The sequence below is a fragment of the Odontesthes bonariensis genome, chromosome 14, assembly GCF_027942865.1.
Source record: "Odontesthes bonariensis isolate fOdoBon6 chromosome 14, fOdoBon6.hap1, whole genome shotgun sequence".
Classification (NCBI taxonomy): domain Eukaryota; kingdom Metazoa; phylum Chordata; class Actinopteri; order Atheriniformes; family Atherinopsidae; genus Odontesthes; species Odontesthes bonariensis.
The window spans coordinates 9,313,486-9,578,465 of record NC_134519.1 but is presented as its reverse complement, the minus strand read 5'-3'; the positions used below and the strand labels follow the sequence as shown (position 1 = coordinate 9,578,465).

Genomic DNA, 264,980 nt, shown 5'->3' with positions numbered 1-264,980 from the left:
TCCACACAGCAGGGGGTAACTGTCGGCCCGCCGGACTCCCAGTGGTGCTCTCATGTTGCCCACTGATCTGTCTCCACACTCCCAACAGCTTCACTAAGTATCATTTAAAGCTATCAGAGAGCTCGGTGTGTTCAGTACCCTGCAGACAGTCACTCTGTCCTAACAGCAGGTTCTATCTGCTGACCCTCCACACGTTATTTCACACTACTGAGGGAGTTTATTGTTCCAGCTATCAGTCACAACCAACTGCCCGCAGACACTCACAGATTTTTAGGACTCTGAAGCCTCCAGCTGTGAACCTCAGGGTCTAATATCACGCTTCACAACAGTCTTTAGGGCTCCCCAGATGGATACGAACCTCAGAAAACAGGCATTTCGGTAGCTAGTAAGTTGGCTGTGCTTGTGATGGTGTTTGGATGTAAATTAATGATAAAATTTATAAAATCCTGAGAGATAAAAACAACGTAAAGCATTGAACTTAACGTTTATTAAGGGAGTTCTGGCTTCAGGTTAGATTGCTGGTTTTGTTTCGTAGCAGAACAGACTCCTGTAGAGTCTAACTTGCAAAAAACATTCATTTCACACTGGAAAAAAATGCCCCTCCAAAAATAAGTTAAAAAAACCGACGTTTTTGCTTGAAATAAGCAAAAAAAAATCTGCCAATGGAACTAGTGAAAATCGGCTTGTCAAGATTTCTTTAAATAAGATGTGATATTTGGGACTTTTGAGATAGAAGTGATCTTGAAATTAGCTTAAAAACCTCTTCAAATGTAAAAAAAAAAAGCTTGTTTCATATGATATGTGACTCAAAACAATTTGTTTTCAAGACCTTTTCATTTAACAAGATATTCCAGATGTATTGTCTTCAAACAAGTCCCTATATCTGGCTGAAATGGTACTTGTTAGGCAGTTTCTTATATCAAGTGTAATGAGATATTTTGACTAGAAATTAGACAAATATACTTGGTAAGACTTTGATTTTTTCCAGTGACATGTTTCTGTGCCAGACTTTCATCAGATTTGTTTTTTTTAAGCAATCAGAAGTCATCTTAAATAGAAAGTGCCTCTCAGTGTACAACCAATCTCATCCTCCAAATGTCATGTTCGGCATCTTGTGTTTTTGTCATGTTCTGTTTTTTTTTCTAGCCTTTAGTTTAGCCATTTCCCTGCTTTTGCCTCAGTCTTTCTTCTGCCCTGCCGTCAGCATCGCTCCCTTCACCTGTGTTCATTATCATCAGCTGCACTCACTCACCAATCACCCTCCAGTATTTTAGTCTCCCGGTTGTCAGATCCATATGCTGGTTTACCACCGGCATGTTACTGTTCATGGTCGTCAGTCAAGTCAAGTTATTTTTCATTATCAAAGTCAGGTTTTTGTCTGTTAAGGTTTTCTTTTGGCAGTTTAGGTTTTTGAATTCTGTCTTTTGTTTGGATTATTGAAATAAATCAAGTTTTGAGTATAAATCTGCATTCGGGGTTCTCTCATCTCGGCGCCTCCACGGCACATCGTGACAATAAATGCTTCACATATAGATTTGATTATTGCGATCTCCCCTTTAAAAAATCTAAACATCTCTTTTTTACAAAACAATCATGAAATGATGTCTTTTTAAAAAAAAAGTTAGACAGTATGTGGATGTCCATTCTGCTATCAGTGCACCTGAATTGATTTCTCTCTTTAGTTTTTGCTGTTTTATGATGTGAAATCAGTGTCTGCAGACATGCTCTGTATGTTATGCAACAAACTGTTAAAATACATCAAAGGTTTCCTCAGATATGCTCGTGATGTGAAAACAAACAGTAATTTAGTTTTAATTAACATCTGAGTTTAGCTAAATCAGCCATGTGGGTGGAAACACATCATGTGTCAGATGATAGCTGCTTAAAACAAGCTGAAAGACGAAGTATGTTGTACTGAATTGGAGAGTTAAACTGTTTTTTATTGTTTATTTTCTGTCCAAATCAGAGCTCCATGACATTGTGAGTAGATATTTAAAACAATCGACCCTGGCCGTTACTCTGGGATATTATAAAAAATATAATATGACACCTTGCTGTATATGTGATGACTAGCTAGCTAACTTTTCCTCGCTGAATGCCTGGATTTGCTCAACTTGAACTGGCCGTTTAGATTGCAGATGAATGCAAAGAGGGAAAAGTTCAGGATTTTGGAGCTCAGATAATCAGATTTATGCTCGGTCGATAATGGGGCCGAGTTATGTGGAGTAAAACCCACCATTTGTGAGTAAAACACGACAGATTTATCTTCTGAAAAGCCAGCAGTGCACCACAAAGGTCAGGAGGCTACACTCCTCCTAACCAAAGATGGAGGAGTTTCTACAGTCTGCACACACTCGGGGGGGATTCATTTTGTATGGAGCCACAATAACAGACAGTTGAGGATAACCACCAACACCCACCTCAGTTTTAACGATTGATTAGCAGATGAACCACTGGCACAGTTTGTCAAACCACATTGAGGCCCCGTTTACACGATAGGAAGACGCAGATATTTCCCTGCGGTTTGGCCTCTCATTTACACCAAAACCCCGTTTTTATCACAGAAAACGATTATTTCTAAACCTCCGGCCAAAGTGGAGATTTCTGATAACGCCGGTTATGTGTTGCCGTGTCAACTGGGAGAAACGGCGTTTTAGGTTCTTAAACGTCACATTATGCGCCAGAAAATGCTTAACGTCATGCGAGCGCCTTATGTTTACAGTTTGTTTGGCTACTGATCAGGATTATCATGGATGATGTTAAAGTTCTACTAATTTTTACGTTTGTGCAAACGATTCTGGCCTTATTGCATTTGCCACCCCAAACCTGCTCGCACAGTTCAAAATAGAGGAGCACCACTCTTCCGTGGCCGCTCCTGCGTCCAGTATCCACTGACTGTCTATATTTCCCTCTTATTGCCTTCAGTTTTGCTGTGATATTTGCTCGCGTTATCTCCTCCTTCACATGAGGAAAGTCCTCGGTTCTGAGGGTTTTGATTGGCTTGCATGGCTTTATTCCTTTCCCTACACTGCATAGTGTGGCATAGTTATTATGGCGCTTGACGGCGTATTTATGCGGGTTGATGTAAATGACAAGTTTTTTGAAAACGATGTTGTGTGCACGATGTTATTATTGAAAACAGAGGGGGGGAAATATTCGTTTCTCTAAATACCCGGCTATGTGTAAATGTGGCCTGAATCTCCTTCTGCCGATGCACTGCTACATCGGTCCACAGCTGGAACGAAACCGAACGTTTTTACGCGTGCTGTGTGTGTGTTTGGTTCAGTTAAAACAAACAAACGGACACGAGAAAAATGCTCATTTAATTCATTGTCATTAATAATGTTGTCAGAACTATTTTTTTTTTCCAGTTGCGTCATGACCTTGAGAAAGCCCTCCATGCCCTAATAAGTTCAAGGTCAGACTATTGCGATGTGCTTTATGTCGGCGTCTCCCAGGCTTCTCTCAGCCGCCTTCAGCTGGTGCAGAACGCTGCTGCCCGTCTTTTAACCAACACCAACAGACGTGTGCACATCACTCCTGTTCTTAACTCCCTCCATTGGCTTCCTGTCCTTTATAGAACTGATTTTAAAGTCTTAATGTTGGTTTTTAAAGCTCTTAACGGCCTCGCCCCATCATATTTATCTGAGCTTTTAACAGTCCTGGTAGAGCTCTGAGGTGAACAGATCAGTTTCTGCTGGAAGTGCCCAGGTCAGAATACAAACCCTGGGGTGAGCGAGCCTTTTCCCAAAGCTGCCCCCAGGCTCTGGAATAAGCCCCCCGTCCAGCTGCGTCTCATTTCCTATTACCTGGGCCTCTTCAGATCTAGGCTAAAAACCTACTTATTTAGGATTGCTTTTAATACCCAGTAGTATGATGACACTTTTTATCTTATTTTATCTTAATCGATTTTGTTGTATTTTATTTGTTTTTGCTTATTCTTCTCTTTATTTATTACCTGCTGTAAAAGCACTTTGGTACATCTGTAAAGGGCTGTATAAATAAAGTACATTTACATTTTCTGATGACTTCTAAACCTACTTTAAACATACTTGGAGATTGTTTTAATAATTCATAATTTGGTCTCTTTACTCGAACTTAAACCTCCCTGAAGTCAGCACCAGTGAGCAGTAGAAAAGTGCTGCTTATTGCTGCCGTTCTGCTCTGTCTGGCATATTTATTATTCAAGATATTTAATGTGGTGACAATTAAAACTTTAAGCAAGATGTTGGATTACTGGTTTAACAAAACTTTTAAATAATAAATTGTGAAGCATTTGCACATAATAAATAATGTACCATCGTTTAATGAACATGTAGCATATTTTGAACCCAGAATGTCATAAAACATTTGAATATCATATTCCAAGTCCACCCAGGTGTTTGATCGGCCCTTACAAAGATGCTTACACTCATGTCCACTCCAGGAATCTGGAGGAGATGAACCCAGCTCAGCTCAGATCGCAGCTACAGGGTCTTGTTTAGCTGTTTCACCTCCATAGATTCACATTCTCCTCACAGCTAATGCCCAAAATGTCAAAGGTTTTACTGGCTTTGCCTCCAGATTCTGTTCGGCAGCGTAAGTGATGAGTGATGCTGATCTTATCGCTAAATGGTTACGTGTCCTATAGGTCTGTGTTTTTCTTATAGTCAACTAGCCTGGGAATTCCCATGCTGCTTTGCGCGCGATTTCATTCACAGTGCAAAGGCAGCCCACCGCCCTTATTTTTGCCTGAGTTAGGGAACGGAAGCCCAGAGCGGACGTGGTACGGATAAACTTTTTTTTTTTTTTATGGTTTTCTCAAGATAATTATGTCGTTATCTCGAGAAAACAAGTTAATGTACCGATGGTTTTCAAGGCCACTTTTTCTCCCCAGTCCGCCCCTGTTTATATGTGTTCGCCATTTGTTTGTCTTGTAGAGATAACTTTTATATCGGCCCGCGTCATTTAAGGAGACGGCTGGCTCGGCTGCAGCTCAACAGGCGTTTACACCTCAGTGATCCTGTTAATATAGTCGACTTCATCAGTGACCAGGTGAGGGGACCAGGCCGTCTCCATGGTTACCGAATGATGCACTAGAGGTGCCGTTATCGTTTTCTCGAGATAACGAGATAAATAACTCGTCATCTCGAGAAAACGAAATGCTTGTCACACCAGCGGGATTTGCTTTGTGCATTTTCACAAACGCTCCACATTCCATGTTTGATTCATAGGCCACTTTATTCAGTTTTCAATGAAAGGGGGGTGAAAATGGGTACACCTTTGCCAGAAATACATATAAACACATATAAACAGGGGCGGACTGGGGAGAAAAAGTGGCCTCAAAAACCATTGGTAAATTAACTCGTCATAATTAATCAATTAACGACATAATTATCTCGTTATCTCGAGAAAACCATCAGAAAAAAGTTTATGCGTACCACGTCCGCTCTGGGCTTCCGTAGGTCTGTCCTCTGGAGTCCCACCTCAACGTCCTTTCTGTTGAAAGCTTATTGTTTATTGTTCTGCACCGTGACCACATTGGTTTGGACGTTTGTGCATGTTTGTGATATAACTTTACTGAGATTTGTGCGCCCGAGCAGGTGTGTTCCAGCCATTTAACACCGCTGCACAACGATTCCCTGAAGCCTTTCAGTCTAATCTTCAGTGTCCACTTTTAAACTTTGCCAATTGAAAAGATGTCCACATTTTAGAATTTGTACAGTCCTCAGGCAGCAAATCTGCTTTAATCTGACTCACTCGAGTAAACAGAGAGAGACTACACCAACAGAAAAGAACCCTAAACTACTTTGATCAAGAGTTATTTCACCAATAAAGGACAAAAAAAAACAGTTCTAACATCTTCTCATTTCTGAGTTTACAACTATAATCTTTTATTCTGGGATGTATTATGTGATAGTTAACTCTTTAGGTGACTATTTGTTGCTGAAAATGAGCATTTCGGGCCAATTTTTCAGCTGTTCTCTGGTTTAATGTAGTGAAGTTATGATAAAATAAACAGATGACTGACGGATCATCGCAGCAGCTGCTGTCGTTCTGCCCAATGCTGAATTTCCAGCTTTTTGTCACATTTAATGGTGCGAATCTCTCCTCTAAAAGACAATTACTGAGTTAAAAATACAGGGGTGATGCATCCAAAAATATGTTTGTTTTGATGTGATGCACTTCGATTTGATATGATCCGATACAGCTCTTAACATCTGTTTAACACAGATGTTCAGTTTTTACTGTAGATTAAAACGAGCCATTTCTATAAAGGTGTATTGGTCAGCTATCGCCAAACAGCTCCTAAAAAGAGTTGTGACACAGCGTAAAAATATAATAAATATGCAAATATAAACCAGCTGTTTGAAGAGGGACATGAAAAATCTTCAATTTGATAGCAGCAACACATCTAAAAATAGTTGGAACAGGGCCATGTTTACCCCTGTGTAGCATCTCCTCCTCATTTAATAACATCTGGGAACTCAGGAGACCAGTTGTTGGACCTTTGGAAGAGGAATTATAGGCGCATTCCCCCTGGAACCTTTTGCAGTTCCTATAACCTTTTCAGGAATGGGGAAGTTTTTTTCCCACATTCGCACATACAGGAACTAAGGACCACAGCCCTCAGTTCCTGGAACCATTTCAGCTCCTTCTCCTCAGCTGGGTCTGTTCTGGTTTCCATAGGAACACATCTGACGGAGGTGATTGGTGGTTGGTAGCTACGCCCCTTGTCATGTTGTCACGGCTGAAATGTTTCCTCATACGACACAGACACATAAATTGTGATGTCACCATCATGTGATGCCATCACAATTTTGTAAATAAAAGAGTAATGGAATTCTGGATGGAACTGAATGGCACGAAACCTACTTTCCATCCAAAATGGCCGCCTTCCTGTGGATGTGGGACCATGGCGGCAAGAGACTTTTTAGTGCGTCTGGGCATGATGAATGAGTGTATCGAATTTCGTAGTCCTACGTGAAACTAAGCCCAATGCAGGGACCATTTTTAAGCATCGTAGGGGGCGCTACAGAGTCAATGAGCGACTCCCAAAAATATAAAGTTTAGATTCTTTCATGTTGTCGACTGGCAGGTGGCGCTCGCAAAATTTCAAGAGTTTTCGAGTACCTTTTGCAAAGAATAAGAAACCTTACAGATAGAATAGGGTCCTTGCAGTTTCACTGCTCGGTCCCTAACTAGATCAAACATTTAGCAGTTAGTTTCCTAGGTGAATATATTTTTTTTTTAGGTTACACGTGGGTTTCATATGTTTTAAACATTTCCTAAGTCTATTAGCCTATTTTTTTTTTTTTAATCAAAGTTCTTGAATTCACTTGGATTATTTTTATTTAAGCCATTTTGTAATTAATTAATTCATTTTAATTTATTTTATCAATTGGATGAACTCTAATTTGCCTAAAGATGATTATTTAGTATTTTTGTCTGTCTGATTGAATGCTTGTGTTAACAAATAAATCAGACGTTACTCAACAGTTAGTAGTTTTTTCACCAAACACTTTTTTACTCTTACTCAAGTAATTATTTGGATGACTACTTTTTACTTTTTACTTTTACTTGAGTCATATTATTCTGAAGTAACAGTACTTTTACTCGAGGATAATTTTTGGCTACTCTACCCACCTCTGGAAGTATGTGAGGTCTCTCCTGAAGAAGACGTCTGGATGATGCTCCCATCCAGTTCCTCTAAAACCTTCATATACCTTTCAGCATTGATGGAGCCTTTCCAGATGTGCAGGTTGCCCGTCCCATCGGCACTAACACCCCCCCCCCACCATCAGAGATGCTGATGACATGCCGGGCAGTCACTCTCCTCCCTCTTTACTCTGGAGGACGCAGCATGTATAACTTCCCGGTGTAATTACATTTTTTCTTATTACAGCAGTATATTTCAGCCTGTTGACCTCTGTCCATGTTTCCTCGCTCTCCTCTGCTTGAACAGCTTGAGGCCCTCACAGATTTAATGGCAGGTAAACACTGCCTGTTGACTTCTGCGCTTGTCTCGCTGTACTCGAGTGAAATTACTGCACCTCTCGTTTTATGTGGAAAGTACCTACAGAGAGATACTGATTTGTTTCTCTCTTTATCTCCTTCTTAGTCTCTGTTTGCTTAAGCCTTTATTTGCTTTAAAAGACGGATAATATTTGGTTTGTAGTGGCTTCTTAGAGCCATAGAGTTAAAGCTATGGTAGGTAATCCTAGAGAGCTAGCAAGAGAGCTAGCAAGATTCGAAAGTGTCCACTCCTCTAAGCTCCACCCCCCCCCTCCCCATTCCGTCAGTGCTTCATCCAAAGCCGGTGGAACCGCATGCGCACATGGAGCAGGGAGCCGGCAGAGGGGGGCGTAGGCAGAAAGCAGAGGCATCTGATTGGTTTTTTGTAGGCGACCAATCCGAGATCAGCGTCCCGCTGATCTCGGATTGGTCAGCTTTTTCTCAGTCCCGCAGCTGCCACAGAGGTCTGATTATTTTCGTCCCTTTTTCTAAATACATCTTGTATAGATTTCTCTCAGGATAGACGGACCATTTCACCCAGTATTACAAAATGTGTTTCTGAACAGGATTACCTACCATGTCTTTAATTATGTACTAATAAATATCACAGCAACACTGAATAAGTGAGGCGTTTTGTGAAAGATAAGCTTATTATGTACCCTCACACTTATGCCACAGAGTCTTTACCAGCTACTCTTTCATAATGTGCTGCTGTCTCACCTCGTAAGAAACCAAACTGACAAAATTCCGGTGATTCACGCTTCGTTGATAATATGTTTGCGCTTTTCAGGGATTGTGGAAAATAACGTTTCCTCAGTTACATGAAAAAGGAAACGCCTTTAACTCGTGTCAGATGGTTAAATGTTAACAGACAGCAGCTGGTGCAGATGTGCTGTTCCTCCCCACCTCAGACACAGAGAGGGAAAGCACATCTGCAGACATGAAAACCCGACCTCACACCAGAACATGTAATGTTTATAGGGCTGATTAATTAGCATTTAGTTTTATTTTAAATGTGCTGCCATATGAATGAAAGTGCCATAACATTTGTTGTGCAAACACACTTTTAACATCAGCATCTTTCTGTAGTTTTTATGTAGAAGCCTCGCTCCACTGTCTGTTTCCTTGAATGACTTGCTGAGTTAAAAGTTCCGTACCCTTCTCCATGTTTGGTGGATCCGCCGATTACTTTCTTTTCCGGTTCCACAGCCTGTGAGCAACAGACTTTTACAATAATAAAATAAATAAATAATAAAACCTGCGTTAATGCGCAATAAAATAGTTATCAGAGTTAACGCGATACTAACGAGTTAAAGGTGGAGTAGGGGTTCTTTTTCTGGAACATTTTTTTACATATTGCCTGAAATACTCTTCACACCCCCATTGCAACCAATTAATTAAAAGTTTTGACACAAATATGAAAAGTTTTAGTGGCCTCTAGAACGAATCTAGGAACAACACTATCCAATCATACTGAACGGACCGTTAACGATGATTGGATTCTGATGCGTCTATCAAACTGCAATCTGCTCCTCCCTCCCCCTCCTTCCCCCTGTGCGCGTACCCTGCTCCGTGAACGAATTACGCGGTCCAGAAGCTTGGCAGGAAGCTAAACTAGAGCCAGCTTGGCTAGCACCTAGCATTATTAAACGTATAGTTAGCATAAACTAAATACTAAATACTAAACAATGATCGATGCTTGCTGTCAGAACAGCGCTCGTGCACCTTCGTGCTTGTGCACGTTCATGCACTCTAGAGGCGTGCCTTCGGGGGGAAAGTGAAGAAAAGGGTTGGGACTTTTTACCGGTGTATTTTCAAAATGCAGCTTCGCTGGACTCAAAATCCAGGATCTCCTACCCTACCTTTAACTCGTCCAGCCCTAAATATTTAATCATATCCAGTCTCTGAAATTGTACTGTGATCATGTTTTCTTGATTTATTTCCTCCTTCTAAATACAGAGACACAGCTTAAATCATCTGTGACAAACTCTCAACATCTCACTGTCTGATGATGTAGAACAGTGTTTCCCAACCTTTTTTGGCCTGAGTACCCCCTCACACATACAACGCGTGCGATGATTCTCCAAAAGTAGAGCAACATAGTGGTTATTACATGAAAACCATTTTATTTAATATCCTTAACTTGAACATAAAATTCTCAGGCTTTCTCTCTTTTTTTAACCTCAGTTGAATTCAACATAAGAATAAAAAACATTTTCTTGAACTATAAATAATGAACCAAAATAGCATAAATACTAAATCAAAATAATCTTCCTTTGTTATCTAACTTAAACAAGTAACATTTCTCTTTTTTTTAAGAATACATGAACATAACTCACTTCTCTCTCTTTTAAGAATACATTAACAGGCCTAACTCATGTAACATTCATCACAAAACTGGAGTCTCCTTCATAAACAGTCCTCCATAAAAGTGTGACGCCTTAATAAATAAATAAAAAAAACTCCCCGTGCGCCGCGTACCACTGGTACGCGTATCCCGTCTTGACAAACATTAGTTTATCGCCACAGGCAAGGCCGGTTAGCTCAGTTGGTTAGAGCGTGGTGCTAATAACGCCAAGGTCGCGGGTTCGATCCCCGTACGGGCCATAGTAATTTTGGTTGAAAAGAAGGAGTGGTGAGACTGATAGCTGACATTTACCCTCATGCTCCCCGGGCGCTGTGATTGGCTGCAAGTGAATGGTTCCTGTCTGTCTCTGTGTGAAATGTGAACACAGAGTAATTTTGTGTATTTCCCTGCATGTACATGACATTATCTAATTGTTATAAGAGGTAGGAGTTACTTGTACACACATTTTTGGGGACGGAAGTGATAAAGTTTGGAAAAAAAGTCACAACTCAAACCTTTTTCTTTCTCAAACTTACAAATTTTTCTAAATTCGGGATTATCACAAGTGAGCCAAGATAATCAACTGAGAAAAACACCTTAAATTCCCCCATAACTGATGCACCTGAGATCTTTGACCACATTACAAACAGTTGTTTTTCCTAATACATCTCATATTTCTTTACCTTCATTCTGAAACAGTCTGGATCCTTCCTGCATCACCCTTTAAACCTTAGATAATATGATATAATAGGTTTAGATAACACGATGCATGTCAGATTACTTCTGGTTTCACCTATTCTTTTGCCACTCAGCGGCTCAGAAAACACATAATGTTACAAACTGTTGTTGTGCAATCAACTGTACCAGCAAATTCAGAAAGAAGCGTATTTTTCTTTTATAGCATTTCATAGCTGCCAGGGCCAGTCAGCAGTAAAAGAGCCAGATGGATTTCTGCCATTCAGACAACTGGAATTCAGGCTTTGAAACAGTTGGCATGTTGAATTCAAGAAGGATTTTTGAACAATACTATGACAAACAGAAATCCATAGCGACACTTTTGGATCAGGCTTTAGAGGTTAGCTCGTTGTGAACCTAAAAGCAGCATTCAGGCACGTATTCTGCATGTGAGATTTGTGCAGATGGTGTTTGATCAGAAACATCAACAGAATTAAAGGTTTCCTCTCCCAAAAAGACCAGGAGAAACTCATCCATGCGTTCATCTCCAGCAGACTCCATCACTGTGACGCTGTTTTAACTGGACTTCCCAAAAAGAGCATTAAACATCTGCAGCTCATCCAGAACGCTGCTGCTGGAGTTTTAACCCGGACTATAGCCTGGTTTATAGTCGGTAACGCAAGCCCTTGTGCGGTTGCAAGCCCCCCCTTGCGTGCTTGCGTGTGTCACCTCAATTTTCTAAACTTCACGCAAGACGCAAGCGCAAGCCACTGGCTGTGCTCGAAACCGCCTACTACTTGATCGATCTGATAGTATGCAGAGCGTTTACACACAGTGCACTTCGCTCCTGCCCGAGCCGAAATCAGCCGGCCTGAAAAGCTGATTTCCCTTAAGCTATAGGCTAAACTCTGTAAATATACAACTTTAGCAACATTTGAAACATTTTCAGGCGAGAAAGTAGTCGTTTAGACCCCCAAGGCTGAAAATCTGACAAAATACCGGCTATTTACAAGAAGAAGAAGAAGCATGAATCTATGGAAGAGAGACTTGCCAAAGAGCTCCTGGCGGTGAATTTCCTTTCATCGTAGTAGGCTTGTCATTGAAAAAACCCGCTACTCCACCTACTGTCCTGGCGGTGAATCGCCACGCAGCACACGCAAGCGCCGGCAAAGCAAAATGAAGCATAAACGTCTCGAGCCATTAACATACGCGCAAGACGCAAGCGCAAGGGCAGTTAAAAGAAGTATAACTCAGCCTTAAACATGGAGAAGCAGCATTTAGCTGTTATGCTGCAAACAAGTGGAACAAACTGCCAGTGGAGATTAAACTTTCACCAAATGGAGACATTTTTAAATCCAGGTTAAAAACATTTCTGTTCTCATGTGTCTATGCATGAAATCTGCACAATATCTTTGAACTTATCTGGGCTGTTGCTTGTTTTTAAATTCATTTAAATGATTTTATTTGTTTCTCTTTATATTCTTTTATGTATTTTTAATGCTTCTTCCACTCCCTGCTGCAATGCTTTTTTTATTTATGTAAAGCACTTTGAATTGTTTGTACATGAAATGTGCTATACAAATAAATTTGATTTGATTTGATGTTTAAAGTTTGCTGCAAACGCGTGCAGATTAACGCTGTGATGTATGTTTAAATCACACTCCTAAACGTTCTTTGTAATACGGATTTGCCGCTTTTCAAGTCAAATATTCTAGTGTCTCACCTCACAGTTGTCATAACAGTAAAACATAACAGTTTTGTTACCTTTTTTTCTTTAAGTTAAACGGTTAAAGTGTTGGTGAAAACAGACTTCCACATGATGCTGCAACAGAACAACAACACTGCAGCTGGTGATGGATTGTGTTGTTCCTCACCTGCCCACCAGGTGGCCGGCCTTGTTGTGCTTCCCCTTCTCCTGCACACCTGCAGCTCATCTCCTAATCGCCCTCTATCCACTGCCTCCCCAGCCGCTTCTCTTCAATCATCAGTGCCTTGGCTCACATAAAGAGCAGCTTTCCTTCCTCTTTCCTTTTTTGGCTCTGTAAACATTTTATGCTGTTCAGGCTTCTTCTTCAGGTGTCCTGAACCCCCTTCAGGTAAACTATTGAGAACCTTACCTGCTGTGTATTTGTCTGTTTTTTTTTTTGTTTTTTTTGTTTTTTTTTACTGTTGCCAGGATCTCCGAGTCCAAACATCTGTGGGAACTATTTGGGTGTTTGAACTTTTGCACTTTCAAATTCAAAGGACTGCTCTATGTGTCAGGAAGCAGGAAATGATGCTGAAAATTAGTCTGAGTTAGTCTTTAATCACACATGTTAACGTTAAAAAGTTCTTAAAGCATGTAGCTATGTGGACTCTGGACCCCCCTCTGCACTGGAAAAAATGCCCCTCCAAAAATAAGTAAGAAAAACAATAAATACAAGTCATTTTTGCTTGGAATAAGCAAAATAAATCTGCCAATGGAACTAGTGAAAATCGGCTTGTCAAGATATCTTGAAATAAGATGTGATATTTAGGACTTTTGAGATAAAAGTGATCTTGAAATTAGCTTAAAAACCTCTTCAAATGTAAAAAAAAAGCTTGTTTCATATGATTTGTGACTCCAAAAAAATCTATTTTCAGGACTTTTTCATTTAACAAGATATTCCAGATGTATTGTCTTCAAACAAGTCCCTATATCTGGCTGAAATAGTACTTGTTAGGCAGTTGTGTCTTATATTAAGTGTAATGAGATATTTTGACTAGAAATGAGACAAATTATACTTGGTAAGACTTTGATTTTTTTTTTTGTTTTTTTTTTTTGTTTTTTTTTTTTGTTTTTTTTTTTCCCCAGTTGCACTTGTACTTAGAGGTGTGTCCCCTTGTGATTCTTAATTCAAGGTGGAAATGGGGTCTGAGGTGAAACAAATGACCGGTTACTAGCATCTATGTGCTGCTACGATGCCTGTATCAGAGAGCAGAGGCATCTATAACATTGCTGTTTCCTGGACACAAGCTTAAGGCCTGTAGAGACGTTAATATGGTCAGACTGCATTTTAAGTCCAGGCCACAACTGTAAATAAAATGAAGAAAAAGGTCCTGTTTGGAACTTTGATATTCCTGAGTTACACTCTGAATCCTCATTGCAGAAGCAGCTCATCAATTAGCTCTGGCCTGCAACGCTGTCAGTTTGCCCCGCGGCTGTGGGCAGGCCGGATCGCCCTCTGCCTCCTCCCCTCCTTCACTGTCAGGCTTTCTGTGGCAGGCTGGGCTCGGCGCAGCGTTGCCGGGAGCTGGCGTCAGCATCAGCTGAGTCATGGGTTTGCAGGTGTGAACGGTCCGTGGTGAGACCAGAAGAAAACATCAGTCAGCCCCTGCTGTGCTTTGCCACAGGGTCCTCATGTTCTATGTAAGCCTGCTTTTTTTTTTTTTTTTTTTTTTTTTTTTTTTTTTTTTTTTTTTTTTTTTTTTTTTCCCCAGTTGCACTTGTACTTAGAGGTGTGTCCCCTTGTGATTCTTAATTCAAGGTGGAAATGGGGTCTGAGGTGAAACAAATGACCGGTTACTAGCATCTATGTGCTGCTACGATGCCTGTATCAGAGAGCAGAGGCATCTATAACATTGCTGTTGGTTTCCTGGACACAAGCTTAAGGCCTGTAGAGACGTTAATATGGTCAGACTGCATTTTAAGTCCAGGCCACAACTGTAAATAAAATGAAGAAAAAGGTCCTGTTTGGAACTTTGATATTCCTGAGTTACACTCTGAATCCTCATTGCAGAAGCAGCTCATCAATTAGCTCTGGCCTGCAACGCTGTCAGTTTGCCCCGCGGCTGTGGGCAGGCCGGATCGCCCTCTGCCTCCTCCCCTCCTTCACTGTCAGGCTTTCTGTGGCAGGCTGGGCTCGGCGCAGCGTTGCCGGGAGCTGGCGTCAGCATCAGCTGAGTCATGGGTTTGCAGGTGTGAACGGTCCGTGGTGAGACCAGAAGAAAACATCAGTCAGCCCCTGCTGTGCTTTGCCACAGGGTCCTCATGTTCTATGTAAGCCTGCTTTTTTTTTTTTTTTTTTTTTTTTTTTTTGTTTTTTTTTTTTGTTTTTTTTTTTCCCCAGTTGCACTTGTACTTAGAGGTGTGTCCCCTTGTGATTCTTAATTCAAGGTGGAAATGGGGTCTGAGGTGAAACAAATGACCGGTTACTAGCATCTATGTGCTGCTACGATGCCTGTATCAGAGAGCAGAGGCATCTATAACATTGCTGTTGGTTTCCTGGACACAAGCTTAAGGCCTGTAGAGACGTTAATATGGTCAGACTGCATTTTAAGTCCAGGCCACAACTGTAAATAAAATGAAGAAAAAGGTCCTGTTTGGAACTTTGATATTCCTGAGTTACACTCTGAATCCTCATTGCAGAAGCAGCTCATCAATTAGCTCTGGCCTGCAACGCTGTCAGTTTGCCCCGCGGCTGTGGGCAGGCCGGATCGCCCTCTGCCTCCTCCCCTCCTTCACTGTCAGGCTTTCTGTGGCAGGCTGGGCTCGGCGCAGCGTTGCCGGGAGCTGGCGTCAGCATCAGCTGAGTCATGGGTTTGCAGGTGTGAACGGTCCGTGGTGAGACCAGAAGAAAACATCAGTCAGCCCCTGCTGTGCTTTGCCACAGGGTCCTCATGTTCTATGTAAGCCTGCTTTTTTTTTTTTTTTTTTTTTTTTTTTTTTTTTTTTTTTTTTTTTTTTTTAATGTTGTTGGCAGGTGGTGTGAAAGCTTGACATGCAGAACTTTTGTTGATCATTGATCGCCGTCTGTAAACAAAGCTCCTGCTCTGGGACGCTGAAACTTTGGAGAAAAGGTGGAGCGCAAACCTGTCATTTGTTTTTTTTTTTTTTTTTTTTTTTTTTTTTTTTTTTTTTTTTGCACTTTCGCCTTGCTGGTTTTAGGCCGTCATACAGTCCTGGATCTTAATGTTCCTCAGCATACTCGTCCTCCTGAGCCTCTGCTGCAGGCTGCTGCTCCTGGACTCATCCAGCTTATTTCAGACCGAGATGTTCTCATACACTGGAAAAAAATCAAAGTCTTACCAAGTATATTTGTCTCATTTCTAGTCAAAATATCTCATTACACTTAATATAAGACACAACTGCCTAACAAGTACTATTTCAGCCAGATATAGGGACTTGTTTGAAGACAATACATCTGGAATATCTTGTTAAATGAAAAAGTCTTGGAAACAAATTGTTTTGAGTCACATATCATATGAAACAAGCTTTTTTTGACATTTGAAGAGGTTTTTAAGCTAATTTCAAGATCACTTTTATCTCAAAAGTCCTAAATATCACATCTTATTTCAAGAAATCTTGACAAGCCGATTTTCACTAGTTCCATTGGCAGATTTTTTTTTATTTTTTTTTGCTTATTTCAAGCAAAAACGTCTTGTGTTTTTTCTTATTTTTGGAGGGGCATTTTTTTCCAGTGTATTGCTCAGACTGGTTTTTACTTGAAGCTCAAGTGTGTTACACTTTAAGTGTTTTGTTTATTGGTGTATAATCGTGTGTGTTTTTTTTTTTTTTTTTTTTTTTTTTTTTTTTTTTTTTTGTTGCCTTTATCATCAGATTATCGGCTGATGCTGCATTAGATTAACTGTTTCCTCTGTAAAGCCATGTTGGTGTGCTCTCACCCTTTAAATCTACACCTAGGAGCAACAAAATCGGCTGCAGACTGGCTTAAAACCTTTGAGCAACAGTGTGATTATGTCACTTTCTTAAAAAAAAAAAAAAAAAAAAAAAAAAAAAAAGGCAGCAAGCATCAAATCCGGTAACATGTGGAAAAATAACAGTTCCCATTAAAGAGCCTCTCAGAGAAACTCTGGCTTTTTCCAGCCTGACACTGCCCACGTTAACCAACTGTTCTTTGTCATTTTAATTGTAAATATCCCCAAATGCATTTTTATTCTCAATCAGGTGGGCTGTTGTTCATAAACCAGTTATTGTCGGTTGACATTTGGTCTCGATTATCCAAATTGCAGTTGCCATTTTAGGCTCATTGTGTTGCCTTTGAACAGAATGAGTTTACTGGGAATTCATTCGTACTAAAATACAGCAAATGAGCCCAAAGAGAACAAAAAGTAATCGGACGTTAAGGGCTGACACTTAGTGACGGTGAGCAAAAATGCAAATGTTTCCAAGGATATAATACTGTTATGAATTGTATTATTATAAATATTTGTAGAAAAATACCAAGATCTGCATCTTAGATGACTTTTCTGCGAAGAAATACAGACAAATGTTTATCGCCCAGCCCGATTAGAGCCCCGTGTAGGTTCATTACATGCTTGGAGGGAGAGGAGCTGTTGCTTAACTTGAAACCAGATCTTTAGGTTTTAATTAGTGAAGTTCTGACTCCAGGCCTGGGAAACTGGTGACCCAGCAACTCCAAGAGCAACAAACCACTTGTCAGGAGCTGTGAACCAAAGGAGCCCGACCAGAACAGCTCAAACACTGCGACTGTTTAAATGCCCAGAGCCAGAGTTGAGACTATGATGCAAAAGAGGGATGGAAGAAACGTGCCTTTATATTTGTGAACAAACAGAAGCTGTGGTTCCCCTCATTTATTATTTTTCTCTTTTAATCCCACCTGTTGGCTTTGGTGAACACTGCCTCGTGCTTCACACGTTGGAGCTTTTCACAGTTTGCAACTGAATTTATTAACAGGTTTTTGTAGCACTATGTCTAAAACATTATCGGGTGTTGTGATACCACCAACTGGGATTTTATAGATGCTTGTGAGTGTTTGTAGGTCCCTGTTGGCGTTGCTCGCGAACACCAACTGTTTACAACAACATCAATTAGCTGGACTGTTGATATGACGCCATCTGTTTGCAGCGAAAACCCGACCAACACTGATATGTTCACTGTGCCGTTCCACAGAAGCTCGGATCACACCAGAACAGGGTTCAAAAAGGGAGTGGAAGAGGCGTTTAGTGGCTCTGTGGCTGGGAAAATCAGTTTCTAGTACCAGCACCTGGTTGAAATGAGGTCAACGTCCGACACAGTTTGAAAATGAATTGTAAAATGCATGATTGGAACTCTACTGACAGTAATTCTTCAGAATATTCTCATTTCTGACTCACCAGCCTCCCATCCCTGAATCAGCCTTATCTTCATGTCTGTTCGTTTTTATTTCTGTCAGACTTTACATCTTCACTTGCCAGTCTTAGTAATTCCTAGCCTGGCTGACGCGTCCACAATCTCGATGAGATGGTGGTCTGGGAACTAGGTGTGCATTTTCTCGTATTTGAGGCGTGGTTTACGAATGCCAAGAGCCGTTTATTGGGTGCTACGAATGTCTATCAAATGGCGTCAGGTTCTTCCCATGCTGCTTTGCACACAATTCATAGCCAATTGTATCACTTATACCAGATGACGACACAAATTCGACTAGTAAGAAGAAGAAAAAAGTAAAATAAAAGTAAACTTGCGTTCTAAGCTACTTAAAACACTTTCTAAGGCTGCATCGAATGGTAACGTTGTGTCCGCTGCCATGTTGGATTAACACTCTACAAGCTTCGGTGTAGCGCATAGATGTCGTCATTGTCTTGCTGCCCCCCCCCCCGTTCTGTGATTGGTTCCCTAACTCTGGCAAAAATAAGGGCGGTGGTTTCCAGGCTGCCTTTGCAGTGAGAATGAAATTGCGTGCAAAGCAGCATGGGAATTCCCAGGCTAAGTAATTCCATCATTTTTGGATAAACTTCTTAAAGCTTCATGCAGCTGAGATGGGACGAGTCAAAACGACCGTTCAATAATTGGTAAATCTATGTGAAACTCTTATTCATAGATTACATGATCAGTTTCCGAGCTGCACGGCGGTGTGGTGGTTAACACCGCCCCCTAACAGCAAGAGGGTTCCTGGTTTGAATCCCAGCTGGAGCCTTTCTGAGAGGAGTTTGCATGTGTGGGTGGGTTCTCTCCTGGTAAAACCCACCAAAAACAGGCATGTCGGGCTAACTGGTGGCTCTAAATTGACCCCAGGAGTGAGTGTGGTGGTTGTTTGTCTCTGTGTGGCCCTGTGATGGATGGCGACCCGTCCTGTGCACCCCGCCTCTCGCCCAATGACAGCTGGGATAGGCACCAGCCCCCCGCGACCCTGAGTTGGATTAAGTGAGTATAGAAAACAGATAATTAGTTTCCTCACTATAACTGAACTCAGAATTTGGGCTGAGACCAATTTCCTCCCAAACATTTGGGGAAATTGAAAGGCCATTTTCAGGTTTAATGAAGCTGCTTTTCTTTTCCGTAAATGGAGCCATTAATGTGCAAAAAATAGCAAATTCATTTACACTCCAGTTTTCTTCAGAGCTCTGATTGATGAGTTCATTCATTCCTCATCAGCAGTTCTATCAAAGGTTGAACTTTATTAAGAGCATCAACCCTCTTGAACGTGTTCTGGAGTGTTTTATATAAAGATGACGACTTGTAGTCAGTGGTATATTTTCAGCCAAAATTTGCTTCTCAACAAATAAGTATGGAAAATATCTTCTTTAGTAAATAAATGTGATGTGCCACCTTTATCATAAAGGCAACAGTGAACCTTCTTCCTCATTTGTAATTAGTAGATGAATTCAGAAGTGAACTGTTTGTGGGTCATTTGTCTCTCTGTTTGGTGGGAGTTTCGACTCTTGGAGTCCTTGTTGACTTATTAATCGCCTTGAATCGTCTAACAGGGTTCACGTTATCTGGTCCAAACATTAGTATTGGACACATGTCATAAATGCAAACAAATACTAAACGTATTTAGACCATCTTTGATTGCTTCCTCTTTTAAATATAGCCTCAATTTTAAGTAAAACTGCCCATAGGAAAACATCTTCTGATGCATTGTGCCAGTAGAATAATGATGTATTTATTATCAAGGTGAAATGGTTCATTAGGACCTGGAAGGCATGGATGCACTGATCTTTGCACCTGACCTTGATGTAGAGGAGAGTATTCACCAAGCTTTGCACTAAAATGGGCTCATTACAGCCTTTTTCTCTTCCTGTCTTGGATTCTGTACCGGCCATGGCTGTGAGTTGATCAACACTCGCGGGAGACTGTTTGATTTGTGTAAATATGTTTAAAATGCACGAGGATTATATCTGAACAATAACCAGGACATGATTTAAAGGGGAAACCTGGACCTTATTTCTGGCATAAAATACGTTCATCTACTCACGATAACATTTTGGTGAAAGATATTTAAGTCGGGAATCTCTGAGACTTGGTCATGAAATACACATACACACACAAACAGGTATTCTTTGTTTCTTTTGTTTTTGTTTGAACAGATTCACCAACGATCTGCTGCTAGGAATCATTTTTACTTTGTTCGCCCCCAAGTGCAAAGACGCTTAAATCAAGCGAGGATGCCGTGATGCAATGCCTCGCTGTTTACAGACCTGCCAGGTTGGGACGGCAGGCTGTGAAAATCACTGACAGTTCGGTGAGTCCAAAGGGTTTTCCTTATGATTTCACTTCATTTCAGACTTTAATGGCTACTCCTCACTTTTGTGTTCAGCATGATTCTGAAACGTAAAGAAAATGTGTATAAATGTAGATAAACTGAAGACAGAAGTCAGTGGGGTTACATGGCACTGAAAGGATCAGATTATTGGCTAAATTACAATAAGAATGAGTTGAGCGAGGGTAATTCTCCTTGGATATATGGCGGTGAATGAATCGAATCAAACTCAGGCATTCGAGAAAATGGCGAACAAAGAGCAAGATGAAGCTACGTCCCTCTACATTTGGTCTGTGATGAGCTGCTTGTTGCACAAACACGATGCCCAACGGAGCATTCTCCATCGCGTTGTTTGTTTCTGACGGCGACAACAACAGGAATATCGTCTCTTCTGGTTCTCGATCCTGGGAAAAAATCTGGAGCATGTGCAGAACGCAAAGTCTAATTCACCACGTGCTTCACCGTCTGCAAGCAGGTTTAGTTTGACTTTCAACCGAGTTATCTCAGGGTCTTAATCCGATCCAATTTCTTGTCAGATTAAGGTGTCTACATGCACTTAATAACTCAATCTTATTGTAATTTAGCCAATTATCTGATCCTTTCAGTGTCATGTAACCCTACTAAGTGTTTCATCACTCATTGAGAATTAATTAAAGTGGATCTGATAAACGGCCTTTTTAATGTGCATATTCAGTCAGTGAACTGATCAGGTTTGTGCTCGTATGGACTGATGTACAACAAAGGGTTTCTGATGATCAACACTTCCGCTCCTCTCACAGCTTCGGGCTAATCTGCATTTCCCCTGTAAGACTTCTTTAGTGGTTTCTGAAATGTGCCGGTTGTGCTTGTGTTGGTAGATCAGCACGGTTTTAGAATATCTCCCGCAGAACTGGACCCTTCCGTTGGCACGACTCTTTGCACTAATTTGCCCCGTTTGGTATATCTGGACCTACTTGTCATGTTGCTTTGTGCTGGTTCATTTTTGCTGTTAAATTTGAGTTTTGTGAGAGAAAAGAGGTGTCGATGTGGTGTAATCCAGCTGTGAGTGTTCATTTCCCGGAAGAGACGACCGACCAACAGCTCAGACGTCTGAGCTTCTTGTCGGCTTTGTTGCCAAAAAATAGAAACCTGAAATTAGTGAAAATGCTGTGTGTAATCTCACACATTAATCAGATAAGTTGCATGAAGCTCACTTTCAATGTTCTGGCTTTGTCATGAAATCCAGGTTTATAAAATACAGAGAGGATGTTTCTAAGTATTATTGAACCAGGTATGTGTAAAAACTAGGGCTGGACGAGTTAACTCGTTATTATCACGTTAACTCACCGACTATTTAACACGATAAATATTTTATCACGCATTAGCGCAGGTTTTATTATTTTATTTTATTATTGTAAAAGTCTGTTGCTCACAGGCTTTTATTTTGTAAAAGTCTGTTGCTGTCTGCTGTGGAACCGGAAAAGAAAGTAATCGGCGGATCCACCAAACATGGACAAGGGTACGGAACTTTTACTCGGCCATTTTCATTTTAAAGTTCTTCCAGACGGCGGAGTCGACAGAACCAAAGTCATCTGTAAACACTGCCAAGTTGAATTGTCTTCTCAGCGTAGTAGTTCCAGTCTAAAATATCACTTAAAGGCAAAACACACAACTGATAGCAGCAAGTTATTCAAGGAAACAGACAGTGGAGCGAGGCTTCTACATAAAAACTACAGAAAGATGCTGATGTTAAAAGTGTGTTTGCACAACAAATGTTATGGCACTTTCATTCATATGGCAGCACATTTAAAATAAAACTAAATGCTAAAAGCTATACACTACTTTTGAATTCATTTTGGATTTTGCGTACAAATGCGATTAATCAGGGAAATCATGTGATTAATTAGATTAAACATTTTAATCGTTGCCCAGACCTAGGGAAAACATTCATATTTATAACAATAATCAAGAGGAGTTGCCACAAAGTGAATGGAAGGTCGGACAACAAAGCTCCGTGCAGCTTCATCTGCATCCAGCCCTCTGAGCTCCAGGAGGTGGTGCAGAGAAGCAGCCCTGAATAAGAGGTGTAGCTGCACAGTGAGGTTTGTCAAGTCAATCAGCTAAAAGTACATGAAAGCTTCCATCTTACTTACCATGTTACTGGTAATAAATCCAGAAACTAGTGGCAATTCAAAGGTAAACGAGAGTCGGTGGACGTGTTAAGGTCACTGCTTCCCCCGTGTGAACTTTGAAACTGCACAGTTTAAAAGGCTGATTGAAACGGTTAAATGTCACTACAGCCAGTAGTCCATGAAGAGGACATTTGGATGTAGGTGACTGTTTTAACAAAAGCCGGAATATTTTCCTCACCTTCACCAGTTATGTTGTAATGTGTCAAACGGTGACCAAAGAAAGTCCGAAATGTCATTTTAAATTTCAAAGTGGCGTCGCTTTAAAACGTGTGTGTGTGTGTGTGGCACCATCAAAATAACAGCTCCAAGATCTCTGGGGTGGCTTTGAAGCTGCTGAACAACATTTAACCTCAAATTATTTTAAGACCAAGAACTGGAAGATGTCTCAGTTGAGAATGTGTCCGTTTTGTTTTTATTGTAGCAGCTCGAGGCCATTTCTGCCCTCTCACTACTTCTCTGTTTTAAGCTCTGTCTGCCAATAAAGGCTAAATGTTTTAAGTCAAATATATTTGTAGCACATTTCATGTACAAAACAATTCAAAACAAAGAAATGTTTAGGAGTGTGATTTAACCATACATCACAGCGTTAATCTGCATGCGTTTGCAGCAAACTTTAAACATCAAATCGCATCAAAATCAAATTTATTTGTATAGCACATTTCATGAACAAAATCATTCAAAGTGCTTTACATAAAATAAAAGCATTGCAGCAGGGAGTGGAAGAAGCATTAAAAATACATAATGGAACATAAAGAGAAACAAATTAAATAATTTAAAAACTCAAAACAGTCTGGATAAGTTAAAAGATAGCGTGCAGATATTCATGCATAGACACATGAGAAAAGAAATGTTTTTAACCTGGATGTAAAAATGTCTCCATTTGGTGAAAGTTTAATCTCCACTGGCAGTTTGTTCCACTTGTTGGCAGCATAACAGCTAAATGCTGCTTCTCCATGTTTAGTCTGGACTCTGGACTGGACCAGCTGACCTGAGTCCTTGGATCTAAGAGCTCTGCTGGGTTTATATTCTCTGAACAGATCACAGATGTAAGCCATCAGCAGGCTTTTAAAATCTATTCTGTGACTGACTGGAAGCCAGAGTAAAGATTTTAAAGCTGCTGTGATGTGTTCAGATCTCTTAGTCCGGGTTAAAGCTCCAGCAGCAGCGTTCTGGATGAGCTGCAGATGTTTAATGCTCTTTTTGGGAAGTCCAGTTAAAAGAGCGTTACAGTAATAGTCTACTGGAGGTGAATGCATGGATGAGTTTCTCCTGGTCTGTTTGGGAGAGGAAACCTTTAATTCTGTTGATGTTTCTGAGATGGTAAAAAGCTGCCTTGGTGACAGCTTTGATGTGGCTGCTGAAAGTCAGATCTGAGTCTATCAACACTCCGAGGTTACCAACTTGGTCATTGACTGTATTGAGTGATTCTTGGACCGCTTCTGTTCACCCTATACATGCTGCCTCTGGGTCAAATTCTGAAGAACTCTAAAGTCAACTACCACAGCTATGCAGATGACACACAGATATATCTCGCACTGTCTCCAGATGACTGCAGTCCTATAGAGTCATTGTGCGACTGCTTAGAGCAAGTCAAAAAGTGGATGAATCAAAATTTCCTTCAGTTAAATCAAGAAAAAGCTGAGGTCAGAGAAGAGGTTTGCTCTCAGTAAACACCTTGAGTCACTGTCTCTAGGAACTAAAGACCAAGTCCGGAACCTCGGCGTGCTGATAGACTCAGACCTGACCTTCAACAATCATATCAAATATTTTTTAAATCCAGGTTAAAAACATTTCTCTTTCGTTGTGCTCATGGTTGAGTTCCTTTAAATCATTTTAAAGCGTAATGCTATAAATCCTCTTGATTGTTTTATATTTCTTTTTTCCCCTCTTCTTTGATTGCTTTTAATTGTGTTTTAATTGTAATTCTATTTTTTTTTAATTCTTTAAATTGCTTGTTTTTGTGCTGTTCTTTTTAAATGCCTTGTCTTTATGTAAAGCACATTGAGTTGCCTGTGGTATGAAATAAATAAAGATGCCTTGCCTTGTAAGGGCCTGAGTCTCAAGATATTTACCAACGCTGACCCTCTTCTGTTTGCTACCAAACAGAATGATCTCAGCTTTTTTTTCCTTCATTTAATTGTAGAAAATTCTCTTTCTTTTAACAGAACTATCAAAGGAAAAAATACATTCTTATGTTCTAATCAGGATCATCTTATTTATACAAACACAGGAAAAAAAACATTAAACCAGTCTCAAAGTAAGGCTACGATACACCAAGAACACTTCTTTTCAATGCCGACTCCCAAACAGCCTTATTTTTTTTTCTGTTATGAATTAAAGGTAGGGTAGGAGATCCTGGATTTTGAGTCCAGCGAAGCTGCATTTTGAAAATACACCGGTAAAAAGTCCCAACCATTTTCTTCACTTTCCCCCCGAAGGCACGCCTCTAGAGTACATGAACGCGCACGAGCGCTGTTCTGACAGCAAGCATCGATCGTTGCCGTATTTAGTTTATGCTAACTATACGTTTAATAATGCAAGGTGCTAGCCAAGCTGGCTCTAGTTTAGCTTCCTGCCAAGCTTCTGGACGCGTAATTCGGTCACGGAGCAGGGTACGCGCACAGGGGGAAGGAGGGGGAGGGAGGAGCAGATTGCAGTTTGATAGACGGCATCAGAATCCAATCATCGTTAACGGTCCGTTCAGTATGATTGGATAGTGTTTTTCCTAGATTGTACGTTCTAGGGGCCACTAAAACTTTTCATATTTGTGTCAAAACTTTTAATTAATTGGTTGCAATGGGGGTGTGAAGAGTATTTCAAGCAATATGTAAAAAAAAAAAAAAGATCCAGAAAAAGATCCCCTACCCCACCTTTAATATATGTGGCTTCAGACCGATAAAAGGCTGTCAGCTTCTAAGAGAGCCAGCGAAATGCAGCTCAACTGCAGTCCACCGAGCAACAAATGCCTCCCTGGTGACACCTGCCGCTGTCTTCATCTGACTGGCAGCCTGAAGGCATCTCACATAATCTGTCAAAAAACGCAGAATAGCCACACCTGAGGCTTTCTAACGCTCACTAACAATGTAGCTGCTCACACAAAATAAATGAAGTCAATTCTTTAAAAAAAAAAAAGAAGCAAGAATTCATCTAGTTAGCAGCAGGAGTTTGGGGCAGTTTTTATCAACTTGATTTAAACCTAATATTCACAGACGAGTGCTTTATTAATAAATGATTGACATCAGGAAGATGTGAGAAACTCGGTCTCTGACCCTAAAAACTAGGATTACAGATGTTGGCCTCTGTTTCAGCTGGGATCAAGTTGTTTGTGGGGTAAATAACCTGAGCTGAAGGTTCTTTAACAACCTCGTCCCAAAAGAAAATGTGGAATAGTCCAAAATGCAGCAGTGTCACAGTTCAGGGTTGAAAAATGTAAGATGGCAACGTGTGTGTGTGGCTGTTTTGTGTTCATGTTAGATGATACAAAGGAGGTCCATGAATATTAAAGCGTTTTTTTTTTTGTTTTTTTTTTAACGTGAACCATGTATTTAGTAGCATTTAAACCTCATGAATGGGAGTTCTAACTCTGTCTTTTAAAGGCTGCCCACGACAGGAAAGACTCACAATAACTATGAAAGGATGGTTTTTAAACATTGTTCATTTTGCCTGTGACCTGCACACAGAGATGAATCTTTTGAGGCTATTATGTTCTGTAAATGATGGAATATTTAAAGATTGTTGGGTCATATAACAGTTATTATATGGCAGCACTGATGCATATACATGGTTAATCCTAAAGTAATGAAAACACAGCAGTTACATGCTAATTAAAACATAGATTTTGACATTTTAATCAATTTTTTTTTATATGTTCCAACTTTAAAGAAGCTCACAAAGAGGGAAAATAAAAGGAATTTATTTTAAAATGCTTCCTGTGCCTTTGAGAAATGGAAAGGCTATTAAATTCTTGTAATAAATCAAAACCAAATGGACTTATGAGGACATGTGGCAGAGCAAAAGAGTAGAAAACTGCATGTTCATGGGGCCGGATGGTAAAAGCGATATTTCACAAACTGAAAGTGAGAGCTGCGAGCTGGCTGCCTCCTTAAGGACTTGGATGTGCATGAAAGGTTATTCCGATTGGCCTGATATCAATTTGTGTTAAATGAAGAAGTAAAGTTGAAGATAAATAGATTATCTCATGTGAAATGTGCCTCTTACTAAGCATCATTCCTTCTGAAATGAGTTGTGATAAACGTGCTCGCTTCATTCTCCGCGGTAAATAAATTGTGAGGTCTTAGAGCCGAGATGCAGCTTCTTTCATCTCATATTCTGCTACATGCGAGCAAAAAGATCAATGGTCAATATTACATGTTCGGGAAATTTAGGAGGCCTCGGGGTATGAATTAAACTGCAGGCACCTTCAGTCAAGAGGAACTCCATCCTTCACAATAAATAAAGGCTCGATTGGAAACTGAAAATTGGAAACGAGGACTGTTTTTGGCAGATGGAAACGTCACTGATGCTAAAACGGAGTGTCTGCGTTTCTCTGCCCAAACAAACGTGTTACGTGAGCGATTTATCTTGTTTTCTAAAGTAATTCAGTCCACCGAACATATTTATCATTTCAATTCAAAAGGGAATTATCATAGTGTTCGTCTTCCAGCTTTGATTCGCAGCAGGACTGTTCTTCAAATCCGCTTTAAAAGCCAAGGACAAGGTTTCTCATGAACACATTATTGCACCTCCACCTTGATGTGTTATTCATGAGGCTTTAGAGCAAAGATTTCTGCCGCATCGCTGAAGGTTATGAATGCAGCTCATAAACAAGCTTGAAAGTGAAGCGAGTTCCAGGGAGCATCAAAAATTTAAAGCACTTGTTTAACTTGTTGGAGCTAAACAAACTCTTAGCTATGAGAGGATGTTCCACACTGATCAGTATCAGTATTTTCTTTTATTTAATATTTGCTCAGTATAGATTATAAGGCTATGGTGATTTAAATGCTGCCTGTTAACCAAATAAGTGGTGATTCCCCTTCTTCTGCTGCTCCGACACAGCTTTAAATCCCTGTTTTATTTACAGTATTGTCCAAAAGTCTTGAGCCAGCCGTAACTTTTTAATATATTGTCAGAAAAACAAGAAACGCGTGCAAACATTGATGTAAATCCAGCATCCTACACTGGAAAAAATCTAAATCTTACCAAGTATATTTTTCTCATTGAGTATCTCATTACACTTAATATAAGACACAACTGCCTAACAAGCACCATTTCAGCCAGATATAGGGACTTGTTTTAATACAATACATCTTGAATATCTTAAGTGAAAAAGTCTTAAACATCTTGTTTTGAGTCATATTTAACATGAAACAAGCTTTTTTTTTTTTTTTTTTTTTCATTTGAAGAGGTTTTTAAACTAATTTCAAGATCACCTTTAACTCAAAAGTCCCAAATATCACATCTTATTTCAAGAAATCTCGACAAGCCGATTTTCACTAGTTCCATTGGCAGATATTTTTTGCTTATTTCAAGCAAAAACGTCTCGTGTTTGTTGTTTTTCTAACTTATTTTTGGAGGGGCATTTTTTCCAGTGCACCCTTCCATGGAGCCCATTTCTGATGAGGCTTGGGCCAACAGCAGATGGATCAGCTGAAGGTCCAGATGCATCTCTCAGCTCCTGTGTCAGGTCTTTGCTGGATTTTTTCCTCTTTCTTAAGGACATCACTTTCAGATCCTGTTCATCTGCTGGAGATAGTTCTTTACACTGGAAAAAATGCCCCTCCAAAAATAAGTAAGAAAAACAACAAGTACAAGACGTTTTTGCTTGAAATAAGCAAAAAAAAATCTGCCAATGGAACGAGTGAAAATCGTCTTGTCAAGATTTCTTGAAATAAGATGTGATATTTAGGACTTTTGAGCTAAAAGTGATCTTGAAATTAGCTTAAAATTAACATTTAACAAGATATTCCAGATGTATTGTCTTCAAACAAGTCCCTATATCTGGCTGAAATAGTACTTGTTAGGCAGTTGCGTCTTATATTAAGTGTAATGAGATATTTAACTAGAAATGAGACAAATATACCGTATTTTCCGCACTATAAGGCGCACTTAAAAGCCTATAATTTTCTCAAAAAACAAAAGTGCACTTTATATATGGACTTATTCTTGTTAGCTTACGGACCCCGAAGCGATTTTGTGTGGTACACGGCGCTCTGTCAAAATGTTTTAGTAAGACTTTGGTAAACTACAAAGCCGCACCGCAGCATTACGGCTACAGTAGTCATGAGCGTAGCGGAGTAATATATATTGTGATTCACCATAATAATAACAAAATTGAACAGAGAGCAGCGGGTAGAAGCGTCTCTACAGTCTCTATTCGACTAAAGGCAACAGCGTTAGCACGGGACATGAATATCAGTGTAAACACGGCGTTCAAAGCTAAACTGCGAGCTGCGTGGGAGCAGTGGATGACAGAAGGCGAATACACATTCACCAAGGGAGGGAGACAGCGCCGGGCGACTTTCGCTACTATCTGCCAATGGATCGTGGATGCCTGGGCTAAGGTATCAGTCTCAACTGGTCCGAGCTTTCACGAAGGCCGGTGTTCAGTTGATTTGTGCTACTTGTCGAGAATTGCTACTTTGTGGTTTTGCGCATGCGCCGAGCTGATTTTATAAGTTTCGTTTTCGAATCATCACTGAACTGCCAGGTAACAGCAACGACACTGTTTTGTTTCGCTTAATGCGCCTTATAGCCCGGTGCGCTTTATATGTATGAAAAAAGATCGAAAATAGACCATTCATTGACAGTGCGCTCTATAGTGCGGAAAATACGGTACTTGGATTTTTTTTTTTTTTTTTTTTTTTTCCCAGTGTAGGCCTGACACTGCTTCTTCTTCTTTTGTCCTCCACTTGTCCAGTGTCCTCATGTTTTAAGGACACACTGCACACCATACTGAGATATGCCAAGTTTCATCACCTCATTGGAGCAAAAGTGCTATTCTTTTACTCAGATTGTTATTTTTTGCACATTTCTAAATGCAACCAAAGAAATGGGAATTAATTATGTGCCTTTGCAACAAGGTGCCTAAAGATACGTTCTTGGAAGGACAATAAAGTAAAAATGAAAAAAACTCAATATTAATTTCTCTTCAGAAACGCAGATTTTTTTTTTTTTTTTTTTTTTTTTTTTTTTTTTTTTTTTTTTTTTTTTTTTACTCAATCATGTTGCTTACCTGCTTAATTGATCACACGTTTCTCCAGCTGTTTTTTTCAGCCTATTTGTTGCCTCCGTCCCAACTGTTTCTAGACGTACCAAATACAAGATGAGCTCATACTTTTTCATCCATCCATCCATTTTTCTTGCCGGCTTGATCCAACTCGAGGTCCCTGGAGCCTTTCTCAGCGGCCTTTAAGGCTGGAGGCGGGACACACAGGGCTCATTATTCATAAAATGGTAAAAAGTCCAACTTTTAACACTTAAACATATGTTTTCTGTGCTCTATAAGATGAGATTTTCCATTCAGCTCCCTAATCATAGAGGTTGTTGAACCACGCATCTTTTTCTCTTTCATTCCCCATGTTAATCCCTCATTTTCATGCCGCATATATGCAGATTCAGTGCGGACCCAGTCTAGCTTTAGAGTGGAAGCCCAGCTGCTTTGTGCAGGTTTGTGATCTCTTTACTGCAGGTGCAACATTTTTAACTATGGGCCATATGGTCTGGAACTCTTGAGTCAGTGTGGTGGAGATGTTATGTCCAACGTTCATTACCCAGAATGTAGGAAACAATTTTACAGCCCACAGAAGACTTCTCTGTAAAACTCCCTGCAGCCTGATCTGTGCTCCGCTTTCAAAGGAGCTCTCCATGCCTTTTCCTTTTGAGCCAACTGGCCGGCCGGTCGGGCAGCAGGTCTCCACCAGCCTGCAGCTGCTGCTGTGCATATAAAGCAGAGATACACTGCACTCATCACCAGCATGCTCCTTTGGAAATTAGGCACAATTTCAAGTGTGGATAAAAAGCAAAGCTGTTCCTGTGTCATTCGGCTAAAAACTGAGTCATCATCTCAGAGACACCTTCAGCTTTTAGTGCTTCGGTCATGGTTTTTGGTCTGTTTTTGTTTTGTAAAATCTCCTCACTTGTATTTTAATCTTGTATATTTTCCGTCTCCTGTGCTTTCTTATTCTGTGTTTTATATTTATCTGTTGTTGCTCTTGTTTAAATTTGCCGTAACTTGGCTTGTGTCTCTATTGTTTTGCTCCGTCCTTGTTTTTCCCTTTTTTTCTGGCTATCTTGCCCTCATTAGTTGTACATTTGTTTTCTTCCCGTTAGTTCTGTGTATTTATAGTCTACCCATGCCTGTTTTATTTCAAATTTATCTTTAGTGGGATGACGGTCCACTGTGGCTGGCTTAGGTGAGTTTGTGGAAGTGTTTTTGATGCTCCTGAAGCTGGAAAGCGTTAGAAAACACTCAGTGAGACTGTGTGAAAATGGAGGAAAGTTAGTGTGTGTGTTACCATCATGATAAGTAGCAAGGTGTGTGGTTTTCTACTGGGTTACTGTTAAAATTGGCTTTGTTAAATGCTGTACTTTTCCACGATGGATGACCTTAAGTGATCCAGGAATAGGGAGACAAAACAATTAGCCTGGAAAAGCAGGTGCAAGATTCTCACACGCATTATTTGGCTTATTCAGAGAATATGTCCAATCATACTCGGTCGAGTCTGAGACCAACCTAGGCATATAAATACAAAATGTTACCGGAAATCGGGGCTCGATCTGACGGATTTTTCCTGCGACAGGTCTGTCATACTGGGTCCAGTGCTGATATACTCCATTTGTTACCACCAATAAAGACTTTATTTAACTTGAGATTACTCCGGCTTGTTCTTGAGCTTCCAATGAAAAAATTGAGCTAACAGTTACAAAGGACCAAAGGGTAGCTTCGAACCATCTAAAGGCTCGTTTAACATTGGATTATGTTGATGCTCTTTAATCTCCCATCAGGAGAATGTGTATGACGGGGAGAATGTTCCTGCTTTCCAAAGATGGCTTTACCCATCTGCAGTTTGAGAAAGATCACATGGACATTTGTACGAGAACCCAAAAGTAACTGAGCTCAACAACCAAGAGAGAAATAGGCCAACTGAGGAGAAATCAGAACTCTGAGTGGACCAAGCCAAGGTCCACTCAGACAACAAGGCGATTTGGGCAGGAAGCCAAAGGACAGCACTGACGGGTTAAACTGTTTGGGATAGAAGTGGGTCGGGCACAAAGGGCTGTTTTTGGGAGGATGGTCCAAGTATAAGATGCAAACTGTATGAGGCACTGGGCACGTGGGTGGTGGTGGAATCTGAACTGCTTTAGCGATCAAACAGGAGGCAGGTCGGGGAGAAGCCTGGTTGATCTCAGGGGTGGAGCTGAGGGCACGAAGGAGGGCGGAGCCCAGGTTGGTGGGACGCTGGCTGAGGACCAGGAGACGGCGAAGAGAGATGCTGGACCTGGCAGGAAGTTGGGCCGAGTCAGCTGGTGGTCAGCCAGAGTAGATGATTCTGGCTAAAGGTTGAGCCTCAGTTTATTTGCTCAGGGATGAGAGGACTGAAGGCAGACTAAGCAAAATACGTGTTGTTGGCCAATTGAAATAAAACCATTGTGGGATTAAAGCCACATTGTGCAACATAATCTAATGATGGGGGGTTATGCTGGTCTATGCTGTGTTTGTTAGAAGAAGGTTTTATTTTGTTCTTTTACAGACCATCATGATCAGTATGAATCAGATTAAACATATTTTATGTGACGGGTTTCTATTTCTTATCAATATTAATCCACAGAATTATTAACAAGTCCTGTCGGAGTGTTTTTCCCAAATACTCACACTTTCCATGAATATTTATCTGCCTCACGTATGAAAAAATGCTCTCAAAACTGCTGTCAAAGAAAGTCAATTGTGTTAAAATTAGATAAGAAAAAAACTAAATGGAGTTTCAGAGATAAAAGACCCAACCGAAATTAATTTGTAATTAAAAACAATCTGCTTCATTATACTGCATCACTTTCAGCCTCTTTCTCCCCTCTCACCTCATTTATATGCAACCCTCTTCTGAGCTTTTCAGTAGTCCACTCAGCATCTCTGTGCAGCCGTTCTGGAAGTTGCCAGCAGAGGAAAAACACTCCACAGACCATTTTGTACCAAAGAAATGTCACTTTGCTAAACTCTGACCCACCAGGTTGGGACAGAAATTCCTCAAGTTTTGACATAAGGGATGCTTTAGTGGTGAGGGATCCACAGGGAGCTGAGCCAGTTCTTAAATAAAGACAAGTTTGGATAAGTTTATTCGCTCACTGCTGTAGTTTGGTTCCTATAGATCAGAGCCGTTTGGACCCAGTTTCCACGGAAAATAAAACACTGGGAGCTGCAAATACTTTGACATTTTTTTTTCTTTTTTTTTACCTTTATGCTTTTGTATAAACAACTTTAGTGTGTTGCTTACGAAATCCATGAAGTGCTACAGAGAAAATGAACTTTTATTTATGTAATGAACACATTTTGAACTCTTCAAAAAATAATAATAAATAAAAACCCACCGAGTTGAATGTCTCTTTCTCACCACAAATTAGACATACTGGTAAGCCACTCCCTTCAGAGGCAAATGCAAATTAATCTGCCCAGGAATCATTAAATGTTCTATTTTCTTCAGATTTTTCTTTTCTTACATTTCTCCATATTTGGCCTACCTGGGGTTGAAAGTCTCGATAACTTCACAGCGTTTTGGCGGGCAGATTCACTTTCAGCGAGTGTGAAGAATATTTTAAGCAAAAAATTAAAATATAATAAAAATTAATAATATAATATTTCAAGATCACAATAATCTTTCAATTTAGAACTATAATAATAATAAAAAAACAAACTAACACAAATAAAAGACATTTCAATTTGATACTTTTTAATTTATTTTCCCAAGCCACGCGGAGCCGCAGCATAAGGAAGCCGACCCCTGCTATATATAAAGCAATGTTCTTACCTTTTTTTTTGGCAGACTCTTTTATCCAAAGCGACTTACACTCATATCCCAGGTTGGATAAAGGGGGTCCTGCCAAAGGAAAGACTGGAGGTAGTACCTTTCATGCAAGTGGGATTTGAACCCTCAGTCACACACATGACAGCAGCAATCTTACCTCTACCTTCCAGGTTTTACTTCAGTTTATGGGTTAGATACTGAAATGTTGACATATTCTACCAGGAGTGGGGTTTGAACCCACGTGGGCATTTGCCCATTGGATCTTAAGTCCAACGCCTTAACCACTCGGCCATCCTGGTCATGATTACGGGCTACGTATACCATTATCTAAGGATAACGGGTGAACATGTTTGGTTAGTTCAGCCGTTTAAAGTTAATTTTCTCATCATTACCAACAGTGGGACTGCATGGACGTCGGCTACAGGTTGGAGCAGGGTGGGTTAAACTCTCGACTAAACTCATCGCATCACACAGAGTTACACAAGCATGCTTTGACTTATCGTTATAAATCCGCTCCAAGTGTCACAGCCGCAGCGATGAACAATGAAACTGGGTATTAACGCTGGAATCGCTCATTTTCAAGCTCACCATAATCGCCTTGTGGTTTTGTGAAAATCAAACCGCATTTTTTCAGGCGACCGTGTCATGATTTTTAGAAAACAAAAGGCCGATTTCTTGTGAAAGCAGGATAAATTAACTTATCATCAGTCAAAAACAAGCTGGGTTACGGAAGCCCAGAGCGGACGTGGTACATATAAACTTTTTTTTTTATGGTTTTCTCGAGATAACGAGATAATTTACCGATGGTTTTCGAGATCACGAGATGACTAACTTTTCTTGAATGCTCATGATCAGTTTCTCGGTGTTCTCAAAGCCTTTCCAAGAACGGACTCAAGCTGAAAATGTCAGATTTTGGAGAACCCGACATAGATCAACGCATCAGATTTTACTTCCGTCGAGGTCTAACAGGCTGATAACTTTCATATCGGCCCGCGTCATTTAAGGAGACGGCCGGCTCGGCTGCAGCTCAACAGGCGTTTACACCTCAGTGATCCTGCTGATGTAGTCGACTTCATCAGTGACCAGCTGAGGGGACCAGGCCGTCTCCATGGTTACCGAATGATGCACGAGAGGTGCTGTTATCGTTTTCTTGAGATAAACATGATTCCATTCTTCAAATGCTTGTCACACCAGCGGGATTTGCTTTGTGCATTTTCACAGCAGAACTGTTACACAAACGCTCCACATTCCATGTTTGATTCATAGGCTACTTTACTGAGTTTTCAATGAAAGGGGGGTGAAAATGGGTAAAAACCTTTGCCAGAAATACATATAAACACATATAAACAGGGGCGGACTGGGGAGAAAAAGTGGCCTCGAAAACCATCGGTAAATTAACTCGTTAGCTCGAGAAAACGATCAAAAAAAAGTTTATACGTACCACATCTGCTCTGGGCTTCCGTACTGCGTTACCTCAAGAACAGAATAATCAACTCGTGATCTCAGTCATGGTTTCAAAATAAAGAAGTGCAGGCGAGGTGGCTCTGGGCCTCCGTAGAAAGCATCCTCTCTGAAATTAAACTCAGCATCTTCTGTCTCATGTTTCACTCGGATGTTTTGCAGACATATCTAAACTTCTCTAGGTTAAAGCAGAAATTGTGGGGCGCCATCTTTGTGCAGAGGCTGCAGCTCCAGGTCCTGAAGCTGCATGTCTTCCCCCACTGTCTTTCAAAAGCCCCCCCCAAAAACCTAATAAATAACCACAGACACTGTATTTCAGTTTCGTAGTTTCCCCCTCAGATCTGCTGAAGATGGAGCTGTAACCGGCCCACACTTATTTCCTATTTAAAGCTCTTCAGAGGTGGAGACAGTTGAGAGGGATGCTGGCATCTCTTCTACCTTCCCTTCTTTCTAAATGTTAGTTACCCTTCAAACTCTCCCACTGTTTGTGTCACTGTGTTTGCCTCTCAGGATGTATTATTCCCCTCTCACATTTCCCCCCCCCAAGGCTCGCTGTTTTCTCTCTGTACAAACATTTTCACATTGTTTTAAGACCTCTCTTCCCTCTGATTTGAACATTAAACAGCCAGCTGGCTTCTCTGTGTGCGGTGTGACTGCAGGCCATGAGCGTGTGATGCTCATGTTGAGTGTGTGTTATCTGATTCCCCTGCTGTGTTTGCTCCCAACAGGTTTCTTTATCGTCTCATTCCCCTGCCATCTTTACTCTCAGTAGGTCTTCATTATCGGATCCCCCTGCTGGCTCCCTGCACACTATCTCAAATTCTCTCGGTTTTCTGGTCTTTTTCTTGACCGTGCATTATCGACTGAATGCAGCCAAAAGCTTTTCTCTCTAAATGTGCTCACTTGATATTCTGCTCTGGACCCGATCTGTTGAACATGACACCATCACCTTATCCCCAGGCAGTTCTGTGTTACACAAATTGGTCTGAAACACCTGCTGTGTGTGGAATCACAGTTGTTCCAACCAGTGAACACTCAGTCATGACTTCAGCAAAGCCAGTAGCCAGGTTTGTGTCCAATAACATTACATGTTTTAAACAAGTTTCCAGCAAATCTGCAATGCTTCAGCATCTGCGGTTGTGTTTCTCTGCTTGTATTTTTCATCATCTCCGTGGAGCTAAAGCTTGGCTAATATTTCAATAACATGCTTGCAAGCTATCTGACGTCATGGTGCTGCACTTTGAACTGACAGCAGCTGTACTGTTCAAGCTACAATTCTTTACCCTCCTCATATCACATATGCTGTGCCTAAAACTGAGAAATCCACCATGATATGACATAATTAACACAGCAACCATTCATAATTAGTATCATTAATCTGTTTTGAAGCTTATATTGCATCCTTCCTTTTGGTATTATCTACTCTCTATTGGTGAAGAAGTGCATCATCGGTGTTACTTAGTTACAGTCTCCCAGCAGGTTTCCATTAAGTGACCACAAAAACTGAGACAGGACACTCAGTATCTGTCAGTGTACGCAGACATGGAAATGGGTTAAAATTAGAGCTTAAAATCACGCCATTTAGTAAAACTGTCTTGAAAACAATGTTAAAGCGACACTATGCAACTTTTTCATGGTCATAAAATTGCTTGGCAATCATCAGATTGCTTGGCTGACCCGTTCTGATGAAAACGGTGACATTTCCATCTCCATCTGGTGGCCCTAGAGCGAAACAGCGCTTGCAACTTTGCCTGTGGCGCCGCGTGCTTTGTTTACCTCTGGAAGTCTCGCGACACACGAGAGCCGAGAACTACTGCTTCATGGCAGGTCGTAAAGGGCTCCGAGCCGAGCCAGGTAGCCTGATAAGCCGAGCCAGGTAGCCTGATAAGACACACCCTCTCTCCATTAGCTGTCGACGGCTCTCCAACTCTCTGCCAGTGTCTTGAAAAATAAACCGCAAATTGCCTCTGGTGGGTTTACGACAGTCTGGCTAGACTGTCGCCTTATTTTCTACAGAGCTCCCCCTACAGCTTTGGGGTGTGTTTTGCATGGTAAACAAACCCCGTATTACTGAAAGTTGCATAGTTCCGCTTTAACCAATTGTAAAAAATGAAAAAAGTCACATGACTGTCACTAGTCACCCAAGTTCGTCTCATTTTCAACCAAATACTTAACCCTAACCCCAGTGTTGGATTAGATTTAAGCATCTAAACTCATTAGGTTTAAACTAACCCCAGTGTTGGATTAGATTTAAGCATCTAAACTCATTAGGTTTAAACTAACCCCAGTGTTGGATTTGATTTAAGCATCTAAACTCATTAGGTTTAAACTAACCCCAGTGTTGGATTAGATTTAAGCATCTAAACTTATTAGGTTTTAGCGTTTAAAACCACATGGTCAGGTTTTGGAACTAAAATCTTATTGGTCAATAGGTTTTGTTTTAATTACAGCCTCTCGTAACTCCTGCTACATAATAATAATAATAATAATAATAGTACAACTTTTCAGAAAGGCACTGATGTTGTCACATTTCAGGCAGCCAATCATATGAACACAAACCAGAAGATAAACCTCTTCTTGCTGCATCTGTCAACCCGAAGCTGTCATCTATGGCATGTCAGACACAAACCAGAACAAAGACAGAAAGCCCATTAGTGTGAGCCGATCAGACACACTCTAAAGGTTGCTGGTAATATTAACAATGTGACAGTAATGTAGCTGGTCTGTTAAAATGAAAATGACCCCAAGCCCTGACCTCCAGGTGACGGCAGACAGACCCTCTGAAATCCTAATTAAAACTGTCCCTCAAGACAGGCCTACTTTTAATAGTAGACTTTGATATTAATTGTACTGCTGTCTCTGATGGACTGGCTCATACAGCAACCTCTCTCTACATTACTAGAGATTACATGACTGACAAACCAAAGGAATCGGGTGAATATGGTTTATCTTAAACAGCGGTTAAAGCGGAGATGTACTGTTGAGATATTGCTGTCATAGACGCCCAAAAAAGCACCCCGTGAGAGCGTGTTTTTGATGAAACACCTGCAGAGACGGTGCTTTTCTGTCAGATGAAAGCCTGAGTGGACACAGGCTTGATGGGTCGTGTCACCATCCAGGGTAATGAATCGGGAGATTGCCATGTATCCCAATGCTGTTGTTTTGTTTCGGCCGACATCCAGGTCACACAATGGGAACTGTGAAAGCTGAGTGAAATGTGTAACCCCCTCATGGTGCACATAGTTTCTAACATGTATTTTTAACCCCTAACCATGCCTAAATGTCAGCAAAGTAGAAAAGTGAAAGGATCTGTGGAAAATGTTGTGTCTTTAGCATGGAAGTTGGCCTCCGTCTGCCCACTCATACCTTCTCATAAGTATTTGATGTCTCGCTACATGACTCTATACATGTTTGTCATCGATTATGTGATGGAGGCAGCGCGATGTTGAGCTTCAGGAACATCAAGTACTAAAGTGAGATGCAACTATAGCCGCTTTCGGACTGTAGGAACCTTTGGCAGTTCTAATAACCTTTTAATCCGCGGGGCCGTTTTCTCCCGTGTTCGGACATACAGGAACTCGGGGCTATCTCCCTTAGTTCCTATAACCATTTCAGCTCCTTCTCCGAGGTCGGGTCTTTTCATGGTTCTATAGAACGCATCTGACGGAGGTGTGTGGTGGTCGGTAGCTACGCCCCATATGATGCTGTCACGGCTGAAATGTTTCATCATACCACACAGACAGAACCGGCGGGTGTTTAATAAGTTAAACTTACACTGGTCTCCTTTGTCCTCTTTTGCCTGCGCTCGACCCTTCGTCTCCTGACTCTCTCTGTGAGCTCTTCCAGCCTCGATTGTTAGACGCCTGATGTGATCGTCCATGATTAATATCACCATCATGCAGACCATGAACACGGTGGCCTCCCCGCTCTCCATATTAGCTTCTTTGTGGTGTTTTTTCTTCTCTCCTTACTTTTACCGTTTTGTTTTGTTTTGTTTTGTTGTTGAATGTGGCGCTAAACGGCTAACGTAACACGTCACTGACGCAGACGGCTGCGCGTGGCGCATCATTCCCGACCTGGTCCCGACTCATGTGCGAATGCAGACTGAAACAGTTCCGCTGGGGAAGGATAGTTATCAGAACAAAATTCGAGTAGGACAGTTCTAATAACTGCGTTCTTCTGTCCGAAAGCGGCTTATTTCTCTGTAGACCAACGTGGTTGGTGAAGGGAAGGTGGATCTTAGGCTGTGTTCAAAACCGCATACTTCTCCTACAACTCACACTAACTTTTTGAGTTAGTATGCGAGTTTGAGTAAGCGAGAAGTTCCCGGATGCATACTAGATTCGCCGAAATGTTGGGTATGCATCATGAGGTTACTACTCATACTCAAACTACCCAAGATGCAACGTAACGTGACGTCGCCGACGTCGTCATTTCCTGTCAAAACGGCAGTTTCAAGCTAGCTACAACGAGGGTAGGTTCACTTCCTGTTTTCAAAACAAAAGCACCAATTGTATCGTAATGGCTTTCCCTATGATAAAAGGCAACGGGTATTTTATTTTGTGAAAATAACCGGAAGTGCGTTACTCACTGCGGCTAGCTTTAGTAGCGCCGAATTTGTGGGAACAAAATTGTAAATAGCCGGTATTTTGTCAAATTTTCAACACGTTGGGGATCTAAACGACTACTTTCTCGCCTGAATATGTTTCAGATGTTGCTAAAGTTTACAGAGTTTAGAGCTTAAGTGAAATCAGCTTCAGGCCGGCTGATTTCTGCTCGGGCAGGAGCGAAATGCATTGTGGGTAAACACTCTGCATACTGTCTGATCGATCACTATGCAGTATGGAAGTATGTAGTATGCGGTTTCGAACACAGCCTTAGCCTTTCCTCAGTCACAAGGTTCCCCAGAGACGATGCAATGTCACGACTGATCGTAAAATATATATCTTGGTCCATAGGAAGAAAAATGCGGTTGTTAAAAAGTTGCTACATTTTCCGTCCTCGTTCCTCTACTAAATTGAAGCTCCCGTCACGCTCCTGCTGATGTTACCACTTCTGCCATGACGTAACAGTGTGGATGCTCACTGTGTCCTGATGCTGTAGAGGGGGACGGTGGATACAAACCCCCTGTCCTTCAAGTGAGAGTTTGCCGGTTCGAATCCTGTCCCGCACTATCTTTTCCACCATGTATTCACCTTTTGGACTCATGTGATTACTGACTTTTCTACAGAGTTCCCACAACATTTAATTGTTGGTGTTAAATATTGTACATGGTTAGTTTTGGACCATATGTAGTTTTCTAACACCAGTTTAATACTCCGTGGTCGCTGTTCCTGTTATGTGATTCGATCCTGATGTCATCTCACAATCTTAAAGCCTGGATTGTGAAACTACATATTGGACATGTGGAGAAACATTCCTGTTTTATCATTTTGGGTGAGAATGGACCGGATAAGGGGAGCGGGGGGGTAATGTGTGTTTGCTTGATGATGCTTCATGCTCGGTTGGATGTCATTATGTTTGCTGTTTAGATGGTAATAATTTCTGCGGGAGCAGATATGTTTTTGGTTTTTGTTTGGATTCCTCCAGGTGCAGAGTCAAGAGGGTTTAAAGATACTTAAAATGCCTTTTCCCACTAGTCACCATGAATCTGTTATAGATATCTGACCAATGCTGCAGCCTCAAGCTAACCTCAGGAGAAACTGAGCCAGCTTTGCATCTGATGAGAAAGACATCTTTTAGATTTGTCCTTTTCAAATACTGACTCTTGTAATATATTTCGTTAGTTGTCTTGATGTACGCAGAGACTTTTTAATGTCTGGCACGATCTCTGGACCTCGTCTTAATGACTGCACGGCGCTGTATTTTTGCCCAGAGGAATTTCCCTCTTAAAGGGATAGTTCGCCTCTTTTGACATGAAGCTGTATGACATCCCATATTAGCAACATCATTTATGAACATCTTCTTACCCCCTGCTGCGTCCTGTGAGCAGAGTTCCAGCCTCGTTTTGGTGTTGATGAAAGGAGTCCGGCTGGTTGGCTGGGGTTTAAAAAATAAAGCGCTTTGCTTCTCAAAACAATATGTGTTCAAAAGAGTAATACATTTGCATCACAAAATTGTTCTCCAGGAAAAGTCAGACCTCACAATCGCTTGGCCCTATTTTCTCTCTACCTTTGTATCACTGCGTGCTGTGTAGACAATGCAGACCGAAGTGCAGACCGAGCAGTAAACACCGTAACAGGTGCAGCTGTTGGCAGGCAGCAGCATGCAGTGATAATATTCATAAAATGTTAATAAAATGTTCATAAATGATATTGCTAGTATGGGATATCATACAGCTTCATCTCAAAAGAGGCAAACTATCCCTTTAAATCTGTCAACCAAACCTAGAAAATAGGCAACATCATCATAATAAACTGGTTTCTGCATGACATATGATGTCAAATCTGCAACATTTGCAGTTCCTTCAGCAGAAGGAAGAGAAAGAAGACATGTCTTCATTTTTGTGGCTGAGGAATTGGATGTTGTCCTGTGCGACAGGTGCATAAAACAGGAGGAAGCACAAGACTTCCTGGTCTCGTGTGGTAGAAATCTGCTAAACACAGTGAACAGGTTAAGCACACAGATTAATAAACTGCGACTTAATTTGGAGACCTATTCTCCTGAGATGCATTATGGTTTTCCATGGAAGCCTAATTTTTCTAACACAAATAATCAATCTGATCTTTAGCTTGGTTGGGAATGGAAATTAAATGCCGCTTTAAGTTATGTCGTATTTTGTATTACAGACACATAATCGCCTGTTTCAAAGGTTCCTTCTGAACTGCGACCTCAGCTCATGACGGCTCAAAATGAATTAACATTATTTTGACTCCAGGAACAACTCTCTGCAGTGAGGTCAGTGAAAGAGACGAGTTAAACTAAGGTGTGGATCACTGCTGTGTTTATTTGAGTCTTTGCTTGTTAGCTGACTTGTCTCTTCATTTCCGTGGTCTCCTTCGCTTCACCCAGTAAAACGAGATGTTCCTCAGAGCTTTGTCTGAAAGGGACATCAGAAGGCAGCGAGGCATTTGTAAATGAATACATGCACATGTTTTTTTTCATGCTAATCCACAACATTTTACTTTGAAGCAAAGGTTCTTTTTACACTACTGCTTTTGTAATGCAGGTTTGGAAACTTTACACATTTAACCCTCGTGCGGTCTTAACATTGTGTTTACTCCCCTTGTCCTACGGGTCAAAAATGACCCGCCCTACCAAAGTCCCAAAATAAAGCCAATTAATTTCATTTTAAATCCAAAATCTATTTTGTATGATGAAACCACCTGTTATTTATCTATATAACTCAATTCAATACATTTTTTTTGTCATGTATTTTTTGTTACACAATACAAAAAGACAATCACCAGTTTTCAGGATTACACTTTTTTTTTATACCACAAACCAATTGTCAGTTGGACCAACAGTTTTCTTGTTTTCTCAGTTTTCTTTTACATAATAAAGGTTTATTATTGCTATTATATAAATGTGAAGTCATTACTTCAGAATGAATTATATTGAAAGGGGAAAAAACAATGAACTTTTTTCTGGTGTTTAAATGTTTTTATAATTCACGGGTCAAAAATGACCCATAAGACCATCTTTGTACCCTAGTGGTGTACAGCCCACATGGAAACATAAACAAACATAAAGTATGACTTTTTCTAATGATGGGGTCCCTTTAGGAAAAGTCATAACATTTCAAGTTGGAAAAAGATAGTTTACGGTATTTTTTTCTACAGCTAAACATGGTAGTGGGTCACTTTTGACCCGCAAGACAGCAGGAGGGTTAAGACTTTTTTTTTTTTTTTGCAAACGAAACACACAAGCATCTTTTAAAATACGATGTTTTGTTATAGATTAAACAACCTGACAGTAACGGCTGGTGAAGCTGAAGCCGTTATTCAGTTAATAATGACAGATAACTGGTTAAAGAACTGCTTTTCATGACAGATGATGCACAACTTTAGTGGCTGTAGCCTCTCAAGTATGAAGAGCGGTTATCTTTGTGATGATTCACATCAAAAAGAAGCACTGAAGCCAACTGTTAAATTGTCTAACAGCAGCGCGGCCGCTGGTAATTACCATCCCCGTCTACTTACTCTCCTGGATCTTTGGTGCGTCTTGCATCATTTTGTGTAATTCCAATTCTTTCAGCCTGATGCAGAGCTCACAGATTTCATCCGCCTCGCTCCACGAAGCCGTACCGAGATCCTCTGCTGCTGCACTGAACACTTCAAGAGGCTGGTAATCAGGCACCGTCAGGTTTGAAGTTTTAAAAGCTGCTGGAGCTTCAACCTGCTGTGAGGTGGAGCAGCTTTGATCAACGCCGCCAGCCATATTACAGGAGCCTCTCCTGGGAGTGACAGGCAAAGACTTCATCGCTTTGGTGCTGAAAGACGGCCATTTTCTCTGGCTTTCCATCTTGTCATGAATGGATGGGAAGTAATTGCCAGCAGCCATTTTTCCCCAGAAGGCATTGTTTTTGTTTAGTTTCAAAGTGGAAGAAACCCATCTGTAATGTTCTAGAATCTTAAAGGTTCAGCATCAAGATTCCACATGATGGAAAATCCCATAAAAAGCCCCCAAAAAAACAACAATGACTTGATCCTACTGTGCCAGATTGAAGCACTGGATTACATTTCTTTACTAAGATAAAAATGAGCGCTGCGGTTTATCTGGAAGCACAGCCGGCAGCTTCACTGCTGATAGTAGTGTTTTAGTCAGACACACACACACACACACACACAGTGACACTGTAGTTTGTAATACATCTTTGGATTAAAGTTGGTTACCTGTGATCTGCTAACAGCATGCTGTAAGTGTTGGGAAACTAAGGGGTTCAGTTTCAAAGCCAAATGTGTTCCTGTTCCTGCCTGATTTACACTTTCCGCCTCTCAGCAGTTCAGGGCCGGTTCTGTTGTGTTTCCCTTTTCATAATACATCAAATGTTCTGGGAGACCGGACTGGATTCTTGCTTTTTAATTATGTGTCTTCAGGAAGCTCACCTGGTAGAGGATAAACAGCAGCCAGACCCATCCTGGACTCTTTAAAGGGATAGTTCGCCTCTTTTGACATGAAGCTGTATGACATCCCATACTTGTAATATTATTTATGAACATTTTCTTACCCCCTGCTGCGTCCTGTGAGCCGAGTTCCAGCCTCGTTTTGCCGTTGATGAAGGTAGTCCGGCTAGTTGGCTGGGGCCACAACAATAAAGCGTTTTCTTCTCTAAACAATATGCGTTCAAAAGAGTCTGCACGGTCTACACAGCACGCAGTGATATGAAGGTAGAGAAAATAGCGCCAAGTGATTGTGAGGTCTGACTTTTCCTGGAGAACGATTTTGTGATGCAAATGTATTACTCTTTTGAACGCATATTGTTTTGAGAAGCAAAACGCTTTATTTTTTAAACCCCAGCCAACTAGGACTACCTTCTTCAACACCAAAACGAGGCTGGAACTCGGCTCACAGGACGCAGCAGGGGGTAAGAAGATGTTCATAAATGATATTGCTAATATGGGACGTCATAAAAGTTAAAAGAGGCGAACTATCCCTTTAACATATTGTGAAAAAGCTTTGAGCTGCAGTTAAGTTTGTGCAGTTCTAAGTAGCTTTAAAGTGAATATCTGCTCTGAGCTCCTTTGTCCTCCAACACAGCCTGAACCCTCTCAGACGAGCTTTCTGTCCTTTCTTTAAGAAGTCTTCAGGAATAGTTCTCCAGGCTTCTTGAAGGACATCCCAAAGCTCTTCTTTGGATGTGGGCTGCCTTTTGTTGCGTTCTCTGCCAACATGATCCCACACTGCTTCAGTAATGTTGAGCTCCGGGCTCTGGGGAGGATTCATCCCTCCATCAGACCTGCTGCCACTGATTTTCAGCCCACTTCTTGTGTCCTTTGGCACAGCTCAGCCTTTTCTCCCTGTTTCCCTTCCTTAAGAACGGCTTCTTCCCAGCCACCCTTCCATGGAGCCCATTTCTGATGAGGCTTGGGCCAACAGCAGATGGATCAGCTGAAGGTCCAGATGCATCTCTCAGCTCCTGTGTCTTTGCTGGATGTTTTCCTCTTTCTTAAGGACATCACTTTCAGATCCTGTTCATCTGCTGTAGATAGTTCTTTAGGCCTGACACTTCTTCTTTTGTCCTCCACTTGTCCAGTTTCCTCAAATGTTTTAAGGACACGCTGCACACCATGCTGAGATATGCCAAGTTTTCAGCTAACAGCTCTTTGGACTGAGGACAAGTTTCGGTGCAATCTGTTGGTTTCCTTAGCTATGAAATAGTTTTTGAATTGGCTCTATATGAATGAATTGGATTATTCTGAAAATAATGATGATTACAATGAATTTAATTCCAATTGGCTTGAATTGGACTATATTATTTAAGTGCCTTGAGATGACATTTGTATTATTTGGCGCTATATAAATAAAACTGAACTGAACTGAATTGAATTTGGGAATCACCTTGTTGGAGCAGAAATCCTGTTTTCTGTCTGTCAAACTGTTTTATCTTTGCTGTTTTTCATAGATGAAACTAAAGAAATGGTAGGTTTTTATTTTCGGTTTACATACAGCTTCCTAACTTTTTGGGAAGCTGTTACAGCTGATGTTGTTTGTCTATAAAAGATGCAAAAGGAGGATCGTTGTCCGATCAGCCATCCTGAAATGTCTTTCTTTCTTTCTTTCTTTCTTTCTTTCTTTCTTTCTTTCTTCTGGTGACCGAAGGACTCAGTCTTGAACAGCACGGCGACCCTTTAACTGTTTTTATGAGACATTAATGAAGTTGATCTTTGAGAGGAGGCGGCGGCTCACTGACGCTGGCGAGCAGCGAAAGCGCACCAGCCTCTCCCTCCTCTCCATCCTCTCCTCCCACATTCGGGTTTGAGGAGATCTCTCTCGGAGCTGGAGAGGAGAGGTCGGCCGTGTCCCTCCGCCAGCAGCCGCCGGGCTTCTCTGCAGCCTCCCGCCGTGTCACCATGGATCTGCGGACTGAAGGAGTCTTTGGGATTATCGCTCGGGTCGTCCTGCTCGTCTCCTGCTCGAGCGGGACAACCGCAGAAGGTGAGTCGGCTGCGCGCTAATTTACTTTTTCACGGTGGAGCCCGGAGCCGGAGAGGCAGCTCTGTACCATGGGTCCCTTTCATCGGCATCCAGTGAGATCATTTATAAAATGAAATAAAAAAAAAAACAACAAGGATTTTAGTTAATAGTTTTTAATGGAGTTGCTTCCAATGCGTCTTGGCTGCACATCCGCCCGGAGACACAAGGAGTTAAAGTGGTTTTAGTGAATATTGTCTCACACCTGGATGTTCTAAGATGCCACATTTCATTCAACACTGTTGCCTTATTCTTCTCCATCCCTGGGACGTGTTGTCACGTTATCACAGTTGTAATTCAGGGCAATAAAGATCTCAGCTGCACAGACTGAAATGCGCGCATTATGTCCACTGTTAGAGTGGCTCACCCACTGGGCAGAAAACAAGGTTATCTGTTGGCTTTCTGCTTGATTTAGTGCTCAGGTGATGAGCATCCTGGGACTGAGCCAAAAAAAAAACAGTGTGAAGGTGTGTGTGAGAGAATTAAAGATTGTTGCAGAGGGAGGGCTGTGACTGAAAGGTTTGAGTCTGAGGAGGAGAATGCCAGACTTTGTGCTCTAAATGCCACATAATCACGTTTGACTCAAACATCAGACAGGTGTGAAGCAGGGTGGGAATGTGAGGCATTTCTGCTCATCCTCCTGATTGATAGGAGGAGAAAGAATCTGTGGACAAAAGAAACGGGGGGAGATAGAGATGACGTATGCCTGCATGATGACAAAAAGTCCTCCATACTGTGTTATTATCTGATGCTGAAGCTATTCTTCCTTTGCTACCTTCTCTGTGGTTAAAGAGAAACATGACGTGTGCAGATACCGTCTAATCTTCTCTTTTCTTCCTCATCTGTTTCGATTAGTCTGTCTGGTCTTCCCGTCACTTTGTCCTGCACTCATCAGAAATCATGCTGCTCATCCAAACAGTTCACAAAGATATCTTTCTGATCTATCAGAGTGCTTTTTTTTGAACGCCTGGGCCTGAAACCCAGACGCTGGGATACCACAGTTCACAACTTTTCCAGGATTTCCACAACGCTTAGCTTTACAGTCACATGACATTTTTCTTGGCTTTTGACGCCGTCTTTGCGGCATCTTCAACACGACAACAAATTCACGTGCATGGCTTTACATTCGGAGGTCTCACGCTGAGATTTATTCCATGACAGTGGTGTTGCATCCCACGACTAAAGGGGGGAGCCAAAGAGCAAAAAAAAAAATAAATAAATCTGCCAAATTCTCCGGTGTTGCTTTAAGAAAGAATGTGTGCACCTCACACTTCAGAGCCTACCTGCAATCGTCTCTCTTGAGCTGGAAAAAGCTCATAAGGCAACACATAACATACCATAAAACAAAGCAGACAGGTCATTATTTTTTTTTTACTCCTTGGGGGTGCGAGCTCAACAGCTCTTCTTTGCTCTTTTACTCTTTTTCCTGCCTCTGCCAGGATCCTTCGCTCTGAACTTGAAGAGCTGATAGCCTCCCTCTGCAGCTTTTGTTGTGTTCATTATTCCACAGCCCAGACGCATTCGCTGTCCCCCATTAAAGTGACGAGCATCTCAATAGTCAATGAAAACAGCAAAGAAGCAGAATTCCATCGCCGTGTCCAACAGTTATTTTAATGCAAATCACTAATTAAATGGAGTAGAAATCACTCAGAATGACAGAGATGTACGAATGTATGTTCCCTTAATATTCTCTTAAAGCACTTTTAAGAGAATAAACAAGGTGTTTGTTACATCCGAAGCATTTATGATAAGACCAAAAAAGATAGACGAATGCGTTGTGTTTTAATTAAAGTGATTTAAACGGTGCTCCTAACAAATTGAGATTAGTCTTGGATTTCCATTTTGAAACCACGCAGTTTCTAATTGGCTTCAGTTTGCTCGGGAGCCTGACGATTAGACTCTGGAGAAAGTGCTCCGAGTCCAGATTTGCTCTGTTCCAGAGTGATGGATGCATCGGGGTGAGAGGAGTGGACGAAGTGCAGCACCCATCACGCTCAGTAGCTGCTGTACAACCCTGTGGGGACAGCGTTACGGTCTGGGGTTGCTTCTGTTGATCAGGTGCAGGTTCAACCGTGTTATGTGCCCAGAAAAGGAGGTCAGCTGACTACGTCATTAATTAAGTCCAGACCTGAACGGGAGAATCTTTGGGACGTGCTGGAGAAGACATTTCTTTAGCTTATTGAAACAATGGTGAATGTGTGGGGAGGCCCAACACAATACTGGTGTCCCTGATGTCTTTTTTTTTTAGCCAGACAGTGTATTTTGTGGTGAGATAACGTAAGATTGTCACAGCTGAGACACATTCGCTGTCCCCCATTAATGTGACGAGGGGGCTCCTAATGAAAAAAGTTAGTCTGGAGCCCGAGTTTAATCTTCCGGGTTCCTTCTCTCTTCATTAGATGCCCCGTCGTTATTCTTGTGGTTTTTCCCCGTCAGGCTTGGGCCAGCTTCTGTGTAAAGTACAGTTTTTGGTGTTTTTGGTATTCTACTTTAGTCTTTATGACGTGCCAGTACGGCTGTAATTTTCAGTTCTATTCCAAAATAAGCTGAGTTTTACCTCCTGGCTCCTGCCTCTCTTTACCTGGGCCCTCCTTCCTCGCCTCCGCCGCTCTGAACCGTGACAAGTTCTTCCCTTTAATGTCTTCCTTCTGCTCTAATCTGCTCTAGTTTGTTATTTTCTTCCTTCTTCATTGTGTGCGTGTCCTCATCTTTCTCTGAAGGTATTCTCTTTTTATGCTCGTTACTTCCCATTTCCACTCCGGTTGTATTTAGTAAATGTTAGTTTGGGAACAATTCAAGCATAATCATTAAGAGGTGGGAAAATCAAAGAATTCTTTCACTAATTATTACAAAGTTGTTCTAAGTTGAGGACATTTTAGATCCTCACGGTCAAAGACTTCATTGTTACGTCATGATGTTCTGCAGAAGAGCAGATGTGAGAAATTCTCACCCTCGGTTGGATACTACAGGGCTTCAGACTGAACATGGAGGTGTCAGAGTGACTAAATACTTCCAGCTTCCAGGTCTTTTGAAATCGCCAGCAAGGCTCTTCTCATTACAACAATGGCAGCTGCTGACTAATGTCCCAAGTTTCACATAAGACGAAGACCTTAGCAGGAGATCTCCATTTGAAAGAGTTGCCTTAGAATGGCTAACACAGTGCCGGCACCTTTTGTTTAAGAAAGGAGCCGACTTGCAGCCTGATGCACGCTGCTCTCAGTGTGACCTGATATTTGTCAGATTATAATCTTGCCCACCTCAACCTCAAATTTGTAATATGTAACAGGAGCATGATGCTTAAACTTTGTGGAGACGGATGCACTCATGCAACTCTCCGAGGGCAGGACTGAGGGTTTATTACAATTACAATAAAAATCTATATAGTTATAAAGAGAAGATTCACCAAATTCATGGGAAAAATTAATTATTAAAGTGAAACTCAGCTACAGAAATGACTCATTTCTGCTGATACTACAGTGTAAAATGATTAGGGCTGGGCAATGATTAAGATGTTTAATCTAATTAATCACATGATTTCCCTGATTAATCACGATTAATCGCATTTGTACGCAAAATCCAAAAATGAATCCAAAAGTAGTGTATAGCTTTTAGCATTTAGTTTTATTTTAAATGTGCTGCCATATGAATGAAAGTGCCATAACATTTGTTGTGCAAACACACTTTTAACATCAGCATCTTTCTGTAGTTTTTATGTAGAAGCCTCGCTCCACTGTTTGTTTCCTTGAATGACTTGCTGCTATCAGTTGTGTGTTTTGCCTTTAAGTGATATTTCAGACTGGAACTACTACGCTGACAAGACAATTCAACTTGGCTGTTAATGCAGGAGTTTTTTAAAAATTTATTTTGAAATACGTGCTTTTATGTTGAAACAAGTAAAACAGGAAGTAGCGCCGGTTAGCTCCGTGAGCTTCACACAGAGACCGAGGAGCACCTGTAGCAGTGATGTCCAACGTTAAAATGAAAATGGCCGAGTAAAAGTTCCGTACACTTCTCCATGTTTGGTGGATCTGCCGATTACTTTCTTTTCCGGTTCCACAGCAGACAGCAACAGACTTTTACAAAATAAAAGCCTGTGAGCAACAGACTTTTACAAAATAAAAGCCTGTGAGCAACAGACTTTTACAATAATAAAACTTGTGTTAATATGCGATAAAATATTTATCGTTGTTAAATAATTAACAAGTTAACACGATAATAACGAGTTAACTCGCCCAGCCCTAAAAGTTATGCAATGCAAGACGTTCATATTTATTCCAGCTTTGTTCTTTGGTAATGAGGAGATTTGGATGTTACATTTTTAGTGTCCATGTTGAGAAGAAAAAAGAAGACATTTTTCTTAAAGCACTTTTTCTATCGAATAAACAAAGTGTTTGTTACATCCGAAGCATTTATGATTAAACCGAAAAGATAGACGAATGCATTGTGTTTTAATTAAAGTGATTTAAACGGTGCTCCTAACAAATTGAGATTAGTCTTGGATATCCATCTTGAAACCACGCAGTTTCTAATTGGCTTCAGTTTGCTCGGGAGCCTGACGATTAGACTCTGGAGAAAGTGCTCCGAGTCCAGATTTGCTCTGTTCCAGAGAGATGGATGCATCGGGGTGAGAGGAGTGGACGAAGTGCAGCACCCATCACGCTCAGTAGCTGCTGTACAACCCTGTGGGGACAGCGTTACGGTCTGGGGTTGCTTCTGTTGATCAGGTGCAGGTTCAACCGTGTTATGTGCCCAGAAAATGAGGTCAGCTGACTACGTCATTAATTAAGTCCAGACCTGAACGGGAGAATCTTTGGGACGTGCTGGAGAAGACATTTCTTTAGCTTATTGAAACAATGGTGAATGTGTGGGGAGGCCCAACAAAATACTGGCGTCCCTGATGTCTTTTTTTTTTAGCCAGACAGTGTATTTTGTGTTGTCACAGCTCAGACACATTCACTGTCCCCCATTAATGTGACGAGCATCTCAATATTTAATGCGGAATTTTATCGCCATGTCCAAAAGTTATTTTAATGCAAATCACTAATTAAATGGAGTAGAAATCACTCAGAATGACAGAGATGTACGTATATGTATGTGATTTATTTTCCTGGCTCATAATATTCCTCCAGTATCACTAAAGAAGACATATTATGCACCTTTTTTCACAAGCTGACTTAATTTCCCTGCGTTTTTGTGATGTGACTGTCACGCTCGGGTCAAAATACCAGTACAACAGCTCCCTGTTAAACCATAAATATACAGCTCATTTCACAGCAGCTTGGACACAAATAAGCCTTGAAGCATTTGATTACCACATGAGAGAGCATACACTAGTGAATGAAATAATATAATGACGTGAACATTTGCTTCATGTTTTTGTTTTTTTTTAGCTTAGGGTTGTAATTCAGTAGAAGAAGTAGTTGTTGTAACCAGAGGATAAACCCTGAGGAGGAATTTCCAGAATTACTTGAATCCCTGGAATGATATCTGGGATATTGAATCCTATAAGAGTTTATTGTTTTCCGACTGAGATTTAAAACAGTTGGTAAGTGACATAATTAAAAAAAAAGAAAAAAAGTGTTTCCATTCACTTAACTGGCATCAAGACTTCTTTGAAGCATTAAAAAAGTCACCTCAAGTGCACAAATGAGATTTCTCTTTGCTTGTTAGTTGAAGTAAAGTCCATTTTTCCACGTTTTCTGAGTCCCGTCTTCTAAATGCGAATTAAAAACAGCCACAGAAGCCTGCTTCATGTTTCAGTCGCATCTTATAGCAAGAAGATTAACTTTTCTCTTTTCAGATTTAAGATTAGTTTATTGTCTTCTGCATTTAACCCATCCAGGTCGGCACCTGTTGAACACACACATGCACACGGTTACACACTCATGGAGACAGATTTCAAACACTGGAACACTGAACGCAGAATCTTTGGGATGTGCTGGAGAAGACATTTCATTCGATTATTGAAACAATGGTGAATGTGTGGGGAGGCCCAACAAAATGCTGGTGTCCCAATTGGGTTTATTTTGTATTTTGTGCAGGGGTGGGCGAGTTAACTCGTTAATTATTTAACGCCGACAAATATTTTATCGCGCATTAACGCAGGGTTTATTATTTATTTTATTATTGTAAAAGTCTGTTGCTCACAGGCTTTTATTTTGTAAAAGTCTGTTGCTGTCTGCTGTGGAACCGGAAAAGAAAGTAATCGGCGGATCCACCAAACATGGAGAAGGGTATGGAACTTTTACTCGGCCATTTTCATTTTAAAGTTCTTCCAGACGGCGGAGTCGACAGAACCAAAGTCATCTGTAAACACTAAATGCTGATGTTAAAAGTGTGTTTGCACAACAAATGTTATGGCACTTTCATTCATATGGCAGCACATTTAAAATAAAACTAAATGCTAAAAGCTATACGCTACTTTTGAATTCATTTTTGGATTTTGCGTACAAATGCGAATAATGGTGATTAATCGGGGAAATCATGTGATTAATTAGATTAAACATTTTAATCGTTGCCCAGCCCTATTTTTGTGGTGAGATAACGTAACGTTGTCACAAAATACCAAAACACGCCTCGACTCGCACGAGGCCACACAAGAATGTCACCAAACATGCTTTGGGAAACATTGATTATAATTAATTACATCAGGCGACTCCTGATTTTTATTGTCTGTAATTGACTTAAAGCGGCTTCATTCATCACCAGTTTTCACTTACAGGAGAAGTTTCACTCATCACCGATTTCTAAATGGAAAAACAAGCTTTTTACAGCTCAGGAAACAAGACTGAAATTACATTTCTGTCAAGTTATTATCAGCAGTTGATCATCACATCCAATCTTGAGGGTCGGTTTTGAAACGTATATCCTGTAACAGTCTGGTTGCATCTTTGTTTCTGTCAGTTTTCTTTGCTTTTATTTTTTTTTTCCCTCAGCCTCTCTTTCGCTCTCTGTTCGCCTCTTACTGTGCTCATCTTGCCAGGCGTGACCCAGCAGCACACTCATCATGCACGGACCATAAACCACAACAGCATAATAAGTTAAGACTGCGGGGATACCAGCTGCAGGTTTCAGAGCGATTCTCACGTCTGCTTCCCCCACGGAGAGTTTACCCCGTTCATTACGGACACGCTGCTAAGTGACAACAAAGTAAAAAACACATATTTTAACAACGGATGGCACTCTGATGACTTGTTAGCCAGAGCAGTGAGCTGGTGTGTTACTGGAGTTGACTTAATTAGATTCAAGGAAGTCATTGAGTGAATCAGCTATCCGCAGGGTCGTGAAGTCGCTGTGCGTTTAATCGCCTTCCAGTATGCATCACAGAGTGACCGGGGGTTCAGCCGCTCAGAAACCGGCACTGAAACGAGCCTTTAAACTGCCAACAAGTGTAATTTGCTGTTTAGTCCCTTCAGCTGGAGGTTAGTATTTGGTTTAAGTGGATCTCTCTGAGGGAAACCACAGAAAAAAAGCCTTAAAACTTTAAAAAATAACAGTCAGCAAACCTTCTAGTGGTTGTAGCAGCTCACTTTTCTTCACATCAATCAGTTCATTCGCGTAAAAACAGGAACTATAAGTTGTAGAAAGGACGTGAACACAGTAACGGCGTCAGACTGAACAACCTGCTCAGGTGGAGCAGTGATTTGATCATGAATTATTAGGCTGGCGGATCAATCGGGCTCCTTCTGTCCTTGAGCATGACACTGACTGCACCATGAATAATTCGTGTGAATTCGTGCACACATTAAGACTAAACAAGTGAATGTCTCCACTTTGGCTTCAGTGCAAAACAGCATTCTGGTGAACATTTATGTGCTGCAGGATGTGGGAAATTGTTGAAGAAGCATTATATCGATGCAGAGTTGATGCATTCACAATAATTATACATCTCTTACTGACCAAAACTTTGTCTTTTCAGCAACATATATACACGTTTATGCTCAAAGCAGAACATTTTCTGCACCTGTGTGCCGTGAACACGTAGAAATCCCTCCCGTAGGGACAGACCTTGAGCTTAAAAAAGAAAGACGGATACACGGGAAAAACAGTGCTGAACCTCAAAATGATTTCTCTTGAAAGACGGTGTGTTTAAATGATGCAAAACGAAGCAATGCAGCTGCAGAGGTGCATTGAATAACAATAATATCATTAGAGGTTTTTGTCTTCCTTCCTCACCTTGGCTGCTTCTCTTCTTTCCTTCCCGGGTGTCTGCTGTGTCTCGTGTCCCTGCTGATTTGTTTTGTTCAGACTTATTTCACATTCTCTGGGCTGAGCAGCGCTCTGTTAAAATATTCTGTATTAACTGCTGGTTTTAATTAGCCGTGCTGTAATGTTGGGTATTTTTTTCCGCTGCCACAGTCAAAAATCGAACTTGTAATTTTGTGATTAGATCAGTTTTTACCCCTTTGATTCCAAACATGTTCGGCCGTCGTTGCTGTTGTTGTTGTTGTGTAGCTGTGGGCTGTTCTCTTTGATTAATACCGAGTTAACTCATAAAACTTTAATCTTTTCACATATTCTATAGATCTACAGATCTGTGCTGTATGTTTGTGAACCCCACACAATGATTAAAAGTTGAGAAATCAGTGCTGCAGATCTTCAAATGCTGTAAAGTTTTTAATGAGGCTATCTCCTCTGTGATGAATTCGCTGTGTGTAACTGCTGATTACGAGACGCTGCTCTGGAGGCAGGTCTGTCTGTGTGATAGTGGGATGCTAATCTTCACCAGAAACCGTGATTGTGGATGCAATGCGCTCCAGCTGGGATGCAGTTCTGTTCAATCCCCTCAAATAGCTTCACGTCACACTGGGAGCTTTTTAAAAGTGGAGACTTTTGTCAAGCCAACTGTAAAAGCTGCATTCAGTCTGTAAAATTACAGACTTCTGTGGTGTCTTACAACCCCGCAGTTCATTTCTCTGCATTATCCTCAACGGGATTTAAGGGATAGTTCGCCTCTTTTGACATGAAGCTGTATGACATCCCATATTAGCAATATCATTTATGAACATCTTCTTACCCCCTGCTGCGTCCTGTGAGCCGAGTTCCAGCCTCGTTTTGGTGTTGCTGAAGGTAGTCAAGCTAGTTGGCTGGGGTTTAAAAAATAAAGCGTTTTGCTTCTCAAAACAATATGCGTTCAAAAGAGTAATACATTTGCATCACAAAATCGTTCTCCAGGAAAAAGTCAGACCTCACAATCGCTTGGCCCTATTTTCTCTCCCTTCGTATCACAGCCTGCTGCCACCAGCCTGTTACGGTGTTTGCTGCTCGGTCTGCTCGGTCTCCACAGCACGCAGTGACTATCCCTTTAAGGGGGGGGACCATGGGCACCACAATCTCAAAATGGTGAAACATAAATCAGAGCTTTCATCCTGCACAAGGCTGGATTTGAACCTGATTTCTAACATGCAGAGTCTTAATGATGGACTGGCTGTGGTGTGGACAGGCTCTGTGGCGCAATGGACAGCGCGTTGGACTTCTAGCAAAGTAAGGTGTAATTCAAAGGTTGTGGGTTCGAGTCCCACCAGAGTCGATGTTTATGTTTGGAGGATTAAATCTTGATTAACCACATAAGCTTATGCTTGGATATTGGTAACTCAGATGGTTCTGATTAAGCAGAACATTCACCAAATAAAAAAATCCTTCCACTTATCAAGCAAAACTGAAGCACTGTTATCCAAATCTCCAGAGACAAAAGTTCATGAGGAAAGTTTCCATAGATTCGTTTGGAGTAAACAAAACTAACAGTGTAATGTGTTTTAGAATATACCAGAATAAGCTGCCTTAAAGGGATAGTTCGCCTCTTTTGACATGAAGCTGTATGACATCCCATAGCAATGTCATTTATGAACATTGACTTAGTCACTGACTTTCGTGCTGCCGCCTGCCGACAGCTGCGCGGCTGCGCCTGTTACAGTGTTTACTGCTCGGTCTGCACTTCGGTCTGCACGGTCTACTAATTAACATTACTTGCTTAGGGTTAGACTTCAAATCAGAAGGCAGAAATATGATCTTTTAACAACACCACTGTCACCGTACTGGATACCATTTTGCTGGTTGCCATGGTGACATTTCAACACAACATGTTGCAGCATTTCCTCACCTCTTTGTTGGGTTTAGGCAGTGGCATCACTGCGGGACAAACTACGTGGTCAGGGTTAAAAAAACGTCATGGATAGGACTAGATTATATTTTTTTCTGTCTCTATTTAGGCAACACAGATGCTAATTTGATACCTCACATGGAGTTTCCATCACACCCGCGAGAGATTGCACTTTTTTTTTTAACAGGTCGTTATTGCCTGCACGAAGAAACAATCCACAGTTGCTCCTTTGGAGGAAGACGGTCTCAGGAAATCTGCAGAGCAGAGAGAGAACATGCTTTGGGTTTAGATGCAGTACGGTAAATGCACGGGTTTAAAAGTGGTTTATTTATCGCTTCTCTTCTTTTCTTGAAGAGGGTTCAGGTTGGACTCATAAAGAAGAGTTTCCTCCCCGAAAGGAAGAATAATGAGATGAGAGGAAATAAAACTTTAAGGGTCAGTGCGGCCGTAAACTCAAACTCAAAAGCACAACCTGATGGGTAAAGAAAGTAAAGGTGATTTCTAGCTCCTACGTTATTATGAACGTCGACAGATTTCACAGCGAAGGTGGAGAATAAAAAGAAAAGGAATGATGTGTATCGTCCTCATTTGATCTGGGTTATTTTGCTCTAAAATGAGGCAAAATAGTGGATGAATCGACACCCATTAGCGCGATGACCTCAGGTAAAAGGATGGATTCTGATGGAGTAACAAAAACTGCAAAATGGACAAACGAGTACAGCTTCAGATGCCCCAATGAGTCATATTAAAACCAAACGCCTCATCGCTGTGCTGGGCCCAGAGCGGCGAGGGCAATTTGAAAGCTGTAACCCAAAAACAAACACAAAAAATAAGACTCCCTAAAAGCAATAAGTTGTCCTTCAGTTATTTGCTCCCTGGAGAACCCACCTATAGCACATCGCTCACTTAATAATCATCCTCACCAACTTTCCCTCCACATTTTATTTGTTTCATTACTGAGCCAGAGCCAGGGGCAAGGTCTGGCAAAAGCTGTTTATCAGCACAATGGGAGGGGGCTGAAATCCCTCCAGAGAGGTCCGCTGTTTGTGTTTCCTTACTCGCAATATTTCAGCGGTTTGCTTAAATTACTCCTGTAAGTTGAGCAGCTTTTCACCTCCATTTAAGAATATGTATTCGGCTTATCTGTTCAGCTGCCACCCCGAAGCGAGTCTGCATTCACACCAGCAGACACTGACCTGGTTGGTTAGCTGCAGACACTTTTCAAAAGGAATGGAAAGACTCGCACTGAGGTCTTGCTCCTCTCTGGTCGGTGCATTTTTAATGCTGCAAGTTAAACAGGCCGTTTTTCTATGTGTGGACCTGTGGGAGGTTAACTGGTTGGTGCATGGAGACACCCAACAGCTGCTGTGTTCACTGGTTGGTAAACATAAAGCAAGAGCTCAGGGAGCATTCGGTGTGTTTGAGGATCAGTTCGACACTGAATATTGAGGGAAAATTTGCCTCCGTTTATATGCTGAAAGCTGCTGATTACTGCTAATTGAATATATCTGCATTTTTCAGGATATTCTGGTCTCACTCAGCAATTAATCCAAAAATGTTCAGTAAATGCTAACATCCTCTTAGCTCCTGGTGCCTGAGGTTAAACGCATATATGCATATTTCATTATGGCGAAGTTAGTTTTTTCCCCTTATTTTCTGGCATAAAATAAGTTCATCTTCTCACCGATAACAGTTTGGTGAAAGTCGGCGTCCTTCGGACGATATTTAGATCACTGGAGATCCGCGTATGTCCATATAACGGGAGAGAACAGGGCAGAGACAATACAGCCTCTAAATAAGGCATTATCTGTATTTATTTCACCAATACTTTAAGACCAATGAATGAATGAACGTGTACTGTTGCACTGTTAGCTCAGAGCTGCCGTGTTGTTGTTATCCGGTGGTATCAGAGGGCTTATAGGAAGCTTTTAACACACGCGTTTACTGGGATGACGTCATCGACGCGCCGCTGCAGCACAGTTTATTCCATAGACATATAAAGAATTATAATGTCTCTTTATAATGTCTATGGCTTATTCACTCCGTGCTCTGTGACGGTCGGCTAACTTCAAACAGTTTGTTACTGCTAGTTTTGTGCAACATGGCAGAATATTTATCAGATTTTGACGACGTGGAAGACAACTTTGAGGACGATGGACGTCCTTACCGGAGTGAATGAGCTGTGCTGTAAAAAATCTGTCAACCACATGATATTAAAAGATATTTTTAAGCCTATGAGAGAGTCCCTTGAATTAAAAGACAAGCATGTCTTTAAATAAGTAAAAACAGATGTTTTAAATCAGCAATGAATAAAGCTTTAAGTTCTGTTCAGCCTTGTATGAAATGGATACTTCCCTGAGGATGAAAGATGGTTTCATAAACTTTCTTTATGACCAGAAGCGTCAGTGTAATGGCAGCAGATTGTTACCTTATCGGTAACGTCTGTCTTTCTTTTTGCTGCATGACTGAAGGTCTGACAGTTGGGTTTGAATGGCACCGGTGGCTTTGGTTTCTCTTTGATTCTTGGGAGCTTTTTCTCGGTTTCATTGTGATGGAGTTGTGCCTGAACACATTTGATGAGTGACTGCTGTTACATGACTTCTTAACCTTAAACCTTTGCCTCTTTTGTCTAGCCTGACTGTATGTTATCTGATCATTGCTTCGGGACTAAAGAGACTATCCTTCTGCAAGAATAGAAACCATCTTTATTGGTAATTTTTTTCATGTTTTCTGGTGGTCACTATATTTGGAGTTAGGTTCATTAAGGAGAAGAATAAAGGTTGTTTTTTTTTTACTCTAACCAAGCGAAACCCAACCAGGAAGTGACTAAAGTGTTGGAATAAAATGTTGTTTTTGTTTTTTAATGACAGCACACAACTCAGAAGTGAAAACACAGTTGGCATATGTTGGTATTAAACATGCCTCCAGCAGCATGGGATGGGAATCATAAGGTACCATCAATGCATCTTGATGCACTGGAAAAAATGCCCCTCCAAAAAAAGGTAAAAAAAACAACAAATAAAAGACGCTTTTGCTTGAAATAAGCAAAAAAATCTGCCAATGGAACTAGTGAAAATCGGCTTGTCAAGATTTCTTGAAATAAGATGTGATATTTAGGACTTTTGAGATAAAAGTGATCTTGAAATTAGCTTAAAAACCTCTTCAAATGTCAAAAAAAGCTTGTTTCATATGAAATCCGACTCAAAACTATTTGTTTTCAAGACTTTTTTCATTTAACAAGATATTCAAGATGTATTGTCTTCAAACAAGTCCCTATATCTGGATGAAATGGTACTTGTGGCAGTTGTGTCTTATATTAAGTGTAATGAGATATTTGGACTAGAAATGAGACAAATATACTTGGTAAGACTTTGATTTCTTCCAGTGTGAATCTTTTCTTCTATACCAGGCTTTTTTTTCTCACTGTGGTGCTTCCAAAGCAAAAGGGAGAGATGTGGCCTGTTATCTGGGTGTTTACTTTTGCCAAAATATTTTCCAGCATTAAAAAAGATCCGATGGGTAATTAGAACTGTAGCAGCGAAGTTGTAGCACATTAATCCAGATGTTGGCATGTTCTGAATCCCAGGACAGGAGCCAACGTCCTCCTGTTATGTGCGGTGGGCAGTATAATCACTCACTGACAGCTCGTTATCGAACACGAGAAGCCATCTGTTCCAGTCTTATAGGGTACTTTGGAAATGTGCCACGCATCACATGCCGGAGCTATCCTACCTGCTTAAAAGACTCCTTTGGTTTTTGGTGCTGTGGTGGAGTGTTGGCACCAGAGTGTCCATCGGATATCTTTGAGATGAGATGTTGTATTTGGGCTCCAAACAAACCACAGAAGCCCTGGTTCTGACTGACGTTGAACACAAATCCTTGGCAATAAAAGGACCATAGAGTTTGCAATTGCTCCATAGTCCTCTGGATGGAAGCAACTGCATCCAGCTGTTGTACATCCTGCCCCAGATTGAAATGTTTCAAGTGGTTTCTTACGTTTGTATTTCCAAAAATGTTTTAGTTAAGCTCTATAAAAGCCAAAGCCTTCACTCCTGCTTCTCTGAGTTCCTCCTTTTGCATTCTGTCAACATTACCTTATCAGTTGGCATGCAGAAAATCTATTTTTGACATTTCTAAATCAATTCAGAATCTTCCACGTCCGCATCTCCTTCTGATGACTGTGTGGCTTCATCGAGGACATTTGCTCTGATGTGGAAACGCTCATCTGAGTCATGTTTTCTTCCAGCTATTTTCCTCTAAAGGGGCTGTACTTTAGAGGAACGCATTATTTGTAGTTGTATTTGAGAGTTTGAGCAATTTATTTGGTATTTTCCATCATCTTTCTACCACCTGCAGCTCCAGATTGGATGGCACAGAGAGGATTCTGGGTCTCAGATGTCAGACACTCAATGTTCTCTGCTCTATAGCTCTTTAGTCATGCTGGCATTCAGAAACAGGGATGTTTAATGACATCAAATGACCACGGTGGTCACATACTGCCTGAATGTCTGACAGTTAATGTTCCAGATGACTTGTGCAAATTGGGAAGAGAGGAGATAAAGGCTGTTGTTGGATTTACTCTAAAATGATTCACTCAACATGCCACCCGTCATGAATGTGGATTTATTAACCCAGAATAAGAGAGGAGCTGATTGGAGGGGCACAGTCCACCCATGTGGAAGGGTTTGTCCTTTAAAAGAAGTGTTTGTGTTAACTGTATTAAAGTAAGTTAGATAAAGAGGCCACGAATAAGACATAGGAGCTCTAAGACTTCCAACCCACTGTAGCAAGGTCCAGGATTCGTCCCGCTGTTGTGACGAGGTCCCCAGCTACCTCAAACCTTTTTCCTGTGGTGTGCATCCAGAAAGCTGTGCCAGTTCACAGCCGTTGCTCCATCAGCTTTCGATGGGTGTAGCCGTGTGGGGATGGAAACAACTTCCCGCTCCTTCTCTCTGATTAGTGTGGGCATGTAATATGCTGTTTCCACAGAAAAAGCCTCTTTTCAGGAGCGTGTCAGGGGAACGCCAAAGGGCTCACAGGCAGGAGGAGGATGAGAAAGGGAACCATTTTTATTAAGCTACATTTTTAGAAATATATAGATTAAGATGTTTCCAAAGCAGGTAGGCCAATAAGCAGAGATGGGACCAAGTCACACATGTGCAAGTCTCAAGTACGTCTCAAGTCTCAAGTAAGTCCCAAGTATTTTTTTCTTGGGCAAGTCAAGTCACCTTATTATTGCAATTTTACCTGCAGAATCTGATCTTAATAAAGTGAAAACACAAAGATATAAGTAACTGTCAGTAAACATCATTGGCCAATGTGTCCAACCTGTCCACCCCGTATCATATCAAGCTAACGTTAGCTAACTACCGTCTAGGCTAACAGGATAATATTAGCTAATTTGACGAGCACTTACTGGTCAGAATGGATCTTCAAATGACGAACAAAGTTGTCGTCTATAGCTGTCTGAGATGTTGATGCCGCATGTCTTGCACTGTTCTGTTCGTCTTTAGCCGTCAAAATGGCAATTATGAAAGCCGAAGACAACGACTCTCGGTCCCCCTGCCGCTGACATGTTGATGCATATCTGATATGAGTTTATTCTCTCCAATAAACACTTAAGGTATGTAGAGAGGACATGACTGATTGACAGGGTAGGGATCCAATCATGACGCCATTCTCAGCCTGCGCTCCTACCGGGTAATCAAAATGATTTTTTTAATTATTAATTTTATATTCAAACTGAAAACATGAACTGAATAACACTCAAGTCAAGTCAAGTCAAGTGCCGAGTCTTTAACTTCCAAGTCTGAGTCGTGTCTCAAGTCTTTTATTTTTTGTCAAGTCACAAGTCATCAAAACAGCGACTCGAGTCGAGTCCAAGTCACAGCGACTCGAGTCCCCATCTCTGCCAATAAGCAAAATGATCCAGGGAGTAGTCGACAGAGCTAAAAACAGGAAACCATTGTCTGAGAAACTAAGATGGGGCTGTGGGTCAAAGACATGTGCAATCGGTATATTTGTAAGCAGAGATGGGGACTCAAGTCACTGTGACTTGGACTCAAGTCGACTCAAGTTGCTGTTTTGATGACTTGTGACTTGACTTGACAAAAAATAAAAGACTCGAGACTCGACTCGGACTTGGAAGTTAAAGACTCGGCACTTGACTTGAGACATGATGACTTGAATGACTTGAGTGTTAAGCATCTAGCATAACTTCGAACTTTGTTCGTCATTTAAAGATCCATTCTGACCACTAAGTGCTCGTCAAATTAGCTAATATTATCCTGTTAGCCTAGTCGGTAGTTAGCTAACGTTAGTTTGATATGATACGGGGTGGACAGGTTGGACACATTGCCAAAATATGGTTGGTCCCATCTCTGTTTGTAATGCATAAATTGTCAAGCAATAAATTGGTCAAAACAGAATTGCATTGAGGTATTTTTCTTGAAACATTCAGCCTGAAGTGAAAGTTTTATTTTCCTTGTGGACTTCTTTAGAAAAACTCTCAGAGTCATCAGTTTTCCTCGAGGTTTTTATCTCCCCTCTTAGCGGCTTCAGAGCTGCTGGAGTGTGTGCCGTAATCATCGCCTAATGACAGATTATCTCACGAACACTAAATGACTTTAATCTTCGCCTAATGACAGATAATACCACTGCACTCCTGCCATGTGTGCGCGCGCTGATTTGCATTTATGTCCTGTTCCCTGGGTGCTGAATTCTCTGGTTGTGGCGAGTCACGACATTCCCAATCCGACTAATAAGATAAAAAAAAAACTTTGCAGTAAGTTTACTTTCTGCCTGCAGAGAGAAACAGAGGCCTGAAATTCAAATCGTAAAGCTGTGAGGCGTCAGATGACAGATGATACTGAGAGAGGTAAACGTATTCGCTCTCAGTTTTTTTAGATTAAATATGGTGATGTATATGCAGGACAAGGCGATCATTTGTTTTCTTGCTTTACACTTACTGACTGGTGTTAATTATGCTGAGGGGATGTTGGTTATGCACGTGCTCAGTGTTGCAGCAAAGGTTTGATTATTAAGCTGCTGCAGGCTGAGGCGACGTAATATGAGTTAGAGTAAATTATTGAGATGTTGGAGGCTAAATGGCAAAGTCAGGGGTGTTATTACTCACCCCGTCAAGGCTATTCGGCACCTTTAGAAAGAGTTGGTTATTTAAGCTGTGGCGGCTCCGGGGGAATATTAGGGGGGCTTGATTAAATCTCCGTGCTCTTGAAGTATCCCTCATCTGTTCCAGGATTCATTTAGTAAATGCTGAGGATGGAGAGTGTAAATTTGACTCATTTCAAGTGTTGCAGAGCCCTGTCTCATGGGAATTTATTGCTTTCTGGTATGCCGGCTGGGAGGAACAATATCATAGCCATTTAGTGTAAATATGTGACGAAGCTCCTTTCGAAACCTCCGGGTAGTTTATGATTCATGAGGGCAGCATCAGCAAGAACCAGGATTAGGAAAAAGGGAAAGTAGCCGAGGATAAATCCCCCCTTCATATTTCTTCTTTAGTGTCATTTATGGAAATGTGTGTAGGCAAAGTGGAGCCATGAATGGGATCTGATGAAGTCAAGGTTACACGGCAAATGAAAAACCACCAGTCACCGAAGTGGATTTATTAACCTCGGATCGGGTGGTTCAGAGAGGAGGTGACGGAGGGCTACAGTTCATCCAGGGGATATTAGCATCTGCTGAACCGGTGTGTTTGCTCAAGGCCGTCCTCAGAAGAAGTCCGGCCCCCAAAAACAATGAAGCCATTTATCAAACGCAGCCGTTGTCGTCGGAGATGACTTGTTGTCGCTTCGAACGTCAGCTTTCGTGTGCGGAGGTCGTGACGCTCCATCACTCAGTGGCAGGAGACCCAAACAGTAAATGGATTTTACACTTAGAACTCTATTTGCAGCCGCTCATGTATTAGTTATGACTGCCATAATTTGATATCTTACTGGGAACATTAAACTTACCAACTGAAACTGCATTAGCAACCAAGGTCGCACCGCTCTCTCAATCTCTATTACTGTGGATATTAGCCTCTGACAGGTTCTCCACTTAGGAACACTCTCTGCTGTAGTCGGTGAAAACGTCTCATGTTGTTAAAACAGAACGAGGTCACACTAATCAGAATATTACAAACATATTAAGACATATTGTCTCTTTCTTTGTCTCTTTTTATGAGATTTCCGACTGAGCTTTTTTACTGTGAAAAAAACTGTACTGCTGGAGGGATCTGTTAAAAATCCAGGCGCTATTTACGTTGATGTGCAACCATGCCAACGAGAAGGTTGCGCGCACCTGGGAGCAGCCAGTTGAGCTTTTCAAAGCTCGAATAAAGTCCAGAATAAGATCTCAAAGTTGAAGAGGAGAGGTCTAAGATGCAGAGGGGGAACAAAGCGTTGTAGAAGGAGGAGGAAGTTTCAAACATTCTATGGAAGTTTTTCTGTGCCATCAGTTTGAATATGAATTTCTAATATTGCATTTTTACAGCATCAAAATCAGACTTTGAATTGTGAAAACCAACAGTGGAAAAAAAAAATCAATTTCTAAAAACAAAATTCATCAAAAAAAATTAAACATCTAAAAAAAATTCAGTGGGAAAAAAAATCAACATCTAAAAAAAAAAATCAACTTCTAAAAAAAATTCAGTGGAAAAAAAATATTTCTTTGAAGTTTTGAAATTTTTTCCCACTGAATTTTATTTTTTAGAAATTGATTTTTTTTTTTAAATGTTGGTTTTTAAAATTCAAAGTCTGATTTTGATGCTGTAAAAATTCAATATTAGAAATTCATATTCAAATGCTTTTTGCATTTATTCACTACTACACTTTACATATGCACATACTCTGCACTTTAACTGCTTTTTGCACTTCTGATGCTAAACTGCATTTCGTTGTCTCAGTACCTGTACTCTGTGCAATGACAACAAAGTTGAATCTAATCTAATCTAATCTAATCTAATCTAATCTAATCTAAACTCTGATGGCACAGAAAAACTTCCATACATTTCTTTCCATGATCATCATGGGAAGTCCGAGATCACTGGCAGATAAAATGGCTAAGCCTGTAGTCCTGACCATGATGTTCCAGGAATATGCCGTTTTCTTTCTTTCTTTCTTTTTTTTTTTTACAGAAACATGGCTGCTGGAACAAATCAAGCACCTCCCTACCTGACCTCCGGTCTATGCAGGCAGACAGAGAGGAAACAGTAAAGGGGGGGGGGGGGGGGGGATTGCAGAGCTTGTTAACAACAGATAAAGAGCGTCTCTCCACCCCAGAAGTTGAGCTGGTGGCTGCGGCTAACAGAGTTCACCTGAGTTACCTGCTGGTGCTGTGCATGACCACTTTAGCTCTGTTGCTGTCAGGCTGCAAAAACAACACCCTGGAGGATTCATCTAGATTTCAGCCACACCTCTCGACTCAAATGTGCAATGAATGCTCCAAGCAGAATCGATATTTTACTGCCTTATACCCCAGGAACTCGATGAGGTGTGGATCATTATTCTGGACTCTCAGCCTCTGTGTTCATTGTGGTGTTTGATCCACAGAGCTTATCAGAGGAGGAGGTTAGTTGGATCTGCTTTGTCCCCGTTGATCTGTCCGACCACAAAACCAAGTGGAAGGAAATGAGTCAGCTGTTTATGTTGTGATGGAGATGTGGGACAGCAGTCTGCTGTTCATGGGCTCTGTTCTTATTTCTCCTCCTTACCCCAAAAAATAGCATTTCTTTGGCATAGACACTTGAGCTCCTACACAACAAATGAAAGCCACTGTGGTTAAACACAAGCTGACATAAAAACCTTATTCAGTGATCATTTCTCAGTGTCCTAAAGCACAAATAAACGCGTCCATACATCTGCACATCTCCACAGAACCCTGTGGCAGAAACCTGCTTAAAGAGGTGGGTAGAGTAGCCAAAAATTGTACTCGAGTAAAAGTACCGTTACTTCAGAATAATATGACTCAAGTAAAAGTAAAAAGTAGTCATCCAAATAATTACTTGAGTAAGAGTAAAAAAGTGCTCGGTGAAAAAACTACTCAAGTACTGAGTAACTGTTGAGTAACGTCTGATTTATTTGTTAACACAAGCATTCAATCAGACAGACAAAAATACTAAATAATCATCTTTAGGCAAATTAGGGTTTATCCAATTGCTAAAAAAAATTAAAATGAATTAATTAATTACAAAATAGCTTAAATTAAAATAATCCAGGTAAATTCAAGTACTTCAATAAAAAATAAAAGAGACTTAGGAAATGTTTAAAACATATGTCACCCATATGTAACCTAAAAAACAAACATTCACCTATCCATGGGGGAAAAAAACTAATTAAGGAAACTTGCCGCTACATGTTTCCTCAGGTTAGATGTTGAGTTTCTGCTGAAATGTGCGTTTGTTTTGGTTGATACAGAAGACACATAATTTAGCTGCTGTTTCTCACTCTTTGTAAGGTAAACATGCTTTCAGTATGAGGCCTCGTCTGTGTCTTCATTTCCCACCGTTGATTCTGACATTTTTCATCGGTTTCTTTGTTTGTTTGCTACGACTGCTGATGCTAAAGCTAAGCTAAAAGATTGAGTATGGTCACGTGACCAGACTGCACGGCTACGTTTGATTGGTGAAACAGTCAGGTGGTAGAGCCTTTGGTGGAAGTCTCTCTCTCTGTCAGAATCAGTGTTGGGAGTAACGGCGTTTAAGTATAACGGCGTTACTAACGGCGTTATTTTTCCAGTAACGAAGTAATCTAATTAATTACTTTCCCCATCGTTACAACGCCGTTATCGTTACTGAGAATATAAAGTGGCGCGTTACTACAATTTGGTTGTAGGCTTTCGGCTATACATCAGCTGCCTGGAGAGAGCAGGGGTGGGGATGATGACACCGTTGCAAATGCGATGATGATTAGCTGTGTGGGCGGATCATGCCCTGCTCACGCTGTCTCACTGCTCGCGCTGACGACTAAACACACACAAGACAGCGGCGACGAGCCAGGGAAGTTCACAGGTAGCGTTCTCTACCTGGAAGTACCGGCACTACTTCTCACCCGTGGAGATAAAAGGCAAGAATGTGTATGTAACATGCACGCTATGCCCAGGGAAAAAACCTTTATCCACATCTGCCTCAAGTAACTCAAATCTAATGAAGCACCTCACATCAACCCAGGCGAATATGAAGCACTTGTTGCTTCTGCAGCTGCTAACCCAACCCCAAGCCCAAATGCAGTGAGCGTGAGCCCCAGCAAAGGAGGCGGAGCCACTCGAAAACAAACATCACTCGATTTTTTGGGTCAGAATTTATTTATTAATTTATTTCTACGCATCATTTGGCAGGCTGCAATCTATTGAGTTCAAATGAATACAGAATGTTCTAAATGACTGTATTTAGTGTTTTTATATCTTCTATTTTCACTGAGTCTGGTCCATTTTTTTTTTCCCTTTAGCACAAGTTTCTTGTGTTTACCTTGGAATGAATTAAATCAGTTAATTTATCCCTTTTGTTTTTCGATCTCATTTCATTTTTAGATTTGATAATTGCATATAAAGTCTGTTGCGTCTGAAGTCAGCAGATCGCATCTAATGGCTGTTTGAGGAGGTTTGCTTATCAAGTTTGTTACCTGAGCTTTAGGATGCAGGTGTTGCTGTTTCTGTGAAGAAAAGTTTGGGATTGGAGCAGAACCTTCTGCAGCTCCAAGTGTTGCCAGAGTGGGCGGTTTTGATTCTGATTTTATGGGTTAAATTTGCTTTGGGCCAGCGGTTTGGGGTCAGCGTGGTGGTTTTTTTTTTTTGTTTTTTTTTAAAAATATGTTTATTAATTTGTGTCTAAAATTTGTGTCTAATCTGTGTCTAAAACCTAGAAATAACTCTGACGTTATGTCACAATTTAATATTGTTAATTTAAAAATCCTAGTGGAAACAGTTCGGCATCTGAAATCAACAACTTGTTCTCTGGACATAATACCATCCGACTTTTTAAAAACTGTTTTTACCTCAGTAGAAAGTGATCTCCTACAAATAGTTAACAGCTCACTGGCATCAGGCATTTTTCCCAAGTCACTAAAGACAGCTGCCATTAAGCCACTCCTAAAGAAGAGAACTCTAGACGCCTCTATGATGAACAACTACAGACCTGTCTCTAATCTCTCTTTTATATCTAAGATTATTGAGAAAGTTGTATTTAACCAGCTCAACGACTTTCTGAATGAAAGTGGAAGTCTTGATAACTTTCAATCAGGCTTCAGACGTCATCACAGCACTGAAACAGCTCTGGTCAAAGTGTTAAACGACATCAGGTTGAATACTGATTCTGGTAATGTTTCAGTCCTGGTCCTGTTGGACCTCAGCGCTGCGTTTGATACTGTAGATCACAGAATCCTGTTGCACAGGCTGGAAAACTGGGTTGGACTTTCTGGAGCGGTCCTTAACTGGTTCAGGTCCTACTTAGAAGGCCGGAGTTATTTTGTTACAATTGGCAGCTATGAATCTGAGCGAGTGGCCATGACTTGTGGAGTCCCCCAGGGGTCAATTCTTGGACCTCTTCTGTTTAACTTGTATATGCTCCCTTTGGGTCAGATATTGCAGAACTTTAACATCAATTATCACAGTTATGCAGACGATACACAACTTTATGTGTCTCTGTCACCGGACGACTGCAGCCCAGCAGACGTACTGTGTCAGTGTCTGGAGGAAGTAAACACCTGGATGAGAGAGAATTTTCTACAATTAAATGAAGACAAAACTGAGATCATTCTGTTTGGTAGCAAAGAGAAGAGGGTCAGCGTTGGTAAATATCTTGAGACTCGGAACCTTACAATCACTGACCAGGTTCGTAACCTCGGAGTGTTGATAGACTCAGATCTGACTTTCAGCAGCCACATCAAAGCTGTCACCAAGGCAGCTTTTTACCACCTCAGAAACATCAACAGAATTAAAGGTTTCCTCTCCCAAAAAGACCAGGAGAAACTCATCCATGCATTCATCTCCAGTAGACTCGATTACTGTAATGCTCTTTTAACTGGACTTCCCAAAAAGAGCATTAAACATCTGCAGCTCATCCAGAACGCTGCTGCTAGAGTTTTAACCCGGACTAAGAGATCTGAACACATCACACCAGTTTTAATATCTTTACACTGGCTTCCAGTCAGTCACAGAATAGATTTTAAAAGCCTGCTGATGGTTTACAAATCCCAGAACGGTTTAGGCCCAAAATACATCTGTGATATGTTCAGAGAATATAAACCCAGCAGAGCTCTTAGATCCAAGGACTCAGGTCAGCTGGTTCAGTCCAGAGTCCAGACTAAACATGGAGAAGCAGCATTTAGCTGTTATGCTGCTAACAAGTGGAACAAACTGCCAGTGGAGATTAAACTTTCAGCAAATGTAGACATTTTTAAATCCAGGTTAAAGACATTTCTGTTCTCATGTGTCTATGCATGAAATATCTTTTAACTTATCTAGACTGTTGCCTGTTTTTAAATTCATTTAAATGATTTTATTTGTTTCTTTTTATATTCTTTTATGTATTTTTAATGCTTCTTGCACTCCCTGCTGCAATGCTTTTATTTTATGTAAAGCACTTTGAACTGTTTGTACATGAAATGTGCTATATAAATAAATTTGATTTGATTTTTGATTTGATTTTTCAACAAAAACAAACACAAAACTCCAACACAACACTCAAGCAACACACAATGAATCAGTTACACACAATCAGTATCCATATCTATAAATACAGTAAAAAAAAATACAAAAATGGGTAAATAAAAGAAAAGAAGAATGGGTGCACAACAATGTGTCCCATTATTATGACCTTCCAGGGAATTCCTTTTAAAAGAATGGGAGATGCATTGGGGTCCAAGTAATTCAAATAAGGGTTCCAAACCTCATAAAATTGGTTGGAGTTTGAATGTGATACGCAAGTCAAGTATTCCAGAGGCACCAACTCAAACAGCACTTTATGCCATCCCTTAACATTTGGTGGCTTATTGCTAATCCACTGCAATAAAATATTCTTCCTCGCTGCAAATGTAAGAACACAAAACAGTCTTTGATTTGTTAACCTTACACCTTTAGCAGGTAGGCCTAATATAAGAGACAATGGGTCCATCCCCAGCTTTAATCCCAATATCTTTTCAATTTCTGTTAAGACATTAGACCAATATTTCTGCAGCTTATGGCAGGACCAAAGACAGTGAGTTAGAGTGCCAATTTCTGTTTTACATTTAAGACACACTGGAGACAAACTAGGGTTGAACTTATGTCTGTGATTAGGGGATATATGCATCCTATGCAAAATCTGTATTGATTTGATGCGGTTACAAACTGAGATTAATTTAGCATAGGCCCATATACTTTCCCAGTCAACAGCATTGATTGTGACAGACAGTCAGCGTGGCGGTTTTTAATTGAAGCTGTTGTAGGTTATATTGAAACGCACTTCATCCAATCGGTCATCTTTATGTGTTGATAGCGATGCCCTCAGACATGTCTGCATCACTGCATCAGGTAGCTGTCGCCTAACGATGCTATTTTTAGCAGCAGGTTGAGCTGCAGCGGCAGACTTAGCTGGAAGATGCCAAAGGTGGCACAGAAGTTACAGGAGTTACAGAAAAGAGTTGGAAAGCAACAGTTACCGTCAATTAGGAAAGCGAGGCCCAGACCGGGGTGGTTGTAGATCAGGAGGAAGAGCAGTCTCCCACCAATCAGAAGGTCAGTGGTTCAATTCCAGCTTCCCTAGGCCACATGTCAAAGTGTCCCTGGGCAAGACACCATCTATGAACAAGGGCCGGGCGAATTAACTCGTTATCATTGTGTTAATTATTTAATGCCGATAAATATTTTATTGTGCAAGTAACGCAGTTTTCTTTAATTTATTTTTTTATTTTATTATTGTAAAAGTCTGTTGCTCACAGGCTTTTATTTTGTAAAAATCTGTTGATGTCTGCTGCAGAACCGGAAAATATTTTATCGCGCATTAATGCACTTTTAAAAAAAAAATAAAATTTTTTTTAAAAATTAATTTTATTATTGTAAAAGTGCGTTTGCTCACAGGCTTTTATTTTGTAAAAGTCTGTTGCTGTCTGCTGTGGAACCGGAAAAAAAAGTAATTGGCGGATCCACCAAACATGGAGAAGGGTACGGAACTTTTACTCTGCAAGTCATTCAAGGAAACAGACAGTGGAGCGAGGCTTCTACATAAAAACTACAGAAAGATGCTGATGTTAAAAGTGTGTTTGCACAACAAATGTTATGGCACTTTCATTCATATGGCAGCACATTTAAAATAAAACTAAATGCTAAAAGCTATACACTACTTTTGAATTCATTTTTGGATTTTGCGTACAAATACGATCAATCGTGATGAATCAGCAAAATCATATGATTAATTAGATTACACATTTTAATATTTGCCCAGCCCTACTATGAACCCCACATTGCCTTCCAATGCATCCATCAGTGTGCAAATGAGTAGAAAGCACGCTGTGGTGGCTGGCTGACGTTCAAATGTGCATTCGTTCTCATACAGTAAATGACAACAGCAGTTGAATGCTTGACTACATATTGAGCAAAAATTTGGGTAGTTTTTCTTTGTGTTTTGGTGGTTTTTGAAAGCTTTTCGGGCTGGAAGTCCTGTGTAGCAACGCTGTCAACGGGTGGTTAAACCCGGTGTTCTCTTGGACAGGATAAGTCTGTAGATCCTTAGCTTTGAAAGATGTCAGGGAGTAGGGTTATCTAACAATGGCTGCTACTTAAAGTATCCAGCACAAAAACCATGCTCATCCTGAATGTCTCACTATGATTACAACAATAAACTAACTACAAATACAACATGAAGAAAGTCAAGGACATGCACGCCAGCTTCTACTCATCCCAGTATTAAGGTAAATGTGGTCTTAATTGAAAATGCATTGGCTGTGTTGTTTCTTTTTTTGTGGGATGTTTTATATGTAGAAATGCATATTTGCAAAAGGGGACTTAGTATGTTGTCGTAAAAGTGGCTCTTCCCTTGATTTTGCTCTGCCAATGTGGCTCTTGTGAAATAAATAGTGAGTATCCCTGTTGTAGAGAAAGAATGACGAGGGGACAAAGTAGCAGAAAGTATGAAAGGATAAATCACAGAGTTCAGAGTCTGTCTGGTAGTAGTATTCCCCCTGTGTTGTGACATTTTCTCCTGCCTTTCTCATTTTATCCCTCACTGACTCTGCTGTGAATGTGTGGCGGCCACCATCTGCTCTCTGGATACATTGTCTCACATCCTTGAGATGATTTGCCTTCATGAGATGATAGAGGAGGATGACACATGATGGTAAGTGTGAAGAAAAGTAGGTGGAAAAAAAAAACAGATAAAGACAAGAAAAAGGCTGAGGATGAGTGTAGGAAAAAACAATCTGAAGAAGGGGATTAGGGTGGAGCGCAGAAGATGAAAAAGGCATCTCCAATAGTTCCCCATGTCTGTTTCCCCGCTGTGATGTTCAGCTGCTTCTACAATTTCTCCCCCGCTGGCTTTTAAGGAGTGCATGTGCATGTGTTCCGATCGAGCTGCATGTTTCTGCTCGGCAGCAGAGCTAAATATTAATGGGATGGAAAAGTGAACATTTAGGGAAGGTTCTTGTGGAAGAAGAGTGGTTTGATGTCTCTGTATTCATTACAGTGTCACTCCTACTAATAGAGTTATCACTGACTTTTTCTCACAGTGCCAATTGAAATCTGATCGTAGTTGATTTTGCCTTCAGAACGATGTGAACATCAGGAAAGTATCAGACTGTTTGAGAGGATTTTGCCATCACACAATTTAAAAGCTTGTATCTGAATGTCACGTCCATGAGGTTTTCCCCATGTTTTTAGTTCTAAAGTTTTGCCATTGTTTTTCCCCACAGTTTCTGTCATTAGTTCATTCACTTCACCTGTAGTTTTCTTCTCAGCTGCACTCACTCACCTATCACCCATTCAGTATTTAGTTTCCAGGTTTCCCCATTCTCTTTGGCTGTGTTCGAAACCGCATACTACATACTTCCATTCTGCATAAGGCATACTGATCGATCAGACAGTATGCAGAGCGTTTACCCACAATGCATTTCGCTCCTGCCCGAGCCGAAATCAGCCGGCCTGAAGCTGATTTCGCTTAAGCTCTAAACTCTGTAAACTTTAGCAACATTTGAAACATTTTCAGGCGAGAAAGTAGTCGTTTAGATCCCCAACGTGTTGAAAATCTGACAAAATACCGGCTATTTACAATTTTGTTGAATTCGGCGCTATTAAAGCTAGCCGCAGCGAGCAACGCACTTCCGGTTATTTTCACAAAATAAAATACCCGTTGCCTTTTATCATAGGGAAAGCCATTACGATACAATTGGTGCTTTTGTTTTGAAAACAGGAAGTGAACCTACCCTCGTTGTAGCTAGCTTGAAACTGCCGTTTTGACAGGAAATGACGATCGGTCACGTCACGTCACGTTGCATCTTGGGTAGTTTGAGTATGAGTAGTAACCTCATGATGCATACCCAACATTTCGGAGAATCTAGTATGCATCCGGGAACTTAAAAAAAGTTAAAGTTAGTAGGAGTAGTAGGAGAAGTATGCGGTTTCGAACACAGCCATAGTGAAATCCTTACTCCGTTTTCACCCTTCACCACGGTCACGCCACGCCAAGTAGTTTCATGTTATACCAAGTCATGTTCTTTGTTTGGTTTTGCCTTAGCCATGCTTTGTTTTTATTCCAAAGTCTATTTCTTGTCATCCGGCTCAGCCGCGCTTTGTTTTTTGAATTAATAAAACAGTTTTGCTTTTTGAAAAGTCCGCATCCGTGTCCTGCCACCCTGTACCTGTCTTAAAGTGACTAACACAAAGTCTACTGAATATTTGAAGGCGTCTTTAGCTTGCTGTAGTAACATTTATGACTCCCAAACTTGACTGATATGATTCACTCTCATCAATCCTGTGTCTGAAGCTGTCTCAGGAAGATATGATCGTTAAACAAAGTTTTTTATGCAGATAGTAAGAGAAGGTTCATGGAAACTGAGGTGGTTGTTGCTTTTTGTTAGAAAAGAGCTAATGCTGCAGATGGAGGTGAAACTGCAATGAAAGGTCACATGCCCCCCTTGTAACAAAGGACTGTCGGTACCAGCTGACATTAGGGGTGGGCGATCACATTCTTAATCTATAAATATTCTCCATGATGATGTTGACAGTAGTAATATAGATTATACAACAAGTGTCTGTGTTGGCAGGTAACATCTGTATGATATCTCACAGAATATGTCGTTCTTATTTACGTTCTGAGCTATAAAAAGATCAGAAATGACTAAAAGATAATAAATAGTAAATAGTAAATATGACACATTAACCAGCAGCAGTCCATTGATTTTATAAATGTGACATCATAAAATTAAAGTTACCTTTTGGCGTCAGCTGCATTTTGATTTCAGTGATACTTGCATGTAAAACGACATTAGCCACAGTCTTTCCAACACGTTGTTGTATTAAAGTCTCTTTATAGAAAAAGAGTCACTAAATTGGCAGTAAACAAGTCTGTGGACCTCTTTAAGTGAAGAGAAATTCACTCAATGAGCGTGGTTACATGACATTAGAGAAAAAAAAACACATTTTTGTGGATTTTGTGGACGTTTAAAACTTGACTTTTGGCCAAGACAAACTCAATTTAAGTTTATACAGACTAACATGTCGCTAACTCACTCCTGCATGTATAGGCTCAACTGAACTGAAATGCCTGATCCCGAGGCGCACTGCACATGCTCCGAAGTTGAACGTTTTGTAAAAACAGTAAAGTGTAAGTCCCAATCCAATCCAGTTTAATTTAAAAAAGCAGGTTTAAAACAACAGAATCGACCCAAAGTGCTGCACAGTCAAACCTACATAAAAACAAACATTAAGAGACGTGTGAAAACAAACGGAAAATGGCTTGAAATAAGAGTTAAAAACTCACAGAAATGTATATCAACACAGCAGGATTCCTAATAGCGCTGCTCTCATCTTCATATTTTTGCTTTTCTTTTGTCAGACGGCTGCATGCATGAGAAACTGAGGCTGAAAATCAGCCCGTGAAGATTATGTGCCAACTCGAAGTCGCTTAAAGCCTTTCCAGACTGTCGCTGTGCTCTAATAAAATCCAGATCTACAAAAATCACCATTCAAATAACTTAAAGACAACATCTGTACAGTGATTTCAGCTGTATTTCCATGTACGATATCTCCCACAGCGGGAATCTGTTTTCTCACAGTACACAGCATCAAGGCTGCGGACAGTAACTCGTTTTCCTCTCCTGTGTCTGCACACTGGAACGAGTACGATGGTCCAGTAATATGCACGGCTGAGCTGTAACCACAGCGCGACTGTGCAGGTAATTATTCTGGCTGACGGAGGGAAACCACGTCAGCTTATATACTGATTAGTGACTTGTAATTGCACCTGCCGGGAAACAAACACCTCTTACATTTGTTCCACCGTCAGGCTTTCTGACAATTAATCTTTTATGACGATAATTAGTTTATGAAAGACTTCCCAATCTAATAATGAGAAGTCTTTCAGAAAACGCAGTCTTTAAATTGTGTTTGTTTACTCACATCTATAATGTGTTTAATGTAATATGAATAAATGCCCCAGATACATATAATCACTTCAACTAAGGCTAGAAATTCAAATCAGACACGTGGAACTCATGTAGTAGTTTAATAAATACTAGGGCTGGGCGAGTTAACTCGTTATTATCGCGTTAATTATTTAACGCCGATAAATATTTTATCGCGCATTAACGCATTATTTATTTATTTATTTTTATTATTATTTTTTGGGGCTTTTGTGTCTTTCATGGATAGGAAAGTTCAGAGAGACAGGAAGCATGGGGCAGAGAGAGGGGGAACGACACGCAGCACGGGGCCGTCTGATGCGGGACTCGCCAGCTGCAGTGAGGACTGTAGCCTCTGTACATGGGGCGCCTGCTCAACCCACTACGCCACGGACCACCCCTGTTTTATCATTTATTTTATTATTGTAAAAGTCTGTTGCTCACAGGCTTTTATTTTGTAAAAGTCTGTTGCTGTCTGCTGCGGAACCGGAAAAGAAAGTAATCGGCGGATCCACCAAACATGGAGAAGGGTACGGAACTTTTACTCGGCCATTTTCATTTTAAAGTTCTTCCAGACGGCGGAGTCGACAGAACCAAAGTCATCTGTAAACACTGCCAAGTTGAATTGTCTTCTCACCGTAGTAGTTCCAGTCTAAAATATCACTTAAAGGCAAAACACACAACTGATAGCAGCAAGTCATTCAAGGAAACAGACAGTGGAGCGAGGCTTCTACATAAAAACTACAGAAAGATGCTGATGTTAAAAGTGTGTTTGCACAACAAATGTTATGGCACTTTCATTCATATGGCAGCACATTTAAAATAAAGCTAAATGCTAAAGGCTATACACTACTTTTTAATTCATTTCTGGATTTTGCGTACAAATGCGATTAATCGCGATTAATCAGGGAAATCATGTGATTAATTAGATTAAACATTTTAATCGTTGCCCAGCCCTAATAAATACAGAAATAACTAAACTTAAATCTTACCGGGAGAGCACACGTAATCATATCTGGAAGATACAAAAGCGCATTGATTCGATTATTTCATCATCATGACCGTACTATAAAGTGCAGCTGCAGGAGCTTTCACCAGCCAAACACCAACAAATGTCATTTCTGTGAAGTCTATTATTGTCCTTAACAAGCAAAAACACTTTAAGCTCCAGCAAAAAGATTAGATCTGAGTCAGCCAGAGAACAAATGGGTGTAATACTGGTCTGGAGTGATGCCACCTGCAATCCTCTGCACCATCAGAGGCATAATTCTGACCAGAAACTGGAGTACAAACAGGGCTTTATCAGCTTGTGTTTTCTCTGGTGTTTATGGATTCTTCTTTTCTTTTTATCAGTTTCAACCTGGAAACCTTCAGTATTTTTCTCTCTGTTTGATTTGGGCAGCATGACTATGCACCTGCAGAGACATCGTGATGTCCAACTTGGAGCAAAAAAGACAATTTAGAGCAAAACACTCATTGCAAAACAGAGGCATGTTTGCCAGACTGTAATGAGGAGCAACATCATATTAACAACAAAGTCCTGACTGAAGTAGAGCTAAAAGAGACGGATAAATCATGTTGGAGAACCCAGACAATAAGCAATGTAGTCTGATTGGTTCAAAAAGAAGGCAAAATGGATGTTGAATGATTGTGAGAAGGTGGAACAGTCTACATCTGCAGGAAAAGCTCATATTTACCATAAATTACTGGATGGAAAAGATGGACAACGGGGGTCAGCTGCCTAAATGACGCATACACACCAAAACCATGTCTATGCCCTTTCCTACAAACAAACTGACATTTATAAATAAAAGATATGCACGCCTCATGTACGCCTCATGTACGCCTCATGCACGCCTCATGCACGCCTCATGCACGCCTCATGCACGCCACATGCCTGCACAGTTTTTTTTTTTAGTCTGATGTGAGGTGGAAATGGAAAAAAGACGTGCATGTTTTCAGTGAAACACAACAGACATTCCACAGTATTCATTATGGAAGTGAGTGTTTCTCATGGTTAATTTCTCCCCATTTATTCCTAATTGGGGGGCTGCTATAAATACCCGCCGTCGTGTACCGCGGTTTTTTGCGTAATGGTCGTGGAGGACCTCGCTAATGAAGCTTTAAAAGAGAATTAGTATTCAGAGATCAGCCTGATTTTTGTGCAACAGAAATCTGCCCCGTGCTCCGCTGTGGGCTCCACGCAGCTGTTTAGGAAAGCAGAAAACACAACACGATCCACTTGTTCATTCCTGCCTCCCCCCCGATAATCTCTTTGTCCAAAGATTTGATGCCAGCTCGTGAGCTCAGGCACATTTTCGGCCTCCTGCTTGTAATCAACCCATTCATTCTTTTTTTTTTTCCTCTGCAAGGTCATTTCCTAATTTCAGAGTTGATTGCTTCTGTTACTTTAAATCACAATTTTTTTTTTAATCTGTTCACGATTTCACCAAACAAAACTAATTTAATTTTTGCAGCTTCACTGACTGGTGTCTCCATTTTATATTAATAAAACCGCATTTCTCTGTGGCTTTTATGGGGTGCAAATTGTGTTTTTGATCTGAGAACGATTCATCTGGGGAGCCTCTGCGTCAACATGTGAGTGGAAATCAGGTTCACGCATTTGTTCAGTGTCGTAGAGACCAAGAATTATAAAAGGTGATGTGCAGGGATGTGGATGCACACAGTTTTACACATTAATCTACATTTTTTTATGTATCCGTCCCTGATCTTCTGTACTGAACTTAATCACATAGAATTAAAAACATCCCCTTTAGCAAAGTGCACCGTTTCTTAAGGAGTCAGTTTAGTAAATCTCACAGTGGTTAATGAACACATAGGATCTTGCAGCAAAACATCAACCTTTTTAAATTATTTTTAGGCTTTACAAGAAGTTCCCATCATACCAAGTTGAAGGACAATGGGCTTAAATTGGCCTCAAAAATAACTGGTGATCTACAAATATGCCTTGAGTTGCACACGTGTTTTGCAATCCACAAATACAAATTTCCTTTTTGTAACTTGTGTGTTGGTTTTCACAAATATGTGTGTATTTGTAAATATATAATTTTCCATTTGTGAACCTGAAAATTCTGTTTGTGAATCATGACTCAGCATTTGTGGATTTTTGAGACATTCTTTCCGCTAATCCACACAGATCCACCAACAAATAGCTCGTGATTCACAGAGCACCATCCAGTAGATGGCACTGATTCGATTGTATCATGATTCTAAGGTGCCGATTCGATCAAACAAGTTGAATCGTACACTTCTAGAATGAATGTCGTTCCCATAAACAATGCACATCAGTCTGTGTCAGTCAGTCCAGCAGCTGACATTTATTTCAACTGAGACAAAAACAGGTACTTAACATGTACAGCATTTTTTTAAGTTTACAGTTACAGAATGAATTGAAATGTCCACACAGCACAATTGTGGGCTAGTTTTAACATAACTTAATGAAATGATTTGATGAAGTTTTTCTGGACACGGATATGATGTAATATAATCGATTCCGGGGAGAAAAATCGATTTTTAAAATCACTCCATAAAAAAATCGCGATATGTACATGGATCGATTTTTTTTCGCCCACCCCTACAAATTGAAGCCCATGAAGGAAAGTGTTCTTGTTGTAGGCTTTGTCCACCAGCTGCATCTGAAAGCATTTCATATCAAGCTTCCCTGTTTCACACAGCCAGCCCATTACCACTCTGGGAACCAGAAACATGGATATCTTATGTATCAAATGCATGCAGACTGTGGTAATGATGCTTTATGCAGCCCAGTCTCACAGCGAAATGTGAAAGTCGCAGAAACTCATGGATTCCTGTGCACAGACACAGATCAGGATCAGTATCTGCCTCAGTTAGGCTGTTATGTGAAGTTTTAGTCTTCAGGGGCAAAAGTTCTGCTTCAGTTGCTGTCATCATTACTTCTGGAAAGGACAGGAAGTCCTCTGTTAATCTGAGGAGCCTTTGAATCTCTGTCCCCAGGCAAGCTGAGCTAGGATTGTTTGAGAAGCATGGGAATAAAGACAACATCAAATTATCTGCAGAGAAGTTTGTTAAAGAGCACTTATCTTTTAATATCTCCTGAGGGAGGATGGCTGTAGAGTTGCATGTAGTCGGCTCTGTTGGGGTTTAGCAAAGGTTTCAAAAGGCTGCATTTGAAGGCGATCGCACAGGAGGGAAAACACAAAGATTCATCTCGATGCTTTCAGTCACAACGTCCAATTTCTCTTCTGTGAGGCTGATATGAAGCACAGTCTCTGCACTGAGAGGTTTCTGGTCTCTTGCAGTCAAGGTGTAAAGGAGCCATTTGGCTCTTATTCAGGCTGCGTGTCATTGTGCAGGAAACACCCCCCCCCTCTTAAATCCAATCAGAGCTGGACTGAAATGAAGCTCTAATCAGCTTTTTATAGATTTGTGTTGCACTTTCTACTTCTGAAAAGAGGTTAATGAGTACAGAGTGGCTTTGTGTCAGTGATTATTGTTAGTACATCCACATTTGCAGCTTCTACTTGAAAGGAAAGACCAGGCATTAATCCCTATGGGTGATAGTTCCTGCCCCCGCAGGAGAGGTAAAGATGCATGTGCTGATCTGTGCTCAGAACCTCGGCAGGATTTTGACTTAAAAGTGTTGCATGGCACCTTTTTACCAGATCGAAATGCGCTCCATACACATCTTTCAATATGCAATACAAAGGTGTGCATTTTAACACAAAACATTTCTGTGTTTAAAACACAGACAAAACAAGAAAACTAAACTGTGTCTAAAACCTAGAAATAAATCTGACGTTATGTCACCATTTAATATTGTTGTTTTAAAAATCCTAGAGGAAACAGTTCGGCATCTGAAATCAACAACTTGCACTCTGGACATAATACCATCCGACTTTTTAAAAACTGTTCTTACCTCAGTAGAAAGTGATCTTCCTCCAAATAGTTAATCATTTTAATTATTTAATTTGTTTCTCTTTATATTCTTTTATGTATTTTTAATGCTTCTATTTATTTTATGTGAAGCACTTTGAATTGTTTTGTACATGAAATGTGCTACAAATAAACTTGACTTTGACTTTGTTTATACATAAATGAACAGGAATTAAGAGAGAGGCCAGAAAAGCAACTGTGGAAGCACATCGCTGGGTTAAAGGTCAGGACAAGATGTTATCTGCAAGAGGACAGTTTGTGTAGCCTTGAACACCAGCTGGGATCTGAACCTTGATTTCTGCAGTGCACAATGGCAAGGCAAGGCAAGGCAAGGCATCTTTATTTATATAGCACATTTCATACCACAGGCAACTCAATGTGCTTTACATAAAGACAAGGCATTTAAAAGAACAGCATAAAGCAGCAATTTAAAGAGAAAATAAATTAAAAACACAGTTAAAAGCAATCAAAGAAGAGGGGGAAAAGAAAGATGTAAACTCAACCATAAGCACACCGAAAGAGAAATGTTTTTAACCTGGATTTAAAAGTGCTTCCAGTAGGGGCTGATTTCAGTTCTGCTGGTAGTTTGTTCCAGTTGTGTGCAGCATAACAGCACAATGGGGCTGCACGGTGGTGAGGTGGTTAGTTAGCATGTTCTCCCTGTGTAGGTGTGGGTTCTCCCCAGGTAAACATGCATGTTAGGTTCATTGGTGGCTCTAAATTGAGTGTGAATGGTTGTTTGTCTCCGTGTGGCCCTGTGATGGACTGGCGACCCGTCATGGGTGAAACGGCCACTCGCCCGATGACGGCTGGGATGACAGATCAGCTCAAATGATCCACACTAACACGGCAAATGGATTAGAGCTGCTAAGACACTGCAGATATTGAGTATTTCGGTCACCATCCAGCTGCTGACTAAGTTAAAAGTCACATGTGTTCTCAAGTTTGTGTTTACATGGAACAAACCGGAAAAATGGGTGATGGTCGTGTTGTGTTTTAGAGCGGACTGTGATTGTTCTGCCCCTAACCCTAAAGAAAAGATACCGTCTAAGTGTTGTCAGGTTATTGGCGTGATGGTGTTGATCTTTGTTGACTTGCACCTCCTTCCTCCTTTGTGGCGTGAGAATGGCGTCTGTTCTGATGTGAAAACGCTCTCTTCTGCCTGTGATGCTGTTATAAGCGATATTGAGGCTGTTTTCAGTTGGAGGACTTGTTCATAATGAAGCGGGTGTTGGCAGTGATTATAAACTTCCACTGGCTCCTGAAACCTTGGTTCTCTGAGTAGGTGCACAGTGCCGTGCGGGCTCCTCACAACACAGAAGTCTGTAACAACCACAGTCCGACGCGGTTAACTTGGCTCTTTGAACCACCGAGCATAAATCTAATTAGCAGAGCTGGTTTGTTGCCAGATTGGTGGCTGTGCTTCATTTCAGCTTCTCTTCGCAGAATTGCTTTTATTCCTCTGAAATTCAAGTAAACAGTCCAACTTCTGCAAATTCTTGTGTCATTTCCATTATAAAGGCAGAGCTGTTAGCTAGCTAGTTGTTAGTCCAAGAATAATACATCAAAAACGCTTATTCGTGACGTTTAAAGGGATAGTTCGCCTCTTTTGACATGAAGCTGCATGACATCCCATACTAACAAACCTCTCATCCCATACCTCACAATCGCTTGGTGCTATTTTCTCTCCCTTCGTATCACTGCGTGCTGTGTAGACCGTGCAGACCGAAGTGCAGACCGTAACAGGTGCGGCTGTCGGCAGGCGGCAGCATGCAGTGATACGAAGGGAGAGAAAATAGCACCAAGCGATTGTGAGGTCTGACTTTTTCTTGGAGAACGATTTTGTGATGCAAATGTATTACTCTGTTGAACGCATATTGTTTTGAGAAGCAAAACGCTTTATTTTTTAAACCTCAGCCAACTAGCCGGACTACCTTCGTCAACACCAAAACGAGGCTGGAACTCGGCTCACAGGACGCAGCAGGGGGTAAGAACATGTTCATAATGATGTTGGTAGTATGGGATGTCATACAGCTTCATGTCAAAAGAGGCGAACTATCCCTTTAAGTGTTGGGGGTGGGGTTTGCTTGAGTAAAACTTGAATATTTATAAAAAAGACTGTTTAACAAGCCAACTCTGCTTCTATAAAACTATTTTATTCTGACTTTAAAGCAAGATAAATATGCAGATGAATTAAGAATACCTTTGTTTGGCTCTTTGAAAGCCCCGAAGCTCACAGCTGATCCGGTGTCTGTGGAAGCAGGTGCCTTTGCTGAATGTTTGCAGGTGTGATCAAAGTCATTTGAAGAAACCGTAGATGTGTCTGACCAACAGGGGAGCATTCAAACCCCCCTGTTCCTGATTCATAACACAATGACACCCAGCGGAGCCTTTGCTGTATTTGTATAGATGAGGTTGTGGGTTTCCAGCTGGGATTTGCCCGTTTGGGGACAAAATTTAAAAAGTTGATGATAGATAAAAGCCTCAGGAGGGTAATTCTCCATAGATTGAAGCAGGGACATTTATGTTGGTCTGTCTCTGCTGATCAGAGGTGGGTAAAGCAGCCAAAAATTGTACTCAAGTAAAAGTACTGTTACTTCAGAATAATATGACTCAAGTAAAAGTAAAAAGTAGTCATCCAAATAATTACTTGAGTAAGAGTAAAAAAGTGCTTGGTGAAAAAACTACTCAAGTACTGAGTAACTGTTGAGTAACGTCTAATTTATTTGTTAACACAAGCGTTCAATCAGACAGACAAAAATACTAAATAATCATCTTTAGGCAAATTAGAGTTCATCCAATTGCTAAAATAAATTAAAATTAATTCATTCATTACAAAATAGCTTAAATTAAAATAATCCAGGTAAATTCAAGAACTTCAATAAAAAATAAAAGAGACTTAGGAAATGTTTAAAACATATGTAACCTAAAAAACAAACACTCACCTATCCATGGGGGAAAAAAAGCTAATTTAGGAAACTTACCGCTACATGTTTCCTCAAGTTAGATGTTGAGTTTCTGTTTGTTTTGGTTGACACAGAAGACACATAATGTAGCTGCTGTTTCTCACTCTTTGTAAGGTAAACATGCTTTCAGTATGAGGCCTCGTCTGCGTCTTCATTTCCCACCGTTGGTTCTGACATTTTTCATCTGTTTCTTTGTTTGTTTGATACGACTGCTAATGCTAAAGCTAACACGTCCCCACGCTGAGATTGAGTACGGTCACGTGACCAGACTGCACGGCTGTGTCTGATTGGTGGAACACAGTCAGGTGGTAGAGCCTTTGGTGGAAGTCTCTCTCTCTGTCAGAATAAAACATTAAAATGAGGCGTACGCGGGGGGATAAAAATAATGAGGCGTAGAATACCAAAGAGGTAAGAAGAAAAGTAACCAGCTCATTGTAGCCTAATGTAGCGGAGTAAGAGGACAGTTTCTGCTGCACACATCTACTCAAGTAAAAGTAAAAAGTATAGAGATTTAAAACTACTCCTAGAAGTATATTTTTTTCAAAAACTTACTCAAGTAAATGTAACTGTTACTACCCACCGCTGCTGCTGATGCATCCTCTCAGCCAGCTATCGGGGTATTTTCTCTCAGCATCAGAGACTGCTGTGGATGGTGTTTCCCTGGTTCAGCAGAGGTACTACAGGCTTTAACGTAATGGTAGATGCCCTGTGAATGAGAATGTGTTTTCATTTCCTGGTTCTAACTGTTTCTATGTCCTAACACCTCTGGGATGCACCAAACCTGGATATTTTTATCATAATAAATGAAAGTTATGTTCTCTTCAAACTGTCTGCAATCCAGTAATTCCAGATGAGTATTTTTTTTTCTTTAGCAGAAATCCTCCACGACTTCCTGTTCGAGTAGACAACAACTCTAACATCGGCCCAAACAACCGGGTTTATTAAGCAACTTGGATAGCAAAGAATGCTGCGTCTGGCCTCACATTTCAATATAGGCTTTATTTTGTTGGCTGCTGACCGTTTAGAGAGGCGCTACGCTGCCCTGGCATCCAATTTGCATAAAAATAGCTTGTAGTATAAGCTCCTCTGGTGGTGCAATGCAGAGTTTTCAATTTTATGAATCTCCAGTGTCCAATTCAGCGTTTCCTTTTGAAATAGATTAGATTTGCAGAGGTGCTTGGGTGATGTGGAAAGTCTTGTTTTGTGTATTTCATTTGAATAGCAGAAGAAAATTCCATTTTGTGCCTTTTTTCTTCTCCTCTGCCCTCAATGAGAAAGACTCGTGTTGAATATATTAAAAGTAGAAATGTATAACTTAGTGCAGCCGTTGAATTAGTAGATATTTTATTCTACATAAATCTTCCTGGGGTCATTAGTGTGAGTGATTTAGCTGACAGCCTTCCCTTTAAATCTGCATATTTCCGGCGTTATGATTCACAGGCTGATTCGGGCTCTGCGGTGTTGGAAGTGACACCGTCGCGTCTCTGAGCTCGTTTCATCTCTGCCGGTTCCACCTGACAGTTTATGGATGAAGATGTTTCAGATACCTCAGTTACGTGGCTTGTTGCTGGTTTTGATCATATCGTTTAGTTGATGTCTGTCTCCCACACAGCCGCCCACGTCGCTGATCGTCAGTAAGGAGGACGACTGCATTCTGCTTTCAAAGCCAGTGGCAGATTGGTGCATATATGCATCGTTCAGAGTGGGATTTCTAACTGGATAAGTCTCGATGACCAGGAGGAATCCTCGTTTTTTTCCCGTGTGAATGCAGAGTTTGGGATGATGAACAAATATTCTTGTTACTTGCAGCCAGACAGGAGAAGAGCTGAGGATTTTAGGCTTTAAGCTGTTAGACTGACAGACTTTTATCTGGCCAGAGGTGTGTCTGCTCTCCAGAGAGGAAGACTGTCAGGAAAGAGGAGCGGGTCAGACTCGTACTGAGGTGTTACAACTGAACAAATTCTCCAGAGAAGAGACAAAACTGCACATCCCTCTGAATGTGTGAGAGAGAAACAACGGGGGGCTTTCAGACTATGCACAATTCTTATTAAACCTACATACTGGACTACAAAGAAAAGTGGATACTGGCTTTTGGAGGAGCTTAAGATATAATCCCTTCTCTTCATAATCAGAAAAATCCACAAATGTGAGTTCTGATTAGGGGCAGGCGGGTCAAACTGAACACATACTGAACAAACAGCTTATTGATTGGAGGATTTGGAAAATATAGTTCTTGGACTCTGGTAAATCTACTCAGAAAGCTCTATTTATGGTTGGTACACCCCCCTGTGTCTGCACTGGTCTGTCAGTGGCAGCCCTAAAGTTTTTAAGTGGTCTTTGAGCTTAATTGCTTTAATCGGCTGCGCTTTTTAAGGCGTGGATATGAGGCACGCCTGGTTGGGCTTGCTGGGGATTTCACCACACACAGCGCTGTAGCTTACAATTGCACTGCATACCCTAGATTTTATTATAATAAAGCCCTCATGTTTTGGCCATTTGTTGATGGCTGTGGCTTGGTTTAAGAGTGGGAGCTTCCAGTTGAAAGATTGGATCAAATCAAAGTGTTCTTGGGCACACGCTGACCCCCACGTTTCCAACCACTTGCCCATTGTCGTGCGTGATTGTAGAGTGCATATCTATGATGAGAAGGGCTGGATGTTATCTCTCGTCTCCAATAACAACGGTGCGTCAGCAGTATTCATGACTGATTCTGCATGTACAGCAATGATAAACGATCTGTACTCTGTATTCAAACAATTAGCATCAAATGTCGCAGCTGTCACAGAAAAATAAATCGATCGATCTGTGAACCTGGCTCAACTTTTTTCCATTGTTCGTCCTCTATAAGTAGAAATCAAGTCTTTATTACTGCAGTATTGGTTTTGACGGGGAAGTATCACACAGGACTGGTTTATGAAAGCATGTTTCCTGTCAAACCCTCAATGTTTAACTCTTATTTTTGCTTTTACTTGCTGTTTAGTTTAATCTAAAACAGAGATACTCACTATTGTTTTCACAAGAGCCACATTGGCAGAGCAAAATCAAGGGAAGAGACACTTTTACGACAACATACTAAAGTCCCCTTTTGCAAATATGCATTTCTACATATAAAACATCCCACAAAAAAAGGAACAACACAGCCAATACATTTTCAATTCAGACCACATTTACCTTAATACTGGGATGAGTTGAAGCTGGCCTGCATGTCCTTGACTTTCTTCATGTTGTATTTGTAGTTTTTTGTTGTATCATAGTGAGACATTCAGGATGAGCATGGTTTTTGTGCTGGTTTTTGCCCTTTTTTATTAAAAACCGATCCATTGTGCCTGCATCTCGCGCTGGCTAAAGGAGCTAGCGTGCACTGCAGTCAATGTGACGGTGGTTTAAGCGGGCTGCGTTGCCAGGTTTAACAGAGCCCCCTTTAGGAAACACCATTATGACTTAATTAATACTTAATAAAAATACTTAATACTGTGCAGTACTCGCTGTATGTTATTTGAAAAAAATTATTATTACCATATTGTTATACGCTACTATGCGAGTGCGAGCCACCAATTAAAGGAAAACGCCAGAAAGTTTCAAATTTACTATTTTCCCTGGTACATGTTCCCCAAAATCGATTTCTCACCTTATTTACATTTGTCAGCCCGAGAGAGTAACATTCGCGAATGTTTGAAATTCAAGTTATACCGCTCTGGCTCTCCCTCCCTAGCGCCGCCATGTTCACTCAACATTACGTCAGAAATGCAAACATTTTTTCAACAGCAATGGAAGACACTTACGAACTGTCTTGGTCTGACTCGGACCCGGAGATAGAATGCGAAGTTTCGCCTGAGTCCGAGTCAGATCATGATCAGCCTCTCGATCCAAGTTATGTTAGCTTATAGCCATCAGCCGAGATGGTCGGATAAGGCTAAAAATAAGGATGGACAAGTGGCTGTCGCAGCAGCCGCGACACCGCCGCCAAATGCTAACGACTCACCGGTTGTATCCACGAGGCGTGAGGCGTTTCCGGACCCCATACCCAACCTTGTGTACTGTTTCCAGGCCTACCGGCAGGTGACCTACTTTCTCCATGGGAGACTTGGGAAGCGCTTCTGAAGAGTGATTCCCTCCTGTGCGGTGTGGGCGATCAGGGATAAATATGAGTCGCAGGACGGGACCTACAAGGGTTTCCTTCACGCCGACGAGGCAGTTGTAGACTATCACTACAGATATATGTGAACATACATGTTGAAATAAAAATAATTTCTAATTCTACTATATACAGGTAGTATTCAATCATTGTGTATTTCCAAGTTACATTCTACACTTTGTTAGAGCACACTCCCGCCACACAAGTAGAATTTTATTTCCGCTGCACAAGTAGAATTGCATTTCTGACGTAAAATATGCCCGGATGTGGCTGAACATGGCTGCGCCCATGGCCAGAAGTGAAAAAATCTGGGAGCGCAAGGTTATGGGTTGAATAATGTAAAACAGTGTGAGAAATCGATTTTGGGGGACAGGTGTCAGCGAAAATAGGAAAATTGAAATTTTCCGACGTTTTCCTTTAAAGCTTGAGGAGCCGCGTAATGAGGATCTCTGATCTTAACCAACTGGCTCACTTCAGGCATCAATAACTACGTAGTTACTTAGTAAATACGTTAGTTTTTAGGACATCGTGGCTCATTTTAGGATAGAAACTCTGAAAAGATACAAGGATTGTTCAGGCACCAAGTTTGAGTTGTTTTACTCAGCCTTTTGTTTACTTCTCAGCTTTTTATTATCAAGAAAACAAAGTGTGCTGTTGAGCTAAAGAAATGCAACATTCAGAGCATCTCTATATGTTGTGTTTAATACTTTCTGTCTTTGTGTACAGCCAGCCTGGGAGGAGCAGGCTGGAACCTCTGTGGGTCAACCTGAAGGCAGGAGTTGTGTGGATTAGTAAAATGAGCATTGACGTTTTCTGCTTGAGGGGGATTGTTAGTGCTTTGGAGCAAAAACAGCCATTGCAGGAGCTTCATTATCCTGCTTCCTGCTACGTGCTCTGCGCAGATAAACGAGCCGGCTGGCGTTCATACTGAGAAGCACTGAATTCTGGGTGTTGCCGGGATTATAGGGCTCTGAAGCGCAGGACCTTCTGTTCACTGCTGTTTGCTGGGGTGATGGATGGAGCTCATCAATATTCAGGGGTTCTTACTCAGTGTTGGACTCTGCGGTTATTTTTCTGTTATTCATTGAAGAAGTCAGCAGAAAGATAAACTTGGCACCGTATGAGCTGATGAATTGTCAGGAGGCTGAGTGACGGATGTCCAGGTGGATATCTGACTGAACTGAAAAGATATTTTCTCATCAATCAAATGCCAATATGAGGTTTTTCTTATCCTGCTGGTGAAGTCTTAGCTTCACCAGCAGCAGAAACTGGCTTTTTCTTTCGTTTCGTGGGTGAAGATCATCATATCTGAAGTCATTTTCCCAGAATAACATCATTCCCTTCTTACCAAAGTGTTCAATAAAAGGAAAAAACGTCATTACAAACTTGCTAAGCTGAAAATAGTGCAAAGATAAAATGTCAACAGATATTTTAAAGTTAATTTCAGAATTTATACCAGCAATATGTTTAAATAATTAGATTTAAAGTTGTGTAATGCTGAAAAAAACATCTGCTGGAACATCTCACACCTAAGTGGGTTATTTGGTAGCTGATCAACAAGTTTACTGGGTATAAAAAAAAAAGAGAGAAGCTGAGTTTTTCAGGAGGTTAACAACTCTGAAGGAGAAAGTAACAAAAAATTTCAACAATTTAGCTTTTAACAGCCAAAAAACATTGATGGCTTAGACAAATATTTGCTATATCCACGAATTTAAATTCAAACCACACAACATGAAGGAAAAAACATATAAATGAGCTCCACTGCCACTACATTGGGGCATATTACCATCTTTGGTAAAAAAACTTATTTTTTCAACGTGAGATATTTCACTGCCCTCACCCTCAAAACCAGAATCACTGCTGCTTGTGTGAATGTTCTGCTCTGTTTGCTCCACAATCTGAGAGCAATAAGTGAAAATATGAGAGCAAAAGTCATAAGAGCGAACAGAGGAAGCATGAGTATGAGGGAAAAAACTCCAGAGCAGCAAGTTCAGAGCAGTGAATCTGAGAATCTGAATTCAACTCCTGCCTTAGCAATTCATTGAGAATCTGAATCAGATTCTCAATGAATCTGAGAGCAGAAATATTGGCACAGTAGAAGGAACTTTGAGGAGGAACAAGGTATCCAAACGCCTCATCAAACATGGCGATATGACCCAGTACGTCTTTCTTTAAGCCCGTCTAATTTAAGATGGACTGAGGTAAAGTAGAAACACTGTGACCCTGAGATGGACCCATCCAGGGTGCACCCTGCCTTTAGCCCACTGACAGCTGGGATGGGCTCCAGCACTCTGGCGACCCTGAATAGGATTCAGGGGGATAGAAAACAGACGGATGAATGGTTTGGTGCATAAAAATCTGGAATCATGGCCATTCGGCATGTTATCGGTTCAATATCCAACATCTATGATGGTGCTCAGGCAGCATGAGTACCTAATTATGAAGTAAACTTACTGTAAAGGCACCAATACTGCTGAACAATATAGATTTAAGAGCATCCTATACTTCGCTTCAGATTACATATTTTTCTGGGAAGATTTTGATTTATGTACATATTTATTTATTTTATTTTTTAGGGCTGGGCAAGTTAACTCGTTATTATCGAGTTAACTCGTCGATTATTTAACGCCGATAAATATTTTATCGCACATTAATGCAGGTTTTTTATTTTTTTTAAATTTAATTAAATTTTTTAGGGCTTTTGTGCCTTTAATGGATAGGAAAGTTCAGAGAGACAGGAAGCAGAGAGAGAGGGAATGACATGCAGCACAGGGCTGTCCGATGTGGGACTCGAACCGGGGCCAGCTGCAGCGAAGACTATAGCCTCTGTACATGGGGCGCCTGCTCAACCCACTACACCACCGACCACCCCTGTTTTATTATTTATTTTATTATTGTAAAAGTCTGTTGCTCACAGGCTTTTATTTTGTAAAAGTCTGCTGCTGTCTGCTGCGGAACCGGAAAAGAAAGTAATCGGCGGATCCACCAAACATGGAGAAGGGTACGGAACTTTTACTCGGCCATTTTCATTTTAAAGTTCTTCCAGACGGCGGAGTCGACAGAACCAAAGTCATCTGTAAACACTGCCAAGTTAAATTGTCTTCTCAGCGTAGTAGTTCCAGTCTAAAATATCACTTAAAGGCAAAACACACAACTGATAGCAGCAAGTCATTCAAGGAAACAGACAGTGGAGCGAGGCTTCTACATAAAAACTACAGAAAGATGCTGATGTTAAAAGTGTGTTTGCACAACAAATGTTATGGCACTTTCATTCATATGGCAGCACATTTAAAATAAAACTAAATGCTAAAAGCTATTCACTACTTTTGAATTAATTTTGGGATTTTGCGTACAAATGCGATTAATCGTGATTTATCAGGGAAATCATGTGATTAATTAGATTAAAAATTTTAATCGTTGCCCACTCCTAGTTATTTTAAATATTTTTTGGGGCTTTTATGCCTTTAATGGACAGGACAGTTGAAGAGAGACAGGAAGCAGAGAGAGGGGGAATGACATGCAGCAAAGGGCCGTCCGATGCAGGACTTGAACCGGGGGCCAGCTGCTGTGAGGACCGTAGCCACATAGTTAAAATTCCAGGTGCTTGACTGACCTGTTTGCAGTTCAAATGACATCAAGAACTAAAACAAGTTGTCTCTTTAGGTGCCAAATGTGATGTTAGAGGAACAGCTGATGCCTGTTTGTAGGTTTATCACTGCCTCACAGAGATAAACATGCAAGTTATTTAAGAACGTGTTTGACATCAACTTACGAGCGAGCGTTTTTTATTTTGTTCTTTTTGTCGCAATGTTGTAAAATGTTTTGCTAGCTGCAACCTGGCATCTTCAGAAGTAAATGTCAGGAGAAAAGTGTGCCGTCAGATGGTGAGGCTGACGCAGGGAGGCAGCATCTTAATATTCAGAAAGGCTGGAGATGCAACACAGCCAGGGTCAGTGTTGAGGTTCACTGGCTTCAGAGGCCGGCAGGTATTCGACGTTCACTTCCATTCTCCTCTGAGTTGTCTGTTTGTGCTCCGCCGGTCACACCGTCGGGGACGCCGGCTCTTAAATGCCAACGCTCTGCGGAGGAAAACTGTCCGGGTGTTTTTAACTCCGCTGCCCTCTCTGTGTCCGAGTGTTACCTCAGCGAGGTCGAACTCTCACTGCACATTTTCTCCTCAGGGATTACAGCTCTCTACATAACAGAGCGGCCCCTCTAATTTCGCCCATTCAGTCTACTGTAATTCACCTGCTTTTAACACCAAAAGCTCAGCAACCACCCACAGAAAGTGTCTGTCAGGGCACAGCCTGCATCAAGAGGAGCTTCAGATTCAGAGAACTGGGATGATTGTGAAGTAGCTGGATGGCATTTAAAACAGGGGAAATAATCTTGAAAGCACTCTTTTATGAAGTCATCATAAGTTTTGACAATAAAGAGCAGTTTGACTTTTATACAGCAGAATGATTAATGATAACTGGTGTGTCTTAGATAGACTTCAGACTCTAAGACCAGATTAGCAGTCAAGGAAAAACTCATGAGATGTATAATGTCAATGGTTTAAAGTTGTAGGCGTTACATCTGCTGCTACCTCGAACATCTACTAAAAAAAAAGGACTGCAGCGCTGGATGATGTACTGATTGATGCCACATCAAACCCAAACAAATTACTCTCCTCCTCCTTAAGATTTCCTTGTTTGCCCTCATAGATACTAAAGATAATATTTAGAATTTAATTTTATGGATAAACAACACAGATTCATCGAGTTAGCTGCCTTTTCTCGGCTTGTAGGACTCATAGGTCAGCATTAAAGGGATAGTTCGCCTCTTTTGACGAACTATCAAAAGATGCATGACATCCCATATTAGCAATATCATTTATGAACATGTTCTTACCCCCTGCTGCGTCCTGTGAGCTTAGTTCCAGCCTCGTTTTGGCGTTGACGAAGGTAGTCCGGCTTGTTGGCTGGGTCACAAAAATAAAGTGTCTTGCTTCTCAAAACAATATGCGTTCAAAAGAGTAATACATTTGCATCACAAAATCGTTCTCCAGAAAAAGTCAGACCTCACAATCGCTTGGCGCTATTTTCGCCTCCCTTCGTATCAATGCGTTCAGCCGCCTAGCGACAGCCGCACCTGTTACGGTGTTTGCTGCTCAGTCTGCACCTCGGTCTGCACAGCACGCAGTGATACAAAGGGAGAGAAAATAGCTCCAAGCGATTGTGAGGTCTGTTGCCTGTGGTATGAAATATAAATAAAGATTGATTGGTTGACTGATTGATTGATTGATTGATTGATTGATTGATTGATTGATTGATTGATAAAGGATATTGCTAATATGGGATGTCATACAGCTACATGTCAAAAGAGGCGAACTATCCCTTTAAGTTTCTCATCAAACAAAAACTGGTCAGCAACAATGACTGGACTAAAAAATGTCCAGTGTCTGGCAACAGATTAGTATGTGTGTCTAATGCCTTTGACATTGGCACCAATAACTAGAAAATTTCTGAAGAAATTTTGATGGGTGCCAATCTACTGCCCTCCCCATCAACAAACCCTTTAGTTCAGTGAAAGTTGAGAGTCTCCTGTCACATATAAACTTTGAATGATGTCTCTGTGATGCTGTATGGCTGAGTTATGAGGCCTCCTAAATGGGGCTGTTTTTGGCATTTTTGGCTTGTTAAGTGCTTTTCAATCGATTTACTGAAAATGCTCTTGAGCAAAAGTCCTCCAGAAAACCTGGAGAACTATTTCTAAAGAGCATTTTAAAAGATTAGAAGAATGTCTGGCTGTTTGGAAGTCAAATATAAAGAAATTAGCTACTGTTTTCAGTCTGTATTTAACTCTCAGTGAGTAACCAACGCTTTGGGTAAATATCATCACAACTTCCGCCTTAAAGTGGCTCTGTTAATGTAGTGGGAGTCCACTCTGCCAAATAGAAATATCAGCGACTGGTTGATGTTAAGAGGCAGATGAATACTTGTGGTGTTGAGATGAAGTGCGCTGATGTTGACAGAGTAATCGAAGCCAAAGCCTTGTTGACAGAGTTGTGGGCTCAGATCTTTCTGCAGCGTGAATCATAGTAATTGGCTCTCGTCTCAGTGGTGGAGAACAACAACATAAACAGATAGACTTTAAATGGAGGCAGCGGTAGTTTGACTTCAGCTCAGAATGGAGGAAAACTGAATATTGATGCGTCTGATGTTCATAAATCTGCAGGATGCGTTTAAACTGCATCTCATTCCTACTGTGGGTCTTTGGTTTATTACATCATCCGTTCGTGTTGTGTAGCTTTTTTTCATGGAGTTTCTGTGCGATAGAAGGAGAAATTAAAGGGAGCGTAATTAGCATAAATGATCACATCATGCAACGGGACATATTTATCGCAGCCGGTCATCTTTAAACCAAATGTGTAAAGATTTCCTCCGACGGCGCTGATTCGTCTCCATCAGCCTGTAATGAGTCAGTCGGGACGCCGTTCACATCCACAACACCACCCGATCGCAGCCTTAATTCATCCATCGAAGCACAATTACGCCACTCACTCATCCAACTGGACATCATTACCCGCTCATTCATCTAATATGGTGCTGTTACAGCAGAAAAACCGCTGTCCACCTGGGGAACATTAAACCTTAAACCTGCCTCAGAATGATTACGTCCCCCTCTGCCTCTCATTTTGTAATATTCACAGCCAACAGTTTTATATCATTAATACCTCTTTATGGCTTTATAATGAGACTTTGACAGCCTGTCTGATTAGCCTTCCTTTTTTTCTAAGCTGATCATTTTGAAATGTAAGGCATGAAACGGTTTTTCACCTCGGCGAGGAGATGGAGGGGAATCTATCTCCAGCTCTTTCAGACATCATGACATCACTGCGCTTTGTGCTGTTGAACTCGTTCTTCTGAACCAATTCGCTGTGTTTTCACTCTGCAGAAGAGTTTTGAGGATTCTATCCAACGTAATTGAGCTACAGAAATATTTATATCCATGCAAGAGAAGAAATTTCTGCATGACGCTAGCGGCCTGTTGTCCTTATTTGACTTTAAACCTGAGAGTTTAAGAGTTTCATAACAGAAAGGCTTTGCTTTTGCTCATAAGTAAGACAGTGTGCACTATAATCTCACTGTTGTTTTCACGACTTATTATAGCTTGAAAAAAACGCCCCAAATTTTGTCCCGTTGTCGGATGCATTGTTTCTTTCTACACGTATAGAAAAATTTAACTTTTTTATGAGCCCAATTTGTTTTACCAAATTATTATAAAGATGAGGCTCTAAATATGGTTCCCACCTTTTTATATAATGTCTTAGAAGTGGAGCTGCCTGAATGAGCAGAGGAATTAATTTAAAGAGGTCCCAACTGCACATTAAATGATCCTATAAATACCCAAATGCACATTTAAAGGGATAGTTCGCCTCTTTTGACATGAAGCTGTATGACATCCCATATTAGCAATATCATTTATGAACATTTTCTTACCCCCTGCTGCTTCCTGTGAGCCGAGTTCCAGCCTCGTTTTGGCTGTAGTTCGGGACGAGGAGAAGCCACCTGCCAATCAGAAGGTCGGGGATTCGACTCCAGGCTTCTCCAGGCCACATGTCAAAGTGTCCTTGGGGAAGACACTGAACCCCATGTTGCCTACCGATAGTGTGAAAGCACTTTGAGTGGTCAGATTGATACAAGTACCGTCCATTTACCGTTTAAGTTCTATGGTAAATCAACCTTTTGATCCTATTGGGCTTTTCAGTCCCTTGACGAGTCACACTCCTAAACACCTAATAAACCTAATATTTATCTCTTCCATACTTTTCAGAGGGACAGCCAACATGCTGAACATAAGGAATGAATCGATCTGATGACCCAATAGGGACATTTATAGATTTAATAATCAGGGAACTTGTCTGTTGGAGACTAAAAGCACTTTAATGCCCTTCCTCCGTTGATTCACTTCTTGGACCGGGTGGCAACATTAATGCAGGATTACATGTGCAGTTTGTAGTTTAAACCTATCAGCAGAACTCCTGTGACACTTGTTTTTTCATTTGTCATTTTGTGTCATTGTTTGGTTAGGTTAGGATACCAAATCTATTTAGCTGGTTGATTTAAAAAGTCTTGATTTGGAATGAATTTCACTTTTTGAAGGCATTAAAGGATTTAGGAACGTTTCCCTTCTGCAACAAGCTCAACAGCTCTCATAGGAGGAATGTTGCCTGTAACATTTGGCAGCGATCACTGCTCTTGAACATATTGAGCACCTTTTCAAAGTCACTTTTCAACATTCAATCAGACAACTAATCTTCACCAAGTGTCTGTTTGGAAACTTACTTACTTAAGATTTTTAAAGCCGTTTTCAGCTGTTTTCATTGGCTGAATGATACAATGAACAAACTGGATATTATATGTCACGTTTTTGGGGTGCATTTTTATTAATGAGATAATAAAAAAGAAGAATTGTAAAGACAATGTTATTGTTTGAATTGTAAGAAATAATCTCCTGCTACTGCAGAAGGTTAAAAAGCGACCCCTAAAATGAACGTTATGAGAGCTATATGCAGCTGTCGTGATGGTGTTTGTTTCTGCTTTGTTATTGTTTGACAGATGTGTGTGACAGCACGCTGGTGTCCAGCCTGCCGCCATCATCCTTCAGAAGCTCCTCCCAGCTGTCCAGCAGCCATGCGCCAGGTTTCGCCAAACTCAACAGGAGAGACGGTGAGGAAGAGTTTCTACTGCTGACATTGATGCATTTAGACTTGATGCTGCTGCATTTGATCACTCTGTAACAACCAACACTGACTGTAACTACACAACTTACCCCTAAGTTATGTTTCATATATGGTTCCTGTCCACGTTTAGCCTTTACATTTGAGATATCCGAGCATTGTTAGCTCACAAAGCATTCTTAATTGATAGGAAATAGCAAGGTGCGTATGTTAGCAGTAGCTAGCTACCATTAGCTAGCAATAGCACACTCCATTAGCACCAGACCAGCTTCTGTACTCTACACAACAAGTTTGTTGTACACTATTGAGTCAATGAAGGATTTCTATTGACGTTTCAAAGATCCCACTACATAGTCCTCTATGTGGTAAACAACTGTACAGAACACAGCCTTATAAGTAACTTACAGCTAACTAATTTAGCATGTAGAGGATCACAATACCTTCTGTGACCAGGTATAATCAAACGGGGACCAAGCAATAGATCCTTGGCCGTGGCTTAAGGAAGAGCGTGGTTCCCTCACTCCTCCGTGAGTCAAACTGGTGTTAGGTTCGCTGGTGTTTGGTTCGCTGGTGTTTGGTTCTCTGGTGTTTCGTTCACTGGTGTTTGGTTCATTGGTTCACTAGAGTTTGGTTCACTGGTGTTTGGTTCACTGGTTCACTGGTTCACTGGTTCACTGGTGTTTGGTTCATTGGTTCACTGGTGTTTGCTTCACTGGTTCACTGGTGTTTGGTTCACTGGTTCACTGGTGTTTGGTTCATTGGTTCACTGGTGTTTGCTTCACTGGTTCACTGGTGTTTGGTTCATTGGTTCACTGGTGTTTGGTTCAGTGGGTCACTGGTGTTTGGTTCATTGGTTCAGTGGTGTTTGGTTAATTGGTTCACTGGTGTTTGGTTCATTAGTTCACTGGTGTTTGGTTCACTGGAGTTTGGTTCACTGGTGTTTGGTTCACTGGTTCTCTGGTGTTTGGTTCATTGGTTCACTAGAGTTTGGTTCACTGGTGTTTGGTTCACTGGTTCACTGGTTCACTGGTGTTTGGTTCATTGGTTCACTGGTGTTTGCTTCACTGGTTCACTGGTGTTTGGTTCATTGGTTCACTGGTGTTTGCTTCACTGGTTCACTGGTGTTTGGTTCATTGGTTCACTGGTGTTTGGTTCAGTGGGTCACTGGTGTTTGGTTCATTGGTTCAGTGGTGTTTGGTTAATTGGTTCACTGGTGTTTGGTTCATTAGTTCACTGGTGTTTGGTTCACTGGAGTTTGGTTCACTGGTGTTTGGTTCACTGGTTCTCTGGTGTTTGGTTCATTGGTTCACTGGTGTTTGGTTCAGTGGGTCACTGGTGTTTGGTTCATTGGTTCAGTGGTGTTTGGTTAATTGGTTCACTGGTGTTTGGTTCATTGGTTCACTGGTGTTTGCTTCACTGGTTCACTGGTGTTTGGTTCATTGGTTCACTGGTGTTTGGTTCAGTGGGTCACTGGTGTTTGGTTCATTGGTTCAGTGGTGTTTGGTTAATTGGTTCACTGGTGTTTGGTTCATTAGTTCACTGGTGTTTGGTTCACTGGAGTTTGGTTCTCTGGTGTTTGGTTCATTGGTTCACTGGTGTTTGGTTCACTGGTTCACTGGTGTTTGGTTCATTGGTTCACTGGTGTTTGGTTCAGTGGTTCACTGGTGTTTGGTTCATTGGTTCACTGGTGTTTGGTTCATTGGTTCACTGGTGTTTGGTTCACTGGTGTTTGGTTCTCTGGTGTTTGGATCATTGGTTCACTGGTGTTTGGTTCACTGGAGTTTGGTTCACTGGTGTTTGGTTCACTGGTGTTTGGTTCACTGGTGTTTGGTTAATTGGTTCACTGGTGTTTGGTTCACTGGAGTTTGGTTCACTGGTGTTTGGTTCACTGGTTCACTGGTGTTTGGTTCTCTGGTGTTTGGTTCACTGGTGTTTGGTTCATTGGTTCACTGGTGTTTGGTTCACTGGAGTTTGGTTCACTGGTGTTTGGTTCACTGGTGTTTAGTTCATTGGTTCACTGGTGTTTGCTTCACTGGTTCACTGGTGTTTGGTTCATTGGTTCACTGGTGTTTGGTTCACTGGTTCACTGGTTCACTGGTGTTTGGTTCATTGGTTCACTGGTGTTTGGTTCAGTGGTTCACTGGTGTTTGGTTCATTGGTTCACTGGTGTTTGGTACATTGGTTCACTGGTGTTTGGTTCACTGGAGTTTGGTTCACTGGTGTTTTATTATAGAGATCAGTTGTTGTTGTATGCTGTCAGTACAGTTATACAGAGAAGTGTGTTATGAGTGTTTATGTGAATGCTTGAATGAGAAACGCATCTTAAAGAGCTTTGTGGAACTTTGTAAAGCTTAAACAGGTGTAATGGGGGCTGTTTGTATCTGAGATATGTATTTGAAGGATACATGTGAATGGTGTTTGTCAGTCCAGCATGAAACCCAGAGGGCGACAGGAATGCTGATGTGAGGCTTTGACAAATTGAAACATTGGGGTTTCGCCGACTTATCTTAACATCAAAGCCCAGAATCTGCTGAAAGGATGAGGCGGATTTAATCTGGGTCTGATTAATTTTCACCACCTTTGAAACTTAAAGGTGGAAAGTGGAATGAACAGAGCCTCAGTCCTCAGGTAGTTGAGCCTTTCAGAAAACACACGAGCCTTTCGGACCTTCGGTTAGTGCAATGTATACAATACATCCAAGGACAAAGAATCCATTGTTTTATAAATTGAATTTTAAATCATGTTTCTTTTAAGCTGAATTTAATTTCTGTTGGTATTAAGAAGTGGGCTGAAGCTTCAGTGACACTTCATGTAGCTGTGGCAGAAACTGAAGGAGCACATTTTCATTGTTGCCCTTTGCTGACTCATGCTGGAGTAAAGCCACCCGGCTGTAATGGAGTTGACATTTCTTGGTCTCTCATTAACTGTTACAAGGAACAAGATGAGCCAAAGACATCACACTTTCTAAAATATATCACCGTGTGCAGTTCAAACTTAACCTTTGACTGTTTCTTAAATTCATTTTGAAGATTTTTTTTTTCTCTTTTCAACTCCCACTGGTTGTTTGATAGCTCAGAATATCTGTGTTGACTTGAGTTTGGCTGGCTGCCATCACACGACGAGGCATCAAGAGATGAGTCTTTAAAAAAAGGACGGATTTTTGGACCTCTAAGAGCTGCGTCATAATCAAAGAGAAATCCATCAAAGCATAGCTTTAGTGACATCTCAAATAGGGGAAAGGCCATGTGATGCAACCCAGTTAGTATAACTAATGTTCTAACAATAAATTACTTCAGGCTTTAACTTTTTTCTAAAGATTAACAGCTGGAGTCACCTCTAAGTAGCTGTCAGTCTCACTTCAAAATGTATTATGGATGTGTGCACAGCTCAAATGTTCCAGTTTCACTATGAAGACTAAAAGACTGCAAATGACTTCATCTCCCGGGCTTCAAAATCACTCCATGTCCACATCTACCTTTTAATATCGGTGCATGCTGATCTCTTCTTTGCAGATTGTCACATGCCTATGTTTTGCCTTTCGTTAAACTCACTCAAAAGTGATACAGTGTGATTATAAGATGTTCCAAAATGAGTCACAGTCTTAGTTCTGCTGGACCTGAGTGCTGCCTTTGACACAGTTGACCATGCAACCTTATTACAGAGGTTAGAAGACTGGGTGGGAATCTCTGGTCGTGCTTTAAACTGGTTCAAGTCCTATCTGGAGGACAGGAAATATTTTGTTGAAATTGGTAACTGTGTCTCAGACCAAATGGCTGTGACCTGTGGGGTTCCCCAGGGGTCAATCCTGGGACCCGTATTTTTCAATCTGTACATGCTTCCACTAGGCCAGCTAATACGCAGCTATAATGTGTCCTACCACAACTATGCAGATGACACGCAGATCTACGTGTCACTTTTGGCAGGAGAACACGAGCCTGTAGATACATTGTGTCGCTGCATCGAACAGATCAGTGTGTGGATGCAAAACAATTTCCTCCAGCTAAACTCAGACAAAACTGAAATCATTGTCTGTGGCCAACAGAAACAAAGAGAAAGTGTTATCAGTCACCTTGAGACTCTCTCTCTAAAACCTAACTATCAAGTTAGAAATCTCGGGGTAATATTGGACTCAGACCTGAACTTTAACAGCCACATTAAATCAGTAACATCAGCAGCTTTTTACCATCTAAAAAACATTGCCAGAATCAAAGGAATAGTGTCTAAACCAGACTTAGAAAGACTGATCCATGCGTTTGTCTCCAGCAGGTTAGACTACTGTAACGGCCTGCTCACTGGGCCCTCTAAACGGGCTGTAAGACAGCTGCAGTACATCCAGAACGCTGCTGCTCGAGTCCTGACTAGAACCAGGAAATACGACCATATTAGTCCAGTGCTCAGGTCTCTGCACTGGCTTCCTGTCGCTCAGAGAATAGACTTTAAAACAGCTCTGCTTGTGTACAAGTCTCTTCATGGTCAAGCGCCAAAGTACATCTCTGACATGTTAGAGCCATATGAACCAACTCGGGCTCTGAGAACCTCAGGGAGGGGTCTCCTGCTGGTGCCCAGAGTCAGGACTAAACAAGGTGAGGCTGCGTTTCAGTTTTATCCCCCTAAAATCTGGAACAGTCTTCCAGAAGATGTAAGACAGGCCTCAACTCTGACAATGTTTAAATCCAGGCTGAAAACAGTTTTATTTAGCTGTGCATATGACACCTGAAAGTATTTTATCTGCACTCTTTGCTTTTTAATTAATTAATGATTATTTTAATGGGTTTTTAATTTCTTTATTTTATTTTTTTTATTTCTTTTTAATGATTTTATTGCCTTCTTGTGATTTTATGTAGCTGTGAAGCACTTTGAATTGCCCTGTGTATGAATTGTGCTCTATAAATAAAATTGCCTTGCCTTACCTTATGAGGAGGCAAGAGAAGGTGAGAAGTGCTCAGTTGCAGCTGGTTAGTGTTACAGTTTTGTGTAAAGGATTAAAACACATTGTTTAACTTGGATATTAATGAATACAGGGTTACATCTGGACAATTGCACCTGTTAACGTGCTCTCCTGCAGAGACTGGCCTGTCTGACCACCCTGAAAATTACAATAACTGATGTCCACAAAGCAAGAGAAGGCTGTGAAAACAGCACAGTCTGTTCGGGTACGTTTACTGTTGTGTTTTTGGTATTTTTTTGCCGTTTTTTGGTGTCATTTTGAAACTACAGTTTCCAAGATTGGTGAAGCTCTTGTTTAGGTAAGGAAGATTCCAGCAGTTGAACTTGGTGGGTGCGAGGCGTGGAAGGATACGGATGCAGATACTTCAACAACAAAACTGACTAAACTATGAAAACAAAACATGACTAAGACCAAACAAAACAAAGAACATGGCTTGGAATGGCTTCAAAACCGCATACTACATACTACATACTTCCATACTTCCATACTGCATACTCATCGATCAGACAGTATGCAGAGCGTTTACCCACAATGCATTTTGCTCCTGCCTGAGCCGAAATCAGCCAGCCTGAAGCTGATTTCGTTTAAGCTCTAAACTCTAAACTTTAGCAACATTTGAAACATTTTCAGGCGAGAAAGTAGTCGTTTAGATCCCCAACATGTTGAAAACCTGCCAAAATACCGGCTATTTATAATTTTGTTCCGACGAATTCAGCGCTACTAAAGCTAGCCGCAGTGAGCAACGCACTTCCGGTTATTTTCACAAAATAAAATACCCGTTGCCTTTTATCATAGGGAAAGCCATTACAATACAATTGGTGCTTTTGTTTTGAAAACAGGAAGTGAACCTACCCTCATTGTAGCTAGCTTGAAACAGCTCACGTTCCCTATTAGTGAGTGAAAGATTCAACACTTTGTGAATTCTGCTTCAGAGCGGACACTGAATGATCGAAAAAGCGACGTTGCTTTGAACAATTGGTAAGATTCCCAGCCCTGGAGACAGAGTTACCAGAGGTGCAGATGTAACTGGGTTAAGAAAAGCAGACAAAAGAACTGTGAAAGAGTAGATCATTTCATCCCAAAGTGCTGCAACAGGCAACGGACGATTTGTAAGATTTGCTTCGGGGTATGTGGCTGGATCTGAATCTAAATCTCTCTAACTGTGTGTAGCCGGCATTTAGAGTTCCTGGTGTAGTATCCTGCTGTTTGTTGAGGAAACTGATGAATAAATAAATGTTTCCTTCCCAGTTCTGAGCCAACTATCTGCCTTCAGCAGCTCTGAGAAGCAGATTCACTCTGGAATCAGAGTCTTGTAATACCACCTTAACAAGATATCTATAACACACATTTCAAACTTATTCCTGTTGATGTACATAGAAACTTATCTGGGGACTATATTTCATGCTACAGAGCATGAAGGTAAAGCCAATGTACCTTCTTTCTGTTCTAAGAGTTTACAGATCAGGGCACGATAGAGAATAATCTCATCCCTAGCAGGTCTTATAATTAAATTAATGAAACTTCAAATGAACAGCAACACATGACATGTCAAAAAAATCAAAAGCAATGTGTGAAAAACTAAGTGAACCCTTACTGCTTCCACAGGATTTAAGGTGGTAAGAAGCAGGCAGGTGCTGCTGATCAATGCACCTGATTAACTGATCATCAGTCAGTGTAAGCTCCTCTATTAAAGCTGAAGTTCTGTCAGTTTTCAGGTGTGTGTTAACACGATGCCAAGGAGGAAAGACATCAGCAATGATCTCAGAGAAGCAGCTGTTGCTGCCCATCGATCTGGGAAGGGTTATAAGGCCATTTCTAAACTATGTGGAGTCCATCATTCTACAGAGAGAAAGATTATTCACAAGTGGAAAACATTCAAAACACAAATCTGGTTTGATTCCAAAGAGATTGGACTGAAGGCAAGTTTCGGTGCAATCTGTTGGTTTCCTTAGCTGGGAAATTGTTTTTGAATTCTCATGCTCTATATGTCATGAACATGGGGTTTGGTGCCATGTTTTTAGTTTTGTGTTTTAGTTTCTCATGCTTTGGTGTTTAGTCTTTAGTTTTCTAGTCCATGTTTAGTTAAGTTTTGCCATTTGCTTTTCCCTCACTTCCCATGCCAGGTCATTGGCGCTATATAAATAAAACTGAATTGAATTGAAAAATCACTCGCCATCCTCGGCCTGTCTGACTCCGAGCCGCAGTTCTTTGCTCGGCTTTGCCTCCATGTGCTAACCTCACCTCAGCCTCGCATTAGCTTCTCTTTTCATTCCACAAGTTTCTCAAAAGTTCTCAGACTTTGACCCGATGTGGATCATCACAGTGGAGGTCTGAAGGAAGCGGGACACCGGAGCAGGATGGAAAAGCCTTTTAGGATAGATCGCTCAGCTTTAGTTTCCCCTTCCTCCCCTTCGCTTCTGATTAGGTCCTCTTTGTGTTGGCGTCTTCCCCTCCTCACTTTCTTCGGCCGAACTGTCCCTTTCTATCTTCTGCTCCTTCTGCATTGCGTGTCATTTTCCGCAGCACCAACTAATTCGGTCCGCTCTGCTGTCTCGCCGAATGTTAATAACAGTCTTCATGTTTAAACATTTTCCTTCTTCTGTGGGCGAAGCTGACAGTTATCAGTGGCGTGACTGCAATTATGCTGAAATGTGACTTGAAAAGAATTACAGTGTTACAGTAATCATTTTCCCAAAGAGAGCTGAAGGCAGAATTAAACTTTAATTGGAGGATGTAAATTGGGACTGTGTAGGAAAAGCCAACTAATCAGCTATTGATCATCATACTCAGTTATCCCCTGTGACCTCTAAGAAGTTCCACTTGTGTGTTGCACAACAGGAACGCTCTCTGCAGTGTTTCCAGGCAAATAAATTGGAATAAATTGCCTAAATTTACATATATAAATGCTGAATCTTTTGATGACTAAATACACTGGGCTGCCATGCATGATAAATGAGTAGAAAGTCCAGTCAGGAGTTATCTTCATCATCACTGGCTTCGGTAACAGGTTTTTCAGGTCAAATTCTTCTCAGTCTGTACCACACACCCTCTGACAAATATTGATGAATTAGGAAGCAAATTGAGCTTTACTGCACTGAAAAAAACAACTCATAAGATTTACTTAAAAAACCCTTTGTAAGTATTTGCACTCAAATTATTTAAGTAATATTTAATGCTGCAATATCAAGTAACACTCACTTGCTAGTATCAAGTAAATTTTACCTACCATAAAACATTACAGTTGTATTTATTCAAACAAATTTAGTAAACTTGTTTTTCATAGGCAGGAACATCATTTTACTACTTCTACTACTATATCTGTAGTATTTGCTGTTTTGAAGTAACTTAGTACATTTTAACGATACACTTTCAGAGTATCACACTCCTCAGCCTCCCTGGTAAGGTCTATTCGGGGGTACTGGAGAGGAGGATCCGCCGGATAGTCGAATCTCGGATTCAGGAGGTGCAGTGTGGTTTTCGTCCTGGCCGTGGAACAGTGGACCAGCTCTATACCCTCCGCAGGATCCTGGAGGGAGCATGGGAGTTCGCCCAACCGGTCTACATGTGTTTTGTGGACTTGGAGAAGGCGTTCGACCGTGTCCCTCGGGGACTCTTGTGGGGGGTGTTCCGGGAGTATGGAGTGCCGGACTCCTTGATATGGGCTGTCCGGTCTCTGTATGACTGGTGTCAGAGTTTGGTCCGCATTGCCGGCAGTAAGTCGGACATGTTTCCTGTGAGGGTTGGACTCCGTCAGGGCTGCCCTTTGTCACCGATTCTGTTCATAATTTTTATGGACAGAATTTCTAGGCGCAGCCAGGGCGTTGAGGGGGTCCGGTTTGGCGACCTCAGAATCGGGTCTCTGCTTTTTGCGGACGATTTGGTTCTGTTGGCGTCGTCAGACCTTGACCTTCAGCTGTCACTGGAGCGGTTCGCAGCCGAGTGTGAAGCGGCTGGGATGACCATCAGCACTTCCAAATCCGAGACCATGGTCTTCGGCCGGAAAAGGGTGGAATGCCCTCTCCGGGTCGGGAATGAGATCCTTCCCCAAGTGGAGGAGTTCAAGTATCTCGGGGTCTTGTTCACGAGTGGGGGACGAATGGAACAGGAGATTGACAGACGGATCGGTGCGGCGTCTGCAGTGATGCGGGCTCTGCATCGGCCCGTCGTGGTGAAGAAGGAGCTGAGCCAGAAGGCGAAGCTCTCGATATACCGCTCAATCTATGTTCCTACCCTCACCTATGGTCACGAGCTGTGGGTAGTGACCGAAAGAACGAGATCGCGAATACAAGCGGCCGAAATGAGTTTCCTCCGCAGGGTGTCTGGGCTCTCCCTTAGAGATAGGGTGAGAAGCTCGGTCATCCGGGAGGGGCTCGGAGTAGAACCGCTGCTCCTCCGCATCGAGAGGAGTCAGATGAGGTGGCTCAGGCATCTGGTGAGAATGCCTCCTGGACGCCTCCCCGGTGAGGTGTTCCGGGCCCGTCCCACTGGGAGGAGGCCCCGGGGAAGACCCAGGACACGTTGGAGAGACTATGTTTCTCGGCTGGCCTGGGAACGCCTCGGGGTCCCCCCAGAAGAGCTGGAGGAAGTGGCCGGGGACAGGGACGTCTGGGTTTCTCTGCTCAAGCTGCTGCCCCCGAGACCCGATCCCCGGACCAGCGGAAGATAATGGATGGATGGATGGACTTTCAGAGTAAAGTTTATGTAGTATTTCTAAGTTTATGTACATACAACTATTAAACATTTAAATTGTATGAGGAAACCTAATAAAACTTACTCTTCCCCCATAATTCATGTTATTACGTTAAAAAAAATGTTTAATTTTACTTGAGAAGCTCTAGTTCTTACTGAATCTTAAAAATACAAGGTAGAAATTATGACAGTTACTCTAATAGAGTTTACTTCACCAAAAAGTCACTTTTTTCAGTGTGATTACTTATATTTCACATAGAATTAGTACAGACAAATTACCCTAAAATCCCCTCTTTTCCTGCCTGTCCTCACTAACACATTATGACACATTATGAAGCTGCTGAAATTACCACCCTGACATCATATTCTCATGCAAATGACCAGCGCTCATTCTGTCCATCACAGGACTCTTCAGCTTTTTTTCTGTCCCGTTTCTCTGCCCACCTTTCTCCTCCGTCTGTCTCTCAAGCAATCTTTACCTCCTCCCCTTGTTTGGAGGACAATTGGTTACAAAAACAGCCGTTTGTTCAGTAGCCTCAAACAAAGACAAACATATTTGTGAAAAACATCTTCTTCCTCCCGGTTTCGTCCTTCTCTCCTCACCGAGCTTGAATTTTCTACCATCATTACTGATGAGAAACCAGCTTTTTTTTTATGTTTTAAATGAGCAGACTGAGAAAAGTATATTTTATATGATGCAGTGCTGTTGCTTCCTAATAAAAATGGGTGGAAAAGGAGAGATCCAGCTGTTTCGTGTTGTTTATGCATTTCAGTGTGAGGGTGAAAGCATCTTGTTGTTATCTGAAAGACCCTTCGCACTTGTAGTTTTCACCGTCACCGTCTCATTTGACCTTTTGTCTAATCGTGCACATCTTTCTATGACAGTAGACATATTTCCCTCATAATATAGGGCAAAAGTTCCTGAGCCTTCTGCTGAAATGTGCAGATTTAAAGCTGTGTAACGGTTCTGTTTGGTTGAAAAATACTGCAGTTCAGTGAATGCCCGCTCAGAGCTGGCCTCAGTCGATCTGGAGCCCTTATTTTACATAAAACTAACATGTTTAAAGCTGGTACAAAAGATGGTTTCGGTCTGCTCTGCCAGTTTCCCTTTTAATGACCACAGCAGAGGTCTGATGTCTGAAGTACACGATGTTTCCTGCTTATTTTGACTGTTTAACACATATTTAACAGAAATATGTGTTATAATGGACAGCAACAGTCCACATTTACATGTTCGATTGCACTGAGATCAGGGATACACACATATTGGCCTAACTTTCGGTGTGTTAGGCTCGTTGGCTCATCTACACAGAGGATAACATCAGCTGAGGGCGGTGGCTGATTTTTATTTGGCGTTTCCTGGTTGTTTTGTGCTGACTTTGCCCTAAAACTGACATAAAATGTATTTATATTCAGTTTTCTTGGGCCATGAAAACATTTAAACTGTTCTTTTTATAAACACAAGCAATATTTTATTATAACTTTTCACATAAAAAGAGCTTAAAGGGGAACTCTGGGGCATTTGAAGCGCAATCCCATTGCTAGCGGTTGTCAAATACTGACAGTAGGACACAGACCGGTGCAAATCGGCGCTCCCTTTGCGGCGATTGCGCTGTTTGCGCAGCCTGTCATGCTTGCCAAATACGTGGTGGCCAAGGGGCAAATAATAAACCTTCCACGTAACACAACAATATTATTGTTGTAATGTTTTAAATACTTGAATGCAGTTTTTCTAGAGAAGATAATTCTTTTGTATATGGGAGTATCGTCCATCGACTCTTTTGGGCTTTCACATGCGCGCGCATACCAACAACCGGTGAGTTACATGCTGTTTATAAAGTTGTTTTGTAACATCCCCATGCCAGTAATGTGAGAACCATGCATATGGTTTTGATGGTAAGGCTTGTGACTTTATTGTCGGATGGTTTATAAAGTGGTGTGACGTTTCTGCTGTGTGCAAGTTGTTGTTTTACGTGGAAGGGTTAGCAGTTGCCCCTTAGCCACCACGTATTAGCCTCGCATGACAGGCTGCGCGAACAGCGCAATCTCCACACAGGGAGCGCCGATTTGCACCGGTCTGTGTCCTACTATCAGTATTTGACAACCTCTGGCAATGGGATTGCGCTTCAAATGCCCCGGAGTTCCCCTTTAAGTACTTGATTTATTTCTAGTGATGCATATTTTATTGTTTCTATGGCATTAAATGGAAAATAAATATTTCGATAACTCTTGAGGAGCGAATGTCCCACCAACAGCTTATAAGTCTTAAACTTCCCACCAGTCTGTTAGAATTAAAGAAGCATTTTTGGGTGAGCATTGAAATGTTTTAAAGAACCAGAAACAGAAGTCTAATCGTCTTCTTTTCAGGCACTTTGGACCAACTAAAGACATTTTCACTCAACCAATCTTAGTAAGAACCCTCATAAGTGAATCTGCATTAGGGAGAGGTGCAAAAGAATAGTTTTGAACTGTATATGAAGCAGTTAAAATCATAATAAGTGTATATTAAAGATGTTTAATGGAGGTTTTAATCAGTGTTGATCTCAGAGCAGTGATGCCACATTTCTGACCTCCATCAGTCTTCACTTTCCTTCGGTGGCGGTTGGATCTGATACCTCAGCAGATGTGGTGGTGGTGGGGGGGACTAAACATATCTCTTTGATTTAAAGTGACAGACACTAATTAAAGTGTGCAGGTCCTCCACCATCAGTTAGCTGCAGTCACTCTGACAGCCTGGACAAAGTAAATCTTTGTTCCGCCTCTTCGTCCCCGAGTTGTTTTCCTTTAATCTCCTCCTTCTTTTCTCCACAGTCTGATTGCCAGGAGTAAAGGTCAGAGCGTCTGCTCTTTTCTTTTCTGCTGACACTGGATACATCTGCTCGTCAGGAGCTCATTAGCTTTGGCCTGTAGCGCTGAGAGGATCCGCCTGGACCGACACTGATTCGTTCTCCCTGCTGAATGTTCTTGTTTAGTCTGTTGTTCCACCTGTTGCTGATCTGAACTTGCCACACACATGGTGAGAGGTTACGTGAATGAAGAGACGGCTTTTGCAGAAGAGCCATTTTAAGCTTTTAAATGTTAATCAGGTGAACAGTTTCATGTTCATGCTTCAGCTTTTGGAAGTCTGAGCTAAACTCACAACTTCAAAATGAACTATAGGCGGTTCGATTCCCGCTCTCACTGCTCAAAGACCGGTGAGCTGACAGCTGGAGGGATGGCAGTCCACCTCCTTGCCACGACCGAGGTGCCCTTGAGCAAGGCGTCGTACCCCCCTGATCCCCGGGCGCTGTGATTGGCTGCCCACCGCTCCAGTGTACGGCATCTGTCTCCATGACTGTGTGACCCTGTGCAGGTGTGTGTTCAACAGGTGGCAACCTGGATGGGTTAAATACGGAGGACAAATTTTGTGTGTTTGCGTGATAATAAAGTCTTAAAGGGATAGTTCGCCTCTTTTGACATGAAGCTGTATGACATCCCATATTAGCAATATCATTCATGAACATCTTCTTACCCCCTGCTGCGTCCTGTGAGCAGAGTTCCAGCCGAGTTTTGGCGTTGATGAAGGTAGTCCGGCTAGTTGGCTGGGGTTTAAAAAAATAAACCGTTTTGCTTCTCAAAACAATCTGCGTTCAAAAGAGTAATACATTTGCATCACAAAATTGTCCCTCCAGAAAAAGTCAGACCTCACAATCGCTTGGCGCTATTTTCTCTCCCTTCTTATCGCTGCGTGCTGCCGCCTGCCGACAGCCGCGCCTGTTACGGTGTTTGCTGCTCGGTCTGCACAGTCTGCACAGCAGGCAGTCTGTCGACATGGCTCTCTAGAAGAGCGTCGTCTGCATGTTCAGTGTTAAAAACAGCTTTGTTTGGTTTATAATTGATGGAAAATATGAATGCTTTCATGCACAACACTGATGGAGCCTTCTTACACAACAGGAAATGCTCTAACAGTGTCCACGAAATAGGCCAAAGACTCTAAATCCCTCAAAAAACTGAGGTGACGACCACACAGAACCACAGAATCGCCTGATAGTTGCACTGAAAACAGAGCAAAATTAGAATAATTTAGGTCTTTTTTACATTTGGCTGTTGTGTTTTGTGAACTTGAGGTCGTTGGAGATCTTTTATTGGTGCCTCCTGTCTGAAAACTTTGAGGCAGATGACTGCAGTACGATCAGCTGGGATTCAGCATGTCGTCCAAGCAGAAGGTCGTCAAGGAAACGTTATCACTGAATCTTACAAAGTGGCCATCTGGACAAACAGAACTGCAGTGTGGTTCTATCTTTATGATCTGCCTTTTTCTTTCTGCTAAATAGCGGACAAGCAAAGATGGCAGAGGAGTTTTCCCATTCAGCATCCATTTTGTTTCTTGTTACACTCTCATTAACTCGTGGCACGCAGTGTTTACGCCTTTAGCTCATCCAAACGGTGGCCGATACCGGCTCCGAGCTGGAAAAACAGAGATGGCTTTGTGTCCTTTTGTGTTTTGACGATCACCCTGCGAGTCGTGTGTTTGTTTGTGTGCTCAGTGGGTTTCTGGTTAGCTGCCTCCTCCGCCAGAGTCCGTCCATCTGTTGTTTAAGCTCTATGTCATCCTTTTGGCCCGATAAAACACACACACACACACACACACACACATCTATATATCGCCTCTATCTTTTGCATTTTAAGTGTCTTTATTGCACATGCCTGCTCGACCGTCCACAGTTTAACAGATTGCGGTCAACAACCTTCACACTTTCAACACAAAAACAACACTGCTTCCACACTTCACACTGATTTCCCTCGGCTAACTTTTATACTTCAGGTAAACACTAGTCTTGTTCAACAAACAAACCTGATTAAGAGATTACATAACATGGCAGCTTTAGCTGTGCAGCACTGCGTTGAGCATCCGTGAGCGGCCTTAATGCAGCTTTACGAGCTGCTGGCTGACACAAATTTGGGTCAGAATGGTGGCGAACCAACATTATTACTGCGTTTTTTTCTGACCTGATCAATACTTCAGCTCGCTCTAATCAATCACATTTTTATTTCTGTGGGAAATGTCTCGACCTTGTGACGCAGAATCGATACATTACAACACAGCTCCTTTATTGATGACATTTAATATGAGGAAGGATACAAATATTAAGGTGTACTGAGAAGCTAATCAATGCCTGGCAGCACACCTTCTCATTGATTTTTTTTTTTTTGAGGGGGGGGGGGGGTTATATCGGCTTCTTGTTGGCCGTGGGGTTTTCAGGCCACCGAGTATCACTTTTTTGCCGTGTTTCTCTCTCCAGATTGTGATACAGTTTAGTGTGAACATTGATTGGATCCAAAATGAGGTAAAAAGCAACCTGAGATGAACAACAACACATGACATATTAAACTGAGGGATTTAAGGTGGTTATTTAACAAACATTAAGGCAAAATGCAGAATTAAAGATGTGAAAAATAAACAGCATGTAAGTAGCAGCCAGCTGCTGCTGATCAATGCACCTGATTAACTGATCATCAGTGTGAGCAGGTCTATAAAAGCAGAAGTTTAGTCAGTTTTGCTGCTCTGCAGCATTCAGGTGTGAGTTAACACGATGTAGAGATGGGATCAAGTCACACATGTGCAAGTCTCAAGTCTTAGCTTTCAAGTCTCAAGTAAGTCCCAAGTAATTTTTTTCTTGGTCAAGTCAAAGTCAAGTCACCTTATTATCGCAATTTTACCTGCAGAATCTGATCTTAATAAAGTGAAAAGACAAAGATATAAGTAACTGTCAGTAAACATCATTGGCCAATGTGTCCAACCTGTCCACCCCGTATCATATCAAGCTAACGTTAGCTAACTACCGACTAGGCTAACAGTATAATATTAGCTAATTTTACAAGCACTTACTGGTCAGAATGGATCTTTAAATGAGGAACAAAGTTGGAAGTTGTTGTCTGGCTGTCTGAGATGTTGATGCCGCATGTCTTGCACTGTGCTGTTCGTCTTTTGCCGTCAAAATGGTAATTACGAAAGCCGAAGACAATGACTCTCGGTCTCCCTCCCTCTGACATGTTGATGCATATCTGATATGAGTTTATTCTCTCCAATAAACACGTAAGGTATGCAGAGAGGACATGACTGAATGACAGGGTAGGGATCCAATCATGACGCCATTCTCAGCCTGCGCTCCTACCGGGTAAATGATATTATTTTTTTTATTAATTTTATATTCAAACTGAAAACATGAACTGAATAACACTCAAGTCATTCAAGTCATCGTGTCTCAAGACAAGTCAAGTCCCGAGTCTTTAACTTCCAAGTCCGAGTCGAGTCTCAAGTCTTTTATTTTTTGTCAAATCGCAAGTCATCAAAATAGCGACTCGAGTCGACTCGAGTCCAAGTCACAGTGACTTGAGTCCCCATCTCTGGCACAATGCCAAGGAGGAAAGACATCAGCAGTGATCTTAGAGAAGCAATTGTTGCTGCCCATCGATCTGGGAAGGGTTATAAGGCCATTTCCAAACTATCTGGAGTCCATCGTTCTACAGAGAGAAAGATTATTCACAAGTGGAAAACATTCAGGACAGCTGTCAATCTTCCCAGGAGTGGACGTCCCAGCAAGGTCACCCCAAGGTCAGAAACCCAAGGGCTACATCTCAGACTCAGCAGGCATCAGTTAGTATGTTAAAGGTTAAAGTTCGTGACGGCAGTTAGAAACAGACTGAACAGGTATGGCTTGTTTGGAAGGGCTGCAGCAGAAAGCCTCTTCTCTCTAAAAAGAACATGGCAGCACAGCTTAGGTTTGCAAAGCTGCATCTGAACAAACCACAAGACTTCTGGAACAATGTCCTTTGGACAGACCAGACCAAAGTGGAGATGTTTGCTCATAATGCACAGCAGCACGTTGGGAGGAAACCAAACACAGCATGTCAGCACAAACACCTCACACCAGCTGTCAAGCACGGTGGTGGAGGGCTGATGATCTGGGCTGGTTCTGCAGCCACAGGACCTGGGCACCTTGCAGTCAGTGAGTCCACCATGAACTCCTCTGGATACCAAAGTGTTCAAGAGTCAGATGTGAGGCCGTCTGTCCGACAGCTGAAGCTGGGCTGAAACTGGCTCATCAACAGGACAAAGATCCCAAACACAGCAGCAGATCTACAGCAGAATGTGTGAAGAAGAGAAGAATCAAGGTGTTCAACGGTCCAGTCAGAGTTCAGACCTCAGCCTGACTGAGATGCTGTGGTGGGACCTTCAGAGAGCTGTGCAGAAACCAAAGCTGCAAACCTCAATAAGCTGAAGCAGCGCTGGAGAGAAGAAGCCGAGATTCCATTACTTCAACTTCCTGCTGCTGGATCGAAAGGTTCACTCAGTTTTTGTCCAACACATAATAACACAGGGTTAAATGTCACGTGACTGAATGTTTGTTTTCTTTTGCTTTTGCTTTTGTTATGTCTTAAAATTGGGCGTATTTTCTTTTTCAGGCGAACTGAAATTCCTCAAGAAAGCTTTTAAAGAAAATGACCCGCCCTACCAAAGCCCCAAAATAAAGCAACTTAATTGAATTTTACATCCAAAATCTATTTTGTATGATGAAACCACCTGTTATTCATCTATTCAACTCAATTCAATATATTTTTTATCATGTATTTTTTGTTACACAATACAAAAAGACAATCACCAGTTTTCAGGATTACACTTTCTTTTTTTTTTACCACAAACCAACTGTCAGTTGGACCAACAGTTTTCTTGTTTTCTCAGTGTTCTTTTACATAATAAAGGTTTATTATTGCTATTATATAAATGTGAAGTAATTACTTATGAATTAATTATATCAAAAGGGAAAAAAACAGTGAACTTTTTTCTGGTGTTTAAATGTTTTTATAATTCACGGGTCAAAAATGACCCATAAGACAATCTTTGTACCCTAGTGGTGTACAGCCCACATGGAAACATAAACAAAAATAAAGTATGACTTTTTCTAATGATGGGGTCCCTTTAGGAAAAGTCAAGTTAGAAAAATATAGTTTAAGGGATTTTTTCTACAGCTAAAATGGTAGTTTGTCACTTTTGACCTGTAAGACAACAGGAGGGTTAAAGATGTTTGCTGTGGCTCGGTCGATAATCATCATGCGCTAAGAGAAAAGTGGGATTTTAGTTTAGATTGAAAGGTCAAGCAACACCGAAACTGCTCTCATCTCATCCCACACAGATATAAATCTGATAAATCTGATAAATCACACACATGTGCTGGGTTTTCTCTGCCTGCAGGAGCTGGAGGCTGGTCTCCTCTCGTCTCAGACGGGTATCAGTGGCTGGAGGTCGACCTGGGTGAGCGCACCAGGATCACAGCTGTCGCCACGCAGGGCCGCTACGGCAGCTCTGATTGGCTGACGTCCTACCTGCTGATGTTCAGCGACACGGGACACAACTGGAGACAGTACAGACAGGAGGACAGCATAGGGGTGAGTCCACAGTTGGATAAACAGTAACCACAGCAGCAGCACAGTCGCCTTTAGGCTGCATCGCAGGGCAAACGCACAGCCTGTGTGAAAGAATCTGTAATTATGATTCAAGCCATCAAACAAGTGGCTTTATTTTTATAGCTGCGTCTGTGTATGGACTCTATTTGCCCTCTGGGATCAATAAACACACTGTGTTTGTGTAATGTAAGATAAAGAGGCGTAGTGTTGCACAGTCCGACGTGGCTCCATCGATCCAGCACAGATAATTTCAGTCATCGAGGATTCATCTCTTTGTTTATAATGTATGAGCCGGTTCTGGAGCTCTGATGACAAAACATTTGGCTGCAGATCACGAACAGAGAGGCAGTCGAGTGGCACGATTTGTTCCACTTTTTTATTTCCAGTTTTTTACTCTCTGTCATTTTTTTTTTGTCAACCCAGTTTAATTCAGGGGGGCTTTACTGGCACCAAAGTTTCAAGAAACTGATTTTGCCAAAGCATCAGAATACAATTTTACATTTTCCTGTTCAGAAACAGGAGTAAAGAACAGGATTGGAGACAAAGCGTAATGGATTCCATCAGCTTATCCTTCTATACCCGGGTGGATGTTACCAATGTTTTTCAAAGGAAAGTGTATTTCAGCTCTGCTTGGTGCCTGTGTGTTCTCCCTGTGCATGTGTGGATACTCCGACTTCCTTCCACTGACCAAAACCAAACAATTTAGGTTGATTGGGGGACTTCTGATTCAACTCAGGGCGCGAATGTGAGCATTTACAGCTCTCTCTTTGAAGGACTCGGGACCAGGCGTAACCTGCCTGTTGCCTGCTGATATCCAGGCAAACATCCTCTTAAAGAAAAGGTAATTTTGTTTGTTCATGCCCTTAAATGCGGTTCAGAAATACCGACTCTACAAGCAGCAAGAGGGAAATATAACTCCAGAGCATTTCCACATCGGAGCAGACGCCATTTTTAAGTACTTTGTTTAAAGGGGAAGTTCTTTTTTTTTTTTTTTTAAACCTGGACCTTATTTTCTGGCATAAAATCCGTTCATCTACTCACCGATAACAGTTTGGTGAAAGTCGGCGTCCTTCGGACGATATTTACATCACTCGAGATCGGCGTATATTCTTATAACGGGAGAGAACAGGGCAGAGACATTACAGCCTCTAAATAAGGCATTATCTGTCTTTATTTCACCAATACTTTAAGACCAATGAATGAATAAACGCATACTATTGCACTGTTAGCTCAAAGCTGCCGTGTTGTTGTTATCCGGGCTAGCGGAGTACGCGTTCATTCATTCATTGGTCTTAAAGTATTGGTGCAAACACACTTTTAACATCAGCATCTTTATGTAGTTTTTATGTAGAAGCCTCGCTCCACTGTCTGTTTCCTTGAATGACTTGCTGCTATCAGTTGTGTGTTTTGCCTTTAAAGGGATAATCCGGAGTAAAATGCACTTTAGATCAATTTACGGAATGTTGGGAGTACATACGTTGAGTAGACATCAAAATCATGTCATTCGGATGTGTTTTGAGAATTTAGATTTGACCGTTTTTAGCCAAAAGTCGTTAGCCTGGAAGTTATGAGGGCATATCGTATCGCCGCTACAAAACGCTATTTTTATACCTCTTCTACAGCTCCAAACAACATAACACTTACGTGGTAGTGAGTAGAGGGTCCCTAAAGCTAAACCGAAGTGTCCCGAGGTCTTCATGTGGTCGGATATAGAGTCCAGAATGAATTTAATCAAGCCAGTACCTTTCTGGAAATGATGCTGCTGCAGCTGCCGCTACAGACCGTGGTGAAGTTGGTTTGATATTGGATATTCGACAGATATTCACAATAAGGAAATAAGGTGTCTTTTTTTTCCAATACCTCCCAAGCCTTGTGACCTAGTGAGTGTAGTACCAACCACACACACCTTTTTATACACCAATTGAATGCACACTCTATTTTATATTCATTTCTGTCGAATATCCAATATCAAACCAACTTCACCACGGTCTTTTGCGGCAGCTGCAGCAGCAACATTTCCGGAAAGGTACTGGCTTGATTAAATTCATTCTGGACTCTCTATCTGACCACATGAAGACCTCGGGACACTTCGGTTTGGCTTTAGGGACCCTCTACTCACTACCACGTAAGTGTTATGTTGTTTGGAGCTGTAGAAGAGGTATAAAAATAGCGTTTTGTAGCGGTGACATGATATGCCCCCGTCACCTCCAGGCTAACGACTTTTGGCTAAAAACGGTCAAATCTAAATCCTCAAAACACATCCGAATGACATGATTTAGATGTCAACTCAACGTATGTACTCCCAACATCCCGTAAATTGATCTAAAGTGCATTTTACTCCGGATTATCCCTTTAAGTGATATTTTAGACTGGAACTACTACGGTGAGAAGACAATTCAACTTGGCAGTGTTTTGCAGATGACTTTGGTTAAAATATGTATCGCCGTTAAATATTTAGCGAGTTAAAGACATGGTTGGTAATCCTGTTCAGAAACACATTTTGTAATACTGGCTGAAATGGTCCGTCTATCCTGAGAGAAATCTATACAAGATGTATTTAGAAAAAGGGACGAAAATAATCAGACCTCTGTGGCAGCTGCGGGACTGAGAAAAAGCTGACCAATCTGAGATCAGCGTCCCGCTGATCTCAGATTGGAGCGCCTACAAAAAAACAATCAGATGCCTCTGCTTTCTGCCTACGCCCCCCTCTGTCGGCTCCCTGCTCCGTGTGCGCACGCAGTTCTACCGGCTTTGGATGAAGCACTGACGGAATGGGGAGGGGGGGGTGGAGCTTAGAGGAGGGGCCACTTTCAAATCTTGCTAGCTCTCTTGCTAGCTCTCTAGGATTACCTACCATAGCTTTAACGCGATAATAACGAGTTAACTCGCCCAGCCCTATTTAGAATAGAACAGAATAGAATAACCTTTATTATCCCACGAGTGAGAAAACTGCACGTCACAGATCTCTGTGCTGAAGGGATATACACATGTACGTATTGGTGAAAGTAATCGGAAGGCCTACAGAATTGATGGAGATAGAAGAGATTTAACTCAATTATCTCATCTTAAATGTATTATTAATTACATGAAACAACACGGTTGATTGCAAAACAATGGATGACAGTTTCCGTGTTTGCTCCTGGAAACTTTCTCCTCCTACTATCTGGCCCTCCTCCACTTTATTCCCCGACACGCTCACTCTCACGATTAAGAGTCGACTATTGATTGTTCAAGTTGAGTAACAGATATATAATTACCTCACTTTAACGCAAACAGTCAGTGCTACCCCAGTCTCTTATTTTACTTGTGTATGGTGAAAAAAAATGTGGAGCAGCACAGGTATGGACAGATCTGGGTCATCTGCTCCTTGTAGTGCTGATTAATGTAGAAAAACAGCCATATGGGTCCCAGAGGCGGTGAGGCGTGACTTCCTGCCTCCTTGTAGACGCAGCGCTGTCCTTCAGTGTTTTCTCACTGCACAGCTTATCACGTCGGGTTCGTACCTCGTGTTGGCGGCACCTCGGTGTATAAGCTCTGGAATATTAAGTGGTTTTCAGGCAGTTTGAAATATGTTGAGTTTTCTGCAGTGTGACAAACCTACATTTTTTTTTTCCCCCACTTTGAGCGTGGACGTTAATCCAGGTTGAAGCCACATTTGTTACAGTCGTGCACACACAGGATTAGAAGCCCAGCTGAGGCAATTTCTTCCTGTGGAGGGAATCCGGCTAATCTCGGCGATGAGGCTCCTCGCAGCTTAAAAAACGTGTTGATCCGAGGCTTCGCATAAACTCCGCACAAGCCCAGCTACATTTCAAAGTGTGTCTGAACTTCTATGAATGACTCAGCCAGGCTTAAAGAGTCTGTCCCAAGCTGCTGGATCAACCCACTGGGCTTCAGATCCCACCATAGTGGTCTGAAGACCGGGGGAGGCAACATGTTGTTTTCCTTGACGATGCCTTCTCTTCCTCTCTTTCCTAAGAAGCCTGCGGGTGCTTTGAAATACTGCAATCTATCTTGTCTTTATTGTCCCGTCGCTTTATCAGTTTGTTTTCCCCCGCCTGGAGGACTGAAGACGAGGGAAGGAATTCTGTTCTTTTCACTTTCCCCTCTCCTAAATTTCCCTTTTTCCCTATTTCTATTTGCTTTATCTGCTCTTTAACTCCATCTTTGTTCTGCGATTGTGATTTTCTCTCCCCTTTATTTTGTTCCTCCGTCATCTTCCAGCTCTCTAGTGTCCTTCTTCCCTTCATTCCTTCAATCAAAGATCCTGCTCGGAGCTTTGAGCACACAAAAACATCTGACTTTGCTCGGTTTACCAGATAAAAAGCACCTGATGTTGACCTGATGTGTCTGTCCTATCATTGGGAGGCTTGATGTAGGGTCCTTCTTATCACATTTCTAAACACAGTGTTACCTCCATTTTTTCACAATTTTATATTATCTTATGTTTCCAAAATGTTTTTGGATGAATACAGTAAAAAATAAAAGCTGACAAATTAAATATGAATGATACATTTAAATCTTCTAATTGAAATCTTTTCTTTCTTTGGAGCACATTATTGTCCCTAGGGGCGCTGATTTATGTTTCTGCTGGGGGGCGCTCGCCGTGCTTGCGTGACTCGTTGCTGTTTTGACACACGCACACATTCGTCTCACAGCAAAACACACATTAGATCAATAAGCAGCAGCAGCCGCAATAAACACACACAGTCTACACGCTGGTGCTCCATACGAGGAGTTAATGTCAATGCAACCTGACGCAAAAGGCTCCGATGAAGATGAAGGAAAAACAAAATCCACAATCCAACATCACAGCCTGAATTGAATAGCGCACTGTAACCGTACAGACTTATAAGTGTGACTGGAACTGTCCGCTGTGCTGAAAGTCAATATTGATTAAGATTAAGATTAAGATCAGATTTATTTGTACAGCAACTACACGGAATTTTTCCTCCGCTTTTAACCCATCCAGGTTGGCACCAGTTGAACAAGCTGAAAAATTGTACTCAAGTAAAAGTAAAAAGTAGTCATCCAGATAATTACTTGAGTAAAAGTAAAAAAGTGCTTGGTGAAAAAACTACTCAAGTACTGAGTAAATGTTGAGTAACGTCTGATTTATTTGTTAACACAAGCATTCAATCAGACAGACAGAAATACTAAATAATCATCTTTAGGCAAATTAGAGTTCATCCAATCGATAAAATAAATTAAAATGAATTAATTAATTACAAAATAGCTTAAATTAAAATAATCCAGGTAAATTCAAGTACTTCAATAAAAAATAAAAGAGACTTAGGAAATGTTTAAAACATATGTAACCCATATGGAACCTAAAAAACAAACATTCATCTATCCATGGGGGAAAAAAAATGAATTTAGGAAACTTACCGCTACATGTTTCCTCAAGTTAGATGTAGAGTTTCTGCTGAAATGTGCGTTTGTTTTGGTTGACACAGAAGACACATAATGTAGCTGCTGTTTCTCACTCTTTGTAAGGTAAACATGCTTTCAGTATGAGGCCTCGTCTGCGTCTTCATTTCCCACCGTTTATTCTGACATTTTTCATCTGTTTCTTTCTTTGTTTGCTACGACTGCTAATGCTAAAGCTAACCCGTCCCGCCGCTGAGATTGAGTACGGTCACGTGACGAGACTGCACGGCTACGTCTGATTGGTGAAACACAGTCAGGTGGTAGAGCCTTTGGACGAAGTCTCTCTCTCTGTCAGAATAAAACATTAAAATGAGGCGTACGCGGGGGGATAAAAATAATGAGGCGTAGAATACCAAAGAGGTAAGAAGAAAAGTAACCAGCTCATTGTAGCCTAATGTAGCGGAGTAAGAGGACAGCTTCTGCTGCACAAATCTACTCAGGTAAAAGTAAAAACTATAGTGACTTAAAACTACTCCCAGAAGTATAATTTTTTCAAAAACATACTCAAGTAAATGTAACTCGTTACTACCCACCTGCTGAACACACACATGCACAGGTATAACACACTCATAGAGACAGATGCCGTACACTGGAGCGGTGGGCAGCCAATCACAGCGCCCCTCCAGCTGCCAGTTTCACCAATCTTTGAGTGGCGAGAGTTGGAATCGAAAGACATAAAAAGAACCATTGTCATAAAGGTTATTGATAGATAACCTTTAGTTAACCTCTCTTTAAAACTGTGATTATTATGGAATACAGGGGCATGAAAAGAAGAACCCTGCAAGCCCAAATGCTTCCTGAACTGCAGCCAGATCTTAACTGACTGACCGCTGGATTGATGCTAACATCAGTGGCTGGGAAGAAAGTTCCGTATGGACCCAGGCAGGCTGGTTAGTTGTGGGTTTGTTGGTCCAGTACAAGTTGGAAAGTATTATTGGATTCTCACAGGATGGAAAACGCTGTTCTGGATCAGCATCACAATTTTATCCATCATAATTAAGATTTGTCAAGAGAGCAAATCCAAGAATAAACCACAAAAACCCCAATTAAGAATAAATGTATTCCACTCATGATTACAGAGGAGTTAATAAGTTAATCATATGTCTCAGCTTTTACTCAGCAGTGGGGGAGACGGTTAACCTGCAGGTCAACTTCAAGGCGAGGCGTATAATCAGGTCGGTCAGATGGAAGAAAAGGAAAGACCGAACGCCCGATGGGTCGCTTTCAATCAGAGAGAAGCAGTCGAGTCCTCTGTCAGTCAAGCTTTAAATTCAGTGGAAAGATTTCCCTATGAGGCGGGTTAACCAGCTTAATTTTAAATGAACACGTTCCCGAAACTGTATCTGCATTACAGAGAAATAAATGACTGGGTTATGAGCAAATATCTTACAAACATGGGCTGTATACGAAACGGCATACTTCTCCTACTACTCCCACTACTTCTACTAAGTTTTTGAGTTAGTAAGCGAGTTTGAGTAAGCGAGAAGTTCCCGGATGCATACTAGATTCTCCGAAATGTTGGGTATGCATCATGAGGTTACTACTCATACTCAAACTACCCAAGATGCAACGTAACGTGACGTCGCCGATCGTCATTTCCTGTCAAAACGGCAGTTTCAAGCTAGCTACAACGAGGGTAGGTTCACTTCCTGTTTTCAAAACAAAAGCACCGATTGTATCGTAATGGCTTTCCCTATGATAAAAGGCAACGGGTATTTTATTTTGTGAAAATAACCGGAAGTGCGTTGCTCACTGCGGCTAGCTTTAGTAGCGCCGAATTCGTGGGAACAAAATTGTAAATAGCCGGTATTTTGTCAGATTTTCAACACGTTGGGGATCTAAACGACTACTTTCTCGCCTGAAAATTTTTCAAATGTTGCTAAAGTATTGGTTTTTCATATTAATATAACAACATCCAACAATTTAAACATCCAAAACATATGGCAGTAAAGAAAATAATAATTAAATGATTAAAAAAAGATTAAAAAAGGATTAAAACCGCAGTAATTAGACAGCGAATTACTGTGCAATGAATATGAAATAATGAAAATAATAAAATTAAATAAATACATATATGATAATAATAATAATAATAATAAATAAATAAAAAAGTATTCAAAATTTAGGTTACAGCTTGCACTCCCAACAACAAATTAAATAATTTTCATTATCTCATTCTCCCTCCCTCAACAGTTCCAGAAATATCCTCCAAATATCATAAAATTCAGAAGCCCTCTTTCTAACAAAATAGGTCAGTTTCTCAAGAGCCAAACTCGATGTTAAGTTATTTAACCAGTGAGTAAAAGAGGGGCAACCAACATTCTTCCAGCATAATGCAATACAGCGTTTGGCCTGCAATAAAAAAAGGTCGACCATTTTTCTTTCCTTTACAAGATAAAGAACAGTCATCTGGATAAATGCCTAAAATACATACCTCAGGGCATAAAGGTATAGGGAAAGTTGTGATCTGAGAGGTATCCAAATTTTTTTAATCTCTTCACATTTCCATAAACAGTGATATAATGTACCCTGGTGATTGTTGCACTTATAACATAAATCAAGTATATTAGGATCAAATTTACTTAATTGTACAGGAGATATATATGTTCGCATTATCCATAACATTTTACTTTAACGCAGCCCCACAATGCTTTGTGTCGCCCCCATCAGTGTTAAACATGTTAGACCAGTCACACACATCAGGCTCAATCTATTAAACGCTCTAGTTTAACTTTTATTAAACTGACTTTTGCGTGATCTTTAGTTTACAAACGTATTCGTATAACGTGCCATCATACATTTATGTTTGTGTTTTCAGTCGTTTCCAGGCAACAGTAATGCTGACAGCGTGGTTCAGTACAAGCTGCAGCAGCCGGCGGTCGCTCGCTACCTGCGCCTCATTCCTCTGGACTGGAATCCCAGCGGGCGGATCGGACTCCGGCTGGAGACCTACGGATGTCCCTACAGTGAGTCTCCTCTTCTTCAGTTTGAGTTAACTCGTTTGCTATTTGCCTTGCTGAATATACCGACCACGTGTTCCTGAAACATCCTTTACTTAAAATTCTGCCACAACTCTGGCGTCTTCACAATGAACCGGGAGAAGAAATGTGTATATTTGACTTTTTACAGGAACAGTGAAACAACTGGTATTGACAGAGTTTTTTAAGCACTTAGGCAGCCTCTGTCAGACTTCAAAAACTAGCCTGAAGTCATTTTTTGACGAAGCCTTGTCTCTAGAACATCACACAAAACAGTTACTAAACTAAAGACCTGCCTTTTCCAGCTGCGTAACGTCTCCAAACTAAGAACTATCGTCTCTAAAATTAATCTTGAGATGCTGATACATGCATTTATTTCATCAGGTCTAGACCACTGTAAGTGCCTGTTCACCTATCTAAGCAAGAAGGATTTGACTCGTTTACAGCTTGTACAAAAATTCTGCTGCGAGGATCCTGACAGAAGAGCCCACATCGAAGAATGTGGTCAAAAATTCCCATAAACACACTCCTAAACCTTGTGGAAAGCTTTCCCAGAGGAGCTGAAGCTGTTAGATGTCACTTAAAGGGATAGTTCGCCTCTTTTGACATGAAGCTGTATGACATACCATATTAGCAATATCATTTATGAACATTTTCTTACCCCCCGCTGCGTCCTGTGAGCTTAGTTCCAGCCTCGTTTTGGCGTTGACGAAAGTAGTCCGGCTAGTTGGCTGGGGCCACAAAAATAAAGCGTTTTGTTTCTCCAAACAATATGCGTTCAAAAGAGTAATACATTTGCATCACAAAATCGTTCATCCAGAAAAAGTCAGACCTCACAATCGCTTGGCGCTATTTTTGCCTCCCTTCATATCAATGTGTTCAGCCACCTAGCGACAGCCGCACCTGTTACGGTGTTTACTGCTCGGTCTGCACAGTTTACACAGCCCTTAGTGATATGAAGGAAGAGAGAAAACATGTGTTGAGCATTTAGGCCCATTTGAATCTAGTTAAGCAAATTCATGCAGATTGATTCAACCCCCAAACGCATTAGCCGGACTTTCAGAAATTTGATTTTGTATAATTTTGGTCAGAACAGCATTAACATTGTAAAAGTCTGATTTTAGCCAAAAAAAGAAGATATAGCTTCACTTAAAGTGTCGTATAAATGTGCTTACTGTGTCCAGTTTCTTTCAGGAAGTTCTTGAAACAGCCTAAAGCCATTAAATCCAGGCTAAAGGCTAAAAAAAAAGTTAATAAGAGCTTGAATAAGGGCAACTGAAGAAGAAGAAGTCCAGTTGCTCCTATTATTACCACAACCTGGATGACTGAGAATCTTCATCAACATACCAACACGGCTAAGTAAAAAGGGAAGCTATGATTTAGGGATCTACAGCTAAAAGCTAACACTTTGTGGATCAAGCTAGCTGCTTTACTATCAAGCTAGCTGCTTTACACAGCCAGTGAAAGCAGCAAAAACAAGGCGCTGGCTGGTGAAAGAAGACACTGAACATGACGAACTCAAAACGTGATTTGGTTTAAAATATGACATTCAGCAACATCTGTTACTTGGATACACAGGCTTTTGTCTGGGTCACAAACCACTGTATTTCTGCTCATCTGCAGCTCAAACAAGCTCACGGCAGCTGCCGAACACTCGGCTGTCTGCGCTGTTCCTCTGTGCCACTCATTGAATAGAAAAGAAAGAACTGTGTCTGCACAGGGGAAAGAAAGAACACACTCTGCTACTCATTTCTTGTGGTTCAGTGGACCGTCTCATGCAGAAAGTAGCTCAGGTTTGTTGAAAAAGTTTACCAGGTGCTTCATAGATAAAAAAAAAGGGGACCAAGTTAGCAACAATGATGAGTTGTGTGAATCTATTAAACATAACCAAAGTGTTCTGAGTCCATGTTACATGTATCACATAATTTATTCTAGCATCTGTTGAACATGAATTTGTAATCCACTGAAATCCCTACAAGAGTAATTAAGAAATATCAGTTTCTATGACAGCAGTGGACTGAACGACCTTGTCGTACCTGTGGCTGAAAATAGAAGAACCTGCAGTATGAGTGTACATAATGTTAGTTAAAACTAGGGCTGGGCGAGTTAACGCGATAATAACGAGTTAACGCATTCATTATTTTTTTATTCTTTTAATTAAAAAAATATATATATTTGGGGGGGTTGTGCCTTTAATGGATAGGAAAGTTCAGACAGACAGGAAGCAGGGGGCAGAGAGAGGGGGAACAACATGCAGCACAGGGCCATCTGATGCGGGACTCGAACCGGGGCCAGCTGCAGCGAGGACTATAGCCTCTTGTACATGGGGCGCCTGCTCAACCCACTACATCACGGACCACCCCTGTTTTATTATTTATTTTATTATTGTAAGTCTGTTGCTCACAGGCTTTTATTTTGTAAAAGTCTGTTGCTGTCTGCTGCAGAACCGGAAAAGAAAGTAATCGGCGGATCCACCAAACATGGAGAAGGGTACGGAACTTTTACTCGGCCATTTTCATTTTAAAGTTCTTCCAGACGGCGGAGTCGACAGAACCAAAGTCATCTGTAAACACTGCCAAGTTGAATTGTCTTCTCAGCGTAGTAGTTCCAGTCTAAAATATCACTTAAAGGCAAAACACACAACTGATAGCAGCAAGTCATTCAAGGAAACAGACAGTGGAGCGAGGCTTCTACATAAAAACTACAGAAAGATGCTGATGTTAAAAGTGTGTTTGCACAACAAATGTTATGGCACTTTCATTCATATGGCAGCACATTTAAAATAAAACTAAATGCTATAAGCTATACACTACTTTTGAATTCATTTTTGGATTTTGCGTACAAATGCGATTAATCAGGGAAATCATGTGATTAATTAGATTAAAAAAATTTTAATCGTTGCCCAGCCCTAGTTAAAACCGTTTTCAGGTGTTACATCTTCTGTGTCTCATTCTTACGTAACATCCAGTCTGTTATTCTGCATGTTAATCCTGCATGTTAAGTGTTAAAGATGATTTATTGTGTATCATTTATACGTCCTAGGGAATATGGATTGTTAGCAATGAGTAATGTGTAAAAGTTGGACTTTGATAAATTGCCCATTGTGCTTTGGATATACATTCAAAAGTTATTTAAGGGCGGTAGCAGATATATACAGTTTGTATTGTATTTATCAGCTGGTGTCAGTTCTCACCAGATTCTTGGCTGCTTAAGAAATTTATGCAGCATCCACAGCAGAATCCTCCTTGGACAGAGGAATGCAAAACACTGAAGGGAGCTGATAGCTGAGTGGGCTGCGTCTCCCTTCGGTGTAAAGACTGTCAGCACGGAGGTGCCGGTTCAGCTCCTATCTGGCCAAAACTTTGCAGCACATTGTTGCCTCCTCGCTCAACATTTCACACGTTTGCTCTTTTGGGATGAAGAAGAAGCTTTGCATGAATTTTACTTGCTGAGATGAAGATATCATCGCAGTATATATGCAGTCGAAACAAATTCCCTGAAGACCCAGACGAATAGTTTCCCTGTGAGCTGTGGACGTGATTTCAACATCGCAGCCCCAATGTATCCATGAATATCTGCAGTTAGATTAAGACCACTTTAGTCCAGGCAGCGTTGTCCTTAAAATTTAATTTCTATCTCACACAAATGGCTCTAAATATGCAAGAGGCACAACTGAAGTCTGTAAATTATGCAAAAATCAGACAACACCGACTGGGATTTGAATTTTGTGGGTGAAGAAAGTTCTTAGACATCCAGACTGTTATTCAACCAATTTAGTCATTAAAAATGCGATTGGAACACAAATCTGTAACTTGAAAGAGAGATGTTGTTTGTTAATATGGAGATTATGTTTGGATTAATGAAATGCAGTCTACAAGAGGACGTCATTCCAATGTGTATTTATCAGGTCAAAATGTTAAAAATAAAAGCATATTAATGAGGGCGGCATTGCACTTTATGTTTTTTAAGAAACCAGCATGCACAGGTGCATGAATGCAGATACAGGTGGCTGTTTAGCCCACCATGTTGTGAGAAGGACCTGCAAAGGTAAAGGACTCGAGCTCAGCTCCCAAACAGGCAAAATCTCTTCACATTACCAATCCTGCTCCAGTCTGGGTTCAATGGAAATAATTAATTAGAGTCTTGAAACTAGAGTCTATTCGGACCATTTAGATGCCTTTTAGACATCAACAAACTGCTCAGTTGGTCATGTGCAGAGGTGGGTTGAGTAGCCAAAAATTGTACTCAAGTAAAAGTACTGTTACTTCAGAATAATATGACTCAAGTAAAAGTAAAAAGTAGTCATCCAAATAATTACCTGAGTAAGAGTAAAAAAGTGCTCGGTGAAAAAACTACTCAAGTACTGAGTAACTGTTGAGTAACGTCTGATTTATTTGTTAACACAAGCATTCAATCAGACAGACAAAAATACTAAATAATCATCTTTAGGCAAATTAGAGTTCATCCAATTGATACAATAAATTAAAATTAATTAATTACAAAATAGCTTAAATTAAAATAATCCAGGTAAATTCAAATATTTCAAAAAAAAAATAAATAAAAGAGTCTTAGGAAATGTTTAAAACATATGTAACCTAAAAAACAAACATTCACCTATCCATGGGGAAAAAAACGAGTTTAGGAAACTTACCGCTACATGTTTCCTCAGGTTAGATGTTGAGTTTCTGCTGATATATGCGTTTGTTTTGGTTGACACAGAAGACACATAATGTAGCTGCTGTTTCTCACTCTTTGTAAGGTAAACATGCTTTCAGTGTGAGGCCTCGTCTGCGTCTTCATTTCCCACCGTTGGTTCTGACATTTTTCATCTGTTTCTTTCTTTGTTTGCTACGACTGTAAACTGCAAAGCTAACCCTAACAATTTTTTCAAAAACATACTCAAGTAAATGTAACTGAGTAAATGTAACTGGTTACTACCCACCTCTGGTCGTGCCTTCTGCTGCCTGGCACCATGGAGCCTAGTTTACTCACTGAAATCAAATGGGAACGAGCTACATTCGCCCTACTCTGTCGATCAGAAGCAAAATGGCACTTAGGTAAACCAATGACTGCCGACTTATAGAAGTAAAGTCACCAAAAAGAGTTATTACAGTGTCTTTGTCCTCAAATGTCTCTTAACTTCTTGGTATTTGTGTTTATACGAGAGTTGCAGTAACAGATGGAGTAGGAGTAAACCAACAGCCTGTTAATGCATCGACCACACTGCTGTTCTCACTGTAAGCCAGTAACTTTTGTACCTTGGTCGTCAGCCAAAAGAATCACGAACAATATGTTCTCGGGATAATCACAGGGATTGAGCTCATTACAGTTACATAAAACAAAACAAAAACATCCTGCTGCAGCCCAATTGGCATATTTGGTTGTGCATAAAGAAGATTGAAAGTCTTTGCAGCTTTGCACAGAGGATGACTCAGACACTCTTTGCTGCTTTGCAATCAGCAGGAAACACTGCATTGTGCAATAAGAGCAATACTGCAAGCCAAGTGGGGTCAAAGACTTGGCAACGTCATTAAAAAAAAAACAGTCACAGAAATTAGTTTTACAGATGAAAAGGAAATTGGATGCTGAGCTCAGCTGCTGCTCTTTTTAAACAGCCCATTATTTGCTGCTACATGGTGTTCCTCACCTCAGCTCAGCAGCAGAAAAAAATCCACCTGAATATAGATATGAGGCTGAATTTATATCCAGTGTAGGCGTTTGTGTGCTTTTGAATTTCCATCCCCTTGTTATGCAGAACAGCATGTTGGGGGCATAATTGCAGGAAATTAGATTATAAAACAGTTTAACAGGAATATGATGGACGTTGTTGTTATGATTATTATTATTATTAAGATCATACATTTGTTCGAGATTCTGGTTTGAATGATGCTCTGATGTTTTACCATGAAATCTGTTTGGTTTTTCTCTTTTTCAGTCTCTGAAGTGGTGAGCTTCACCGACGGCAGCAGCAGTCTGATGTATAAGCCCGGTCCTGGACAGAGACGGACATCCATAGAGGTCATCTCTCTTAAGTTTAAAACCCTGAGGAATTCTGGGACGCTGCTGCATGCAGAGGGACCGGAGGGACTCGGCCTCAGCCTGGAGTTGGAGAAAGGAAAGCTCCTGCTGCTGCTGAGACCAGGTACCAAACACCAAGACACTCAACTCACAGAGCTGGAATGTGTAAAACTGAGAGCAAAAGAGCGTATCTGTTGGGAGAAGTGTACCTTAACGCCACGTCATTGCTGTCAAATGCTGTATATTAGCCCAAAACAGAATCTTTTCCTTAACAAAACCAAGTAGTTTTCCCGTCTGAAACACAAACCAAGTGGTTTTTATCCCATTTAAAACCCATTCTGCATACATGCAACACAAGAAATGACTGCAAAAGATGCTTCTATAAAACAGCCTATTTGACTTTAACAGATGTGTTCAACAAGGCAAATTAAAGAAATTACCATCAAGTCTTCCTTTTAATTAGATTGGGGCAAATGGCCAAAACATACTGCTGTTTACCACAGCTGTCATCTATCAGTGGGTCTACATGATGAGATTAATTCAAATTTAGCTATAGTTGGGTCCTTATTTGAGCAAAGGTAATTCTCCTTGGATATATGGCGGTGAATGAATCGAATCAGAGGCACAAAGCATGTCACACTCCGGAATGATAGGTGGCGCTGTACCCATTTCAACTATTGCTAATAGAGTTCTGTCAGAACCACTCTCGTCAAAACGAGACAAGAAACAGAGATGAATTTCAGAAGCTTATTCTGAATGCATACAATTATGTTTGGCGGTATGGCCCTGTTCGGAGGAAGTTCCCGACTTTTCCATGAGCTCCATGGAAGCCAAGACAGGGAACAGCAGCATCCTCAGGTGGAGTGCCTTCCATTTGCTGTAAAGGCAACAAACCCCCTAGAACAGAGCAAGCAACAATGAACAACAGTATGACATTGTTTGGCAATGAGAAGTCGGTGGAGCAGGGGAGTTGGTGGGTGCAAGCAGAGAGCAAAAAAAAGCAGTGACAGCAAACCAAGTTTAAATGAAGTGCCCCAAATGCCAGCATCCAACTGCGAGCAGCAGCTGATTACCCATTGAGCGCAGCTGGCCATAAGGGTTGGGTCGGCGTCAGCCAATAGGCAAAGGGCGCTTTGACTACGTGGTCTGCCAGAACTAACGCGATGCTCCATTAACGATGCGTGGAAGGACACGAATGCAGACTTCAAAAACAAGACTTGATTTATTTTCAAAAAGAGAACAAGGTTAAGGCCCTGTCACACTGTTGTGTATGAGTTGCGTATGAAAATTAATAATATAATTTTCATACGCACGAAAAGTCCTTGAAAATAAAGAATGACTAGCGTATGAGTAGCATATGAACTGCGCATGCCCAGCGTACGTTTCAACGCGCCTATATCAGCAGCCTTTCCACATTGCTCCATTATTGCAGTAGACGACGCGCTATCAACATCTCTCGAGACATTCATCTCGATCATGCCTCCCAAGAAGCAATCGTCGTTTGCCCGGGCCCTGGGCCGAGGAAAAGGCAAAAAAACACAAGAATCATTCTCACCCAAACCTGCTGAAATGCCTGATGCACCTGCGGCTGATGAGTTACATGCTTCTGAGCGATCAAGATCCCCAACTCCTCCTCCTGACCGCGCCCGTGAATCGTCGGTTGCCTGCCGCCTCCATCTCCGCCCGTCTGGCGTACCTATATCGTACCTCTAGCGTATTCAGCGTATGCCTAGCGTGCTTGAAACGTATACAACCTATGCCTAACGTTCCCCTGGCGTATGTCAGCGTATACCAACGTATGAGTGATAATTTTCATACGCAACTCATATGCTTCTCTCATACACAACAGTGTGACAGGGCCTTTAACATATAACGCAGCTAAGCCGGATGACAAATACTAAACTATGAAAATAAAACATGACTTAGACTAAACAAAACAAAGAACATGGCTTGGCAATACATGAAAACACTTCATTTGGCGTGGCGTGAAGGATGAATGGTGAAAGGATCTCCCAATGACTGTGAGAAAACAGGGAGCCTAAATACTGTGTGGACTGATGAGTGAATGAGTGCAGCTGATGAGAACTTACAGGTGAAGTGAATGAACTAATGACCTGAACATGGGGACTGAGGAAAGAGAAACTGTGGGGAAAACAATGGCAAAAAATAAAGACTAAACAGGAACTAAACACCAAGGCATGAGAAACAAAAACACGAGAAAACACAAAACTAAGAACTAAAAACATGGCGCAAAACCCCATGTTCGTGACAAATAGAGCCACTTCCTGTTGACCTCTTCACCACCAACAATAACAACAAACTCAGGCATTGGAGAAAGATGGAGAACGACGAGCAAGATGAAGCTACGTCCCTCTACATTTGGTCTGTGATGAGCTGCTTGTTGCACAAACGTGATGCACAACGGAGCATTCTCCATCGCGTTGTTTGTTTCTTTCTGACGGCGTCGACAACAACAGTGATGAGATGATGTGTAAACGTGACGTTAAATGGTAAATGGACTGTACTTGTATAGCGCTTTTCAGGTCTAGCTGACCACTCAAAGTGCTTCTAACTACATGCCACTTTCACCCATTCACACACACTCAAACAGCACGTCTATGCCTATACACACACTACGTGCTTTCTAATCATTCACACACACATTCATACACCGATGGATTTATCGGTAGGCAACGTGGGGTTCAGTGTCTTGCCCAAGGACACTTTGACATGTAGCCCGGGGAAGCCGAAGTCGAACCACCGACCTTCCAATTGGAGGGCGACTGCTCTTCCTCCTGAGCTACAGCCGGCAGCAGGCTCACATCTGCACCAAATATACTTCAGACGCCATAAAAACCACTAATTTTCATGATCTGACCAGCAGCTGCTGATCCAAGACCCTGGCTGAGTTCGAAACCGCATACTACTCCTACTACGCCTACTACTCCTACTAACTTTCTGAGTTAGTATGCGAGTTTGAGTAAGCGAGAAGTTCCCGGATGCATACTAGATTCTCTGAAATGTTGGGTATGCATTATGAGGTTACTACTCATACTCAAACTACCCAAGATGCAACGTAACGTGACGTCGCCGATCGTCATTTCCTGTCAAAGCGGCAGTTTCAAGCTTGCTACAACGAGGGTAGGTTCACTTCCTGTTTTCAAAACAAAAGCACCAATTGTATCGTATGACTTTCACTATGATAAAAGGCAACGGGTATTTTATTTTGTGAAAATAACCTGAAGTGCGTTGCTCACTGCGGCTAGCTTTAGTAGCGCCAAATTCGTCTGAACAAAATTGTAAATAGCCGGTATTTTGTCAGATTTTCAACACGTTGGGGATCTAAACGACTACTTTCTCGCCTGAAAATGTTTCAAATGTTGCTAAAGTTTACAGAGTTTAGAGCTTAAGCGAAATCAGCTTCAGACCGGCTGATTTCGGCTCGGGCAGGAGCTAAATGCATTGTGGGTAAACGCTCTGCATACTGTCTGATCGATGAGTATGCCATATGCCGTATGCAGTTTGCAAGTATGTAGTATGTAGTATGCGGTTTCGAACACAGCCTATGTGATTTCAACATTGCATCAGGTTGTACTTTTAGCCTTGGCAGTTTAGCATCGAATTCATGAATCCCACAAGCAACTATAGATGTGCAAAACGGATAATTCAAGTCTTTAAATCGTGCTAAAATCAGAGCATTAAACCTGATCTAATGCTGACTTTTTGGTCGTAGTTTGGTGTGGAACGCTGAACGCTGTTTTTTTGTCAAAAACAGCGTTTAGCTGCGATTTTAAAGAGAAAGAACGTTGGGTAACGTGAGCATTTTCCCTCCTTTCATTAGCAACGAGAAGTGCTTGAAACTGAAGTCCTGAGTTTGAGTCTGACATGACATTACATTACATTACGGTCATTTTGCAGACGCTTTTAACCAAAGCGACTTAGAATAAGTGCGTTCAACATCGGTACGCAAAAGAACTTCAGGTCACAAGAAATCATAAGTGCATTTCCTTCCAATACCAAACAGCTAAGAGCAAAACTAGTGCTAGAGTGAGTGCGATAAGTCAGATACCTCAGCCTCTCACCAACTGCACACCAGTCACAGCGGGGTGGGGATGCAAACCCTGGTTCGGGTAGGGGAAGAAATAAAAGAGGTAAGAAAAGCAGGAATGGGACAAAAACCCTGGTTCGGGTAGGGGGTAATGAAAATATAGAGGGTGCCAGTGGTGGAGGAAACAATAAGTGCGTATCGACATCCACCCCGAGATGTCTGCCAGGCACGCAGCAATGCATGCTTCCACTTGGGTGTCAGAAGGGGGAAAAGACAGAATCAGCTGGGTGTCGTCTGCATAGCAGTGGTAGGAAAAGTTATGGGAGTGGATGACAGAACCAGGAGATGATGTGTAGAGGGAGAAAAGAAGAGGACCCAGGACCGAACCTTGGGGAACCCTTGTGGTGAGCCTACGTGGCTTCGACACAGACCCTCTCAGTGTGACCTGGTAGAAGCGATCTGTCAGGTAGGATGAGAACATGGAGAGTGCAGAGCCAGAAACCCCCATTCCCTCCAGGGTACAGAGAAGGATGTCGTGGTTCACTGTGTCAAATGCTGCAGAAAGGTCCAGGAGAATCAGGACAGAGGAGAGAGAGTTAGCTCGAGCAGTTTGGAGTGACTCAGTTACTGCTAGGAGGGCCGTCTCAGTTGAGTGGCCCACCTTGAACCCGGACTGGTAGGGATCCAAGAGGTTGTTCTGGTGGAGGTAAGAGGACAGTTGTTTAAAGACAGCACGTTCAAGAGTTTTGGACAGAAAGGGTAGAAGGGATACCGGTCTGTAATTCTTGATATCTGAAGGGTCAAGAGCTGGTTTCTTTAGAAGAGGAGTGACTCTGGCAGTCCTGAAAGCAGAAGGAAAAGAGCCTGATGTCAAAGATGTGTTAATGAGGTGGGTGAGGTAAGGAAGAAGATCAGGTGCAGCAGAATGAAGGAGAGGGGAAGGGACTGGGTCAAGGGAACATGTGGTGGGGCGGCTGGATGTTACAAGGTGAAGGACCTCATTTGCAGAGAGGGGAGAGAGAGGGAGGTGAGGGAGAAGGTGGTAGGGAGGGAGGAGTGGGAGGGTGACAGATGTGGATGGTGTGGACAGCTGGGAGGTGAGGGAAGGAAGATCGGATATCGTTAACCGTCTTGTCAAAGAAGTCGGCGAAATCGTCAGGGAGGAGGGAGGAGGAGGGGAGAGGGGGTGGGGGTTGGAGGAGGGATGAGAAAGTTTGGAAGAGTTTTTTGGGATTTGAAGCAGAAGTTTGAATTTTGTTACAGAAGAAGGCAGTTTTTGCAGCAGAGAGAGAGGAGGAAAAAGTGGAAAGCAAGGACTGGAAGGCAAGAAGGTCTTCAGAAATTTCACTTTTCCTCCATTTGCGCTCGGCTGCCCTCACGCTCCGCCTCTCAGTACGCACTGAGTCCGACAGCCAAGGGGCAGGTGGAGCTGAGCGTGCAAGCCTGGAGGTGAGGGGACAGAGTTTGTCCAGAGAGGAGGACAGGGTGGAGAGAAGAAGATCAGTAGAAGTGTCAGGGGAAAGAAGAGAAAAAGATTCAGGGGCAGGCAGAGCAGAGAGAACAGAAGAAGAGAAGTCAGTGGGGGAGAGAGAGCGGAGATTGGGACGAGAAGATACCAAGTGGGTGGGGGGAGGTCGGGAGGGAGAAGAGAGGGAGAGGGTGTAGGACATGAAGTAGTGGTCATGAGATGAAGAGGAGTGACAGAGAGGTTGGCGCTAGAACAGTGCCTGGTGAAGATAAGGTCCAGTATGTTGCCAGCCTTGTGGGTAGGAGGAGATGGGGAGAGAGCTAGGTCGAAGGAGGAGAGAAGAGAAACAAGAGGGTGAAGCTTCTCTGTCTGGATGTTGAAATCACCGAGAAGGGTGAGGCCGGAGCCATCATCAGGGAAGTGAGAGACAAGAGTGTCCAGCTCCTCCAGGAAGTCCCCAATAGGGCCTGGTGGGCGATAAACTACAGCGATGGTGAGCTTGACTGGGTGAGAGACAGTGACAGCATGAAATTCAAAGGAGGAGGGAGAGAATTGCAAGAGGGAACAAAGAGAGTATTTCCAGTCCTTGGAAATCAGCAGGCCAGTACCACCGCCCTGCCTCGCAGCTCTGGGAATGTGAGAGAAAGAGTACACATCAGACAGAGCTGCGGGTGTCGCAGTGTTTTCTGGGGTGATCCAGGTCTCTGTAAGAGTAAGAAAGTTAAGGAAGAGCATGGATGCATAACCTGAGATAAACTCAGCCTTCTGCACAGCAGACTGGCAGTTCCACAGCCCCCCTGCCACCACTTGCTCAACATGAGTAGAGAGAGAAGGGTGGATGAGGTTAGTGGGGTCCCAGCCTCTGGGTCTGACCCTGTATCTGCGTGGGCGCCAAGACCGAGAGGAGAGAACGGGAATGAAGCACATGGTTTCTTGAAAAAATGGTACTTTACACTTATAGGGACCGTCCAGATGAAAATCGTCCTTGAGGAAGTCGGACTTGAAAAAGTCAAGTGCCTTTGTACGACAGCCTTCGTTTGAAGACTGACGCTTCCAACAACAGGAGTTGCTTTGTACTGATTCACTAAGGCTACGGCTACACGAAAACGAAACAAGGTTTTTTTTGAAAACGGGTACGAAAATTCTTGCGACCACACGGAAACGCGCTGCTGTCCAGACGAAAACGGATGAAAACGATGAAACGATGCAGTACACACGCCACTGTGTCACGCCACGCTGTGAGACAATAGAGAAGTGTTAAAATTGGCTCACAGCGTCAACGTGTGACTGACGCAAAAACGTTTTAGCTGTAACAATGGAAACGAAACGAGGCCGTTTTCAAACTTTCCCACTCTGGAACCCGTTTTCAAAAACTATCGTTTTGGGGTGGTGGGAACGCCGGCTCCTTGTGGCCGCGACAGCGAAACGATAAGAAAAAGTATCGTTTACAGTGAAAAACGTTTCCGTGTAGCCGCAGCCTAATTGCTGATTGTCTGCAGGAGTGCAGACCCCTCCCACAGATTAAAAGACAAGTGGCCACTCAGGCCTGAAGCTAGTTTCAATGGGGCTGTTATCACACAGTGAAAAACAAGCCTCCAGCAAATTTACTTTTTAGCAGTCAAAAATCTAGCAAAGATTTAGCAAAGATTTAGCAAAAATCGAGCAAAAAGGCATGTTGAAATAAACCAATCGTGACCAACTCATTTGGCGAATCAAAGGAGTCTCCAAAACTCTCACTTTTAGACGAATTTTAACCCAACGTTACACATCTTAACCAAAAACAGCAGCTAACAAACGAGCCGGGATTGTAGTGAAAAGTCTCAACAAAAAATCAGACTCCCTTGTTTTTGGCCAGTTTACTTTAGTAAACAAACTCAAATACATGTAGCTTTTCTCTTTTTTTAATGGTGCCGTATTCAGGATTTTTTTAAGTGAGTTATTTTGTTGGTAATGAAGAAGCGTTTTGATCTAAAAACTCATCAAAAACATTTTATTTGTAGTCGGGAGATATCACTATGTGGTTATGAGTAGAAGAAATGGACCGAGAGATGATTTCAGAGGCTGATCCGACAGATTAGTTTAGAATTCAGGGTTCAGGCACATAAAACACTCCCTCAGAGCAATATGGCATCTAAACAAGGAGCTTTGGAAGGAATCGGTGGTCGTCTATGAAAAGCTGCCAGTAATACCAGCGGCTGCTGCAATGACCTGAGGATACCTGACAGACAGAGGTGTGCCATGATGCTATTTGTTGGTCTGCCTCAAACCTCCTGTTTTATCCAGCTGGGATCAGCCATCCTTTTTTTAAATTCATTTATTTATGCACAAGCATATAATTTGAAATAATATGAGGCAAGTTTATTTCTGTAGCACAATTCAGCAACAAGGTGATTCAAAGTGCTTTACAGAGACATTAAAACAGTGGAAATAAAAAGCATGATTTAAAATTTTAAACAAAAACGAAAGAAATAAGAACAATAGACAAAATCAGGAGTTAAAATATGATTAAGTTTTGAAGCTTCAGTGTTTCAGCTGATCAGAGGCTTTCTGGGAGTTTGTTCCAGACATGTGGAGCATAGAAGCTGAATGCAGCTCCTCCATGTCTGGTTCTGACTCTGGGAACTGATAGAAGACCGGATCCAGATGACCTGATGGTCTGGAAGGTTCATACTGGGTCGAAGGTGAGGTATGAAATCCGATAGGGCTTATATAGATAACCTCATATATATATACATACATATAGAAATTAATTATGAAAAATAATAAAAATACAATGAATGAATGAATATAAGGTAAAACACAATGTTTCAAGGATGTTTTGCCCAACGTTGAATTGATAAATCAATCAAATCAAACAAAAGATGGTACAAAACTGTGTAAAATAAAGTTGCATCATTTTATCTTCCACCACATACGTTCACATTCTTTATAAGTTATCTCAAATGAACACAACATCAGCTCAGGCATGCAAGAAGCTCCTTTTATTAGAGGCTCTTTGTGGTGATTGGCCAGTTTAAATTCTGACATATCCAATCAGGACCAGAGTCGACTGGAAAGAAACCGGGAAAGGTGAGGAAGAGACATTTTGTTTTCCAGTGTCTGATTTATGAGTCGGCTCATGGCGGAGTTAGTAGATGACGACTTTTTAAAGCCGTAAGACAGTTCAATCGGACGTGGCCACCCTGCATCTCTGTCTAGTTATTGCCACGATTGATGGTCCCCATTCATAGCAGCATGTGTTTGGGCTGAACTCTCTGTAAGTTGATGCATGGCTTATAGTTTATAAGATTGTGTGTGTGTGTGTAAACCAGGTTAAAGCAGTTGTTGTCGGGCTGCCATGCTGAAACATCTGTAACGATTGAGGGGTAATTGGGCTCAAAGATTTCCGGCAGAGGAGGTGAGTTTTAAAAGGTTTATTGATGCAGGTAGGTGGCAGGCGAGGGGGTCCGAGTACAGGAAGTCGAAATTCCTTATCCAGAACAGAATGGCTGTGTTCGAAACTGCATACTTCTCCTACTTCTCCTACTACTCCTACTAACTTCTTGAGTTGGTATGCAAGTTTGAGTAAGCGAAGAGAAGTTCCTGGATGCATCCTAGATTCGCCGAAATGTTGGGTATGCATCATGAGGTTACTACTCATACTCAAACTACCCAAGATGCAACATAACGTGACGTCGCCGATCGTCATTTCCTGTCAAAACGGCAGTTTCAAGCTAGCTACAACGAGGGTAGGTTCACTTCCTGTTTTCAAAACAAAAGCACCAATTGTATCGTAATGGCTTTCCCTATGATAAAAGGCAACGGGTGTTTTATTTTGTGAAAATAACCGGAAGTGCGTTGCTCACTACGGCTAGCTTTAGTAGCGCAGAATTCGTGGGAACAAAATTGTAAATAGCCGGTATTTAGTCAGATTTTTAACACGTTGGGGATCTAAACGACTACTTTCTCGCCTGAAAATGTTTCAAATGTTGTTAAAGTTTACAGAGTTTAGAATTTAAGCGAAATCAGCTTCAGGCCGGCTGATTTCGGCTCGGGCAGGAGCGAAATGTATTGTGGGATAAACACTCTGCATACTGTCTGGTCGATCAGTATGTAGTTTGCAAGTATGTAGTATGTAGTATGCGGTTTCGAACACAGCCCAACGGAGTCCAAATCCACACTTTGGAGAAAAACTGATACACAAACAAATTCAAGGAGCAAGCAGGATCAAATCCAGGTCAGGTCCATAGGTTCCAGAAAAATCCAAAAGTATAATCCAAAGGCAAAAAGTCACAGCCGATCAGGGGCTGAAACAGGTCCAGGATCCGACAACACTAGCTAACCGAGACAGAGGTCAGAGGTCAGGGCTGGAGAGGGAACTTTCCAAGAAGTCGGCACAATCTGGCTCCAGACCAGAGCTGTAGACCTGTGGAAGAAGGAGAGAGGACAGGTGACAATGATCAGAGGTGATTACCAGAAACGAGGTAAAGGGAAGCTCAGACAGAGAGGAGGTGAACCAGGTCTGCACAGGGAGGGAGATGGAGGCCATGACGCCATCACCATATGGCGCTCCCATCTTTAAGATTTTCCCCCTTCCCCATTTCTTATATCCTGTTTTCCATCTTTTTCTCAATGAATGCTCCTCTTCTTGTCTTCTATCTGCTCCTCCCTCAGATCCAGGTCCATCCCCTGTTCTTTTGTCTATCTCTCCCCCCACAAACCTTTTTGCTTCCCTCTGAGAGTTTTCTCTTCTCACTTTGCTCGCTTTGAGAAAACTGGAGACGTAAGATTTTACAGAAAGATTTCAACAATGTGAGACGACACCTTTACGTTCCCTCCAGCACTCTTTGAAATGTTTCTGCCATCGCTTCGAAAAACTTCTCAATTGAGACGATGAATTCCCTCAAAGAGAACAACTTAAAACGGGATGTTTTTTCCATCAAGACTCACATTTCTTTGCGAGCTGAGAGTGTTCAGTTCTTAATTTGGAGATTTTTGTCGATTCCTCTAAAAAAAACGGCTTCTTTTTCTGAGATTTTAGGGCCGTTTTGTTTGAACTGCTCCTTTGAGCTCTGTTCTCCAGGACAGCTTTCAGCCGCTGGTGTTGTCCAAAGTGGATTTTAATTTTTGGTAAGAAGCTCTGTGGATATGCTGACATTTAGAGTAAAGTGTGGCCCGTGATCCGTCCATAATTTTGCGCTTAACAGCTGAAAATGTGTCTCCCTGCAGAAAAACAGTTTTATTTTTAAAACTTTAAAGCTTTACCAAATTCTCCACGAACATCTGGCGCTGAATTTTGTGGTGAGGATGCAGAACAGGTTTTCCTCTGATCGCTCTTCAGTGATGGTCGTATTTGTGTTTTAAATGTGAGACCAACACTGATTTGCAGCCAAACCATCATTCGATTCGCCTCTCTGAGTTCCACATGCTTTGAAAGGAGTGCTTCATCTTTGCCTTTCAGGATATTTTCTTCTCCTGTTTTAACCGTTAAAAGCCCCTCCAACACGCCCCCCCCGTGTGTTCTTAATCTCTCTAATTAATGGGAGGGTCTAAAAGTTACCAAAATAATCTAAAAAATTTCAAATATAAAAAAGAATTTCAGATTTTGATTCCAAATTAACTAAAGTATATTCTAACTGCCCAAAGAAAACTAAATTGATAGAACTTATGATTTACAAACATAAATGGCCACAACAATCCCAAAGGTCTTCTTTGGATGTGGGCTGCCTTTTGTTCTGTTCTCTGCCAACATGATCCCACACTGCTTCAGCAATGTTGAGCTCCGGGCTCTGGGGAGGATTCATCCCTCCATCAGACCTGCTGCCACTGATTTTCAGCCCACTTCTTGTGTCCTTTGGCACAGCTCAGCCTTTTCTCCCTGTTTCCCTTCCTTAAAGGGGAACTCCGGGGCATTTGAAGCGTGTTTCCATTGCTAGAGGTTGTCAAATACTGATAGTAGGACACAGACAGGTGCAAATCTGCGCTCCCTGTGTGGAGATCGCGCTGTGCGCACAGCGTGTCATGCGAGGCTAATACGTGGTATACATACCCAGTAATATTGTTGTAATGTTTTAAATACTTGAACGCAGTTTTTCTAGAGAAAATAATTGTTCTGTATATGGGATTATCGTCCATCGACTCTTTTGGGCTTTCACATGCGCGAGCCTACAACCAGCCGGTGAGTGACATGCTGTTTATAAAGTTGTTTTGTAACGTCCCCATGCCAGTAATGTGAGAACCATGCATATGGTTTTGATGGTAAGGCTTGTGACTTTATTGTCGGATGGTTTATAAAGTGGTGTGACGTTTCTGCTGTGTGCAAGTTGTTGTTTTACGTGGAAGGGTTAGCAGTTGCCCCTTAGCCACCACGTATTAGCCTCGCATGACACGCTGTGCGGACAGCGCGATCTCCACACAGGGAGCGCCGATTTGCACCTCTCTGTGTCCTACTATCAGTATTTGACAACCTCTAGCAATGGAAACGCGCTTCAAATGCCCTGGAGTTCCCCTTTAAGAACGGCTTCCTGACATGGAGCCCATTTCTGATGAGGCTTGGGCCAACAGCAGATGGATCAGCTGAAGGTCCAGATGCATCTCTCAGCTCCTGTGTCAGGTCTTTGCTGGATTTTTTCCTCTTTCTTAAGGACATCACTTTCAGATCCTGTTCATCTGCTGTAGATAGTTCTTTAGGCCTGACACTTCTTCTTCTGTCCTCCACTTGTCCAGTTTCCTCAAATGTTTTAAGGACACACTGCACACCGTGCTGAGATATGCCAAGTTTTCAGCTAACAGCTCTTTGGGAATCACCTTGTTGCTGCAGAAATCCTGTTTTCTGTCTTTTAAAGCTGCAGTCTGCAAGATTTGTTGTTGTCATACGTAAAGTCCTACTTTTTGGCATTTTAAGAGTTTACATGATCTATCAGAACGCTTGAAGTTGAAAACGGTGACCTCCGTAGTCACAAAATGCAAGAAATGCTTATTTTTGAACCGAAAAATAAAAAGTTATTCAACTTCCTGTCCCGCCCCTTCAAAACACATGAGAACTCGTGCACGTAGACGTGCACGCCAGATTCGCATACACGACTCCTCATTCATCAACTCACCTGTCATTTGCGATCATGGAAGACACAGTAAGTAGACCAGCCCGTAATGAAGTTCAATAGTCTAGATAAATAAGCGTGGGGACGAGCCTACCTTGTATCGCGCGTGCACAATCGGTGATTGACAGGCAACAGAGCCCAGCTCGTAAACCTGATTGGTTACCTTTTACCGGTCCGGTCTGCAATTTTGTAAACAAACCTGCTGGCTTTGGAGGGACCTAGCGGGACATATAGGGGACCTAGAGAACTCTTTTTTTTTTGTAATGGGGTATTTAATGTACTACTTTCAGAATCCCCGGACAGTTCCAGGCATTATGCTTGAAAAAGAGTTGCAGACTGCAGCTTTAAACTGTGTTATCTTTGCTGTTTTTCACAGATGCAACTAAAGAAATGGGAACAAATACCTTTGTGGCTGCTTGTAACAAAGTGCCTAAAGCAGAGGTCTTCAACAGGGGGTCCGCGACCCCCAGGGGGTCTGCGGAGGTACTGCAGGGGGGTCGCGAAATCTTTGGTTGATTAGACGATTTTTAACATTTAAAAAAAAAAAAAATAAAAAAAAAAACTTTTTTTTTTTTTTTTCAAACAGTTTTTTCTCACAAATTGTGTGCAAACATGTGCCATCCACAGATGGTTTGAGGATTCATTGTCCCATCTACATGCATGTTTAAAGTTAAAATCTGTGGATTATTTGAATAGCTTAGTATTGAATGTACAATAACAGAGTAGCTATATTTATAAACGGCACTAGGCGCCGTTAAATATAAAACACAATTGTATGCCATATTAATAGTAGGGGGGTCCCTGCTCCAACTCTCCATCAGTTTGGGGGTCCCTGGCCTGAAAAACGTTGAAGACCCCTGGCCTAAAGATCCAATTTAAAATGCTTCATCCCTTGAGTTAGGAGCCTTTTTTAATGCTTGAATGATTCACAGGTCAGTCTTCAGAGGCTTAACAAACAAAAGCTTCCCTCTGAAAATGGTCGGGTAGAAGAACTGGACTGAAAGCGAGTGAAAAAGCAGCCGATGTTCGAATAAATACTTTAAAAAGCTTCAGAAAGCTTGAGGAGTGTTGGAACAAACTGTGAGGAAAGGGCTTTAAACAGATCCTGTTTGTTCCCCACTTCCAGTGTTTCTTTTATTTCTGTTTTTATTTATTTATTTACTTTGTTCCCAAATGTCATCATTCTTTATTTTTAAACACAAACAACCATTTTTCTGTGCTTGTGTCCTATCTTGTCACAACACACAAACAAAGTCTTTTGATATTCACCCTTTTCATCTTTTCTGGTCTCAGCTGAGATATTCTAAGCTATTTTGTGTCGCAGTTTGAAAGTCTGTTGTGATTTTAAGCTTTGGAGAATACATTCGGACCTGCTTAACCTTAAAATTCATATTAGACAGGCTACTGTAACAACAGTTCATTACTGTTCTGTACGTTAATCGACTCTTTGTGATCTCGTACATGTTGGATTTAGTTTAGTTTACTAGTTCTGTTGTCCTTCTTATGGTTACATAATAATATATAATGCTAATAGAAAGTCCTAGTATACACTGACTTTGAGAGTAAAAAAAAACTATTTATATGTAAATTGTATTTGTCCCTTCAACCCCGCCACACCTAACCGGACTCACGTCATCTGGCTGCGTTCACCAACTACACGCGGGGGCGTTCCCTTTCCTCACACAACCATCTGAGGAGCCTGGGAGTCATATGTGTTTCGTCCGATTAGAAAATAATGAGAGCCAATCATTAATCGCTGGGTGGGACTTTGGATGATTGGCGGCGTTATGGCCGCCCATTCATGCTCCAGAGGGCGGGAGTCAGGTAAGCTCTGAGCTACGTCACGGGTTGAGTCATTGGGAGTGGCTGCATTGGCGTGTCAGTCAAGATGACGGACAGATTCTTCATCCAATCACATGCACCAGTTTTAGAAAAAATAGCCCCATTTGAAATCATGTCGGTTGTGGGCTCGTCCCAGATGGTATGCGAGTACCAGAGGGTAGGTAACGTCACACCTACATTTTCGTACATTATTTAAAAAAAATTTTTAATAAATAATTGAATGTTTAAAATATTGAGAGCTTTCATAAGATCATTGATTTTGATTACAATTCTTTCAGTTCAACAAACGTTTTGATGAAAAATGCTGTGAGTGCTTTCATGCAAAAGGTAAATTTCAGGCTTTAAGATGACTAAAAAATGTGAGATTTTATGTGATTATTTTCTATTTAAAATGATTGAATTAGTTTGGCTTTCTTTAGAAATAGATTTTATGATCATATTCAGAGAGCTTCCATAGTGTACATAACGGGGTTGAATGGGAATCCTGAGATGTCCTGAGATGGGGAAATGTAAGTCAGAGGTTGGGAAGTTGCCTCCTTCCCAACCTCTGACTTCTTTTTAAATGTCCTTTCACCTGACCTCTGTCCTCTTCTTCATCCAGATCTTTATGTTCTCTGTCCCTGGCTGTTTGATCAACTCTTAAATCTGCTGCTCTACCACATTTTTCAGTGACTTTACTAAAGTAAGCCTGTCTGATCCATTTCTTCTCCAGCATCTTTGATCAATAATTACATCTATGGAGGTCAATCAGTCCTGTTTCCTTCAACTCAGAAGTAACAATAATAAATCAATCACTACTTTCAGTCAATTTTCAGATAAAGGCCTCGATTTTCCCTCATTTAGACTCCTGAAACTCAGTCCTCTGTATGCCGTCTTCACACCCCAGTTCTTGCCTCCCTTCATGAGCTATCAGACGAATTAAGAACAGATTTAAAGATGTAACTGCTCACATCTAAGGCCGCTTAAGCTCCAGCTGAAATAGCAGAACTGTTGAGCCCGTATTCCGGCGTTCAACCTTTCTGATCCGCAGATCAAACACTGCGACGACTAAAAGAAAGGTAAGAAAAGGCAAGGCATGTCACACTCTGGGCTTCACCAGAACAACGATGGGTGATAAAAAGAGACCACAGTGTGCTGTATGACTCAAGATATTAGCAGCTGATAGTATGAAGGTCAAGAAGCTACGATGCCACTTCAAGGCTTCTCATCCTGAACTCAAAGGAAAGTCGGTCGATTTCTTCAGGGATAAATTGGACACAACATCATCTGTACCACAGCTTCTCTCCGCTGTTCATGTAGTTTCAGCTGACTGATGACGCAGCAGCCATCAAACCAAAGACTTTTCCTCTGTCAAACGATGCCGTTTCAAGGCGCATTTGTGACCCGTCGAAAGATAAAAAGGAGAAGCTACACGACAAGACACGTCAGCGGCGTCAATTGAGCCAAAGCTAAGGTATGGCAAGGTCACTATAGTCACATGACTACAGTATCAATAAATCAATAAATATACAATAATCACCACAAAAGTCTGCTATGTAGCTTATCTGTGTGCAAATGCAGTCTCACTCACATAGCCGCTAACATAACAATGGACTCGTCTCCGTCTCCCTGTTAGCATTAGCGTTAGCGGCAGAGGTGCTGAATCCCGCCTTCACTACCTGGTCCTCCTTCCTCCTTGGACCAGTAAGCACCTGCCCTTTTTTTTGGTGATAAATAAATCTAAAGTTTTCTGCTTTCTTTTCATATTTTACATTAATTAGCAAACAACAAATCCCGCTAATAACATCAGCTTTGACTTCCAGGCTCCGTCATCTCGTGGGAGGGAGGGAGGGGGGGCTGGGAGATACCACATTTCAAAAGGGAAGATGATATTAGATCAATTGATTGTGTTGTTCAGAATTTCATTTGTAGTTCATTTATATGTATTAAATAATAGAATAAGCAATACAAATTGACACAGAGTAATTCCATAAATTCATTTAAACAAAAAAAGAAAAACGAACATTTACATTTTCCCCTGGAGCCAAGGTGTGGCCGCTGCCATTACCAATTGACGCCCATGAGACACGTACTCGGTGTCCATGACTGCAGATGAATGAAGCAGCAGACCAGAATAAAGACTGTTTATTGATAACGTTTATGTCAGTTTCGTTGGTGTCGATGATGTGAAAGAAGGTTTGCTTCCCTGTGAGAGTGTGTCACATTTACGCCGCTTTAAGAAGCCGATCTTAACGGAAACGGGGGGTAAAAATTCTGTTGCACAGGTTAAAGAAGAAGAAATATGCTCCAGTATCACCTTTAATGCTTCCTCCATAAAAGAGATATTTTCTCCTTCATCCCAAAGGATTTCACAACCTTTTTCTGTAGTTCACACTTGAAGTCGCGGTTGCTTTTAAGTCCATTTCAGACCGTTGGAGGTGGTTTATCAAAGAAGTCCGGGGCCTTGAACCTCTTCCAAAGGGGAGCCCTGGAGGAAAAGTTTGTGAACCTTTACACGGTGAGGAAAAAGGAAAGTTTTGAGGCAGCAGAAATCTTGCTGCAGACTTTTGGTGCGGATTGTTACGAAGCCTCCGTGACTGTCGTTATGCTTCATGAGAGTCAGCTGCTGAATTAATGACACCTGCAGCTTTTTTTTTTTATTCAAGTAATTTTTTGGGGCTTTTTATGCCTTTTATTGAATAGGACAGTGGAGAGAGACAGAAAGCAGAGAGAGGGGGAACAACATGCAGCAAAGGGCACGTGAGGAAATAAAGAATTAACCATCTCGAGTTCAGCACAGACAGCACAATTAATCTTCCTTTATATGAGCCAAAACCGCTGTGTTCATCCACAGTTTTTCATTCCTCTGCGAATGGTTTCTTTCTTCTCTGAACATGAATTATAGTTTGTGATGAATCTGATTTTAGTCATGATAAAGAAAGCTAGTTTTTTTTTTTTTGCTTTTGACACTGGGGATGTGAAGCAGGCCACAGCTGATGATGACAGATGCTTTTTAAAGCATCAGCACATGCAGTAGCATGTTTAAAGATACCACAGCTCGTCCCATATGTGTGAATCACCCGTGTTAACGCACAGTTAGGTTTGGAAAAACAATAATAGAAGCACCAATCATATGGTGGCTGTTTTCCTGCCGGTTCTTTTTATTTGTATTATTTCATTAAACATTCATTCATTGTTATCTACAGCGGCTGCTTGGCAAAAAAGCAAAACATCTGGATGAAACTGGCCAACGGGACAAAAGAGACATCTAAATTTAAAAGATTAAAAAATTAGGGCTGGGCAACGATTAGAATTTTTAATCTAATTAATCACATGATACACAAAAGTGGTGTATAGCTTTTAGCATTTAGCTTTATTTTAAATGTGCTGCTATATGAATGAGTGCCATAACATTTGTTGTGCAAACACACTTTTAACATCAGCTTCCAGGCCTGTAACCAGGATTTTGCTTGGGGGGGTTCTTTTTGTATATTTTTGGGACTTTGTTCTAGGGGGGTCCGGAGGCATGCCCCCCCCGGAAAATTTTGAAAATTCAACCCTCTGAAAAGGCATTTCCTGCGTTTTTGAGAGGATTTCAAAGTAAGAAACGGAGACTGTAGATAACTGTTTCAGGCAGTATTGTATTCAAAGAATGTATACATTTTCGATGAAGAATACAAATTCAATATATACATTTTTGTAATGCCTCCACATGCATCTTTTTAGACTTTATAGAACACCCCCTGCCTACGGGCCTGCACTGTAAGGTCTTTGGGCTCTCACCGGCCTACCCACTAAGCTAGTTTCATGTTTAACTCATCACATATGTATTTGACTGTGCGTGTGTCCTTAGCCATACTAACAAGATGATATTCACTCAATAGCGTAGCGTAGACTTCACGGGGTACTAAATATGCCAAGAGACATTTTAAGACGTAGTCAGAGCCCAAGCTTAAATAGTGGAGGGAAATTTACTTATGATGTACAATAGTCTACACACATTAAAAGTTGCACAATATGTTTGAATGAAAACACCAATGAACAAAGTATTTCATCGATCAAAATGATTTTGGAGAAACAGTGTATAATGACCAGATAGACAACACATGTGAAAACATTAACACAACTTCTTCAGGGGATCTATTTTCATTAGATATGCTAAGCTTAACGTTTAGCCTATCTAGCTTTAGCTATTTTCCGACTACATCCTGCAAATAATTTACAATATCAACCTAGATGCTGCCTTAGCCTATAGGCCTATACGTGCCTTTAATGACGTTTAATAGCCATGTGACTTAATTAGGCTATACCAGACGGTAAAGGTTACGTGATTAGCCTACCGTGGTGGCTGAGTTTCCCACTCATTGCTGTTAGGATGGGGGTCAGAGGAATACTTGCGCCCCGTGCATCAGTAATTGTTAAAGCTGCAGTCTGCAACTCTTTTTCAAGCATAATGCCTGGAACTGTCTGGGGATTCTGAAAGTAGTACATCAAATACCCCAATACAAAAAAAAAAGAGTTCTCTAGGTCCCCTATATGTCCCGCTAGGTCCCTCCAAAGCCAGCAGGTTTGTTTACAAAATTGGAGACCGGACCGGTAAAAGGTAACCAATCAGGTTTACGAGCTGGGCTCTGCTGCCTGTCAATCACCGATTGTGCACGCGCGATACAAGGTAGGCTCGTCCCCACGCTTATTTATCTGGACTATTGAACTTCATTACGGGCTTGTCTACTTACTGTGTCTTCCATGATCGCAAATGACAGGTGAGTTGATGAATGAGGAGTCGTGTACGCGCATCTGGCGTGCACGTCTACGTGCACGAGTTCTCATGTGTTTTGAAGGGGCGGGACAGGAAGTTGAATAACTTTTTATTTTTCGGTTAAAAAATAAGCATTTCTTGCATTTTGTGACTACGGAGGTCACCGTTTTCAACTTCAAGCGTTCTGATAGATCATGTAAACTCTTAAACTGCCAAAAAGTAGGACTTTACGTATGACAACAACAAATCTTGCAGACTGCAGCTTTAACTCACCTTTAAATCAGGCTTTAAATCACCTGCCGCAACTGGACTTCTCGGGACTGTGGGGGGGGGTTCGTCTGAACCCCCCGAACCCCCCCTTGGCTACGGGCATGGCATCTTTCTGTAGTTTTTATGTAGAAGCCTCGCTCCACTGTCTGTTTCCTTGAATGACTTGCTGCTATCAGTTGTGTGTTTTGCCTTTAAGTGATATTTTAGACTGGAACTACTACGCTGAGAAGACAATTCAACTTGGCTGTAAATGCAGGAGTTTTAAAAAAAATTTATTTTGAAATACGTGCTTTTATGTTGAAACGAGTAAAACAGGAAGTAGCGCCGGTTAGCTCCGTGAGCTTCACACAGAGACCGAGGAGCACCTGTAACGGTGATGTTACCTGCTAGTTTATTTTTATTTTATTACTCCAGGCTTCGTGGTGCGTGCTGTAACTGTGTGAATACGCCAATTACTTTTTTTTTCCGGTTCCGCAGCAGACAGCAACAGACTTTTACAATAATAAAACCTGCGTTAATGCGCGATAAAATATTTATCGGTGCTAATTAATTAACAAGTTAACGCGATAATAACGAGTTAACTCGCCCAGCCCTTTCAAAAATCATTCAAAAACATGTTAAATCAGCCGTGTTTTCATATGTTCAGCAAGTAACAGCAAGCAGTAGCAACATTTCCATCAGACTGCACACATCTGTGAGAATGCTGATGCCGTCTTTGAAAGCAGACGTGGAAATAACTGCTCAGTTTCAGTGTTTTTGTAGATTCTTCCAGTCTTCAGCTGCAGCAGCTCAAACTGACGACGCACCAAAACACTGTATTTGTTTGGGAAACTTCCCACTCTTAAAAGTTGTAGATGCTGACTCAAAGTCTGAAAAAGAAACTCACAAACAGTTACTGATGAAGAAATGAAAGGAGACGGCTCCATTTATTGTTATGCTGGGACAGATGTCTGTATTTTTTGGCCAATAATCTCTCATATCGATTCCTACTCTCCCATCATTCACGCAGTTATCAAATCATCCGTCTAAAGAAACATCCATCCAGTCTTCTCTACCTCCTGCAACATAATAACTGTCCCATTAATCAACGCCAGCGAAGGGAGCTTATTTGTTTTGAAGTTGTGTTGTAAATTCCTCCCGTATTGATTGCATTGTCTCTTTCTATTCCTCCATACTGACATCAAATAAATCATCACTACAGCAGTTCTGACAGCACCGACTTCCTCTGTATCGGGAGGTGAATTTCAGAGCTTTTTCCGTCTGAATGAAGTTGTTTTCCCTCAACAGACGTGCAGGAAAACTTATCCTCTCACAGGAGGAGCTGAAATATCAAAAATACATTTGTCCATCATCCTCCAAACTGCCGGTTTTGCCTCTCTCTGATGTGGGGACGGCGTCTCCCCAAAGAATACGTAATGCATATTTAATGTTGCTCTCTTCAGGTCCCTCTCTCAGCATAAACACAGAGTCTCTGCTGCATCCCCAGTGGGAGATGGATCCACTTATTAGGACCGGCTGGCGCTCATTTAACATTAATGATGTCTCCCCGTGATTCTGCTGCAGATTTTCAAATGAGGCGTTGTGACATGTTCGGCTTCGGTTTTCATCCCAAGTATGAGATTGAGCGCCGGCGGCCTCGTGGTGATCCTCTCCGTGAGAGGTTGAGAAAAGAGCCGGTTTTTTTAAAGCTGGTCAGATAATGAGGAGAGCAAACAAACCTACGAACTGAGAAAGAAAAAGCTGAACAGGTTGCATAACTTTAAAGGAAATGGACATTTTTTTTTTTAGAGAGCTTTTATGCCTTTAATGGATAGGACAGTTTAGAAAGACAGGAAGCAGGGGGCAGAGAGAGGGGGAACGACATGCAGCACAGGTCTGTCTGATGTGAGACTTGAACCGGGGCCAGCTGCAGCAAGGACTGTAGCCTCTGTACATGGGGCGCCTGCTGTACCCACTAGGCCACGGACCACCTCAAGGAGATGGACATTTAATGGAAGAAAACCTGGTTATTAGATGACCACGATGATTGTGTACATCTACAAGTCAAATAAGTTGAATAAAACCTCCAGTTTCCCAGTGAAACTACATTTTATCTTCTCCAATTTTATGCACAACGCTTCTTTTTTCAAAGTCAAGATTAGACTTCGCCCAATAAACGGTGCCGTCGTGTTGATTAAAAGACTTCAAAAATTGCCATTAGCCACACTGTGATTAGTTTCCATCTGTCTGATTTATCATCTCCTGCCTTCTAGTCCTCCTCTGCCATCCATCCACTGAGGTCCTCCTGCCTCTCTCCATCCTCTTTCTGTTTGCCACCTCTTCCTTTTCCCTGTTTCTGACTCTCGTTGCCTCCTTCCAGAGATGGGGACTCAAGTCACTGTGACTTGGACTCAAGTCGACTCGAGTTGCTGTTTTGATGACTTGTGACTTGACTTGACAAAAAATAAAAGACTTGAGACTCGACTCGGACTTGGAAGTTAAAGACTCGGCACTTGACTTGACTTGAAACACGATGACTTGAATGACTTGAGTGTTAAGCATCTAGCATAACTTCAAACTTTGTTCGTCATTTGAAGATCCATTCTGACCAGTAAGTGCTCGTCAAATTAGCTAATATTATCCTGTTAGCCTAGTCGGTAGTTAGCTAACGTTAGCTTGATATGATACGGGGTGGACAGGTTGGACACATTGGCCAATATGTTAACTGACAGTTACTTATATCTTGTCTTTTCACTTTATTAAGATCAGATTCTGCAGGTAAAATTGCAATAATAAGGTGACTTGACTTTGACTTCAATTGACTTGACTTGCCCAAGAAAAAATGACTTGGGACTTACACATGTGTGACTTGGTCCCATCTCTGCCTGCTTCCCAACCTCCTGCTTCTTTTCAAATGCCCTTTCACCTGACCTCTGTCCTCTTCTTCATCCAGATCTTTATCTTCTCTTCACCACTGTCGTCCCTCCCTCTTCCTCCTTCTTAAAGTGGTCCTTGTAACTGTCCCTGGCTGTTTGATCAACTCTTACCTGTGCTGCTCTACCACATTTTTCAGTGACTTTACTAAAGTGAGCCCGTCTGATTCATTTCTTCTCCAGCATCTTTGATCAATATTTACAGGGCTGGACAACGATTAAAATGTTTCATCTAATTAATCACGATTAATCGCATTTGTACGCAAATCCAAAAATGAATCCAAAAGTAGTGTATAGCTTTTAGCATTTAGTTTTACTTTAAATGTGCTGCCATATGAATGAAAGTGCCATAACATTTGTTGTGCAAACACACTTTTAACATCAGCATCTTTCTGTAGTTTTTATGTAGAAGCCTCGCTCCACTGTCTGTTTCCTTGAATGACTTGCTGCTATCAGTTGTGTGTTTCGCCTTTAAGTGATATTTTAGACTGGAACTACTACGCTGAGAAGACAATTCAACTTGGCAGTGTTTACAGATGACTTTGGTTCTGTCGACTCCGCCGTCTGGAAGAACTTTAAAATGAAAATGGCCGAGTAAAAGTTCCGTACCCTTCTCCATGTTTGGTGGATCCGCCGATGACCTTCTTTTCCGGTTCCACAGCAGACAGCAACAGACTTTTACAAAATAAAAGCCTGTGAGCAACAGACTTTTACAAAAATAATTTTAATAATTATACAGGGGTGGTTTGTGGTGTAGTGGGTTGAGCAGGCGCCCCATGTACTAATATTTACATCTATGGAGGTCATCCAGTCCTGTTTCCTTAAACTCAGGAGTAACAATAATAAATCAATGACTACTTTCAGTCAACGTCCTGGAAACCCAGGTAAAGGCCTCGATTTTCCCTCATTTAGACTCCTGAAACTCAGTCCTCTATATCCCGTCTTTTCTTGCCTCCCTTCATGAGCTATCAGACGAATTAAGAACAGATTTAAACATGTAACTGCTCACATCTAAGGCCGCTTAAGCTCCAGCTGAAATAGCAGAACTATTGAGCCCGTATTCCGGCGTTCAACCTTTCTGATCCGCAGATCAAGGTCTGTTATCTCTGCCGCGCTCCAGTCGGTTACCGGGCTGTTGGAGGTTGTTGCTCCTGGACTTTTAAACAGCACTGCTCACTCAGTCAGATCAGCAGAAACACATTCTTCTCTACTCTCTTTCCCAGGTGGCGCTTCGTCCTCTGAGCCGCGGCGTCTGGCCTCCCTCGGCAGTCTGCTCGACGACCAGCACTGGCACCGCGTCGCTCTGGAACAGAGAAACGCTCACCTCAACCTCACCGTGGACAAACACACAGAGAAGATTCAGATCCCCGCAGAGTTCAGCCACTGGGGCGTCACACAGGTGTGTGGAAACACTGCGGCACAAACAGCCGCATTTACAGATATCTGGTATTCTTCTAACACGTGTCATATTATCACGGCTCAGCTGAGCATCGGGGGAGCCCAGAAACCGGTCGTCTCCAAGAGGAACTTCAATGGCTGCCTGGAAAACCTGCTCTACAATGGCCTCAATCTGATAGAAAAAGCTAAACACAACGAGCAACAAATAACCGTCAATGTAAGTATGTTTCCCCGGCAACAGCTTGTTGATGGTGAAGGCATTCAAGGTATTCACATCCTTTTCTTAGATAAAAGTGCCAGAACCGAGATGTTCTTCACAGGTAAAAGTCTTCCATGGAACAAAATGCTGAAGTATTAGCAGCATAAACGGTAGTTTAAGTGTTAAAAGAACTGACTTTGAAGCATCAGGGTGAAAGCAGAAGCTGCTGGTTTGAATCCCTTTTATTTAAGAGGTTGTGACGTCAGTCATTAGAGAGTTTTCAGCCTTCTAACCTTTCATCAGTTTTTATTGATTTTTGGTGAGATGTTTGATCTGTTGAACATATCTGGGGTCCGTTTCACAAAGCAGGTTCAACCAACTCTGAGTCTATTCCTGATCTCTGAGTTGATCTACTCTGAGATAGAAAACTCTGAGTTTTCGGTTCCAGAAACGCTGATTTGAGTGAGTTTAGTCAACTCTGAGTAGGTTCACCTTGAGTTTTGCGTGTGCGCCACAACTTTAAAAAGCCAGCATCAATGGAGCCCCGATTCGAGGAGTCACCATGGCAACGGGGAATGGGAGGGGCTACGTTTCTCACCAACCTCGAATTGGAAATCTTAATAATTAATAATGCGCTCATGCGGCGAGTTTCAACACGTTTTTAGAAAGAAGTGCAACACCGCTGCAGCTACAAAAGCGAAAGTTTAAATGTAGGCCTTTTTTTTTCACTAAACCTGCTTTGTGAAACGGACCTCTGCAGTCACGTGAGCACAAAGTTTTGTTTTGAGTTATTTCAGCCAATCAGGTGAGAGTGAGCGCCTGTTGATTCACTGCTAACTCCTTTCATTTAAAGTGAAAAATCCTCTGAAATGACACAAAAAAACTGTAATAAGATGAGCATGATCTCGGATTTTAGGACGAACGTGGCAGCAAATCAAATCAAATCAAGTTTATTTGTATAGCACATTTCATGTACAAAACAATTCAAAGTGATTCACATAAAATAAAAGCATTGCAGCATGGAGTTTAAGAAGCATTAAAAATACATAAAAGAATATAAAGAGAAACAAATAAAATCATTTAAATGAATTTAAAAACAAGTAACAGTCCAGAGAAGTTAAAAGATATCGTGCAGATTTCATGCATAGACACATGAGAACAGAAATGTTTTTAACCTGGATTAAAAAATGTCTCCATTTGGTGAAAGTTTAATCTCCACTGGCAGTTTGTTCCACTTGTTTGCAGCATAACAGCTAAATGCTGCTTCTCCATGTTTAGTCTGGACTAAACAAATATATAATACATATATAAACACTGAGAAAATCTGTAGCTACAACATAAGCTGCATCCACAACACGAGCAATGCAAGCTTTGACTTATCAGCCCTGGTTGTAAGTTCTGCATCAGATTTCAGTCTTTTGCTGCCCCAGTGAAGAAAAGCAGCATCGATATTTATTGTCTTTTCATAGCTTTGCTACTGAACGCAGTTTCTTTGTGGGAGTGGAAAAGTAATGACAGTAAAATGCAATCTGTCTCTGAAGTATTTTTTTATGTTTTAAGGATTTTTCTTTTACAAAGAGCACCTATAAACCCAGTAGGTTTTGAGTGAATTGCCAGCCTACGTAGCTTTTTGGAACCACACGAAGTTTCCATTTCCATTACTCTAATGTGATGATGGCAGATCACGCAAACCATTTGGGAACAGCAGAGCGCTTTGATGTTCGGCTCCTCAAACTCTCCGAGCTCTGGGCTTTCACATCTGAGGGAGAAGGTGGCATCAGTAGCAGGAGCGCAGCTTTGTAGCTTAAAGACCGAAGGCTGAAATTAACAGTAAATCTGGAGCAAAGTGCTCCTTGCTCCACCAAAAGCTCACGAACTGATCCTTTTCTTTTTATTGTGACTTGCTTGTTAAGAGACAGACTGACAACAATTACCATTTTTTCCCCCTGATTATGTAACTGCAGCCTCAGGAGTAAATGAGGGGATCTGCCACGCAGGTGTGTCCTCAGAGCACCTCTGGGAGAGCCTCAGGATACGAGTGTCGCTGTTGCATGCTGGTTAATGAAGCCCATGACTCTTAACGAAGACAGTGAGTGATGAGAGAACAGGGTTTCTGTACCTCGCTGTCGTTATTAGAGGATGGTGAGCCCGGTGTGGAGCTTCCCCCGAACCTTTTCTAGTAAATCGTGTCTCCTTTTAAACCAGTGATACTCACTATTTTTTTCACAAGAGCCACATTGGCAGAGCAAAATCAAGGGAAGAGCCACTTTTACGACAACATACTGAAGTCCCCTTTTGCAAATATGCATTTCTACATATAAAACATCCCACAAAAAAAAGTAAACAACACAGCCAATACATTTTCAGTTAAGACCATATTTACCTTAAAACTGGGATGAGTGGAAGCTGGTATGCATGTCCTTGACTTTCTTCATGTTGTATTTGTAGTTTGTTGTTGTAATCATAGTGAGACATTCATGATGAGTATGGTTTTTGTGCTGGTTTTTGCCCTTTTTTAATTAAAAACCGATCCATTGTGCCTGCATCTCGCGCTGGCTAAAGGAGCTAGCGTGCTCTGCGGTCAAGTGTGAGGTGGTTTAAGCGGGCTGCGTTGCCAGGTTTAACAGAGCCCCCTTTAGGAAACACCATTAAGCCTTAATTAATACTTAATAAAGATACTTAATACTACAAAAACGCAAACTTAATAAAAATACTTAATACTATAGTATGTTATTTGAAAAAAATGTATTGTTATTGTTACCATATTGTTATAAGCTACTATGCGAGTGTGAGCCGCCAATTAAAGCTTGAGGAGCCGCGCAATGAGTATCTCTGCTTTAAAAGAAACTCTGAGATCCACACGCCTGACACTCTAGTAGTTTTACATGAGTTTTGTGGCTCTCACAGTATATGAACTCAGCTATAGTTCATCGTAACAGAGAAAGGTTTTAGCTGTTCTGAAGGCAATTGCATCAAAAAAACACGGATGTATGTGCGCATATTCGTGCGAATGGCTTTTGCTGCCTTTTATTTCCCGCTTTTTTCCTTTATAGTTTGCAACAGTGATGCGTTCTTGGTTATATCGTTTCATATATATCACCTTAAAGGCTTTACAAAGGGCTTTTAGATGTTATCTCTATTTACACAGCATGATAAAGATAGCAGGCTGATGCTCCCAGTAGAGAACTGTGGCTTTGATGTATAGGGCTGCTGCAGCAATATATGCAGTGTCATTAACTCCCCCCCGAAACAATGGACCACAATGGAAATAACCTCCCAGCATTGGTATTTTCACCTTGTGCTCAAAGCTTCTTTTCTCAAGGAGACTTGCTGATGAGATCACTGTGACAAGGAGTCGCATCGACACGCCCTCTGCATCTGATTAATATTCATGTTTTCTGTTGTTTCGTCCCTCTTGTGATCACTTTTTCTGCCCCACCTCTTCTCTCTCGTCTCTCCGAATGTTTCTCTCTCAGGGAAACGTCACTTTTTCTTGCTCTGAGCCGCTTTCCGTCGCCGTGACGTTCCCAGGGCCCCAGAGCTTCCTCCAGTTGCCGTGGACGACGTCTTCCCCCTCGGGGGGCGTGACTGTAGGGTTTCAGTTCCGGACTTGGAACAAGGCGGGACTCCTGCTCACCTTTAACCTCCTGCAGCAAGGGGGCGTGGTCTGGCTGTTCCTGAGGGAGGCCAGACTCCGCCTGCAGATAAACACACTGGGCAGAGCGCCGCTGGAACTCAGCACGGGTCTCTATTTTAAATTTAGTCTGAAATGAACCCCTCCACACCAACAAAATCACCAAAATTGAAGATCTGTGATCTGGAATCCTGAGTCAGTGTGAAATAATATGTTTTGTATTTGTCGAATGTTTCCCCAGGGTCCTCTCTGAATGATGGTCAGTGGCATTCGGTTGATCTCACATCCAGAGGCGGCCGGCTTACAGTCTCCGTTGACCAACAGGAAGGTGGTGTCGCTCATGCTACCCCCTCATTTCCCATCACCATATCAAGTCAACTCTTCTTTGGAGGTAAGAGTGAAACGTTAATCATTTGGCTGTTAAAGTCTGCTAAAGTGAAAAGCAAACTACCTTTAAGGATACAACATCTGTATTTCTTTATATGTTCCCCCCAGGCAACCAGATGTTCTGTTAAAAGTGGAGTGAGCTCCAACTCAAAGGATGGAGCAGTGATATGTAGCATAACAGACAACTCAGCAAAGAACCAGTTTTAAATTGTAGCTTCGGGCACTTTGTTCCCAGCAGCCTGTCACAGAGACACATCATTTGTTCCCATTTCTTTAGTTGCATCTATGAAAAACAGCAAAGATAACACAGTCTGACAGACAGAAAACAGGATTTCTGCAGCAACAAGGTGATTCCCAAAGAGCTGTTAGCTAAAAACTTGGCATATCTCAGCATGGGGTGCAGTGTGTCCCTAAAACATTGGAGGAAACTGGACAAGTGGACACACACTTTCAGTATCTCCTCTTTTTCTTCTTCTTCCAAAACTGGGAAAAATCTCATGTGTTTTCCAGTCGTGTTTTCCAGAACACGACAGGTTTTATCCTATCAGTGCTTATCGATGCAACCTGCAGTCATGTGACTCTCATCCCTGCTGTTCTGCTGTCTAACTGCTCGTTTTTCATCCCCATCAAGGCTGTCCTGCTGAAGACCACAATCAGGAATGCAGAAACCCCTTTGACATCTTCCAAGGCTGCTTGCGTCTGCTTGCTGTCGAGAACCAGCTGGTTGATCTGATTATGGTGCAGCAAAGACTTCTGGGAAACTACAGCCAACTGCAGATCGACATGTGCGGCATCATTGACAGGTCAGAGCCACCAAAACCCACCTTATTGGTCCATTAAACCATTATTTACCTCCCTGCTGCCTTTCTGAGGGCAACACTTGCAGATATTCGGATTCAGGGAGGTTTCAGTATGTGAAATTAATTATGATTTCATTTACTGATAGAACGATAACTCTACTATAACATTAAATTTCCATTTTTTTTTCCAGTTTCAGTGGTTAAACTTTATTTTACCAACCATAACCAGCATGTTTGTTAGAATATTCTGGACTTTAAGTCTTAAAGATATTAGAATCATTCATTCATGGCTGCACAAGGATTGATACAGGCTTAACTCTTAACTGATGATGATTCAAGGTTCTGGGCTTGAGCTGTATTCAATAAACTAACAATGGAATATTGTTTAAAATTCATTAAAATGGCGTTAAGGTGTTGAACTATGTAGGTTCAAACCCATATCTCAGCCTAGTTATGATAGCTGTCACTTTTTTGTTAATCTCAACCTTTTAGAGTGAACATAACATCACCTAACGATGCATTTAGAGAGTTTAGAGATGATGCTACATAAAGGTGGAATGTTGATTTGTTTAAGCTAGCTTGAGCCAGGAGAGGCTGACAACAACAAGTTAAAAACTCTGTTCATTATTTCAACATTTAGTTTTACTCATCACAAAGGCTTTACCAATGGGAATCAAGCCGCCATCCTTCCGGTTATTGGACGCCCCACTCTAACCACTGCCGCCCAAAACAGTAGGTGTCTCAGGCACCAATTTGTTACCAGGAGTGGGGTTTGAACCCAAATGGGTATTTACCCATTGGATCTTAAGTCCAACGCCTTAACCACTCGGTCATCCTGGTGTTTAGTGCTTTCAATTGAGTCAAATTCTGGTTCCCATTACTATATGTGAAAGCTCCACAGATGGGCTTCTTTAGTTCCAAAAGACATGATCTGTGAGGCTTGGAGATGCTCCCCAGTCCTGGGGAGCTGCAGCCAATCAGAGCCCACGAGAAGCAGCGAGGGGTAAATAAAACGTGGGAACCTGGCAGAGACCAGGCACAGTCAACATTGCAGCATGTGCAAATCTATCATGTTGATGAGCAATGCAATGCCTAATATCTTTTAGTCTGAAATTGACCACAAGTGTATAATTAGGGTTTGTAGCTGGAACCCACATGTTCATATGAAAGGGATCAATCATTCCGGTATAATGGTTGAAATGCATGTTTCTTCAGTTGTGGACTTTGAACCCACTTGAGTATGAGTGGGATTTGTGTCTTAAGAAAATGTAACATAATCAAAATATGTCAAAAGATGCCATTCATTCACACGATATGAACCATTCAGTGCAGTCATGAAAAGCATTTGAGGTCAGATTCCTTATAATTTGTGTGTTCGTGATGGTTATTCAGGGAGCTGTAGATTGACGAGACCAACGGTTTAAAAGCCTTAAGATCAGATTTTTATTGTCATGCATACACATAACCCATCCAGGTTGGCACACACATACACAGGGTCACACAATCATAGAGACAGATGCCATACACTGGAGCGGTGGGCAGCCATTCACAGCGCCCGGGGAGGATGGGGTTACGGTGCCTTGCTCAAGGGCACCTTCGGTCATGACAAGGAGGTGGACTGAGACCCCTCCAGCTGTCAGTTTAATCAATCTTTTTGAGTGGGAATCAAACCGCGAACCTTCCGGTTATTGGACAACCACTGACCCACGTGCCCCAAAACTGTAGATGTCTCAGGCACCAATTTGTTACCAGAAGTGGGGTTCGAACCCACGTGGGCATTTGCCCATTGGATCTTAAGTCCAACGCCTTAACCACTCGGCCATCCTGGTATTCAGTGCTTTCTATTGAGTCAAATGCTTGATCCAATTGCTACATGTGAAAGCTCCACAGATGGGCTTCTTTAGTTCCAAAAGACATGATCTGTGAGGCTTGGAGATGCTCCCCAGTCCTGGGGAGCTGCAGCCAATCAGAGCCCACGAGAAGCAGCGAGGGGTAAATAAAACGTGGGAACCTGGCAGAGACCAGGCACAGTCAACATTGCAGCATGTGCAAATCTATCATGTTGATGAGCAATGCAATGCCTAATATCTTTTAGTCTGAAATTGACCACAAGTGTATAATTAAGGTTTGTAGCTGGAACCCACATGTTCATATGAAAGGGATCAATCATTCCGGTATAATGGTTGAAATGCATGTTTCTTCAGTTGTGGACTTTGAACCCACTTGGGTATGAGTGGGATTTGTGTCTTAAGAAAATGTTACATAATCAAAATATGTCAAAAGATGCCATTCATTCACACGATATGAACCATTTAGTGCAGTCATGAAAAGCATTTGAGGTCAGATTCCTTATAATTTGTGTGTTCGTGATGGTTATTCAGGGAACTGAAGATTGACAAGACCAACGGTTTAAAAACCTTAAGATCAGATTTTTTAGTCATACCATCCAGGTTGTCACACAATAACAGATGCCATACACTGGAGCGGTGGGCAGCCATTCACAGCGACCGGGGAGCATGGAGGTATGGTGCTTTGCTCAAGGGCACCCCTCCAGCTGTCAGTTTCACCAATCTTTTTGAGTGGGAATCAAACCACCAACCATCCGGTTATTGGACGCCCCACTCTAACCACTGAGCTGCCCCAAAACAGGCACAAATTTGTTACCAGGAGTGGGGTTTGAAGCCACGTGGGCATTAATGCCCATTGGATCTTAAGTCCAACGCCTTAACCACTCGGTGACTCATGATTAAAAACAAGACCTTATTTTTTTCTGTGTTTGTGCAACCATATTCATTAAGAAAGATGCAAATTAATTACAAATCCACAGAAAAACAGGCATTGTTTTGATTGGGACATAATCGAAAGTCGTGTTTGTTTTGTTTCTACGTTTTTTATTCTCGAAGAGGAAGAACAAACTCGTTTCATTCGAAGAACAAACAAATTCGAAGAACAAACCCCTCAGAGTTACGAATGAGGGGTTTGTTCTTCGAATGAATTTCGAAGCATAAAGATCAGACTTAAGAGCAGTTTGATGGAGGCATCCTTTGCTAAAAGCTTTTTGACATTAGCAGAGTCGACACAGACACCTTTTCAGCTGAGATGATATTATATCTGTCAGAGGTTTAGTAAAGATTTTTATTCTTCTCTCAGCTGCTCTGAGTGTTTTTGTTTCCTAACTTTATAAGAGACACTCCAACTTTTGTGGAAGTAAAATCTCATTTTTCTTCGGCAAGGTGATTTATTTGTGAGGTGAAGCATTGTGCTGGGTGTGATTCAGAAAAGAAACAAACAAGCACTCAATAAATAAATAAATAAAAGTGGGGACACACACACACACACACTCACACACACACACACACACAGAGTATTCCCACAAAGAGCTTGGAGATGGAGTTTTATTATCAGAGAAGATGTGAAGCGTGAAATAACCTGTGATGCCCCTGTTTGTTTTCCTCTCCTTGATATCTGACAAATCAACATCTCCGACAGTATTTTTTTAATTATCTTATCTGTTATTCTCACTTGTGTATCTGTCTTATTGTTGCGATTTGTCAGCTTTCATCAGGGTTGTTTAATTTAACATGCTCACGATATCAGTAGCACTAAAGTTATGACAGAAATGCTCATATCTAACAGTTTAGCATCGCTTTAACTATATTTAGACCAATTTACCTGCCATAGTTTACCATAAGGGTGTATTCAAAGTTGTACTGACTTCATTTTGTCACCAGGATGGCCGAGTGGTTAAGGCGTTGGACTTAAGATCCAATGGGCAAGTGCCCACGTGGGTTCGAACCCCACTCCTGGTAACAAATTGTTGCTTGAGACACCTACTGTTTTGGGGCAGCTCAGTGGTTAGAGTGGGTCATCCAATAACTGGAAGGTTGATTCCCATTCAAAAAGATTGGTGAAACTGACAGCTGGAGGGGTGCCCTTAAGCAAAGCACCATACCGCCATGCTTCCCGGGCGCTGTGAATGAATTGCATCGCTCACCAACATGATAGATTTGCACATGCTGCATGTTGACTGTGCCTGGTCTCTGCCAGGTTCCCACGTTTTATTTACCCCTCGCTGTTTCTCGTGGGCTCTGATTGGCTGCAGCTCCCCAGGCCTGGGGAGCATCTCCAAGCCTCACAGATCATGTCTTTTGGAACTAAAGAAGCCCATCTGTGGAGCTTTCACATATAGTAATGGGATCCACCATTTGACCCTGTTGAAGGAGCTAAACACCAGGATGGCCGAGTGGTTAAGGCGTTGGACTTAAGATCCAATGGGTAAATGCCCACGTGGGTTCGAACCCCACTCCTGGTAACAATTTGGTACCTTAGACACCTGTTCTTTGGGGGGTCAGTGGTCGTCCAATAACCGGATGGTTGGCGGTTTGATTCTCCCTCAAAAAGGTTGATGAAAGTGACAGCTGGAAGAATTTCAGTTCACCTCCTTGTCACGGCCGAGGTGCCCTTGAGCAAGGCACCGTAACCCCATCCTCCCCGGGCGCTGTGAATGGCTGCCCACCGCTCCAGTATATGGCATCTGTCTCTATGATTGTGTGACCTTGTGCATGTGTGTGACAACCTGGATGGGTTACGCATGACAATAAAAATCTGATCTTAAGGTTTTTAAACCGTTGGTCTTGTCAATCTTCAGTTCCCTGAATAACCATCACGAACACACAAATTATAAGGAATCTGACCTCAAATGCTTTTCATGACTGCACTGAATGGTTCATATCGTGTGAATGAATGGCATCTTTTGACATATTTTGATTTTGTGACATTTTCTTAAGACACAAATCCCACTCATACCCAAGTGGGTTCAAAGTCCACAACTGAAGAAACATGCATTTCAACCATTATACCGGAATGATTGATCCCTTTCATATGAACATGTGGGTTCCAGCTACAAACCCTAATTATACACTTGTGGTCAATTTCAGACTAAAAGATATTCGACATTGCATCGCTCACCAATATGACAGATTTGCACATGCTGCAATGTTGACTGTGCGTGGTCTCTGCCAGGTTCCCATGTTGTATTTACCCCTCGCTGTTTCTCGTGGGCTCTGATTGGCTGCAGCTCCACAGGACTGGGGAGCATCTCCAAGCCTCACAGATCATGTCTTTTGGAACTAAAGAACCCCATCTGTGGAGCTTTCACATGTAGCAATTGGATCAAGCATTTGACTCTGTTGTAGAAATTAAACACCAGGATGGCCGAGTGGTTAAGGCGTTGGGCTTAAGATCCAATGGGCAAATGTCCATGTTTGTTCGAACCCCACTCCTGGTAACAAATTGGTACCTCAGCTAACTTAGACACTTGCTTTTTTTACCTGTTCAGGTTTAGAAACAAATCAAATGTGTTTGTATGAGGAAGTGCAATTCAATATCTCTTTAATTACTCTTGCTTTTCTATCGATGACCGCTTGAACGCCTTATAAGGATGTTACTAAAGGACAAGTTCAAAACACTTTTACTCCAAAAGCAGCATGGACTATGTAGCCTATCAGCGGTCAGACAGACTCCGCTGAAACCATCATCATGTACTGTATATACCACATCTGACACACTAAATTAGATAAACCCTCCTGAATCCTGGTTGTAATTCAGTCTCACAGATGCAAAAATAATATATCCCAAATAAAAGAGCTAAGCAGTGTGATAATACGAATATAAAGTGAGAGCTAAGTGCTTTATCTGCGCGGTTACAGCTCACTTTGATATTAAAGCACTCTGAAGATAAATTAAGGGAAACAAATCACAGTGTAGGATGCTGACAGGCTGCTGAGTTTGGGCTTTTATCTAAAAACAGAAATAGTTGCCGTTGTCAGTTTTCGTTTGCTTGTGTTGGGACTGAAAAGTTCAGTAAATGTTGCCTGAATTTACTTAAATAAACATGCTTACGAGATCCCCATAAGAAGAAGGGAGGGGAGGTTGGATGGCACAGCTATGGTTTCAATAAGTCTGGCTAACAAGAGCACTTTATTTCAACACTTTCTTCACTTCCTGGCAATAAAATTACTTGTTTAGGTAAGAAAACCTTTTGCTGGCCCTGTGTGGGAGGATGGAGGGAACTGAAAGAAACAGAAATGGATTAAAAATGACTAAGAGGCAATGTTGAGACGTCTAACTTTATTCATTTTCTCTTTCTTTTGATTTGAGATCATGACTGTTAAGTGACATTCCATCAAAAACACAAAAATTCTGGTCGGCTGTAGACAATAACATGACCTGGTTAGGGTAAAAAAGCCGTTAGGGAAACATGTAAACTCCATTTGATTTGATAACGTGACCGTGACCTTTGTTGACCCCGGTTTCGTGTAAACACAGCTCGCCATAATAAAACGTTGTCACTCTCTGGTTGGCTTTAGAAAATAGGTTATGTCTAGTTAGGATGAGAAAGCAAAACTACTTGGGCTGTGCCACATAAAAATCTTATTACAGCATGACTTTACAGTCATGGGCGCCATTTATACCCTTCACTGCAGTTACTCCCACGACCACTAGAGGTCGCATATTCTTTTGAGCGTGATTATTGATCGTATCTGTCAGTGGGGTTACAGTATGGGATGAGAGTAATTCGATTATAGCTGTAGTTGGGTTATGCTCCTTATTTGAGCAAGGGTAAGAATCCTTGGATATGTGGCGGTGAATGAATCGGATCAGAGGCACAAAGCATGTCATAGGTGGCGCTGTACCCATCCATCCATCCAACCATCCATCATCTTCCGCTTCTCCGGGGATCGGGTCGCGGGGGCAGCAGCTTGAGCAGAGAGACCCAGACGTCCCTGTCCCCGGCCACTTCCTCCAGCTCTTCTGGGGGGACTCCGAGGCGTTCCCAGGCCAGCCGAGAAACATAGTCTCTCGAATGTGTCCTGGGTCTTCCCCGGGGCCTCCTCCCAGTGAGACGGGCCCGGATCTCGTTCTTTGGGTCGCTACCCACAGCTCGTGACCATAGGTGAGGGTAGGAACATAGATTGACCGGTAAATCGAGAGCCTCGCCTTCTTGCTCAGCTCCTTCTTCACCACGACGGGCCGGTGCAGAGCCCGCATCACTGCAGACGCCGCACCGATCCGCCTGTCAATCTCCTGCTCCATTCGTCCCTCACTCGTGAACAAGACCCCGAGACACTTGAACTCCTCCACCTGGGGAAGGATCTCATTCCCGACCCGGAGAGGGCATTCCACCCTTTGCGCTGTACCCATTCCAACTGTTGCTAATAGAGCCACTTCCTGTTGACCTCTTCACCACCAACAACAACAACAAACTCAGGCATTGGAGAAAGATGGCGAACGCAGAGCAAGATGAAGCTATGTCCCTCTACATTTGGTCTGTGATGAGCTGCTTGTTGCACAAACGCGATGCCCAACGGAGCATTCTCCATCGCGTTGTTTGTTTCTTTCTGACGGCGACAGCAACAGTAATATCGTCTCCTTTGACTTCCGCGTCACGACCCCGGGAAAAAATCTGGAGCATGCGCAGAACGCAAAGTCTGATTCACCACGTGCTTCAGCGTCTACAAGCAGGTTTAATTTGACTTTCAACCCAGTTATCTCGGGGTCTTAATCAGACTACAAGTAATCCGATCCGATCCAATTTCTTGTCAGATTAAGATGTCTACATGCACCTGATAACTCAGTCTAATTGTAATTTAGCCAATAATCCGATCCTTTCAGTGCCATGTGACCCCACTGTGTGTGCGTAAATAAACACTGGACGATAAGTTCTGAGGAGGAAGACTGTCTTGGTTTCGACCACACAATTAACTTAAATTCAATAAAAAAGTCTGAAAATCAAAACATGTCAGAACCGCTTCGCTACATGTAATCAGTACATACACAACGGACACATTTAGAGCTGTGACACTGGTAATGGCCATCTGTTAAACTGCTGTATCACCAGTTAACTCGACTAAATGTAGTTTAAGTGAAGTTCTTTGTTTATCAATAGAAAGTTTTTGCTGTAGCTGTAAATACTTTAATACAGACGCTAATTTAAGCAAGTTTCTTCAACTAAAAAGCTGAAAAGCACCTGAATAGTAAGAACCTTGTTCTTTGTCATGATTTCTGTCTCTGGCGTTGGAAGCTTGTCAGACTGATTGAAAAAAACGACTGATTGTTAGCAGCTTTAAAGCATCTCTAAAGAAGTTTGTGAACCTAAAAACTATATGAACTTTTGTTTTGCACATTCCTGAAATTAGCCGAGAGCTACCCTAAGGGGCTGAGGGCGGTTTGACATTTTTAGGGGCTTTTGATGGCGTCTTTGTGGCGTCTTCAACATGACAACAGATTCAGGCGTCTGGCTGTACATGTGCAGGGCTCAGGGGTTTGTTTCTATGACGATAGCGTTACATCCCACATTCCACAGAGCCAAAGAGCAGTAAGGTTTCTGCTGTGTACATATTTCCTTTTCAGTCACAAACTTTCCTTCTAATACCTGACATTTCATCATCATTATTTATGTTAAGTAGCTCACAATATTCAGAGGTGCACTTGCACACAGGAATATGACACATTGGTGAAAAATGTGAGAGCCTAATGTAGAAAATCAGGTTCTGCTGAATGTGAATGCATTATTTAACACACATTGGCTTCTTCTGAACTCAGACAATAGCTTCTGATGCCCTTAAATATGTAAACAATACACAGAGAAAGATAAACACGTCATTTCCCTTCTCAAATATCACAGTTTACTGATGTTTATTTTCTAAAATACTAAATATCATATGTCTGTCTCTTCCAGTTCCCTCCATCTCCTCCACCCACACAGGACCGATGGTTACAGCAGCATGATATCTATCTATAAATAACACAGAGCTTCAGTCTCCTGGGAGCTAAATTCATTGAAGGAGTGTCATCAAACAGTCCGAAAGTGAAAGGATAATCTCTGTTGAGTGGAAAACTTTTTCTCTTATAAGGAGTGAAAGAAAACCGTGAAGCACGAAATGACCTTTCTGAGAACTTAGAAGTGTTTCGAATTAAATTTCTTTCCAATCAAACCATAATAACTTGTTTTTTTTTCTTAAACCAAGTTAACCTGTAGATGTCAAAAATCCAGATTTGAATCAAAGATATTCTTTTTGAGGTCCTTTTGCCCAACTTTATAACCACCAGAATATTATTGGTCTTCCTCGTGCCACCAAAACAGCTCTGACACGACATCCTCGGAAGGCAATTTTATTTGTAGAGTACAATTCGTACATAAGGCAATTCAAAGTGCTTTACAGCTACATAAAATCACAAGAAAGCAAATAAAGTCATTCCAAAAAAACAGAAAAAAATAATCATTAATTAATTAATTTAAAAGTGAACAAAGTCATCTGTAAACACTGCCAAGTTGAACTGTCTTCTCAGCGTAGTATTTCCAGTCTAAAATATCACTTAAAGGCAAAACACACAACTGATAGCAGCAAGTCATTCAAGGAAACAGACAGTGGAGCGAGGCTTCTACATAAAAACTACAGAAAGATGCTGATGTTAAAAGTGTGTTTGCACAACAAATGTTATGGCACTTTCATTCATATGGCAGCACATTTAAAATAAAACTAAATGCTAATGATAAAAAATTTTATTCATGAGTTTGCGCCACAATAAAGAAGCAAACATTAAAATGCTCTGGTTTCCTTTCTTGGAATGAGTCATTAGTCATGTAAATACTTTAATTCGCATGTTAACCATTTATAAGTTAACCATATTTTTAAGTTTCAAAACAAAACAAAAGGTCTGTTTACATATCGTCCAACAACCGCAAGAGTATCGGTTGAAATCTGAGAGTTTTAATACGCAGTTGAATGTTTCTTCCCTTAGATATTGTGGACATAAAGGAGGCGTTTGGTGTCCCGTTGCATTTCCAGAGCTTCACCCTGTGCTCCGTCTCTCCGTGTTTCAGGTGTTCTCCCAGTCACTGCGAGCACGGCGGCGTCTGCAGTCAGTCCTGGACCGGCTTCCACTGTAACTGCTCCGACAGCGGCTACAGCGGCGCCACCTGCCACAGCTGTGAGTCACATGACGGCACATCATCGCCGGGTCACACGACAGGGCAAAGATGGACAGACGGGGAGTGACAAGAGGGCTTTAATGGGATTTTAAAAAGACAATTTGGTCCTAAATGCTTTTCTCTGTGACTTGCCAACAAGCAAAGTCAAGTGTTTCTCAATTTACATTTTGTTTTTTCTGACAGGACATCAGATTTTGAACAAACCATTAGCTCGGTATGCAGTGTTACATCCATCACAGGGTGCAGATTTCACTTATTTTCCTTATTATAGTTGTTTTATGGATTACAGAAGTTGCAGATGCTTCAGTTTAAGCCCTCAGATTTGATTCAGCTCACTGAGAGTTGGAGCTCAGTGAAAGAAAGGATTCATTTACATCCTGCTGCAGATCAGGATTACTTTTGGTAAAACTGGAAAATAGGAAGTTAATTTGGGCAGAGGATGCACTCTCTGAGGGATGTTTGCCAAATCGCAACAAAAGTAATTAAAATACTTGAAATAAGGCACAAAAAATAAGAAGAAAAACCCAACAATTCCCTTTGAGCTGGTGGTTGAGTTCAGCCCAGGGGAGCTTTACACCCAAAAACAGAAACAGTATGAGGACCTGAAGCAGGAGCCACTGCTAGAAGTGATAAATATGACTTTAATTTCAGAGTCTTATGCTTTAAAGTAAGATAATATGGAAGTTTTTTCTGTGCCATCAGAGTTTGGATACGAATTTCTAATATTGAATTTTTACAGCATCACAAATCAGACTTTGAATTTGAAAAACCAACAGTGTAAAAAAAAAGTCTATTTCTAAAAACAAAAATCTGTGGAAAAAAATTCAACTTCAAAAAATTCAGTGGAAAAAGAACCAGACTCAACATCCGGGTAGACAGGGAGAAGCAATCGATCCCCGTCTCAATTCATCCAACGGCAGCCAATCAAGTTACGCTCCATTGGACAGATCAGCTCAATAGATATTAGTAATATCTATTACTCAATTTTACTAACACAAATGGCAAATAAAGTAAACTCACCGAAGCACCATCACTCGCGTTGGTGGACATGGCTGATCTGTCCACACAGATCTGTGCACAGAAAAACTTCCACAAGATAAGATCAGAAACCTGATTAAACCCCTGCTCGGATCAGAGCTGTGAGTCAGGATCTGTTGCTCATCTGTAGATAAAATCAGTGTCGGACTTTTAAAAACTGTTGGCTTCTTTCCAACCTCTGTGATCAGCCTGATCAATAACTACATATTGTAGGAATTTAACATGCCAGGGAGCTAACAGTTGATATCTGCACTTCGTTTCTCTCTGAAGCAGGTGATCAGACATGTTGGTGTGAGGGCGATGAGCCGGCGGTTAATGAGATGTTAGAAGAATAAGTAAAAGCGTGACGGTGAGGTTGGATTTACTGGTCTAAAACGGGTATTTTTTCAGCCGTGGAGCATAAATTATAAACAGGTGAGCAGAGTGTGGGAACCTTCACGTATAAATCTGATCAAAGGGGAGACGGAGATGAAGGCAGGAAGACTTATGGAGGCAGATAAAGTTTTCCCATCAGTCATTACTGTCACCTCCGGTGTGAGGAAGCTGTTGTTTGTGGACGCCGCTGCAGAAGTGATGCCTCAGATTATTTTCTCCACTGTGACAGATTGATTCAGTGCTGTTACATACACATGAAGCTGCACAGATGATCCTCCACAGTCTGTGGTCTTCATCCCCCTCACAGCTCCTGTCTGACGCTGATCTCATTGTTTTCCTCCCAGCTGTGTACGAACAGTCCTGTGAAGCGTACAAACACAGCGGCGACACGTCGGGGTATTTTTATATCGACGCTGACGGCAGCGGACCGATCAGGCCGCAGCTGGTCCTCTGCAACATGACAGGTGACGCATGCAAACTTCGGTTCTCCTTCTCTTCCCCCCCATCATCACTCAGTGTTTTACACGATTCACATTTACATCATTTTAATGGATGTTCCACTTTATCATTCCCCTTCATTTTCAACCTCTAACCCGCTCCTTATGTGGCTTCACATTACTTGTACAACCCCTTGAACATGATTTTAGCTGACACGCTTCCTTTTTTTTATCCCTCTACTTCATATATTCTGTTTGTTTCAGTCTTTTTCACAGCTTAAAATTCATATTTGGATACTTTACTCTGGATGAGTGATCATTGATCTTTGTTGAAAAGACCTGCCTTGTCACGTCCATGGGGTTTTTGCCATGTTTTTAGTTCCTGTTTAGTTGTTAGTTTTACCTTGTTTTAGTTTTCTCTCATGCCTTAGTTTTCTAGTCCAGGTCCGGTATTTAGTTTAGCCATGTTTTCCCCAAAGTTTCTGTTGCTTTGCCATCACCTTCATTCACTTCACCTGTTTTTCCCCTTAGATGCACTTACTCACCAATCACTCAGTCAGTATTCAGTTTACAGGTTTCCTCATTGGCTGTGTTCGAAACCGCCGACTACTCCTACTAACTTTAACTTTTTTTAAGTTCCCGGATGCATACTAGATTCGCCGAAATGTTGGGTATGCATCATGAGGTTACTACTCATACTCAAACTACCCAAGATGCAACGTAACTTGACGTCGCCGATTGTCATTTCCTGTCAAAACGGCAGTTTCAAGCTAGCTACAACGAGGGTAGTCTCACTTCCTGTTTTCAAAACAAAAGCACCAATTGTATCATAATGGCTTTCCCTATGATAAAAGGCAACGGGTATTTTATTTTGGGAAAATAACCGGAAGTGCGTTGCTCACTGCGGCTAGCTTTAATAGCGCCGAATTCGTGGGAACAAAATTGTAAATAGCCGGTATTTAGTCAGGTTTTCAACACGTTGGGGATCTAAACAACTACTTTCTCGCCTGAAAATGTTTCAAATGTTGCTAAAGTTTACAGAGTTTAGAGCTTAAAGCTGCAGTCAGCAACTTTTTTTTAGTCATATTAGCTTGAACTGTCATAGGATTCTGGAAGTAGAATATTAAATAGTCTGTTTAGGAAAAATAACAAAATCTGTAGCTCCCTCTGAAGCCTGTAATCATGCTTGCAAAAACCGAGCGCTTTTAACCAATCAAGTTAGGGTGGAGGAATCCTACCTGTCAATCACAGCTTGTGCACACGCTGCTGAGCGTGAGTCTGCCCCAGCTTGTGTGCGCTCACACTGGTGTGAACTCACGTGCACAACCTCGTCCACAGAGGGGGAGGGGTTTGGGGGGCGATTCGGAGCTTGTTAGAGGTTGGGGGAGGGACCTGAAAGTTGTATCAGTTCGAATTTTCCGACTTTAGACTCGTAATTTTGAAAACCTGCCGACTGCAGCTTTAAGTGAAATCAGCTTCAGGCCGGCTGATTTCGGCTCGGGCAGGAGCGAAATGCATTGTGGGTAAACGCTCTGTATACTGTCTGATCGATGAGTATGTAGTTTGCAAGTATGTAGTAGGCGGTTTTGAACACAGCCTCAGTCAATATTTAGTTTCAAGGTTTCCTCATTGTGTTTGCCAGATCCTACCCGTCAATATCCTTCATGTCAAATCAAGTGCTTTGTTTTTTCTCAGCCATGGTAATGTTTTGTTTTCTCACAGTTTAGTTATTGTAATCCGGCTCAGCCGCGCTTTGTGTTGTTTTTTTTTTTTTTTGAATAATAAATCAAGTTTGCTTTTTGAAGTCCGCATCCGTGTCCTTTTACGCCTCACACCACCCAAACCTGACATGCCTTAAGTTAAACATACACCCACCGACCACTTTATTAGGAACACCTGTTCAGTTGCTCGTTAACACAAACAGCTAATCAGCCAATCGCATGGCTGCAGATCAGTGCACGTAGAGGTGGTCGAGACAACCTGCTGAAGTTCAACCCGAGATCCAGGACGGGGATTTAAGGGACTTTGAACGTGACATTGGTTGTTGGTGCCAGACGGGCTGCTCTGAGTGTGTCAGAAACATCTGATCTGCTGGGATTTTGCTCGTTGATGTGAGAGGTCAGAGGAGAATGGGCAGACTGGTTCCAGATGACAGGAAGGCAACAGTAACTCCAATAAGCGCTCGTTCCAACCAAAGAACACAGAAAACCATCTCTGAACGCACAACAGGTGGAAACTTGAAGAAGATGGGCTGCAGCAGCAGGAGACCACACCGGGGGCCGCTCCTGTCAGCTGACAACAGGAAACTGAGGCTCACCAGAACTGGGCAAGAGAAGATTGGAAAAACGTTGCCTGGTCTGACGAGTCTGGATTTCAGCTGGGACATTCAGATGGTCGGGTCAGAATTTAAACAACATGAAAGCAAGGATCCATCCTGCCTTCAGGCTAGTGGTGGTGCTGGTGCAATGGTGATGGGGGGTATTTTCTTGGCACACTTTGGGCCCCTGAATACCAACTGAGCATCATTTAAATGCTGCAGCATATCCATCCCTTTCTGACCCATCTTCTGATGGCTTCTTCCAGCAGGATAATGCACCATGTCACAAAGCTCATATCAAACAAACTCAAACTGGTTTCTAGAACATCATAATGAGTTCAGCTGGCCTCCACAGTCACCAGATCTCAGTCCAACAGAGCACCTTTGGGATGTGGTGGAACGGGAGATTCTCATCATTGATGTGCAGCCGACACATCTGCAGCAACTGGGTGATGCATGTCAATAAGGACCAAAACCTCTGAGGAATGTTTCCAACACCTTGTTGAAAGTATGAAAGAATTAAGGCGGTTCTGAAGGCAAAAGGGGGTCCAACCTTTTACTAGCAAGGTGTACCTAATAAAGTGGCCGGTGAGTGTATATCAGACACAACTTTAAAGTCTTTAAAGGCTACTTAGCTAGTTAGACTCCTTACTTGACACTAAAACAAAAACATAACTAGTTACTGTCGGTGTTTGTTGGCCTGAGGAGTAAAGCAACCAAAAAGTAGCGTAACTAGCTAATGTAGCTGAGGAAGCTACACATATTGTAGCCCTGACTCTTTTCGTCCTCTAACCAGTCCACCATAAACCCGACACCCGGTGGCGTGTTGCATCTGGAGCTGGGATGTTTGCTGTCGATATTTTGGGGGGTAGTTTGCAGGTTGGTGCCTCTGGAGAACAGGCTTGTTCTGGTGCATCCTGCAGACTCTCAGTCAAACTCAGATCTGGGGACTTTAGAGTCTGAGACGGTTTTTGCAAAACAATATGCTTTAATGTCCCCTCTGGGAAATCTGTCTTGGACTCAAATTCTGTGCACGTAGATGCCTTCAAAGTTTACAGCAAAAAAGATAATACGGCACATTGTTCCCAGCGTCCACAGAGTCATGCATAGCCATTACAAATACAATATGCTGCACAATCCCTTCAGCCTCACACTGAGCTGTTTAAAAGTTTGATAGAGCGAGGAACAGAGAAGTTTTTAAAACTTTTAACTTTATAAAGGAAAAACTCAATCATCTACCAGAGGGCAAAAGCCCATATTGTGCAATAACTCTGCTGAGATTTTAAAGCTGCAGTCTGCAACTCTTTTTCAAGCATAATGCCTGGAACTGTCCGGGGATTCTGAAAGTAGTACATTAAATACCCCAATACAAAAAAAAAAAGAGTTCTCTAGGTCCCCTATATGTCCCGCTAGGTCCCTCCAAAGCCAGCAGGTTTGTTTACAAAATTGCAGACCGGACCGGTAAAAGGTAACCAATCAGGTTACGAGCTGGGCTCTGTTGCCTGTCAATCACCGATTGTGCACGCGCGATACAAGGTAGGCTCGTCCCCACGCTTATTTATCTGGACTATTGAACTTCATTACGGGCTAGTCTACTTACTGTGTCTTCCATGATCGCAAATGACAGGTGAGTTGATGAATGAGGAGTCGTGTAGGCGCATCTGGCGTGCACGTCTACGTGCACGAGTTCTCATGTGTTTTGATGGGGCGGGACAGGAAGTTGAATAACTTTTTATTTTTCGGTTAAAAAATAAGCATTTCTTGCATTTTGCGACTACGGAGGTCACCGTTTTCAACTTCAAGCGTTCTGATAGATCATGTAAACTCTTAAAATGCCAAAAAGTAGGACTTTACGTATGACAACAACAAATCTTGCAGACTGCAGCTTTAAGGTGTTGGACTGAGTTAACTCTGCTGAGTGTTTAAAGGTAGGGTAGGAGATCCTGGATTTTGAGTCCAGCGAAGCTGCATTTTGAAAAAACACAGGTCAAAAGTCCCAACCCTTTTCTTCACTTTCCCCCCCAAGGCACGCCTCTAGAGTACATGAACGCGCAGGAGCACGAAGGTGCACGAGCGCTGTTCTGACAGCAAGCATTGATTGGTTTGGCTAACGTTTGCTAACTTTTTCTCATGGCGGATTCACAGGTATGAAAATACCTTTCAACATCACAATGAACCGTTTAATAATGCTAGGTGCTAGCCAAGCTGGCTCTAGTTTAGCTTCCTGCCAAGCTTCTGGACGAATTCGTTCACAAAGAAGGGTACGCGCACAGGGGGAAGGAGGGGGAGGGAGGGAGGGGCAGATTGCAGTTTGATAGACACATCAGAATCAGAATCCAATCATCGTTAACGGTCCGTTCAGTACGATTGGATAGTGTTGTTCCTGGATTGTTTGTTCTAGAGGCCACTAAAACTTTTAATTTTTGTGTCAAAACTTTTAATTAATTGGTTGCAATGGGGGTGTGAAGAGTATTTCAAGCAATATGTAAAAAATGATCCAGAAAAAGAACCCCTACCCCACCTTTAAGGTGTTGGACTGAGTTAACTCTGCTGTTAAAGTAGGGCTCCTTTTGGGAGAAACAGTATTAGACAATTTTATCTTTCATTCCTTCTTACTACAGGCTTCTCAGCTAAGACGATGCTCATCTTGAATTATGAGATATAGGATTTGTTCCACAAATTGGACCAACAGCTGAGGTTTTAAGGTGTTGGACTTAAGAGCCATTTAGCAATTGCCCGTATGGGTTCAAACCCTGACTCTTGGTCCTAATTTATATACTTTACATGAGACAAGTATTCAGCTGACAGAAACCGGAGTCAATCCTTTGATATTATGATGATTTTTGTGGTATGTTTTCTCCAGTAAAGTTGCTTCATATTCATCAGCTTCTACATTTTATTTGTTTCATGACAGCACAAACATCCTACAGATTAATCAACAATGAGACTCAACTTGCAGTTCACGTTTAAAACGCATCTATAGCTGTTTTAGTTCGGTTTTCACTCCTTTTCTTTGTTTGCTTATGTTGTCGCTTCATGTCGGCCGTGCATCGTTAATTTTGGAGTGATCCTGCACATATTGTCAGACAAAGGTTGTTATGCTTGTGATGACTCATCAATATCATCTGGATCAATTTATCGCCACCAGAGGAGAACACGTGGATGGTGATCCAGCACAACAACACGGAGCTGACCAGAGTGCGACCCTCTCCGGGTGTGAAGCAGCATTCAGTTTACTTTCACTACACATCAGAAGAGGAGCAGCTGCTGGCCGCCATCGACCAATCGGAGCACTGCCAACAGGAACTGTCCTACCACTGCAGGAAGTCCCGCCTCCTCAACACTCAAGGTAACAAATCTGACTTGACAAAACGTGCTGGTTACACATGATGTCTAAAATCCGCCTCACCATGTCACATTCCTCGCATCAGTGGTCAGAAAAGGGGCAGCATTGCTCCTGCTGCATTCAGTGGCACCTGGGAAATCAGAGTTTCTCATCTATAAACAATGGCTGTGTTCGAAACCGCATACTTCTCCTATTACTCATACTAACTTTAACTTTTTTTAAGTTCCCGGATGCATACTAGATTCGCCGAAATGTTGGGTATGCATCATGAGGTTACTACTCATACTCAAATTACCCAAGATGCAACGTAACTTGACGTCGCCGATCGTCATTTCCTGTCAAAACGGCAGTTTCAAACTAGCTACAACGAGGGTAGGTTCACTTCCTGTTTTCAAAACAAAAGCACCAATTGTATCGTAATGGCTTTCCCTATGATAAAAGGCAACAGGTATTTTATTTTGTGAAAATAACCGGAAGTGCGTTGCTCACTGCGGCTAGCTTTAGTAGCGCCGAATTCGTGGGAACAAAATTGTAAATAGCAGGTATTTTGACAGGTTTTCAACACGTTGGGGATCTAAACGACTACTTTCTCGCCTGAAAATGTTTCAAATGTTGCTGAAGTTTACAGAGTTTACAGCTTAAGCGAAAACCAGCTTCAGGCCGGCTGATTTCGGCTCAGGCAGGAGCGAAATGCATTGTGGGTAAACGCTCTGCATATTGTCTTATCGATCAGAATGCAAGTATGTAGTGTGCGGTTTCGAACACAGCCAATATAAGAAGGGCAAGCGTTCTCAAGCCTGCATTTTATGTATTTACCTAAAGAGCCAGCTTTTGACCTTCTGCACCCTTCTGAGTTTCTGTGACTTCACCGAGTGGCAGCGACCTTTGTGAGAGCACAAAACCTCATCATGTTTGATACGTTTCTATCCAAAAAACCTTTGTGTTGATGAAGATTTTCAGTCATCCAGGTCTCACCTCTCATCCGAACTGAAGAAGCCTTTCAGATAAGAGGTGAAACGTCTTCAAGATCCAAGAAGTGGATCGTGTAGTTACCTTTATTCAAGCTCTTATGAAAAGAACCTTCGTCTTGTACTTCTAGCAGCTTGTTTAAAACAGAAAAAAGCTTTAAAATCAATAGTCGCTGTACAAAAGAAGTAATGCCCTTGAGAATCACATCTTTATCCTTTAGATTTCCTATGTTTTGCTCTCCAGGAGTCAATGGTTCTCAATTAAAGCAATAAAAGTATAAAAGTGTTGCTCCTGCACGAATTTCTGCAAAATCAACCATTTGTTAAAATGTGTCTTCACCTGAAATCAGCACCGGTTTATACTAAATCAGACAAATGCACCCAAACCTACAGGATACGTACGGTATATTTTCTTTCAATTCTGGTGTTAACTTAAACGTTGCTGAGCTGGAACGACCGGAAACATTAGACAAAGCTCTGGAGCGGTGAGAAGAATCCTCACTTTTCCTTTTAAAAGCAAAGGATTCAAACCCACAAAGCTTCAGCCTGAAGTCTGCTCAGCATCGACTCTCTTTTATTTCTCTTTTGTTGTGAGAACATTTCTCTCCAATTTTTACAAATCTCTTAACAATACTTGGATCAGATTCCTACATCCTTCTAACTGAAACTCTAAAAATATAAAAATGCTTTTGAGTTTGTTCTCTTCTGGTGCCAAACTTGTATTCCAGTCTTGTGTTTTGGGATCATATTCCTGTGATTCTCAGGGAGATCTCACCATTCAAACACCTTCTCCGATCCCAATCCCTTTCATCTATTAATCTCATCTCGGGGGGGGGGGGGAGATCGCTGGAGTCTTTTATTTTCATCCGTTTTCCTTCAAGTCGCCTCGAGTGTGGGCTCAAATAAGAAATGAAAGCGTTAAATGTTGAAAACAAAATTGTAATCCCTTTGATCACTGTGCCGCATTCAATCTGCTTTAGCAGCATTGAACTGAAAAACGTAGGCTGTCTGCAGCCTGAACAGAAGGAAAACAGAAGCGTCACATTTAGCCCTAAAGGGCCACAATTACAGACGTCAAGAAAGCGTGTAAGCTTGTGTTTTAGCTTTTTAATTCCTTTTAAAGAGGCACGTCCATCAGGGCTCTGCAGGCGCCAGCAAATTAGCAAAGAAAATATTAATCTAATTATATCCGGGACAAGTTGTGGCTGCACGGTGGTGTGGTGGTTAGCATCGTCGCCTCACAGTGAGAGGGTTCCAGGTTCAAGCCCGGGGCCTTTCTGTGTGGAGTCCGGTGTACAGCTTCCTCCCACCATCCAAAAACATGCATGTCAGGTTAGTTGGTGACTCTAAAATGTCCCTAGGAGAGGGTGTGTGTGATTGTTAGTTTCTGTGTGGCCCTGTGATGGACTGCCCAGCCAGCATGTCCATGTGGGGCCCATGAGGTTTAAATTTGCGGTGCAGATAAGGGTCCCAGGTGGGTTTGTCTGCTGTTTCCACTGTGGCCTCACCTGTGTTTGCCCAAGTTGCTGTGTGGCTTTGGTTGGTCTTTGTATTTAGTGAATGTGAACATTCTTTTACTTTGTATGATGTGTTTTATCTGTATTGCCTTTGGAATAATTTAAAGGTTAGGGTAACCCTAACCCTTCAAGTTGCACTTTGAAACCAATATGGGCAAACACAGGTGGGGCCACCGTGGAAACTGCGGACAAACCCACCTGGGACCCTTATCTGCTGCCCAAATTTAAACCTCATGGGCCCCACATGGACATGCTGGCTGGGTGGCGACCTGTCCAGGGTGTACCCTGCCTCTGGCCTGATGACCGCTGGGATAGGCTCCAGCCCCCCCGCGACCCGACAGTTGGAGTAGCGGGTATAGTGTCAGGGTTCGGGTTGGCAGGACACGGATGCTCCAAAGGTGTAAAGCAAAAACTGGGTTTATTCACAAAACAGGGTTTAACAAAAGGCGCGGCTGAGCCGGATGAAAAAACTAGGGCTGGGCAACGATTAAAATGTTTAATCTAATTAATCACATGATTTCTCTGACTAATCACGATTAATCACATTTGTACGCAAAATCCAAAAATTAATTCAAAAGTAGTGTATAGCTTTTAGCATTTAGTTTTATTTTAAATGTGCTGCCATATGAATGAAAGTGCCATAACATTTGTTGTGCAAACACACTTTTAACATCAGCATCTTTCTGTAGTTTTTATGTAGAAGCCTCGCTCCACTGTCTGTTTCCTTGAATGACTTGCTGCTATCAGTTGTGTGTTTTGCCTTTAAGTGATATTTTAGACTGGAACTACTACGCTGAGAAGACAATTCAACTTGGCAGTGTTTACAGATGACTTTGGTTCTGTCGACTCCGCCGTCTGGAAGAACTTTAAAATGAAAATGGCCGAGTAAAAGTTCCGTACCCTTCTCCGTGTTTGGTGGATCCGCCGATTACTTTCTTTTCCGGTTCCACAGCAGACAGCAACAGACTTTTACAAAATAAAAGCCTGTGAGCAACAGACTTTTACAATAATAAAATAAATAATAGAATCTGGATTAATGCGCGATAAAATTTATCGGCGTTAAATAATCAATGCGATAATAACGAGTTAACTCGCCCAGCCCTAGAAAAAACAAATTACTAGACATGGCATGAACAGTGGCGTGGGGGGTGAAAAACAGAAAGTATTTCACAAAATGAAAGGGGAAACCTGGAAACTAAATACTGAACTGGGAGTGATTGACAAATGAGTGCAGGTGACATGAGTGAAACTAATGAACTGAACATGGGAAGTGAGGGAAAAACAATGGAAAAACTAAACATGAACTCAAAAACCAAGACATGAAACTGTCATGCCATGGACTTGAGTTTTATTTTAGGTTAAGTTTTGATGTTCGTATCATGTCCAGGCTTTGCTTTTCAGTTTTGTCATTGTTTTTCCCCCTCACTCAGGTCATTAGTTCACTCACTTCACCTGTGTTTTTTCCCTCAGCTGCACTCACTCCCCAATCACCCTCACTCCCTATTTAGTTTCCTGCCTCACCTTTCAGTTTTGCCGGATCTTTGTTGATGTCACTGTTACTGTTGTTGGTGATGTTGATGTTAGTTGTGATGCCACGTTTCCACGCCACATTTTCGTCAAAGTTAAGTATTTATTATCCATGCCATGTTAAGTGTTTTGTTTTTCCACGTATTTATTAAGTCAAGTATTTTGAATCCGGCTTTGCCGCGCCTTTTGTTTTGTACTTTGTTTTTTGTTAATAAATCACCCTTTTCTTTGTAAGTCCGCATCCGTGTCCTCCCCTTCTACACCACACGTGACAGAAAGATCCGGCCTGAAATGGACGCGGCGGACTACACAACCTTCTGGGAGCTGGCTGGGGACTTCTGTTGCCTCTCATCGAGCTGCACCTCCTGGGAGAAACTGAACTCTGCCAATGAACTAATTGACTTTTTTGTACGAAAGCAGGTTCTCAGGCACATGTCAGGAGTGACGCACATCTGGGCAGAGGTGAGGGGTGTACAGCGCGCTGCTATGCTGGATATCTTTGGCATGGAGCCACAGAAGGTAGCCGCGCTGTACACACCCTCCCTCACCACTCCAGCATCCCAGGCCCCAGCCCCAGCGGTCCCAGAGCTGGCCCCGGCCCCAGCGGTCCCAGAGCTGGCCCCGGCCCCAGCGGTCCCAGAGCTGGCCCCGGCCCCAGCGGTCCCAGAGCTGGCCCCGGCCCCAGCGGTCCCAGAGCTGGCCCCGGCCCCAGCCGTCCCAGAGCTGGCCCCGGCCCCAGCCGTCCCAGAGCTGGCCCCGGCCCCAGCCGTCCCCGAGGCTTTAGAGCCTGACCACGACCACGAGGCTTTAGAGCCTGACCACGACCAAGAGGCCACAGGGCCTGACCACGAGGCTTTAGAGCCTGACCACGAGGCTTTAGAGCCTGACCACGACCAAGAGGCCTTAGGGCCTGACCATGACCAAGAGGCCACAGGGCCTGACCACGAGGCCACAGGGCCTGACCACGAGGCCACAGGGCCTGACCACGAGGCCACAGGGCCTGACCACGAGGCTTTAGAGCCTGACCACGAGGCTTTAGAGCCTGACCACGACCAAGAGGCCTTAGGGCCTGACCACGACCAAGAGGCCTTAGGGCCTGACCATGACCAAGAGGCCATAAGGCCTGACCAAGAGGCCACAGGGCCTGACCACGAGGCCACAGGGCCTGACCAAGAGGCCACAGGGCCTAACCATAAGGCGGCAGAGCCCGACATGGACTCACTAGTTCGAGCCCCTCCCTCCCACCCCCAGACTTTGGGGATGTCTGGGATCCATCCCTTAAAGGGGGGGCTCCCCCCCCGTCGGAGGTCCGTCCGACCGGGGGACGGTCTTCGCCTCCTGCTGCCACGCCACGGGATGTCTGGCCGCCCGCCAGACCACCACCTCCTGCTGCCACGCCACGGGATGTCTGGCCGCCCGCCAGACCACCACCTCCTGCTGCCACGCCACGGGATGTCTGGCCGCCCGCCAGACCACCGCTTCCTGCTGCCACGCCACGGGATGTCTGGCCGCCCGCCAGACCACCGCCTCCTGCTGCCACGCCACGGGATGTCTGGCCGCCCGCCAGACCACCGCTTCCTGCTGCCACGCCACGGGATGTCTGGCCGCCCGCCAGACCACCGCTTCCTGCTGCCACGCCACGGGATGTCTGGCCGCCCGCCAGACCACCGCTTCCTGCTGCCACGCCACGGGATGTCTGGCCGCCCGCCAGACCACCGCTTCCTGCTGCCACGCCACGGGATGTCTGGCCGCCCGCCAGACCACCGCTTCCTGCTGCCACGCCACGGGGGGTCCGGGCGTCCGCCGGATCACCGCCTGCTGCCACGCCGACGGAAGTCTGGGCGTCCGCCAGACCACCGCCGTCTCCTGCTACGCCGTCTGCGGTCTGGGCGTCCGCCAGACCACCGCCTGTTCCGGCTACGCCGTCTGCGGTCTGGGCGTCCGCCAGACCACCGCCTGTTCCGGCTACGCCGTCTGCGGTCTGGGCGTCCGCCAGACCACCGCCTGTTCCGGCTACGCCGTCTGCGGTCTGGGCGTCCGCCAGACCACCGCCTGTTCCGGCTACGCCGTCTGCGGTCTGGGCGTCCGCCAGACCACCGCCTGTTCCGGCTACGCCGTCTGCGGTCTGGGCGTCCGCCAGACCACCGCCTGTTCCGGCTACGCCGTCTGCGGTCTGGGCGTCCGCCAGACCACCGCCTGTTCCGGCTACGCCGTCTGCGGTCTGGGCGTCCGCCAGACCACCGCCTGTTCCGGCTACGCCGTCTGCGGTCTGGGCGTCCGCCAGACCACTGCCTCCTGCTGCCCGAAGCCGGTACCACGCCCGGTTATGGTTCCCCGTATGACCGGCTTCGAGCCCCTCCCTCCCACCCTCAGACTTTTTAGGGGCGTCTGGGATCCGCCCCTTGAGGGGGGGGCTCTGTCATGCCATGGACTTGAGTTTTATTTTAGGTTAAGTTTTGATGTTCGTATCATGTCCAGGCTTTGCTTTTCAGTTTTGTCATTGTTTTTCCCCCTCACTCAGGTCATTAGTTCACTCACTTCACCTGTGTTTTTTCCCTCAGCTGCACTCACTCCCCAATCACCCTCACTCCCTATTTAGTTTCCTGCCTCACCTTTCAGTTTTGCCGGATCTTTGTTGATGTCACTGTTACTGTTGTTGGTGATGTTGATGTTAGTTGTGATGCCACGTTTCCACGCCACATTTTCGTCAAAGTTAAGTATTTATTATCCATGCCATGTTAAGTGTTTTGTTTTTCCACGTATTTATTAAGTCAAGTATTTTGAATCCGGCTTTGCCGCGCCTTTTGTTTTGTACTTTGTTTTTTGTTAATAAATCACCCTTTTCTTTGTAAGTCCGCATCCGTGTCCTCCCCTTCTACACCAAAACTTGACAGAAACAACCTAAAACATGATAAACCATAAAACTAAAAACAATGTGGAAAACCCTATGGACGTGACATATAGAAAATGGATGGAACGATGGAAGTTGGGGTTGTTTGTGCCAAGAAATGTCAGAAGATATCTAAAGTGTTTCACAGGTTAAGTAGAACGAGAATCGTTTAACGTCAGCATGCATCCCGTTAATGAGTGTTGGGCCGACATCATCCTCGCCTTTGATAACCAGATTTTAGTTTGGTCGCCAGTTTTCTGACACAAATCAACGCCTCTCCTCAGAGTTTCGTGTCTCCTGTGGAGCTGCAAAGAGAACATGAGAGATATTTGCGGACGTGAAGCGAGATTTCGGCGCGTCGGCTAATAAAACGATGGCTGAAAACTGTGACAGTGATAGAAAAGGAAGAATGGGTGTAGAAATAGAAATTCCATTATAAACTCCCCGCCGCTCGCTGGGAAAGCAAAAGAAAAGCTGACTCAGCGGAGACGTTTCAAATCACCCTCCTGCCATCCTGCACGCTCTCAGAATGTGAAATGCACTTTTCTGTTTAAGCCGTCATCGTCTGCTGTGTGAAGACGATATATTCAGCGTCGGGGGTTTGGAGCTGGCAAACATCCGTCTGCTTCAAATTCCGCCTTTTTTATTTTTGTGGGAGGCGGAGAGGTGGGGAGTCTTTTCAAACCACAGTCGGCTATTTTCTCACAGCCCAGTTTTATCCACATCAGAGCACACTGGCTGTTGTGCCATACGTTCTGTATCCCTGCACACATCTTGCTTCATTGTGGAGGAGGGAGAAAAGGCTTAAACTCTCAAGCTTTTCCTTTCTTTTTGGATTATTCATATGTTTGAATAAATAAATAATGACTGTATTTGGTTGGTTTGACTGTTCTAAAAAAGAAAAGTTTTGACTGCTCAGATGCAAAAACAGCCCGGCTGTAGTTGAGCTTTGGCCTGTCACAGTTATTACATGATTAGTGTTATTTTCTCTAATTATAGGTACAGATATTCAATTTCTATTGCTATTTTCATGTTGTTTTCCACCATTTTTGGAGCTTTTCATCGCACATAAATGGAGAATTAGTGCGACCAACGAACCACCTGAAGACCTGTAACCTGTCATATCAGACAGCAGAAACATCTGTCACCATTAACAAAGGTTTAGTTGCATAGCGATAAGCTGCAGAACGCCCAGATGTTTCGTTAGCTCAATGACTGGGAGGTGGCGACGTGTGGAAACAACTGTTAACAGGAGAGATGCTGCAGCAGCAGACCCTGACTTAGATTTTTTTATGTTTCTAATCCAATAAATGTCCCTTTTTCATAAGCTGAAGGAGTATAAAAAAGGAGTTTTATACTCTTAATAGTGTCAAAAAAGAACAAATAATATCATCAAATTGCTAGAAATCATTATTGATAATAGGAAGTAATTATAAAAAAGTAGGGCTGGGCGAGTTAACTCGTTATTATCGCCTTAACTTGTTAATTATTTAACACCGATAAATATTTTATCGTGGATTAACGCAGGTTTTATTATTGTAAAAGTCTGAATGCATCTCATTCACACAGTTACAGCAAACACCACGAAGCATGGAGTAGTAACATAAAGATAAACTAGCAGGTAGCATCACCGCTACAGGTGCTCCTCGGTCTCTGTGTGAAGCTCACGGAGCTAACCGGCGCTACTTCCTGTTTTACTTGTTTTCCACATAAAAGCACGTTTTTCAAAATAAATTTAAAAAAAAACTCCTGCATTTACAGCCAAGTTGAATTGTCGTCTCAGCGTAGTAGTTTCAGTCTAAAATATCACTTAAAGGCAAAACACACAACTGATAGCAGCAAGTCATTCAAGGAAACAGACAGTGGAGCGAGGCTTCTACATAAAAACTACAGAAAGATGCTGATGTTAAAAGTGTGTTTGCACAACAAATGTTATGGCACTTTCATTCATATGGCAGCACATTTAAAATAAAACTAAATGCTAAAAGCTATACACTACTTTTGAATTCATTTTTGGATTTTGCGTACAAATGCAATTAATCGTGATTAATCAGGGAAATCATGTGATTGATTAGATTAAAAATTTTAATCGTTGCCCAGATCTAAAAATATCTTTAAATTGCTAGAAATCATTAGTGTTGGTGTGTGTTTCAGAGGGCTCTCCGTTCAGCTGGTGGCTCGGTGGTCCCGGTCCCGGTCGTGTCCAGACTTACTGGGGAGGAGCTTATCCCGGCAGCCAGCAGTGCGCCTGCGGCCTGGAGGGCGACTGCGTGGACCCGCAGCTCTACTGCAACTGTGACGCCGACCGAATGGAGTGGTACTGACCATCGTGAACATGTTAATGACTGAAAAGTGGTCTTAGCGACCAAATGTACCTCTAATTTTAGGCCCAAGGGACCGAAAGTTTACTTCAAACAGCAGCTTTTTAAAAAAAAATAATTAAAAAAATTTTTTTTTTATTGATGTGAATACAAGAGTAACAGAGGCCCTTACATATAGCGGTGTACAATGGTGTGGTCATTAAACATGTTTGTATACACCCTTAGATTTAGATCATGTTTTTATATTTTAAGAACAAACGATTGCAGGAAAAAAAATAGACTAAAAGACTATTCAATGAAAAAGGATTTATGACATGTTTAAGATGATTAAACAGTCCACATAAACATAACAGATAAATGACATAAATAATAGAAAAAGAAATAAAAGGGGAGTTTATATTGTTGCAAAAAAGTCCATAGATGGTTGCCATTTACTGTAAAATTTGCTTAAGTTTCTCCTATTTGAATATTCAATTATCTCTACTTTCAAAAATGACATAGTCTCTTTGATCCATTGTGTGCTGGAAGGAGCTGTTCTGGATTTCCAATTCAGAAGGAGGTGGCGTTTAACAATTACAGAGGTAAAAGCTATTACTTCCTATTCTTTAGCGGAGTATAGGGTATAGTCTTCTGGAAGACCAAAATGCCAGTGTGTGGTGAAGTGTGAATAGTCCTTGAGAGTACCTTGGACATGGTGTTGATGTAAAGCAGTGGGAGCAGTAAATTTAAACTGTTTCCTAAATTGAAACCAAATCTTGAGTGTGGCAATAACCGCAGGGTTGAAGGTAAGGCCAGAGGGGTTAGCGGACAGCAGTCTTTTCTGTCCTCTGGAACAACAACCTCAACCACGGCAGCCCACGCTGCCCATCACGACCCCCTGCTGACAAGTTTGAATGAAAACCGAAACAAATCTCCTGTCGAACCTTTTTAAAATCCAAAGATAGGACGCTGAGGTCCAGGTATTTAGCATAGATCCTGGTCCTGTCCCAGTCTCTGGGGAAAGCTCCTGCAGAGAGCTTCAACAACGAAACAAAACTTTCTGAAACACAAAAGAAGGTAAAGAGAAGAGCCACTTCATGCCGTCCTAACTGTCCACTAACTAGTGTCACATCTGATATAGAAACATCAGCACCAGAACAACTGATTTACAAAATGATCCGCAATTTAGCTGAAAAAGGGCCACAGTTTTTATTCTACAGGCACCGTTTTTCATAATGAAAACATAGGAAAACGTTTGTGCTATGAGCCTCCAAATTTACTTACATGGCACAACTCGACAACTGTGAGATTCAAAGTGCTTTACATGCAACATAAAAGCATGAAAACAGACTGAGAGGTGCAGCACAGAGAAAGTTATTCATCAAAGTCCTTTAATTCCGTTAAATCTGTTCAATTAAAGCAGAGCTAAGCAGGAAAGTCTTTAGGTTTGATTTAAAAGAAGCGAGAGGTGACGCAGACCTGCAGTCTGGGAGCAAACCTGTTCCTGACGTCCTGAGATGTCTTCATTTGGTTCAGAAAACTGTGGCCCTAAACCCTTTTAAGCTCTATAAGGACATATTAAGTCCTTTCTTTGGCAATAATCTGAGGTCTTAAGGCGCATTAAGGTGCCATTCTCGCTTTTTGCTCGGCGATGGACAGTTTTGAGGTTGGCTGAGGCGGTGAGGAAGTACGAAAATCTATCGAACGCACCTTCTAAGGCTTGTAAAGACACGCAAATGGTTACTTATTGGGGGAAAGATGTAGCCTGAACATTGTGATGGTCCCACAGGCGGATTCCCATAATGCTTAGCGTGGCGTGTGCTGCAGTGGGAGGGTCCTGTGAGGACTTCCCACGAGCTTTGCAGTCGAGGTATAAAATCTTCCTTTTGTTCTTGTTCTTCCCACCTCAAGAAGACAAGCGAGCGTCTCTGTTCCGGCAGAGGGTGGACGGGCTTTTATTGAGACGTATGAGGCCGGCTTTGGTCTGAGCACCTGCTGGTTTAAGCTCAGCGGCCTTCCTCTTGGCCCTGTTTCAACACCGGTCTCTTCAGAGGGGCGGAGAAGTGAGCAAAATCAGGACGGCTCATCGAATTAGGAACTTTCAAACAAAAAATACACAAAAAAAAGGCCAGAATTGTGTTTTTTGGGGAGCTTTTCGCTTGACTTCAGACATCCAAATGTATGCTCTCAGCTTTATAAGCCAACTCTTTGATGGACGGGGAGTCGGTGTGGAGACCTCAGGACTGGAGTGATATGATCCACTTTTCTGGTATTAGTGAGGACTCCAGTATCAGAGCAGAAAATACCCCCTGACAGCAGTCGAAACGGTCTTCAGGCAATAGCAGGTTGACTTCATGTGGCTTTTAAAGTTCAGGCGGGACTCTGTAACATCCAGATTTCTGGCTTGAGACTGAAGTTAAGCTCAGATTTCTAACCTTGTCTCCAAAGATTTTGACCTCTGTTTTGTCTTGGTTTCACCAAAGAGTTGTTTACTTATTCGAGCCACTTAAAAAAAACGTTTGTGAGGGATTCTGATTCCCAAACAATATGTTATTGTAGATTTATGTGTGTTCTGCATAGCTGTTTTAGTGTAAGTGTGGTTAGTTTAAAACCCGTACGTGCACACTTCATACACCCAGAGACGCCAACGTCACACAGCTGCAGAACGAGGTCATCAGGAGTTACAGCTGCGGTTTGAGACAAAACATCAGTCGGATAGAAGGACTTAACGTCACCATAGCGACCACACCTAGCCAATCAGAGGTGTCCCCACCCCCTGTTTTTCTCAAGAAACTGTTAGTTTTAAGTGGGGCTGGGCGAGTTAACTCGTTGTTGTCCCGTTAACTCGTTAATTATTTAACGCCGATAAATATTTTATCGCGTATTAAATTATGTTTTTATTTTATTTAATTTTTTATTTAAAAAAACAAACATTTTGGGGGGCTTTTGTGCCTTTTAATGGATAAGAAAGTTCAGAGAGATAGGAAGCAGGGAGGGCAAAGAGAGGGGGAACAACGTGCAGCACAGGGCCGTCAGATGCGGGACTCAAACCAGACTTTTATTATTGTAAAAGTCTGTTGCTCACAGGCTTTTATTTTGTAAAAGTCTGTTGCTGTCTGCTGCGGAACAGGAAAAGAAAGTAATCGGCGGATCCACCAAACATGGAGAAGGATACGGAACTTTTACTCGGCCGTTTTCATTTTAGAGTTCTTCCAGACGGCGGAGTCGACAGAACCAAAGTCATCTGTAAACACTGCCAAGTTGAATTGTCTTCTCAGCGTAGTAGTTCCAGTCTAAAATATCACTTAAAGGCAAAACACACAACTGATAGCAGCAAGTCATTCAAGGAAACAGACAGTGGAGCGAGGCTTCTCCATAAAAACTACAGAAAGATGCTGATGTTAAAAGTGTGTTTGCACAACAAATGTTATGGCACTTTCATTCATATGGCAGCACATTTAAAATAAAGCTAAATGCTAAAAGCTATACACTACTTTTGAATTCATTTTGGGATTTTGCGTACAAATGTGATTAATCGTGATTAATCAGGGAAATCATGTGATTAATTAGATTAAACATTTTAATCGTTGCCCAGCCCTAGTTTTAAGTTAAATTCATTAATTTTATCATAATCAGAACTAAGTTTATTTGGGACAGATGAGCGCATTATTTCTTTAGCTTTGATGTAAAACTATCTGACTCCTATAAGAACGTGCTCGTGTTGGAAAATAACACCTTGACCACTCGTGATGCTGCGTCAGATCCAGCTGTCCCCATCACTCCTAAGTGACTTCTTCCTTCCATCACCTCCTCACCTGACAGGAAGATTGACGCGCAGATTATCCGAACATGGGTGTAAATGGACCGAGCCGCCTGCTCAGCTGTCTGTCTGGAGCTCTTTTGGAAAAATTGTCACACGAAGTGTCAGAGATGGAGTGTCGAGTGTCGGGGCGGATATGATACGATCCGACTGACTATTAAAACGTCTTCTCCTAAAGTCGCCCCTTTCCTGAGCCAAAATCTTGTTCCAGTCTTGGTTTTAATGAGCAGGGAAATACGCCGATGAGCTTTTATTCCTTGAAAAAATCTTTATCCTTTTGTTATCATCTGTTCTACACTTCACCTCATGTCTCCTTTCTCCTTCACTTACTCAGCTCCTCTGATTTTGTCTCCCTCCTTTTTCACTTCTTCCCACTGTTCTCCACGTCCTCCTGCCACTTACGTTTTGTTTTTTCGGCCCCTCCTCTAATTTCTTCTTCTTCTTCTTCCTCTTCTTCTTCTACTCCCCCTTCCTCACCCGTCGCCTCCTCCTCTTCCTCGTCTCACAGGACTGAAGACTCGGGCCTCCTCACGCGTAAAGAAAGCCTCCCGGTCAGGTCTCTCAATCTGGGTGACGTCCAGAGGCCGGGTTCAGAAGCCGCCTACAGGGTGGGGCCGCTCCGTTGCCACGGGGACAGTAAGTCGATCTACGGTTGCTATGGTTACAGTTGATGGAAAGAGGACACGGATCCTCTTTGCGTCACATTAAAAAAGGTTTAAATGACCAACAGTGTGTTTAATATTCGACTTTAAGTGGCGCTAAGAGCTGAATGAGTTCCTCTGGAGGAACGGGAACAGGACGCTGCTTCTCCTGAGTTTAAATAGAGCCCTAATTCATTTCAATTATCTGCCCCTTACCTGTAGATGGATAAATAAAGTGTGGCAGTGATTAACTGAGCAAAACCACATAAGAGAAATCACAACTTCCTCAGTTAAACAGGTCGGCTCTCTGTCCCTTCACTGCCCATTTTTAAAACCTGTCTTACAACCAACATTTTTATTCCCTGGCTTTTAACCCAGCATGAGACTCTGTTTCTGTTATTGTTTTTACATTGTTCTTATGTTTTATGCCTTATATTTCGTGTTGTTACTCATGTGCAGCACTTTGTTTCAGCCATGGCTGTTTTAAAGGGCTTTACAAATAAAGTTGAGTTGAGTCTGTTTTAGTTCCATGACGGCGAGTTTTTATCGTGTTTTGCAGAGAACTTCTGGAACGCGGCGTTTTTCGACAAGGAGACGTCGTACCTCCACTTCCCCACCTTCCACGGAGAGCTGAGCGCGGACATCTCCTTCCTTTTCAAGACCACCGCCTCCTCTGGGGTCTTCCTGGAAAACCTGGGCATCAAAGACTTCATCCGGATCGAACTGAGCTGTGAGTGCTGACGGAGCTGGAGGGTGGAGGTTTAATGCAGATTAGGGGGATGTGTCGGGGGGGGGGGCGTAGAAGTCTTAATCTGGATACGTGTTCACCCAGAGGATACAGAAGTGTCCCTCATGGAAGCAGCGTTTATCTGAGCCGAACGCTCCACAACTGACCTGATGCAGCTTGTAGGGGAGGTTGACACCTCACATCCGTTATCCTTTCCCAAAGAGGTCAAACTCACTTCAAACCAGAGTAAACTAATGCAGAAACCTCTCAACCAACAAAGAGACTTTGACCTTTAGCAGAAATATTTGTTTGAATGTTGGACACTCAGATTATGAAGCCGTCCATTCGAGCAGGGCGGTTTCTTTCTACGGCTGCAGATGAAAGATGAACAAACTGTCTCAGACCTGATATTAAGGTTGTAGGTATGGCGTTGGAGTGCGTATAGAGGTGGGTAGAGCAGCCAAAAATTGTACTCAAGTAAAAGTAAAAAGTAGTCATCCAAATAATTACATGAGTAAGAGTAAAAAAGTGCTTGGTGAAAAAACTACTCAAGTACTGAGTAACTGTTGAGTAACGTCTGATTGAATGCTTGTGTTAACAAATAAATCAGACAGACAAAAATACTAAATAATCATCTTTAGGCAAATTAGAGTTCATCCAATCGATAAATTAAAATGAATTAATTGATTACAAAATAGCTTGAATTAAAAATAATCCAGGTAAATTCAAGTTCTTCAATAAAAAATAAAAGAGACTTAGGAAATGTTTAAAACATATGTAACCTAAAAAACAAACATTCACCTATCCATGGGAAGAAAAAAATGTATCGCTACATGTTTCCTCAAGTTAGATGTTGAGTTTCTGCTGAAATGTGCGTTTGTTTTGGTTGATACAGAAGACACATAATGTAGCTGCTGTTTCTCACTATTTGTAAGGTAAACATGCTTTCAGTATGAGGCCTCGTCTGCGTCTTCATTTCCCATCGTTGATTCTGACATTTTTCATCTGTTTCTTTGTTTGTTTGCTACGACTGCTAATGCTAAAGCTAACCCGTCCCGCCGCTGAGATGGAGTATGGTCACGTGACCAGACTGCACAGCTACGTTTGATTGTCAGAATAAAACATTAAAATGAGGCGTACGCGGGGGGATAAAAATAATGAGGCGTAGAATACCAAAGAGGTAAGAAGAAAAGTAACCAGCTCATTGTAGCCTAATGTAGCGGAGTAAGAGGACAGCTTCTGCTGCACAAATCTACTCAAGTAAAAGTAAAAAGTATAGAGATTTAAAACTACTCCTAGAGGTATAATTTTTTTCAAAAACTTACGCAAGTAAATGTAACTCGTTACTACCCACCTCTGCGTATAAGTGAACCTGGATCTACATTTCTACAGCAGGCCAGTGAACAAGATGTTTCCTGTTGCTATAATCCAAACATGAAATTACCTCTAACGCTGTTGCTTTAAGCCTTTCGGGACAGATTGGTCACAGTTCAGAGAGCACAAACACTGATTCGTCTTCACTTCCTCTTTAGTCTTACAGATTTTAGTTCCACTTTTCTGTATTTTTCGAAGCCTTGTGACTTCTGATGGTGGCGTCTCTCAGAAATACCCCCATAAAAGTGTTTTATACTGTGGCTATGGTGATGTAATGCAAGAGGCGCTTCGAAAGCGTTTCCAGTCCATTTCTCCGGGTTAGTTTGAGGTTACTTTGCTGTTTCAGTGTTCTGTAGCATTTCCTTTAAAAATGGATGTGAAGGGACACCCACGCAGAATCTAATACGGGGACTGTGCTGCACCAACAGCCTCTCTCCTCGGGGGAAATCACTGTCATCGGGGTTGTTTCCGGCTCTGCTGCTGATCTGTTGGCGGCCGCCTCGGATCGCTCTGTTCCTCAGCAGCCGACTCTGAGGACAGTTGCTAAATGAAGTTACTGCAGGAAGCCGGGATATTGTTTCATCTTGCGCCCTCTTCACAGAGTAATACATCTTCTCCCTCCAACAATGTGAAGGACGAGCTTTTGTTTCAGAAATGCCAGCGTTTCTTTTTGTTGGAGTGAGCACAACCTGAGTTCCTCCCAGAAGATGTAACGCTTTACAGAAGTGGCAGCACTGCTCACGCATTTTTAAAAAAAGGTGTCGCTTCTTCCTGTCAGACCAGGCTGATATGAGGACCTGTACTGAGGGATTATAGATTTTCAGCCAGCTGAGATCCAGTTACAACTTTGTTAACCATATATATATCATATATCAGCAGCAGAGCTGCTTTATGGCACAGTTCAAGCTGCTGGACTTGTGTGTGTGTTTGATATTAAACCAACAATAAAAGCATTTCCAGCTGGTTGTTTTGTCGTGAGACAATAATTTCTCTGGTCTCCTCGGGTCAGTCTGGATCCTCTTTACTATTTATTATTCATTATTCATCATTTTATGTTAGTAAACGTTCAGATAGACCAGTGATACTCACTATTTATTTCACAAGAGCCACATTGGCAGAGCAAAATCAAGGGAAGAGCCACTTTTACGACAACATACTAAAGTCCCCTTTTGCAAATATGCATTTCTACATATAAAACATCCCACAAAAAAAAGAAACAACACAGCCAATACATTTTCAATTAAGACCACATTTACCTTACTACTGGGATGAGCAGAAGCTGGCGTGCATGTGCTCGACTTTCTTCATGTTGTATTTGTAGTTTGTTGTTGTAATCACAGTGAGACATTCAGGATGAGCATGGTTTTTGTGCTGGTTTTTGCCCTTTTTTAATTAAAAACCGATCCATTGTGCCTGCATCTCGCGCTGGCTAAAGGAGCTAGCGTGCACTGCGGTCAAGTGTGACGGTGGTTTGAGCGGGCTGCGTTGCCAGGTTTAACAGAGCCCCCTTTAGGAAACACCATTAAGCCTTAATTAATACTTAATAAAAATACTTAATACTACAAAAACACAAACTTATTTAAAAAAAAAAAAAAGCTGCGCAATGAGTATCTCTGAGAGGAATGTTTACCTTTAAGTTGCATCAGCCTCCCTTTTTTGACCTTTTTCGGTAATTTGGGAGCTGAGGATACTGATTTTTGGAGTTTTTCAAAGGAATCTGTGTCCATTGTTGCTGGAAACAAGACTTCAGCTGCTCAACAGTGTGTGGTTGTTGTTTCTCTGCATCAATGGTACCTTCACACATATGAAGTCATCCATGCCATGGACTCTGATCCACCCCCATAACATCACAGGTGTTGGCTTTTGTACCTTTCGCTGATTATTTATTTTTTTTATTTATTTATTTTTTTTCCCAAAAAGCTGCTGAAACATGGACTCATCTGTCCACAGAATAAGTCTTTCTGTCGAGCTGCGATGAGCTCAAGTCCGGGGAGTTTGGCATACGTCCTGCACCGTGGGGATAAACGGCTTCCTTCTTGTTTACCACAGCTTCAGCTTACACTTCTGAATGACTGTGTGGAGTGAAGAGGATTTTACCAGCTGCTCCCGAGCCCATGTGGCTGTGTTGATCATGAGGACATGACGGTTTCTCATGCCCTGCAGTTTCTGTTTCCCCAGACTGTTATGAACCGTGGATGTTGAAAGACTGAAAAGTAATTTTTTACTGGAACGGACTGATGATTCGGAGTTTGAGCAATGCGTCCTCACATGGAAAAAGTCAACCTTTGGTGGACACCAGAAATCTGCTTCTTAGATACTCTTTAAACTTTTCTCCCAAGCTGTTGGCATCAAATTTTAAATTTGTTCATGTTTGCTCTGTTCTTTTGCCGTATTATCTTTGGTCGTTCAGCCATCGAGCCGATTATATTCAGGAGTTTGTCTGATTTTGGTATTTACGGACACTTTTAAACACTTTGAAAAATTGTAACACTTTTTCTGCTGCTGACTGCCGTCCTTTGCCTGAGCCCTGCTTCATTCTTCTGTATCGTGAACCGTCTCGTGTCACATGTACCTCAGGTTACACCAGGTGGAATTTGAAGGAGCTTCCAAATTAAAGGGGAAGTTCGTTTTTTTTATTTTTATTTTTTTTTTTTAAACCTGGACCTTATTTCTGGCATAAAATACGTTCATATACTCACCGATAACAGTTTTGTGAAAGTCGGCGTCCTTCAAAGGATATTTATGGCGTGTTTCCACTAGCACGCAGTACCTGCAACCGGGTAGACTTTTGGTATCACCTCAGCCCTGGTTCCAAGCGAGCCGAAGCGTTACTAAAACGTGACGTCAGCCGACTGACTTCCACTGATTGGCCGATGAGTGTCGTCACTTTTCAATACTGTTTTGTCTGGCGGCCAGGAGTCTTCTCTGGCTCTCTTCTCTTGCCTTCTGTGTGACAAAAAGCCACAGGGTGAGCAGCAACACGAGCGCCTCCATGTCCTCCATGCTATCCTCCTCGCATGTTGTTGTTGTTCTGGTCTTCCTGATTTGTACGTTGCTCGGCGCCGTGTAAATGACGTCACGGAGGTTTCGCGCAGCCGTGTTACGACGACCCCGCCCACGTCGAGGAGGCACGAAGTGATACTCGTTTGTAATGGAAACACAACCAAACCGAGCCGTGCCAAGCTAGTGGAAATGCGCCATTAGATCACTGGAGATCGGCGTATATCCATAAAACGGGAGAGAACAGGGCAGAGACAATACAGCCTCTAAATAAGGCATTATCTGTCTTTATTTCACCAATACTTTAAGACCAATCAATGAATGAACGCGTACTATTGCACTTTTAGCTCAGAGCTGCCGTGTTGTTGTTATCGGGGGCTTATAGGAAGCTTTCTACACGTGCATCTACTGGGATGACGTCATCGACGCGCCGCTGCAGCACAGCTCATTCACTCCAGGCTCTGTGACAGTCGGCTAACTTCACACGGAGTTTGTTTCTGCTGCTGGTAACATGGTTCTTTATTGCTTATTTCCACACACAAAACTAGCAGTAGCAAACTCCAAAGTGCACGTTCGTTCATTCATTCATTCATTGATTCGTCTTAAAGTATTGGTGAAATAAAGGCAGATAATGCCTTATTTAGAGGCTGTATTGTCTCTGCCCTGTTCTCTCCCGTTATATGGATATACGCCGATCTCCAGTAATCTAAATATCTGCCGAAGGACACCGACTTTCACCAAACTGTTATCGGTGAGTAGATTAACGTATATTATACCAGAAATAAGGTCCAGGTTTAAAAAAAAAAACAACGAACTTCCCCTTTAAAAACTTTCAAAGTAACATCAGGCTGGTTGATTTACAGTTTTTAAAATGTTCCAAAGGAAAAGCTCAAGTGATAAAAGGTTGGAAATGACTCGTCTAAGTCTAAATATGTGTTAAAAACCTGAATGTTCACAGATATATTTTTTCCTTTCAGCCTCCACTCAGGTGGTTTTCTCCTTCGACGTTGGTAACGGCCCGCTGGACGCTCGTGTGGAATCGAGCGTCCCGCTTAATGACGACAGGTGGCATCGAGTCCGAGCCGAGCGCAACGTCAAGGAGGCGTCGCTTCGGGTGGATGAACTTCCTGTCGCCACGCAGGAGGCTCCTGCTGACGGTCACTTCCATCTGCAGCTCAACAGCCAGCTGTTCATAGGTGAGCACCAGTTACATGTGGACGGTTTCCTCATTCGCACCAGTCTTGGTGGCTTTGGTGTCTTTATCATTTCTGTCTCCTTATCGCCCTCCTTACAAAGCATACGCACAACCCTGGCATACTTTGAATGTACAATTTATCTTCATTCCTGCGTTTCTGTCTTCGTACCCTCTTAAATCTGCAGCTTTCATGCAGAATCTGAAGCTTTTCGACCATTTTTCTCTCTTTGCCTGCAGTGTAACGCTCGGCCTCGCTCCTACGTTGAAATCAGATGTCGCTTTATGAAAGGCTTTGCTAACCTAAGCTGTGCTGCCATGTTCTTTTTAGAGAGAAGAGCCTTTCTCCTGCAGCCCTTCCACACAAGCCATACTTGTTCAGTCTGTTTCTAACTGTGCTGTCATGACCTTTAACCTTTAACAAGCTAACTGAGGCCTGCAGAGTCTGAGATGTAGCTCTTTGGGTTTTTGACCTTGGGGTGACCTTGCTGGGACGTCCACTCCTGGGAAGATTGACAGCTGTCCTGAATGTTTTCCACTTGTGAATAATCTTTCTCTCTGTAGAACGATGGACTCCAGATAGTTTGGAAATGGCCTTATAACCCTTCCCAGATCGATGGGCAGCAACAGTTGCTTCTCTAAGATCATTGCTGATGTCTTTCCTCCTTGGCATCATGTTAACACACACCTGAATGCTGTTCAGGTGTGTGTTATCCTAAATAAACTACGACTGTGTTCGAAACCGCATACTTCTCCTACTACTCATACTAACTTTGAGTTAGTATGCGAGTTTGAGTAAGCGAGAAGTTCCCGGATGCATACTAGATTCTCCTAAATGTTGGGTATGCATCATGAGGTTACTACTCATACTCAAACTACCCAAGATGCAACGTAACGTGACGTCGCCGATCGTCATTTCCTGTCAAAACGGCAGTTTCAAGCTAGCTACAACGAGGGTAGGTTCACTTCCTGTTTTCAAAACAAAAGCACCAATTGTATCGTAATGGCTTTCCCTATGATAAAAGACAACGGGTATTTTATTTTGTGAAAATAACCGGAAGTGTGTTGCTCTCTGCGGCTAGCTTTAGTAGCGCAGAATTCATGGGAACAAAATTGTAAATAGCCGGTATTTTGTCAGGTTTTCAACACGTTGGGGATCTACGACTACTTTCTCGCCTGAAAATGTTTCAAATGTTGCTAAAGTTTACGGAGTTTAGAGCTTAAGCGAAATCAACTTCAGGCCTGCTGATTTCGGCTCAGGCAGGAGCGAAATGCATTGTGGGTAAACGCTCTGCATACTGTCTGATCGATCAGTATGCCGTATGGAAGTATGTAGTATGCGGTTTTGAACACAGCCTAAATCCAATAAGGCATAAAGTGGAATATCTGTTGCAACATGCTTCTTCAACACTGTAAACTCCTCATGAACTGCTTTCCAAAAACACAACAGTTAGCAGGTCTGATCTCCTTCAACAAAGTGCTGAACTGTTTTTTTGGCCCGATGCCGCCAGCTGCTCAGCACTATTGAATCCGAAAGTGCTGAGGCGAAGGTTTCTGACCACCGAACAATAATCACAGTCAATAAATAAGCATGCAGCAGGGAGCTGTGATTATGCAGCACACGAGGTGTGATGTGATTTTGTGGAGCGACTCTGAACGATTCTGAAGCTAAAGTTGTTCATCAGGCAGTCGAGTAATTAAACACCTACAAACTCCATCAGCACCGAAGCCTCGTTTACCTCGACTTCATCACCGCGTTTCTATTTTTAGAAGTCTGCTCATACGTCTGCGAGATGGGAGACGGGGAAAAAAAAAATCCATCTTTTGTTATCAGGTTACATCTTCCTGTAAATATTTTGTCATTTCAAGTCTGTAAACAGGTGGACAAACAAACCAATGAACTGAAATTGGATGACGGCAGCAGATGGAGGCAAATCTGGGAGAATATTGATTGGTTCAGTGTCTTTCAGCAACAGACAGCTGTTTGGTTAACTAAATAATTGGATGGAAAACACACAAGAAAATGGAGAAAATCCTGAAAATATAGCTGCTGAGCAGATTCCAAAAGTTTAAAACGGAAAATGAGGAAGTTATGCGCGAGCGGTAAACAACATGGGGAGAATTAAGAGGCACCAGCGATCCTGGTTTAGCCTGAACAGATCAATTTCTCATTTAATTGCAAATTAAACATCTCATGAATATTTATGCTCTGTCCTGTTGTGTCTGAACAGCCCGAGACGACACGGTACAATTTGTCCAATGATGGAAACCCTCTGCAGACGTCTTACTTCTGTGATCTGTAAAAGCAATCTAAGTCCCATATTCTGACAGCCAACAAAACAAGTCGTGTAAATATGTGTTCAAATGTAACAGAATTAAAGAAAACTCTCTTTTCTCAGTGAGGATCTGGATCCTGCGTTTAAGTGTTTCGAACTGGGGCGAATTATGAATTTTTGTGTGATACGTTTAAGCGGAAATCACATTTCTGTTCGAATTAGGCGTTTATATTCGACATGAAAGTAACATATTAAACTTTATAAGACCTCAAACTAAATATTTCAGTACATCTGTATGTGGTGAATAAATTATGAATGTAGCTTTTATGTGAAAACATTGTGATAAAATATGAAATGTTTACTTACTGAGTCAAATGAGGCTTCGGCGAGTTTTCACCATCTATTTTCGCGTTAAATGCATCGGACCAACTTCTCCAAGTTCTTTGTGCAGACCTTCCTTCCTCTTTCTTGGCGTAGTCCATCTGAGACGAGGTGGTTTAGTTTTCTAACACATCTAAGCCATTGTAGCAGCCACTGTTTTGTCTCCCTTGTGTCACACACAGACAGGGATGGGAATCGTTAAGAATTTAGTAACTCCGATTCTATTATCGATATCGATTCGGCTCCTTATCGATTGTAACTGCATGCTGTGTGGTCAAATGTTTCAGCATGTTGGAGGTATTTCCTCCCTGTGATGTGTTTGAAGCTCTGCACATGTTTTTGGGGAAATATAATATATTTTTAAATATAATATTTTCTAAATTTTTAAAGATTTAAATTTTTACATTTTTAATATGTTTTTAAATAAATATGTTTTTAATATAATATATTTTTAAATAAATTTTTAATTAAATATAATATATTTTTGGTGAAATATAACCAAACTTTGGAGCGCTTCTGCCTCGACGCCATGTTGGGAGTATTCTGAGCCAAAACACGAAGCGTGCACATGACGTCATTGCGATTTCCAGAACCTATAAACGGGATCATTAGGTGGGCGGATTAACGATTCCACGGGATCGAACGACTGGGAGCCGGTTCTCGATTTCCCATCCCTACACACAGATTACTAAGAATCCATGATCATAGAGACGGAGATATAAAGAAGCATCGAGACACCCCTCGTTTCTTAATATATTGTCAAGAAAACAGGAAATGGCTGCAGTGTACGAGGCAAAAACAGAGTTTTTTTTTTAATTCTAAGCAGCTTTAAAGTGAATATCTGCTCTGAGCTCCTCTATCCTCCAGCACAGCCTGAACCCTCTCAGACGAGCTTTCTGTCCTTTCTTTAAGGAGTCTTCAGGAATAGTTCTCCAGGCTTCTTGAAGAACATCCCAAAGCTCTTCTTTGGATCTCGTGCTATATATAATATGCTATATATATTTTTTTAATTAATTAATTAATTTAGTCATTTATTATTATTGTTATTAGTTAGTAGTAGTAACAGCAGCTTTTATGTGGAAAGTGGACGTCATCGTGTTAGAAAAGGTACGGACTCGGTCTTGTAAAGGTGAAACAGCACCCCATCTTTCTACTTTTTCTCCCACAGTTCTGTTTTTCTATAAAAGGTTTGTTGGATATAAAATATCAGAGGATGTCTTTCACTACGCTTCGTCCTCACCGGTCAGAGGATCACTGCAGGTTCAGCTAAGCTGTTAAAGTTTTGTGTTTGAGGTGCTTTTGTGGGCACAAACGCAGCATTTCACAGTTTCTGGGTTGTTCAGTAGCGAACTGTCCCTCCACACAGACATAAAGTTCCATAAAGCATAAGTAAATACGATCCCTGGGGTTCTGTGTTGTAGTTATTTCTTGTTTTATTTTGGTTAATCCTGTTCCTTTTCTGTTCATTTCCTGCATTATACATTTTATTTATATATTTTTTTGTATCCTCCTGGTTTGGTTTTCTCCTTTTCGTCCCTGTGACTCCCTCCCGGTTTGTTCTTGGCACCAGTTTTTTGGGTGTACTTTTGTGTTTTGGACCTTTCAGCCCTTTTTGTGCCTATTCTTGGAAGGTAATTAAGCTCTTTAGGTCCAATATCTGCCAGGCTCCCGTCTGCTTTTGGGTCCTCTTGTTCCCTGACTCCTGACAGAATTCCATTTACTCGACCTAATTTGTGAAACAAACTGTTCCTTTGTCTGAATTTTAAGCTCCTGTATTCGTATGCCATAAGCCTGCCTCACTTTATAAGGCTGTGAAGTCCATTGTTTTGATTAATAAGCCATGTTATTGCCTGGCATGGATTTACGGTATAATCCACACAAAGCTGTTTCCATTGTAGGTGCTAAAATTCACAGCACTTTAAATTAAGCTCAGTTCTGGATCCATGAATCACTTTCTTTGCCAAGCTTTTATAAGTTTACTATGGAAGCCCGTTTCCACCACTTAATAAAAAGAAATTAAGAAATACTATGAGATAATCTCTCATAATTACGAGATACTAAATCGAAATTATGAGATACTAAGTCGAAATGATCAGATACTAAATCGAAATTATGAGATACTAAATCAGAATTATCAGATACTAAGTCGAAATGATCAGATACTAAGTCAAAGTGATAGTTCGGAGTAGATTCAACCTGGGGTCATTTGAACCGTGATATCCAGCCAAGTAGCCCACCCGAAGTTTGTTCGATCTTGGCTGAACATCAGCTGAGTTACTGAGTTATCCCGAATAGCTTCGTACAAGGGTTAATGGACCCTGGCAGTATCTCCAAAATTACCACACTAAAATCACATGCCATGACACCAAACTTCTACATTAGTACAAATATGGTCTGTACTCACAAAACGATGCATTTGGAAGTTTGTACATAGTCCAGGAGTTTATTATTATCAACACAAGCCTAATAGCTTCTCTGCTGCTAAAGCTGCGTCAACGTCACTTCCCTGATCTGGGAGCTTCAAAGTAAGATGAGGATTGATCTACTACTGTAGACAACAAAGCAAGGCTGCTCAGTTTCTCCATTGATAAAATAAATTCACAACTCTACAACATAAAAATTCATAAAAAAATCATGTAGAATATAGCATATACTTTGTTGTCTACAGTAGTAGATCAACCCTCATCTTACTTCGAAGCTCCCAGATCCCGATTTTTTTCCCATGAATTCGGCGCTACTAAAGCTAGCCGCAGTGAGCAACGCACTTCTGGTTATTTTCACAAAATAAAATACCCGTTGCCTTTTATCATAGGGAAAGTCGTTACGATACAATTGGTGCTTTTGTTTTGAAAACAGGAAGTGAACCTGTGTAGCTAGCTAGCTTGAAACTGCCGTTTTGACAGGAAATGACGATCGGTGACGTCACGTTACATTGCATCTTGGGTAGTTTGAGTATGAGTAGTAACCTCATGATGCATACCCAACATTTCGGCGAATCTAGTTAGCATCCGGGAACTTTAAAAAAGTTAAAGTTAGTAGGAGTAGTAGGAGAAGTAGGCGGTTTCGAACACAGCCATGTTCGTTTGTTTCTGTTTGTCTGGCGGTGTTGTCCTTCCGGTTCAAAGGTCGGGCCACCAGTCCAATCAGCGACGATTCATGTCAAATCACACTGTCCCTTTTTTTTCCCCCAGAAAATGATGTAAGTGTATCGAATTCATTGCAAATGTACATACTGTATTTATTATTATCATACACATCATTATGTTTCTCGCATCTCGGTGGAATTGACATCAAACGTGCCCAAAGTGCATGTTCACAACCTTCAGTGACTCTTTGATCTGTGTCCGAGCAGGTCCGACCACCCTGTGAGGTTTTTATCTCTGTTGCTTTAACTCGTCTCAGAGCTTGAAGTCGTACGGTTCTGAACTCCCTCCATGTTGTGCTCTTTAAGCTCGTCATCGCTCCCCCTTCAATCACCTCGATGATTGCTTTGATCCCCGTTTCCCTCCCTTTAAATCCCGGCCCAGCTTTCACATTTCATACAGAGGAACTGAAAAGGTCTCGTGAGAGCAAATTAATTTCTGATGGCTAAAAGTATCTTGAAGTTTTCTGCTGGCCGCTCTGTTGAGAGGTGGAGTTCATCTGCATTTCCATTTTTTGAAGTTTGCTTTGATCTCCACATCACAAATCCCTCCTTATGTTTTCCGAGGGCGGCATTTGATGTGGAGAGGCTGTCACTTACGTGTCCTCAAAACCTGATGTCGTCCCGGGTTGGAGGGTTAGTTTTTTTGTGCTGGTGCTTTGTTAGTGTGGTCAGAGGCGCTGATCCAGTAGAGTCACACGTCGCCATTTAACCTCATGTTTTCTTTTACGTAGCACTTGACTTGCTTTGATTGGTCTGAAGTCCCTGTGGTTGATTCTTTAATAGGACATATGAGCAGCTGTGTTGAGTTATAACTAATTTCTAGGGCTGTGCAACGATTAAAATCTTTAATCTAATTAATCACATGATTTCCCTGATTAATCACGATTAATCGCATTTGTACGCAAAATCCAAAAATGAATCCAAAAGTAGTGTATAGCCTTTAGCATTTAGCTTTATTCTAAATGTGCTGCCATATGAATGAAAGTGCCATAACATTTGTTGTGCAAACACACTTTTAACATCAGCATCTTTCTGTAGTTTTTATGTAGAAGCCTCACTCCACTGTCTGTTGAGTTCATGACCGTTGGGCCACATCTGGCTCTTACAACATTCATCCGTACAATAAAAGAACCGTAAGTGCTACGATGGGCACAGTTTAGGCTCAATTATGTCTGCTTGGGTTTGAAAACATCTGGAGAAGAAAGGGGTGATCACAAAGTCTGTATTTATTTAATTATCTGTCCTCGTGTCAGCCTGTCGTGTCTGATCTGAATATCTTTGTCGGGGTCATCTCTAAGAATCAAACATGTTTTCTAGGCGAAGCTTCACTTGTGAGGGAGGATGATTCATTGTTCTGGGCCCGTGAACAGAAAGGTGAATTCACATCTTGATTATGTGGATCATTATGCAGAAAACGGGCGATTCTCGGGCTGATTGATACGCGGTTAGATGTGCATGTTAAGCAGATCGGCGTCACCCTGTGAATAATCGCGCTGGGGCTCGTGTTGGCGAGGATTGATGTTCGGCGTCTACTAATGAAAGGACGAGCCTTCCTGAGGAAAGTTTCTTCTTCTGTTGTTGGTTCACTGCAGAGACGGGAGTCTAACGGTGATTTATTGGAGTGAAACGCTGCTGCTGAACAATAGCAAGTTGTCATCCTCAGACTCTGAGGGCAAACAACCGCCTCCTGAGTTCGTGCCTGGAGCACAAAGGGACTCCAGTCTGTGATCTTTGCAGATATAAAGGGCTTTATTAACGTACAGTGTGGTTACATAACTTTAATTTAACAGTACTGTTTACATTTTCTGAAGACTTCATCTGTAACGGTTTGAGCTCTGAAACACATAAAACAGTTTTTTTTTTTTTTATCTTTGTTCATGAGCTGGATGTGTTGAGCACGAATGTCCTGCTCTGTTGTCATGTCCTCAGGAGGCACAGCGTCGAGGCAGAAGGGCTTCCGGGGCTGCATTCGCTCCCTGCAGCTGAACGGCGTCACTCTGGACCTGGAGGAGAGGGCGAAGATCACGCCCGGGGTGCGACCCGGCTGCCCCGGTCACTGCAGCAGCTACGGGTCGCTCTGCCGGAACCAGGGCCGCTGTGTGGAGAAACCCAACGGCTTCCACTGCGACTGCAGCCTGAGCGCGTACACGGGAGTCTTCTGCAGCTCAGGTACACACCTACAGCGATGTCCAGATCCATGACAAAACCAAGAGGCATAAAATGTTTTTAACAAACAGCATCAGTGGTGCTCTTTAATAAGTTTGAGTGGTTAGTTCAAGATGGCGCCGCAGATGGCAGCCTCGGGACTTCGCTCTCTTGTGCTTTGTCTGTTTTTGTGTGTTTATCACGTTTTCTGCGATAATTTCTAGGGATGCACCAATACTGGTATCGGGTATCAGGCCGATACTATTCTAATATACTCGTTAAAGTTAACCGATACCGTGAACCGATACCAATTTATTGCATCAGAGGGTGGCTTGTCATTTTTGTTATATTTTTTTTAGATTGGCGGCTCGGGGAGATGTCGAGCTCATCAGGAACAGTGTGGTTAGGCTAGTGAGACCGAAACCTGTCTTCCAACTCATTGCATTTTTTTTGTGGTAGAAGTATCTGCATTGGTACTCGGTATTCCCAAGTACTCAGAACCAAGTATTGGTATCGTTTGGAAAAAAAAGTGGTATCGCTGCATCCCTAATTATTTCGGTATTTCTAATTTTTATTCTTTTATGTTATTGTTGAGTGTTGTACTTTGCAAGTGAAGTTTTACCGGAGTCAAATTCCTTGTTTGTTTAAGTCAAACCTGGCCAATAAAGCTGATTCTGATAAGAAGAAGTACAAAGCTTTCCATCCTGACTGCATTTCTGATCAATTAGTTCACCTAATTTCCCGAATAGTTCAAACTAAAGCTGCAGTTTGGTGTTCATGTAAGCTCAACCGCGTGTTCATGACCCGAACATTCATCAGTGATCATGTGACGGTGGAATAGATTCTAGATCTGTGTCATTTCTGTCTTTTTAAATTTGCAAAGGCTGAGCCACGAGAGCCGTATATGAAACACGGTGTTCCTTTCTTTCATTGTCTTTACCAGATTAACCGCTGTTGTGTTTCATGTCTGAAGGAGGAGATCTTAGACTATTTAAAGCCAGGGAGATCTGAATGTTTGTAACTTTAAAAGAGGGCCGAGCAAAGTTAAAGCAACCATAAGCAGCTAACTAATCTGACACAGGTGGATGACATCTAGACATCTTTTAAAAAGATAATAAACATATTTCCAAGTCGCAGCAGGATGAGAAAGCAGACTCTGTTACATTCAGACACAATGGAAATTTAAAACTAACCCACCAAAGCTGCGGAATAAAAAAAACAAACTTTGTACTGGAAAAGATTGATTGTATTTGACATCCACAGGACAGTTTTCAGGTGGAGTTTCACTTGAGCGATGCCGCCGTCTCTGACAGTCACGACTCCGCTCCCTCCCCGCGGTTCTGCTTCACTGTTTCTGGCTCATGACTCCCATAAATCAAGTTTTACGCCGTTTTGAAGGTGTAAAAGTTTGGTGTAATTTCTGTGCCGCAAGTCGATCGTTTCTGTTCGCATGAAAATGACCTTGATGATTGAGATTTAAGGCATTTCTTAATAATGAGGAAACACGGTAGTTTCTAACGGGTCAAATTTTTGGACATTAAAAGCAAATCTGCTGTTTTTACTTCACTTAAACACTCATCATCAAGGAGAACTTTCAAACTGTGTGACATCAAAGGTTTAAAGAAATTAGTAGTGGCTGTTTGATGTGAGCAACAGTGCGTCACCACTTTGTTCTTTACACTTTCCATGAGCTTCATAACTCAAGTGGGTTCAGCCGGCTGTATTTCTATTAAAGCACCCTCTTAACTCTCCTCCCACCATGTATTGATGTCCGCTCGTCCTTGTCTCCCCACAACATGATGATTCACACTTTGTTTTTCTGACCGTCGGTGACATTTCAAAAGTTAAGCTTGGTTTCCTGTTGCAAAATCAAAGCATGAACCACGATTTCTGGGAACAAATCTGTAAAAAACACTTACTGTGACCACCAACCTCTATACAAGATAAAGTAATTCACAGAACTCGCGTCACCCAAAGCAAAATGTTCAACATGGGACTGGCTGACACAGATACCTGTTCACAATGCACTTTGTCTTGAAGCCATGTGACTGTCAGCCAGTTCACGCTCTATGGATCACAGTTACAGAGACGCTGTCCTGAGCTGCAGAGTTCCAGCATCAGCACCACTCTGTCTTCTTTGTGTGCTCTGCTCATTTCTCTAGCTGTCGCTCAGAAAGTAAAGTAGTCCTCCAGAACTGGAGATAGCAACTGGGCTAACTTAATTTTTAGAATTAAAGAAGTAACGCTCAAAAAAAGAACCATACGTTCAAACTGCTAAGACTAAGTCTGTGTTCGAAACTGCATGTTCAGCCTAAGACTCAGAAACCACAGCAAAACAGCACAGCCAAGCATGATTCTTCTCTGAAAGTTCCTCCTTTTTCAGATTTTCGAAGCTCTTTGTTGGACAAAGTGATATCACTTTGGCCTCTGGCTATAAAGTAGCCTCTATAATTATAATTTCTGAAGCATTTGCATAGTAACCAAGAAAATGGAACTTAAAGAGTGCATCCTCTGCCAAGGCCAATGTTCTACTTTACGATTTTAACTTCTTAAGCCCCTTAAGCCACTTTTGAAACTTCCACTTGCAAAACATCCTCGATTCCTCAGCGTCTCTCAACAAAAGACGACCCAAAACATTTACTTTTAATTTGCAGTAAAAAATGACTAACTCCCTCTTAACAATGATTAAGTGACACAGATATTACTGAACCTGTAAGTAGTAAGATGCAATCTCCTCAGCTCTTGTTTTGGTGAATGAATTGGATCATAAGTATTTGGAAAGAGAGCATAAAGGGCATTATGTAAGTCTGTCCTTGGGCTTTAAAAGAGATGATGATTAAAAATGGCCTTCAGATGAACTCTGGCCTATATACAGCTGTGTGAATCCGCTAAATAACAGTGACAACAGGGACTAACCCTCAACAGCTTAAAGGGATTTTTTTCATTTCTTTCTTAAGTGGGGTTCTTTGAAGTACTTCTGAGCAATCAGTGAGTAACCTGCAGCAGAAAGCAACCGGAACGGTCTTCGTTTGGAGAATCGGGAGCTTTCCTGACGAGCAAGCTAACAGTAGAAACAACAAAGAACATAAAAGTTGTGATGGACGAGATGAAGCCTCATGAAGCACAGAAGCTTTCCATCCGAGTGGTTTCAAAATGGGCCGAAGCTTCAGGGCGCTTCATTTGCTCGACTGCGCCACCAAGTGGACATTAAATGTAAAGCAGGTGTTGATTGAAATGACAACGTCCACCATGATAATACCAATGATAATAATTAATATAATTGTTTTTATTGTATTTAATATATATGATATTTATTCTCTACAATAACTTCCCTATGGGATTAATTAGTATTTCCATTCTTCAGTATTTCTAATTTCACACAATTATTATTGTGTGCCTGCCTCATTAGGAGAGATCAGCTCAAAATGCTCCCGGACAGGAGAAAATCTTCTCTTTCTGGCCGGCTCCATAACAAAAAGGTAGCTAGCTATGAACAATAAGGTTCTAAATCTGCACAATGTGCGGGTAGATCCATTGCGTTTCACTGGTGCTTATATTTCAAATTACGCGCAAAGCCATCCTGAACCGATCACGTGATTATGAGGCCTCGAACGTCACCACCACGATACACGCTTCACAAAATACATCCTGAATTACTCGACACACGCTTCGCAGCCTCGACACGGAGGGACACATCACTACATAAAAGCACATTTTTCACCATCTACACTACACTACACTTCACTACAACTCAAACCTCAAAAGTTTGTAGATATTCATCAAATTGTTGTTTACGGAGAATGTCTGCGTAGCAGCGACGAAAGAACGAAGCAAAAATACTTTGTTGATGATACTCGTATGATATCGGGATTTGATGTTGCAGATTGAGGTTTTAGTAGAACTATTTCTTGTCTTTTTATTTTGGGTGTAAATCGAAGAAAAGAGACCAAAAAAAAATCTCAAAACAAGGTTAATTAGTTAATTAATTAAGATTAGTATTTTCTCAAGTTTCCATAATTATCTCTTCATTTGTAGGCCACGACAGTGATTAGCAATTTTTGCTCCACAGACTGGGTGGGGCTTTCTGTCACAGCACCAAATGGGTTTAAATCCCACTGAAAAGACAAAGACTTCTTTGTTTCTGTAGGTAATCTGACATCTGATGGGACAAAAATGGCACGTGGAGTTCCTCAGGGCTCAATTCTGGGGCCTCTTTTATTCAACATTTACACGCTCCCACTGGCTCAGATAATGCAAAGCAAGAGAATATGTTACCACAGTTATGTGAAACACACAAATATACATCATTAAATCACCTGGGGATTGCTATTCCTCACAAACACTCTTTAAGTGCCTCGAACAAATAAACAACTGGATGATCCTGAGTTTTCTTCAGTTGAACAAAGACCAAACAGAGGTCATCGTGTTTGGAGTCGAGGTTAAAAATCTGTGTTTAACTTCAGTTTTTAGTGTTAAAAACTACAAACCAAGCCAGAAATCTGAACTTTAAGTCATATCAACAGCCATTATGAAGAATATTTCAAGTATTAAAGGACTTATGTGTCACAGTTATGTGTGTTTACTGGTTCTGACTAAAAACTGGATCATATCACTCCAATCCTGTTGTCTCTATGCCGGCTCCATCAAAGAGTTGATTTTAAAATGCTGCCACTGGTTTATAAATGTTTAAATGGTTTAATCATGAACCTCCACGACCTCTCAGGTCGACTGAAAACTGAAGAAGAAGCTGGAGAAGCTGCTTTTGGGTTTTATTGACCATATATGAAGAACATTAGATTGAATTAAAGGACCTGCTTGTGTGCTGTACCTCTCTTTTTGTTTTAAAGCTTTTATGTTCCATGTAAAGCCCTTAAAAATGTTGAATTTTGCCACATAAACTAATTTGCCTGGCTTTGGAAAAGGAGTAAAATAAACAGTTTTTCAGCATTTATTGTTGGATTTTGCACTGTGGACCAATGTAGCTCACGTCCATCCAGTCATGCGATAGGGTTGATATTGGATCAACAGTGCACGGCATTTATGAGTGATATCAATATTCATGATTAACAGCCTGGAGCTGATTTCCCTTTTTAGCAGCACTATAAAGACGGACTCACATAAAGATTTATATGTGTTTGATGTCATTCGTTGCCTCTGAAAAACTAAATTAATTTGAAGGTCAAGAATCAGCATTTATGTTCTCAATCATCTTTCAGTGTCCTCCAACAACACTCTCTAATCTCCCAGATATTCAGCCAAAGGTCTTACATCTAAAGCTGATTTATCTTCCAGAGGTGTCGGCCAGCTTCACGTCGGGAACGTCCGTCAGCTACACCTTGAAGGAACTTTATGAGCTGAGCAGAAATGGCAGCGCTACGCCCTCCTCCTTCTACTCTGACGGGAATCTGAGGGGAGAGAACGTCTCCCTGAGCTTCAGGACGACCCAGAGTCCGGCTCTGCTGCTCTACGTTGGCTCCGACGATGGGGAGTACCTGGCCCTGCTCATCAACAAGCACGGTGAGGAGGACACGGGGGAGTTGTTTGGTGTTTTCCTTACCTTAACCTCTGCATGATATATTCATACTGGACTTTTTTAACCCTCGCTCATGGTAGGACAGAGAGGCACTTAAAAACTGGCATTTAGTTCAGTCGGTGTATCAAAATAATTATATCCCACAGAGGGATTTTTGCTATAAAAATGTACAGATCGTCTCATATAGCCAAAAAAATCCCAGTTTGATTGTATTCAGTTGTGAAATTTGAAGAAAACCATGATCATAATATGTATGCCAACTCAAAATGATGACCGACCTGCTTCGCTGATGCAAACATAACACGAGACGTGCAGCTGATGGTCTCATTCGTTAGCTCACGCCAGAGATGGGATCAAGTCACACATGTGCAAGTCTTAGCTTTCAAGTCTCAAGTAAGTCCCAAGTAATTTTTTCTTGGGCAAGTTAAGTCAAAGTCCATCCATCCATCCATTTTCTATACCCGCTGAATCCGTCAGTCGGGTCGCTGGGGGTCTTGGAGCCTATCCCAGCAGTCAATGGGCGAGAGACGGGGTACACCCTGGACAGGACGCCAGTCAAGTCAAAGTCAAGTCACCTTATTGCAATTTTACATGCAGAATCTGATCTTAATAAAGTGAAAAGACAAGATATAAGTAACTGTCCCCCACACCGTATCATATCAAGCTAACGTTAGCTAACTACCAACAAGGCTAACAGGATAATATTAGCAAATTTGACAAGCACTTAAGGCTCTAGCATGGTTGCTAGCGTAAGCGGTGTTGATGACATCAAGATTTCGTGCCGGCTTCATATAGTGGCGCAAGTCGATGCGCCAGTAGTTGCAATTTTCTCCGTCACAGAGGTGAAACATGAACTGAATAACACTCAAGTCATTCAAGTCGTTCAAGTCATCGTGTCTCAAGTCAAGTCAAGTGCCGAGTCTTTAACTTCCGAGTCGAGTCTCGAGTCTTTTATTTTTTGTCAAGTCACAAGTCATCAAAACAGCGACTTGAGTCGACTCGAGTCCAAGTCACAGTGAATCGAGTCCCCATCTCTGGCTCACGCTCCGCAGACGCAGCTTACACCCGGTTAAAGACCCCCCTTTTCACCTCTTCTCGTATTCGTTCCTCTACCTTTTTCTGCCTTTCTTCACATTTCCATGAGAATCGGCTCCGTCCTCTCTCTGGATTCACCTTTCCTATCCACCTCTTAATCCTCCCAGCCTTGCCTCCTCGTAAGTTTAGCAGCAAAGTTTTAAAAAAAAGCCGTATTCTGGGTTTATCGCTGAGGCCCGATGCGGCAGGAATAATAATTTGACGGTTCAGTTGACCGCTCAGTGAAAAATTTGGCTCACTTTGGCTTTTAAGAGCAGGACGAGCCGCTTTGAATTCAGATTTTTCAGCATCCAGGAGTCTAAGAGTAGTGCCTCTCTGCAGCACGTGGAGCAGTAAATGGATTTCTTTTCTACTTAATGACTCAAAGAAAGCTGATGGGAAGCAGGGCATTACGGTTTGCTGCTGACCTCTTTAAATGAAGTGTCCAATTAAATCCCTGAGAACTTTTTCTTGTCTGCCCTCGGATAGCTCTGTGCTTTTTACCTTTGGCAGCAAGTGCACCTCCTTAGCCTGAAAACAAGTGTTTCACTTAAAGTCTCTTTACTTAAGAATACATTAGGAGAGCAGCAGCAGGAAGATGGAGGTCTTTAACCAATTCCCTGACATTCTCTGCAATGTTTTGGTATAATTCATCATTCTTAACCTTGCATTTACTGTAATTGTCCCTCTTTTTATAGCTGGAAACCTTCAGTACCTCACAGGCCTTTTTGTTGAAGTCTCTGCTTAATATAATTGACTATCAGAGTTAGATTAGCTGTTATTGATAGGGAATTAGCGCTTATCCTCTCAATATAGCAATCTTAATTAATAGAGCAGGCTTATATTTGATGGATTAAATGTGTAATCTCATTACGAAACGGGGCAAACTTTTAAATGATGGCGATTGAAACTGAGATTTAGTTTTCCTTCTTTTGGAGCTCTGACGTGTCACGCCGCGGTCTGAGTGTTTTGTGCGTCTGTTTGTGAAGATAAGCTGGAGGTGAGATATAAGCTGGACAGCAGCAGAGACGCTGAGGTGTTGAGGAGCGGCGTGAAGAACCTGGCCAACGGACAGCTGCACACGGTTATCGTCGGGAGACAGACGGACGCTGTTTCTGTGCAGGTGACGTGTTCACATCCAACACACAAAGCAGCACCTGAATCCTTTTGGTGTCGCTGGCTCTGCAAAGCACCTTGTAGTATGAGTATGAGCCACGATGTGGTGATGTTAAAGGGATAGTTCGCCTCTTTTGACATGAAGCTGTATGACATCCCATATTAGCAATATCATTTATGAACATTTTCTTACCCCCTGCTGCGTCCTGTGAGCCGAGTTCTGGCCTCGTTTTGGCGTTGAGGAAGGTAGTCCGGCTAGTTGGCTGGGGTTTAAAAAATAAAGTGTTTTGCTTCTCAAAATAATATCAAATCAAATTTATTTGTATAGCACATTTCATGTACAAACAATTCAAAGTGCTTTACATAAAATAAAAGCATTGCAGCGGGGAGTGGAAGAAGCATTAAAATACATATACTAATACAATAATACAATATGCGTTCATGTCAAAAGAGGCGAACTATCCCTTTAAATGTGCTTTGAAATACTGGCTGCTGAAGTTTCAGCAGTGTTGTGCAAGTTCATGCTTCTCGTGAATGAGTTCAAAGTTCAGATCATTTTAATTTCTTAGGTTAGAAGTAAGAATGAAAGTCTGAACTTGAGAATGAGATGAAATTAGTGTCGCTTCTTGCAATGAAATCAATAACACCCATACTGTACTTTACCTTCACCTGCTGCCAGGTACGCTTCTGGCTGTTAAGATAGCTCCTGTTGAGATGTAACAGTGAAAAATGAATATGTGGGTCACACGCTCACGATAATATAGTCACAAAGTATGATGATGCGTGTCGATTATTGGGTTATTACTGAGCAGGGCCAGTATATGTGTGCTGTACATCTCATACAGAGACAATTCAGCATGCTTTATGTAAACAAATTATAACACAAAGAGGAGAGCATAAATAAATGAGGACAGTGAAATGAATGTCTAACAATTGAGAATGGTATGAAACTTTCATAACTTACGCATTTAGTCTGTCGGCAGATGTTAGCCATGCTGTTTCCCTCGCTTTATTGTTTGCAGCTGTATTACCATTTCTGGTGACACTTTTAAAATCCTCATACAGCTCCATAAGCATTATTTGTTCAGCTGCCGAAAAAACAAAAGCTCTTGTCTTGCTCTCCTTTTCTGCCATCTCCGTTTTTACACCATCCACTCGTCAGGGCTTCTTACGTTCCTCGTGCACTCGCACTTAGCTAGGCTATGTAAGCCTCGCTGGTGTTTCTGGCTTTCTTTAGCTACTTTCGTGGAACACCCCTCTGGCTAAAACATGAGCTCAAAAACCAAAACATAAACAACCTAAAACATCAAACCAAAAACATGGGGAAAATCCCATGGGCGTGACAAGGACTTGCAGATATTTTCTCACACTGGACACTGGCTTCAAGTCCTCATGTTTTCAGATTAGAAGTTGACGAGGCTTGGACTGTTTTTTTTAAGCGCAGGCGGACTTCTGCCTGGGCAACACTTTCACACTCTTAAGTTTCGGATACGAACGCTGAATTTCCCCTACAGGAGGAATAAGGATCGCTTGCCCACACCAGCCGTGAAGCAGCACACAACTCGCTTGATGTGACCTGAACCAACGTTGTGTGCTTCTTATCATGCAGATTTATGCACTCTGTGTTGGCGTCTGTTGCCGTAAAGCTGCAGCTGCTGATGGCGTGCTGCTACCAGGTGCAGCCAATGTGTAAACAAGGTGTAAAGCTGCTGCACTCTTTTCAAATAAGGGGCAGATCCCAAGGACAAACATGATAACACGTGTAAATCCACGCATAAGCAGTCCCCTGGCGTACTATGGTACAGTATTATGATATTCCTCTTTGTAGTAAAGTCCGAGTCAGCACTTTAGTGTCACCTCGGCTACGGCAGGGCGGCGGGGACACTACGCATGGAGACAACCGCAGATGAAATATGAAGCATCTTAATCGTATCTGGATCTACAGAATGGCCTATCTTGTTAAGAGCCTCGGATGAAATACGAGGTGAAACTTATCTAAGCAGGAGCCAGCAGACAGAAAGTCTGTATAATTATAAACACGAAGAGATAAATAACAAGGTGACCTCCACTCACACGGGTGCAGCCTCCTGATTCACTGTGCCGTGAGGGTCCAGTGAAATACGAGCTGGATCTCATCTTATCTGTTTCTATCATACTGAGTGGTTTTTACAGTAGGATGCATGAAATGACGGTTTATCCCCACAGCTTTTTTACAACATTGCATGTCAAAACTAACCTGTAACACATCCTTTATGTCCTGGAGTTTGTTTTTCATTTGTCCACTTGAGATAAAACTCTGCATAAAACTCCTCCGGCTAAAAATAAGCAGATTCTTCCTCTCTTTCAGGTCGACCAGAACGGCAGAGAAGAGTTCAACCTCACGTCTGAAGGAGAATTCAGCAGCGTCAAGTCGCTGGTTTTGGGCAGAGTGCACGGTAAGTACATGCACTAAAAGTAGAGACAAAGCCTTTTTTATTTTAGCACCCCAGCTCATTTGAATAACAACTCCGAGGTTTCTGGCTTCAATTCAGCTTAGCGAAGCTCAAAGAAATAAACTCAGTTATTATCACCAGGACTGATTATTCAAATGAAATGGGAGAAAAGCCTGTGGGGAAAATGTAAATGCAACAACATGGATCCACCCACATCAGTTATGTTATATATAGGTATATAAGTCTCCCTGCAGTAATGAAACTCTTCAACATATTCAACTGCTGCACACGACAGAAAAATATGTTTTTTAGATATAAAGATTTGCTTTAAGGCGTCACTTTGTGTTTGACTAAATGTAATGTTGGAGTGGCATAATTAGTTTGTAGAGTGTTATAATAGTCCTTTAGTGACAAAGACTGAGTGCACAACCAGTTATTTATAAACATTAGGGCTGAGCAATTTTATCGATATTTCGTTTCCCGATAAAGTATTGATTTTTCAGCTGTGAGTATCGATTTATTTATTTATTTGTCTATTTTTTGAAGAAAACTTTATTGAAAAGTCAGACGTTACAATTAGTGAAAACACAGAACATTAACGTAATACAATACAGTACCAGGGGGTCACATTATACAAAACGGTGATAAATTAGTACATAAAAATGTTGTATAAAGTGCACAGCTCTCACGTTTGTGTCATATTCGTTTGTTTCTGTTTATCTGGCTGTGTTGTTCAAAGGTTGGACCACCGGTCCAATAAGCGACGATTCATGTCAAATCCCTTTTTTTTTTTTTTCCCCAGAAAATGATGTAAGTGTATTGTATCGTATCGAATCGTATCGTTGGCTGAGTATCGTGAGATTACAGCCCTAATAAACATCTACAGTAGGTCTGTCCTTCCTATTCACATAATTTAGTGAGAGAATTGTTAAATTGACATAAAGGTTTTTTTTCTTAATTGATGATAAAAAAACTGTAGTAATTATCAACCTCAATAATGAGACAGTCAACGAAGATGTTGTTGATTCAGGTGTAAAAATTCACTTCTGAAAGTGAAATTAGGCACAACAGCGCTGCATCCTTTTTAATCACAGTACCCTCCCTGTGGGTATCCATCTCCTTCACTGTCAGACCCCTCCAACGGCCACTTTTATCAACATAAATGGAAAAAAATACAGAGGAACGGCAACAACCGATTTCATAACCAAGAGGACAAAAAGCAACAAAAACCATAATAAACCTTGAGCCAGCTAGAGTTAGGGGGGAAAAAGGCAGATCTGTATCTGCTTTGACTTCTGTCTTTGCCAAAGGACCAACAACAGCCCAAACACAACTAAGAGCTCAGATTATTCCACATATTTATGAGACTGCCCCTAAGTGGCAGCATCTAAACATGCGTTTGCACCAGGGATGGTACAGAGATCTATGTTCGTGTCCTCACTCTACAACCCTCAGAAAATAGTACAAGAGCCTGGTTCTGCTCCAGGGACCATCAGGGATGGATATGTGTGATATTTCTAACGGTTATAATGTGATGTAGAGTTTTATCTAAACCTTATTGTGTGTTTGTGTTGCAGTTAAACAAAACTGTGTTACACTAACATATATTCCCATTAGAACAATTCAGAAGAAACACTTTTACTGTCTTTTAATGTAGTGAAATTAAAGGTATTTCCAATATTTCATCCGTCACATTTCTATCAGTGAGGCTGGCAGCAACACCAGAAACTCCTTTCTGTGGGATGCAATACAGAACTGTGAGTAACGGCTCTTATAACCATGCCTCAGTCAGTTGGGTTTTGATTTATCATGCTCCAAGTACAGATTTTATACCTGGGAAAAAAAAAAAGAAATCACCTTCTACGAGCTGCAGCATCTCCTCCTGGACGGGGGACCTGTTACTGTGTTGAGGGGAGACAGTAATTGTCTGTGTCATGACTTATTCATGTTCTCACTGAGCGGTTCCATGAAATGGGGATTGAGATATAAGCTGTTAATAACACGAGGGGCTGAAAGGCTGAGGTTACAGCTCCCTGTTAGTTGAAAAGGCACCACACGGGCTATTAATAGTAAACCACGAGTCAGCTTTTTGTCACACAATAAATGAGCCAAGGAAAATCTTAAAGTGGCATATTATCCATTGTTTTTTTTTTGTTTGTTTTTGTTTTTTTGTTCTACTCTGCCAGTACGAGTAAATACAATTTCTGCGTCTTCATGGGAGTGATTTAAAATCAAATCAAATTTATTTGTAGCACATTTCATGTACACAATTCAAAGTGCTTTACATAAAATAAAAGCATTGCAGCAGGGAGTGGAAGAAGCATTAAAAATACATAAAAGAATATAAAGAGAAACAATTAAAATAATTTAAATTAATTTAAAAACAAGCAACAGTCTGGATAAATTAAAAGATATCGTGCAGATTTCATGCACAGACACATGAGAAAAGAAATGTTTTTAACCTGGATTTAAAAATGTCTCCATTTGGTGAAAGTTTAATCTCCACTGGCAGTTTGTTCCACTTGTTTGCAGCATAACGGCTAAATGCTGCTTCTCCATGTTTAGTCTGGACTCTGGACTGGACCAGCTGACCTGAGTCCTTGGATCTAAGAGCTCTGCTGGGTAAAAGTGAAATATAATTTTTTTTTTTGTCACGAGTTTTGACCAAATATAGTGTTTCTCTCTTTCAATTCTGAGGTTTTACAGATAAGAACATTGGAAAAAAAAAAAAAAAAATCAACCTAACTGCTTCAATGGGGATTTAGAGGGTAAGTTTCAGCCAAATTCAGGTGTGTGTTAACACGATGCCAAGGAGGAAAGACATCAGCAGTGATCTTAGAGAAGCAACTGTTGCTGCCCATCGATCTGGGAAGGGTTATAAGGCCGTTTCCAAACTATCTGGAGTCCATCGTTCTACAGAGAGAAAGATTATTCACAAGTGGAAAACATTCAGGACATCTGTCAATCTTCCCAGGAGTGGACGTCCCAGCAAGGTCACCCCAAGGTCACCCCAAGGTCAGAAACCCAAGAGCTACATCTCAGACTCTGCAGGCCTCAGTTAGCATGTTAAAGGTTAAAGGTCACCCCAAGGTCAGAAACCCAAGAGCGACATCTCAGACTCTGCAGGCCTCAGTTAGCATGTTAAAGGTTAAAGTTCATGACAGCACAGTTAGAAACAGACTGAACAGGTATGGCTTGTTTGGAAGGGCTGCAGCAGAAAGCCTCTTCTCTCTAAAAAGAACATGGCAGCACAGCTTAGGTTAGCAAAGCTGCATCTGAACAAACCACAAGACTTCTGGAACAATGTCCTTTGGACAGACCAGACCAAAGTGGAGATGTTTGCTCATAATGCACAGCAGCATGTTTGGAGGAAACCAAACACAGCATGTCAGCACAAACACCTCACACCAGCTGCCAAAGTGTTCTAGAGTCAGATGTGAGGCCGTCTGTCCGACAGCTGAAGCTGGGCTGAAACTGGCTCATCAACAGGACAAAGATCCCAAACACAGCAGCAGATCTACAGCAGAATGTGTGAAGAAGAGAAGAATCAAGGTGTTCAACGGTCCAGTCAGAGTCCAGACCTCAGCCTGACTGAGATGCTGTGGTGGGACCTTCAGAGAGCTGTGCAGAAACCAAAGCTGCAAACCTCAATGAGCTGAAGCAGCTGGAGAGAAGAAGCCGAGATTCCATTACTTCAACTTCCTGCTGCTAAAGCTGCTTCTACAAGCTGTTTGGATCATGGGGTGTACTTAGTTTTTCGCTCATTGCTTCTGTATTTTGGTTGGTTTCTGTTAAATAAATAATGGCTGCATAAAATGTCAGGTTTTTGTTAATCTGAGGTTTCATTTACCTAATTTCTACACCTCATAATGACTTTGGTAAGGGTGTTTTTTAAATCTTTCACGGGATTGTAAATCCTCTTAAGATCCTTTGTCTGAAATAAAGCTGCAGTGTGTTTTCACACGTCGTGTTTTAACCCCGTTATGTCCGTATGTGACCTGTCATCCCCTTGGAGGAGGCAGAGAGTCAGATCAGCATCAGAAAAGCAGCAGCAAAGTGGATTTTCTGTCGTTTTCTCCAAACCCCAACATCCATCAGTCTAACTAATGGACCCCGAAGGAATACAGAGAGACTGAGAGAGGGAAGAGACCTGATGTAGTGCCGAGTGTATCAGCTGAAAGCAGCTTACAGGCTGCAGTGATGTTTCCTGCTGCTCTCATCAACACGCAGATGTGTCCCGGTGAAACCGCAGTCACCTCTCAGTCATCCGATCAGACACTGATGCAGCTGCTCACGGCGGTTAATGTCGGCGTCCACAGCTGCTGTTCACGCTGCCGCGAAGAAGTGCCGATGAACGATGAAGGGATGGAAGCCGGCAGAATGAATAGATAGACGAGGAGAGTGCACATATGTCTCATGGAGTGATGGATGCGGACGATAAACTTGGAGATTTGACAGTTTGTCTGCTGCATTAACCTGTCTGTCGCTGCCAGGACCGAATGGGCCAAATAACTCTGCTGGTTAGAAGAGCCGGCCTCCAAGATCCGTTTGTCACCCAGATGGTTATTGAGGGCTCGAGCTGTTTCAGCTGTGCTGTGGAAAGGGTTTTTACAAATGAAAAGAATCTCTTGATGCCATAAAATCTGTTTATTTCTTACTGATGATGGCGTCAATACTGCTTTAAATGTGTTGAGTTCAGTTTGATCAAATAATAATAAATTATAATAATATTCAATAATATTCCGAACAAATCCCATGAATTTAATGTTGTTTATTAAAATAAAGCAACGTCAATGGAAAGACTCGGAGAGCTGTTGTTGATGCTCTGAAAACTGCTGGTCATCAAACCCCGCTTCGCAGACAAAAACTTTTGAAATTTATGGCATCTGCCCAGCAAGCAGCGGAGAGGAACAAAGATTTACCTTTTCAATGCAAACATGTCAAAAAGACAGTTGAATTTTTTCAAAAAGAAGGAAGAGTTGCCTGACGCTTTGAAACGAGTCAGAAAAGCCACGACAAGAGGCGACAAGGGCGGTTACAGCGGTCATGCTGACGAGCAAAAACCGGCTGCAGCAGGTCAGGTTGCCCGCCAGCCTGTGCTGTGCAGCCTAAAATAATTGTAAATTATTGTCATAACATGGATATTATTTGAAATTAAGGCTTGTAAGTCCCACAGCATTGTCAGTGGGCATTTGTATGTTGTTTTCAGCACCGTTTTCTGTGATTTACAAATTAAGCACTGTGTCTATGTAGCACATTTAAAAGTAGCCACGGTTGAACCAGGTGTTAGGGAGAGGATAGAATAGGCTTCCCCCCTCCCATCAGCCTCCCTACCCACTGCATTACGCTTTAAAAGAACAAAGAACCTGAATTTAAACTAAAGTTGTCTGACTTACATTTATCTCTTTCATATCTCTAGCCTGTATGTAGTCCGGCTGCATCTGACGGCCCAGTGTGTTACGTTTCGTGGATGCGAGGCGTGGAAGGACACCAATGCGGACTTCTAAAACAAGACTTGATTTATTTTCAAAAGGAGAACAAGGTTAACATAAAACGCGGCTGAGCCGGATGACAAATACTAAACTGTGATAAAACAAAACGTGACTGTGGCAAAACAAAAAGACTTGACTTGACTTAACGTGGCGTGGCGTGAAGGATGAATGGTGAAAGGTGAATGAACTAATGACCTGAACATGGGGACTGAGAAAACAGAAACTGGGGGGAAAACAATAGCAAAACTAAATACAAGACCTGAACTAAGAAAACTAAGGCATGAAATAAACTAAAACAAGATAAAACACAAAACTAAGAACCCATAACATGGGGAAAACCCCATGGACATGACACAGTGTGACGTAGGCGATGGATAAGGAACCCTTTGTGCTCATAACTCTGAGTTATAACCCATAATTTTAATGTTTCTGTGGTTTATAAACTGTAATGAAGCTGGATATTAAAAAACTGTTGGAGTCGAAAACCATTTTAAGGGTGTAAAAAGTGGATTTCGTGGTTCTAGCTGTGCTAAAACCTCCTGAAATCTTTTCTTCTTCTCAGAGACCGATGGTCTGGATCCGGACCTGGCCCGGCTCGGGTCTCTTGGTTTCACCGGCTGCCTGTCGGTGGTTCAGTTCAACTCCGTCAGCCCTCTGAAGGCTGCTCTGCTGCACCCGGACACCGGCCACGTCTCCGGACCCCTCCTCCAGTCCAACTGCGGCTCTGCGGCTTCAGCCAATCCCGACGCAGCTGAGAACACGCACCGCCCGTCAGGTGAGGGGATCGGCTCTGGTTATTAACTGTTTTTATGAGGTGGGCAGTTTATCGTGTGTGCGGAGGGTTCATCCTCTGCTTTATGACGTCCTCCTATCACGGTGGATGGTTTCATGCCCCCCATAAAGTGAAGATTTTTTTATTATTTTTTTAACTGCGTAATCAAGTTTGTTGTCATTGGTGCTGGTTTGTGTTGAGTTTCCAGTGTTCTCCTCTGAGTAATAATCAAGGCAAAGTTTTAAACTTGACTCTTAGTCACCGTATATATGTGTCAGAATCTAGTTTCATGGTTTATTTTCTGGATTTCACTTTTATTATGTTTGCAGCTTCGGCCTCCACTTTTGTTAGATGCTGAAATGGTGAAAACACTCATTTTGTTCTACTTCTAACTTACTTTAGCAGAGTAACTGAACAGAAATGTGTTCCTCACCCTGTAAGACATAAAGGTTTATGTCTTTGGAAAACAGGTGTCGACATTTTTAAACACATTAAATGATCACGATAAATTCCTTTTTTTTAATGTTATTTGTTAGAATATCATCAGAATGAATCAAATGAATCATTTAAATACAAATTATTATGTCTTTGAAAGGGTGTCTGGTACGCATAAATCCTCCTTTTAGAGTTAAAGTATTCAAGAACTTGGGTGCGTTACATTTCGGTTGTCGCTCGCTGCACACGGGTGGGAGGTGGATGGTCAGCAGGGGTGGGTAGAGTAGCCAAAAATTGTGCTGAAGTGAAAGTACTGTTACTTCAGAATAATATGACTCAAGTAAAAAGTGGTCATCCAAATAATTACTTAAGTAAAAAAGTGCTTGGTGAAAAAAACTACTCAAGTACTGAGTAACTGTTGAGTAACGTCTGATTTATTTGTTAACACAAGCATTCAATCAGACAGACAAAAATACTAAATAATCATCTTTAGGCAAATTAGAGTTCGTCCAATTGATAAAATAAATTAAAATGAATGAATTCATTACAAAATAGCTTAAATTGAAATAATTCAGGTAAATTCAAGTACTTCAATAAAAAATAGGAGACTTAGGAAATGTTTAAAACATATGTAACCTAAAAAACAAACATTCACCTATCCATGGGGGGGGAAAACGAATTTAGAAAACTTACCGCTACATGTTTCCTCAAGTTAGATGTGGAGTTTCTGCTGAAATGTCCGTTTGTTTTGGTTGACACAGAAGACACATAATGCAGCTGCTGTTTCTCACTCTTTGTAAGGTAAACATGCTTTCAGTATGAGGCCTCGTCTGTGTCTTCATTTCCCACCGTTGATTCTGACATTTTTCATCTGTTTCTTTGTTTGTTTGCTACGACTGCTAATGCTAAAGCTAACCCGTCCCGCCGCTGAGATTGAGTATGGTCACGTGATGAGACTGCACGGCTGCGTCTGATTGGTGGAACACAGTCAGGTGGTAGAGCCTTTGGCGGAAGTCTCTCTCTCTGTCAGAATAAAACATTAAAATGAGGCGTACGCGGGGGGATAAAAATAATGAGGCGTAGAATACCAAAGAGGTAAGAAGAAAAGTAACCAGCTCATTGTAGCCTAATGTAGCGGAGTAAGAGGACAGTTTCTGCTGCACAAATCTACTCAAGTAAAAGTAAAAAGTATAGTGATTTAAAACTATTCCTAGAAGTGTAATTTTTTCAAAAACTTACTCAAGTAAATGTAACTCGTTACTACCCACCTCTGATGGTCAGTATCTGCTTTTTTTAGCCACTTATTTCACAAAAAAAAAGAGAAAGGAAGGCCTTTTTTTTCTTATACTAAAAATAATTTCCTGTCGTTTTTGCTCCTTTCAACCACAGACGGTGTTAAAGTTCACAGCAGATGGGTAACGCATTAATATTTGCTGAGAAAACACACGGAAAGATGTTATTCAGAGGTTGTTGATATCCGTAATCTTTTCTGACCCTTTAAGTTTGTGAAGGTAGTTCGTTGGGAATTGAGCCACTAAATTTAGATATCAACATCTGAGTGTATACAGGTTCCTTTTGTTCCTTTTTGCCTCTGTGCACATGTATTCTCAGTGGGAGCAGCCGTTTAATGCTGTATTATGGGCTCATTAAGTGTGTACACCGTGCAGACGAATGACAATGTGTCTGATGAGATAATTAATTTGGACCACAGAGGGGAGTTTCCACTGGCATTTCTTACCCTCTCTTTTGTTATCATCCAGTTTTATGTCCCTTTAAACAAGTCCTTTGTGTCTATAAAGGTCATTATTTGTCTCATCTTGCATCACTTTGAATAAAATACAACATCATATCATGTCAATCACATTTACTCCTTAAATCCTTCATCCACCATTAAAGAACGAAACAAGTCAAATCTTCAGTGTTTTTGCATCAACCAAACTCTTTTTTAGAGTTTTCTTTTGGGTACTCAAAGCCACCGTACATGCAAACATTAACAAAAAGAAATTATTAACTAGTGAGAGGACAACAAAGTCATCCTCACGGCTTGATGGCCCCGTTTAGTTTTGTAATCCAAAGACCCGCAAAAGATAGAATCCTAAACAGTTTATTTTGTCTGATAACGGATTTAAAAAGGCAAAGATAAAATCAGGCTTTAGACTTGAGAGTTTAGTTTGATCAAACAATCTTTGATCTTTGATGCACTTTTCATAGAAAAGATGTAGCACAAAGGGCTTTACATAAGCAATAAAACAGCAAAGATCGAATAAAACCTACCCACCCAAGTCCCTAAACCCCCCAGCATACATATCCAACCCTCACATACGTGCACAGGTGGGCTTATATGGATGTGTGGGTGTGACCGTACTCACAGAAAGCGCTGCCTTAACCCCCGCTGTGAGCACAGGGAGAAAATAAAGCATAACCATTAATAAAGATTTACACTGGAAGTAAGAACAGGATGAAAATAGTATAGGAACATTAAGAGTAGATGACAAAATATGATCAAACTTTAAAGTTAAACAATAGTTCAAAAGGCAAAGAGGTTGAAATATCTAAATCAATTAATACATAATTAAATCAAGAGATGGAGACTCGGTAGAACCGAGAGGCTAAAGATTGGATGAGATACAGTAAATATGAATAAGATCCTATGTAGCATGAAATGATTAAGAAAGAACAAAGTAGAATATCGTAAAAGAAAAGGTTTTTTTTTTTACTTTAAATTTTTTTAACCAAGCAAAAGACATAAATGAATGAGATTAAATTAAAATATGTGCTATAAAGGTATGATTTAACACTCCCAGCTGCCCTCAGACCACAGTAACTAAATTATGCTTCAATGCCCTCTTACTTTTCCTCCTTCTCTTCTATGTTTTTTGGCATGATGAAGTCCTGCTTTTTCAGGTTGGTTTCATACCTTTTTTGTGTGTTTTTCTTCTTTTCCTTCCTCTGTATTTCTTTCTCTGATGTAGATCAGTCCGGTTCGGTGGGTTCAGGTCAACCTTTAGTCAATGCCATGAAGACTGACTCGGCTCTGATTGGAGGTACTATTTTATCATGTTTCATAATATTTCTGTTGAATTACTGTTAAGTGAGTCATAGATTACACTCAATATCTCATCAGCAAGAGAGCTTCTGTAACAGTGATGAGATGGTGAGGATAATCCATCAAAGGGTCCTTTTAATTTCTCTTTGTCTGCCCTTAGACTGATGTAAAGCCAAGATTGAAATTGTTCTATAAAACGGAGTTGAGTCGTTTAAAATTGCCGAAATCTTTGTGACTTTGTGTCTCGGCACACAAAAGACGGCAAAACTAATTAAAGCTCTGCTGAGACGACCGGCTGATGGAGAAACTTTCTCCCTGTTATCTTCAAACATGTCAAAGTTTTAAAAACCAAAGTAATATCATGAGAAATTGATTTGAGCTACATTTCGGAATTCCAATTAGATGAAACTTTTCATGAATAAAGAAATGAACTGAACAGAGGAATCCAGCTGAGTCTGAATGTGTGAAATTCTTAACACTGTGTGCTGAAGTTAGATTAGTGGAGCAGCCAGACCGAAGGGGGGAAAGACTGTGACCACTGAGACAGATTCACAGGGAAATGAAGTGAGCAGAACCCACGCTGTCAGACATTATACGAGGACCTTTCTGTTACCGCAGCACTCATCCTTACCAATGTCTCTGTAAGCAGGTTACTGATTTTATGGAATTATTTTCCAGGCTTTCGTTTCCATCCTCTTTATGGTGAAATTCAACATGCAGAGATTTGGTGGAGCAGCTGATCAAACACAGAAAAATAACACACAACAGAATATATTTTACTGCTTAAAGCTTTGACCGTTTAAGATCAGATAAGGGAAGGAAAAGGATAAAGAAAGGAAAAGAAAGAAAATGTAAAAGAAAGTAAAAGGATCAAGGAAAAGAAAGGATAAAATAAGGAAAAGAAAAGGATAAAGGAAAGAAAAGAGATAAAAGGTAAAAGATAAAGAAAGGTAAAGGAAAAGAAAAAGATCAAGAAAAGGAGAAAGGTAAAAGAGAAAAGAAATGCATGAAGAAAAGAAAGAAAACGTAAAAGATAAAGGGAAAGGAAAATAAACAAACAAAGAAAATGTAAAAGATAAAGAAAAAAAGGTAAAAGATGAAGAAAGGTAAAGGAAAAGAAACAGACCAAGGAAAGGAGAAAGATAAAAGATAAAATAAAGGAAAAGCATGAAAGAAAGCAAAGAAAGGAAACCTAAAAGATAAAGGGAAAGGAAAGTAAAAGAAAAAGATCAAGGAAAGGAGAAAGGTAAAATAAAGGAAAAGCATGAAAGAAAGAAAGGAAAAGGATAAAGGAACATATTTATTGTATAATTTTATAACCCAAATGATGAAACTTTGCACCGACATCGTGTCAGATTAAACTTCCAGTAAGAAATCAAACCAACACCCCATTACTTCCAGCGCTCTGGTGGGTCAACGCTTTACAAATAAACTCTTCTGTTATTTAGGTTTGAAGGTCATATTTCAGAATCAACCTGATTATTACAATATTATTATTATTATTATAGTATTTTGTGCTTCTGCTGACATTCACTGAATGTCATCATTTAAATGGATCCTGTAAGTGCAGCCTACAGCCGCGTTAGCTCACCTGTAGCAGGTGAATATTTCAGTGTGTATGCGCTCTACCTTCCAGGTGTCATAGCTGTTGTCATCTTTGTGATTGTGACCGGCCTGGCCATAACCGCCAGATTCCTCTACCGAAGAAAAGAGACGTATCGAAACCAAGAAGCGAAGGGAGTCCATCAGGAAGACAGCCAAGATTTCCACTACAACGAGCAGGCCGAGTCCCAGAACGTCTCCAGTGAAAACCCAAAAGAGTTTTTCATGTAAGCGGAGATGTGGTGAGCTGCTGCTGTCCTGAGAGGAGGCTGCTGGCGCCTCAGGACTTCCCTCTGCACTACGAGCCGCTCCCACATCTCGATGGACGCGGCGGCTCCAGGCAACATGAAACACAAAAAAAGGAACAGTGCACACAGTTTTGTGTTTTTTCTGTATATCCTGATTGAAACAGACAAACGGTGCAGGGTCTGATAGGTGTTCAGATCCTCGCTTCAACTACTGTAAATATAGAAAAATGTTAGTGTCGTCACTGTCTTTGTGAACGGTTGTTTTATGGGTTGATTTAACTTCTTTATTCCAGTGAATCGGCGTGTTTGGTGTTATTTGGCTGACGAAACTTTTCTATGAACGAATGTTTGCTTAATATGAAGGCGAATGTTTTGCTTTTACTTCTGTCAGAGCGTAAAGTGTAAAGCCTTTTTGTTATATGTGCAGCTTTGGAGGAAGAACTTTTTTTAAGTCTATCTTAAAATATGTAAAAGATTATTTAGGCTTGTCTTTAAGAAAACTACAAAAAAAAGTGTAAATAGCAGCCTCATAATGAGGCTCTCAGCTGCGGAGGGGTGTACTATAAAGTGGGATTAATGGGCCACTCATGGGTGTGTTTAGCCTAAAACCTTTCATTTAACCTCGCTATATCCCCAAGGTCAACTTATTCTGAACACATATCCTGCTCCTGCGAAGGTTGTGATCAGAGTTTAGGGTTTAAATTTCTGTGAAAAGTGCCAAACTTTAACAGCTGGACAGAAAAAAAGAGATTGAAAGACATGTAATCAGTTTAAAATTTGGTTTCGATGTCGGAGTACTCTTCAGATCAAAATTCCGATTGAATTCGATGTTGATTGCTTGACATTGGCTTTGCCCCGTCAAAATCCAGCCCGGATAACTTCACAGTTTCGAAAATGACAGTTAGTGACGTTGAATCGGAGTCAGATGTTGGTGTCAGATGTTTGGGGACGAACACTGGTCGGTAGGGCCCCCTAGGATTTTTTTGCTTGGGGCCCCCACAGACTCTAGAATCGCCACTGCCGGGAAGTGACAAAATTTCATCGTAACATCCTGCGTTTTGGTATAAATTTGTCAATATTACATCTGTTTAACCGTAACCAAAAATAAAGCTTTTAGAAACAGAACTCAGTGCTCAGTTAACGACTCACGTAGCGATGAATGTTCGCATCAAAACCTGGAGTTGTACATTAGCAATGCTACCAAAAAAAAAAGCATATTTAAAGGAAAACTATATGCATTCTCCAGGAACATGTGAGCAGTCCTTTATTATTGTTTGGTCAAGTCCACTTTACATTGCTAATATCCCACATTGACACTTCTATAAGTTCCTCAGCTCCTTCGTCATGGGACAGTGTCAGAGTTTAGTTTACGTCTTAAATATAATTTTTCTTAGAGTTATTATGAAATTAAACCACAATTATCCTCGGCACCACCACCAGAAAAATGGCACCACCTCACTGCACAAATATAACCACTGAGCACATTTTCACCTTGTCCTTTTTTTTTACTTTGAAGCCGTATTTTATGGGGTTTTTTTTTGTAACATTTACAATAGCTTCATGGGTTTGGATGGGTCGTACAAATGCCTGGATCTGCTTGTGCATTCCTTCCTGCAGCTCATCCTGTTTTATAAACATTTGACTCAACACAAGTCAGGGTAGGAAAAAAAACGGGAGGTAATTGAGCTGCCAAGACAACACCAAGGCACCCAGAATACTAAGTAATGTGATGTGGGCTTCTCGAGTCGAGTTTTAGGTTATTTGTAGTGTACCTCTCAAGTCTATCAAATGGCTGCAACCCAAATCATGCATAAATCTACTGTACATCCATTTTAGTCATGGTAGTAGGATAGTACCTGGTGACCTCTTCAAACTGAACGTGCCATGCTTGGAAACCTTCATATTAACCGTTTTGCTTGTGTTTTTATAACAAATACTGAGAGGCTGATGGAAACACGCTATCAGAGCAAACATTCATGAAACACAAACACATTTCATGGTTTTTTTTAACTCGGCACATGAATCAAACATTTTTCTGAGGGATTTTCCTCCAGCGTTACTGTTAAAACACTTAATTTTCTGCTAGTATCGAGTGGCATCTTCAAAGTCTCTTCAATCATGCAAATGAGCGCGGAACGTGTCCTGCAGCTGTTTTGGAATTTTTATACAGTGAGGATTTATTTTCCACATAATGTTTTGTTTTTCTTGGACTTCTCTCTTTCTTTAACATCAAGTTTTCTGTAGTTTTGCAAGCTTTTGAGGAAATGCTGGCACAGGTTGTTCACAGTTATTAAAGGATTCTTCTCCCTGCTGCCGTAGGAAGCCTCTTTCCCAGCTCCCTTTAATGTCTCTGAACAGTAGAGCTGTAACCCTGAGAGTCTGCCACATGCAGAAGCAGTTAATGTGCTTTCGGAAGGATAATCTGCTTCGATCTGACATGTGGTTTGCGATTTGGTGGCAAGCAGAGAGATGATTACACTGAGACAAAGATAACCTGGAAGAATTTGTCAAGCAAACGTCGCTATAATGAAAACGCATTCCAATATTAGGACTGAAAATTGAAGCAAATCCCTCCGAATGTTAATCCGGCTCATGTGTAAAGAGCGCCGCTGATAGGAGGAGGATGAAACGCTGAGAGTATCGACAGCAGCTGAGAGCACAGATGGGATTTTAATGACAACAGTTGTCAAATCTTTAAGGTGGGGTATGCCTATCTCTTGGTTTGTTTTCCTTTTTCTCCATGTGATGGACCGAGTCGGTCAAACATGAGGACACAGAAATAATTTAAGGAAAATGGGTTTATTCCCAAAAAAATAACAAAACTTTAAACAATAGTTTACAGGGCCCTTAAAAGAGGTCAAATGAGGAAACTAAATTCAAAGACAAAAATCAAGATTTTAACATAACCTTAAAGGATAAGACCGTTTTTTTGACATTGGGCCCTTGATTTCACATTACAACATGATGTTCTACTCACCCCTGCTTGTTGTTGGTCATTTGGAGCTGTTCCGAAGATATTCGCGAGGCGTCTGGCTGCTCTCTTGAGATATTCGGCCATGAAACGGTTTCCTATGGGCAAGCTTATACAGGCACAAACTATGCTGTTTATAATTTATTAATTACTATACATTAGCACTGATAACGTGGAGGTGCGTCGCTTACTTAAAAAAATCCGGGTTACTGTAATTTTGATTTTTTTTTGTCGTTAAGTGGGTGTTACTGACGTCCTCGTCGTGCTACTGCCACAGACAGCCCACAGACCTGCTGCCTATTTATTCATTCGGCTAAAATTCAAAATTAGTAACCCGGATTTTTTTAAGTAAGCGACGCACCTCCACGTTATCAGTGCTAGTGTAGAGTAATTAATAAATTATAAACAGCATAGTTTGTGCCTGTATAAGCTTGCCCATAGGAAACCGTTTCATGGCCGAATATCTCAAGAGAGCAGCCACACGCCTCGCGAATATCTTCGGAACAGCTCCAAATGACCAACAACAAGCAGGGGTGAGTAGAACATCATGTTATAATGTGAAATCAAGGGCCCAATGTCAAAAAACCGGTCTTATCCTTTAAAGGAATGGTTCGGCGTAAAATGATAATTTGAGCATCACATGGTCATGCCACATCATTTATATGGGTGATGAGCCTTTCTCCGAAAGACCGCGGCATTCCGAAGTTGGCTATTTTGAAGTGTTTTGTTAGAAACGCAGCCAAAGCAACTGGACGGGGCCAATTTGGAAAATATAAGAAATCGGTTGTTTTTCCGCGATAAACAAGCTCAAAAGCGCTACATACTTCAGCTGTGTCATAACAAAGGGCTTGTCAAGCAAACCAAGGCACAGAGAAGTTCATCGGACCACACAGCCTTTCACTGGCTTGTGTTTTTTGAGGCATCACCGGTAGTTCCAACTCCTAGTCTGACCCGGATGTAGGCCCACTGCTTCAAGTTATCAAAGGGAGGCTGAGACGCAAATATGGCAGAAGACGACCAAAATTTTTTCGAAGACGAGCCATTTGCGTTTGAAGGCCAACCATACTTGTTTGAGCCCGAATATACAGACGAGGAGTTGCGGGAACGGGAGGAACAACAGAGATGTGCGGAGCAAGCGTCAGTGGGCGCTTCTGCTCGGTCACGTACTGGGGGTACATGTTAGGCACAGATATGCCGAATGAAAACACCTGTTTGTCATCTAAAAGACATTTTGTGTCGCTAATAGACAAAGGTGAGTTTTTTTGTTTTGTTTTACATTGCATAGCCGTGTGCCATGTTTTTTGTTCTAGGCAAAAGCAAACGCAACGACAAAATATGCAGTTCATATGCTGTTACACCGTTATCCCTTATTTGTGGTTTCCTACAATGTTTCAAACAATATGTAGATCTACCGAATTGGAAAAGTAAGAAGTATGTAGCGCTTTTGAGCTTGTTTATCGCGGAAAAACAACCAATTTCTTATATTTTCCAAGTTGGCCCCGTCCAGTTGCTTTGGCTGCGTTTCTAACAAAACACTTCAAAATAGCCAACTTCGGAATGCCGCGGTCTTTCGGAGAAAGGCTCATCACCCATTTAAATTATGTGGCATGACCATGTGATGCTCAAATTATCATTTTACGCCGAACCATTCCTTTAAGCTAACAAACAAAACTGACCTGACACACAAGAAACAAAGGGGACTTAAATGTTGGCTGATCAGACCATGACACACTGAGGAAGAGGGAAGGGAAACATCAACACAAATTTTACTTACAAAAGTAAATAAACACAGTTAGCCCAAGAATTAACTTAAATGCCTAATAACTAAACCAAGTCAACAAAATAAACAAATCACAAAAGCAAAAAGAACTAATGCAGAAATTAAAAGTCTTCCCCTCTAGTTGGTATCACCTAATCTGGGATTGGAGTGGAGTGCTTCGTTTCAGCCCAGTCCAAGCAACTGTGTGGCTGCAGGTGTGGCCGCAGGTGTGGCCATCACACTCCACCTAACAACATCCGACACCACACATGTTTTCTTTCTCAGCAGTCTTGATTTAAGAAAGTTAAGTCTTTAGCGAGGAACTGGTGGGTGTCTCCCTCCACCCTCCAACTTCATTGCCAAGAGGAACTCAAACTGAAACACACACTGCATGTGTATACAGCAAATACAATGTTTATGAAGACCCTGAGAGGAGGGGTTTAAATGTTTCATACCACGTCTGCTGAGAACGCTGTAAAACAACAGCAGCTCACTGACGGAGTCTGAAGATGTGTGCAAACCAGTCTGGAAACAGATGTTTGACTCCCGGTCTGTTTGTGTTTTCACTGTGAGTTGTTTTGTCAAACCTTTTTCAGGCAACAGAACCAACTGCCAATGCTTATTTTCTCCAGTATCCTTTTTTTTTGTTTTTTCTCACACATAAACAATTGGATCTGGAAACTTTGGACACTGACACAGTTTTTATTTAAGCAGTTTTCAAAATATTTACGTAAGTTAGTTTCTTATTGCAGTCTGAGGATGAACTGTTTCCATAGAAATATTGAAGACAACTTGATGGTTAGATCATAAAATGGCACCTCATTTATTGAATGTAAGCTACTCAGTGGGTTAGATGCTGAAAAAGAAGAGTGAGGATAGCTGAGTGAGTCATTGACCTCTCATTGACTCCCTGCTCAAATGAAAGGCTGTAGCCTTTCTGAATAAAAATGAAATATTACTTTATTAATCTCCAAATGAAAATGATATTGTTGCGGTATGATAGTGAATGATTGAGGATTTAAAATAAATGAATAACAAACACTCACTGTGGAGAGTAATTGCTGTGGACAGGAATGAGCCTCGGTTACTGATCCTTACTATAGAGAAGCTGAAGAAGCCTCTGGCTGAAGATACTTTCTGTTTTTTATCACTATGTTGTGTAGAATATGTGTAGTGTTGTCCTACTTTGGTTATATAGCACCACTTTACAACAAAAGTCTTTTCTTTTCTGCCTCTTTGGGCTCTATTTGGCTCTATTGTGAGGAAACATGGGATATCTTTCTATGCAGATGACTGCCAAATTTATATCCCTTTAAAGCGTAATAGCTTTTACTCTATCCATCCTGTATTAGAATGCCTCAATGACATCAAGATGTGGATGTCACTGAACTTTTTAAGCTTTAATGAAAAAAAAATATATATAAAATATGTATAAAATGTACGGTTACAAATTTAGGAGGGATCATGGACTGATTTCAAACTTAACAAGCAAATCAGCACTGTTGTACAGAAAAGTTTCTTTCATTTAAGGCAGATAACAAAGCTAAAGCCTGGTCTGACACGGCAAGACTTTGAAAAGGTGAATCATGTTTTAATTACAACTTATCTGGACTACAGGAACGCTCTTTATGTTGGGGTTAGTTGAATTACTCTTTCACACCTTCAGCTTGTCCAGAACGCTGCTGCTCGTAAAATTCTCCTTATAGTATCTAAATGTCTGAATAGTCTGTCCCCAAGATCTGTTGATCACCTGACCTAAGAGTCGATCGGGCTTTTGCAATAATCGCTCCCAAATTTCGGAAAAAGTTGCCTTAAGATGTTAGGCAAGTTCATTCTCTCTGTTTTTAAATCTATTTTAAAATCACACTTGTTGTCTTTAACCTTTACCCCAATGTGAGTTTTTGAACTCTTATATCAAGTTGTTTTACTTATTCTGCCATTTTATGTTTGCTTTTATACGTCTCTTAATGTTCGTGTTTTATGTATGCTTTTAAATTTATATTTGATTGTACAACACTTTGAGTCAACTGTGTTGTTTTAAATTTGCTTTATAAATAAAGTTGGATTGGATTTGATCGGAAAAGTCTTTTAAAAGCACTTTACAAAGAGAAAACTCAACGGATCCCATATGATCAACCACTTAGCAACATGCAAGCTGGAGGAGTGCAACAATCATAAAAATATTAAGTTTTGCATTTCTTACACAAATGTTTGCAAAGCTATACAATAAATGGTTTGGATTTTAACTTTTTTTTGTTGTTGTTCTTGCACATATGTGGCTTACATTTCGTTAAGGCTTGCTTGAATGCATCCATGTATATCCATATAATGACTGCTCGCGTGGCTCATTAAGCTACTATAACTAGCAAGCTAACTGCTAAGAAATTAGCAACACCTGCTAACACTACTCAGTGACAGAATAGCATTAGCAGAGAAAAAAAATACTCGATTCACTCTGTTTGTTTACATATTAACCTGTTTATTCTGTGTGGCATTGTGTTCTAAGGACTGTAAATTGTATGAAGTTAAGTTCTATAACTAAGGAGCTAATTGCTAACATATTAGCAACACCTGCTAACACTACTTAGAGACTGAGTAGTATTGGCATAAAGAAAGTATTGCCACTTCTAACAAGAGTTTAGTCTGTACTAAAATTCAATGTCTCTTTCTATGTCCATGCTCCTTATTACTATCACATTACATGCACATTATTACTATCAAGCATAAAAACAAACAAAAAAATATTAATATCTTGTGTGTATCCAAAGCATATAAATCCTTGCTGCCATAAACTTTAAACGCCATAAAGCCAAATCCATATGGGTGACATACTTCTTCATTGCACTCAGTTACATTACAGTTTATTTTCAGTACGAAGTGTTTTGTAGGTAATAGTTAGCTTTATTTTGAGTCATGCTATCATAAGAGCAACTTTGTGTGATGTATTTTTTACCTCTGTTCCAGTGACGATTGCTTAAAAAATCCTTTTGCTGTTGTAAGACACAATCAAGCAACTTTTTACAATTAAAAAAAAACTTTTTAACACCTTTGTAAAGGTCCATGTCTGAACTGAGAATCAATGGACTTGGAGTTGAGGCCAATCACACATTGTCACATCAAGAATATAACTGGATTTGTCAACTTTAAGGAAAATATAAAACGGTGACAGTTTTGTTCTTGGTTGCTCTTTGCTCTTGATTTCTTGTTTTTTCTCACCAATGCTCTGATTATTACTTAAGGTGTCGTCTATTGTAACTGGTAAATAAGACTGATGTGTAAGTATACAAATGTTGCCCATAATTCTGGATGTTTGGTTATCAACAAAAAAGTGTTTGATGAAAATAAATACCTATGCTTTTGTTAAAAAAAGTGCTTTTTTTTAATCACACTCCAGCAGATATTATTCCCTATAAACTTAGAAATGAGAGACGCCTGCTTCCGCTTAATTACAGCAAGACGCTGGTAAAGCCAAGGCCACTTTCTCATAAGCCTGTTGAACGATGAGTCCTGGGAAGCTCACACATCATTAAGACCTATGATAAAAACAACACATGAAACATTTCACTGTTTCATTATTTATCTCATTTTAAGACTTGGTGAGGACCAGATGTCATGTAACTTTCCTGATATGTAGAATCTAAGAATTTGGAGACTCTGAGTTATTTTAAGGCTCGTAGGTACCAGGATGGCTGAGTGGGTAAGGCATTGGATTTAAGATCCAATGGGCAAATGCCCACGTGGGATCAAACCCCTCTCCTGGTAGCAGCAACAAAATCTTTCTGTGTGTCGAAGTTAACCGAGGACACTTTGGCATGTTTGGGGCTTTGGATCCATTCATTGATCCACTGATTGGAAGACAAACTACAGTCTAATTAACAACTGCCCAAAAATTGTCAACCTAAAGCAGAAATACTCACTGCGTGGCTCCTCAAGCTTTAATTGGTGGCTCACACTTGCATAGTAGCTTATAATTTTTTCATTTTTTCAAATAACATACAGCGAATACTGCACAGTGTTAAGTATTTTCATTTAATTTTTAATTAAGGCTTAATGGTGTTTCCTAAAGGGGGCTCTGTTAAACCTGGCAACGCAGCCCACTTAAACCACCGTCACACTTGACCGCAGCGCACGCTAGCTCCTTTAGCCAGCGCGAGATGCAGGCACAATGGCTCGGTTTTTAATTAAAAAAGGGCAAAAACCAGCACAAAAACCATGCTCATCATGAATGTCTCACTATGATTACAACAACAAACTACAAATACAACATGAAGAAAGTCAAGGACATGCATACCAGCTTCCGCTCATCCCAGTATTAAGGTAAATGTGTTCTTAACTGAAAATGTATTGACTGTGTTGTTTTTTTTTTTGAGATGTTATATATGTAGAAATGCATATTTGCAAAAGGGGGCTTTAGTATGTTGTCGTAAAAGTGGCTCTTCCCTTGATTTTGCTCTGCCAATGTGGCTCTTGTGAAAAAAATAGTGAGCATCACTGTCCTAAAGTATCCTTCATAGACGGTCTTGTCAGAAAGAAAATACATCATTAAAACCTACATGTGACCCATTTCACTGTTATATTTTCACCTAATTGTGAGACTTTGGCTGTGTTCGAAACCGCCTACTTTTCCTACTAGTCCTACTTTTTTGAGTTCCCGGATGTACACTAGATGCATACTAGATTCGCCGAAATGTTGAGTATTCATCATGAGGTTACTTGTCACACTCAATCTACCCAAGATGCAACGTAACGTGAAGTTGCCCATCGCCATTTGAACGGTCAAATTCCGTTAACGGGACGAGAGCAGTCAAAATGGCACAACCGGAAGTGCGTTGCTCACTGCGGCTAGCTTTAGTAGCGCCAAATTCGTGGGAAAAATCTTGTAAATAGCCGGTATTTTGTCACATTTTCAACACCTTGGGGGTCTAAATGACTACTTTCTCGTCTGAAAATGTTTCAAATGTTGCTAAAGTTATATATTTACAGAGTTTATAGCTTAAGCGAAATCAGCTTTTCAGGCCGGCTGATTTCGGCTCGGGCAGGAGTGAAGTGCACTGTGTGTAAACGCTCTGCATGCTGTCTGATCGATGAGTATGCCGTTTTCAAGTATGTAGTATGTGGTAGGTGGTTTCGAACACAGCCTTTGTGATGCCCAGATCATTAGCCAGTCACAGGAACCAGGATGGCCGAGTGGTTAAGGCGTTGGACTTAAGATCCAATGGGCAAATGCCCACGTGGGTTCAAACCCCACTCCTGGTAGCAGCAACCAATGGTAATCTTACGAAGTGGTGTCTGTGTGTGGATGTCCATGGTTGCCTTCCATTTCAAATCAGCCAGGACTGCCAAAAACCCATTACAATGTTTCAGTTTAAAGCTGGTTTTATGTAACCTGACTCACGTCATCTGACTGCGTTCACCAACTACACGCGAGGGCGTTCCCTTTCCTCACACAACCATCTGAGGAGCCTGGGAGTCATATGTGTTTCGTCCGATTAGAAAATAATCAGAGCAAATCATTAATCGCTGGTTGGGACTTTGGATGAATGGGCGCAATGGCCATTCATGCTCCAGAGGGCGGGAGTCAGGTAAGCTCTGAGCTACGTCACGGGTTGAGTCATTGGCAGTGGCTGCAGTGGCGTGTCAGTCAAGATGACGGACAGATTCTTCATCCAATCACATGCACGTGTTTTAGAAAAAATAGCCCCATTTGAAATCATGTCGGTTGTGGACTCGTCCCAGATGGTATGCGAATACCAGAGGGTGGGAGTCAGGTAAGTTTTTATGACCCTCTTACACCAAACGACTGAGATCACTGGATCATGCCGCAGCCCGATTTCGTTGTGACTCTTGAAAGCTGCTTTGTAACACCAAAAAACAGCTTACGGACATGTTAACAAGGCTAAAGATGTCAGATTTCAGCAGAAAAGTTGTTAATCCTGGCACTAGGTTTTCACTCTTCACAGATTGTCGTGTGCTGTGTTCCTAGTACTTCAGTTGACAATATTAAGAGGTGTTTTGTGCTGTTAGTTGTTCTAAAATATCTGAAGAGCTCTGCCGGCATGTTGAAGCAGGATTATTCATAAAAAGTAAAACTCGAGTCACTGAGCTCTCCAGTTTCTCTGTTAAATGAAGCTGACACAGCAACGACTTCCCCCATCAACAATCACCATACACTTACATTCATGTGTGTTCCTTCTAACTGTACAGGGAGAGGACACACATCCTTCAGTGCTGACATTTCTGATGGCTGTTGGCATCCCAGAGTTGAGATCAATGTGAAAAGCAGTGGAGCATCCAGGAGCAGGGGGTGTCAGAGTGATTGAAGAGCCACTTAACCTCTGCCTGTTTAAACGCTCAGACACCCGAGGATTTCAGATGATTCGGCTTCCTCAGATCACTAATCCCTAATCCATTCATTTAAATCTCCTCTTATTGGTTGTGATCAGAGACCAGATGTGAGGCTGATAAGTGGCATCTCAAGCATCAGCGTTGATATCAAAAATTCACATTAAAACATCATTATGTTCAAATAACGTCTACAGCCAACTAAAAATAAAATGAGGTCTCATCTGCAGTGAGTGTAGTTTATCTTGAATGTGTTTTTGCAGGATAAGTTGCACAGAAGTTCGGCTCAGTCTCTTGATCTTTTCTGTCAGCCAGTCATTTTCAATATTTTCAGGTTGTAAAGTATAAAAATGTTCGATTTTAAGGATCTATGTTGACAGGATTCTTTGCAAACACTGCACCGGTGACGACCTTTAGTTTTTTTGTGGAGGCTTTTACCATTGAGGGAGACTGACTTAACATTTAAAGACTGACATTCAGGTTATTTTTCAGTTGAGAAAGCATTCTTGGTCCAAATCTGTTGGTCTGCTGGAGCCTTTGTGTGTAGAATTTACATGTTGATCCTGTATCCGCATTATCGGTTATGTTCAATTCCTCTAGTCTCAAAAGCAAAAGTAAACTGGCCATCAGCGTGTTTGATAGTCAGTCTCCCTGAATACGAGCAAACATCCATCCATCCATCCATTATCTATACCGCTGAATCCGTCCATCGGGTCGCGGGCGGGCTGGAGCCTATCCCAGCAGTCAATGGGCGAGAGGCGGGGTACACCCTGGACAGGCCGCCAGTCCATCGCAGGGCCACATAGAGACAAATGAGACAAACAACCATACACGCTCACACTCACTCCTAAGGACTACGAGCAAACAGTATAGAGTAAAATAAATCCTGCGTCTCCTGTGTTGATGAAGGATGTATTGAAGAATTCATTAGGATTTAGGAAAAACATGAGGGATCCACTGAAAACACACTGATTCACACTTATTTTCAAATATTCGTTCTATATTCATTTTGGACCTTTTCTCCTTTTCAGTACACGCTGATTAGCGATCAGTTTAGTATCTTAACCGAGGACACTTTGGCATGTTTGGGGCTTTGGATCCATCCATCGATCCGCTGATTGGAAGACAAACTACAATCTAATCAACAACTGCCCAAAAATTGTCAACCTAAAGTATCCTTCATAGACGGTCTTGTCAGAAAACTTTGTTAGGCCCTGAATCACTGTCTAGTTATGTACGGGGTGCCAGGATGGCCGAGTGGTTAAGGCGTTGGACTTAAGATCCAATGGGCAAATGGCCTCGTGGGTTCAAACCCCACTCCTGGTAAAATTTTGAACAATGGTAATATTACAAAAGAGTCTTTGTGTGTGTAGTTTGCATGGTTTCATCCCATTTCAAACCAGATTGTACAAACAAGAATCAGAAACGGTGCCGATCTCTCTGGGCCCCGTTTATTTAGAATGAGCCGAAGTGTTCTGACCAATTCTATACTTTGGAAATCTCTTGACTTGATCTCTTGATCCCACCCAAAGAGACAGACACATGGCTTTTTTACCTTCTCCAATTAACCTAACATGTATGTCTTTGAAATGTGTAAAAAAAAAACACATAAATGTGGACACAGAAAAACACCAGCAGGCAACACCTTGCAAGTGACTAAACTAATGTAAGTCACTAAATATGAGTTCAATCACACCAATAAGGTTTGACTTCAGTTTATAGATAAGCTCCTGCAATGCTGACATATTCTACCAGGAGTGGGGTTTGAATGCCATATGAGTGAAGTCTGTCCATTTTACTTTTATTATGCTTTTCTCAATGTAGAGGTTAAACTAAGATCGTATTTATTATCTTTGTCTTATACCATGGGAAAAATATGCGTGAGAACTATTAATCAAGTCAGCATGGGGGCCCACTAAGATGGTTTCTACATAGGGCCAGGAATTTCGTGCTACGCCCCTGTGTGAAGCTGTTGGTGTATAATGGTGTAGGTGTCTGGGATGAGCGTTGAAGGATGGGTAAAATGTTGCCCTGTGATACAATACTGAAAAAAAAACAGTAAACAAAAGCTTTCAAAGAATAAAATATAACATTAAAGGCGGGGTAGGTGTTCTTTTTCTGGAGCATTTTTTTTACATATTGCTTGAAATACTCTTCACACCCCATTGCAACCAATTAATTAAAAGTTTTGACACAAAAAATGGAAAGTTTTAGTGGCATCTAGAACGAACAATCCAGGAAAAACACTATCCAATCATACTGAACGGACCGTTAACGATGATTGGATTCTGATGCGTCTATCAAACTGCAATCTGCTCCCCCCCCCCCCGTGCGCGTACCCTTCTTCGTGAACGAATTACGCATCCAGAAGCTTGGCAGGAAGCTAAACTAGAGCCAGCTTGGCTAGCACCTAGCATTATTAACCGTATAGTTAGCATATACTAAATACTAAATACTAAATAGGGCAATGATCGATGCTTGCTGTCAGAACAGCGCTCGTGCACCTTCGTGCTCGTGAACAAGCATTGCGCGTTCATGTACACTAGAGGCGTGGCTTCGGGGGGAAAGTCTGAAGAAATGGGTTGGGACTTTTGACCTGTATGTTTTTAAAATGCAGCTTCACTGGACTCAAAATCCAGGATCTCCTACCCTACCTTTAAGGGAGCAAAATGTTCAAAATGTAAATCCTCACAATACATCCGGATTAAGTGAAACAACACGTGTCAAACATAGCTGAATAAGCCTCAGTTAATAAGAAAGAGCTCGTGGAAATCACCGAATGAATGCGAGATGGTTGAGTTTCATCACAAGTTGGGTATACTATGTTTGCAAAGATGTAACCGTCTTTCAACGTCCCAACCAATATTTGAATGCTTTATCTAACAATTACAAGGAATTACAGCCTTTTATTGGAAATTAATAAAGATATGTATGTTTCCCTTTTAGAGTTTCTAAAGAAAAACTGTACATGGCAGATATGATGTCTACAGGAGAAGAAAGGGCCAACAACTAGATGATGTCATTAAAAGGGCATAAAAACAGTCAAATATTGGGAGAATAATGCAAAATCCTAGATATAACATTTCTGTCATTTCATTCAACCCTATAGTTGACGATTACGCAGCAATGACAACAACTAGCACAAATAACTGCGATGATATGATTGTTATTAATCATAACTGAACAGAGATTGTACTCAGTTGTGAGGTGAACATTGCCTGCCAACAATTAGAGCTTAAATGTCTTCTTTGAATGTAGTTTTCTGTGTTTTCATTTATGGGTGGACAAGTCAGCTTTGTCCATAAGTCCCTTCAACAGAGAGCGGGGAAATCACAGTAAAATAAAAATTACAGCCCTAATACTTCCATCATTTTTCATCTGTTGTTTTGGCTCATTAGATCTACCGCTGGCTTTTACACCACATTCCATTTTGATCCCTTTGCTGCATTAAATCCCTCAATTATTCACCACCACTCGTCAACGGCCATGTAAACAGCAGCTCTAAAAGCTGTAATTTACCACCACATCCAGCTGAATTAGTGGCTGCTCCGAGGAGTTTAGTTTCAGGGGGACAAATCTGCATCTTGATGAGAGCAGCTGAAGCAGGCAGAGAGGGTTTTTGGGCTGTTTGTAATGATGGTGTAATTATACTGACAAGATGATGTCGTAATCGTGTAAGAAAGCTGGATTGTTGCTCATGTATGTCATCAGCAGACAGCGCCGTTGTAATTTCTACAAAATAATAAAGGACTGAAAGGGAGTCAGTCAAATAGCTACAGATAACTTGTATGATGGTAAAAGCTTAAAATAGACAGCGCTGCTGCTCCCATTGACCGTCGGATAATTATTAATCATGTAATTACTCAAAGTACAACATGGAAATATTTCTTGATCTCCTAATCCCTGATTCAAACCAATCACCAACTTTATAGCCATCCCAATTCGCTAGCTAAGCAACTATAACTGTAACTGTGTTTCTTTTCTAATGGTTCTTAGAGGTTGGTTTACTAAGATGAGCAGTGGAGGGCGCTGCTGTTGCAACTGAAACTTTGTGACGCCCAGATGAATGGTAACTAACAGGTACCAGGATGGCCGAGTGGTTAAGGCGTTGGACTTAAGATCCAATGGGCAAATGCCCTCGTGGGTTCAAACCCCACTCCTGGTAGAATGTTTAACAATGGTAATTTTTCTGACCAATTCAATACTTTGGAAATCTCTTGACTGTTAGATCTCAAAGTACAATGTGGAAATATTTCTTGATCTCCTAATCTCTGATTCAAGCAATCACCAACTTCTAATGGTTCTTAGAGGTTGGTTTACCAAGATGAGCAGTAGAGGGCACTGCTGCTGCAACTGGAACCACAGAAGAAGAAGATTCACATGTGTAAAGCGTAAAATACAACTGCTGTTAATTGCGCATATGCATGTTTATCATCGCTGCCCCGTGTGTCTTGTGTTCATTTGGTGAAGTTTAGTATCTTAACCGAGGACACTTTGGCATGTTTGGGGCTTTTGGGGCGATCCACTGATTGGAAGACAAACTACAAACTAATCAACAACTGCCCAAAAATTGTCAACCTAAAGTATCCTTCATAGACGGTCTCACAGAAAGAAAATACATCAGTAAAACCTACATGTGACCCATTTCACTGTTATATACACCTTTAATGTCTATATGATAGAATAAAACAACACACTGGCATTTGTGTCTATGACCATAACACAAGCACACATAAAATTAAGACCACTGGACTCCAAAACTCTTCCTGTTTGTGGGACATTTTCCCAACTCGCTGCTAAATGAATTCAACAGTTGACTTAATGAAACTGAATACAACATTGGTCTATAGGGCTCATGTGACACTTCCAAGCCTCCTGTTATGTATGAAGAGAAAAACTGAAAAGTTGGTTTAGTCTGTGAAATCCTCTTTTTTTCAGAACAGCACAGAGGTCCATCTCGTTAAATAGCATTCAGAGTCTCTATGGTTTAGTTTGAAGTGTCTATGTACTGTATTGCCTTGTTATTCTGCCAGGGATAACAGATCTCATTACTCATAGCAGGCCTCCGGGAATCATCCAGCCCTCCCACAGATTAAAGTTTGAGCTGCTTTGGTGTAATTAGGTGGCGGTTTGTCCTCCTAATTATCAGCCTGCGCGTTGGAGAAAGCAGTCGGTCCACTATCACTCCCTGCCTCTTGTCTTTCATTCATTAGCTGACGCTTCAATAAAAACACTTCTTTTCATCCATACAGTGCGTGGGCTTTTTACTCGAGTAATTTGAAACAGGAGCCCTAATCAAACAGCTCATTACGACAGATTAAGATAAACGTCAACAGGCCCGACCTTATTTGGGGAGAGTGTTTAAGAAGGTGTATAAATGGACAGACGAAAACATGAACGACTGAGAATTGCGGGTACCAGGATGGCCGAGTGGTTAAGGCGTTGGACTTAAGATCCAATGGGTAAATACCCACGTGGGTTCAAACCCCACTCCTGGTAACAAAGTTAGACACCTGCTGTTTTACGGGCGCCCATGGCTTAGTGAGTCGTCCAATAACCAGAAAGTTGGTGCTTCCATTCCCACTCAAAAAGGTTTGTGAAACTGACCGCTTTCAGTCCACCTCCTTGCCACAACCCGGTACCCTTGAGCAAAGCACCATACCCCAGTGGTGCTCTGTCTCTATGAGTGTGTCAACAGGTGCCAATCTGGATGTGTTAAAAGCCGAGTACAAATTTTGTGTGTATTGCATGTATGCATGACAATAAATATGATCTTAATCTTAAAAATTTGCCAGAACAATGACAGATGCTGTAGAAATATAACAGGGGCACCGAATATTCAGTGACGAAGCAGCTATATCCTTATTTTTGTGACATTTAAATCTCTACCACGAAGACCACGAAGGCGAAGTAGCTCACATCAAGTTTACAGAGAAGGTTGTCTGGATTGTGCTTGGTTTGCGCCACCTTCCTCTTCCTCACAGCCCTCCACCTGCCTGATAAGAGCGTTCAGAGGTTAGTTCATTTTATCGAGGCAGTGAGGAAGCTGGGTCATAATAACTGATACGTATCAGGACAAACACCGACTCCCCTGTGTGTGGATTCAGACACACAGGAGAGGCTGGGGATGAGTGTGAGGATAATACATGTTGTCTGCTGGCAGCCATGTTTAAAAAGTTGTCCCCCTCTGCAGCTATTTCTGCGGCTAAGATTAGCTCTATTTCTCTGGGGGCTGATCTTTTTCTATTAGAGATTAAGAAGGAGAGGTGGGACGAGTCAAGGTGCTCTTAAACCGAAGTGAGAGCGTATCTGATAAACATTCTCAGCAGACTTGAAGGAGTCTTACTCCATCTGTCAATGTTCTCCTCCTTTTTCTGTCCATCTTCTTTCCTCCATCAACCTCTTCAGTCTGTTTTCCTGCTTGTCAAACAGAGAGAGTGCCGATGTGAAATTTAACATTTCATTCATCAGACGCTCCTGCTCCTGTCCCAGGTAAGGCTGGAAAAAAAAGGGCTAAATACAAGAAGAATTGGAGGAATCAAGGTCAGTGTGTGTTTTGGTCATTGGATTGAATGAATTTTAATGGCCGGGTGAAAAAAATCATTTCGTAATAAGGGTTCCAGAGACACTTTACTGTGTAAAATTAGTTCTTATTAAAGGGATAATTCCACTCTTTTGAAGCGAATTGACATCCGAGGTACCAGGATGGCCGAGTGGTTAAGGCGTTGGACTTAAGATCCAATGGGCAAATGCCCTCGTGGGTTCAAACCCCACTCCTGGTAGATTATTTAACAATGGTAATCTTACAAAAGAGTGTTTGTGTGTGGAGTTTGCATGGTTTCCTCCCATCTCAAACCATATCATACAAACAAGAGTCAGTAACTTGGCCCTGATTTATTTAGAATGGGCCAATGTTCTGACCAATTCAACACTCTGGAAATCTCTTGACTGTTAGATCTCAAAGTACAACGTGGAAATATTTTTAAGTATACAATGTCATACAGCTTCATGTCAAAAGAGGCGAACTGTCCCTTTAAATGGTTAGGTAACATTCGGTGCTCTGCCCTACCCAAACCATTCGGCCTCTACGACGCAGACCTGTGGACACCTCTCTGAGGTGGGAGGGGCTTACGAGGTCAATTCGCTTTCATAAGCCGCCACTTCTGCTCTGAAAATAGGGTAAAAAAAACGGGTTGTTTTTTGTGTTTGTATTTTACTCGTTTATTTTTTTTGTTCTGCAAACAATAAAACCAAAATAAAGCCAACGGTTAAAAGGACAAAACGCCTCACTATTCATTTTCATTTTAAAACGAAAAAAAAACAATAAAAACTATTTTTTTCTGTTTTTTAATACTCGCCTCTGAACGGGTAATGCAATACATACACTGACTGAATCACTTTGTTGGTTCCTTGGAGGTGTGTGTTACTAATTATAATTATCTTTATATGGAAACCTTTTAGTGTCAAATGTTGTTTATTTTCACAACAATTTTATTCAAATGTAAAAGAAAAGGTAAGAAACTACATCCAGAATACACATTTATTTCTTCAAGATTACTTCTTCAAGCAAGTCCTGGCCAAGAACGCAGCATTAGACAAAATATCGACGTGGAAGTTTCAACGTAATGACCAATTTCAAATGTTTTCAAAATGTGCCGCTAGGAAAAATAAAATAAAAGCATCCGTACCAACTAAAACCAACATATTTTGCTTCTGGTTTTAAAATAATAATAATATATTTGAAGGTCATTCCAGACATAAGGAGATATGAAGGCATAGAAGGATAGTTTTACCCAGCTCTTAGTGCACCCTGGGAAGGTTTAAAGAGGTTTTGTTGTAAACCAAGTATCACACTGGCTGGTGTGATGTGACAGGAGGCTGGAAATGTAAGATAGTAATCTTAAATTACAGAAAGCCATCCTTTCTTTTTTTTTTAGAAAGGATACAGATAAGTTTATAGATAATATCACTAAAGTCTAACATAGACTGAAAGAAACGCTGAACTATTTTCTTTCTGGCAGCAAATGGTAAAAATGTTTGTATTTTTATTAATATATAGTAGAAACTGTAGACTATACATATTATATATGGTCTTTTCAAGGATTTTCCTGACGACACCAGTGTCCCGGTCAGTGGGTTAATCTCATGTTTTTTGGTTGTGGCTTCCTTACTTTGGATTTGTGAATTCAAGTTTTCCGTGTGACTTGATTCAGTTTATGTTCGATCTTTGTTGCATCTCCTGTATTCGTGTTTTATTTCCTCAGTTTGTTCAGTGTTCTTAGTTAGTCCTGCTTTCTGCTCCCCATGTGCACCTGGACTCAGTTGGCTGATTATCACCACCTGCCTCCTGTTACTCGTTAACTCCCTCAATTACTCCTGGTTTTCCTTTGCTCCTTGGCAATTCATTGATGTCATTTCTCTAGGGTACCCTGGCAGTTAGCGGGCCATTTGTTTGACCGTCTGACTTTGGTCCTGTTGGTCAAACTAACCAACAGGTAACTGTCTGTCAACCATTCAATTCAAACAACTTTATTTGTCCCCTTGGGGCCATTAAAGTCTCTCTGCCTGTTTTCGCCTCCTCCCTCTGGTTTTGGGTCCAAACGTCTGTGAAACTCCAACGACCGGAGATTGGTAGGAGTTCCCACAGTGTATGACTTATTTGCAACTTAAACATTAAGCACAATTTTAAAAAATAACATGTTTTCCTTAAGTAGCCGCACCACTTCAGAAGCTCATTTGTGTTGGAAAACAAATTGATCACATCCTAAACTCCTGTTCAAGACAGAGAGATGATGTTAAAGAATGAGAGTATTAAAAATACCAACTCAGTGTTTGGTAAAAAAGTTCTTTATTTTCAGTTCTAGAGCTGGATTTAAGTTTCTGTTATAATTCTTATGTAATTAATTTTACTGCGTATACTGTTTACCACCTTTTCCAAGACCCCGTTTTTAATCTGTATAATTGCTCATTGTTGCAAGTCTGCTCTTCTGACAAACTTCTCTTGTAGGATCAGATCCATTCATCCATCAATGGTTCATCCACAATATGAAGGAGGCAGAAGTCCATCCATAATGTCGAGAAGCAGTCGAGGTCCTGACTACCTCTGGAAAACTTACAAGAAGCTGAATATGAATATTTAACGTAACCTGTTGAAAAATAAGAACCTCATTCCAACGGAAGAAAAAAAACCATGCCAATTAACAGAAGAAAAATACATCAATTTGACTGGTATTTCTTTATTTTTTGAAAAACTGATGATAACTTTTCTACAGAAAGTATGTTTTATTAAATCCTTTTTGGTATTTTTAGTTATTTCTACAGTAGTAAAGTGTAAAGACAAAGTCTTGTTTTTAAAATGATTTCTTTGTTTACATAAGACACGAATTGAAATGCTGTTTGTAATCAAATTTGATTTGATAAACAACTTGAATTTATATTAAGTTATGAACAGTGACCTCTCTCTTGTTAGGACACCACATCTGGAACAGTGCTGACCCAGTGCCCATGAGCCATGGTCTGTGACATTTGAGAGCAACGGCAGGAGTTGGCGTACTTCCTTTTCTGACGGAGAAGTATGACACGAAAGAGAACCAAAAAAAGTCCAACACCAGGACCTGAAAAAATGGCGAGAACTGGATAGAGGTGTGTGATAAGACTCCAGGACCAGACACTGGAACTGGTGCCCGGTCGGCTGAAGTAGCCACGAAAAAAGGCAAAGTAAGTCTTTCCTTAATCCTCCGACATGCAGAAGTCCTAAAATGTTTCTGGAGATGGTCCACAGCAGTGGCACGGATGAACACAAATGTCCACAATATTTGCCCCAGACTTCTTGTGGAGATTTTCCATCCTGCCCAGACTTAATTTGACCTCAGTGGAAACTGCAAAAGATCTGGTTGAGCTCGTATCTCACGGGAGTACCAGAAATAAAGATAAATGTAGAAATGATTAGATGCTACACAAATTTCAGATTTTTATTTTAAGAACCCAATATGTTCAGGCTGATCCGGAAGCTCTGTCGGTGCTGCCATTTGAATGTGTTCAGCAACAACTCGAAGCCTTTTCCTCCAAATCTGACTGAATGGATTTGCTATAAATGGTCTCTTCCAGGAAGTCTTTCATATTGTGAGTCATATTGCTGCTTTTTGCATATTTTATCAGTATGTGAGCTATTCGCACCATGTCTTTATGTATTAAAGAAAAACCATGACACTGAACATTTCTATTCATACATGAATCTCATCCTTTCTGTTGGGATTTTAGTAAGCTTTAAATCCACACTTGGACACTGTTATATTTCCCTAGGTAGAGTGATAAAATAGGGTGCTGAATCCACCTCAGACTATATGTTGTCCGTCTGATTTATGACGAGATAGCCTGAGGGATAGCATTTGGACAGAAATTGGTATATAAATGTATGTTGGGCCGTTCTTGGATTGTTTAACCTATAAAGATCTTTAAAGTGCTTGTTGACACAGAGACTTATGTGAATTTAAATGATAAAAAGCCTCCGTTCACGTCAAGTCTCAGCTTAATTATTATGTAATGTAACTTAAATGTTCGAGTGCAACTTTTCCCACGTTCGCCCAAAACAACTTGGCCTACGCTTGGGTGATTTGCAAGGCACTCATCTCAGTTTCAAAGCTTTCCGGTGCTTGTGTGACAATGACAGTCGTGTGTGTATATAATTATTCCAGTTGGAAGCCTCCATTTTCCTTCAGGTATCCCCTAAGCTGTCCCATTACCTTGGATTTCTTTAAGCTTTCTCCAACAAAAGACTCTCATTTACCCTGTAGCACACCTCCCATTATCCACACCCACAGGCTGACATTTACAGAAGCCTCCCATTTGTTGTTATCTCGCACATGGCGATGGTGAGCTATTTTCTGCTCAGCAGAAGCCTTTCTCCTCATTCTGCTTCAAATGACTGTTTTTCTCTCCAACCTCAGTTACCTGTTAGTCTCTTCTGATTGACAGGCTCTTTTCAAATTGATCAATTTTGTCCTTGTTTTTTCTCTTTTCACCACTTTTAAGGATTTATGTAGTCATTGTTGTATAATCCTAACAGGAGCAGCAGCAAGAGAAGTGTTTATTGTCCAATATAGCTTCAGTTTACCTTTTTATTACGGTCACAGGCAGAGGGACAAAGATGCTCTGGCGTCTGAGTGTTTTGGCGACTGATGAGAAGCTCAGAAAACAGCTTTATTAAGCCGAGGTACATGTAAAATAAACTCCAACCACCAGTCTCCAAACAGGTTTTCTTGTTGTGGCAGTGGGATTTATCCTTTCCACAGACGGCGCCATAAAGTAGGTTATTGTCAAGTGTTGCTGGATCATTAGTGTCAACCCAACCCTGCTGACGCTTTAAAAAGGGCAATATATTCACACAGCAAAGAGCCAAGAGAAATGTTTTCCAGCTATAATTAAAAGCAGTTTCTACTGAAAGGCACATGAATAATGGATTTCTAAAGAGATCTATTTATTCTCAGGTTTTCTGTATTTGTTTTGCTCACAGAGAGTTGCAGAGCCGAGTTACAGCTGCAGATTTTCCTTTTTGTAATTGCTCTCCTCCTTTTAATTATCGTTCATATTGTAAATGTTGTTGAGCCCTTGTGAGGCAGCCCTCTTAATTAGATGAGAAAATTGGCACGGCGCGTAGGAAAACCTGAGGCGTCTTTTATGAAGCACCAGGAGAGATTTTTGAGTAAACGAAAGAAGAGGCATCTATATCACATTGAAAAACACAAAGTCTTTGCCAACTCAGATGTGTTCCTCAACCTTCAGACTGATTGAGATTCAGGAATCATGTGGATGCCGGTGAGAAATCCTCTCCACGTACAACGTGACAAATAGAAACTTAAGAGACAAAAAGAAAACTGCTGTGATTGAGCGCTCTGTCCAGGGCAGGCTGAGATTACTGTTGAAGATTTTTCTCCTCTCTTGTGCTTTTAGATACTTTTAGCTTCTCAGGAAAAAAGCAGTTGGTAAACATGAGGTCACTTTTCAAAAGATAACAGCAAATTGTTTATTTCCACGTGATGAATTCCAGTTATTTAACCTCAGTGCAGGTTGGAGCTGAAAGAGAACTTCGCTTAAAATCGCATCTCTGACTATAACTCAATATAACAGAGATTTACTATGAGTGAATAAACAACGACTCTCTATTAACCATAAATAAACCTGTTCCTAAATAGTTTTTCAATGTCCAGTTGTGAAATCCTAAAACCTTTTAATCTTTCTTCACCAAAAGTGATATGATAAACTTTAGGTTTTGACTCCAGAAGGTTTGATACAGATTTAAATAACAGTTTTAAATGATAATCTACTTGCTTTGAATGTTATCAGCACATTAAATCACTGCTGTAGTTCTTCTTTAGGAAGGCCAAAATGCAGCTGGTGGTTCAGAAATTGTGTATCATCCACTGATAAACAGACAAAATCCAAATAAAACGGATGACCTCCTGATAATTATGCCACAAAGGACACGGAACTCTGAATTATGCCAAGAATGCTGCATACAGACGTAGCTTTTTAGTCAGCATCAGGATTAGTCCACTTGTACACAGGCATTTCCAAATGTTGTTTATTTTCCCTCCTTTTAAATAAATAAATAAATGTTCTCACGACACTGGCCTGTCCAGGGTGTACCCCGCCTCTCGCCCATTGACCGCTGGGATAGGCTCCAGCCCCCCCCCGCGACCCGACCGATGGATTCAGCAGTATAGATAATGGATGGATGGATGTTCTCACGACTTGGTTTTTAAAAAAGAAATCGGACATATGGAAGTGCAAAACACAAGTTAAACATGCTGTACGGTGTATATACACAAAGTATGATAAAATATTGAATTTTTTTAATTCATAGCTTTAATTAATAGCTCAAGGATGGACCGAAACTTTAGAAAATGAGAAAAAAGCATCAAAGACTCGAAATAAGTACCCAGAAAACACATAAATCAAATATCAATACTAGGGCTGGGCGAGGTAACTCTTTAATTATTTAACGCGACAAATATTTTATTGCGCATTAACGCAGGTTTTATTATTTATTTTTTTTATTATTGTAAAAGTCTGTTTCTCACAGGCTTTTATTTTGTAAAAGTCTGTTGCTGTCTGCTGCAGAACCGGAAAAGAAAGTAATCGGTGGATCCACCAAACATGGAGAAGGGTACGGAACTTTTACTCGGCCATTTTCATTTTAAAGTTCTTCCAGACGGCGGAGTCGACAGAACCAAAGTCATCTGTGAACACTAAATGCTGATGTTAAAAGTGTGTTTACACAACAAATGTTATGGCACCTTCATTCATATGGCAGCACATTTAAAATAAAACTAAATGCTAAAAGCTATACACTACTTTTGAATTCATTTTTAGATTTTGCGTACAAATTATGATTAATCGTGATTAATCAGGGAAATCATGTGATTAATTAGATAACAAAATTTAATCGTGCCCAGCCCGAATCAATACACACAATAATTACGCAAAATATACAAGTGATTAATATAAATATGCAACAATAAGCTATAAGAAGAACAAAAGAAATAGAGACTTAAGAGTGTAGTTTTGTCAGCAGTTTTGTACTAAACTATCACCTGCCTCCCTATTCCTGCTCATCTGTTCGGACAACGGGCAGCGAGCCAATCAGAGCAGGTGTTAAAGGTCATCCTCTGCTCTGTGGCGACTGTTCCAGGTGTGATACCGTTTTTGTTTTCCAAGGTCGGGGCACAATGATGGATTATTGCTTTGTGTGGCTTTGAACTCGGTGAGACGGAGACGGATTTCACCCACTCGTAGGAAGGCGTTTCACTCTGAAGCATCAGAGTGGCTGAATGAAAAATGACCTGCGAGGTGTCCTGAGTGGGGACCGTGAACAACGATTAGAATCGTTCTGATCTTCACGTACCAGAAATGTACAAAACTTTCTCTTGTTGTTGACATTGGGAAATTAAAAAAAATGTATTTAATATATCAACCTTATTGGCCAAGAATTTAGCTGTTGTTCTGTTTTAGACTAAATCATCGTTTTGCAAAATCCCCAAAAGTGAACATTCAGCCCCATTTATGTCATTTGAAAGTCCAAGTCGTCACGGTTTATCTTAACATCTTAAGTCCCAAAGCAACAAAAGTTCCTTTGTTTGAGCATATGTGACCGTGATAACATTGTGCTCTGAAATCTAACCCAAGTGTCTATCTGGGTTCTTCTTCAAAGTCAAGGCCATTAATTTTATGACACCTCAGTCCCCGACGTTGTTCCCAAGAAGTACCCGGTGATCTGAGGAAGTTGGACAACTTTGCTGCCCTACAAGTCAGTTTTATCTTATGTCCGCCAACTTTGAACAGTAATGCATACCTCGCCAGTCGCTAATATATACATTACGACAAAGTGAGTCATTGCTGCGATTAGATAATTATACCCCAAAGGGGGGTACCTTCGCTTTGAAAGTAACCTTTTATTGAATTCGTTGTCATCAGCATGATTAAAATTTTGTCCTTTCACACATTCAAAAATCATCTTATAGATACTTTCAATTCAGTTTATTTACATGGCGCTGAATCACAACAAATGTCATCTCAAGGCACTTCAATGATACAGTCCAATTCAAGCCAATTGGAGTCCAATTCATTGTAATCATAATCCAATTAAATTCAAAATTAGTCCAATTCATACATACAAAGCCAATTTAAAAAAACAGTTTCCTAGCTAAGGAAACCAACAGATTGCATAAAAACTTCTCTTCGGTCCAATCCCCCATCATGCATGAGGCGACTGTGGAGAGAAACGACTCCCCATTAACAGGAAGAAACCAGACTGAGGAAGGGTGGCCATCCGCCTCGACCAGCTGGGGTTTGAGACATAACATTTTGATGAGATTATCTTGGTAACGAGCTGTAACAAATAAATGTCGCTCCTGAGTAGCTCCCTGGGATTTGTCCAGTTTAGGCTGTCATAACAAAGAGAGATATGGGTCACAAATGGACAATAAAAAAGTCTAATTTGGGCAATTTTGCCAGCAGTGTTTCTGCTGCCCCCACTGTAGAGCATTTTAATTCAATGTTTTTTCTTCTCAGCTTTCCCTTTTATGTTGAGCGACTTTCATCATCAGAATTTGTATTTTTATTATGTATTATTTGTTTTTATGGTTGTTGCATATGTGCTTTGTCGAGCACTTCGGTCAGCCTCAGTCGTTTTTAAATGTGCTTTATAAAAAAAAAAAGGTGACTTGGCGTGACTTGTGATCTCTGTGGACTCTGAAAGGGAAGCAAGGGCATGTTTTTGCTATGTGCTTTTCATGTTCAGTCACAGCTCAACTAAATGCACACATGCACGTTAAATCGGCGTCATCGACCTCCACTACACAACTGTTTCGTGAAGCGGGCCTTCTGTGATTTGATTGCTGTTTTCAGCTCTAGTCTCTGGAGTTTTGATGAGTTGTTCATCCCTCCGCAGGGCTTTCACAGCTCGAAAAACAATTGGGTGTACGCAGAAAAATGGCTGTTAGATAAGAAATGGAGGAATGGCTGTAATAGAAAGTAGAGAAGAAAAGGGAACGTGGGCAGAAATACAGTAAAACCTACAACTCTGGGGTTTCACTAAACAGGTTTTTGCAAAGTCATCAGAATCTGATGGAAACAAAGGGATGCAACGACTTTCAAAACGCAGTCGGCTGTTTTCTCTTTATATTTATCAGGAGGGTTTCGCGTGAGCACCAAAGCAAACTCGGCCCATTAAACAGCATGAGCAGCTGTGTGGGGCCACACCCGCTGCTTGAAAGGTGGAATCACGATGCAGACGGCGAACTGATCCGGAGACGTGCTGTGAAGATCCGAGAGCGCCGTCAGCGTCACCTGTTAACCGCTCTCATGTATGAAAAATGATCTGATGGGTGAGTACAACTGTGGTGGATTCATAGTGTGAATCTGGCAACCTGTACTTCTACGATGATGTTGAGGGTTAAGTGCCAGAACAATATACAAAAGATGGAAAAGATAAGGAAAAAGGGAAATGTTCTAAATTAAAGCAAAAACACACTACTACATAGCACCACTTTTTTTTTTTATTATTTTAGTTTACATATTCGAAAAGGATATGTAATCCTATCACTTCTCCGCAAGTCATCAGTTATTATTTGTCCAACTTCCTTAATAACAACAATAAACACCATTTTAATTGCACACAACACAATGTGACATGCAAAATAGGATCATATTATCAACAAAAACTTATCTATAACTCAATCTGGCAGCTCGGTCGTAATTACCACATTCTACTCTGAAAACGGTTTGTAGAAAAACACTTGGCCGAATCAATGAGGATTATTTCAAGCTGCTCGGATTAATTTGCGCCCAATTCTGAGGGAAAGTAGTGATGAAATTCCACTCTGAAGAGATTACTCGACACCCATTATCATGTGGACAAGTTACTCATTTCATTATTATGAAGTAGAGCTCTGCATTAACTAACTTTTAGGAAAGTTATGAGAATATATATATGAACACACAGGAAAGAGTTGTTTTTTTAAATTTAAGTGCAGTGGGATTTGACCAAAAAGCAATGGTGAAAAACAAGTTTAAGAACAGCTTAGAACTGCCTGGAACAGGTTGGAACCGGTTTGGTTCCAGACGGACTTTGAGATGTTGGCCGAAAACCAAACCAATCAGGGAGAAGTATTGTTCTAAGTGTTGCTGGGCAACAGCAACAACACTGAACCAGAAATTAACATGAATAAAAGCTGTGCTGTCTTTTTTACTTTTAATGCTTTTTGATTCCAGTAACTTTAAAGGTCTTTCTTCTTAAAGTGCTGAGTCAAACTAGGACTTTATTTCCAACACGACGTGATGAAAATGGTGTCGAAACTGGCCTGAAACACAATCTTTTGTCATTTTTTTTTTATCAATTTGGCATTTCAGTGACATTATCAGCAGCAGTTATCTTGAATGAATACTCCTACAAAGATTCTTTGTATTAACCTCAGATTAGTGTGGGTCTTTTATGATAATTACTCGCACTTTAGCGCCAACATTTCCCCCTTGAATTAAGGAAGCTTCACAACATTAAAGAGCTTTTAAACAACCATCCTGGCCAAGTAGCATCTTTGATTGTACACAGAGCAGTTAATTAAGACTCAGTGGGAGTGGATTTGTGTCCTTGGCAAACGATAAAATAAGAAACGTCTGTTTACTCACAGACAGCGGATGACAGATTACCCATAAGACTCTGGGGCCGGGCCAAGCCGTGCAGGCGGAACCGTGGGTGGTCAGCGAGTTGACACGGTAACAAGCTCCGAGTCGGTGGTCTTTTGGGAAAAGACGGCCATAACAGACTGCGTGCTGAATGAGAAACAAACACTCCTACGAACATGCTCAGACTGGTGATTAATGGCTGCTGGTGGTGCTTCTGCAGCAATGAGGGACAGAAAAGGCCAAAGTAACTTCTGTTGGAACTAAAAGATAACAGCAGGTTTCATTATTAGTGAATGAGGGTGCAGAATCATTTGGTGATCCGTGTTGAGCTCCAAAAATGATAAGAACCGATAAACGAGGCGGAGATAACCAAGCGGGGACAAAATTGAGGAGAAACGGGGCTCCTGGGAAATCTAACTAATGAAAAGTCCTCACTTTTAAAACCCAGACGGCTGAGCTGCAGACTGGTTTCCTTTCATCTGTCTGATATGGACAAACAGTGGCCCGTTAAAAAGCAACACGGGGTTCTGTGGCGTGTGATGGACTAGAATTATTCTGCTGCTCCAGCCATGTTTGGGAGTGTCTCCTCCACTGTGCGGGTGCCTTTTGATTGAAATTCCCAGGTTGTAGATTGTAATATTGGTGGAAAATTTAGACAAAGTGTAAATCTTACTTTTGAGTGGCTTCTACACATCTGCTTTTGGGGGCACTTTACACGGAAACAAACGGGTTAAAAACTCAAAACCTTTTTGCGGATGCACTATATCGTTTATGGTGACGGCGTTTTGGGGGCATGAAAACGCAAAAAAGTGAAACCGCCCTCCAGAGTGGAATTCTTGAAAACGCTCCACTGTCGCGCCACCGTGTAAAGGATGAAAAACGCAAAACTGCGTTTCTCGTCACATAGAAATGACGTGACAAGCAAAATAAAGCGCCAGAAAACCGTGGGAAACACATCAGTAGGCCATCAACATGTCCGTCCCTGCGGACTTTCAACTCTCCTTAGGCGCGGTAATTGACGTTCAACAGTCATTTCATCAGATAACAGCAATGATGAGCGAGAGCAGTAAAGAACAGACCAAAAATATGAACTACGTTCTCGAAATTCTTGAAGTTCATAGAGAGAGCAGGCGACCTAGCCATCTGGCGTGTTTACTGCATCGATAAATATGAAACGTCACACACTTTTGCGTTTCCGTATGCACGCAGATTTTCACCCTAAAACGCTCGTCTAAACGCAGATTTAAAAGTGAAAACGAAACGCCACTTTTGCGTTTTGGTTTCAGATCGTTTCCGTGTAAAGGTAGCCTTAAATGTGAAACGGGTCTCAAAGTGGCTGTTGTGGCTGCAGTTAAACAAGTTATAGTAGTTGTTTTGTTGTCTCTGTTGGTTAGAATCACTAGTTGTACTATTCATGATAATTATAAAATCCAATATTACGGTTAATGTGTATCTGGTCATAAAAAAAATCACCTGGTATTAACTGATGTAAATACAGCCACAGATGAACTTCAACACATAAACACACACTGGAAAAAAATCTAAATCTTACCAAGTATATTTGTCTCATTGAGTATCTCATTACACTTAATATAAGACACAACTGCCTAACAAGTACAATTTCAGCCAGATATAGGGACTTGTTTTAATACAATACATCTTGAATATCTTAAGTGAAAAAGTCTTGAAAACATCTTTTTTTGAGTCATATCACATGAAACAAGCTTTTTTTTTCATTTGAAGAGATTTTTAAGCTAATTTCAAGATCACTTTTAACTCAAAAGTCGTAAATATCACATCTTATTTCAAGAAATCTTGACAAGCTTTGCTTATTTCAAGCATAATCATCTTGTTCAGATGCAGCTTTGCTAACCTAAGCTATGCTGCCATGTTCTTTTTAGAGAGAAGAGGCTTTCTCCTGCAGCCCTTCCACACAAGCCATACTTGTTCAGCCTGTTTCGAACTGTGCCGTCAACTTTAACCTTTAACATGCTAACTGAGGCCCGCATAGTCTGAGATGTAGCTCTTGGGTTTTTGACCTTGGGGTGACCTTGCTGGGACGTCCACTCCTTGGAAGATTGACAGATGTCCTGAATGTTTTCCACTTGTGAATAATCTTTCTCTCTGTAGAACGATGGACTCCAGATAGTTTGGAAACAGCCTTATAACCCTTCCCAGATCGATGGGCAGCAACAGTTGCTTCTCTAAGATCATTGCTGATGTCTTTCCTCCTTGGCATCGTGTTAACACACACCTGAATGCTGCAGCTTTTATAGAGATGCTCACACTGACTGATCAGTTAATCAGGTCCATATGGAAGCAGTTTACTTTGTTTTTAATACACTGCTTCTGAATTTTGAGTACATTTTTGTTCAATCAATAAAGACGATGGGGAATATGTCAGTTTATTTTTAACTGAGACTATTCACATAATTTTAAGACCTGGTAAGGATCAGATGATTTTTTTAAAATTGTATAATGTCCTCCTGATACATTACTTTCACATGACTGTACCTTTAATTAAATAAACCTAAAGAAGAAAATGATTGGAAAGTAATGAAATAACGTTAACTTGTGCTATATTCTGGTTGAACTGCAAACTAAGTTGAAGAAGTATCTGCCAGGGTAGACTGCAGTTAGACTGGCATATTTTAACTGGCAGTTAAGAAATCAGCTAATACGACATGTTGGGCGATTCGGAGCAGGTTTAAAATGAAATGGATTCATGTAGGAGAACTGAGCCATAATGATTCAGAGTAAAACCGTCATCTTAAGAAAATAAGGATTGCTAGCAGCACATAAACTGACTAAAGTAGAGTTTACTTAAAAAAAAAAAACATGGACGGCTGTGCCTGTAGCACAGTTGAGTGATTTTCTATAGACAGCATGTTGTTTCAGATCTAATATACAGCTTAATCTCAGATGATGAAGACGGCCACCATCTGAAATGGTAATGAACACAAATGATCTTGAGATGAATATGGATCAGATCTAATTATTGCTGCGTGTGCTTTCTGCCGTCCACATGTGAATTTAACGCCTTTTAATTTGCTGTATATGCGAGACGAGAACAGATTCTGACAAGGTGTTTAATACATGACACTTTAATCCGGGCAGAGAAAGCGGCCTGGTGTCAGACTGTTGGTATTTCTGCTGAATGTGATGATTGAATAATGCGCAGCCGGGTTTTTTTGCCATCTGCTCTGCTGGTTTTAATAGATCACAGGAGGCAGAAACCGACTCGGGGATGGAAATGCAGCCGGACATGTGTGTACACTGGTATCAATTAGGAGGAGTTCTGGCACCACAGTGTGAAAAATTTACAGTTAACCCTCTGCTGCTCTCCTCCTGAGAAGATCAACGATGTGCTTACAGTTTATAATTCATGTGGTGTGTGATAAATCCAAGATTAGAAAGTAGGAGGCCATGTATAGCTCAACTGGTTAAGCTGGTGCTCCATTTTCAGAGGCTGCAGCTCCACAGCGAAGCTGGCTGGGGGCTTGAGTCCTAACCCAAGGCCCTTTGCTGGATATCTGGCCGCCTTTCCTGTCCACCTACCGTCAAATAAAGGCCACCAGTGCCCAGAAAAACGTTTTTAATGAAGAAAGTAAAAGTATTTGCTCAACATATCGCTGCTTTGTCATTAACTTGTATTTCTCTTTCTCAGCGGGTATCCCTGGTCTGGTGTTATGGTGCTTGTTGTCCCCTCTTTCCTGTCCCCTCAAACCCCAGCCGGTTAAGGCAAATGGCCGGCCTTCCTGGTTCTGGTTCTGATGGAGGTTTCTTCCAGTCAAAAGCGTTTTTTTTTTTTTTTTTTTAGGGCTGGGCGAGTTAACTCGTTATTAGTGTTGCACGATACCATTTTTTTGGCCCCGATACCTGGCTGTGCAGTATCGACCGGTACCACTCGGTGTGTGTGTGTGTATATATATATATATGTATGTGTGTATATATATATATATGTATGTATGTATGTGTATATGTGTATATATGTATGTATGTGTATATATATTTATTAAAACATTCTTTCTTTAACTCATTGGCTGCCAGCCATTTTCAGTTCAGAGCCACCCATACTGCCAAGTGTTTTTCAGTATTTTGACTGATTTTCCAAGACCCACAGAAAAGTGTGTTTTGTGACTATGTACACACCGAAATTACCAAAAGAAAGAGTAGACTCTCTTCTTTGATCAGGAAAAAAAAGTTTGTTTCTACCATTTTCAGTCTTTTAGTAATAGACCGTAGAACATAGGTTGGTTTCACCAAAAACAGCTGTTTGACCCAAAAAATGGAGAAAACGAGCTCTCTTTTTTTTTTTGTGCATAGTGGCACTGCTGCCACCTAGCGGGTAATTTTGCCAGTATATTCTCTGTTTAGTGTTTACAAGCCTAAGATTTAGTGACGAACTCTGCCAGATTGTCCCCCAGCCCGCTCCGTTAAAAAACGCAATTGACGTCTTTAGACGTCAATGGCACCGAAAGAGTTAATCTTATTATTTAGTTATACTAAACTCATCTCCAGCTGACCTTTCGCATGCTTGCCCCACTCAATAAGCCCCTGTTGGTTTTTAATGAGCAGAACGATGCTCACACGTACCATCTTACACTATATTTGCATAATAATTATACAGTACGGAGTTACTTTGTTTGCCTTAAGCACATTTTTATAATGTGCTTAAGGCAGATTTGCAAAATAAGAAGGAAGAAGATCAAAGGTTTATTATGTATTTGTGAGTGTGTTTATTTCCACCCCAGCATTAAGTCATGGTGAATAACCAGAGACCTGACCTCTCTGTTATAACCACACTCACACAGACCCTGGAGAATAAAGGCATTTTAGCTCTCCGATCCGCTCAGTAAATTTTAAGCTGCTGAATCTTGACTGTCTCTTTCTCTCTGTGCCTCGCTTTTCATTCTCCTCTCCCATCACGGGCTGCAGCTCACTGATATCAGGCCTTCAGTCGGAGCTGAGATGTTCCTATCAGCAGCGGATGAATCGGCTTCTCTGAAGCTCATTCATTCTCCCATCAGCTGTCACCCTGCTGTGTCTCTTTTCTCTTCTTATACAAATATTGAATAACTTGGAGGGTGTTTTTATCGTTCTATCACGACATTAGCATCTCTTTTATCCCCTGCGAGCTTACGGCCCTGATCTGGGATCAGCTTCTGAATGTTTTATGAGTTTTATTATGTTGAGTCATTTCTCCTCATTGGTATCCAGCTGCTGTTTGACAGCCTGAAGCGTTTTTGTCTGGTCATTAGCTCGCCCGCTAGCACGTCTCATTTTTTGGCATTTCGGCTTAGTGCAGTAGTTGTACATTCACTAACTTAAGAGCTATAATTAAGAAATAAAAGTAAAGCATGGATAGTTTGTACAGTATATAATAGTAGAGATGGGACCAAGTCACATGTGCAAGTCTCAAGTAAGTCCCAAGTGATTTTTTTTCTTGGTCAAGTCAAAGTCAAGTCACCTTATTATTGCACATTTACCTGCAGAATCTGATCTTAATAAAGTGAAAAGACAAAGATATAAGTAACTGTCAGTAAACATCATTGGCCAATGTGTCCAACCTGTCTACCCCGTATCATATCAAGCTCACATTAGCTAACCACCAACAAGGCTAACAGGATAATATTAGCTAATTTGACAAGAACTTATTGGTCAGAATGGATCTTTAAATGAGGAACAAAGTTGGAAGTTGTCGTCTGGCTGTCTGAGATGTTGATGCCGCATGTCTTGCACTGTGCTGTTCGTCTTTTGCCGTCAAAATGGTAATTACGAAAGCCAAAGACAATGACTCTCGGTCTCCCTCCCGCTGACATGTTGATGCATATCTGATATGAGTTTATTCTCTCCAATAAACACGTAAGGTATGCAGAGAGGACATGACTGAATGACAGGGTAGGGATCCAATCATGACGCCATTCTCAGCCTGCGCTCCTACCGGGTAATCGAAATTATTCTTTTAATTAATTTATTAATTTTATATTCAAACTGAAAACATGAACTGAATAACACTCAAGTCATTCAAGTCATCGTGTCTCAAGTCAAGTCAAGTGCAGAGTCTTTAACTCCCAAGTCCGAGTCAAGTCTTGATTCTTTTATTTTTTGTCAAGTCACAAGTCAACAAAACAGCGACTCAAGTCCAAGTCACAGTGACTTGAGTCCCCATCTCTGCTTCTTAGTTGTAAATACTTGGTCATGTTTAACTGTATCAAGCCTTTTGTGCTGCTTATCTCACTCATTTCTGTGTTCTCAGTGTAATTATAACCTTTCTAATTTAGTAAATGGTCATTTTTGTCTTTTTTCCGAGAGTGTTAATGATGGTCTTGATCCATTTCTGTATGTAATGAAGCTCCAGCCAGTTGGTACTAACTCTCAGTGACTGTCTGTTTCACACTGAACGCCTTGTAAGATGTCATAGCCACCTTCGCATATCTCCACGTTATGACAATTTGCGAGATAACAGGTGGAAGATGCCAAGTTCAATGAGCCACTTGGAGACGGATGAATATGGGGGGGGCGTATAGGTGTTGGTGTAAGAAAGTAAGCATAATTTCTCTCTATTTTCTTATCAGATAAGAGATTGCTTTGTTATATTTCCACTATCTTGTCCTATCTAAGTATTTTGGTATTTATTTCCAACCAAAAGACTCTGGAAAACCTGCATTTTTGTCCTGAATCCAACCAGACTCTGTGCGGTGTTGCTGTGTCCTTCCTGTTCGTGCTCCCTGACTTCACCTCCTACTGCTTTGTAGATCTTTTGTGAATCAGCTTCATGTTCAAAAGTAGTCCTGGAAATCTTAGTTATGCTCATGGCCACAATTTCAGTAAAAGGTTTTTCATGTTTCTACAAAAATCCCACCTCGATGTACAAGACCAGGTCCATTAGGAAAATGTTTTTTGCAGTTAAGCGAGAGGTGGGGCATGACTGGACTGAACAAGCCTGAGTTCAGCCTCATTCGACACCTTTGGGATGAACTCTAACACTCTCACCCAACATCGATAACTGACTTCAATGCTGCTCCGATGCTGCACGCATCCAAAAATCTGGTGGAAAACATGAACCCAGGAGAGTGAAGGCTGTTGTAGCAGCACATGAAAGGTCCTTGAATGTGATATGTGACAAAAGATTGTTGAGATTGCACTTATATTGAATCTTTTTTCAGTACAATCAGGGAAGAAGCCTCAAAGGCTTCACAAGGCTTCATCTCAATTCTAAACTAAACTGAGAAAACTAGACCAAAGCACAGACGAACCTGACGAGAACTGAAATACCACAGAAACCAGGGAGAAGTAACGGCGAGGATCTGACGACGACCGTGAGACCGGAGAGCTAAAGTACCGTGGGTGATTTCAGCTGAGGATAATACAGGTGTGGCTGTGGAGCTAATGGCCAGAACAGGAGGAAAACTATGGGAGAGGAAGTGGAACTTAAAGGAATCAAGACAAAATATGAGAGAAACAAAAAGCAAAGACGCAAATCAAGACTCGACAAAAATAAATCGGAATTAAAACCAATAATAAACTGGAATTAATAACAAACAAGAAAGCCAAATAGAAACAAAACCCAGAAAAACCAAGACATGAAAAACTAAATTGAAAAAAAAAACAGAAACGGGGATGAGAAATATCAAAAATAATATTCATGGGTCTACGAAATAACGACTTTTCTGATTGGTCAGCTCCGGTGGCCTGATGAAACATCCTGACGACTCTGTTTCTGATTGGTCAGTGGCCTGATGAAACATCCAGACGACTCTGTTTCTGATTGGTCAGTGGCCTGATGAAACATCCTGACAACTCTGTTTCTGATTGGTCAGTGGCCTGATGAAACATCCAGACGACTCTGTTCTGATTGGTCAGTGGTCCGATGAAACATCCTGACGACTCTGTTTCTGATTGGTCAGTGGCCTGATGAAACATCCAGACAACTCTGTTCTGATTGGTCAGTGGCCTGATTAAACAGCCAGACAACTCTGTTCTGATTGGTCAGTGGCCTGATGAAACATCCAGACAACTCTGTTTCTGATTGGTCAGTGGCCTGATGAAACATCCAGACAACTCTGTTTCTGATTGGTCAGTGGCCCGATTAAACAGCCAGACAACTCTGTTTCTGATTGGTCAGTGGCCTGATGACACATCCTGACGCCTCTGTTTCTGATTGGTCAGTGGCCTGATGAAACAAAGCAGGTTAAAAAAACATAATTTTCATGGTATCACGTAGTGCACCGTTGGGTCTTTTCCCTTTGGTGCTAATCATGATATACCAATAGCTTTATATAAATTTAATAAAAGGAGAAAAATTACTTTGTCACGGCAGACTGTAAAGTCGGAGTTTCTTCTCTCTCAGCAGTCTTTTTTATAATTTAAATCCCTTCAAGGCCCTTGAATGATTACTGCCTTTTACAACTTTTAGAGAAGAACTTCAAACATCAGTGGATGCTGCAGAATATTACTGATGATACACACACTGTGAGTGCTCCTGTTATTTTTGCCAAATAAAATCAGTTGTGAAAACTTTGTGTTTTCTAAGTGTCTCGGAGCTGGATGTCTCCTCGGAGCTGGATGTCTCCTCGGAGAGCAGCAAAACAGATTCCTGCTGCAAAATTCAATTACCAACCCCCCAGGGTTGACTTGTGTTGGTTTTTATCTCAGTTTAGGGGAGCCAAAGTAAACATTGCTGGTAATTTTTCTGTGATTCTTACATCTTTTTGGGTTATTATTTTGTGTTAGAATTCAAGTTAGTGGAGGTAAAGAACACCCCAGGTGAAAATAAACCTCATCAGAGACTCCGCTGTCCTGTTGGAGAAACAAACAAGGACAAACACGATTTGATTTGGACCATGTGGAGACCAATGAATCACAACAACATCCGGTAACCTGCAGCTACTCCCCTCGATCTGACCTGCCTGACACGGGTCAACGGGCGAGATTGTTTTATGGTCAAGGGGAGAAGAAAACAAAAGTTTAGAGAGTTAAGGAGCAGTTCTGCAGCAAAATTGTCAGACTAATTGGTTTTAGTGCCTGAGGTGGACGCCACAGTGACCGCTCTGCTGGATTCTGCTGCAGGTGATTGACGGGAAACGTAAGAAACGGAGCTCAGACTGAAGCAGGAGGTCAGGCAGAGTGGAAAAGGTGTTTGTTTCCCGGCCAGGACAGAGCAGAGGTCTGTGGCCAGAGCTGCAGAAAGATGCTGAGGACGGCATCGAATCAGGTCAAGCTTATTAATGAAGCACATTTCAAAATAACAGAAGTGGTGCTCGACGGTCAATAAAAATGTAATGAGATAACAAAAGTAGGGCTGGGCAACGATTAAAATTTTTTAATCTAATTAATCACATGATTTCCCTGATTAATCACAATTAATCGCATTTGTATGCAAAATCCCAAAACGAATCCAAAAGTAGTGTATAGCTTTTAGCATTTAGTTTCATTTTAAATGTGCTGCCATATGAATGAAAGTGCCATAACATTTGTTGTGCAAACACACTTTTAACATCAGCATCTTTCTGTAGTTTTTATGTAGAAGCCTCGCTCCACTGTCTGTTTCCTTGAATGACTTGCTGCTATCAGTTGTGTGTTTTGCCTTTAAGTGATATTTTAGACTGGAACTACTACGCTGAGAAGACAATTCAACTTGGCAGTGTTTACAGATGACTTTGGTTCTGTCGACTCCGCCGTCTGGAAGAACTTTAAAATGAAAATGGCCGAGTAAAAGTTCCGTACCCTTCTCCATGTTTGGTGGATCCGCCGATTACTTTCTTTTCTGGTTCCACAGCAGACAGCAACAGACTTTTACAAAATAAAAGCCTGTGAGCAACAGACTTTTACAATAATAAAATTAATAATAAAACGGGGTGATCCGTGGTGTAGTGGGTTGAGCAGGCGCCCCATGTACAAGAGGCTACGTATCGGACGCCTACGTATCGTGTCGTTCCCCCTCTCTCTGCCCCCTGCTTCCTGTCTCTCTGAACTTTCCTATTAATCAAAGGCACAAAAGCTCCCAAAAAATAATTGTTTTTTAAATAAATTTTTAAAAAAACCTTTGTTAATGCGTGATAAAATATGTATCTGCGTTATAAATAACTAACGCGTTAACGCGATAATAACGAGTTAACTCGCCCAGCCCTAAACAAAAGAAATAAAAAGGAGATGAAAACACAATAAGGCGTCAATAATTTAGTCATGCTCTACTCGAGTCAAAAGCCGAAGATAATAGGTGTGACTTAAGCAGCGATTTCAACATATTATCTACCATCTGAGTATATATGGAAAGGTAAAGGGAGAAAGGTAAGATAGGTAAAGAAGATGAAGATGAGCTGCTGGTGTAGAGGTGAGCCAGAGGGTCGAGTATTGAGCCAGAACGGCGGGGGAGTGACGGGCCGAGTAAAGACCTCAGTGCTCAAACTCAGGAGCCTGACAGGCCGGACTGAGAGGGATCTTCAACTTCACCTGTTTTGAAAAACTTAAGGGTTGTTCATTCAGAAACAGTTTAGTTTTCAGAGTCACTGAATTTAGGGCAGAAAGTAGCTCCACCAACATAAACCATGCTGTATCAGGGTTTAAATATAGCTACAAGTGGACTTATTGTTTACCACATTAAATTCAACTCAATTCAGTTTATTTATATTTTGCTTACAAGCAGCCACACCTTCTTGTAAACTTTTAAGGTGATTTTGAGCAATAGTTCTTCAGTCTTTCTGAAGATTTTCTTTGGATATCGGCTGCTTTTTTACTGATTTTGAGTGATTTTTGTTTGTTTGTTAAGCCACTATGAATCATTCAAACATAACAAAAAAGCACCCAATGCAAGGGACGAGTCGGAGTTGTGTCTGTACATTTTATTATTTATTTATTTTACCTGGAAATATAACTCTTGAGATTTAAAATCTCTTTTCTCAAGAGTGTCCTGATAGGCAGCACCTCAGGTCAGCGGTAATAAACACAACAATACACGTAGATGTGGAAAAGGAACTATAAAACACAAGTTAAAGACACCAAAACCTCATGAACTGTAACAAAACACACAGTTACATGACAGACAACTTAGCAAATAACCCATTTTGAAAAGATGACACAGTTTGACAGACATAAAATAATATTTTTGCCCCAGCAAAGTGATTCTCAAAGAGCTAATAGCTAAAAACAAGGCATACTTGGGTACAGTGTGTGGAAAGTGAGGCAGGTGGCAAACATTCAGAGATAAAAGCCTGCATTCTTGGATAATGACACGTTCAATCTAATTTGTAAAAGACACAAAATGTGGGGGATCGTAGGGTAAAGAAGTGCTGAGAAACATGTGAATACCGACGTTTAAGAAAGAAGTTGTTTAGTATGAGCTGATAAGATGTAAAACATTAATGTAGAATGTTAACAATGCTTTTCCAGTACAGCAGGGGGCAGCGTTCAGATTGGATGATGGTTTATTTAAAACGAAACTCAACAAGGGACACTGGAAGGAAAATCCTGTGACAAGCCCAAAAGAAAGACGTCGCAGGTCTGTTTTCTGCTGGTACAATTGGATATTTATTGTGATAACGAGTATTATTAGTTTTTTATGCATTTTATTGTATAGAAATG

General features: G+C 41.5%; 1 protein-coding gene and 13 non-coding genes across 15 annotated transcripts; 11 read left to right on the top strand and 3 right to left on the bottom strand.

The window, feature by feature from the left end:
* Positions 1 to 10,528: 10,528 nt before the first annotated feature.
* trnai-aau (transfer RNA isoleucine (anticodon AAU)) lies at positions 10,529 to 10,602 on the top strand. Its single transcript has one exon. It is a non-coding gene; the product is annotated as a tRNA-Ile (tRNA).
* A 23,278-nt stretch (positions 10,603 to 33,880) lies between these two features.
* On the bottom strand, positions 33,881 to 33,963 carry trnal-uaa (transfer RNA leucine (anticodon UAA)). Its single transcript has one exon. It is a non-coding gene; the product is annotated as a tRNA-Leu (tRNA).
* Positions 33,964 to 46,052: 12,089 nt separating this feature from the next.
* On the top strand, positions 46,053 to 227,080 carry LOC142398671 (contactin-associated protein-like 4). 2 transcript variants are annotated; one of them, XM_075482766.1, is made up of 24 exons: positions 46,053 to 46,222; positions 96,580 to 96,690; positions 114,572 to 114,765; positions 123,032 to 123,179; positions 129,127 to 129,333; positions 152,790 to 152,965; positions 153,050 to 153,181; positions 156,640 to 156,907; positions 157,039 to 157,188; positions 157,816 to 157,987; positions 167,871 to 167,977; positions 169,736 to 169,855; positions 175,294 to 175,494; positions 184,548 to 184,710; positions 189,022 to 189,149; positions 189,714 to 189,884; positions 195,233 to 195,451; positions 203,179 to 203,418; positions 208,687 to 208,911; positions 210,991 to 211,124; positions 213,465 to 213,552; positions 219,604 to 219,816; positions 223,221 to 223,292; positions 224,931 to 227,080. In XM_075482766.1, exons 1-24 carry the CDS (start codon positions 46,138 to 46,140, stop codon positions 225,125 to 225,127), a joined length of 3,921 nt encoding a protein of 1,306 aa, XP_075338881.1. In that variant the 5' UTR covers positions 46,053 to 46,137; the 3' UTR covers positions 225,128 to 227,080. The 2 variants fall into 2 exon arrangements, with proteins under 2 accessions (XP_075338881.1, XP_075338882.1); XM_075482767.1 differs by lacking the exons at positions 213,465 to 213,552; positions 219,604 to 219,816; positions 223,221 to 223,292; positions 224,931 to 227,080 and having other exon boundaries at positions 210,996 to 211,112.
* trnar-ucu (transfer RNA arginine (anticodon UCU)) lies at positions 55,700 to 55,787 on the top strand. Its single transcript is given in 2 exon segments — positions 55,700 to 55,736; positions 55,752 to 55,787. It is a non-coding gene; the product is annotated as a tRNA-Arg (tRNA).
* Positions 158,742 to 158,824, bottom strand: trnal-uaa (transfer RNA leucine (anticodon UAA)). The gene has a single exon. It is a non-coding gene; the product is annotated as a tRNA-Leu (tRNA).
* trnal-uaa (transfer RNA leucine (anticodon UAA)) lies at positions 159,731 to 159,813 on the bottom strand. Its single transcript has one exon. It is a non-coding gene; the product is annotated as a tRNA-Leu (tRNA).
* Positions 161,711 to 161,793, top strand: trnal-uaa (transfer RNA leucine (anticodon UAA)). The gene has a single exon. It is a non-coding gene; the product is annotated as a tRNA-Leu (tRNA).
* On the top strand, positions 162,214 to 162,296 carry trnal-uaa (transfer RNA leucine (anticodon UAA)). Its single transcript has one exon. It is a non-coding gene; the product is annotated as a tRNA-Leu (tRNA).
* A 6,473-nt stretch (positions 227,081 to 233,553) lies between the features above and the next one.
* On the top strand, positions 233,554 to 233,636 carry trnal-uaa (transfer RNA leucine (anticodon UAA)). Its single transcript has one exon. It is a non-coding gene; the product is annotated as a tRNA-Leu (tRNA).
* A 1,411-nt stretch (positions 233,637 to 235,047) lies between these two features.
* On the top strand, positions 235,048 to 235,130 carry trnal-uaa (transfer RNA leucine (anticodon UAA)). The gene has a single exon. It is a non-coding gene; the product is annotated as a tRNA-Leu (tRNA).
* Positions 235,131 to 237,459: 2,329 nt separating this feature from the next.
* Positions 237,460 to 237,542, top strand: trnal-uaa (transfer RNA leucine (anticodon UAA)). The gene has a single exon. It is a non-coding gene; the product is annotated as a tRNA-Leu (tRNA).
* Positions 237,543 to 240,298: 2,756 nt separating this feature from the next.
* On the top strand, positions 240,299 to 240,381 carry trnal-uaa (transfer RNA leucine (anticodon UAA)). Its single transcript has one exon. It is a non-coding gene; the product is annotated as a tRNA-Leu (tRNA).
* Positions 240,382 to 241,632: 1,251 nt separating this feature from the next.
* Positions 241,633 to 241,715, top strand: trnal-uaa (transfer RNA leucine (anticodon UAA)). The gene has a single exon. It is a non-coding gene; the product is annotated as a tRNA-Leu (tRNA).
* Positions 241,716 to 242,915: 1,200 nt separating this feature from the next.
* Positions 242,916 to 242,998, top strand: trnal-uaa (transfer RNA leucine (anticodon UAA)). The gene has a single exon. It is a non-coding gene; the product is annotated as a tRNA-Leu (tRNA).
* The last annotated feature ends 21,982 nt before the right edge of the window (positions 242,999 to 264,980 follow it).

Bases quoted from the DNA above. Each gene is read 5' to 3' on its own strand.
- LOC142398671 (XM_075482766.1), top strand. From the start codon at position 46,138: ATGGATCTGCGGACTGAAGGAGTCTTTGGGATTATCGCTCGGGTCGTC. The intron at 129,334-152,789 runs GTACCAAACACC...TCTCTTTCCCAG, and splicing joins CCTGCTGCTGCTGAGACCAG to GTGGCGCTTCGTCCTCTGAG. The intron at 184,711-189,021 runs GTACTGACCATC...CTCGTCTCACAG, and splicing joins GACGCCGACCGAATGGAGTG to GACTGAAGACTCGGGCCTCC.